The sequence below is a fragment of the Microchirus variegatus genome, assembly GCF_963457635.1.
Source record: "Microchirus variegatus genome assembly, chromosome: 6".
NCBI lineage: Eukaryota > Metazoa > Chordata > Actinopteri > Pleuronectiformes > Soleidae > Microchirus > Microchirus variegatus.
In genome coordinates this window covers 17,115,701-17,381,413 of record NC_139807.1, presented here as the reverse complement: position 1 = coordinate 17,381,413, position 265,713 = coordinate 17,115,701, and the positions used below count along the sequence as shown (strand labels likewise).

Sequence of the window (265,713 nt, the reverse complement as noted above, 5' to 3'; positions counted from 1 at the left end):
AGCTGTTTATGGAGGGCGATAAATTATATTATAGTAAATAAATGAATGTATAATTAATGAATTACATTTATAAATAAATTTACACAGAAATGTATAAAAAATAATAAAGAAATACTTTAAAGAAATTATCAATGTTTTTGTTGACTTTCATCTATTGATTTATTTTATTCTTATATTTATTTCCTCATTCATTTATATATCAACGAATTCATTCATTCATTTACTCTTTTATTTATATATTTATTTATTACTGCATTCATTTATGTATTCTCTTATTTATTCATTCCTTTTTTATTATAATGTCATGTATCATCCTCCATAAATTGTAAGTCTCAGTGAGGTCACTTTCAAGATTAAAAATTCAAGAATGTTATTGTCTTTGCACAGTGAGTTTAATTTTAAAATCACAAAGGCAATAAAAAAGAAGTAATAATTATAATTTAACGGAGTTCAGCTAGCAATATAATACATAAAGACAAAAATACACATTATACATTTTATTCTGTCTGTGTGCATATGGATTTAATATTTTACGAATTACAATTTTTCCCAAACACATTTTCAGAAATGTGTCTCGAGTCTTTCAGAACTCTGAAGACAAACTGAAGAGACTTGAGTACTTTGTGTCCAAGAATTCTCTCTTCTCAGAACTGACTCTCTCCACTAAAACAATAAACACAGCTATAATATAAACAGAACATCTAAGAACACAAATTAAACTACTAACCCTAACCCTTATTCAGTATATTGTCTATCTTTAGATGATTGTTTTAATATGCTAAAACGACTTTAAAACTGTATAAACACACAAAAACAAACGACTCAAGCTACAGCTATTGACACACGCCATTTAAATAAAGTGTAGCAACGTTGGGGGCGGGGCGAGTGTTAAATAAGCCAATGAAAACCCTCTATTTGGATGACGTAAAAATCAGGAAGTTATTAAAAGATGACACAGACAGGCTGTGATATGTTTTGACGGTGTTTGGTGGACGATACATCGCGGAGGGAGAACAGAAACACACCGACACACAAAGATGTTCCCACTTGTCCGAGTGTGGCTTCTCCTGTTTCTCCACACACTGACATGTGCTGCTCTCGCGAGAAGAGGTAGAGTTTGTGCTCGGTTAAACTTTTGACTATAAAATATCATAAAGAGGTGCAAGTTCTGGTTTTATGAGACATTTACCGCCGGAGTTTTACCTGCAGAAATGCGTTTCGGTGGTCGGTGTGTATGATAAGTCTCTAACTAGCTGACATTAGCGATAATGAATGCTCATTATGTCGTTTATGTGTTTATTCAGTGGCCGGAGCTGGAGTTTCCTGGCGTTAATTCATTTAACGAGGTCAAAGAATAACTGTCATTGTTTACATGTGGGCTTATTTGGTTAGCTGAGGTTTAGATGAAAGTAAAACCTTCCACTTTGAATATGTCAATGTTTTATTTAATATAAATCCCTGCTTCTTACTTTGAGAATACATTCCTGTAGTTGTATGTGCAACGGCTGAAATAGCTTAACTGAATAACTAGTTTGTAAAATTGTCCATTGGGGTAACATAAACATAACGATTATCCTGACTAAAATGACTGCACTTCATGATGTTATTATTGCATGTTTGTAAGTATGTGCTTTAAGGTTTTAATATATATTCTTCTGTCTTCATTTGGTTTGAATTCGTAAGCAAGACAATAAATAAATACTTGCACTGTTGTAATGCTACAAATACATGTCACTTAGGATGCGTGCTGAAGTGAAAATAAGGAATTCTAAACAGAACTAATAATAAATCAATAATAAATCAGTTCTGCAAGGACTTAGAAGATGCTGCTTCAAAATAAATCACTAGGACTCTAAGATGGTGAAGGCGATTCCAAGTCACTGATTTTGCTGTTAATGTAAATTCTTCACAAAATTCATCATCACAATCCACATATTTGCAGTGTTTTTTTTTGTTGTTGTTTTTTTTATCATGATGCGTGATAAAATTGTGTATTCTGTCCTTTTCCCACTTTCCTTCCTATTAGTTTGGAAAGCCCGGAGAGCTCACAGATGAAGAGTGAAAGCAGTGCAAACATGACCGTGCTTGTGCTTGTTTTTCAGAGAGGAGAAATGTCCTCTTCATCATGGCAGATGACCTGAGGCCATCACTGGGCTGCTATGGAGACTCTGTTGTGAAATCACCAAACATCGACCAGCTGGCATCCAAAAGCCAAGTTTTTCTCAACACATATGCCCAGGTCAGTCAATGCTGGGTATGTTTACCACCTCTGGGACTAATCAGATTATGTAATCTCAGTGCAATCTTGGCATGTGTGTTTTCCCTTTCCTTAGCAAGCTTTGTGTGCTCCCAGTCGAGCCTCTATGTTAACTAGCCGCAGGCCAGACACAACCAGAGTCTTCAACTTCGACTCCTACTGGAGAGTTCATTCTGGAAACTACACCACTTTGCCTCAGTACTTCAAATCTAGTGGGTACTTCACCGCGTCCGTGGGCAAGATTTTTCACCCAGGTAAGATTAATAGCATACTCTCTCCGGAAAAAAAGAAAGAATAAATAATTTAAATGTTGTTTTCACAAACACTGTGGTCAGCATAAAAAGTTTCATTAAAAGTGTAGATGGTTATTATAACGAGTCTGATCTGCATGATATTATTGTTTCCTCATTACCGCTTGTGTTGTTTTCTCTTGTTTAAGGTATCTCCTCCAACTTTTCGGATGACTACCCTTACAGCTGGTCCATCCCTGCCTATCATCCACCATCATTTGAGTATGAGAAAAAAAAGGTACTTGTTTATTATTCTTTTATTCACTTAGGTGTCTAACTAAATACTATAATTGTGGTTCTCTGCTAAAAATGAAACAGAAATCTACAGAGAAACATTTAACTAACAAGGTGTATGTGTGATATCTCAATGCGTATTTGCACAATACATAAACATTCTATTATCATTACTATAACAAAAATCTCAGTGTCTGAGGCCAGTGGCGGCTACTGAAGAAAATTTCAGGGGGGGGCGGATTTATTCTGATAATGATTAAAGTGACCCATTCAATAGGTGGATAAAGCAAGACAGCATCAATTTGTTGTTAGATGATTAAAAGAGTCCTCCTTGTGTCCACTAGATGGCAGCTTCATAAACAAAAATTTACAAATTTACATGAATCTAACTAGTGCAGTACCCGTAGTAAGTATGCATGCCTATAGTGGGAGCTGAAGAAGATTTTTCAGTTATGGTAATGCATGATAAGGAACGTAAAGGCTAACATAATACAAACACTGTGCATAATGAGGTTGCAGCCAGTGCAGCTACTGCTGATGAGCCGCTGCCTGCCTGGTCACAACAGCTATGCTTATGCTTATGCTAATCGAACATTTTAAAAATTCCATTGTGCCTAATGAGGTTGCACAGTGTTTTTATTATGTTAACCCTACGCTAATGCTAATCGTAGCATCACTAGCTAACCTTTGGAAACAGGTTTGCCAAGTTAGCCGCAAAATAGTAGCATGCTAATACTAAATAAATATGTGTTCGCGTATTGGTGAATCGACACGGACTTCGTCGTTTCAGTATAACACCATGTTCTGCGTTGAACCGTGTGAAAATCTCACCCACCATGAGGACAGCCTCATCACTCCCACTTCCAGACAGTGCTCTGCCTGCCTGGTGTAGCGTGATAAATCGGTGGAAGTGCAGCATGATAAATCAGTGAAAATTAAAATGATTTTTTTCACAAAAATTTGAAAATCAAGGATGCACACCATCGGGCCAAGCTAAACCCATATCCAAAATCTTGGGGTGATCTGACTAACGGTCAGTGAGATATTCCTGTCACAGACCCACAGACGCAACATGCTTTATAGATATATGTTGTATGATGTAAAATAGCTAAACAGGACAGAAGATGTGTTCAGCAACCACATAAAGACAGGGGCAGCATATTAAGTCAAGTATTTATTAACCGACCAAGGATCAAGAGCTTTCACAACCTTTACCAAATACAGTACATACAACAAACATATGACAAGATAGTGCAGTCAAATTATTAAGTGTAAAGGAAAGTGCAGAATTTGATCTTTTAGATGTGTTGCTAAATGCATATTACAATATTTTCTTACACAAAGCAGTACGATTGTCTGATTTGCGTGAAGTTTAACCTGCAGTTAAACCCTGAGCGATACAAACATCAACGATGTTAGCAAACAAGCTAACGAACGTTGCCTCAAATGACTGGTGTCAGCTGCTACTACGAGCCATAAACAGCTAACGCGTATGAAAGCGTGAACTCCGTGGCACTGGTAAAACTATTTGTACTTATCAGTTAGTGCTGGGACCGGTTAAACGAGCACAATCTTCTGTGTATTTTTAAAACACTGAGCTTCGCTTAGGGCGCCGCTAGCAGAGAGGCGAACAAGTTATCGGGAGACGTGACTCCTCTTTGCTCAGTTTAAGTACGCAAGTATGTTTGTGCGAACCTAAAAATCCTCATTGAAAATGCATTGGAGAGTAAGTTTTCAAAAAAAAAAGTTTTAACTTGAGAGTCAATCAAATCGCCCCAAAAGAGGCGGGACCATTTAAAACATGACTTGAATCTGACAATTCTGATTGGACAATGACAGATAATATGTCCAGAACACTGATAATAACTACTTTTGCTGGCAGAGATGGCTGAAAGGAATATTAGTTCTAAGGATCTTTGGAATTGGTTAGGGAAAAAAAATATCTTTCTCCTCGGTAGTGAGTCGCCCAAATCGTCCCTATACACCGTCCGCCCATGTCTGAGTCATTAACACTCCAACTCTCAGTGAATTAATCATTTTCACAGAAACTGGAGTTGGATTATCTCTTGTGAGCTGGCTTTGAAAAATTAATTCATATCCTGTAGGGTCTGAGTCAGAGCCTGAGATTGCACCATTTGTAAGAGTTCTCTGTCGGATACGTAGTCATTCAGAGAATCATGTGGTCAGACAGTCACAGGCTCATGGGCAGCATGTGAGCAAAAGCTGATGCCTCTGTAATCTTTCAGGTGACAAAATGCAACATTTGTTTCACTTCCTTATCCTGTCTTGATTCCTCAGAGCATCCTCCTTCTTTGTGGCTTTACTGCATCTTTCAAATTGTTAAAAATCCACCTCGATTTCTTTGTGCTTCACGCGCGCTTAAACCCCAGTGTCGTTAGTTTCTATTCCGACTGATTCGTCTTTGTTCAAACATGGTTCAGTGTTATTCCCAGCACTAAGTAGAATATTATCCGACTGACTGAACTGACTGGTGTAAAACAGGTTTCATGTATTCTGCTCACATTCACCAAGTAAAGCTGGTTAAGTAACAATCCTCACATACCCGATGGCTGAGGCTGAGAGAGGGGGACATTTTTAATTTTTTAATTTATCCATGGATAACTCTGAAGGTAACCAGCGGGCAACTGATGATGAAATGTTGAGATGTTGTGTCTAACCACGACATCAATAATTCCAAGCAGACTGTGGACAGAATACATATGCATACGAATCGGCGTAAATTAAAAGTACTTATTGCTGGATGTGCTGTAGCAAACACACAAACAATGGAAGCAGATGTTTCATGACTCTTTCTTTTCATATGACCTTATCGCAGTCATGAACTTTCTGAGCCTGATTTTGGCAGTTTAAATCTCAAGTTGCACATTTCCAACAAGGACTTTGAAGCTATTAGTTGCTATTGGCAGAAAAATGCTAGTGGATTATAGGGATGCAAAGGTATTCGGTATTTTACCGAACCGTTCGGTACACCCGAACCCGTTCAATACGCAAGGGCAAACAACGGTATTTCGGTACGTTTCAGCCCGTCAAAATGTAATAAAAGATTAAAAGCAGAGACATGAGCGCAGCTGCGCACCCAGCTGCTCTGCTCATGCTGCCTTCAGCGTCAATCAGCGCGAGTGAACGAGACTCTGAAAAAAGGAAGTTTGAAGCGGCAGTCCTTATTTATTTTTCATTTGTGTGGCTGATGTGTGCACTATTGTTAAAATAAAGTTTGTGGTTTGATTGTATCTGTGCTTTTAATTATTTTTACAATGTAATATTGTCTTTGCTAGTCTGAGCAGTTTTATATTAAGATATCGAAACCGTACAGATACTGTGGCACCAAAACCGTGATACATACCGAATCGTGGAGAAACTGTACCGTTGCATCCAAGCGCCACATCATATCTCCCCCGCAGGAGTAGGCAGAGTCTATAGTAGACTCATGTTTGTGACATAATTGCGTGCTAATGTTTCTATTTAAGTACTGCATGTACAAATATGCAGCTGCTTGTCAGCAGGTTTACCAGCACCTTTTAAAGGTGATGACATCTCACTGGTGTATTTGTCACTTATGTTATCACCTCCACCTCAGTGTGACCATGTTTCAGTTACAGGATGTACAGTTTGTATGCTTCAATGCTACCTTTCCTGCTTCACTGCAGGCTGTGTCTATTTTACTTTTATATCGTTCCTTGTTTTTGTGGTTGAATGAGGTATCGACACATTACACTGGGTTACAAAAAATTATAATTGTAAGTTGTCTATGTTCTTTCAACTGAATTAGGACCATTTTGCGCTGCTGAATCCAAACATTTTTCTCAGTCAGGTCAGGTTTTTATCCTAATTTGATTTAGAAAAATCCAAACTTCTGACTAAATTGATTAGATTTTGGTTACATTATCAGTTGATTTTTGTTAATATTTCTCATCCAAAAAAAATAGTTTTCTAACAGATTCCTGTTAGGAACAATGGTGTATTCACCGCAGATGGATCTTCTAGTTGAAGCCATTTCATTCACTTGTAATATAAAAAAAACAATTAGTCATAAGTTGGCACATGCAACATTTTCAGAGTTTGTTTATTGCAAGAAATATAAAATCATTTTGCATCATATGACGTGAAAATACCCGTACATGTAAACAAAAATGTTAAAAAACAAATATGTAGCTTTGTTCAGAAAGTTGACCTGATTGAGCAAAACCAATGTGATTTTTGGATTCAGCACATCAAAATGATCCTAAATCAGCTAAAAAAAATAAAAATTAAACAATAAATTTGGTGTCGATCACAGTTATCAACACACACCAACTTCTGCTTTCTCCTGCCTTTTCTCACTGGAAGTTTGTAAACTGCTCTCTCCGAACAAAATTCATAGAGAAAAGGAGTGAGTTTACATCACGGCTCACATAAGATGTTGGTCCCCACTCCTGCCTTATCTTGTGACTTGAAATCCTTCATTTGGATTTACAAAAGTGACATAAACTTACCAAACAGGACAGCCCTGTAGTTCCTGTGTCCCAGCGAGCGAATAACACTGATCTCGATGAACTTTGTGGAGGTAGAAGTGAGTGGTTTACAAACTTGAGTAGTTGTAGATTTTATAAGGTGAGTCTTTTGTTATGGCTAAAATCCCACAGTCCTTTCCGACAGCCATGTTATCAGTGAAGGCAAGTGTCTGAGCCCCAGCAGCTTCAGGGTTGATAACTTGTTACTACCTCATACAACCACACTTAGGATAAAAAATATATATATCCCCTTCATTTGAAATTATGTGTCAGGTTCTGGTCATCAGTTCAACCGTCTCCTCAACAATCTCAGTAGGATCAATCTATTAAAACAACAATAATGATAATAATTGTATGAAAACTTTGTTTTCAGGTTTGTAAAGGCGAAGATGGCAAACTCCACGTCAACTTGCTGTGTGCGGTGAACGTGACGGAGCAGCCTGGGGGAACCCTTCCAGATATGGAGAGCACAGAGGAGGCTGTGAGGTTACTGAAGAGTTGGGCCAACAACAAAGATGCTCCTTTCTTCTTAGCTGTGGGCTTTCACAAACCCCACATACCCTTCAGGATACCGCAGGTACACGGCTGAACATCGGTGCCCGCTAACACATGGTTAAATGACACAAACAATTGCAAGATACTATTTAACTCATAAATCAGTATTGTGGAATCAGTATTTCCATTAGCCGCAGGTTGTCTCCGCGCGTAGTTATGATGAATGGCTGCATGTGGAGAAACGCTGGCCTGACGGAGAGGAACCTGTAATAGCAAAGATAGAGATGCACACACTGTCTCTGAAGTGAATGAGATGAGAACTGACATGGATATAGAGGAGATGCAGTTCAGCATGAAGGCAGAAGAGAGCGTGATGTAGTGGAATTGGAATGAGAGCGGAGAGTGACAGAGCCAAGATGGATGTCAGTGTGCGAGAGAGGTTTCCCATAGAGTGTAAGCTGAGAGATGAAAAGTGGGGGAAAAGGTCAAGCCGGCTCGTCTCTGCCTGCGTGTGATGTACGATGTGATTTTCAACATTTTGTGTGGACACGCCCAGACAACAGAGCGGACCACAAAAAGATGGCATTTCCTTGATCGATAAAAAAATAAATAAAACAAACCATAAACATCTGAGATAATCTACATAAACCTGAGTGTCGGATAACTCCCTTTTCATTTTGAAAGTTAATTATCAGGCCTGTCATTTGATTGATTATAACTTTTGTCAAGACACTTTTTGGTAATTAGTGGAACAGTATACAGTATTACAGGTTTTAAACGGTCTTAAGTCAGGTTAAGTAATGTAATGTTAAGTTAAGTAGGTTAAGTAAGGTTAATATTGATGAAAGATGTCAGCAGAGAGTCAAAGGGCCAATAGCTAATGATGTTTGTTTTCACAATATTCACATCTTAATGAAATGGCACTTCAAATGTTATGATATTCTGTGGGAAAAAAACAACATTATTTTCTTTAGAAAGGCATATGGTGGTTTGACCTTTGGGCCTCAGAGGCAACTTTTCAGAAATAGAAGGTTTTTAAATAGAGAAGTGGTTAAGACACACAGAAAAAGGGGGATCTGAGGGAAATGCGAACAACCCTGACCTTAGAATAGCCATAACTCAATGTCATGACTCATGAGGATGCTGAAATTGACCCTGTAATTAACAGGAAGCCTATGTGGACAGACTAAATAAAGACCTATGTAGCCTATGTTAGATTTTTACCTTTAGAGATGATCCAATTTCTACCCTGTTCTTTGCTTTGAAAAAGTAATCCAAACGGTTAAGTTTGGGGTGAAATTTATTTTGGAAATGGTTTTGCATTTGAAGAAAAACTGGCAAATTGAATACTTGCACAACAACATTATATAGCATTATATTTATATGTTTATTCGCAGGAGTACTTGAGCCTGTATCCCATAGAGAACATGACCCTGGCTCCTGATCCCAACGTCCCAGAATTCCTTCCTCCTGTTGCCTACAGCCCATGGACAGACATCAGAAAGAGAGACGATGTCCAGAGGTTAAACATTAGCTTTCCTTATGGACCAATTCCTAAAGACTTCCAGGTATGAGCTTGCTGTGATGAAGACTTTTTCTACCATTTACTACACAATTATCCTGTCTGTGAAATAACACTGTTTTGTCCCACTGTCTTCCAGCTGCGTATTCGTCAGCACTACTTTGCTGCTGTGTCTTATATGGATGCTCAGGTTGGACGTCTGCTCAGTTCCTTAGATGCACTTGGTCTAGCTGACGACACGATGGTGGTGTTCTCCTCAGATCATGGTTAGTAGACGCTTGCTTTAGATAGAAGACAGGAATGGATGAGGATGACACGATGATTCCTTTTCACATGACTTTATGAGTTGTTTACCCTTTAGGCTTTAGATAGTGAGATGTTTTTAGAGGTTGCTGACTATGTGGTTGCACCACCAGATGGCAGTGTTGCAACAGCACAGTGCGTCTCCTTTTTATGATTTTTTCTGTTGAAAAAAGAAAAGAAAAAAAAACTCCTTGGGAAAAGAAATTGTCATAAAAACTCAGTCTTTTAATTTTACCTCCAGTGAAAAATGCTGGAGTGACTCTAATTCATTATATATTCAACATTCAAACAAAAGCCTTCATTTTCATATATAAGATGGTAAGAAAAAACATCAGTAAGACTTCCTTTAAACCTTCCTTTGTCTAAAATGATGGTGTAGTTGCACTGACTGCGTCTCGACATATTTTGCTCTCTCCCTCTTGTTTCAGGTTGGTCATTAGGTGAACACGGTGAATGGTGTAAATTCTCTAATTTTGATGTCGCCACACAAGTCCCTCTTATCTTTTATGTTCCCGGCATCACCACACATCGGGATCAGTTTGGAGAGTCCACTTTTCCCTTCATCGACATCTTAACCCAGCCAAAGTACAGCTTTAAGAGTAAGACCCACCGCCGTCTTCACACATTAATTGCTATTGATAACATGAAACGTGTACTTTACTCTTCAGAGCACCACGAATGTCAAGTCAAATAAAACTAAATGAGGATTTTTTTTAATTGGTCACATCAACCTTGTTGAAACATTTATTAATATGCCAACTTTACTTTAATGATCTCTTTGATATAATGGACACATTTAAAAGTATTTAGACAAGGATACACTTTGATATTTTGCCTCCAGACAGTTTTTTTGCTTCAAATGCAAATGGTGCAATGATGATGAAATTTCAGTGCAGGGTGTCTAGCAAAACTTAGGGGATGTCTAAACGAATTTGCTGTCGGTGGTTAAAAGACTTTCCTCTAATTGGCTGACCCCTCTCTCTTTCAGATGACAAAGTGAGAAGAAATGTGGCGGAGTTGGTGGATGTTTTTCCCACAGTCGCTCACATGGCTGGCCTCAGTGCACCTGAGCATTGTGCTGATGTTTCCTTTCAGGTATGAAAAGAAAATGGTAGCATTTATTGAGTCTTAGTAGTTTTCAGACCGAACACACCAGCGTTTTTTTTAATGTATCTCAGCTGTGAAGACAAAGATGCTCTGGTGCATTTCATTAGTGGCATGGCCGCAGGGAAGTTAGTGGATTCAGACTGAAATATCTTGACATCACAACAGTTGGTATGGATCGCTGTGACACTGATTAATGAATGAAGTTTGGTGATTCCACTCAAGTTTTTAGTGAAATGTCTCAACAGCTGTTGGATTAATTGCCAGGGAATTCAGATGTTCCAGATGACTTGTCATTTCTGAGTCGATCGTATACAGTTTGATCTGGTCCCATCATGCCAGAATTCACATTTTGTCCAGTATTATAATGATGACAAAATACTTGCATACTTTCAAATGTTAACATACCACACAATCATGGTGATTGTTGTAAATATTATACCTGCTGCCTTGTTGATTTAGTTCTCTGCACCACAGAGCTTAATGCTGAGCTAATGAAAATGATAGGAAAATACTGGTAACATGGCTACAAATTAAAGGGGACATATTATGCAAAATCAACTTTTTAATCTTTTAAATTCTTACATTTGGCAGCACAGAGTCCTACACAAACTTCCAGCCTCAGAGGATTTATCTGTCCAGTGGATACATGTTATATATGACGGCAATGTGCCTGCTAGAGCCTGCAAATTATCACTTTTCCAAATGCTAACTGCTGTTAGCTCCCAGTAGCCTCTGTGGCTGATGTAAGTTCTGAACAGGGCTGTTTTGACAGGGTGATTGAACTGCTGTGGTGCTTCATCCTTAAGGTATTTTGACCAAAGCATGTCACAGACATGTTCATTAGGACATCAGGGAACTTGGTTAACTTGGAGATATAGGGTATAATATGACTAAGACTAATACAATCAGTTTAGCTAATTTCGCACAATATCTTGGTTCATTTTTTACAAGTACTGTATTGTATTGTATACAACATTATCATTGTGCTGGATGCTAACATACTCACATGGTCTTCTTGTTGATTCAGTTGCTGTAGGTAATAAGTAATTAGTGAACCAGACGTTGCTATTAAAGTGTACAAAAACAATAAAATCCAAACCACATAGCTGTTCCTGTAATTACTTCACATTACACTTGTATTTTCTGAAAAGTGAACTGCAGAAACACAACTCAAAAGCCTGTGGGCACCTTGGGACGACAGCACAACATGGCTCCCCAAACTGAATCACGACATAATCTCTCCATAAACACGTCCAAATGTATCCAACATGACTGTGATCTAATTGTCTCTGACATACATTTCCTTGACTCTGCAGCCTGTTCTCTTGCTTTCAGGTGGAGCTGTGTACAGAAGGAAGCAACCTGGCACACACCTTCCGACGCAGAGAGAGAGGAAAGGATGAGGAAGCAATAGCTTACAGCCAGTATCCTCGACCTGCTGATACACCACAGGTACCAGAGGCCGTCTGCGGGTTGTTGGTTTTTAAAAAAAGCGAATTAAAAATCCTTGAACTTCTATGTATTTACACCAAGTGTGTCACACTGATAAAAAGAGTGTGAAGGTCATGAAAAGTGAAGTCCTGTTGAATGTGTGCTTACATGACCTGCCACTCTTTGAACCTCACATTTGCACCAGGGCTGCCAGCTTCAAACACACTGAATTAAAGTGTCCAATTGAGTGATGCACCTGCTGTAGGTTAATGTTTGCACAGGACTGTTTGGCAGCCTGACATCAGCTCATTGGCAGGCACGCAGGATGAGTTGGCAGCTGCAGATGTGACCACACTGAGGAGATATTCCACGGTATTTTGCTCCGTTTTCAAAGTTGTTGTGTTTTTTTTTCTATCAGATGAACTCTGACGTTACTGACCTTAAAGACATAAAGGTCATGGGTTACTCTCTACGCTCCTGGGATTACAGATACACTCTCTGGCTGGGATACAACCCGAAAACATTTCAGGTAGGTGTATCGCATACCTCGCTCATCTTTTCTGGCACACTATTTTCAATAACGGTGACACATTATTCTTATAATCTAATATTCATATGCCTCTTCATATAGGTGAACGTGTCTGACATCCATGCTGGAGAGTTGTACCTGTTAGCAGACGACCCTGGAGAGGACAGTAACGTCTACAGTGACCTGGAACAAAGTGTGGTAATAAAGAAATTGTCCACTCTGCCTCATGTAGGTTAAAGTTGATTTTATATTCTCATTCACTATTGGCTTCATTTATTTATTCATTTGTTTATTTACCTACTTGTTTACTTCTGTTTTGACTCGTTCAGCCTGTGACTCTTCAGAAAAGAATGAAGCTGCAGCTCCTCTACCTCACAGCGGGGATGAAAATGAACCGGGGGAAGGCGTGATGACAAGAATAAACTACAACAGATGGACAAACAGGGATATGTACAAAGGGAAGACGGATGGGTAAAACTTTTTTTTTTCTAGAAAGGGAGAACCCCTTGAATATTTCTTTTAACGCACTGCATACTTGATTCTGTAATCCCAGGGGGTCACCATTGATCTTTAAAGCTCAGTTCATGACTCACTGTCAAACAGACCTGGATTCACCGTGAGGAAAGAGAATAAAAATATATATGTTTTTGGTTTTAAGATATTTTGCCTTTGCAGGAGTTTCCTTAACACAGGTATAATTTTAATTCTGATGAAGAGAGCCATCCATGTGGGAGCAGAAAGTCGTGACTGCTTCCTCTTACTCTCCCACAACAGCTGCTCTCATTGTGGGTAATTACTGACTTGTGTTGAGTAAATGTCTTTGATTTTGAATGGCAATAGTTGAAGAAAGACCGTTTGCTCTTTGGGGGCTTTTTCTGTTCTGCAAGGTTGTAGCATTAATGTAAATATGCTGAATAAAAATCTATAGTTAACTATAATACAGTAGCCAAATTGCTGAAGATTAATTTAATCAATTTGTACATATTTAATAATTCAAATAAACATGTCAAATTATGTAATAATGTGGATTTTGTGGTGTTTGGTCAGACCCTCGTCACCTCAGGCTAGTTTCCCTCTGTTCACTAGATGAATTATATTTACTTTACACACACACACCAGTGCTAGATTCTCTAATCTAACTCAACTGTCCTCAAAATGATAAACAGCTCTGATCGACTGACCTCACCACGTCCTACAACACTGACAACACATTTTACAAGCCTTTTACAAATCAATCTTTTCATCAAAGAAACACCATTAAACCTGATATTGATTAATAGTCACACCATCTTCCCTTTTGGAACAAACATATCGATCAGTCAGCTTCAGGTGTAGTGTTTCACAGTACAACAGCTAAAAAAAATGACTTGAATTGTTTTGTACAGTAATGTAAAACAGAATTACATTTCTATTTGCACTTGATGTCCCCTTGCTGCCGTTTGCCGGTCCTCTTGTAAACAGTCAGTTCCGATCAATTTGTGGGCCTGAAATGAAGTGAGTAAAAGCCATCCCATAATAATTCAATGCAAATGAAACTGAGCATTTTACTGCTGTTCCGATGCGTGAACATTTTGTGCTGCGGTAATTTAGAAGAAGGCAATTTCGGCTTAGATTTCAGGTTCAGCAATGAATCAAAGCGGTTTAGTTTGACGACTTTTACTGAAGGCTGCGCTGCGCTGTCCTCGTGTTAATGGGATACTGTTGAATCATGAGACGTGTGGGTCTCCTGTGAAATGTCAGGATGTTGGAAAAGAACTGACTCATTTGCCTTGTTTGTCATCAGACAGTACGTTATGTTCAGATACTGGAACTTGTATTCCCTCACTATTTGACTTCTTTTTCCTGTGGTTTGCTTGTGTTGTTACAAATGGTACGTCTGGGTCAATGGATATAATCTGTAGCATAATACATATTTACAGATGTGGTCAATGGAGTTTGGGTGCGTCGGAGCATCCTTAAACTTAAGCTACATCTTTCCTCATGGAAAATGAAAATGTAGAAATATGTATTCATGTCATGTCATTTTGTTTGTTGTTGCAAAACAAATAAAATATATTTGTATTTTTTTGTTATCATCCCGACCTCCAGCGGTGTATGCACTTTTGTGTCCTGTAGAAACGGTACATTATACTGTCTGTCCACACATCCTCTCGCTCTGTTATTTTTGTGCTCGTCCCCTACTGAATAGTGAGGGAGCTCCTCGGGGACCGTTGCCAGTACAAGTGAGTGTTTTCTCTCCCTCCTCCCTGTGATGTTTCTCTCCTCTGGAACAGAGAACACACAAGCCCACTCTCTGGCACTGGAAGAATGTGGACTTAACACTTGCTAATTTGTGCATGATTCCACAGAGCCAGTCTGCTTCTGCAAAACAAATGGTGAAAATACTTGTAATTGCATTTTGAAATGTACTGTAGAATGAACTCAGTCTCATGCCTTTTCCTTTTTGAAAAAAACGTTTTCAATTCCAGGCAATCGTGCAGAACCATGAGTAGAACTTGGCATGAAGTGAAGTTTCTATACCAGGAAACCTAAAGACGAGGGAATCACTGGACATCTTGCTAGTTTAACCTTCTATGCCTCCTGTACCTCCTCCTGTTCTGACTCACTGTCTTTATCTACTTGTATCTACTTGTATCTGCGTGATGTACCAGTCAATGATCATGCTGAATGCAAATGTGGACTGATGCAGCATCTGATCAAAAAGACACTAGGACTAATGTATTTGTATAAACCAATATACTGTGTATGTAGTATATACAGATGAATGCAGTTGCTGGCTCTTAAAAGAGTAAAAGAGAAGCCAATGGATAAATGTGTACTTTCTTGAACAGCAATCAGGGAACACTCCACTGCTTTTGAAGTGTGTTGGAATGTAAGTCTGCCCACTTCTCGCCGCCCATAACTGGCTGCCAGTTTGATTAGGGATTTGTTTTAAAGATTGTTGAAATAACCTTTAATGTAGATCGGTCTGTCCTCCCTCTGTAAGCTCCTCAGTCCATCTGTCTGTGTTTCCAACCAAAACTTCCTAGTAATGAAATCAAGCTGGTAATGAAACGTGGGCCCAAATCTTTGGAATCCTTTACCCAATGTGAAGAGGTAAGCCCAAAGCGATCCGCGCGTCACGTGACTTCGCTTGTTTACGGTGTCATCTTGGCAGGAAAAAGCTTCTGCAAAAATGAGTAGCGCTGGTGCCAGTTTTCAAGCCGTCAGCGTTCACTGCACCCTTTAAATCCACAGAGATCCAGCAATATTTCACAGAACATGACATAATGGATATAACTGACCCTTGTATTATTGCTCCTGGAATGGAAACAGCCGCAGCGGACGTCATCTGGACCTACAGTATTTTCCAACATCTCCACCTTTCTGATAAACGTTCCCTCATTGTACTCTGGAGAATGATTAGACAACACAATAAAAGCATGTAAAATAATCATAATATTAAAACCAGTAAGCAATGGATTATGTACCTAATAATGGAGTTATCATTACACAAGCGCAATCTGTTGCCTGTGGCTTCCCATCGCTTCGTCTCTTTTTATGGCAGTGATCCATCCCCGCCACCTCTCAGGATCTTTGGGGTTTTGGTAAAATGCTCCCCCTGTTGCTTTAGTATCCTGGGGCACAACAGCTATCCACCATCTTCAGTTTTCATGAAGGCAGTCGGCAAAGAGATTAATTGCCTAATATATTGCCTGTTATATACAGTATGTTGCCCGGTATATACATTGGACAGTATGGCCTCCTGCCAAAGGTTTTGGCAGGAGGCCATACTGTTGTATGTCAGGACTGTGTGACATCAGCTACTGGAGTTCTATAATGTCTGGTTCCTAGTTTTTACTGATATTGTGCTTTTATTTTGTTAAAGGTGCATTATGTAATAAATCTAAAGCAACTGGCCATAAAATCCTCCTAATATGTCACAGAGACTCAGGAATAATGTTCATATAACAAACTGAACTAACAGTACAGGCAATATCTTTGCATTAAAAAAAATGTTTTGCAGACTGCAAATCATGTTTATGTTTTGAAATCATGTTTTGGCATGTGTCTACCAATCATTGCAGTCAGTAGAGTCTCAGCTGCCGAGCAACCACGGGTTGCCAGTTACGTCAAAAAACGAGACCTAAAAGACCTCGGTATTTTGAATTTGAATGTAGTAACAGTTTTTGGCCACATTCTTACATATGGCACCTTTAACTTTTTATTTTTTTGTTCAATTATTTTATTTTATGACACAACTACTCTGCTTCTCACTTGTTTTATAACCTCATTAAACATTTTCCTGGGGAGTGTATGGTCTCACTAATTCAATCAATAAAGCATAATGTCCATTTTGGAAGTTGTCCCATTTAGAGTCAGTGTTACGTACAGCAACAAAGTATTGTTACTGTTCTTAAGTTCACAATTCACATATCTGTACTTTATTTATTTTTCTAACAAATTTTACTCCACTACATTTCCTCAAACTATCTTTGTTACTCATTACTACTGAATAAAATCAGAAGAAGAAGAGTTGGTCATGGTCTGTATTTATATAGAGCTTTTCTAGTCTTGATGAGCTGCTTTACACTATAGTTTTGCCATTCACACATCTTTCATACCCATTCACATGTTTAACTCCTCACTTTTTAATAATTTTACTTAATATATAATATTATAATACTTAAAAAAAACAAAAAACTTTAACTTTGACTTTGAATTTTCTGGTAAAATATTTTTACTTATAACAGGGTACAATTTTTAGGGCGTGGGTTTTGTTTTGATTGACAGTGGCTGTAACGCAGGTGACTGTACACCTGTTAAGATCCACTTCTTGCTCTTCATTCTATTTCACCCGTTCATTCTCATCTGTTTAAGTATTTAAAAAAAGTGTCACTGATAAAATTGAGATGGCTCTGTTCAGTTCAAGGAAGTCAGGACAGAAGGACAGTGTGATAGTGAAAGTGAGGAAGCTAAATGGAACCCGGCCATTATTCATTCACCCGTGATTTCCTCCCGTGACTTGTCAATATGGCTGCTGCGAGGAAGGCCAGTGCCACATGTGCCTGACGCTAATGCTAATGCTAATGCTACAGCTACAGCTACAGCTACACAATCGCACCTGTGGATATTTAGTGGGTAAAAAGACACAGTTTACCAAGAACAAGGAAGCTACTTGGAAGTAAGTGAACATGTAAACAACACACATAATTCAAAGTATGCCTGTGCTAATGACGTTGGTTGGAGGAGGAAATGCATATCCTGACAATTTTTTAATGTTTGCATATTAGCTGTTAGCTTAGCAAATATTAGCCTACCTTGACATTAGTTTTGTTGCTGAATTCTTGGTCATAAACTAGAAGCTAATGTTGTCTGTAGTGTGGTGCAGGACAAGTATTGGTTTGTGTGGATTATTTTTAAAAAAAATTTTAAGAGGCAGAGTTCACACATAAATTTAGCAGCTCCTCTTAATATTTCACATGTTTTCAGACACAAACATTTGTGGTGTCAGTCGGTTGAGAGCATTCCCAAATTAATTGCAGAATTTGATTTGAGGTGACTGGTAGAGATTAATCATATATTTTCATCTTAGTAATGAAGGTTGCAATAAGTGATGGGTTTAAGATGTAAAATCACTGATTAACATCACAGAGTTAGACTTGTAAACATGTATGCATTTACTCAGAAATACTCAAACAGGAAAAAAAACAACTTAAGAGTCATCAAGGCCGTTAAAGGACTGATTTCTTATGTTTACTATGTCACCGCTCTTCTGTTTTAATTGCAGTTCATACAAAAGACTACAGTTAACAGGGAAGTAGTGACGACCTGCTATCTGAAGCATCTTCTTTTTATAATAATATAAAATATAATAAAAAACAACAAAAGACATGTTTGCAACCATTTTACATATACATTATAACCGGCATATACGTTGATATACAGTCAAATTCAGCTAAACATCGCAGTAGATTTCTTTAAAAAAAAAAAAGTGATGAACTGATGCTGGTATTTTTATAAATAGATATATTTGGTGAGAAATAATTGAGTTTAAGAGATTTTATTTAATGCATGCTGTGTGTGTGTGGGGTGGGTACATGGCCAAATGTCTGAAGGGGTATGGGACTGTGAAAGACTTTGGAGCCACAGTCCTATACAATGCTGATTTGGCAACAGTTTTAGCTGTGCAGTCAGCCACTATTCGTTATCTTCTTGCTTAGAGGTTTTTCCACCTAGAACTCCAGCACCTGTCTTTACATAGATCTTCATTCGATCCAGTGTGGGTGTGGAGGTGCATAGTGGCTTTTTATTCTTCTTTGAATGGTGTGATTGGCATTTGTGGTCAAAGATCAGCCACTAGATGACTTAAACACAGGGTTCCTACGCAGTATGGAAAAGTATTGAATTTAATTAGAGTAATTTCCAGGTCTGGATAAGTATTGAAAAGACTATATAAGTGTTTGTGTTGTTTCCAGACTATTATCTCACTTTCTAAAATTAAATATATTAATATATAAAAATCAAAACAAGTTACTAACGCAACATAGCCTACCTGTAGATGATATGAAACTAATCAAGCTGGCTGTAGAATGGTGTCGAGTTACCATGGTTACTGTTACGGACTGCGATTCTCATTTATTTATTATTTTCCATACGTGTCGTCGAGCCAGCCACCTATTGTTGACCGCCACAGTGTCATGGGTCGATGCTAGCGTTCTGAGGGCTGGCTTGATGAAAAATTAGTGGTTTTTAAAAAGGATTTTAAAACCATTTATTTACATAATAAGCATCTAACAATTGGTATTCAGATGTTTAATATTGATTGAAAAATCCTCTGAGAAGCCTGGAAATTTGAGTCTGGAAAAGTATGGAATTTTTAAATGGAAAATGTGTCGGAACTCTGTAAACAAATATTTTTTTTTTTCAGAATATGTTAAATTTATATGAAATTAATTGAAACGATCAACCCATTAATTTTTTTTCCAACCCATTCAGATTGACAGCACAAATTAAAATGTAGTCATAATGTGTGCAGCTTGGAGAAAAAAAACAAAAACTTCTGGTGGGTTTGTGCGGTTCCCATGGGCATCTGAGCTCGTCTACGTCTGAGTTTCATGTTCATATTTTAAAAGGGAAGAGAAAGCACAAGTGCAGCTGTAACCACTCTCTTCTGCTCTGCCTGTATTCATGTCAGCTTATATTTCTGCCTCAGTGGTTTTATCAAATCAATATTCATCATCACAACCAGTGTTCTTTGGCCACGATCGAATTGATCTAATGGCAATTACATTACATTACTGTTTACCTGCTGTCCACCCCCACCCTAATTCCTCTGCTGCTGCCTTTTCTTTTTGTCACTCCATCTTACCTGATCTTTCTCTCCAATCCACTCTGACTTTGTCTCACTCTTATCGTCTTATCGCCATGCTTCATACCCTGGTAATTGCGTTACTGCCATGGGCTCACATTCTGGCAGGTCACACTGCCTTTCTGTGAACACTGGCAATGTACACAATTGCATTACAGACTGAGAGAGAGAGAGGAGAGGAGAAGGAGTGTGTGCATGTGTGTAAAAGCGCTGAGCTCGGCTTCATCGAGGCTTGTCTCGAGTGTGTTTGTGTTTACTTGGTGTGAATGTATTCAAGAATAGTAAACAAACTGTACTGTACTCCGTCTACCAAGGACTTTCCCAAGTATTTTCAGCTCCTCGACACCAAAATTAATTTTCTAGAGGAGGCTGTTTTCTTTTGACGCTACTATAAGCTGCTTACACTTATTTATCTAGCCAGTTTTACATTGTAGAGACCTTGGAGGGAAGCTATTATATAGCTGTTGAGTTCATACTCAGCTATTCACTCAGCAAGCTTTAAATAAGTGAGTGAGACACATTCATGTTCTGCATTTGAATGTGAATATAAATGGAGCTGTAGCAGCCCTTTGTGAGTATGTATCACATTGTCACAGCTGATGCAGAAAAATCTAACATTGTGATAAGAGCTGCCAGTTGGAGTGTTTTCAAGTGTTTGCTATAATTATTATGTGGTTATTATAAATACCATTTATTTACTGTATTTGTTTATAGTCAAATGGTGCAGCACAATGCCTTTTTTCTTTGAATAAAATAACAGAAATGATCAAGATTTTTATTAAGGTATTGTGCATTTCACCTCACTATGCCGAGGGACTGTGCATACCTGCGCAGACATGATTATATTTGCTTTGCGTCTGCTTTTCTTGTCTCTTGTGACCCACAGTGTAGACATCTGTATCTCCAGAGAATCAAGGAAACTGACAATTAGAAGTCTGACAAGATGAGATATGCCGGCTGTCAGTGTGACACCGGTTTAATCAGGAGTCATTCAGTTAGAGCTGACGAGCTCTTCCCTCGTTAGTGCCTGTGGAACTGTGGAACTGCAGAGCTGAGCAGAAAGCTCTGCGTTTTAACGTGGCAAAGAATGAGAGGAGGGGCAATCTATTAAAACTGCCACTGCACATTGAGACAGAGGGAATTAATTTACTGAGTGGGTTGCTTTTAATTAAGTTGAATGGCTGTAATCAACTCTTTGGTGGTGGCTGGTGAGCAAAACCTGTGGTTTTGCATCCCCGGTGAAATGCATTTTCAATCAAATGTCAGTTATATCAACGGTTGGTAAAATCAAGTTAAAAAAAATCACCTGGAAAATTGTAGTTTTAAGCTGTATTTTTTTATTTTACCACGCTTCTGCTCATCATTCTTTATTTAACAAGCCTTAATCTTTTGTCAATGACAGGGAAATAAATTAAGATATTAATAAATTTCTTAAAAATATTAGATACGTCATGCTAAATAGGACTTATAATTTTACAAATATTGTACAGTATTTGTAGCTAGAGCCAGCACAGAAATTCCTCTGCACTCATGCTGTTACTGTACATGTGCAAAATGGCAAATATAAACTTGAATCGTCATTTGTTTAACCTCTTATTATTAGAGCAGCAATTAATGATGATTTTCGTATTTGATTAATCTGTCAATTATTTTCTCGATTAATCGTTTGGTCCATAAAATGTCAGAAAATTTATTTGTCAAACCTGGAAATGACGATGTTCTGGAATGTCTTATTTTGTCCATGAACCAAAATTATTTAGTTATAATGATTTCATTGTTATGTGTAGCAAAGAAACAAAGAAAATATTCACATTTAAGAAGCTGAAACAATCAGAAATCTTGCTTTAGTAATGAAAAAAGCTTCAAAGCGATTAATCGATTATCAAAATAGTTGGCAATTAATTTAATAATCGATTCGTTGATCAATTGTTTCAGCTCTACTTATTAAGACAACAAAGTTACTGTAGGCAGCACTAGAAAAGTAGTGACCATTGACTGAGTCTTGGGATAGAGGCTCTCTGTCCGAGCCCCTCCCACCACGTGAGCATTGACAGACAAACACCTCAAATGTGACAGATGACCTGACGAGGCAGCCAGCGTGAGTTTACACGTGCTCACATGTAACAGTCAGTGACCGTGGCATCATGCATACTCTTATTTTGAACCATCACAAAGAATGAGCTCAGTGTACTTCGGATGAGCTGAGTGGATGTGGGAGTGCAATCACCGCTCACTTAGTAGTTACTGTGACGAGAGACAGTTGCGTGTTAAATGTTTAAGTCGATACGATCGTGTGTTGTGTGTTTCTCATGGATTTTGCTGCACTTGTAGAATCTACTCGGGTCACTTCTCCTCTATAAGACTAATGGGCACTTATTGCAATAACGTGCGTGTACTTTTTGAGCTCTTTGCACACATGTACATGTGTCTGTTTTCTCTCTCTCTCTGTGCTAAAGCATACCTCTGAGCACTTATTTGACTGCATGGTTACCTATGGCAATTAAACCTATAAATCTAAGCTGTCAGTGTTGGCTCGAGACCAAGTAGACACACTCATACTCGCACGCACACACTCAGCCAATCGTGTCTCAAGGTCTGAAAATAAGTTGTCCACCTCCTTACTCATTTAGGGGATTACTTAATTAGATAGGATTTATGTCTACGCAAAAATGCACACTTTACTTTTGACTTTAAAAACGAGCTGTGCAATGATTTTAATTCATGGGATGTTTAATTTAATACGCTCTTGTTACCTGAAGCTCTATTTGGTGATAAGCAAAGTACAATGCAGTGTTTTGCTTTTATGTGGGTTTGCAAAGTGTCATCCACTCCCTAAAAACATTTAATTTTAAAAGGCCACACAGTTGGTGTAGTGGTTAGCACTCTTGTCTATGCAGCAAGAAGACCCGGGTTTGGATGTTTGGATGTTCTCCCTGTGTGTGCGCTGGTTTTCTCCCGGTTTCCTCCTACTGTGCAAAAACGTGCAGATTTGGGGATGAGGTAAATTGAGCATAAGTGTGAGTGAGAGTGAATGGTTATTTCTCTTTATATGGCCCTGTGACTGGTGACCTGTCCAGGGTGTACGCAAAGGATGTGAATCTTTGGGTGGCTCACGATTCGATTCAAAATTGATTCTCGATTCATAAGATTCTCGATTCAAAAATGAATACAATGCATAGTGTGTTAAGGCAGATTATGGCATCAAAACAATATAAATTGTATAAGATAATGTGATAATATGATCACACAAAGGCATACTTATATATATATATATATATATATATTTATTTTTTATTTTTTTCAAAAATTTGAAGTTTACGAATCGTGGATGTGAATCGATTTTTTCCCCCACCCCTAGTGTACACTGCCTTTCGCCCTATCTCAGCTGGGATTGGCACCAGCCGTGACCCTCATGTGTATAGTATACTATGGCCCTGTCCCAATACCTCCCCTAACCTCAAATTTTTGCCTTAACCCTAAATTTTGTGCGTTCTCGTGTGGGGGGAGCAAAGGGGAGTGCGATTTTGCCCTTATAATCAACCCTGATTTTTTTTCAACAAAGATGGCGGCCACATCTGCAGAGGAACAATTTCGTTTTCGCAAATAAGCATGTTATAATGTCGTAATGTGTTGGAATATGTTGGTTTGATATACATCCAAAGTACCGTTGAGCTTTGAACACTAATATCAGAAAATAACTGACGAGCAGCTAGCTAACTAGTCTTCTATGTAGTAGACTATGAATAAATGAAAAACAAGACTCAGATCACCCAGACGACTGGTTCAAACATATTTTAATCCATATTTTAGAGACATTAAATATTTAAAAACAATGGAACTGCATCACAACTTCTGATCATCACATAGAACAGCTTCATTATAAAAAGAACCATATAAAAGGTCAAAAGATGGCACAGATAGGAAACAGAAGAAACAGCTAGAGTTGTGCAACACCTTTTTAAAAATACAATGCAACTCCTGCAAGACAGATGTGTCCTCGGACGTCATTTTGTAGAAATCTTTACAATGCTGCCTTTTGCAGGGATGTACATCAGATCCACAGACAGAGATTTGTCAGGCTGCATCAGAGGCACCATGTTACCACCTGTCTCAAACTACCCATGTCTGGCTTGATGCAAATCTCACCATAACGGGGATATCCAACATCAATTCATACCACATGAGTTTTGATGCTGTTGTGTGAATTACCCATAGTAGATCATCATTAAGAACACTGCTCTACTGGTAATTCTTTTGTGTTGCACAAATAAAGCTAAAGGAAGAGCAGGCAAGTCGTACGGCGGTGCGGATGATAAAAGGCGTCTGCTGTGGAACGTCGTGTTTGAAAACTGCTACATTATGCACCTTTTGAAGATTAGTTTGATTTGAATAGATCAAGTGCACATCACCACTGAGACCAACCAACCGTTTACACAATGACTGAAAGTCAGAGTGCTCAGAATCGTCAAAGATTTCCTTGTAAAGATAGATTTATTAATAGATTTATTTTTAACCCCCATGTGATTAACATTATTGTGTCCTATGAGGGAGGGTGAACAGTCGTCTTCACACAGTAACGGCACACGAGACGTGACAGATTCTAAATAACTGATTACAAGATGATCTGTTGCTTTTTTTTGTTGGAAAAATCCTTGTTTAATTGTAAAATAGAGAGGAAACAGACTGTCTGCTGACAACAGCTCTTTGATGAACTTACTAATTTGCTATTAATCAGATAATTAGTTGTCAATCTCACTCACACGCCAGGCTGTCGGCATGTTATGAATACTGCACTTTCTCAACATGACATGAGCAATCTGTAGTACATTGTTGATGTGTAAAGGAAACTAGTACTTTGCTATTTATTTTTGGAGTTATGCTTATCTGCTTTCTTTTTGATAGCCAGATGAATTGAAAAAAACAACAAAACACTCTCAATTCACAACAACTCTGTTAGCTTTGTCATTATAGAGTAATGACAACGTAAGCTTTTTATTTGTAATTATATGTGAGCATCAGAGATGCTAGGTGCATATCTTAGTTTTGGACAGAGCCAGGCTACTCATTGTATTCCCCAATGATTCCAGCCTTAATATTAACTTAGGCTAGTAACCCTGTGGTTCTTGCTCTGTAGAAGGCACACAAACATGAATATGATTCATGTGTGCATTGCACTGCATGATAAACGGTCGCACTGGTAGTACTTATCTGCTGAATTCGTGTTTTCTATCACCGCCAAAGATACATGATGAATTCAGAAACATGAGTAATACTAGGAAATGTGAGATGAGAAGTTACTTTATTGAAGTGACCAGTGTGAAAGAATATTAATGTCTCAGTTAAGTGCTCTGAAAATGGTAATTTGAAAGCTAATGATCTCTCTCAAATGCTTGTTTCTAATGCATGCATGGCTCCGATGGCACGGCTGAGGAGAATCAGCGGGAAGAAAGCCAAGCTAAAATAAAATCTCCCTGCTAGATTCTGGGAATTTATGAGGGAAGGAAAAAAAACATACTATACTTGTAAATACTGCTAATTAATTTGCTTTATGAAGCAGTCTGACAACCTCCTAAGGTGTCTGGGATTTCGCGAAATGCAAACAAATATTAAGACACTCAGCACTACTGCAAAGATAATCAATGCATTATTGGCATGTTACCATCTGTTGACAAAAATGTAATTGTTTTGATCACAACAGCAGCTATGAATTTTCCGTCACTGTCGTCATTTGATAAACAAGTTGACAATTGCAATAATGTAACGACAGCTAACGGGATATTTAATAAGATGTCATCAGAATCAAAGGCCATGCTGAGGCAGTCTGTCTCCAAAGTGTTATAATATATACAGACATATTGACATTGCATATAAATTAACTGTTGCATGAATTCAACATTTAGCCGTCATGTGACATGAAACATAGTGGCGATATAGCTGATGTTTCCCATGTAGTCACATATGCAATATTTAAGACTTTTCACAGCATATTGGTTTATAATTATGTATATTGCACTGCTGCATAAAATCAAAAATAAGGACCATTGTGTGAAATCAACAGTAACCATATAGCAACATCACTGTTTCACTATAAAACAAAACAACACTGAACATCATTGGATTGGACTGAGCAACACTGTGGACATACTGACTCTGAGGTCTGACAAACTGATTGTAGGTTTTGTTGGTTGGTTGTTGAAGATTTCATTGGCTCATTGGAACAAATTTGGCTTCATGACATTAAATAAAACAAACAACTTCAAAAGGTACTTTTTATGAATCTAACTCACTTTTTCGGGCCATTTTTGAGTCCATTCTACGGAAAGTTTTCAAAGTAGTATTGGCTGAAAGTGACCATATTTACTGTATGCAATAAATATGAAGCATCAGTGAGTGTTGTGTTAGCTTAGCATAGCACTGGAGGCTGGGGGGAAACGAAGATTGCCAAAAGCAACAAAATGGAAACATAACAATTGATTATTATGCACATTTGCAGAGTTGAAATGACCTGGGGAGCCTGCAGACAGCTTAGCTCGCACGAAAATACGAGACAACAACATTTTGACTTTGATGTAGCGTGACTGTTCTGGACATACAGTAATCAGAGTACTTCCTAATCATGGTTCTTGGCTGTTTTCATTTGTTTTGCGAAATTATCGTGCGTGATTTTTTTTTGTCAGACCAATGATGAACAACTCAGTCCAACAGCCCTCTTTCATCTCATCAGCCCTTAGCCGTAGCCATTTTTGTTTTTACATGCAATTGCAAATGAGTTATGACACAGATTAATTATAGAATCAAACACAATCTAAGATTTTTTCCCCTGACCTGAACATGGCTATGAGTAATTCAAACCTGATGATAAACTTGTTTTCTTCACTCTGTAGAAAACAAACTGCTATGTGGAGTTACAACACCTATGCCGTGAACATACTGTACATAAAACTTACTCACGTCTTTGTGACAGCTTTGATATTATACTCCACAAATTTTGAGCTGTGCGATGACCACAGATTGCATTTTTAGGTGATGTTTTGGGCAAATTCAATAGGCTAGAATCAAAAGGTTATGTCCTACAGCTAAACTTTGAAAACTTAATCTGAGGGATCACATCTGTGTGTTAGTGTTTCAATCTATGCCCTCTCGTAAACACTCACTACATCTACATTGTCAGTGCTGTAAAGTGCATCAAGCGGTTAACAAACAGTTAAAAAGAAGATTTGTTCAGTTCGTCTTCTCAATAGATTGTTTTTAACTTGAGATAGATTCAGACTAATTGTTCCCCTTATGTCCAGTCTTTGTGCAAAGCTAAGCTAACCAGCTGCTGGTTCTAGCTTCATGTTTATCACACAGATATAAGTGCATGGTAAAGATCATCTCATCTACTGCAACATGGCCACAAAGCAAATGAATGACAGCATATTCATATTAGGTTTTAAGTATGGAGATATTTTATGAACATGATCAACTCCTTCATAGTGTCAACCCTTGTGTTTTGAATGCAGCTATGTATTTTCAGGAGATGTAAATGACTGTAAATACTGTAAATGACTTTACGACAAGAAATACATTTTTTTTCTTCTTTTTCAAAATGGACACAAGTAGTTCTTGGTCTGAAGCTATCATTTATTGCATGCAATGGTTTTAATTTGTCAGGCATTTCAGACAAATCCATACTCGATCCCAAATCACAAAAAAGAAAAGAAGAAGAAAAAAAAAACAGCAACTGATGCAAATTTGACACGTTAAACCACACATTTGTCTTAAAGCCAAACCCTGGTGTCGTCATAAACACCAGTAAAAAGCTTATGGAAACATTTGATTTTACGAAAAACAATCTCATATTTATACCAATATGGTATGGAAAATCATTTAGATTCATTCTTTTTAAATAAATAGAGCAATTCTCACTGGACACAAATAGAGGCACTTGAGTTTCTTTTTTTCTTTTGGCAGAGCGAAAATTATCTTTCACATCCGCATTGTCTTCCATACACATTCAGCGATGGTCAAATTATCCAAAACTTAAAAACTCATGCTCGAGAAACTGGATTTACAGAGACCATGAAAAACAAACCTAGATTCTAAACCTTTTAAAGCACAGAGGAGAAATGACATGTAAACAGTGACGTCTCCATTTGATTTCATGTGCCACAGAGTTTAAAATCTGTCTGGTGCTGTGTAAATGCAGCCATAAGCTGTGCATGGACACAAACGCACACACACACACACACACACACACACACACACACACACACTCTCATGTACACTCGCCCACATATATATAGAGAAACCCTATTTTCTTGTTCACTTCCTCATTCATTCACATTAAGTCATTCACAAGACAATGAAACAAATACGAACACTGTTTTCAGGAGTCACAGTCTGTACATTATGGTACACAAATATCATTATGGTCCTGTCAGGTAATGATTTAAATAGACCTGACACATCAGCTGTACACTTATACACACTGACAACACAACACAACAAATGCTGGGATGGGAAATAACTACAGGATATCTGGCAGATGATTTGATCTCATTAAGTGCTGTACAAAGTCACAGATTTTTTTTTTTGACATCAGGGCAGAATAGCTACTGTGAGATTTTCACTGTGTTTACTTGATTTGCACATGAGTGAGGGCCTAATTAGAGGCAAATCCTACTGAATCATGTAGTCCCCCGTTCCCTCACCAAGTGTTTGACACCTTAGTGGGTGGGTTACTATGGGAACTAGAGCTGGTTGGAATTTCATAAAAACCCATAACTAGTAAGAGAACAATCAGACAAGGGATTATTGATGGAAGAGAAGTCCTTGTCTATAGTGTCAAGGAACTAAGTGCTTGTTCTGCCAAGCTTTTAATTCCTTGGTCTGCAGCTTGACCAGGTCCTTTGATTCACACTCTAACGAGTCACATTATTCATGTTGAACTAAGACCTTCATACACAAACCAGCAATCCAGGTCACGTATAGTAGGAGATGCTTGTTAGCAAATTCATAAAATAAAGACACCCTGATATCTGTAATCATAGATGTGTTCAAAATATTCAACATGTATAAATGTTAGAATCACTGCTAGGTACGAAACCTCGAGGTTTTGGGCAGATTCTAGCTTCGGTAGTGGAGAATCCAACACTAAATATCACTAAAGACTGAGGATTGACCGAAAGTAGAAGCAGAGGACCGACATCAGCCTGCAGTTATTCACCTCTAGTGGTTGTACCTGAGCCTCTTTCCTTTACCAGCATGGTTCTTATCTAATGGATTGGACCAGGACTTTTTCACTTTGATCAATATCAGCCACAGGCTTTAATTGTAGTCACAGGCACATTTCTAGGCCACTGATGGAGGAGAGGAGCTTCTGTTGAGCTCCTTTCCTACCTATTTTCTTAAATGATTATATCATAGTAAAGACACAGGGAGTTTGTCACATTGGTTTTCCCTGTAGGAATGTCGGCTACTCGCACTGAAGTATTATTCTCTCTCTCTCTCTCTCAAAACAAACAAAAAAACTGCCAATATTTTAACAATGTAATTTGTATTCTGTGATTCACAGTGGAAATTCACTAACTTAGTTACCGTTCAGTCCAAACTGCCTGTGAATTTCATCCCAATTAATGCACCCAGTATATGCCTTTACATTACCGCGGTCATTTGAAGAATCCCTGTGGGAACTGAAGCAGCATCCTGAGTTTTATCTCACTGGTTATCCCAGTTCTCGCTCCCAGGCCCATATCTTCTCCCTTTTTTTCAAAAAAATGTATTTATTTTGTCTCTGTTGTCTCCCTACAGCAGGTGAGCCTCTATACGGAGCCAGTGTAGTCCTTGCCTGATGTATCGCACAAGCTCAGTCATGCTGCTCTGCTGACTCAGTGGCTCCATGACCGAGTCCAGCTCCTGGAAGAAATCTACAGGAGGGTGAGGAAGAGACACAATTACTATAAGAAGCCATGTGCATCAAGACAAGACTTTTGGTGAGTCATTTGTTTTATTTGACACTATCTGGTCTTACTGAGGTTTACAGCCTGGGTAACGGGAGTGAAAAAACCCCACAAACTGTTGAACTCCTACATTTCCGGTCTGAATAGAGCAGTGTCGCTTTTCTAGCGACATACGTTGAGAATGGTTCAAATTTCCAAGTTACAGAGAGTGCGGCAGCCAATCAAAACATGTTATGCCAGTATACACAGGAACTAGCTTGTCAAATCTATCAAAATGTGTTTAGTTCGAACACTATGCAGTTTTTGAATAAGGTTGTCTTTGTTGCTGTCTGACAAAGTGCACCCAACAATGGTGGACACTGCACATGTCATATTACCATCCCTTTTACGGCATTACCAACTCTTGATATGTAGTCCGCTGTGACAGTGTTCTGTCAGACACACTGTTATCAAGCATTAACACAACGCAGCCACTATTCGGTCGGTAGTAGATTATCTGTGGTCCTACCTTGGCTATCAGTGGCCAGTCTGTCAGCCGTCTCCCAGTGTTCATAGCTCCTCAGGATGTTGTTGGTTATGTTAACATGGCTGGCAGCCATGTGGTGAATGCGTTGGGGAATAGCTACACTGCCCAACGAGCTTGGGGCCCCTCCAGATCCTCCTCCTCCATTGCTGGCTGGGGAGGGGCTGAGTGAGAGGGGAGATGGAGTCCCATTGACCCTGGAACACAGACAGACACTTAAGTCTAGTAACATGACAAGAATGTAATGTATTTGATTGCGGTTGAGGATGCCAACCAGATGCTAAGTCAAGTCAAGTCAAGTCAAGTTTATTTATAAAGCACATTTAAAAACAACCTCAGTTGAACCAAAGTGCTGCACAGTTATTTGAACACAATACAACCACACACAACACGACAACAAATAAAAACAATAAAGGAATAGTAAGAGCTTAGTTTAAAACAAAAACTAAAATTAGAATTAAAAACAAATAAAATAAAAGTAAAAATAAAATAAATAAAATAGGAAAGCCAAGGATTCTTGTCTAGCTGGGACTGAATGCCAGGGTAAAAAGATAGGTTTTTAGTAGTGTTTTAAAGTGCTCAACAGACTGTGCAGCTCTAACCTGGAAAGGTAGGCTGTTCCACAGCTTGGGGGCTGCCACTGAGAAGGCTCTGTCCCCACGAGTAGAGAGTCTGGACCGAGGTACTGCCAGAAGCAGCTGGTTTGTTGACCTAAGTGCTCTGGAGGTACTGTGAGGCTGTACGAGCTCTGATAAGTACGATGGTACCAGACCATTCAAACACTTAAAAACAATTAATAATTAATAAGTTACAATTTCGTAACAGAAATTAAGATGCCATTAAATCTGAGATGATAAACTAAGCGTTTGCCATGCTATATTGAATTTTAACTTGAAAAGTAAAATTTACTTTAGGATGATTCAAGAGATAACAGACAGGTGTTCAATGTGTTTTTGACACAATGGAACAAGTATCATAATGTGTCATTAAAGGTGCATGTATTAATTTTTTAGCCACTTGGGGGCAGTGGAGCAGGATGTAAACAAAAATGACATCGTGGCATCACAACATTTGCTCATTTTATACATCCAGCAGACACAGCAATGTTCACATTCTTTTGGAGTCATGTTTTTGGTTTATCAAACTTTTTGTGTTGACAGGCTAGTTAGCAACTTTGTCCGCAGATTGTTGCTGGGCAACAGTGTAAAGTGTGTAGAGAAGTATCGCCAGTGGCTGACAACAGTGGTGACATCAAAGAGACTGACACAAAAGTTGCTAAAATGTGTGGATCTTAATGGATTTTCTGTAACTGAATAATTGAGGAGGAAAACACCACAGTTACGTGAAGCCGAGGCTGTCGATTGTTTTTAATCTTAAACGCTTGAACCACTTTATAATAACTAAATTAATTATAGTCTGCAATTGGTTTCTAAAACACTTTCCTGTTCATGCCCTGATAGCCATTAATCAATGAAGTTGTCTGGGAAAAAAACACAATCCAAAGCCTTAACCACAATACTACGATAAACACTGACTGAATGGATTGATCCTTTGGCACAGCTGTTGTTCATGGACCTGCTTGGCTTTTACACATTCATATTAATATTAGGTGCTGGTGTCTGTTGGTATCAATGAAGCTGATGTCTTCACAGCACTCTCTCCTCACTCTGCTTCATGTAATGTAGTGTGTTGTGAAGGTGGACCCTGGCCTTCTTTTTTGGCTTTGACTGGATCTACAGTAAATATAGGCGAGTTGCCATAGACTACATCCATGAGGTAGTAAAATGTTCTGAATGAGAGGAAGTATGAGACGAGCCAGTATTAAGTGTCTCTGCTGACTTGCAATGGGAGGTGTATTGCTCGAGCAGTGATATAATGTCAATGATGTGGCCTTGATCACTTCTGACCCGATTACTTTTTCAGTGCTATACACACATACACACCGACACACATACTCAGCTATTCTTCTTAGGAAACAGAATTGACTTTCATTTATTTGGACATCCCAAACAAAGCATTGTTCCTAACAACAACAACAACAACAACCAGTTAATTTGTGCCCAACTTCAAGCAAAATCTCTGCCCTGAACACAACCAGTTCCTCAGAAATGATGATCTGCCTCATTAGGATCAGGTTTTGGTCTCCGTGAGGACTACTGCTTCTGACAAGGTCAGTGTTTATATCAGAATAGGCACTAAAGAGATAACAAATACAAGAACACACACACACACACACACACACACACACACACACACACACACACACACACACACACACACACACACACACACACACACACACACACACACACACACGACTAAACACTTTGGGCTTCAGTCCTGCTGTTGTGCAGCGTCAGAGCTGTCCAAACTCATTAGCTTCACATCCACAGCTCCTCCATGCCCTCCTTCTCCATCCATCATCTCTCCCTCCATCACTCCTTCTCACGCAGTACTCTGCAGCCCCTCCAGTCTTCTCCCTCTCACATCTACAACAAATCAATCCCTCCATTTGCTTCCTGAGGGGTTTGTTTGAGCAAGTGGCTGTCGAGGGTGGCATGGTATTTGGCAGTGGAGCTTTGGTGAATTGTAAATTCACAATTATCTCCAGCATGTGAATGAAAGGGGATTTTCTTAATGTGTGTGTGTGTTGTGTGTGTGTTCTACTCACTTCCCATTGGTTCTCCAGGGAGACGGTGCGTGGTGGGAGCTTTTGGCGGAATTCTGGCCACAAAAAAAAACAAATTTAGTGAACCTTGAGTGAAGTTAAGAATATAATGTAATATAACACACTAACATTAACTAACTATCCAGAGCATTAACACTATAATGACATTTGATATAGTTCACTGATTCACATACAGTAGATACAGTGATTGCTGAAGTCTGTGAGGATGAGTAATTAAAATCCACTTTTATGTGAATATGTATATTACAGAAGTGGTTAGACTTTTTTTTCTGCCTTTTTTCTTTTAAAATTCCTTTCTGAGCACCTCACACATACACAGCTAAACCCTCAGTTAGTTGCTTCCCACAAATCCAATCCCATCAATGCAAATGCTGCACTGTGATAATGACATCCTCAGTAATTAATTTAACAAAACTAATTAATCAAAACAAGCACATTAAACCCGAACAATCCACAGCGATGATTGATGGAGTTAATTAATAAATTAATATCAAAGAGAAAGAATGGATTTTAATAATGTCGCACAAAATAAATGCACAGGCACCATGAAATAGAATCTGAAATGTATTGGAGAGTTGTAATTGGCTTTGCATGTTTTCCTACCACGGAGGCAGAAAAGAGGAACTAAATAAAGTCCCAAGTCCAAGTGTGTGTGTGTGTGTGTGTGTGTGTTTTACCTTGAAGTACTCCATGAGTGACCGCGAGTACTTGACAGCGTGGTCTTTCTTCAAATGGAACATCCTCAGATACAGCAGAGACAGACAGCGGTTACTATGGAAACAAAACCATTAGAAGGCAGATGAATGCTCTGTACAAATTCCCCTCAAAGCTCCATCCTCCAATATCATTTTCATTTCATTCACACAGAATGCACCTGGACTTCAAACCCGTTGCACAAGTCCTTATAGGATTAGGAAAGACTTGAGTGAAGTAAAGAATGTGGAAAAGTAATGCCCTTAAATGAAAATATAAAACCCTACACCTTTCTTTGTAAACTGTGACCTCATTAATTCACATGAAAAATAAACCCTTAAATGTTCTTTGATCACTCTGAATAATAATAAAAAGATGCACAGCACTTGCTTTTATGTAGCATGAATATGTGATTCGTCCCATTAACCAATTTCCCATTCATGTTTGGTTGTAAAGATGCAGCAGTAACAAGATGTAGGTGTAAGGATACAGGTATGGAAAACACTGTCCACAGTTCTCATTGCTTTGGATAATAAAGCAACTCCTTTGTGCTATGAATTGCAGGCCCAAGGGAATAGCATGTTTGAATCAAGTTTCATAGAGGATTGAAATTAACCTGGATGGTGTTGTTTTTGAATCACCATTAAACTGTCAACAGTTAGCATCATAATGCCCAAATTAAGACAAAAAGGTCCCAGTGCCAGTGCAGGTCCCAGTGCCAGTGCAGAACATCCATCGCCCCTTGTGGACTTTGGAATAATTACCATAACACTGCCAGTACACAAAAGTTTGAATTAAAGGCGCCATGTGTAAGAATGTGGCTAAAAACGGTTACTACACTCAAATTCAAAATACCGAGGTCTTTTAGGTTTTGTTTTCTCGGCCGTTGTGGCTCAAACGTAACTGGCAACCCATGGTTGCTCAGCAGCTGAGACTCTACTGTCCGCAATGATACGGTGGTAGGTGGCGCCACATGCCAAAACATGATTTAAAAAAAAAAAAAAAACTTAACATAAAACATATTGTGCGGTGTGCAAAATATTAGACATATTAGGAGGATTTTATGGCCAGTTGCTTTAGATTTATTACATAATCCACCTTCAAAGTTATGCTCTACCGCTTTAATATAAAAAGACAAAAGCACTGACAGAATTAGACTTTTTTGTTTTTTGGTGCAAACATTCAGAAAGTAGTAGAGGGATTTAATGACTCCTCTCACACACACTCTCTCTCTCACAAACACACACAAATTAATTATAAAGAAATTCGTACCACAACACGGCAAGTTTCTTCTCAGCGACGGTGGCTGAATGGCTGCCGAAATTCTTCAACCTCATGGCGTACCTGTGAAAGACGCTCATTATTCGTCTGCTGACATTTCCAGTGATTTATGAATCAAACATAAACCCACTTTATTTTTATCATGATAGTGAATACATTTACACTCAAGGTTCATTCTAATTAGAAAATCAAGGTCAGAATTAAAAGCAGGAGCTGCTTTCTCTGAACATGAAAATAAATATTCAGTATGGAAAGCATGGCTATGACAGTTGGTAATTAATTCCTTCAGCTCGCTGACAGCCGGCATCAACACTGTTGCAGTGCCCTAAGGCAAGGCAAGCTAAGACAGCTGTGGAGTGAAACATTTCTACTTTGGTTATTTATTAGGTATTAAAAAATATTGTAGGCACTTCATTGGATCATCTGAATCAATGATGAATGTGTTTACAGCTCAGAAAACAGTTCTCACTTATTAATTTTCAGGTCAAATAGGTAAATTATTTGATTAGCACCAAGAATATTGTCATTTGCATTCAGATATTAGCAGTTTTAGTAATTTTTGTGATAGTCCTTTAGCCGTGACTTTGCAATAAATGTTTCTGATGAGTGTGGCCGTTTATTGATTAAAAACACTGAAGATTATTCTGACTTTCTGACTATTCAGACCTTTTTTGTGTACTATTTTACAACAGATATGTAGATTACATTTACTTTTTGTTTTGTTTAAGGCAACCACAGATGAATTTGCTTATGAAGTAATTCAGCTAAATAAACCTGTCTTTAAACATGTCATTTGAATGAATCTACGTCTCTTGTCCTCAATTACATACTAAACCCTCTCATGCTGCTTAAAGTGTTGATTAATCAGTCAAAATCAAGTTCAGCACTGACGAGTGATTCAGCAGAGAGGAGTTACACCTTCTTTGTCCCTAACTGATGTCTGCAGGAAAATGCTTGTCTTTTCCCCAGAGTGAGGTCAGAGATCAGAGTCATAGATCAGAGGGCTTGTAGGAGGGAACGAGCCCGTGTCTTGCACAAGGACACTTCAGCAGGATGGATGAATATAGATGAGCTAAGTTTGAACCATTGACCTTCAGCTAAGGTTGTCGCTACACCTCCCTGTTGTCAACCTGTCCGTTTTCAGAGGTGGCTGTCATTTGTTATTCACTGTTTGCTCTCTGTAAGTTCCACTTCACACAATGAAATAAGTGCCGATCCTTTTGAAAACACCACTTTGGCCATGTGCAGCTCTATCAGTCTTAAGATGGGGAAGATAATGTAAGATGTAGTTGGTAACAGTGGACACAGAGGTAGCCGTATATGATTTAAGTTGTTGGGCTATAACTACAGTCAAGGAGTTTGATGATAGAGCTGATAAAGCAATAAAAAATAAAAAAATCTGTTAACAATACAATTTACTTGCAAATATAGGAAAGGGACACAAATGCATTTGGACTTTTATGTAAAAATATAAAAGGAGTATAGTGTGTAAGCATTTGATAATTTCAATACAAAACAACATGCAGGCAATATACTGTACACAGAACAAACTGATGTTTTTTTCAAAATAGAAACTTTAAATAATAAATAAGACTTGAGTGAAGTATAAATATATAGAAATAAATATATATATATATATATATACATATATATATATATTATTATTTTTTATCTATTTTTGAAGTTTATGAATCAATTCAGAATCGTGGATGATTATCACGGTTCATATGTGAATCGATTTTTTCCCCCACCCCTAGTGTACATGCACACTTTAATCAAACCAAGGCCGTAGTCCAACTAAGACAAGCAACCAGACAACTTGCAGAGTCCGAGTATACATGCGCAGGAGAAAATGGGTTTATTGGCCGTGTACGTCTGATTCTGTCTATAAGTTAGTGTGTATTAAATGATCAGTTTCCTGTTGAACTTTAGGTCACAGAAAAGCAAAAGGCGAATAGTGAGATAGATCATGCTATGTTTGTGTTTAATACCTACTGTAAATGCTAATCGTAATACAAATTAGATCATGAGCATTTCTCTCTGTTGAGGAAGAGGAAAATGCAGCCACTGAGTGATTTCAGGCAATAGCACTTGATTTTTCTACGTCGTCTCCTTCTACTTCTGGGTCAAAGACCAGGGAGGAAATTTTGCTGCATACGTAGAACTTCAAATCTGACTCCGGTCGGACTAGGCATATACATGGAGGAGTAATCGGACTATGAATCACATTATCTAGTATGTTAGTCAGATGAAGCCTAGCTCGATTTTATTCAGACAAACATAAACACACAAGTGTCTGAAGTAATTCATAGAATTACATAGAAATTATAGAATGCTCTCTATGAAAAATGATTAGGAAACTCGGCTTAAAGAAAGGTGATCACTAACTCTTCACTCTTCCATACCTGATGAGCTCCACAGTCTCAGAGTACATGGTATAAGGTGATTTGGCCTCTAGTGGATCTCGCTCCATGGCATTTCCACACTCTATGAAGGAGAGGGCTCCGTCTGCGTAGTTCACCGCTTTACCAAATTTGTCCATCTACAAATGGTGAGGATGAAAGAAATGAGGAAAACGTCAGACATGGAGCGACGGAGACCGAGCAATTCAAACAGAGAGAAAGAGACGAGCATAAGACGGAGATGGAATAAGGACTATCATAACAATGCAGAGGCAGACGCGCAGTCTTCTCTTTGAATAATCTCCCGCTAAGATGCAAATCCCCAGACAAATCTGAGGAAACAATGCGTAAACATAAGATAAATAACGAGCTAAATAAATCTCATTTCATTGTTCAGGGGGGATCAGATAATTCTTTTGATATTGTATAATCTTGCAGACATAATCAGTCCTTGAAAGCAGCATTCCCTTAGAGACAAATGGTGCAATAAATAACACAAATTATACTGCACAGTTCTTGCCTTGATATGAAATAGATTTTCATTGTACAGGCGCTCGATGTGCACACACATGAGCAACAACACACACATAATTAAAAACGAGACTGTGGAAGTTAACATTGTGTGTTTTCAAATTGTTTTCTTGCCATCTGTGTGTATCTATCCATCTGTCTCTCTTCTGTATGTGCTCGAGCATAGAGGTGTAAATGTGTGTCGCCCGTGTTTTACTATGATTGCAGAAAGGCTTACCAAAGCATCAGCCTTGTGCTTCAGTCTCTTGGCTTCCTGCATGTAGTAGTCAGCACTGTGGACTCTGAGAACAGCAGAGAAGGAGGGAAAAAAAGCGCACAATGTTGCATGTTTGCATCAACACGTTATTTAACAAAACCTCTGTATGTTATTGATTTACATAATCAGTCACTCCAAGGCACTTGCAGTGTGTTATATACAGGAGCCTATTTAGATATACACACCCCAGGCTTGGTGTAACCTTAGTACAACATCAAAACATGTTGTTTCATAAATACTGCACAAACCCTTTGGGACAAATAATTGTAAGATGCATCATCTTTCCAGTTTTCTGCACAGAGGAAGCAGTGGTAAGGTATTTACAGCCATTTTCCACCACCCACAATATAGTCGTAGGCCACTGTGTGCCCATTAGTGCATTTTTTAAAAGCACCAATGCACACTGTACAGATGTATTATCCGTAAACTTGGATGAATTACATAGAAATAAGTCGGGCTCTAAGATGTTTTAACAATAATATCTGAAAGAATGCTGAGTCTTGGTGATTGAAGTTGTCAGGTTCCTCCACTGCCCTGCACCACAACGCTGAACTGTATTGAGTTGCCGCAGGGAACCAGCGGGGTGGAAGAAGTCAAGTCTGCAGGCAGATAAGTGTGACTTGTAAAGTTCAGGTGAAAATGGCATGTAGTGTTATTTTTTTTGACAGCAGCTACTTGATAATTGGTGGACCATCATGCAGCTGCCAGTGCTAGTGTTCTCGCTCTCCATTAGTGTTGGTCGGGGTCGACAGGATTTTGTATTGGGTCATGGTGGAGATAATTAGCAGACACTCTGTGGCTTGGGGTTGCCGACACTAGAGTTTTCAACCCTTTCACTAATTTCCCCACTTTCCTGAAACTCGCTGGAAGATCATTTTGTGCCATAAAACAGTTTGTTTTATGGCACAAAACAAACAAAAAACTCTCTGTTCAGTCTCACAACAATGTAATTACCACGCCCCAAGGAGAGAAAAGACACAATTATATGCATATCTATATATAAAGCAAGTAATGTCTGTGTGTGTGTCTGTCTGTGATGGGCATATCTCGCTGACCCTTAGTCAGATCTCCCTAAGATTTTGGTAGATATGGGTTGGCCCTATTTTCAGGTTTTTTGAGCTGATTTATCACGCTGCACTTTAGCTGATTTATCATGCTTTACAAGTGGATATGAAGTGATGTTTAGGGAAAACTGTGTATAAATGATTTTGTTGAATAGATGTAAAATGAACATCAGTCCAACAATTGGAAAACTCACCCCTTTGCCAAGCATGTTGGGGAACTACTGTGGCTTTTGCATATTAGAAAGGATGTCAACACTACTTTCTAATGTCAACTGTCTGTCTTCCTTGGTTTATGCATCTGGTTTTATGCGAGCCGAGCCGTTGATAGTAAACTTCTGCTTCAAAACCAGCACATGTTCTGGCTGCTTTAAAAAAAAAAATTATTCTATGTTTACAAAACCAAACATTTACTATATAGCAGTTATACACTAATCCAAACATATGTACTCTCATAAACACACTGGATATTTTATCCAAAGTGATGTTAAGAGTATTGATGTTGTGATGACAGTGTGAATACAGGTGTGTATGATAAACAGTGCGTGTACATACGTGTCACTAAACGACAGCTTTGGCCTGCGAGGCTCGACAGGATCCATCGGTGGTTCCGTCCACACATCGGAGTCTGACTGTCCGTTGGCATGGTAACCATCTCCGCAGGGCTTCTCGCTGGAGGGATCCATTTCCTGTAGTCGGGATGACATCGAAAGTCCATTGTTGTAATAGTATTAATTAGCCTTATTGTGTGTCAGCTATTACAGCGCTCATTCACAGTGATGGATTCACTCTGCCAGCTGGATTACAGCAGTCTGTGAGTCGAGTTGGGCTTTTAAGAATGATTAGATGCAATGGGCTTTAAAATTCTTCAGCAACAAATCCCCCAGTCGCTCCTATGTTGCCCGGAAATCATTTGTGTCATATATAGTGTAGCTATTATGTGTCAAAATGATTACAGATAATTTCCTCCGAGATATACATGTTTTTTTATTATTATTATTGTTCATCAATACTTGGTGATGGTTGGGTGTTGTTGTGACTTATATTTCCAATCCAAAAAAAAGTAAGAAAGAGTCTGGACTTATTAACGATCCAGTGTGGACCCTCTATCGCCCCCTGTGGATCTCTGAGTAATTGCCAAAACACTGCGATCCTGATTTGACCTAGTTTCTCTTCTACTCTCCCCAGTCTCCCTCTATCTCTCTCTCTCTCTCTCACACACACACACACACATAGAAAGAGAGTGTGTGACAGAAAGACAAGTTTTTTTTTCTGCAGTGCTATCTTCTACTGTAGCATTACTCATTCTGATTGCATCCAGGAAACTGGGAGGTGCACACACAAGGCAGCTCATGTAGGCACATAGTCAGACAATCCAATGACAGAAAGATAAATAACTAGAAACTGTTTAAAATGATACCACTGTGTAAAATAAATTCAATTATAATTGCTCACAAGAAAAAGTTTGCACATTTTTAAATGGATAAGCAAATACCTGCTTGACTGAAATACACCTACATACACGCCCAAAAACATAATTTGGTTTCCAGTAGATTTTTTTAGTTTCTCGTTATACCAAGAAATTAGATACGAAACATTTCATTTACCCCTGCTATTATGCCACTCGGTTGTAAATTGTGCATTTCCATAAATCACAAGTTTTGTTTTGCTCACGTTTTATTCATCATTTATTCATGTGAAACTAACTTTTTAATTTACAAATCTTATGTGTGAGCTCATTCAAAAGCTTGCTGTAAATCCTCTCCAGCACAAAATAAAGTTTTTAATGAGGCTGACTGTATAGATGTGTTGGTGTGTGCGTCCGTCTCCATGTCACTGTGAGTGACCTTTTAGAGCGAAAGAAAACAAGTCTAGAGGAGCGTAGACAATCAAAGCTCTACTCACGTTGCCGTTGCATGAAATTTACATTTCTCATTTTTATTTTTAAATCCTTTTCATGCCCTGATCACTATCCATAAATACATTTGGTGTCTGTAGCCTTTACAGAACTAAAATAAACACAGAATTAATGTCTGTCTGCATATCTGTCACTAACCTGCCTGTCTTCTTAATAAACCGGAGAGGCTTACACCACTGAAGCAGAGATTAGGGGGAAAGTCAAAAAAAATTCTGGTTTTAGGGTAGGAGCTTTTATAAGAGGGCTAGCAAGAATGGTTAAGATTTGTCAGATGCATTTTCTCGAAGTGTACCCTGTTTATGCTGGTGTTTCAGGACTTGTGAAGTGAGCCAGCCGCTCAAAAACAAAACACAAGCTGCCAGCTCTCACTCAAAATAATTTAAAGTTTACATATTATACCCTATTTCTCCAAGTTAAACTAGTTCCCTGGTGTCCTAATGAACATGTCTGTGACATACTTTGGACAAAATACCATAAGGATGAAGCACCACAGCACTCTGCCCAAACAGCCCTGTTCAGAACGCTCTGTTTAGTAGTATCTCTTAAAAAAAGTAAAACGAAACTTAAGGGTCAGGAAATGACATCAGCCACAGAGGCTACTGGGGGCTAACAGCAGTTAGCATTTGGAAAAGTGATCATTTGCAGGCTCTAGCAGGCACATTGCTGTCATATATCATGTATCCACTGGACAGATAAATCCTCCTCCTTTTTTTCTTTATTCACAAAATATATTTTTTTGTGTCAGGTAATATTAATATAGTGTCTGAGATGAACATCCAACACTAGATGAATGAACAGTTTCACACTGAGGATGATGATTATATTGTTTGGCTTTGGTTTCACACTGCTGGTTTTGTGGGTAGTGAAATATTGATTAATGAATTATTCTATTCTCTGTATTAAAGACAGTCAAGTGTTTCAATAAAATTATTCTAACCTCAATTTGCCCCAAAACTTTTAAAAATCCTGATATCCTTGGACTGACAACATTAGCACTTTATTTATTAAAGTGTTGTTGAGCCAGATCACTGAAATAAAGCCTCGCTGTGTTGAACGTGATTTGTAGTTGAACCAAACCTCATCCTCACTCGCTACCAACACTCCAGTAGGTGTTTTGATGCAAGTAACTTAACGTGTTACTTGGCAAAGAAAGTAATAATGAAATATAAGTAAAATGTACATTATATAAGTAAAATGTACATTATATAAGTAATAAGTTCATTTTAAAGTAACTTAACCAACACTGTCTGCCATTAAACAACTGTGCAAAAGAGACTCACGCTGCCATTTCTCGCATGTGCTGACACCTTGACTTCACCTCTCCTGTGCCTGTGAGAGGAAGAGGAGGAGGAGGAGGAGGTGGTGGTGGTGGACGTCGTGGAGCAAGGCAGAATCCCTGTGGTGCCGCCCTCCTGGTTCAGAGAGGTACTGCTGTCACAGGTCCGTTTACGTGGGGGCTCGTCAGAGAGCGGGGACAAGAGGGGAGGTAGCAGCTTCTCGTTGCGCCGCCGAGACTGCTTCCTGTTCAGGGAGCTACAGAAAACACACACACACAGAGGCACTCAAATGACAAAGCGGTGACAATGACACTGACTACTGTTTTATTACATACATATATTTACTCTGTTTATCCAAATTACTTTTGTATATTGGTTAAATAAGATAAAGAGGTAAGTTAATGCTGCATTTGTATTGGAGGGGGGGGGTTATTATTCAGTTGTATAAGTTGCAGCATTAGAAACTACAACTTTCTACGGCTTTCAGAGATGTCACCAGCTGTTCACAATATTTAGGGTGACAATATTTCTAAAAATAAACACATAACAAATGAGAACTAACAAATAATCCGTCATAAGACTGCAGCGTCTCCTGTAGCCACTGCTGCCAGAGCAGCTGTTGACTCCAAATGCTTCTTCACTGCGTAAACAGATGAATGTTTCATAGACCTACAAATATTGTAGAAAATACACTTTCATCATTCCTATTCATATAGTCGTTGCTTTGCAGTGGTACCACACACATCTCAGCCGAAGGAAATACATTTCGGTGTTATCAGATTAAAATTCTTTCAGTCTCTCTCTTACTGTCACTGCACTCACTTCAGCAGTTCAAGTGGTTTTTATATGTTTTATAAAAAGGGGACTAAACTAGTATGACCTCAGCTTTCTGTATAACTGGATCCTCAGAAACATGCTGTGTACATGTTGATTTAATAATGAGAATAAAACCATTGCATGGTTGATATCAGGGAGAATAATTTATGTGTATAAGTGGCCAAACAGAGCAGTATTTTGGTTAGGAGTTAGGACTGTTAGGAGCTGTGGAAGAATAAAGATCACATAGTATAATTTCAGTATGTTTTTTTCCCCCATAAAATCTATTCCTTTTGAAGTTCTGCCTTTTTCTTCCAGTTTTCGAGCTCTCCTGCACCACTATTACACTAAACTGTCCCTGGTGACCTCCAAACATGACCCTCCTGTTAAACTCTGTCACCACCTAATCCCCCTTGAGCTTATGCTATGGCTTTTCTTGAACTTGCATCTTGAGACTAAAATGCTCCCCTTGCAATGCTCCATTTCTGTTATTATTATTATTAATATTATTATAATAACTCACACTTATTTTTTCGTTTTTTGGATATTGATTAAAATAAAGTACACCAACATTGAGTGTGTAAACCGTACTTATAGACAACACTGGGATGTCATTGTCTAACTATGTTGTAATTTCATCACTGATTGATATTTTCTTTTTTAAAATTGATGTGACTCAGGCTTCCGTACTTGAGCATCAACCATTAATCCCTCAGCTGCCTTTTGTGGCTCCTGTGACTCATTGTTTGCAGCACAACGGTTAATATTTTTATACTTTTCCTCTGCCTGGAAACTCTGGGGGTTTGATGCAGAGAGAGAGAAGTTGCTGAGCTCGCAGAACAACGCCCCAGGCCCCAACATTAGTGATAATATACAAAACCAGGGAGACAAAGACTAATTAGTTGTGTGTGTGTGTGTGTGTGTGTGTGTGTGTGTGTGTGTGTGTGTGTGTGTCTGTGTCTGTGTGTGTTTGTAAGAAAGTGCAAGGGTATGTGCATGCTTTTTTTGTCTGTATGCAGCATAATTGATGTATGCTGGTGTGTTTGTGTGTATGATTATGCTAATTTGTGTGCAACTGAGTGTGTGTCTATGTTCCTATGTGCAAGTAGATACCTGTGTGCGTGTGTGCGTGTGTGTGTGTGTGTGTGTGTGTATTAGTAGTTGTTACCTCTTGAGGACCTTTTCTGGCATAAACACTGACCTACTCAGAACCAGGACTCCTCATGGAGACCAACACCTGGCCGTATAGAGGCAGAACCTTATTTCTGATGAACTGGTTAAGTTAAGTTTAGGCCTAAGATTTGACTGTGCTTAGGTTAAGGTTGGGGTTTTGGTTATGGATAAGGCTTTTGTCCAAATGAATGGAAGTCAATACAGAGTCCTTAAAAGGATAGCTTTGTCTGGTTTGTGTTTGTGAAAGCATACACAATCTCCTAGTTATTTTAAAAAGATAATAAGTTCAGAGATTTACAGCAGCACAGCACAAACTGCCCACAGTATATCTGCCAAATATTCCTCTGTAATACATTTGCAATGATTCAACCATTTCTCGGCCAGAGAGACATTTTTGGCTTCCATCCATCAGACATACCACTTATGCTTTTAGGGCCATTGGACTAAGTGAGAGAAGGGTTGCAATCTGGACCGATTACCATATTTAGACACTACTTTAGACGCGTTCAGCATTAAGTATAACTGTTGACACCTGGCATTAAAATGTGTCTCAACCAAATCAGATGTTACATCACTACAATGTATGTAAATACACACAAATGTGATTTCTGTCTGTGTGATCACTGTGCCTACAGCCACAAATAAATCACAGTTCCATTTCCCACGGCATCTTCAACATAATAAGCAATAACTAAAGACTCTGCCAACCCACAGCTCACCACCTCTTCTACCTGTTGCCCTCTGGCAGGTGCTACAGGTCAATTAAAACCTCCAATTTCTTTCCTCATGGTCCTCTTGAGTTGCAAACACAAACCCTTTGATCAACGTGCTTATTTTCCTCACCTGTGCAATAAATTCACAATGTGTAATTACTGTAAAATATGTCTCCATTATTTAGTTCCTGTGTGGCAGCCACCTCTCTAGATGACAGGGTTTTGCTGTGCTCTATTTACTACTATGATTTCATAACATGTTTTAATAGTTCTGACAGGGTTGCACAGCAGTATCTTGTTGTATTCTATATAAGGATAATAAAACTTTCTATTCTATAAAAAACAAAAAACCTCACATACTGTCAGTTCATTGTGAGCCTTCTGTGGTTCAGAGGACATTGAACTGAGGATGTCGTCTTGAGTCTTTTGCATTCACGCATGCAATTCCAAATGTGTTTTGAGAGATTGCATCAAACGACTTTTACAAGAATATTTTGACCAAATGTGAGTCTAAGCAGAGTGATGCAGGTTTCGTAGCTGACAAGTGGACAAAATGCCACACAATGCCATGGGTTCAACCCCAGGTCACCCCCTATTTCCCTTCTACTTTCCCCATACTGTAAACTCTCTCACAACACTGAGATGTTATTGAAGTAGTTCCTCTATGTCTGTGACACAGGGGCTTATTTATAGCCGCAGCCCGCACAGTCTGTTTTTAATAATTCAAGTTGAATGCTGAAATTCACACTGTGTCATCCTCATGTCACAGTGTGAATTGGACTCACGTCTTTAATGACTTCATCAGCACATTACAAATGTTAAACCTTCCTAAAAAAAACTCCAGTCTCCAGTGAACTTGATAAACTCGTCTGGTGTTTGGTGCTATAGTCCCATGTTGTTGAGGTATTCATTTTTGTGTGAGTGCTAGACTTAAAAAGTATTCCAAACATTGTGAGGCTGTGTTTCCCTCTTCACAGTGGGTGGATATTGATATAGTTTCTGCCTATTTCTACATTTTCCCCTGAACTTTTTGCCTGAAAACTAAATTTTTGCTCATGCTTTGCTGCAGAGTTGTGTACCCTCTCCTCCTGGTTAGTCCCTTAAGCCGAGATCACAATGCACAACTTTCAGTGTAATTTTCCACTTCACAACCAGATGTTTAATTCAGTGTCAAAAGCCTCCTATCAGAGCATGAGCTGAACTATTCTAAGATGTTATTAGAGAGAGACTCATCGATGTCTCATGGACGTATGACTCAAATCTAGACGGAATCTGTGAAAGTTTCAGCCAATCACAGAGCAGGACAAGATGGAGGTGTTGGGCGGAAAAGTGGAACAGTAATTCCCTTTCCACCACATAGACGAAGGTGGCAAAGGCAAGTCGACATCGAAAAAAACAAAGACAAAATCACACACGAGAAAAGTGTTGTCTCGATGTAGAGAAACCAAGCAAAAATGAAATCCAGTTTTTCTAGCACTTCCTGTCACTCCTGACACCTTGTTTATGTGAACAAAATACTTCAGTCAACATATTAGTCTGGAGCGTCTCGTGGAACAATGAGTACACTCTTAGAAATAAAAGTGCCAAGTAGAACCGTAAGGTGCTTTGGCTTGTCCTCATAGGAGAACCATTATTTTATAAGGTTCCACCTGGAACCCTTAGTGTTACCAAGAATCCTCTTAAAACCCCTTATTCAGGAAAGGGGTTCCAAAGGGTTCTCTGTATCAAAATGGTACTGGAACCATTACCAATTACCATTACCATTGTTACCAAGAACCCTTGAAAAACAAATGGTTCCAGGTAGAACCTCAGCCCTTGTAGAAAAACACTTTTGGTACCCTTATTTCTAAGAGTGTAGTCTGAACCTAAAGTTGTGTAGTGTGAACTAAACAATTATGGTAAAACAGGTGTGACTGATTTGATTTGCGATATCATTTTTTAGTAAAGCTTCAAGCTGAAGTAAAGCAAGTATTTTTGTTATTTACTGTTTGTTGTTTAAGTGTTAAAACAAGATCACGCTAACTAATCTGCTCTAATGCAAGGATGAGAAGTTAAAGATGTGAATTAATGTAAAGATGTATTTATTGCACTTTCTTCTGGGTTTGGTACAGTAAAGCCCTGGTTCAGGCTTGTGTTTCGACTGAGAACAGTGCCTTTACGTGGTAAATGGGATCTAAGGGATACCCTTCCCTTACCCCACTGTTCCACTCTGTGGAAACGCACCAAAAATGTTGCCATTGCAATTTGCTAACTGTGTTACTTGAAATTGTTCAGCCCTAGTGTGAAATGAACTTCAGAGAGCTGCTCTGGTACTTACTCTGTAGAGCTGTTCTTGTGGTTGTGTATTGGAGAGATGCAGGGTGGGAGGAGCTGACAGTCTTTGTCCAGCCGCAGCTTCTTACTGCCGTTGACTGGTGACTCGGTGTGGTCCGACTGAGAATACAGATGGAGAGAATAAGCGTATATGCAATTATCACGGGGAATGATGAATATTACCCAGACTTGTTAGTGTCAACACTCAACACACCTTGTGTTTCCTCTTGTTCTTGCTGGTGTGTTTCTCTGTTGAGACCATCATGTTCCCGGCTGCTTGTCTCCTGTGTTTACCTTCGTTCTCGCCTCTCTCCGTCCTCCCAGCTAGCCTGGGATTGCTCTGCTCTTGCACAGTGGAGTTTTCCAGAGTGCCCAGTCCCACGCATACTTTCTCTCTCTCCCTCGCCATTGTCCTCTCCCTTTCCCTCTCCCCGAGCCCTAATCGTTCTCTGTCCTCTCTGTCTGTCTGCCTCTCTCTCTCCGTTAATCTGTCTCTGTCACCTTGCCTCTCTCTGTCCTGAACTAGTCGCTCATTTTCCTCCTCCTGTCTCTCCCCTTTAGTTAACCTCTGTCTCTCCCTCAGTCCTGACCACTCTCTGTCCTCCTGCTTCTGTCTCTCTCTCTCTGCCACACCTGTCCTCTCTCCCTGCCTCTCTCTATCTCGCCCTTCACTCCCATCCCTTTCTGCGAGACCCACCCTGGATCTTTCCCCCAAACCCTGAACCGGTACCCTGCTGAGCAGACTCAGGTCAATTTTGACCCATAAACTCTGGCTCTCCTGATAGTCCCTTAGGGGCGACAGCGGCACCTCGAGTCCCGTGTTCGAAGGTGGTGTCATGGACTCCGGGTCCTTACACTGCCCTCCTAATCCTCCAGGATCAGGAACAGATGTACCAAATGAACCGCTTATGTTGCTAATGCTTAGGGAGTTACAGCTGTTACTGCTGCCATTATTCCCGCTGCTAATGCTACTATTAGTGCTGCTGCTACCATTAACGGTCACATTACCACCATCTTTGACTCGCAGGCCTTTCCCTCCAAATGTTCCCAGACCCCCCAAACTTGCAGCAGAGCCAAGGCATGCTAGGAGAGGCGTGTGCATGTGCATGTTGGACAGAGTCTGCGTGTTAATTGCAGCGCGTGTCGTCTGCGGCAGAGCGGGGATTTTAATGGCTTCCTCTGACTCAGAGTGACATTCTGAGGAAGAGGAGGAGGAATCCGTTTCAATGAATTCCCGGGACTTGGGTGTGATTTTGGTGCTCGGACCTCTGTGTTTCCTCTTATCCTGTTTGAGAGACGAAAATGGCAAAAGACAAAGGGGATGATTTTAGGTAGTCATGTAATGATAATAATTCATATACAGCAACTCTGCAATATAGCCAAAAACAGTTAAAAATCGCTCAAAACAGTCTATAATATCGCAATTAAATGTTGAGTTTTGCTCCTAAACCTTTTAATTGTGGTTTAGAAATTCTTAATAGACAGAAAACCACTCCATGTTTGCACAACACATACAATTACTTCGATATATACTAAACCTGACTGAATATTTATATTGAGGGAAAAATGATTTACCCTCCTGACAAGCATCTTCCTTTTCTAGAAAGCTGTGTTGACACTAGAGCTGATTGTGACATAGACTGTCAACTATTATGATCATCGGTTAATTAGTGTGTTTTATTAATAAGTAAAACAAGTTTTCTGATATTCCAGTTTCTTAACTGTGATTATTTCCTTGTTTCTTTGCTCCGTTTGAAAATAAATCATTCAAATTCAATTCATTTAGTAGCTGCAACCTTATGATTGAACTCTGAATCCTTGTATTCATAATTAATTAACAATGAATTAAATGTAATTACAGTATTCAGTGTTATTCAGTCAGATTTTTTTTGCCTTTTAACCCTAATGAAGCTTTCTCTTATTTTGTGTCTTTGTTGCAGACCATAGCTACATTGCATTCATAAAAAAACAATTAAGTAGGCAATTGAATTGAAATATGTGGCTACAAAAATAACTGATGAGGTTTTAAAGTCTGAATGGTTGCCATGGTGATAACACCTCACCCATCACTGGTGTTAAAGAGGTGGCAGATGTCAGGGTCAGACATGTACTGGCTGAGTGTTTTTTTTGTTCTGCAGTTGTCCCTGGTGTGTAAAGAGAATTAATTGGTTGTTTGGATGGTTGTTGCTGCTTTTAACCTGCAAGCCACTGACAAAGAGCCTTTAATTTGTTACTCTTTAATGACACTGAGAGCATGTGATATTTTGAATCCAATGCCAAATACTAGACATGATATTTTCCATCTCATCTAATAGTTTTTATCGGTACAATTCCTGTTCTCCCATGCACCTTTTTCTATATGACTCACTTACACAAAGTCATTTGAGTGTACAAGTGACTCTCTCTCTCTCTCTTTTTCTCCTTGAACCGATCTAATCTTCATAAAAACCACTGAGCATTAACTCATAGGTTAAAAGGATGGAGGAGGATTCAGTTATATTTCTCTCTCGTGCACATTGCCATAATAATCCTGTAATGCTACTATTTCTTATGCTGAAAAGTTTTATGACATCATCCAGAGTCTATAAGATGAAGTGATCATTACAGGATACATGGACAATGTGTGAGACTCGGAATTGAACCGCACTTCCAGATGTTTGGAGGTGAAGGGAATCTTCCCTATGGTGTTGAAGTAATTTACCCTCGCCGTCTGTGTGAAATTTCTCCCTTGGTTCGTGCACCTCCTCCGAAACTAACCTGGTTCACGGCGACAGCAGGTATTGGCACAGGCGTTTGCTGAAGCACTGCTGGTGGGGTGATGGTATTGTTGCTGGAGGTGGTAGCGCCGCGAGGCTCCTTCCTGGGGGCTGTTTTCCCACTGGGGGTTTTGCTTCGAGACCTCGGTGGGTTCTGATGCTCCAGGGAGGGCGAAGGCAACAGGTCCTTCTCCCTCGTAGCAGCAGGGCTGCTGTGGGAGAAAACACAGCGTGAGGAGCCATCGCTAAACAAATCAGATTCACGATTGAGCGCTGCTCCCGATGTTTCTTTGGTCAGCCCCAGGGGGGCCGATGTTCAATACAGAACGGAGAAAATTATTAAATAAAATAAGATGGCATGAAGTAATTGAAAACAGCATGTATTTAGCCAAAGTTGTTTGTGTACAGGGAAAGCTTAAAATGGAAAAGAAGAGAACAACAGAAGCGACTGATGGAGAAGAGGGTGAAATTAGCCTGATGTCAAGCTGAGCTGCCATTTTGTCAGACTGAACATGTTTCACAGCTGATGTGTTCAGTGCTGAGCTGCCAGAAAGCATGACGGTGCACTGGAGCAGCCGTTAGCTCTCAACTGTAAGTGACAATAGTGAGTAGTCGAGTGCTAGAAGTCGTAGCTAATGAATGGCATGGCACTTATGATAGAGCAGGCAAGAACTAATCATATTTGTTTTTGTTCTTGAGGAATACCAGAGCATTTTTCCACTTTTGCATTACTGTACAGTAACAATATCATTATTGTATGTAATAATTAAGTGATTTCTATAGTAATCACCTATTTGATTTCAACTTTATCATTTTTTGTAAGGGTAGTCCATAGTTATAATAATGTCCAAGCCTGGATATTACTTTGGAAGTAACATGGTATTACTGTAATATTATCCTCCTTATTTTCACTATATTATTATTACTTTGTTACCAAGCTGGGATTCACATAATATTTCAATTATAACCATAATATTTCCTTCCCATTGCAAATTATGTACTATAATGCAAGGTATCACCAACTAACCCCCTAACACACAATTATTTAAAGTGAACTGTAAAGGTTTCATAGTTTTGGGATCGAGATGAAGCTACATATTTATTTAAAATATAAAGAAAATATCACCCTTTTCCTTCTTTACCTGTGCTGGTTTGCTCTGCTCCACGTCTGGTTCTGATTATCCTCCACACTGTTTGACCTCTCTGTCCGTCTGGGCTGTTTTTTCCCTGTGGTGTTCCTCCTCGGGGTCGTGACCTCTGGGCCCGACAGCAGGGCCGGTGACAGCCTCATCTTGGACCTCTGGTTTTCCCCCGAGGTCTTCTGGCTGAGCTTGGCCTTGGCCTTCTCTCTGCCCGGGCTATGGGGAACAAGAAATTAAAAAAAATTCTTGACTTGTCTTTTACAGATTGAGACATGTTTTTGTCTCGTGTTGCCAGCATTTTGCTCGTCCACCTGTCACTGTGTCACTCTTTCATTCATTAGTTGGGAATGCTGAGTCAGCTTCTTTTTTTTTTTTTTCTTTGTGACTGAGAAACGAGACTAAAAATGTAAAGCATGCAATAAGTACCACAAGGTTCCCCTGGTGTCCTTGTGTTCCACTGTTGGTGGAGCTGCAGCAGAGGTGCTACTGGATGCACTGGGCTTGGCTTTCGTGGTTGTGCCCACTCCCACTGCTGCTTCACTGCCTGGAGAGAAAGGCTCTGGACCCTGGGTGATGGAGCCTACAGCAGTGTAACATTTCACCAGAATTAGTACCTTTATTTATATATATATATACATATTATATATGATACAGTTACTTTTCCATAATTACCAACCTGTGCCATGGTGATGTTCTTGCTGTGTAGAAACCAGAGGTTTGGTTTGAGCTTGGACTTTGTTCAACCAGCTGTCCAACTGCCACTTGTTAGTGGACGGAGGCTCAGGCTACATGGAAGAAAAAGAAAAAAAATGTAAGTTCAATAATTATTTCATAAATTCAGTGTAAAAACACATCTCCTTGACTTATAACTGTGACTTTGAATGTCACAGTTATAACAGATTAAAATGAAGTGATAATTCAAAAAGTAAGATAACATAATTATATTTTGGTGGTGATACAGATCTGGATTCTGTTTTTTTTCTGAAGCTACAATTCTTGAATATGAACATAAATCAAGGTTAAAATTAATAAAAATTTCACTTTTCTTCTAATGATGCGACTGAGGAGTTGAGAACATCTTCTTCTTACCACTGTATGATGTGTGAATAAATTTGGAGCATAGCACCTTACAGACCATACAAATAAAAGTCTATATTCCTCTTTTAAATTTCCTGATTGTTTTAGATGTATTCCTCTTTCCTTTTTATATTTGTTTCATAGTTGTTTCCTCTGCTCTTCAACCTATTTTTGTCCTTTTAATTCATTTCAACGTTCCGTCCTGTTCCCCCTCCTGTAATTCATTATGTACACACAGCTACAGGGAATACCCATTATCATTCCCATTCACACATAGAAACACACTTGTCACCCTACCTCGGGTGTGTTTGTGCGGGAGGCCTGGTTGTACTCGCTGTCGCTGGAGCTGCTCTCTGATTCATCCGTGTCTGACTCCGAGCTGCTCTCTGATTCGCTGCTGCTCCCCGATGCACCACTTTTGGAGAAAAAAAGAATAACAATCAACAACAATGTACAATTGTGAGAAAATAAACATTCCTGAATTAGATGTTATCAAGGCAAACTGTGGTTCCCAAACCATTTCTGCAAAACCTTTGGCAACTAGACTTTTTTCATGACTTAGTTGAAGTTGTGTCATCTTCACTGACTTTGTTATTGTCTGGGTTTGTTTAAAGGCATTATTTTGTTTCACTTTTAGCTTTGATTTTTGTGATTCTAGTTTTCCTGCCCGTCTAGTCTGAATGTTAGTAGAAATTATTTTATTACACTTATGCTTATCTTTGTGTTTGTGGTGTATGTTTGCTGCAACGCTGTGCTAATATACACTATTTTCTTTAATGGTTTCACTTCCTGTTACATTTATTTTCTTACTACTACTACTGTTGTTATTTCCCATGGTGAAATTATCCAGGAGGTGTACAGTTCAGGAGGAAATATCTTTTTAAGCTCTTAAGTAAAGAAAAACAAATCCTGTTTGTTTGACTTGTTTTTACTACTTCAGAAGAAAAGAATAATTATCAGAGATGCAACTCGGGTCTATTACTAATTCAGTGAAAATAAAACAAAGATATAAATAAACCGAGGGTATATAATAAACTGATGTTAATGAAGGCACAAGCACAGTGTTTGTGAACCAGTCAAATAGTCTCGTCCTCTGTGGTGCGTCGGGTTGGCCTTTGCTTGGTGATCATCCATCCTTCCACAGCACTTTGAAATGGCCTCCTAGAGGCAACACACACCCACTCATGCTTAAGAACTTAAGAATACAAACAAACAGGCTCGCACACAAAGAAATTGCAATCATGTGTAGTGCGACTGTGTGCCGTGTGTGTGTGTGTGTGTGTGTGTGTGTGCGTGCACGTTGTTTCAGTTCAAGGCTGCCATCACAGCAGACACCAATCTGTGTGAGCAGCCAAGCAGCAAATCCATCAACTGTTCCTCAGGCAACACACACACACACACACACACACACACACACACACACACACACACACACACACACACACACACACACACACACACACACACACACACACACACACACACACACACACACACACACACACACACACACACACACACGCAGTGAAGGATACTGTATAAATGCAGTCAGTGCCCTATGTTTTTTCATCTATTAGTACTCATTTCTTTTGTCTTTTCATCTTTTTCTCCTTCAATTTCAGTCAAATTTTCACCTCACTTTGCTCCATTAGTGTCCCGGCTGGAACAATATTGACAAAGTGAGACATTACATATATGTGAATTATGTGTATGTGTGTTTCCATTGAATCACAGCCAGATACATTTGGAAATGATATTAACACCTTCAGGGAAAAGAATGCTGATATATATAATGATAATTTAAAGAGAATATTAAGACGTAGGTATTTGGTTGACTGCCGTCTGACAGATCAGCCTGACAATAAAAAGAGAAATGCTGTCACATTTGATTCCTATTGTGGGACTCATCATTCAGTAGATTCAGTTTTCTCTCTCGGCAGCATAAACTGAATTTCATTCATCCACCTCATTTCTAAATAGTCACTGTTGTGTAGTGGCAAATGTGCATATTGTCGTGATTACAAAAACATCTATTAGATAGCTGACCTTTAGTCTACCCTGGGAATCTTACTAATCAGGCGACGAGCATGCAAACACAAAAACTGCTGTTTATCAAAGCAGATAGACTGAGAAAATACACCGAGTGGTATTGACCTGCACTTTGAGTTCAAAACAAAATTTCTAAAACATGACATACTCTGGTGATTTGAAAGGGACTTCATAAGTTTTGGTACTTTCATAACTTATCATTAACCTTTTATATTCTTTACTTCATGTCTTTGTCTACGTACCCTTTGTGATTGCCCCACCATGATACGTTTCACACATGCCAAATTAGTCCTGTTTCCTTTGTGTGTTTAGTCTCTGTGTTCCTCTTTGTCAGTTTCTATCCCTTTGTCCACCTTCTGTGTTAAACCTCCCTGGTTTCATGCTTCGGTTTGACTGCTGCACTTTTTTCCCTTTGTGTTCTTTGAGGATTTGGATTTTTTTTTGTCTGCCTGCCTGCCGGCCTGCTAACCTGCCTACCAGAGACTCAGTTAGACTGTCATTTCACATTTGTATACTGTGGACCGTACCCTAGCCTCATAACGGTATAAAGTGAGCATGAAATAGTCTGAGCAAACATATTAACAAAGCAGCTTGATGAACTGACAAATAACCCTTTCTGCCAGAATCAGTTGGAAATCCATTTACATTAGCTTTAACAGTGAGAATTCTTAAACAGGGCTCACAGAGAATAGTTGTAGAAACAATGGTTAACATGGTGAACACCTGATTCCCACTCTTGCGTGCATCTGAGTCATGCATTTTCAGTCTGCCTCCCTGTAGTTTAGACTTCAGTCTGCTAGTCTCGGCTCAGTTTTCCAGGCAGCAGACATTGAACTCTCAGCCTTCCGCTGTTGGTTTCAGATTTTTCCACAGTTCAACAGTTTTGGCTGTAGGCAAAAACGTATGTGAAGACCTTGAGCCTTCACTTCCCAGACACCAACCCAAGCCCCGGCAACAGATTTCAAAGCTGCTTGATGTCACAGAGCTTCAGTCCCCCGGTGACCTTGAGTGCTGGCCAATGACCCTGAGCTGCGAATTATTGAGAGCCTCTGCTGCCCACCACCACCACTACTGACACCCGTCCAGTCTGCTCCAGTTAGAGGTCCCAGCCTGTTCTTGATCCTGAAAGCCCCTGCCAACACTTTCCAACTATCCAGCAGTCTGTCTACACCGTGATCTACTGTGATCTCCTGATCCACAGTTACTCTGGTTTATGACCTCAGCGTTTGTTGTCGGTCACTTTCTCTGTTGTGAGAGAAACGCTCTCATAAAGAAAATTACAAACTTCCACGACCCCAAATCTACATTCATTGCTAACTAGTGCAGTGCCCGTAAGAAGTATGTGCACACCGCAAATCAAATACGCCTTGTAAAGAGGTTCCAGTCACAAAACAGCTAGCTACACTAATGCTAATCATAGCCTCGCTAGCTTACCTTTGGAAACAGGTTCGCCAAGTTTACTGCAAAATAGCAGCATGCTAATGGTAAATAAATATGTGCTTGGATAAATTTCAACAAATATGGACACCGACTTTGTCGTTTCAGTACCACACCATGTTCTGTGTTGAACCTTGTGAAAATGTCTCACCCACCGTGAGGACAGCCTCTTCTCTCCCACCTCCCTGCTCCAGACAGCGCAGCTGCTGCTGATGAGCCGCTGCCTGCCGCCTGGTGTAGCGTGATAAATCAGCGAAAATTAAAATTACTCCGAAAAATCAAGGATGCACACCATCGGGCCATGCTCAACCCATATCCAAAATCTTAGGTCGATCTGAGCTAAGGTCAGCGAGATATGCCCGTCACAGACACACAGACAGATGCAGCTTGCTTTATAGATGGATGTTTTGGCCACTTAGGGACAGTGCAACTAATTCAGAAATCAAATACAGATAAAAATAATCATCATTAGTCCTTATTAGCTAAATGCTACTGCTCATCACTCCATATGAACAGTATTTGTGTGATGGTGGTTGCTGGGCAGCCAGTGTACAACTATGGTTTCTCACAGCCTTTTTCTAAAAAAAAAAAACAGCTGACTGCTGCTGAAAATGAGATTAAGAGTGGAGCCGTGGACTGTATAGTAAAACATTAAGATGGGAAGATTAGATGAGGGTCTGACAAATGACGTGTTAAGAATCTTGGAGAAGTGATGTTTCTCGGATCCGGGTTGTCAAACATTGTTTCAGGGTTTCACAGTGAACAGCCTGCTCACACATGGATTACTGGAGGAGATGGCAGACAAATGATGATCGCAGAGGTTTGTTGGACTTCCGTTCTCCAGTCTTTTAATGTCCCCCCTTTGCCTTTTAAGGAATACTTTATTGTGTAAGTAAAATAGAACAAAGGAGTTTTGTGAGTCGGCAGCCGTTAGTTATTGTTGTAAATTAGACTGATCCTTGAATCAAATCCAAAAGAACAAACTAACCAGACTCTCCCTAAACTACAATACATAATTATTCACATTCTTCTACAGAAATGACAACTTTCTGAATGAACAGTCACAGCCAATGTGTTATGTTTTAAGTTAGTTTTACTGTTAAGAAACACATTACTGGCTGTAGTAAGAAGTAAATCATATGTTAAATATTAACATGAACTTTCCAGAGGACATGTTCTTAATGTCATGAATACATTTCTCAGATAATGCAGCTTTGGGAACAAACCAAAGCTGCTCTTTGTTTGACAGAGGTATGATAATGATAATAATAATCTGGGATTCTCTTTTACTAAATCCAGATTGATTGGGAGTGGGGTTGCAGCCTGTCTAGACAATTTATCACAGATCCAGTCCAAACGTTTATTAATGCGTCATAAAAATATGTTATTATTTGACGAGTGCCTGTGATTTTTTTTATTTTTATTTTTTTAAAGCTCTGGGAAAGTTAAAACATGCAGGCACTCGGGGGCCCAGTCCACCAGGGGCAGCCAATATTGACAATGAGACATTGGCAAGAAATCAAGGTGAAAGCAAACATCAACTGATGTAGAAAACGTAATGTTCTCACTTGTCGTTACTGGATTAGATCTCCGGGGTTTGTGAATGTGCTGGGCTTTAAATGATGCTGGAGTCTGAGGCAGCGCACAGCAAAATGATTGATGTAAGTAAGTCTGTTGTATTAATATTTTAATTTCTTGTCTAGCTGTTGGATGTTTACATCATAAAATGTATCCTTCAGTCGATAAGAGGAAGTCTCTGTTGGGATGTACATAACTGACAGAATCGTTTTCATGAACCTTTATTAAATTTGACAGTTGCTTTTTTTTTTCTTTTATGGCGTCTTATATCATCCTTTCATTTGCCAAAGATAAAATTGACTGGAAGCATGAAAGGCGTCTGCATTTCCCACACTGATATGTTTGTTTGGTTGTTTCTTTTTTTGCTTAAATACCATGTTGTATTAAATAAAAGCGCAAACGCATGCCTTTTCTTCTCAATGGGATTTTCAGTTGAGTGCTCTCTAGCCTATTTTTTTTTCCTGGCAACAAAAACACTATGTGCTGGAGGAACGAGATGAAAGGAGATGACTGTGTGGATGAAGCATTACATCTGGCTCACTTTCCCCATTTTATAAAAAAAACATTTTTTTTTGCCTTTTTTTCGCCCTCAGGAATCAGCCGTCGGAAATAATTTCATGCCATGGTAGGAGCCAAATTAAAAAGCAGTGCTAGATGATGCACAGTGACAGACAAGACTGTGTACATGTACCAAACGGGGATGGATGACTTATTTGATTAACCAGTTTTTCTTATCTAAATATTAGTGCTGAAGATTTATTAAAAAAATGTACCAATTATTTGCAGAACTTGCAGTGATTTATCACATCTTTCCATCTTAATGCTGAAGCTTTCAATAATTCAAATGTAAAACACTATTGGTTAATAGCATCTTAGAAACAGATGCTCTGTTCTTTTAAGCCCAATGTAACAGAAACATCCACACACAATATAGAATATATACACTGTTCTTTACAGGTGTGGTCCTGCTCATATATCTTCTAGTATCAAAGTACATCTTTGCTTATTTAGTACACCGAGCCTCCTCTCTATATTGTGCCTGTGTCAGTGTTGCATAAGTAACACAGATAAGACTTACAAAATAGCCTTTGTCAGATCTTCAGGCTCCATCAGAGACTTTGGTGTCCGTGTGTTTGCTCGTGTGATAAAATCACAAGCTCAACAGGGGAAATGAAAAGCCTTACAACCCTGACAAAGTGATCTGTTGGTGTGATGATGTGTCCACTGAGCTTCACAGGATCTCTCCCAAGACAAACTCTCACAGGCAGCAAGCTAAGCTATAGCAGGTATACCTGCATCTATATAGCAACGACACAAACCCTTGGAATTACCAACGAGGTAAAATACATGATGAGCAAAGTTTGCACAACATAATGTTATGTGGTGTGAAGTGAAGGTTAATTGTTTCCAACTCTAAAACACTTTTTGTGGTTTTGCACCCTTTTGACATTCGGTTCATTGCTCTCATTTTCTAATGCATTATTATTGTCAGTAGAGCTAAATTTAACGTTATGAGGCTCAGTTATTACTTTTCTAAGCAAAAGGTCTAAACTGAAGCACACACACATGTTCATGTAGGATGGGTTCAAGGGTGTACTTGTACTATAATGATGGACACTTAGTAATAGACAACATGTCTCTGTAGAGGAAATATACTGTGTTTAAATACCTACCTTGTGTTTTTACAATGAAATAATTTGCCACTTTAATTCACAATTACAACTGTTTCTCTCTCTGTGTGTATAAGCAGAATGTACACACCAACATTATGTAGGTGCATATTCCTACTTTTATGACACATCTTCAAATGACAGTGAAGTACTGTCTTCAGATTAAAGGTACAGTGTGTAAGATTTTGCAACCTTTATTGGTGTTACATGTTGCAGCTGAATATCCATCACACCACTCTGTTGAACTTATGTATCCTCCACTTAGCATCAAAAACTAAAAGGATGTTTAGCTTGTCCATTGTGAGCTATTATGTTAATATTGCGGTCCAAAATGGCAGCCTCGGGTCAGCTCCTAATATAAATATAAAATGCTCATTCTGGAATAATGGAAAAACAACAATTTATGCAAGCATGTGGTCTACTAAGATAAAGTATAATTATTTTATTTGTATTATCTTTAAAAAATATTTAACCAGTATTTTATACACTGGACGTTTCAAGTGTTTATTAAGATAGCACCAGAAAAACACCTGACCACATCTCATCTGTCTAGTCTTAGTCTAAAATAAAAGTTATTGATGAACAGAAACAGAAGTTAAGTGAGCAGGAAAAACAGGAATACATTTCTTTTTCTTCCCAAACACCTGTGCTTGTTTCATGTTTTTATGGTTATATTAATGTTTCTTAAATAACAGAGATAAAGTAAAAAACTCTATGTGGTTTCATGCTAAAAAAGGTTAGTGATAACCTGAAACTGGACCATGTTTATTTTATGTCCTGTCAGTCCCATATCAACGATTAACCCGGAGCAAATCGTACAGAAAATGCACGTCCTTGAAAGCACATTTGGCCAAACCAATTTGTGGAAGATGAATGGTGTTATTTCTTGGAGCCGAGGCGAAAATGTTATTTTGCGTGAATAGACAAGTTTTGCTTGATATTAAAATCTCAGAAGTTTACAAGTTAACATCAGAATTGCACCATGTACCAGTCCTGTTAGACAGCATCATGTAGAAGATAATGTAAGGTGAAATCTTGTGACTTCTGTCAAGTCCTTTCTCAACTGCTCTCACAAACAAAGGCTCCATCTGTTTTGCAGTCAATGCTACACTTTATACTGTATCAACAGCAATTGAACAGCAGCAAGTGAGCACAAAGAGAACTGAATTGATCAGCTGCTAATGGAGCGGTGGCTTTGTGCCAGACTTGGATAAACCACAGCCAGCTGAGGCATGTAGTGACGGAGTGTGACGCAGGACAGAAAACCAGGTGAATGTCGGCTCTTGAAACAGCGGAAAAGAACCAAGTGGAAATATGCAGCATAATTGTAACAGCGCTGGAGAGCAGAGTGGAGGCCATCTGGGCTCAGTTCATCTGTCATCTTATCATTTGCCTTCAGCTCACTGGTTCTGCCTTCCACTTGGCAGAGCTCGCTGCTGCACAGCTGGCTTTACAATCTCTCTCTCTGTTTTCTCCCTCCATCACTCACAAGAGTGTTGTGTACACTGCGGCTTGTGAGTGCAAGTGTGCATGAGTGTGCGGGCATATTTGCATGAGTGGTTGTTTATCTCCAGGTGTGTGTAAATCTATGACGTGGACCATTTTTGACAGGGTTTAATGGAATCATTGCATTCACTTTGGTGCAGCGTATGATTTAAAGACATTTGACTCACTGACGAGGTGTTGTAGCACAATTGTGCCAGAAATGGGACAAACATTGTTCATTTGTCTATTGATAAATACAGTGCATTCTTATATTAGGTATGTGCTAAACCATGGATTATGGGTTTAGATTTAAAATTTTAGGTGACAATTATTTGTTTATTTTAATTTACGCTACTTTTTTCTGGTACAACATTATGGAAGACTTATTTTTATGTTAAGATTACAACATGAAGTTCAATAATATATAGCTTCTTATATGTCAGAGCAAGTATAGTACACAGTATAGAGTATATTTTAGAGATCGGCATGATTATTCCATTATTTGATTAATCGATTGATTATATATAAAAAAAATCTTCAGTGATTATGTAATTTGTATTAGATCTAAACTGCTGGCAGCAGTTTACAATGTTTCTTGAATGCATCTTGTAGCTGCTACTGGCTCCTCTAAGCTCAGCATGCTGTGGACCATAGACATTTAATTTAAATATGTAGACGCCTTATTTGCTGTGTTGCCCGTTGACGTCATACGTCAGTGTGTCGGCCATATTGTGAGAGCCAAGTCTAGCCCGTAAACCAATACAGGTAGACGTGGAGACTTGGTTTTCTCGATAAAAGAAACATTTACTTTCTACAGATTATGATGAGTTATTTTTATATGAAATTTATATTAATTTAAGTATTAATAATGTCTGCAAATCCAAATAGTAAGAAACTTCAACTGACAGTCCTTTTCTGCAGCGAAATGATTCACCCCATGAATTATTGATAGTGATTTTATTCTATACAATAACATGTCACACATTTCCTCGCTCTCTTCTTCCACCCGTCTCAGTTTCTCATACAGTAAATTCATAACAGCACAAAGACTCGGGACAAACCATGCTGATAGAAGGTGTTTGAAGAAGCTGCTGTTGTGAACATTTCTATGGGCAAATAACAATAATCACAACACAGCTGTGACCAAAGCAGACATCTAGAAAATCAACTATAGCCCTTATTTAGCTGTTAACTGCTATATGATTTCAAGTTCAATGGCTCTTTTTAATAACATGCTTAAATTAATTATTTATTGCTGCAATCACAGTCATATGATCTGCAACGTGAATGTACTTTCAAGTTAATCGTCATGAAAAGAATTGTGATTTCAAGTACATGAATATGTGGCACAATATGGCGGTCAATGTATTTATGTCTATGCTGTGGACTCTATGCATTTGAGTATTGTACTAGATTATTCTTCTAACTTTAAAAACCACATGTACTGGACTATGGAGGTGTCTTGTATATGCATGCACTGGCCCAGGTATTGCGTAATATGCTTGATTCTGTATCTTCATTTCATCACAAACTTTAAAGCTTTAACTCACTGTGAACTTGATTCTCAGGTTGGATGAGAATGGCCTACTCTGACCACCCAACGAAGGTCTCATTGGTACAAACTTGTATACAAGGGTCTTCTTGATCTGCTTCCCTATTACATAAGATTTTCACCAAAAAATGTACACTACGCATTGCCTTCCCGGGGCTTTTTACACACACTCTTGTGCTCCTTCAGACTGGAACAATCTACAGAACAGATCCTTCAAATTCTGGAACATCTGGTTCTTCTGGATCATTTTAAATTAATTTTGTACTTAGAATCTAAATCTTTGTTCTATCACTGCTTTTAGGTTGCTGTCGTTTGGTTCTCTAATGTCTGTTATTGTTTTTTGGATGAGTTGTTTTTGTTGATGTCTGTTTGTCGCTGCCGTCTCTTGCCCTCGGCAAAGAGAGCTGCAATCTTAATAGGATTATCCTGGTAAAATAAAGGTAAAATAAAAAATAAATAAATAAAGTAATACACTTTTCCATGGTCATTAAATGCATCTTGTTGGCTGCTCCTCTAAGCTGAAGGCTGTGAAATTTACCAGAGTCATTAATGTATCCTGCAGCCTGGAGATGAGATGAATAATAATCTCCAATAGTGTTTTTGGTTGACATGTCCATCCCTAGCATATTTATTGTTTATTTACTTATTTTATTACATTTTCTACCTTTTCAAAAGCACACACTTAGAGTTGCATTCCAGCCAAGTGTGTATGAGTGTGTGTGTGTGTGTCAGTGTGTGTTTGCCTGGGGCTTCACTGTGGGGAAGGCTATAACAGGTTTCCATTCCAACATACATAGTGTAATGCTCACTGGCAGCAACAGGAGTGACAGGGATTGAAGGAGTGTTTCACATCTGGATTCATGTCACATTTGATGCAGTTGAGTGGCAGAACTGCACCTACACTGTTTAACATGTCTGTGTTTTTATCCTGCTGCGATGTTGTTGATGGTTTGTGATCGCGACGGTGAACGCCTCCATCTCTATTATGTTACGTTACGTTACATGACAGGTGAAGTGAGACTTCAACTGCTTTGCATTCATGCATTTTTAATTAATATGTTGATTAAGCTTCACAAATTCACCTCTGTTTTTACTCTCTTGTAAGATTAGTTTTCATGGTGCTAACTAGTAATAGCTTATTATGTCTCTGGGATATTTCATTTTAGAACGCGTCAAGTTCACCTGACAGAATAACCGCAGAATCAAACATTCTCATGTCTGGACAAAAATAATGATAACTTACTCAATATATGTTGGCAGTGAAGGCAACCTCAGAGGTGTCTAAAAGCAAACTTTTAGGGGATCAGAATCTACTTTGTTTGACATCCAGGCAAAGATTAGATGACTCACTCACTGGTTAGGACTTTATTTCCAGGTCACACGTAAATGAATTAAAAAATCTTCAAATGCCGAAAATAAAGTGAACATCAAGGATGCACACCATCGGGCCATGCTCAACCCATATCCAAAATCTTAGGTCGATCTGACTAACGGTCAGCGAGATATGTCCGTCACACGCACACACACACACACACACACACACACACACACACACACACACACACACACACACACACACACACACACACACACACACACACACACACACACACACACACACACACACTTGCTTTATAGATAGATATAGGTGGCAGCAGGTTATTTATTGAAGGAAGTGAAGGAGAATGAGTTTCTGTAATGAACTTCACATGATAGTATTCACAATTGATCTGTCAATTATTGTCTTGATTCATCAGTTTGTTGGTTAATATTAAAGCTCTCATAGAGTGGTCCTGTTGCACATATATGTTAGTTATGGAGGTCTACTTACATACATTAACTTGTTTTTATGGTCAAAAACCTCCTAGTTGCTGTAAACGAGCCGTTAGATGGCCAGCCAATGTAGAGCCTTCCCAACTGTCTTGTGATTGGCCAATACCGGGAAGTGACATAATCAGCACACCCGCTCTCAGAAGCACAGCTCCCCCCTCTGGAACGGTGGATGCAATGCTCCTCATTATCAAAACATTGTTTTAACAATGTTTAAAAATAGCTTCTTCACGACTCCCCGCCGCAGGCCCTTTCATGACTTTGACCCGGAGTCAGACCCAGAGTCAGAAGACACTGTCGCTCGTGAAACACCTCCACAACGGACGCTATTCTTCTTCTGCGGTTCAATGTACGCAACCGGATGTGCCCGGACTAGTGCCCGGAACAGGACGATCTGCTGTTCCGGAGAACTGCTGTTTATGTAACCGGATCAGGTTTTTTCAGAGATATCGCTGAGCCCGAGATTACAATACAACACAGCGTTCTCAGAAATGGCTGAACTGTTTGTTTCGAACCTTCAGGGCTTCTTAAACAAAGTAATGACGCAGATACACACTAAAAAACAGCGTTAATTGGAACGGTCTAGGACCACTTTAATAAAGTCAGAGAAAATGTTGAAAAATCTCAATCTGTGTTTCCCAAAACCTCGAAATAATGTTGTTCAAGTAACTTGTCTAGTACTCAGTTTTAATGATTTCCTTGTTACATGGAGCAACCATAGAAACTGCAGAAACCAGAAAATATTCACACTTGAGAAGCTGAAAAATCAAATCACACACTCAAACCGAGACACTAGTTGGCAATTAAGTTTTATTTATTTCATTTACATTTTTTTGTTGGGTGAGGGGCTTTTTTTTTTTATTCCGTTATTGGACTTGTTGTTTGAGTGTGAGAGGGGGAAGAGATTGAAAGGACCACTGGTGTTTGGAGTTGAACCTGGCTTGCCAATTAATTTTATAATGTAATAGTCATTTAAGCTATTAATCATTGCAGCCTTATTTTCTACTTTTATGAAAAAAAAATAAAAAAATCTTTGGTTTTTGATCATGGATCCTTAATGAGTATAATAATCCATAAATAAAGAGACAACATGTTTTTCAGGGGTTACAAAGGTATGGAGTCTTTATAATACTGGTAGATCTGAATGAATTCTACTTTAAATTAAAACAAAAAAAATCTCTTCTAATCCCTGGTGTGCCCTTCATTTCCCAGTTTCTTACCTTAGCTTATATTTCTATATAGATCAATTCCTTCTCTCCACTTAAAACTCCCTGTGCCACAGATCACACAGGTTTGTCTCCCACACTGTCTGAGAATCCAAACCAAACGAATCCACTGTCTGTGCGCCAGTTTGTCAAACTCCATGGTCAGAAAGCTTCAAAACATTAGCAAGGTTTTACACCAGACAATAAAATCAGTTTGAACATTTTCTTTATCCATCATATCTTGAGTTTTATGTTTTGGTTCTCCCCAAATTACACTACACTGAGCAGAGCAGAGCACTCCTACAGCGAAACCACTATTAATACTAGAACCTATTTTACTTGTGCTTTCAATTCTGAAATAATTGGAGAAAAAAAAACATATAACTGCAGGCAGTTTTCCTCAGCGGGGAATAGATTATGAAAGATGCACGCAAGACATGGCGAAGGAAATACAAGGAAACAGATGGATTAAAGATTTTTAAGATTACAGAGCAATAATATAAAAATGATACACTGCAGTCACTGGGATGATAGGTAGGGAGGGAGGTGTTTTGGTATGTGGGTGAGGTTGTCAGTGCAAAGATTTTTTTTTTATATATATATATTTTTTTTTTATAAAAAAGGATGTGTCTGCATGAAGTGTGGGTGAGAGTTTGTGTGAATGTGTGTTACTTTCCGTGGGGGATATAGCCAGTGGATTGCTCACAGCATCTCTCGTCCCAACGTCCCTGTGTGTGTATGTGTGTGTGCGTGTTCGTCTGTGTGTGTGTGGTGTTTGGTAGATTGGGCTGCAGAGTGAATGGGCTCATTAGTGGTAGCAGTGTAACACATGGCCTCGGGCACACGCAGACACACACACACACCTCTCCCTCTCTCTCTATCTCTATATATCTCTCTCCCTCACCCCCACAACACACACACGCAGACACACAGTCACACTCCAGACTTGCATGCTAATGCCCTCGGTCTGTGAACACAACGAGCCTCATTTATAAAAGATTCTTATATTCTTCTGCACCAGTCTGAAGCTCCACAACACTTTCCAAGCAAAAGACCAACTTATGAAAAATTGATCTCAGAGCCAAAAATCAGCTGTTTACACGAATCCTCTCCACAGCGCTGTGGTGTAACAAATGCAATGTTTCATCTGATGATTAATTAGGTGACATGTTCCCCCCAAGATGTTAACACTCAACAAGAGGATAATAATGGGTGGCCCACACAACACAGTGCAAGATAGATGGAAAAATGTTAAATATTATGGAAATGAGATGCATCACTTCCAGAAACGAGACTGGAAGAGTTATTAGTGACGGTTGTTTATGTAAAGTATTTCCTGTCTATTTCATTTATCTTTGTCCATGTGACAAACCAGGGGCAGCAGGGAGAGCTCATACTTGACCCCATTATTAGCTGAAATGAGACAATGTAAAAAGAAAAACCTTTTTGATCCATTAGTCTGCAATTCTTATTCCAAAGTCCACCCTCACACTAGTTGATTTGAATTTCTGTTTGGCAAAGACCTTCAAATGTTGGAAAAAAACAGCAACACACACACACAAAAAACTACCGTTGTTCTCTGCATGGTAAATTTTTCAGACACTGACAGCAAAACAATGAAAGAAAACTTTCCACACACAGACGCAGCAGCAGCTCTGGCCCCAAGCTGGGGAGGAATGATTGACACTTTCAAATGAGAGGAGCTGAGGAACGATGCTTCCACTGATGAATACTTAAAGATGTCTTTTCTGCTCGGTCACTGACCATCAAACGTCACGATCTCAGTAAAGTTGACCAGATGAACAACGGTACATGTTGTTGTGTCGGGGGATAGTCATTCAAAAATATGTCAATACTTGTGTGAATCCACATCTAGGTTATTGCCCTTACACAAAACTGAATACAGCATTGTAATTATATATATATATATATATATATGTGTGTGTGTGTGTGTGTGTGTGTGTGTATATATATATGTATGTATGTATATACACATATGTATGTGTGTGTGTGTATATGTATATATATATGTATGTATGTGTATATGTATGTATGTTTATATATGTATGTATGTATATACACATATGTATGTGTGTGTATATGTATGTTTATGTATATATATGTATATATATATACGTGTGTATATACATGTATGTATGTATGTATGTATGTATATACATGTATGTATGTGTATGTGTATGTATGTATGTATATGTATGTATGTATGTATGTATATACATGTATGTATGTATGTATGTATGTATGTATGTATATGTATTTATATGTATGTATATGTATGTATATATGTGTATATATATATATATATATAATTTTTTGTTTGAGTTCATGTCCAAGTCAAATCCAGGCACTGGACTCCAGTACTTGCTTTGCTAGCTGATTTAGTAAACAATTCAAACAAAGTATAATAAATCGGACAGGAAGTACAAGCACCTACAGCAATATTCAAGAAGTTTAAAACTTTTAATTTGGACAACGCTGCACCATATATCCACCATATGCTTCCTGTTTTTAAATGAACATTGCATTTTAAAGTCTGAGAGGACTCAGAGAAACTCTTACTTTTTTCCATTGTATATGCACTGTATATGAGCACAAAGACACACTGGATCCTTGGTTTGGTCCTTTGAACCATAAACCCAGGTGAGCTAGTTCTGTTCAGGTTTAAACACTAACATGCAAACAGTGAGTATAGAGGACATCTGCTGTCTAATTAAAAATGGCAGAGTTGAGTGTGAGTGCAGGCTGGTGACTGAGGTTGTCGAGTGGGCACCTGCCATCACAGATGTTTTAGAGAAATTAGAGTCACTGCACCTTCAGAAAACTCTCTTCCCAACACCCTTCAGATTATTGAGAGAGAAAATGCTAATTTTCAGCCAACTTTAATGACTCACATATTCTTATAACCAGACGTGGTGTACAATATAAACAGCCATAACTTAGGATAAGACACAAATTAGGAGCCTTTCAAGGTTCCCTCACTAGATACAAAGTATATGGATGGATACACTATCTCCAGTCTAACTGTATGTATCAGAGCTGCTCGCCTGAATCTGCAATTCATCACTGACTCCAGAGGTTCCATCATTGGTCATCTCTCCTGATAATCAAAATCTATGTAACAATTATGATGATTGAAAAAAAAAAAAAAATGAAATTCTTAATGTCTCCAACTTTCATATTTAGGGTCAAATCTAATCCACTGAGGATTATGATTATGAGTTTTCAACAGGAAAGAGCACTGACCCTCACTCTCTCTAATTTATGTTTCAGGTCAAATAACCCTTTTTTTTTTTTTTACATTTCCATGCACATAAATGAGATCAACTCATGTTAAGCTCACGCTCCTTGCTCCCTTTTCTTGGACCACAATGGAAAAGCAGCACAGATGAATCCATCACAAATATCACAAAACACAGGCTGCTTCTTCGTCTTACCTTACAGCTGTGCCTCTGGCTTTGGGTTTGTCAGACACCTGTCAATAAACAAATACAAAGACACGGTTCAGTCATTGAACATATTCATATTGAATATTGAAAATTTCATTTCTAGAGAATGAGGTTATGCTTAGCAGAGCTGTATACTTTCATTTGTGCAAACATTGTAGTACTAATAACATTATATATGCACCCATTTCTGGAATTCCTTTAACCTTTAATAATATTGCACATAAGACAAATACTAAGGTATATCACTCCTGAATATGTGAACTCTTTAATTTAATTTTTAATTCTGTATGAATTTTGATACATATTTATAGTTAAAACGTTGAACGAGACCAGAATAAATGTAAATATTTGAGAATAAAGATGTTAGTTTCTGTGAGAGATGTCACATAGTTGTGTGCTGAGTACCTTTTTTGAGAAACAGAAAATGCATAAAAAGTCGTCATTTAATGCTATTCTGTGATGCCTTCTAAGTCCATGTGTATGTGCAGGAATGCTCCTTTCTTGTTATCAAAATATTGCAAGAAAAAAGCAGAAGAATTCTCTTTATCTTCTCCTCCTCCTCGTCATCTTCTTGCCTCCCTGTCATCTCGCTTCACCCAGACCCGTCTTGACTCCTTTATGTAAAAATATGCATCTTTCTCCCCCTTTTAGCTACACACTGGGTTGATTAGTTTTGTCAGTAAGGCTTTTCCTCCCCACTCCGTCTCCCTTCCCCGTCTTCTTTTCCTCTCCTCTGTCAACCCCGAGTCAATTTCATACATGAATACATCAATTACAATAACAAAACAAAAACAGTGAAATCAATATCTGCATCAGCCATTAATTCATCTTCAAGCACCGAATCCCAGCCACTGAAATTATTTACTCAAACAAAAGCAGAACCTTTTTCTTGCCTCCAGTTTGTTGTTCCTCTTTCTTCTCTCTCTCTCTTTTTCTCCAGGAATAAGGTGATTAACTGGACCAGTGAAGTTTGTGATAGATCGATGCATAGCTGCAGGCCAGAACAACAAACCTGCTCAGATCTTGAGCTTTGGGAGACTTGTGGGGCTCATGTAGAGGATGCATGTGTGAATACATTTAGCTTGCTGGTGGCTTTACTCGGATTTAAATAAAGAACAACCCAACATGTATTTACTTGCGCAATCTCCCGTGTTGCAACACGGCTCTAAGCATTGTTCCCGACAAACAGGACAAGCTGTTTTACCAACGGCAGGACAATTCAAACCTTTAAAAAAAAAAAAAGCGTGATTTATGTTTATTTGTAAAATCTCCATGTCCTCTTCTTCCTCTTATGTGGGTGCAAGATATCACAGTGTTTCACATCAGGCCCGGTGATGGAGTTCTGAGGAGGCTTTTAACGCCCACGCTTCATCTTGAACAGCAAGCGAACAATGAGTTCTTCGCTTGTCTACAACCGTGTTGCTTTTACTTTATGTGAGAGTCTTTACAGAGCATTTCGTACACCTGAAATCTGGATTAAACATCCTCAGTTTCTGATGCAACACTTGCGCTGAGGTTACGCACTCCTGAATATGTAGCAGCGACTGGGTTTTGAAATAAGGACTCTCCATATGCCACGTTTTAGCATCTCGTAGCTGTTGTCAGTGCAGACGTGTATGGTCTCATCTAGAGTTGCATCTAACGATTATTTTCAAAATCGGTTAATCTGTTGATTATTTTCTCGATGAATCGTTTGGGCCATAAAATGTTAAAAAAATGATGATCATTGTTCGTCAAACCTGGAAATGATGATGTTCTCGAATGTCTTGTTTTGTCCACAAACCAAAATGATTGAGTTTGAATGATTTCTTTGTTATGTGGAGCAAATAATCAAAGAAAATATTCACATTTAAGAAGCTAAAACAATCCCAAATCTTGTTTTAATAATGAAAAAGCTTCAAATCGATTAATCGATTCTGCTGATTAGTTAGTATAAAGCACACATAATCAATCACTAATTATGTTCAATAGCAGAAGTGTTAAACGTGTGTGCTTTTGCCACATGTCAAACATGATGTGGGATTATTGTGTTTATTCCTGTGCCTTTAGGCCAGTGTTGTCACTTTGACACTGTACATTTCCTCTGCGACGACCCTTTGAACCTATCGATCGCCGTCTGTCTATACCTCACACACTCTTGTTTGCCGTGGGTTGTGCTGACCGTCCAAATTTGCCAATCGCCGTCTGTTACGAGTTATCTCAGTTTCAAGGTCGATTAGTGGAATTGGCACTTTGCTATTGCATTCTGTTGCATTTCTGCACTTGACTGTTTTTTTTCCGACCGGCTGCACTCCATCAGTCATTATCTCACTGTGTAATAGAGACGCAAAACCACAGGACTCAACCTCAGCTGAGTCCTGAGACACAACATAATACCTGTGATTGCCTCAACAATAACAGTAACTACAACAAAGGCTAGTGATTAGACTGACAAAATAAAGCAAACTGGGCAAAACATGCCAGGAAAGTAAAAAAAAACCCCACAAAAATAAACACAACTGAGCATAATTATTCCAAACTGAGCATAATTATTCCAAAAATAAAAAGAAAAACCCCAACAAAAATCAGGTTGGAGTCTCTTTAATTAAAGTTGTACAACATAAAGTGTTCTAACCCTTGTCCCCAGCGTTTTCACCTTCTCTCCAAACATCCGCATGCTTTGCTTTTCTAGAATTTCCTTTATTTATAAAACACTTTTGCCACTGCACATTTGAACCAACACAAACAGTGATTTGAGGTCACTTGATCACTGCAATGTACTGCACGTGTCTGAAGCTCAGTGGTCAAGTGTGTCTGTTCACTTTCAGGACAAAGAGATGTGTTTGGCAGATGGAGAACACATGAGAATTAACATGTGTTCTTCAATATTTTCATGTAGACAATTAATTTTTACTATACATTCAGTCAGTTAGGTACTTGAAACCTTTGTTGGGTCTGTGTTTACTACATTAAAGTGTCATCTTTTCATGGCACATAATGTTTTATTGGTAACACTTTAGATTAGGGAACACATATTCACCATTAACTAGGTGCTTACTAACATGCATATACGTAGCATACTAGCCCTTTATTAGTGAATATTAATAATATTCACTAATATTTATTTATAAAACCTATTTATTTAGGATGGCTTTTAATACCGAGTAGTATGGTGACACTTTTTATCTTTTGTCTTCTTATCTTTTATCTGATTCTATCTTATTTTATTTTGCACTATTTTATTGTTTTTAATTACTTTTATTTGTTTCCTCTTTATTTATTTATTTCTTGTAAAGCACTTTGGATCACCAAAAGGATTGTTGTAAAGGGCTGTATAAATAAAGTACATTTACATTTACATTTACAATAAAGTTATATGTGTTCCCTAATCTAAAGTCTTACCAACACCACAACACTATCAGTAATAATATGGTGTATGTTGTTTATTTATGTGCACACATGGCACATAAACCAAATGACACCAATGTCCTGTTATATGGTTATTGTTTGGGCAATAGTAGCTCAGTGGTAGAGTCGTCGTTCAACTCGAAGGTTGTGGGTTTGATTCCCGGCTCCGCTAGTCTACATGCTGACATAATAGAAAAATATAGATGTGCTGTATGAACGTGTGAGTGAATGGGTGAATGTCAAAACTGTAGTGTAAAGCAGCTTTGAGTGGTCATCAAGACTAGAAAAGCACTATATACATAAATACAGGCCATTTATATAAAAATGTATGTAGTCCTCAGTTTGAAAGGTGAAGCCCAGGAAGTAGGACTGAAGTTACAGTTGGACACCAGGGGGCGACGTCACTGGTTCCAAAAAGAACACTAAAAATGTGCTTATTTTAAACTTGGTTGATAGTCTAGTTAAAGTGAGGAGTCAATGGCCTCAATCGGTAGTTTTCCTCAATAGTACGTGATGTCAATTCTGTAAATGGTGTTCCCATTTAGAGGAAAATAGATAAAGTACGGCACATATGAGTGGACATCAATGTGATTGACATTTCCAAATGCAAAAACTGACATAGTGCTGGTCAAATCAGGAGGCTTCACAATGATAGTTTCTTGTGCAACCAGAATACTCTATCCATTTTTATAAACAGCTTATGTTGTGATCATTAGTCCAAACATTCAAGTCCAAACATTCCAACTTATATTCAAGTTTTCCTTGTCTTATGTTAAAAGAACAGCGCATAAACAATGCATGAAACTTGAGTGTAGGAGTCGTGACCGTGGTCTCTGGAGTGGTGTACATTTTTGTTTTGAAGCAGCTGCACCTCTGCCTTTATATAAAGACAGAGCTTTTAAGCTTGACTTTGCTCTGACCAAGGTGATCTGTCATCACGGAGCAAAGAGGAGAATGCAGGGAGATACAGAGACAAAGGACAGTGCTGCAGAGGTAATTGGGTTGCTGTTTTTCTGTCAGTTTCTAAAGTCATTAGGAACATCTCTCTCTCTTCTTTTCCGTCTTTCATTTTCTTCCCCCTTTTCCTCTCATCCCTCCTTCCTCTCCTCCTCCTTTCAATTCCCTTCTCTGCTCCATCTCTTTTGCTCTGTGCCAAAAACATATTCATCATACTCTTCTGCTGCCCTCACAGCACTGTGCCACAGCATACTAATGACAGTGTGTGTGTGTGTGTGTGTGTGTGTGCGTGTGTGTGCGTGTGTGTGCGTGTGTGTGTGTGGAACAGAGAAAGAGAGATTGTCGGAATGTGTTCATGTTGCTGGCATAAATGCTTGTGAGTAGTTTATGAGTCTGCTCAAACACTGTATGTGCTTACATATGTATGTGGACGCATGTGTGTAAAACATACTTAACATGTCTGTCCGTGTGATTATGAACGTGTTTGTGTTGCCGTGCTTTACTTCAGGCGATAAAAGCTGGATAATGCACCGTGCAGTCATTTGCTATAAGCCTGTTAACAGCATGAACAGGGGAAAAAAAAAACACTGAGGCGAGATGAGAAGAGACTCCACGATGAATTCACTCCATCTCTTTGTCTCTCACTCACTCTTGTTTTCTTTATCTTTGCATCTTCTCCGCGTTATCGGCCTCATCTGTCTCTGTCTTTCTCTTTCCCTCTTTATCCCACTGACTTATTCACTTTGTTTTCCTCCCGTCTAACTTCTCTCGCTCTCTGTTTATGTTAATCTCATTCCTTCTCTGTCTTTCACAGTCATCCGAAATGACAGATATGGACGCCACAGTGAAATTACAGGGAGAGGGTAAATATGGGCTGGAGAGACGGACATGTTCACACACACACACACAATTGTCCTTTGTGTGTGTTTACGTCTTAACTGCAGGTTAATCTCAGAGTCAGAAGTAACATTGTTAGTTTTTCTTATTTAATGCCTCTCTAAAACAACATTTTTTGCTGGCTCATCTCAAAGGCAGTGACACAGACAAACACAGAGGTGTGCCTGACCATGAGCTCGAAAGATCTTCTTTGTTTGAAGATGAGCTGAGACGTTCACAACAAACTGTCATTACAGAGGAAAAGCAAAATCGCAGCAGGTCAACACTGAGTCGGAAACTCTGCATAAGAACAGTGATGGATGTTTGTGTTGTAGTTTCAGTTTGCTTTTTAAAAAACCCCTTTGATCATCTGACTACATACATTTGAGGTTGTTTTTTCCTCAACACTTTTCCACAGATGCAGTTGAACACAGTTTGGTAAAGACACGGTGAAATGGATGTGACGAGTGTTTTCTGAAGTGTTCACGAGAGTGTAGCAACAAGGCCCCAAAACTAAATTAGATTTTTTAAACAAACGTTATGATATTTCTTTGTTAGCAAATGCAAATCTTAATAGTCTGCTACAGCTGTTCACTGATCAGCTGCAACACAACAGCTTAGCTAGCTGCTTTGACAGAGTTCATTTTCAACCCTCGCTAAAGATGTATATCAAACTTATTTTGTAGGTTCACTAATGCCACTTTTCCATTATGTAGTTCTAGCACTACTCGGCTCTACTCTACTCAGTTTGGTTTCAGGCACGTTGTTTTTCCATGACTATAGAACCTCCCCAACGTGGACGGGGTCGTCATAGCACGGTTGCACGAAACTGCCGTGACATTATACTCGACACAAACTTAAGTTAATTAAAAAGATTTGTTTACAGAATTGTTAAGAACTTCCTGCAGGATGATACTGATACCGATAATTAGAAGTCAAGGAGGCCAATAAGCGATATTTGGAGCCGATATTCATTTGTGACTATATCGGCACTGATAATCAGCTGCAACATTGGTGGGGTCATCATAGCACGGCTGCACAAAATGTTTTATAAATGACACAAACTGGTAATGAGCAAACCAGTTGTTTTCAGTTGTACTGAATCATTAGAATCAGTTCATTTAAAAGATTTATCCACCGAGTCGTTCAGTACTTCCAGCAGTCACTGAACTAAAATTCGGCTAACGATCGCCAACTTTCGCTAAGTACACCAGACTTCTCTATTAAATATTGAGATTTTAGAAACCTCCTTTACTAAATTAACGCAGGTTTTCAGGTTTTTTAAGTCTTTTTAAGTGATCTACAGTTCAGCATTGTTCGGTCTGATTCTTATGTCGGACGTCGGGCTCATGACTCTTCGACACTCTGACCAATCAGTGGCCGGCAGTCATGTCGATGTCACATTCAAGCTCAGCTTGCTTGAAACCTCGCCGGAGCAGTTACTAAAAAAAGCACCAGGTACTATCACTAGTCGAGCTGAGCTGAGCTAGAACTGGAAAAAGGGAAAAAAATAATTATTCTTCATATCTTATTAATAATAATAATAATAATAATAATAATAATAATAATGCATTATATTTGGAGGCGCCTTTCATGACACTCGAGGTCGCCAATCCATTTTTATGCCTAGGTTAACTCAGAAATACACATTTCTATCACAACAGTAAAGACAGTTACGTGTTGTAATGTGTGTTTGAAGTGCACAGGATCAAATCCCGTTGAATAAACTCGTCTTTCAGTTTCAGATGAGTCGGCACAAATATTTCAGTTTTACAGAATATAAAACAGTTCAAATGAGAAAAGAAGTGAAAACTCAACACGGAGACGCCTTTGAGGAGCGATAACAGCATTGTGATAGAGCAGCAAACAAAGGAAGAAAGAAAAATTATTGACTGAAAAGTGAGATTATGAGAGACAAAGCAGAAGAATGAAGTGTATCCTATTTTATCATGTCTATTCATCCTAATACTCAGTGTAATTATATAGAAGCACTATGATTAAAGAAGCCACTTGCTATAATTCTGAATGCACACTAAATATCTGTAATTAACAGAGCTACTTCCAGCATAATTATAATAACTAACACCACTATAAATGACCTGCCATCGTTTATAATTATAATATCTGCCATCATGGTAATTATACAATCAGAAGGCCAGTTAAAAGGGAATGAGAGGAATCACTATCTTTTCATTAACAGAAAATATCTCATGGACTCTTTGTTGAGTGCTGATATCAGTGTGCACAGTGGGAGAGGGGCAGCTGTGTGACCCCCACAGACTGCTTTGAACTCATCGGTGGCATCATTAGTGCATGATGATGATTAGCAGAGAGAGAGAGAGAGAGGGAGAGGGCCACCGTGCTTCTTTTAATACTAACAAAAAAAAAACAAGAAGAGAAGAGAAGAGCAGCACAACTGCACAGCTCATATGCAAAGTGTCCAGAAATGACAAAGCCAGCCTCCTCACTCTATGGACATGGAGCTAAATGAGCCGGAACCCCCCCCTGTGGATATAAAGCAACCCGGATGCATCACCCCCTGATGTGAGACTCAGCCTTAGAGCAGTGAGTGACACGAAAATACTATGAAGGAGCATAAAACTGCGAAAAATAGGTAAAAAAAAATGAATCATTTTAATGACAATTAAAAATTCTAAATGATTCATTCCTCTCACTGTCTCACAACAATGTCCATTTACTAGGTCGAGCCACAACTCTGTTTCAAGCGGGTCCAGAAGTAAGTGAGGTACTCAAAGAATATGTAGATTTAAACCTGGGGTCACGTTAACTGACGATTCTGTGTCATTGATTTTCTACCGTGACGGAAAAATCTGAAGGCTGTCCGTCATTTTGACAGATTGAATGCTGACGGGGATCTGCTGTAACGACACCTTCATTAAGCACTTGCAGACCAACTGTAATAGCGGCGCCTGCAGCTATAATCCTATATAATTAAATACACTGATTCAGGGAGACGCGCAGGTCTTCTCTATTATATATCACGGAGACAATTATATCTATCAAAAAAAAGATTCCCCACAGAGCATTTGGGCATCATCTACTCAACACTGTACTCGATGCCTCTCGCTATACGGATACTGGATAGATAGGGCCTCCAGAGTCCCAAATATAAGCATTAAAATGATTAAAAAGTTGATTTTGCATAATATGTCCCCTTTAAGTCCTTGTGGAGCAGGAGGACGCTTTGAGTTCAGTTTAATTTCTTATAAATAGTTTGCTCGCTGTGTTTTAATGGCCTCTCTCTGCTGTCACGTCGGGAAAAATGAACGCATTGAATAAAATTCTGTGCTTGAAAACTTTAAGCTTTGTAAATATTGCTGTGGTCGGGTTGTTTTTGGAAAATGAAATACTATTAGATAGACAATGTGTCATCAATAATTACTTTTTTTTTTTTTAAATGACTGTCTAACAGTGTAACACAACCGCTGATTTAAACTGAACTCCATTATATCCGTAGGAAGATCTAAGTGAAAGGTCCAAACATAACAAAACAGATCTTGTGGTGGGATTTTCTTTCTTGTTTTTCATTTCTTAGCTTCATACTATGCCATAGTAGTAATAATGCATCATTGAGCGATGAATGAACCACTTCTTCTTCAGCAGCCTTCAGCTGTTCCATACATGGTCAAAGTCTCGAAGGTAGAAAACTAATCCTCTCTGTTATCATCAGCTGTTTTACTCTTTTGTACCTTACTTCTTCATGTCCTCTCCACAGTCAAGCACAGATCCTCAGTGGAGGAAACCTAATTTATGAGAAAGCAACCACTCTGACGCAACAACGTTTGCACTTCAACCTGTGAGTGTAAACTCCCAACACGACAAGATGCTCTCACAAGCAGCAGGTAGTTGAGAGGCACTTGTAAGAAAGAGCAGCCCTTTCCTTTTCTACAGTATTTGTACAGCAATGTACAAGCTGTTACACTTCAACCTTTAACAACTTCTTTCTAAACATTTAACTGGAATATTTTTGTCCCATAAGATAAGAAAAGATGTAATTTTTCTTGGGTTGGTGCCATATCACCTATGAACACACAGATATCTAGTGTATAAACAATCAAACTACGATTAGGATTTAATAAACCACATACACAGCCTTAAGTAAATATGGCTTTGGTGAATATGCCTTTAAAACATACAGTTTATTAATCATTACACAATAACAATTAGTTTTCTTGCACATACACATGAGACATGTTGACGTCCATTTAGGGCTGAACGATTTTGAATTAATATGTAATTGCGATTATTTTGACAGGAAATGCAATTGCGATTTTTGTAATAAAAAAAACTAACATATTTAAAAGGATTAATGTGTGATTATTGTGCAGCTCTCTGAGTAACAAATATGTTCTCTTCAGTTTGCAGAGTAAGATGTGTATATATCAAGACAATAATTCATCTGCGAAAACCCAGACACACACGGGGAGAACATGCAAACTCGATCCCTGGTCTCCTTGCTGCAAAGGCAAGAGCGCTGACTACTACGCCAACCGTGTGGCCTCAAATTAAAATGTGAAGATGTGAAGGTATATTTTTTCCATCTTTTGTCCAGTTTATTAATGCCAGGTACCTGCATAGAGTGTGTAAGTTGATCAGTTTAGTGGAGGCCTGCACATGAACTGACTGGTGTACCTTGCTTAATATCCACATATAAATAAATGCCCTGTATCATATCAGGTTGCAATGCCTCAGCGCTTTTGCTGAGTCATTTGTTTTCCAGGAGTAAAAAGGCTGCAGATAATTGATGTTGATGTTGTGTTAGTTGCAGGTTCTGATACTTTTGTAAACTACTGACATTTAGATGTCAGTAGATTTAGATTCAGACTGTCATTGTGTAGGTTTTGTCACTGTCACTGACACGGTTTCATTTAATTCCTTTTTTGAAAAAGACGACATAAACACTACATTCATTTTTCATGGTAATAAGAGACTCAATGGAGATAAATGGGATCGTGGAGAAACACGTGGGTCTGGAAGGGTTAAGCATTTAATGGAGATGGTAGCCGTATAAAAGAAACTGATTGAGAGTGATTGGCTCCTTGGATCAACTGATGGAATGGTAAATGAGAAGAGGGATGAGTGGCGAATGGAAGCCTACAGAGACATACGTTTAAATTGATTTCTGGACACGAAGGAATCACAGGTGTGAAATTAATGTCATGTATGTGAACAGGTGAATGATTGAGGGACAGAGAGGAGGAGAAGCTGGGCCTGAGAACTAATGTGCATATATGAGTGATACACACTGTAAACAGACGGACGGTGTGCAGACGGAGGCTCACCTGTTGTTCGGCTTCTTCCTCGTCGCTGCTGATCTTCAGGTCGTCCTCCAACATGCTACACAGATACAAAGGGACACGTGTTATTGCGGCCGAGACCCTGCGTCTGCTCATATTAGGGTTTGCACGTGACGAGTTACGATTGAAGAAGGTTTTCTGGCAAGTGTTTTAACTACACGGCATTACATGTCAGCGAGTGAGGCAGTGGTCAGTGGACGGGGGCCCTTTGCTGCACGCCAGATGTTCAGCTTTTTAGAGCTTGGAGAGTGTTTCCAGATTGTTTTTTCACATGGAAAACGTTCTGTCTGTCAACTGCTGACCTGCGGCCAAGAATTCCCTTGGAAACACGGAGGACATGCTCCACTGAGATCAGCCTCTCGGGCTGTGTGTGTGGATATTTTTTTTTTTTTACGGGCTTCTAACTGGAATGAGAGGCCTCTATTAGTCGTGTTTGTTTTACTCTCCCGGTGCTAGAGATCAAACTCTAACAATATAGCTGTGTACGGGCTATGACAAAGATATAAATGACAACGTCGATAACATGACCTCCCTCATAGCATCACCTGCTCTTTATCACACAAATTATTCCGTATTTATGTACTGTGCATTGGCAAGTTCCCTTGTTTTATTGCTTTATATAAACCTTCCACACAAACTACTGTTATTTTAAGCCCGCACTGCTATTGTTATGACAGGGAGAACCCCCTGAAGGGATTTTTACTGCCACACGATCCACTCATGTCAGTGTAACACTCCCCAGTGTTGTGCTGTTTTCAGAAGAGACCATATGAGTCTTGAATAACTGAAACACAATGAGAAAAAGGCTCTGCAGATAAGGGGCACAGTGCAGCATGCAGTGATGATAGATATGTTTGAATGAATGAATAATGGATTCATACTTTATTTCATAAGAAGGGGACAGATGGAGAGAGGGAGATAGCGAGTGAGATGGAGATGATAATGATGGGGAAGAGAAGACAGAAGGAGAGAGAGACCGGGAGAGAGACTGAAAGGAAACATGGAGGTGGTGGTGTGTGTGTGTGTGTGTGTGTGTGGGGGGGGAATTAAATGCAACAGAGAGCAAAAGCATCTACGAGAACAGATGCAGTCAGATACAAATGAGTTATGGACTAATGCACGGATGACACGGAGCTGAGACAGCATCGCGTTCTTACAATAGGTGCAGATGCTCTTAGCCGACAACATAAAATGGAGACTTCATTTCCACTTGTGAACGTTTGTTTGGGGGAGGATGTTAATGTTTTCTGAAGCAACTAATGAATCACAACACAACTCTGCGAGAGAACTTCAGATGCACTCAGACTGCAAAAAAAAAAAAAAGTATATTATAATCTCTGCTGGCTGCAGGACAAACAAAGCCCCTGTCAGTGAGTGTCTCTCTGTCCAAATCAATGCTAATGTATTTACACCAGCTCACGGCGTTTGCTGTCCTTTTTTTTTTTTTTAAATGTGGACATTTGGCTGTCCACTTACTCATCATATTCTTTGCTCCACTGTGGCGCTCAGTGATCGACTTCTGCAATAACATCACCCAACGGCACCAGTTCCCAGTGAGTCAGGGTGTGGGGGACCCAAATAACGGCCGTTAGGACAAAACTATGAGGCACAATATGATTCAAATAATTTTAAAAGCTGCACCAAATTATAATCATTTCATTTTCTGATCTTCACTTTTTTTCTCCTTTGTCAATTAGTGAAGAATTTCCTCCCAGACATTGCTGAAATTAAACGAAAGAAGGGAAATATCATACTGATTGAGCTGGCCTTTGCCTTAAGACATATGCAGCTGGGAGACACAGATACAAAAAAAACAAACAGGGAATGGGATGGATATTGTTGGAACACCACCTGCTGTGGCTCATTATTCTGCAGCTGTCTGCAAAAACATGCACATTTGAACACACTTTACAGGTCTTCCTACATTTGCTCATTAGCTTTGCATACAATTATCAATTCATATTATACTCATATTGTGTATTTATAACATACAATCAATATTTTGGAAAAGTTCTTGTCCGAAATGGCATATAATGTAAGCCTTAAAAACATTACATTCAAACCACTAATTGATAGGGGTGTCACGATTCTCCAAATCCTTGATTCGATTTGATTTTCGATTTCAAAGTCCTGATTAGATGCTGGATCTTTTTATTCTCTGTTTTAGCACAGATGGGTCTGCCTTACATCGCCTGCATATTGTGGTTTTCTTGTCGTCGTTGACAAAACTCACACCGGTGATTTCAGAGAAGCAGGAGGCGGTTCGAGTTTGGTCCATGTGTCGCCCGAAATCAGCAGTTTCCATGGTTACTATTAGTTGGCAGCAGCTTCAGGTTAGCGGGAGGAGGTAACATGTAGTCTGTGTAGCCTGTGCAGAGTGTGTTTTTTTCCCCCTCTCAGGACGTCACACTAGGATTCGTGATTAAATCCTCGATTCCACGTTTGCTTTCGAAGGTCGAGATCGTGACGTCGCCTCGATCGATATTCCATTTTCAGTGGGGATCGTGACACCCCGACCAATTGATGATCGTTCTCTGACCCGTTGCTTAACGACGATCATCATCCACATGGTCAGCTGACCCTGTCACCTTCTCGGTGTAAAGCTATGTTCTGATTAGCTACTACATTGTTCACATCCCATTCAAATGTGATTCATTACAGATCAGATTTGATGGTGGTGAATGTGAAGCTGGAGGTATGTGAGATAAGATGCACCTACAGTATATTCAAGCAGTTGATGTGAATGTGTGAGTGACATTTAGCACTGGAGGAACGACACTCTCCTCCATTGTTGGTTTTGCTTTAGCCTTACAAAAAGCCTTTTATCTGTACTTAAGGCGAGGCTCTTACCGGAGAATATTTCCAGAGTAACCCGAACAGAAAAAGAAGCAGCTATAGAGCAGGCATTTCATATTTTGAAGTAGACGTTTACTATGCAAATGAAGATGAACGACATTTTTATGCCGAAAAGGGAGTGGTGAGTGCAGAAGTCCTCTGTTTTATAGAGTCGAGACACGGTCATCACTGGGTCATGAACCTGGGCTGTTTTGCCGTAAGGCGGCAATACTAGCCGCTACGCCGCCATGTGGCCAAATTGTTTATTAAACCTTTGATATATTGAAGAAATTATATTGAAGAATATTATTTTGCCACATACAGTGCTTAACAATGTATTAGACCACCACCCAATGTTTGATAATCATCACAATAATTGTTTATGTTTCTGTAATGGTTTATACACCAGTTTGTAGAAGTGCTTGATTGAAATGATATTTTTAACACTAAAATATAATTATTATTGTTATCCATGGATTTTCTAATTTATTGTTTTACACAAAAAAACATTAAAAAAATAAATAAAGCACATTATTATGTCAAATTATAGCTAATTAGTTTTAGTGGGTTGAATGTTATAATCATAATAATTTCTCAGAGAGGCCCAGTGAGCCGGCTGAAATCTGTCTATAAAAAGATGGATTCAGTTTATTTACCAAATTACCAAAACAATAACATTTTTAATTGTAAACAAGTTTTTGAAATATTTCTAAAATATTTATGTTTTTATGACAGGTGGTCTAATAAATTTGTCAAAAAGACTAAAATGATTGTTTTCACTTCATCGACCACATGGTGAACTGAGGTGACACATATCTGATTTGAAAATGGGAACTGATGATCAGATTTGTGTGTACACAGCCCTGGGAAAACAAAAAAATAACATCTGAGTCCCATCAAAAGAACCTGGATGTGAGTCAGCATGATAAACCGAACGTAGCCCGAGTGTCTCTATCTCGGATGCAGGATCTCGGGAGTTTGTTCCAAGATGAGAATCTAATCCAGCAGCAGCAGCAGCAGCAGTGCTGTGGTCAGTTAAAAACAAAACAAGATAGCCGTTTTAAGGGTTCCTCTGTGTTGTTGTGTCTTGGCAGGTCAGTGAACCACACTGACAAAACTCAAAAGCTGGCTTGACAAGAAGAGAGTCTTACTCACTTATTCTGCTCGGCTACATTCATGCTCTCGTCTGAACATTATGCGTCGGATGAGAGTGTAATAAAACCCGTGGAGCAGGAAGCTTCAGTATGCTCTCCAGTCTCTGCTCTAATGAAAATCTTTCCCTCAGATTTATTCCTAATGTGGCATTAAGGTACAGAGCCTATTTGAGAGGGATTACTGTTGGGTGAGTTTCCTGTAATGGTCAGACATGGTAAACATTCAACAAAACATATAGCAATTAGCTTCAGCGGGACAATTACTCCTGAATAAGACGAGGCCGACCTATTCATTATCCTGAACATTTTATGCTGTTGAGCATCACAGTAAAAACAGAGAGCAGCCTAATGGCTGCAGTAAACCAGGCATTGTTTGTAGCCAATAACAATTATTTCACCCTAATAAACAAAGTAGCATTTATGCTTGAATACATGATGGGAGAAAAATTACACCTCAGGCTTTGTACAATAGTAATGAAAAGAAATGGGCTCAACGACTTTAAAAGTAAAAGAGAGTAATAAGCCACAGAAAAGCAGTGCAGCTCCTGCAAACATCATTATAATGGAGATATAATTAAGTAGGAAATGAGAGTTTACACGTCGACCTGAAAGTTTAATCAAACCATCTAGCTGAATTAATGCTAACCAAAGGCTGCCGTGACTTTTTCTTCACTTGCAGGGGTTTTGCATCATATTTTTTGGGGCCAACGAGTCTTTTTTAATTTCAAAAGCCTGTTTCTGAAACTGTGCTGCAGCATTTTCTCTCCTTTTTTTCCCCCTTATATGAATTAGACTTTTATCAAATGTATAAATATTACAATGAACATCACTGCAAAGAAGCTGCCAAAAAGAGAGGGGGGAGTCTCACTTGCCAAGGTTTTGGAAATGATTGTATATCTATCCATCTTTCCATCCATATACTGTATGTATATGGTAACACTTTAGATTAGGGAACACATAATCACCATTAACTAGGTGCTTACTAACATAAGTAGCATACTAGCCCTTTATTAGTAATCTTTAAGCACGTATTAACACCTTATTCTACATAACCTTATTCTACTTCTATTACAACATGAATTTTCCTAAATAATGTGTTAATACATGCTTAATATTTACTAATAAAGGGCTAGTATGCTATTTATATGCATGTTAGTGAGCACCTAGTTAATGGTGAATATGTGTTCCCTAATCTACAGTGTTACTATATATGTATATGTATGTATATGTATATGTATATGTATGTATATATATTTGTATGTATATATATATATATGTATGTATGTTTGTAAGTATATGTATGTATATATATGTATGTTTATATGTATGTATATATATATATATATGTTTGTGTATATATATATATATGTATGTGCATATATATATATGTATATATATATATATATATATGTATATATATTTTCTGAGCTACTAAATTCTGGTGAGTTAAGTTTCAGCTGCTCAGTTCAAGTGAAATTTTCAAATATCAGATATGTTGTTCAGCTAGAAAAGAATACTGTTTTTGACCCACTCTATGTAACAATAGGTATAATAACAATCCGATAATGCATTATCGACTGGTGTCATTGGCTCACGTAGATTGTTATCTTTAAAAATTGGATCAAACTGTCACTCTCCAAAATCACAGCGCTTGTTTTGTGGCCAAGCAGTGGATAAATGAGGGTTGTGAGGCTGATGTTCACGCTGAGATTTCTGCCTGCCTTCCAATGTCATCGTGCTATGAATCCTGCCGTAAAAGCTGTGCGAGTGGAGCGAGCTGCACCCAGAGACGAAGCAATGTGCTCCTGGCTCACATTAAATTAATGTAGCTGCACTTTTCCTGCTCTGATCCACACAATCTTTTTTTTTTTTTTTTTTCCCTACTGCCAGCAGTGAATTTCATCCAAGAATCCGAGCTTAATTTTACCTTGAGGCAAACGCAGCAGCAGCAGTGGGTCAGTAATTCTGTGTGTGTGTGTGTGTGTGTGTGTATGTGTGTGTGTGTAACAGAGAAGAAAGAAAAAAAAAAGTTACTTACGACTTCTGCGGTGCAGTTGGTGGTTTAGCAGTGGGCTTGTTAGTTGATATACTACATCGCTCTGCAACACGAGAGGGGACATTCATGTATCACTATTATGTGTGTCTTGGTCAGTGTGTGTGTGTGTTTGACAAGGAGCCAAACTTAAATCTCTGTACAAGTGTATATTGTCAAACAAGAAAACATGACACTCATCTCTACTGCTACTAAAATGTGTGTGTGTGTGTGTGTGTGTGTGTGTGTTTCTCTTTGGTAACAGCAGTTGGGGTAAACCCAAACGTCCCTCGAAAATAAAACTCCATGTGAAATGTGCTTCCTGACAAAACTAGTGGTCATTATTCATTCCCCAAATGATGATACATACCTACTAGAACTGAGGCCTTTCACTGTGTTTTATATTCTGGTTGGGTTTTATTTTTTTCTCTTCATACCAGAGAGATAAAAAAAAAAAAAAAAAAAAAGATCCAGTAGAGAAATGTCTGGGGATGGGATTAAATAAAAATCACTGGACACTTTGATGATATGATGCCTGCACTGTGAGTCAGAACTCATATGTGAGTTAAGCATTAGGGAACATTTAATTTGTTATCAATATATAATCAATTATCTTAACTGATCAGTCAAAACTATAAAAAACAGCTGCACATTAAGCATTAATGTGTCGTAAATCCTTCCACTCTGGACGTTAGGAGCTAATAAATGTGTTATTGTCCATGAATGACAGACAATTAATCTCTATCTTTTCACTGAGATTTTTTTTTTATTTAAATTGATAAAAAACCACTGAGTCAATCAGACAAACAAGCGGAGATATTTGTGTGTAATCTTGTTTGTCGGATGCACGCATACAGATGAAAGCAAATGTTTACTCTCATCCTCCCGTGGCCATGAATTTATCTGAACATCAGCTGCTCCCCCACCCCCCCTCACAGCTCTTCTGGGTGGCTCAGCCTTTATGCCCTCTCCAGGGTTAATTATCGCGGCGCTCATACATACGTGTTGTGCGCGAGCGTCGACGCTGGGAAACTTACTCTGGCTGTTGTAGCCCGAGGTCACATGCTGCGACTCCTAGTGAGAGGGAGAGAGAAAGCCAGAGGGAGACGAAGTGAATGAATAAACCAACAGATGTCATTATTGATTTCACAGCAGTACAACGATGCCATTACACAGAATTCAGATCTTCTCATCTCCAGGCGGCCCCACACTCCACCTCATTCTTAAAACTCATATGCAGGATTAGTGTGAAGCTGCGGGCTGAGAGCCCTAATACATTAACTGCTCGCTCAGATTTACTGCCACTGTGTTTACATTGTTTTTTTTGTTTTTTTTTTCTTTTTGACATCACCGCCAATTAAGTGTTTGTGCGCTTGAGTGAATCATAAAAAGCACGCTGCCATCTGCGAGATAAATGTTGAATATAACATTTATGTTGGTTTTAATGTGACATATATCCCCGCTATTTACGTTACGAGGTGTCATAAACTTTTTTTTTTGCAGAAGAAGAAGAAATAAAAACTTTTCCGTCATCAATCTTTTGAAGTGGCACTTCTTTAATCCTCGCTTTTATGTCGTCTCACCCCGTGTTGATGACTGTTGTTATTTCTGCGCTGCACTTTTCAAACACCTCCTGTCAAACAAACTGTGGGTGGTTCTGCATTTCCATGGAATTACCATTGATGAAGTTTTGTGGGACTTTCTCTTTATTTCAGCCACACTTGTTTCACTCATGTTATAGACACTTATTTTTCATTCACAGGTTGGTTTTTTTTGCACACTAGACATAATTTTGTTCCTTTTTGTGAATTGATATTTTTTTGAACCTATTTCTCATTAATGCAAGATTTCACACCAGCCACAGAATTTCACTGAGTGATATTGATTTTTTTATTTTTTCCAGAGCAAGGCCTGAAAACAACCCCCCCCCCCAATTTTGCTTGGAATAAGTACCTATCTAACCAATCAAAATACATATTGTTAATGACATAACATTCAACATTTTCAAAAGTAGCAGTTTTGGCTCATTATAATTGCAATTTTCAATGTTATCTCATAAATACCTGACTTGGAAAGAAGGCTGATTTGACCCTGGACAATATGCCCCTGATATTTCCCTTGATGTGAGAGCACTCATTTCTGTAGAATTATGTACTTTGAAAGTATTTTTCGAAAACTCAATATAGATAATGTTGGGGGACAAAGGGAGCAGTTGTACACAACTGGGGCTGTTTAAAAACAAACAGGACCTTCGTTAAATCATCAAACTAGTATTTTTAAGTTAAGGGTTTTCTATTCTCTCTTCTACAGTATTGGGTGTACTCAGATACTTATTTTCTGTTTCTTTACTGATTGTTGACTCCCATCTGTTTCTTTCTGTGGCACAATTGTTTTGTTCCTAGTATGAGTTTATAAAGTGCGTCGACTTTCACCTAGCATTAGCAGTTAGCAGTGTCATGCTAGTTATTTGCATCACTGTTGATGTGCTATCATCTCGAACTTGAGGCCCTTCGATCGATTTCATGTGGCCCACCCATGGATGTATAATATGAACTGGATAGAGCACCGCCCCTTCGCTTCCGTTCATTCCTATGAAGCTGCTCAGCCAGCGCATATGCCAAAAAAGTTTTTGACTTCATCGTTTATTTCCGGGTCATGGGGCCCATAGAGCATGCGCAGTAGTGTCACTACCATAATTCCTCTCGGCTATGTGAACGAGCCGTCCGCGCTATCGACTTGCTCGGCGCGTACATGAACAGCAAAAAGCCTTGATGGGAGTATGCTAATGAAGTGGGCTAGCGGATTTCATGAATACCGCCGTCACGTTAACTTCGGCTTTAAACCATGGATTTGTAAATAAATGCAAAACCAAGGCTTTTTATGGCCTTTAGGAATGTTTTTCAAACATGAAACTCCATGAACTAAATATACATAATATAAAGATTTATAAAAGCCCGTGTCCATGTCTCGAGGTGTCCTGTGGACACTTTTACACGCGTCTCTTTTACTATTGCGGTCGATGGGAAAATTGCTTTTTGGGCTCCATGGGATTTTTTGTTGCAGTACCCACAGTGGCCACCATGCAAAAATTGTCTTCAAGGCAGAGGGGGCGGAGCTCTATCCAGTTCATATTATACATCCATGGGCCCACCGCTTAAATGTATGATTTTTGTGAATCATATGAATCTTAAAACAAGCACTTTTATTTTGAAATTATGTAAAATATCATCAAAAATGTGATATCAAGATGGAATATCATTTTAAGCTACTATTTTCCACCCAGACTTAACAGGAATATTTTCCCCACATAGTTGGACTTTTCTTCAATTGAGCGCCGCCTACTGACCAGACTTGAAGCTCATGTGGCCCCCAGATCATTTTGACTTTGAGGCCCCTGGTCTAAAGGAAGCAAAGATGCAGTCACCAGAGACCAGTGACACTTTTCCACTATAGTTCTTGCACGACTCGGCCTGACTCAGCTCTATGAGGTCTGGTATCAGGCGTGTTGTTTTCCATTACTATAGAACTATATTCTCAGGATTTTTAAGTCTTTTTAACTGATCTACAGTTCGATTGTTTGGTTTGATTCTAGAGTTGGACGTCGCGTTCATGACTCTTCCAGTGACGACACTCTCTGACCAATCAGGCCGAGGGTCTGTTTTTACTATCGGCTCAGCTCACTTGGAACCTTGCCAGAGCAGGTACTAAAAAGAGGACCAGGGACTATCGCTAATGGAAAACCCCCCCAAAAAACTGAATATAGTTGAGCTAGAACTGTATAGTGGAAAAGCACCACAGGTGTTTACAAAAAAAAAGAAAAAAAGAAAAGCTTTCATGATTGCAGTGGACCAGGAGGATTTGTACTAATATTAAAATGAGTGCACGATGTAAAAATCTGCTGCTGAAAATAACTCTGGTAAAATGACAATGTCATAGTGTCTGCCACCTCAGAAAATTCTGTGGAAAAAATGTAACCACCTCCAGTACTTAGATAATCATCACATCACTGATTGTATCATAGCAATGAATGTTGTTTTTGAATTTTATGAATCAGATCTCAATGGCAGACTGGGGGATTTTTAATAACAGGATGCCGTTAACGTTAGAATGAGCCACCACTTAGTGTAGTATTGAAACTCAGTGACTCCTACACAAACAAATACACAGTCATAGAGAGACGTCGAGAGCGTGACAACAATATTTGAGAAAGCAAACATCAAGCTCAAATGAATTTGCATCAATAAGGCTTATTGTGAGAGAGCAGTGCGCTTTCACGTTGGTCAATTTAAGGTGGAATAGTGTGAGCTAACCTTGTTTGGGATGGGGAACTTGGTCTGCTCAGCCTTCCCAGGAGTGTGTATGGCTGTGAGAGGAGGAGGCCAGGAATGAGTCATCTCCTAAAAGTACACACACACACACACACACACACACACACACACACACACACACACACACACACACACACACACACACACACACACACACACACACACACACACACACACACACACAAAATACATTTTTATTACATCAATGCAAATTATTAATCATAATGTTCTAGAGCCCAAACTGACTAGAGAACATCACTCACAGTTGATATAAGTTTGCTCTTGTGTGGACCCATGATGACTTAAGTGGAGCACATTTGCTGCTTATGCAACAGTTTAGATGTGAAGTCGTCGAGTCAGCACTCAATCAAGGCCGCGCAGCTGCATCCCCATCAGAGAAGACTTTAATATAAATTATAGAATAAACTCAGAAGTGCATGGGGAGCTGGTGGCTCACTGGGGATCGCTGCTCCGAGAGTCAACTCGGGGCAGAATTGTTAAATTACCAAAATAAAAGCTGGCTCCAGTAAGTGCATTATCGGAGCGAGATTAAATCCAGCAGGAGGGAGTAACGCAACATTATGAATGCAAACTGCCATAAAAGAGCAAAGAAGAAGAAAGGAGAGGAGCGGCGTCCTCTCAGTTAACTTCCTGTCTTTATACGTAGATGATTGGATTAGGAGTTAAACACATGCATGTAGTGCATATGTTAATTAATGAGTGGACTGTATGGAATGGAAATGCATATTCGGGGAAATGTGCTCACAAAAGCCAAATGCTTTAATGAGAAATGATCAGGTTCATATTTATATCACTACCCACTCCCTCCCACTGATACATGTATTGATAATAACTTAATGAATTGCAACAAATTAAAAACATAGTCATTACAGATTATTAAGTGCGCACTCGCCTGACGGTCAAGCAGCACATTACCAGGTCAAAGGCCTTGAAAGGTCACTGACATCATCACAGTTTCCATCAAGCATTTATTTAACCCCTCTGGAGTGGATGAGTCATAGTCATCAGATGACTCATGTTTCCACTGTGTGTGTGTGTGTGTGTGTGTGTGTGTGTGTGTGTGTGTGTGTGTGTGTGTGTGTGTGTGTGTGTGTGTGTGTGTGTAAGGGAATGTTTATGAGCTGTGTAGCCCTACATCACTGAAGTTTCCCCGTGTGTGTGTGTGTGTGTGTGTGTGTTCCTTCTCTAACACACTTGGCTTGAAGTCATGTGATGTGTTGCTGGGCAACATGACTTTGACATCATCATGTCCTTCCTAGAAGATTTGCTGTATTTTGACAGGCGGAACTCCAGATGGTGTGTGTGTGTGTGTGTGTGTGTGTGTGCATGAATTAAAAGTCTGTTTGTGTTTGTGTGTGATTAGCTCCGTTTGTCATATTAAAACAGAGCCACGCGTCACCGTTATTATCTCTACTGTTATCAATTATCCGTCATCTTTTTTGTACTACACCCCCAAAGGTCAAGGGTGTCAGACTGGGGCTTTAATCTATTGTCGCAAATGAAATATTCCTAATTATGTTTTCATTAGTGCGTAATCACCAGTGACATCTACATGCACCGTACTGACCCAAACATACGACAGAAATCCGGTTTGGAAAAGTGTGAGCTCATCACATTCACTTTGCTGTATTTTGAATCTTTAAACATAGTCTTTTACAATCAGTCAGCTCTAAAACTATTTTGTTGGACGTGTTCAACTTGCAGGAGTTTCCAAGTATTTGTGTATAATAATTTTTTTTTGTGGAGGAACAAAAGATTCTTGGTGACTAAAAACAATTTTTTTTTTTGTCTGTGATGAAAGGGAAAGAATGACAGATAAAAGGGTTACTTCACTTTAAACTACACCAAATCATTTGATCACTTTATTTCCGCTGTTTGTGTTCATGCTGATTGTTTTAGATTAAACTGGGAGACTCATCTGCTGTTCGGTCACTAAAGTAGGGCTGCAATGATTAGTAATCATTTTTTGAATTAATTTTTTTTACAATTAAAGGCGCCATATGTAAGAATGTGGCCAAAAACGGTTACTACACTCAAATTCAAAATACCAAGGTCTTTTAGGTTTCGTCTTCTCCAGCCATTGTAGCTCAGACGTAACTGGCAACCCGTGGTTGCTCGGCAGCTGAGACTCTACTGACTGCAATGATTGGTAGACGGCGGTAGGTGGCGCCACATGCCAAACCATGATTTGCGGTCCGCCAAATATTTTTTTAATGCGAATATTTAGGCTGTACTGTTGTTGTTGCTGAGTTCAGTTTGTTATATGAATATATTTCTGAGGAAGTTGCTTTAGATTTATTACATAATGCACCTTTAAAACAAGTTTTAAAAATTTTCAGCTTCTTAAATGTGAATATTTTCTGGTTTCTTTGCTCCATGTAACAAAAAAAAAATAAATTAATATGACGAGTTTGGTTTGTGGACAAAACCAATGTTGGTTTGGGAAACACTGATCGACATTTTCAACCAAAAAAAACTATATAAATATCAATAAATAATCAACATATTTATCGATTATGAAAGTATTTGTTTGTCGCAGCTTTACTTTACAGTCCAACCAACAACATGAGATGTGTGTGATTGGAGCCCTAGATGAGACGCCTCATGTATGACCAGATTGTTTTTCCACAACTGATGAATTTCTGATTAAGCTCTGTTCCAGCTGTTTTCAGATAAATAAAGATAAATGAAACCGCTGATAGCCAATGCATTTATGCTAGAAGGCATCTGGCCCCAAAACCTTTGCCTTCCCTTTGCCTACACATTTTGCAAATTTACACCATTTGAACCATTGATTGACAAGATTAAAACAAATTACTTAGAATACCTGGCTGTCTGTCTGTAACACTTTCAAAAATTGAAATACAGGTTTTTTACATGCACATAGCAGCGTAAAGAAGTGAACGTGAGGATTTACATAATTATTGTCAAACATCATAGATCTAAAAGTAATTAAAGACTTTGGCAAACTGTCATGATCTAATTTTCAAGTTTCATAACAATTCCAATTTGTGATTAGACCCATGTAACACGGTCAGCCGCTTATCCTTGTATCCATCTACAAGTGCTCTCTGTGATCTATAGACAACATTTAGATACACTTTCTCAGGTATGAAGCAGTCTCAGTGAACACCGAGGTAAGATACTCTCTGTGTCCTGAAGTAGAAGTAAGAGACCGAGCAGAAGGAAACAAAGGAAAAGAAGTTGATTTGTTTACATCCTGCCCTTGGACCGCTGTGGTTCCATCTTTATAGTTTAGACAAGGTTAAATGCTTATAGATGGCATAACAAAAATGAACCTTGGATAACGGAGAGAGGATTCCTGTTACCGTGTCGCGAGGTCTACGCACCGTAACAAGTCAGAAACGCCTTTAGAGAGGCTTTTGTAACCACTTTGAACAGCTTTGTCTGTGCGCTGAATACCTATGACACTTTGACTCATCAAAACAGTGTTTCTGAGACAACCGACTCAGCGCTCGGACATCACAGAGGGGGGAAGATGAACCACAAGACTCCCCTCCGATTCACCTCACCTCACACGCTGAACTCCCTGATCTTTCCACTTGACACGGCTAAGAACATCAGACCGAGTTCAATAGCACACCGATATTATTGACCAAGGCTTTTCATGCGGCTCGCAGCACACTATCTGTCACACAGCCTGTTGGCCAACATATTGATTTGTGAAAGGGAGAGATAGGTGAATGACAGAGGGCAGAGAGAGAGAGAGAGAGAGACGCGAAAGGGGAAGGCAGACAGAGAAAGGGAAAGACTGTCCAGCGAGCGTTACGACACAGGTGAGAGAAGAGATAGAGCAAACAGACAGAGGTACACAGAGGGAGGCCAGAGAACAAGGTAACCTGACATAAAGCACTCAGAGAAGGTCCTTGTGTTTATAGCTGCAGATCTTCTCACTGGAAAGGAGATTAGCAGGAAAAACATCTCTGTGTTTTGACACAGCTCTGAAGGGACACGGTGGACAGGAGGAGAAAAGGGAGCAAAGCAGGAAAACAAACATGCTGCTCGGTGTGATTCTGATGATATGCAGATAACGATGAGGACAGGGAGAAAACTAAGGCGAGCGAATATGAAAATGGTGGAAAAGGTTTCTGCATGAGGTCACCCTGCATAAACAAAAAACTTGTATAATCATTGACCTGAGCCAACAGATCTCCTTCTTTCTCTCCCGCTGCCTTTTATTTCCTCTGTTTTTCTTTTCATTCTCCCCTCTGTCCTTTTCTACTTAAATCAGCCTCTCAGGAGACAGATGAAGGTCTTTGTGGGCAAACAGAAAACAGCTGATAATCAGTGCAGTTACTCTTATGTACTGTGTGTGTGTACAAGCAGCATACCCGCAGAATCTCTTCAACACAGCTGGAGTCATTTGGCAGGCTGACCTGGAGAAAACAGAAGAAAAAAAAAGACAGGGACTGACTTCAACACTGTATATAACAGCATGTGAGACAATAATAATAATAAAAACAAGTGAAGCGGACTCATCCTCTCCACAGACATAACTGATGGTTTCTCTCTGCCACGCTAACTTTTTAGGTTGTTTTTGTTCTCACACGATAAGATAAAACAGATAAAAATGTTAATATAGAATGAACATTACAGACAGTTATCAGAAAATATACAGTGTGGGCTTGATATTTACAGTATAAATGTATAATATATATATATGTATGGCACGTAGGATGAGTAACCTGTTACTCGTGGTCTACTGAGACCAGCGTTGACGCTCCTTCAGACATTGATTATCATATGATATGAATGATGATACTGTAATAGTGGCTGATTTCCTCTCTGCTCAACAATCTTTCAAACAAAGGGTGTATGATGTCAGTATGATCATCTCATTTACATCTAAAGTGGTGATTTTGTCATGAGATTGAAGTGTCATTGTCAGCTTTTACACTGTAGCTTATTTAGGTAAAAACCTCCTTTTAACCAAAATGATTATGTTAAAAAAGTGCAGATTAACCCCCTTTCACACATTTTCCTTTGCTGGTGAAGGTGAGTGAAAGGTGAGTTTGCCTTGTTCTTTTTTTTTCTCCCTTTGGTGAGTCATGTTCCCCGTAACGATACGCCTCAACCAGCACAATCGTTATGTTTTGGTTTTCGGTTTAGGATACGGCATAACACAAAAAATAAAGGGATGGATTTGATGAAATGTTGTGCTTTGTCTAGTTTTCTGTGGTGTAATTAAAGCATTAGTGTCTCTTAGATGAAGCAGTGTGGTGCTGCTGCTTTCTGTGTATGTGAGCAGAAAAAAAGTAACAGAGGGACATTTAGAGAAATTTGACATTTCAATTTTTTCACATTCAGAAACTACTTAAACACTGGTGGTTTGGCAAATGTCACGTTAACCACAGGGTCATTTCAGCTTGATAATTATGAGTTCTCTCTTTCAGGAGAAAGAAAATAGGTTGTCTGAGCTCACACCTATGCAGCTACACTGAGCGAATTTATCAGTTCAGTGGCCTTACACTGCTAATCTGTGTCAACATGTGCTCCTGACTATTAATTCTCTCTTGGAAAAGGAGTGATCTGGACAGTAGAGCCATGTCTACAACACAGAAATGTGTGTGACGAGCATAATTTAAATGGTCACGGCGCATGACAACAAAATTAAAATAAATTTTTATGCCAAATTTACACGAAAATGTGAAAAAGTAAATAGAAGTGAAAAAAGAGAATAGGTTTTTTCGGGGCTGGAATTGTTTGTGCTGTCGGTTCAGCCAAAGTGCACATTGCTGCTCATGCGAACTACAGAGTAGCTCTCGCATGTATTCCAAACAAATCATTATTGCTGTTGGGAGAAAGAAAACCCATGACCCACATGTTACCTAAAACCTGCAAGACATGAGAATAAAATATCCAAACTCTAGCTTCCAAAAACTAATGAAAAACAAAATTGGCTGGGCCTGATCTCAGTTTGGATCAAGCCAGGAAAACAGGCTCATTACGGACAAGAGAGATGAAAAGGGAGAAAAGCTCATGTATAACATATTACAGCACCATAACCTCTGTCACACACCATTACTAATAGCACTAACATAAGCACAGGAACAATTTACTAACTATGATGAGAAGGATGACATCATATCCCCCTTAAATAACCAACTGTTAAAACAACAGTACAATAAAAGTGATTTGGAGAGCGTGTGGTGGACAGAGTCACCAACGAGACATCCATCTGGATGTCTTTATAGGCAGGAGTTCTGCTGCTCTGTGACCATGTGAATGATCTCAATCGCTAGTTTTCGGCAATTTTTCCAATAAAACACAATGTCACGTTTGTTAAATTATGAGTCCTATTTCAAAGCATGACGCAGATTGGTGGACACCACTGTGATGGACAGCTCGTATCTGTGAACATGGTGCCGGTCAAGTCTCAAGAGTTCAGATTCTTAGGGGTGTCACATCACGGCATTTAATGCACTTTAACACTTGTGCCGTGATCAAAAGAAGTTAATATGTACCAATCAAAAAAAAAAATCTACTTTTTAGAACAATTCTATTAAAGCTCCCATAGAGTGGTCCTATCGCACATAGTATATGTGAGGTATGGCGGTCTACTGTTGTGGAAATTTCTCTGCTGCTGTTGAAGAATGAAATAGAGAACTTCTGCCGGCCGACAAGTTTTTACTTTCGTTGCAAGGAAAAGGTCAATCTTCACAGGAGTGATCCTGTCTGGAGAAAGACCCAGAGCAAAGTGAGCCCTCCACATTTATACCTGAGCAACTCCCCTTTTGCATTCCTCCAATAGGTAAGGCATCTACCTTTTCAGGGCGTAGCTATGCAACTACTCTTTTGCATTCCTCCAATAGACAAAGAGTCTGCCACTGAAGGTGGTGTTTTCGCACCTCTTTGTCCACTGGAGGTATCGGGGAGCCGACTGATGAGAGATGTTATTGTGAAAATATTGGGAAATGTTTGCTTTGTCACAATTTATATGGGGTGGTGACAGTACAGTCATCTTTAAAAAAGTGGGTTTGGGAAACACTGTTCTAGACAACATGTGAATTTCACTTGAACATCAAGTGTCATTTTGGCTTTGGTAAAAGGAAATATCTGGTGCTTTAGCTGCTAAATGTCCCACTAACTTCACAAGCTTGTAGCTAAATTTGTTTGTCAGCTGTGTAGGTAACAGTTAGAATTCGCCTCTGCCGTGCTGCTAAAATGTTCCTGGTGTGTTTGTCAATTATCCTGATGAGAACTAGAGTGTGAAAACAAAACAATAAAGTTGAGGATCAAACAGAAGGAGCTAGACACTGTAGCCGAGTAGAACTGCCGTGATTATTCTGTTTTTCATCCGGAGTGTCACTTTTCACATTGCACATTTTTTTCCACTGAAAATCGTGCAGCTCCAGGGGTTTTTCACTGGATACATGTCAATAACTATCTAAATAGTTAAATAAAGAGTAAATTGGCTCCACTCCACAAACGTTTGCACTCCAGCATATTACTTTGCGTATCATCTTCTCATACAGAAACGATTATATACACCTTTGCCTACACTGTAAATTATGAACTATAATTCTAAATTACAAATTTGTCCATAAAACACGCAAGAGTGCTGGCGAGGGAAATGGTATCCGAAAATCGGAAGTCCGCAAAGTCCGGGAAAAATGTTTCTTGTCTCCACAGTGCAGCACAGAGTCCTACACAAACTTCCAGCCTCAGAGGATTTATCTGTCGAGTGGATACAAATGCTAACTGCTGTTAGCTCCCAGTAGCCTCTGTGGCTGATGTCATTTCCTGTCCCTTAAGTTTCATTTTACTTTTTTTTTTTTTTTTTAAGGTGGACCTAAAGAGATACCACGAAACAGAGTGTTCTGTTATAAGTTGCCAGTTCACAAAAGTCAATGCTTTTGCAATTATACATTGCAGTCACAGTTACTGTTTACATGAAAAATAAGTTATTTTAAATTGGACTATATCTAGAATTCTAAAATACAATAATAGGAGCCCATACACAGAGGAATAAGACAACAGTGAAAACATGATGAGGAGACATATTTTATGAACTCTCAGCTTTAAGAATAATATATTTTTAAATGAATGGTTGCTAAGAAGACTCAGAATGGTGCCCGACATGCTAACAGCTAGCCACACACTAAACCGGATAGCGCCACTACCAACTAGCTAAATGGTGGCATTTCGCAGTCTAGCAGAGCAGACACAGTTTATTCAACAAAGCGATTCTCATGCTTGTATATTGGGACAAGGACAATAATCCAAATAAACGCTGTAGCCGAGCTACAACTTAACTGTGCGTGAAAACAAAGTCACTGATGTCGCTAGTTGTGCGTTCTGCATCCATGACGCATTAAAATCTGAGAGGATACATTAAACTCGCTACCATGCATCCCAGGGACGCACCTCGTTTTTTTCCGTGAGGGTCTATTCTTTGTGCGGCGTTTCCGCTACATAAGTTTCATTGTGGCGGCCTGTTGAACACGACAGGAGGTGGACTAATTAGGTGAGGAGTCGCATTATGATGCATTGTACTGAGGTGAGGTGAGGTGAGGCAGCTGAGGTGATCTCCAGAGAAGTGGACACGGATTAAATCAAATGCTCAGATGTTTGCTTTTGTTTTTATACATGTCTAAACAGTTTGTAGTGCTTTAAAATGCTGTCAATTAGCACAGATTATTCGGTAACCAGTTCTTGTGAAACTAAATACATGTTAATTCTTAGTTTTCTAATTCCTTCATCTTTAAAATGACACTGTACATTAATGGAAATGTTTAAGTTCACTGTATATGGTGGTTTACTGGCATTAAAATGAACCAGAAGTCACCAAATGTGGGCTTTTATGGTCAAAATCCTCAAGGAAACACTGTACATTAATAAACCACTTAATCACAACCATTTAAAGCCATATCATCATCAAACAGGAGGTTTATACTTCATTTTCTACAAAATCATTTTATTGACGACCCAATGAATTTCCCAGGAACACATACAAATCAGCAGCTGTGGGTCCTGGGACTCACTTTATTGAAACGCTTTCAACATCTCTGAGGTCCACAAATTAAGACTGATCATAAAACGTAAAATAGTATTAGTATAAGTGTCGATGTTAACTAAACACTGTAAGAAAGAAAAATATTTGAATGTTATTTCCCACTTCAGTATTAAACACAGCTGGCAGACAAAAATGGAAACACTTCTACACTATAATTCCAGACTCACTGAGTCTGTCTATTTCTGACCTCTCTCCATCCGTCCATACATCGTCTCTCTCCTCCTCACATTTACATCCCTGTCCATCACAGCTGTGCTCAGTTTACTGGAGCATAACACTGATACCACCACACTCTGGTGTTTGTTTCCTACAGTGTATGGACCTGCAAACCAGATGGCATTCTGAATATATTATAATAAACAACAGCCTACTTAGTGATTTCAAAATAGATAGACTACATAGATGTCTACTCTGAGCTCAGGGGGGGAAAAACACTGGCTTTAATGGATTTTATTGTACATGTGACTCTTCCATGTAGAGCATTATGTGTGCATGTGTCCTCTGATTGTTCCGCCTGTGAGATCATGGCTGGTGTCAAGGACTGAGGGATGGAGGGAATAGGAAACGAGAAAATGAAAGATGAGTGACAGCTACAGAGGAAGTGTGCAGGAGAAGAAAGGAGACAATTAAGAGAGAGAGAGAATAGATAGCAAAAGAAAATGAGAGACAGAGAGAGAGAGAGAGATTCTCAAGGAAAATACAGCCGAGGCAATTACTGAGGCAGAAATCCTGTTTCTCTGAAATAGCAGCTCAGACAGACAGACAGACGGACGTACGTCTGCACACACAAACGCACCAACTCTCTGCTCGCACACACACACTCACTAATGTAATGGTGGACTCACTCCGTCACATGCAAATATACATGAGAACACACCAAGGCTGAACATTTAAACACAGACACTATAGGGCTGTTATAGTGGACGCCTTATTGATTAGACCCCTGATTATTTTCTTGATTCTTTGATTTATTTTTTGCTTGGAAAATAATGAAAGAATCCAGCAATTTTCTTCTGAGTGAGCCAAAAGTGATATGGCATCGATGCCATCATGTCTCCTGTTATATCAATAAATAAAATCTAATTTACTAACGTGACAAAGAGAAGCTGAGACACTCGATCAAGGACATGTGTCATGTTTGACTGGGAATATATATTTATTTCATAGTTTTAATAATAAAAATCCTAGGCCTTAGATTTGTTTTTTTAGCAATGCTATAACAACAATAGAGGATCATTATTTCTATTTCACTTCACTGGAACACATCCAGAAAATACAGGTGTCAAGTATTTAGCGTGATCTACCATTACACTTGAACAATAACACAGCCCTGTTAATACTGGAGTGGAATCTTAATTAATGTTACTGGTGAATCCTGTGTTTGTCCTACTGTTTCATTTACACAAATATCTGCTGACACAGTAGAAAAATCACAGGTGTAAAAAAAAAATAATTCTAATTAATGAGGGCAGAGTTCCATTTGGCTTCCTGGGGTTTAAGGGACTCACACTGGTCTGTCTCACTTGTTGATGTGATCGGTAACAGCTGTGTGTCTGCTGTGAAAAATACTACATATACATGTACTTGTACTGTGTTTACTTACTGAGCACTGTCTCTAATATAACATTACTTTCTATAAATGATTCATTTCTTTATCTTGTCGCAGTTTGTGAAGTCTCTGAAGTCATGGACATTAAAGCCTTAAAGCAGGGGTGTCCAAAGGCCATATTTGATAATGTGAAGATTTCCGTGGACCAATGGTCCTTTTTTCCCTTTTTAATTTTTTTAACAGTAACATAAACACATGAAAATGCACTGTTTTATAACAAAATGTTTGTTATTTTAACCAAATTTAAGCTGCGCAGGAGGAAAAAAATTAAAAGAAAAATTGCCTTTTTTCCACATCTGCAGTCAAATAACACAATATGAGATGAGTGCATAAAGCTGTCTGTGACAGTCGGGTTTCAAACCCGCAACTCTGGTTTCAAAGCTTTGTTTGAGCTGTTGTTGTCTTTATAGTGCTTTATAAATAAAGTTGGATGAATTGGATTGGAACTCCTTAACAGCTGAGCTAAGGGCACATTTGTACAATGTCCCTGTCCATTAATAACACATTATAAAACATCTCACTGAGGGCTGTGATTGGCCCGCGGGCCGTAGTTTGGACACCCCTGCCTTAAAGTCTTTAAAAGAACTTTTGCACACAATAGTTGTGCAGTTGCACTAATAACTAATAACCCTTTCTTCCTAATACACAACTCAACATCCACTCAAATGATTATTATTATCATTCACCCAGGACAGCTCATCAGTAGTTAGGGATGTTCCACTTAGTCGTAATGATATCTGAACATATGAGGTGAGATGAGGTTAGTGCTGCATATTTTTCTAATGTTCATTTAGATTTTCTTACATTTATCGCTCAAACTTTGTTTTTTTTTTTGCAAATACCTTTTAAAGTTTGAATTAATGACAGAGGTAAACACACCTGGATTCATAGTTCAAATCTTATCCACAGTAGGATCTACACTTTAACTACTTTTTAATTATACATTACAATATATCCTACACTCTGAGCCGCAGAGCATTAAACACAAGACAAGACTTTGCCCGATCATTTGTCTTGTAAATGTATCATGTTGAGATAAACATAAAATAAGCTTCGTTTGATGATCGAAACGACTGAGGATAAATATAGTTGTCAATGTGCAGAATAAGGGCTTGGTGTTTGTTCTAACCCTCCATTCTGTCCCTATAATTTTAATTTATTATATCAATTTGTCATATTAGTGTGGAGCCACTTTATACTCAAGCAAGCAGCCACAGATAGAATTACATAACAACACACGTTTAATGCGATTCCGCTCAAATGGTTTTCCTTTTATACGCCCGTGTCTTTTTTTGTGTTTCAAATCCACCAGTGTCTTGTTTCTTTTGTACTGGGTTTAACAATCATTAAGATGTAATTATAGTAATGTGTTTAAGACTAAAGGAACACGCTGTCCTCGTGTGTGTGTGTGTGTGTGTGTGTGTGTGTGTGTCACAAAAAAACATAAATTAATAAAAACACCCCTGAAAGACACAGAGTCTCTTTACAACAGAGAGATTGTAACATTTGACTTGGAGTGTGACTGAGACAGAAGATGAAAGTGCAGAGAGGAGACAGACAGACAGACAGAGAGAGAGGATAATGAGCAAAGGAAAAGAAAGCCATGCAAAAACAAAGTCAAACAGAATTAAACGTGGAGCCTGATGAATGTAAACACTACCTCCTGCGCTGTCCTCCGAGTGTTACACACTCGGCCTCTGCTGTTTCTCGTCTCTTTCAGAACTGTTTTCTCTGGGTATTTTCTCAATAAGATGAGGCAAAGGTTTACTTTAAGCGAATAAATTACACACAAAGTATCTGAACCTCGTCTTCGAAACATGTGCCCCTGCTCAATCCCAGAGAGGCAAGAATGTGCCACTGAGGGGGAAGAAAAAAAACTGTTGCTTTTCTGTCGCGCAAAAAATGTCAGAGTTAAATGAAAACTGTCAATCATCAGGTTGGTGCGAGTGAAGTTTGGAGCTGTGTACCATTCAAACTGAGGTCCAACCGGGTTTGGAAAATCTTCAAGGATTTTTTTTTTCGTCCACTGGCTTTTCGTTTATTCAGTTTCATCTGCTCCTTTTATCATCCATATTTCAGCTGTTTACAGAGCTGGAGTGGCTGCCATCACTGGGATTACCAGCATGCTAGATAGATCACAAGCACTGGCCTCAAAGGACACTGTGTGTGTGCGTGTGTGTGTGTGTGTGTGTGTGTGTGAGTGAAGTAGTATGTGCATGCTGGATATGAGTCAGTCTGCCTGATAATCTAAAGAGTATGGCCATAGCCTCATGTGCCCTCTTCACATATTTTAGTCATATCTCAAATAAAAAAAAGAATCTGTTTTTCTGCCTTGTAGTAGCTCCACTCTATATTCTTTCACAACTTAACCAAAATCAAATGTGCGCTTCTCCTGAAGTGGTTTCCACTGTCTCAGTTCTATCGCAGCCACTTTTCCATACACAGTAGCTTGGCCGCACTGTTTAATTGCTACTGTCCTTGTCCCATTAAACAAACACTAGCAGGGGATTGATTTATTGAATGAAATGCGTCTATCCTCTGCTAAGCCTGGCCTTTTCTGGTTTATCTATTACATCACTGACTGAAGCAACTTTAGCTGGCGGCTGTTTGTTGTAGAGTGTTGAGTCTCCCCACCCCGTCCCCCGTCCATGAACTTTAAAATATTCAATGCTTTCAGCTGACAGAGCATAAACTCTGTCTTCTCATCAGTCTTAAAAACACCTTCTTCTGTGTACCGGCTTCCTCTATTGTTTCCAGGTGAAAGCCAGGGAACGTGAACTGTGGAGCATGTGCATCGACACCAGTTTGGGTCAGATTAAACGTACACATGCAACAGTAATTCAACTCTCTACTGTGTTATCCAACCTCTTTAAAAGGATAATTCCATGTTCACATGTATTTTAAAAGTAATTTTTTAACATCAGACTAACACAATCATAATGACATTTATTTCCAAGACTGCATCTGAGAAATACATTTGTGTCTGATGTTGCGCTGTCAGTGGTCTTGAATCTCTGATGGAAACACAACACTAGGCGCTTTGTCTGACAGAAGAATAGGAATGTAGTATAAATGGTTTCTATGAGATGTTCGTCTTCATCAGAACTTGTCAATACTGCAAATGCATTAAACTGACCATGGCTGCAAGGGAAGAGTTGCAACAATATTGTTGATTCTTTTTCTCTCTGGCGTCGCACAATAATATAGGTATTTCACGGTTAAAGAAGGAACTTGCTGGTGTCTGAATGAAGGGATGTCTATGTTACGTGAACTGGCATGTGCAACAACAATGTGTTTAGCTGTAGTGACTAGTGAAGATAGTTTGCACTGTTGCTTCACAGCAAGAGGGTTTGAATCCTGGTTTAACCTGAGCCTTTTCTGTGTAGAGTTTACATGCTTCACAAGTGGAAAGCTCCATGTATGACACTTTACACTTGGCATTAACATGCATGCTTGTGATGGGACCTCACATCCCTGTATGTAAACACACATGGATGTCACGTTTGTTTTTGTGTTTTGAAGTCTGGCTTAAAGCATTTGAAAAATAACTTATGTGGTGATTAGTGTTAATATTGTAGCAGTGGCTACAAGCATAATAATTTGAAACAGCAGTGGATTAGAGCACGTCAGCTAATAAGTCGTGATGCTAAAGAATGCAGCTTCATGCGTCCTTAAAGCACCAACAAATGTGTCCTTTTGTGATCGGACTTGCAAAAGCATTTACAAGTAAGTCCAGCAATTCAGTGTAAATGTGAACTGAAAGGATGTGATACGGATCCAGGTTTGATAAAATACTACAGAAGCCTTGAAACGGTTTTTAAGATGTGACAAATGGCATCGTATGTATATATGTATATATGTACATGTACATATATGTATGTATATATATGTATATGTGTGTTTATATATATATGTGTGTATATATGTATATGTATATATATATGTATATGTATGTGTATATATGTATATATATATGTGTATATAAAATAGTGTTTTATTTTTTCTCTAATGTAAAGTCAAAATTGCTGTGCTCTTCCTCCACTGTTGTCATCTCCGCTAACTGCCTCCTCTGTCAGCTGAGTTGTCGCTCCAGCATTTAGAGCCTGGCTGGGTTATTATACAAACTACTGCATAACTACACCCACCACTTCTCCCTCTTTCTCACATCTCTTTCCATGCGTTCTCCTCTCACTGCCTCTCTTCTCCCCTCTTTTTTCTCGATCCCCCTTTTCTCCTCCATCTCTCACTCGGTTTTCTCGCTCGCTCTCTCTCGTTCTCCTTCTGTCTCCCTCTCTTTCTTCATCTCGTGTTCCTCAAACCAAGCTGTGAAGAGGCAGATAAGGACTTGATTTACCATCCAATTAAATGCTGTCATTGAAACATTGCTTCAAATAAGCCCGTCGTTTTCACCCTGCACTAATTGGCCATCCGCCGGCATGTGTGTGCATGTGTTAGGATGTCTGAGTGCTTATGTGTTGTGTGTGTGTGTGTGCGTTTGTGTTTTTGTGTGTATCTAATGCTTTACTTGGGGACCAGCAGATTCAGATAGCGGCTGTTTCCCTCTTGAAAAGAGGAGCATTTTAAGTTCAAACCAAGTTTTTTGTGTGTTTTGATTTGTGTGGTGTTCTTTCTGGTCCAAATACTAAACCACCCATCTGAGCCAAGTAAAAAAAAGAAAAAGAAATTGATTAAAATAAATCATAAAGTCATGTTAATGAATCTATTTTTTCATGAAACATAAAATCAAATGTTTGATTCAAAAAGCCTAACATATTGTCTCCTAACTAAATCAGTTGATGCAGTTTTTAGTCCTTTAGTTTTAGAACAGAACGTGTTGTCAACTTGGTCTCATCTCTCATATTAAACTTGTTTCAAGCAGCAGTTAAAGAGCTGTTTCAAATCATTTCCATAAACCAGTTGTGCAGCAGCTTGGCCAGTTATCAGGCACCAAATCAGAGCTAAAACAAGTGTTCCATCAAGTGACGGAAAATTTAATTCCAGGTATGAATCTGCTGTATGTAAACAAATACGCTCTAATCGCCTTTTCACATCCTCTTTCCTCCTCTCTCCAACACACGCGCGTGCACAGAGTTGAGAGAGTTTTTATAGAATTTTAATAAATCCATGGGAAAGCGGTCTCAAAACTCATTTATCAAACATTTAACACTGACTTAGCCATTAAAGGAGGTGAGAGAGGGAGCGTGGAGGATAGATTGAAGAAGAGGAGCTATGATCAATGCCAGTGGACCATGTAATTGCACCAGGAGTGGGTTAGCTGAAAACATTAGCCTTGTTTTCTGATGGATCACATCCTGTACCCAGCCTGCTAAGCTAAACGCTTCAGTCTGTATTTGCGCTAAAGCACCATCCATCTCAAGGGGCTGCAACACTCAAATTAGCAAAACTTTTTTTTTTTTTTAAACACGATTGATTAGCTGATAGTTAAAAAGAAATTTCAGAAGAAAGTAACTAAACATGATCTTTCTCACAGTAGCTTTGCTTTGCTCTTCAGTCCATGTGCAGAGGATGTTTTTGTCAGTAAGTGTTGCACAAGTCTGCACTTGTCCTTTGCATCGAGCGTTTTCTTTTCTTATCTGTTTTCCACACATACAGTCACATATGAAAAGAATCACAGCGCACCACTACAGCCTCTTCTCCGAGACATAATTCACATCTGCGACAAGTGAATACATCCACTTCAACGATTGCTTTCCCCCAATGTCACGTAGGTAATTCGCAAAAATGTCACCAAACAATGTATTGTGTTTCATGGTTTCACAAACAGCCTGTGACTTTTCTCTGTATTTATCAGAGTTGCCCTCAATGCCTATCTTTTATCTTTCACAACAATGTATAGTCAGTGGAAGTTTGAGCTCTCGGAGTGATTTCGGTAGTTTTCAGTCTCAGAAACTAAAGAAACAACAAAGTAAAAAGTGAAAGCAAGGACTCAAACTAACAATTAGTTTTAAAGGTGATGAACTGTATGTAAAAATGACACAACAATATCTAGGGACAGGAATATACCACTTTCTTTTGTCCAATAACAATATCACAGTTATTTTTTTTAATCATTTATTGAACTCTTAACAACGTTAACGACGTTATTCTCCAACTGTGTACAAATATTGTTCTGAAATGCTTTTGCTGATTTTTATTTTCATTTTTACAGTCTGTGCATAGTGAAGCATGCAATAAGGGATGTTTGGATCACATCAGATTTTTCAATATTGTATCTGTCCGATATCCTTAGAGATGGATATCGTTGCGTCTTTAAAGATACTTTTTCCAGATATTGCTATCGATCCAGGGCTTTAACAATGCTATTATTGGTTATTTTTAGGAGAACAAATTATTAAAATTATTATGACTTTTTAAAATTATTATTCTCATTATTTAATTTTAAATTACATGTTAACATAGGTTTGAAGGACGTTTTAATTTGCTCAAACAACCATGTCTTAGACAACACACTAACATCAGCTGCTGGGATTAAACCAACATGTTGCACATTTTAAAACTCATAATAGATGGATATCATTTCTGTCTGGCCTTTAATTTTAACTGTATTTAATTCAATAAATGAATGTGCTTGAAGGTGCTCTGTGCTCAGACTCAATAAATAAATGAATAAATGACATATTTATCTGTTTCCTGGATAACAGTTTGAATGTGGGAACCACTTTCAAACAGTATTCATAGATACAGACAGATAATCTTTTAAATGACTCAGGGCTACTGTTAAATCATGGTTGTATAATTTCAGTGACTCATCTTCTCCTGCTAGCATAACATACCTGAGGTGGAGGGGGACACAGGAGATGTGTTTCTTGCCAAGCTACCAAACACCGTGCATTTTTCAATGTGGAGGTGGTAAACTTTAGCTACGCGATTGTTTAAATTGCTCTTATTTCCACCTTTACAAGCAAAACTGTTGTTGCAGTAGAGGCAAAGCCTGTTGTTTGGGTTAGTTCTGTGAGTAAAATATAATCAGACCTGGGATCGTGTGGCTCTTTCCATAACGACTCATTAGGTGGAAAGTCTGTGTGTGTGTGTGTGACAGACGGGCAGCGCCGCAGTGGTAGTCAGCCCCGCCTCCTGCAAGAAGCACCTGCAGCAGGCTTGGACAGAGAGTGAGAGGCACACAGATCTCTCCTCATGTGAACAGCGAAAATCCCCAAAAACATACCGTTAGCAGCCACTTTAACGCCATCGCTTATCGATATCCCAGTACTTCACAAAAATTTAGTCCCCAGGGCTATTGAGTACCAGGTTTTGGCATCCGATCCAGTATCGATGTATTGACTGATACCACTTCTCATCCCTAGGAATGACCATGATGTATTATCAACATGTTTAAGGTCCCATATGGATGAAACACCACAGCAGTTCAATCACCCTGCCAAAACAGCCCTGTTCAGAACACTCTGTTTAGTAGTATCTCTTTAGGTCCACCTTAAAAAAAGTAAAAACAAAAATTAAGGGACAGAAAATGACATCAGCCACATAGGCTACTGGGAGCTAACAGCAGTTAGCATTTGGAAAAGTGATCATTTGCAGGCTCTAGCAGGCACATTGCCATTCATATATAACATGTATCCACTGGACAGATAAATCCTCTGAGGCTGGAAGTTTGTGTAGGACTCTGTGCTGCACTGTGGAGCCAAGAATAGAACTTTTCACAGACTTCCCGTTTTCGGATGCCGTTGCCCTTCGCCTGCACCCTCGATTGTTTTACGGACGAAGCGGAGCTCCGTGAGACAACAATTCCAGGAATTTAGCTCATTGTGACGTCCCAATGAGCGCGGAAGTCAACATCGCGTGTTTTATCTCCTGTTCTTAGACTGAGGAGAACCACAAAAACATGAGTAAGTCATCTTTTTTCACACTTTTCCGACTGATAGGGCCTCCAGAGTCCCAAATATAAGGATTTAAATGAGTAAAAAGTTGATTTTGCATAAAAAGGGACCTATAAAATGAAATATTGGCTTCACTGATAAAAAGCAGCACAGCCAATTTCTTCACAAATGAAATTTTCTCTTGCAGGCCGCAAACTGTGTTTTTGTTTGGTTTGGTTTGGTTTTATGGTTTCTTGTGCCTCCCACCACTAATTACCCAATAACACAACGCGTAGCTGTTCAACACCAGGGGAGCTAGCAGAGATCAGCTTTCTGCTAAACATCGGGAACACTGAATGATACTAGACCCAAAAAGCTTCTCAAAAACGTCTCAACCAAAGGAGAAGAAAAACAAGGAAACCGTGGATATACATTTAATAATAGATGGCTAAAACTGAACGGACATGCGGGTGTCGATACTTTTCTTCAGTCAAGTGTAGCTAATGTTTTCTCTCACCCTCTCCGTCATCTGTTCTCATCATGTGATAAATCTCCGCTGCTGCTCTCAAGCAGATACATGTTTAGTGTTTTTTTTAGAATAAAACAGATGGTGGGACATTTATGTATGTGATTGTGCATGAATACAGTGTAACGCTGGGCATAAGTGCAGTGTCTCATGAAGACAACTTGTCAAGTCTGACAAACCTACTTTGACAACACTAATACACTAATGCAATGTTTTGAAATGGGATTGTAGTAACTGATTTAATATTTAAAGGTCACTGTTGTACAATACTTACATAGACCTCCTTAAACAGAGCTTTTTGTCCACAGCTGATTGCTCAGTACGTTTACATGAACAGATTACTATTAACTATTCCAGCTAAGGCTATATGTCTGACTCCGCCTCCATAGGTGGCGCTGTATCTCCCAATAAGCGAATGTGTATTGAATCAGTTTCCTGATTCAAGCAATGGACGGTGAGATGGTTTGTGCTGTGGTTCTGCATGTGTTCGTAGCTGCTGTACATGCTAACCATGACAAAAATTGTGTTTGCCGCACAGAAATACATATTCAACAATACTGCAGTTTATACATCTTTTCCTTCAACTTCTGGGTCTAAGATCAGGGAAGAAACTTTGGTGCATGAGCAGAACATAAAGTCCGACTCTAGTCTGACTTAGCATATACATGCAGGAGTAATCTGACTATGAACCGCATTACCCAGGTATGTTAGTCAGACTAAGACGAGCTTGATTTTTTAGTCAGTATAAAGTATTTACATGGCACTAAGAAAACTGAATTATTGTCTTAGTCTGACTAAAATCAGACTTGTAACATGCATGTAAATGCACTGACTGTGTCAGTTGTGTTTTCAAAGGTTTTCTATTTCTGCCAATCTGCACTAAAGCGCAGCCTCAGAGCTTTTCAAACAAAGAACGTATGCGTTTTGAAATGGAAACGGAGCTCTCTGAATGAAGTTTTCTTCCTCCTCGAACACAACTCGTTCTCCGAGACGCGACTGAAAGCTGCTCTTTTTCATATCCAGTAGTCTTGTGTGTTGCTCAGTCACATATAACAAAGTTCAATTATCTCATGCAGTAAAACTGCCAAGGCAACCTATGGCTTTGAGTACAGTGTAGTATTATCATAATACTAACAACAACCTCAAAGGTAATCTAATTAAATCCTACCGAGATAAACAGTGACGCTTGAACCACATCAGCAGCCAAGGAGCAGCATAGTGGAGATGCTGCTGTTGATGACATCTCTATTATAGGACATGGGGAGGGAGATTCACCACTGTGATTAATTGTGAACGCAACACCTCCTACATACACCCACACACACTCTATCACGTTCTCTCTATCACTTTATCGGTCTCTCTCACTCACACTCACACACACAGCTATATTAATGGAAAGAAAAGACCTTTATATAGACACTCTCACCTCTGTTTTAATTAGTGGGAAAAAGGGAAATAGACATACACACATCACTACTTATGCCCGGTTCATTGAGCAGGAAAAAGAATGATTGACAAATGTGTGTGTGTGTGTGTGTGTGTGAAGTATATTTGATTTGTTCTGTTGGTGGGATGTGTTCGAGTGTGCATGTGTGTGCAATTGTGTTCACAGTGTGTGTGTGGTCTGTTTGTGTGTGGTTCCCAGCATGATGTCTGTGTACCAACTAAATAAGTGGCTCTTGAGATGTGAGTTGGGGGAGGGGGGGGGGGGGTTGGGTGGGCGAAGAGGGTGGGAGTTGTAGGGGTCCTCAGTAGAATGTGTGTGCGCGCAGATGTGAGTGTGAACACACAAACACAGAATTCCTTGGTCTCAGTAAATCCCCTTTGTCCGCAAATAAATGGAAAAAAAATTCAACCAAATTATTTATTTCTGGCTTTGATGTTGCCTCTTCAGATATTTGTATTCATCTTGGAGCATCAATCGGAAACACATCAAGCCACTTGTTCATTCTTGATTTTTTTAGTGTGTTACACAACATCGTCTCGCAGTATCAAGCAGAGTCTTTTGCTCTGAGAACAAAAGGCCTCTCTAAACAAAGTATGCCAAGTTCTGACTCCAGCGCTTCGTCGTTTTGGACTTGGCAAGTCCAGACTGGACAGTAAGACTATTGGAGTGGCACTGTTCCTGCTGGAATCAGCAGCTCAGCACAGCAGTGGTGATTACACCGGCAACACAACCTGACTCTACTGAGACTCACAACACTTTTTCAGGGGAAATAATAATCAGCAGCAAGAGAAGTTGATTCATTTGTACTTGAAAATCTGTTCACTTTTGTGCCACAATGAAAATCCTTTAGCCTCAGCACAAGTAAAGATAAAATTAACTATGCTGTCACACATACATTAAATAATCAAAGGACTCTATCAGGCACATTGTCGTCATATATAACATGTATCCACTGGACAGATAAATCCTCTGAGGCTGGAAGTTTGTGTAGGACTCTGTGCTGTACTGTGGAGCCAAGAATAGAACTTTCGCGGACTTTGTGGACTTCCGATTTTCGGATTCCATTGCCCTCGCCAGCACCTTGCATGTTTTACGGACAAAGCGGAGCTCTGCGAGACAACAAATCAAGTAATTTAGCGCATTGTGACGTCCCAGTGATCACGGAAGTCAACATTGCGTCTCATGTACTCCGACTGAGGAGGACCACAAAAACATGAGTGAGCCATCTTTCACACTTTACCGACTGATAGGACCTCCAGAGTCCCAAATATATGTATTTAAATGATTCAAGAGTTGGTTTTGCATAATATGGGACCTCTGAGTAAATTCTTGTTAAGGTGACACACAGTGTTGACATGGAGCATTTAAGCACAGTAGGGTCAGTGTTAACCAGGGAGATGATGTCGACAACAGTCAACTCTCAAGGTGAAAGGAGGCCCACACTCAACTGGACTCAAACGTGTTAGTCCAACTATTGTGCTTCACTGAATTTCTCAAAGTCTGAACAACACAGTCAAATAATTCTAACAATAAGTGGTTGAATTGCTACTGCATGTAAGGCTGCTCGGAAACTAATAATCGTGATTATTTGGGTCAAAATTAAAATCAAGATTATTTCAAACGATTAAAATAACTCTACAATATCTGTACTCACGCTGCACGGTTAAACCAGGGATTCCCCTGAATGCCTGTGTTCTATTTCTACCAGATGATGAATGGGACAGGAAGTCAAACACCGTTATGACATTAAAAGCGTTATTTTCAGAATAAAATCCCCCATTTTTTTTTAATCAATCGTTTTACTATTCTTTTTTTGTAATGATTTAGTGCACAGCCTTATAACTGAATGGTTGGACTCAGCCTGGCCTGGCTGCTCTGCACATGCTCCACAAACACAAACAGCATAGTCGAGCTACAACCACAGCTCGTCCTAACAGTGCATGGGAACACACTGACTGACATCTCAGCCCCAACCCTTCTCTCTCTGCCTTGCCCTGCTGTGCGCTAGACGAAACTGTAAAACACGTTAAAGAATGAGATACATCTATGCAGGTTTCCCAGCAGCATCAGAGGTGTCAGTGTTGGCCCTCAGGCTGGACGCCGACAATCACACAGCTATAAAATGAGACGAGACCTGTGTAGTTTCACAGGTAAGCTGCGCGTGTTTACACTGCAGCTAAAAGCACAGCTGCAGTATTTCACACCATGCAGACACACGCTAAACATACACAGCTGTCAGTCTAAACCCTGGTTTGTTTCTGGAGGAGTGGAGAAAAGGCCTTAAATGTGATCCATTCCCCCCTTTTCTATTTTTAAGTGTTTCCCTTTAGGTGTTTCTTAAGATGACTGTAAACAAAGTATCGTGAGCTCTCCTGCTCAACACGAGGAAATGGGATCAGGAGCCAAAGATGGGTTTGCGAGAGATTTTCTCAGAATATTTTTCAGGCTTTTTTGAATCATTTATCAAAGGTATATCTCTTGGAAATTATTAAATAATGAATTTAAAGTATTATTTGTTACAGAGGTGGCAGTAAAAATGGTCAGAAATGTTGCTATGTTGTGATTTGATGAAAGTTTGTCATCTGTAGAAAATGAGTCCCCATATAAAAAGTTTGAGAAGCACCGGTATAAACTGTTCATGAACACTTCTTGCAATAATCTCCTTCCTTGGACTCTTTACCCGTAATTTGTGGCAATTCTTTGCCTCCAACTCTTCACCTCAATCAATCTTTACTCTTTCTTCTCCCCTCTTCCCCCTCTCTGCCTCATCCTTCCTTACATCCTCTCCTCCCTCTCTCTGTGCAGTTTAAGTCAAAATCAGGGGATTTGGAGGGTGTTAAGAGATGAGGTGTAAAACACCGACTGGTTCTCTGTAAGCTCCTAAGAGGAGAAAATAATCCAACACAAAGTCTTTTTCTCAACAGCAGCTCTCCTCCTCCTTAATCACCCTATTAGCTAACGCCTTTCTCTCCTCTTCCTCCATTGTCCCTGAGCTGATGACTGGAGTCTAATAATTTATCACGCTGACCAGATAACGCGGTCTTGTTCGGCATCCTTCATGGTTGTTTGACTAAGAGAGTATGCGTCCCTTTCTTCACATATTAACGTCAAGTTAAATCAACAGTGACCTAGCCGGGGCTGCACAAACACACACAACAACGAACAACAACGGTGTTGCGCGTGTTTGCCTTTTGTTCAAACAGCTAATCACTCTCCACGTTTATTGATAACGAGCGTTTTCATAAATCTCGGGGCGTTGCGCTGAAGGTGGCGAGTTTCATCTCTTACTCCCAGACTCCTCAGTAATCTCGATGATGGATACGCAGTTCGAAAATAAAACGCTAAAACAAATGGAGGGAAAAAACAGAGGGAGTCATTTAAGCGTCTATCTCCGTTGTAATCTCTCTGGTGCATTCTCCCGTGCCATTCTGCTTTAGAACTAAATAATAAACTGTTGCACGCAGAAAAAGAACTGAAAATATGGTTTTGTCTCACTTTCCTCTCCGGTCATATCTCTCCTCTCTCTTTCTTTCTTTCTCCTTGCCTCTCTCTCCCTCTCTCATCTTCCTCCACTCGCTTCAATCCTCGCCCTCTCTCTCTTTTTTATATTCATAGGATTTTAAAATGTCTGTAATGGCCCTGGTAGATCAAAACACTCCTCCCACTGTGTGTGTGTGTGTGTGTGAGAGAGAGTCTGGGTTTACATCTGTCTATTTGTCCTTGTGTGTGTGTGTGTGCGAGGACCTGTTTTAAATTTATACCTTTTGGAAAAGTGAGGACATTTTGCTCCATCTTCACTTTCTCACGCACCTTTAAAAGTTTGTGTGAGGTTGAACCTCGTTTATACTCCAGCGTTCAGCACTTTTGAACAAAACTTGTTCTGCGACATTTACAATTTATGCTCCAGTGTGAGGTTTCAATCATCTCCGTTTATAATCACGCACCTCTGTTCTTCACTGTGAATAATCCTGATTGGTACTATCAGCTTCTTCTTCTTTTTTGTGTGTCCACACCTGTGCTATTTTATATTCATGTTTTGGGATACTGGATGGATTTGCTTGAGATTTTTAATTCACTTTTATTGAGAGCATAAGAAACAGATGTGGTCAGTTGAACCAATCGAGAATGACACGGGGAGAATATGTTTTGTTCTGACATTTGAAGTTAAAACATCTACATGGAGACATTGATTGTCATATTAACCCTTAGAGCACAGAGCATTTAGGCTGTTTTTTTCCATTATTATGTTAAAACAAACAGAGGCTATAAGAATTCAATGTGCAATATAGAGTATCTTAAATAAATTAAAGGGGACATATTATACCCTTTTACCTAAGGATGAAGCACCACAGCAGTTCAATCCTACCAAAACAGCCCTGTTCAGAACGCTCTGTTTAGTAGTATCTCTTTAGGTCCACCTTAATAAAAAAAGTAAAAATTAAACTTAAGGGACAGGAAATTGCCACAGAGGCTACTGGGAGCTAACAGCAGTTAGCATTTGGAAAAGTGATCATTTGCAGGCTCTATCAGGCACATTGCCATCATAAATAACATGTATCCACTGGACAGATAAATCCTCTGAGGCTGGAAGTTTGTGTAGAACTCTGTGCTGCACTGTGGAGCCAAGAATAGAACTTAGTGGAGCTCATTTTCACCAACTATAATAAGCACAACTTTATTATAGCAAAAAGTACTAAAATCTTTTAAAATCAGATAGAATTTGTGAAATTTGTAAACGCGTCACATTTCAAAGTTCGTTTTTTATTAACAAAAATAAAATAAAAATATTTTTGCACAAATATCGTACTACCTTTTTTGAAAAAAATATGCAATGTAAAAGTAATCATAACTTTGACTCAACACCACATAAGAACATGGAAAAAAACACATTTTGTAAAGCCTGTAGATGTGACATAATAACACCCCCCAGGGTGTCCATATAAGGACATGGGATAAAAATGTCATCACTTATTTTTTCTGTCCACTTCTGTTGTTTGACACACTTTAATGCTTAGCGTTAGGTTAGTTAAGGTCAGTTTACAGAGAGAGTTAAGTATAGGTTAGGTTTCACATAGGGTTAAGGTTGGGATTTGGCATTTAGTTGTGTTGGCAGTGGTTAGGGTCACAAGCTAGGGAATGATTCCAATGAGTGTCCCAAATAAAAGACATAAACACTCTGTGTGTGTGTGTGTGTGTGTGTTTGTGTGGCACGGTCTTTTAATAAAAAATGCCCTGCTGAGCTTTGTGTTGCCAGTTTGCCAATCAGAGCATAGCCATGATGTGCAAACACAGACACACACACACACACACACACACACACACACACACACACACACACACACACACACACACTGACAAACACATACATAGCCAGTGGCCTGTATCAGAACCTAATGAATAATACTAAAGAGCCCACAGCAGAGGTTCTCAGTGTATTGTTCTGTAATGCCGAGAGCAATAAAGATTTTTATTACCATATTTTTATGGGCACCAGACATAAGCTGTTATGGAATAGTCTGATATTTTATTAGCTGTTTGGATCAGGTTCTTATTGTTCAAAATGAAGTTGCCATATAATTTTATATTTTTATACAATACTAATATACAAGTACCGGGATGTTTTATAACCCGAACGTCCTGGGGAGTAAACATTGTTACATTAAAACGGTGCAGCACGTCAGTCTCAGTCGCGTATCATCAAAGAGTTCAGGAACGTCATAAAATAAGTTTTGAGTTGAGAGAGATACTGAGAAAAAAAAGAATAATTACACAGAGATTAAAAATGTATGATAGCAAACATCAAGTAAACTTACCACTGGAACAAAATAAACTGATATTTAATTTTAAAGGGAAATCAACGATCTACGTTGTGGCATCATCTGAAGTAATTAATGAATTTAAAAAAAAAACTGGCAGCTGTCACGAGATCAGAGGAAATAACATGGTGGGGATATGATGAACAATGGGTATCGGCAAAATTAAAAATGTGAATTTAAATCTTCCCCAAATCTCACTGTGTGTTGTAATGGCGGTAAACACAGCATGAGACAGACTGCAGTTAAACACATCACTGCAGTTGATTCACTTGCTCACTGTGAGCTTGAGCTGTTTACTCATTATTAATCAAACGGAGAGTAAATATAAGTGCTGTGTATATTTGGGATCCTCAATTTAAAAGCATTATCCTTTTATTGTTTATTTGTAACAACCATTCCTCCTGGAGTCCATTAGATTTACTGCACAATGACAGTAAATCTAATCATTTAATTAAGACAAAATCTTTGTGGATATTGCGCACGGGTATGATATTTGTCAAATTCAGCTTATTTTATATTCTGTTATTCAGGATGATTTACATAAACAAATTATGTACAGTATATAATAATGCATATGTATTACCTAAATCTCCATTCTGTGCCTGTTTATGAACGAATAAGTACAATAGATTATGAGAGAGAACCAAGAACATATTACTCATTTATCTAATAGTACATGTATGTGTATATTATCTCTCGTCTATTGTGACCTACTGTATAGCCTCCACTTTAATGATGTTCACATCATCCTTCCACCTCGTTTGCCAAAGATCCAACTGCAAACAGATACTTCTGTGTTGTTAAAGTTCTTGGAAATGGTTCAGAAATATAAAGATGTATAATTAGAATGAATTCAACTAATTAGATAATTAACCTATTATACTTATATACAGTATATATGATGGTTTAAATGTACAGTATCAGTAGCAGGAGTCTCTCAATCAAAACAAAGACATAGTTTGATGACGTCTGGAAGCAGAATGCAATTATATCAGAGACTGTAAAGCAGATTTAGGCGACCAAAAGGAAAAGGTCTGTTACTTAAATAGAAAACCACATTTTTAGAGTTTGGGAAACATTTTGACTAATGTAAGTGCAATACTCAAGAAAATATATTATATGTATATGACATGACACTCACTGTTAGAGATATGTTTAGATATTTAATGTAGAAATGTTACATATTTTATCTTCTAAAATGTTATGTTGACATTAGACATCTGTTAGATGTGTGTTACTGCCTTTTATTTTTAAGGTGTGAAAACAACTTCTTATTACTTTTAAATGCCACAGTCTCCAGCTTTTCTATCTATGAGTCAAAGTCTCCTATGACATCAGGTACATGCTGCTGCTTCCGCCTCACTGACCACTTTCCCAGATGATGAGGAAGCTGCTGTGAATGTGCAGGGATTGACCGCTCGACCCCCACCCGAGCGCCGATCACCTGCGTGTCGAGTGCTCGGCTCTGCCCTCATGTGAACCGTTGACCCCAGATTCAGCGGCGTTGTTCAGCATGACCTTTTTTTTTTTTTTTTTTTAAATAAGAGCAGTTTCATCTGCTGCTCCTCAGCCTCTTGAAGAAACGGCTCATTCAGATGGTGTGAAAAGGGGGGGTTTAGTTAGGGGTGAGATGACAGCACTCGGAGGAGCGATAATACGCGCTATCAACCTCTCGTCGTGACATCGGAGATCAGTGCCGATCGTCGCAGCTAATCCAGTAAACAGAGCTGTAATGTTAATCCTGAGGGTAAATAGTAAATCATAAAAAAAAAAAATAAAAAAAAATCATAAGATGCCTGTTATAAACAGCAACAGTGAACAGCAAAGTGCTCTGTGGCAAACGTGGTCATAAAGTCTGTGCCTCGCTATGTGTGTTTGTGAATGCTCTATTCGGAAAAGCAATTTATGAAACGTAAAGAGGAATGTAGCATCATTTGTCAGCTGATGCTGAAATGATTTCCGCTTTCTTGTACACACATACATATATACATATATGTATGTGTGTATATATGTGTACGTGTGTATATATATGTATATGTGTGTATACATGTATATATATGTATATATATGTGTATAAATGTGTACATATATGTGTACATATATGTGTACTTATATATGTATATATATGTATATATATACGTATATATATGTACATATATATATTTACATATATATATATATTTACATATATATACATATTTACATATATATACATATATACATATATGTACACATATATATACATATATATATACATATATATATGTATTTATATGTATATATATTCATATATATATATATATATATATATACATATATATGTATATATATATACATATATATATATACACATATATATATGTATTTATATGTATATATATATTCATATATATATATACATATATATATATACATATATATATGTATTTATATGTTTATATGTATGTATATATAAAAATATCACTGCCTGTGCATGGCCATGTCACATGACCTCACATCACTCGCTTTGTTTCCCCAACAACTCCTTCACAAGACGTCATTATCACAAAGCGCAGCCATCTCCTGATGATCTGTTCACACGACTCTGACTGGGAAGATCCGAGTGTTAAAATATTGAACTTTAAAACCCACAGAGACTCGCTCTGCGATCCTCTCGTGATCTCTCTGATCGCAGGGCAGCCATTGTGGCGATGACACCCCCAGCAGCTCCTCGCTGACGGGAGACCTCCCCTATGCTATTTGGCTTTAAGTGTATTCCTCCCCAAGCACCCTCTTCTGTGTCTTACTGCAGCCACTCAAGGGTAGTTTGATTCATTGGACTGTATTCTTTGTTTCTAGAAGATGATTTTATGATCATTTTATTATCAGCATAAAAGCTAAATCATTTCATCTCCCCTCTCTCTCTCTCTCTCTCTGCAGAGGCAATTAGCTTTATGAAAATCAAATAAATTAAAGTGTTAAAAAGCCTTTACCGAGTCGCACGGAGGCTTCATGCACTATCACTGCTTTGTATCATGAAGATGTAGCGCCTGTAAATATATAGGTACAGTGATGGTGTGTGTGTGTATATCGGAGGGTGCCTTGGTCGTGAGTTGACAGGCTGCCTGAGGGAAAGTGAGGTCTGATGGGTATTATGCAAATGAAGCCAGCTGTTTGCTGCATTGACAGACTCCTCATAACGTTCTCCAGGTTCTGCTGGAAGTGCGGAAAAATATTTTATCCCCGTTTTTTTTCCCTCGTCGCCATGTTCTCTCGCCTCTCCTTTATTTCCTCAGAGAAGGTATTTCTATGGGCTAATTTTACATACCACCTCTCTCGGCACATTTTTACCAGCGTTCCCCGCGCTTCAGCCTGATATCCATCTGCACCGCTACAGTAATGAATGCACAAACTGGGGAAGCCTCCTTAAGCATTTGTTGACTTCAGAAGCATAAAGTAAATCATTCTGAGGCCGTGAAACTACAGCTCTCTGGAAAACAAACAAACAATGAGCGGCTTTGCATGGATATGTCTCTTGTTAATTTAGATATCTTTCCAGTGCAGCCACTGCGACTTAATTTCTGTCAGTTAGAAGAAACAGTTTTTCCCTCATTGTAGCATCTATTATCTGCAGTTTTCACTCCAGCATTTTTCCCCTCCTATACTCAGCCTCGACTTTCTGCTCACTTCCAATCAAAGAGGATTCACTGACACAGTAAAACACATTTACATTTAGCTGTCACTCTTGTTTCGCTATATTTGACTCTCATCCCAGTCCTTCACTCTATGAAATGCTGCAGGTGTTGTCCCTCGTAAAATAAATGTTTACTGTGGGATTTTTACAGGGACAATTTTCCTTTTTTCTCTGTGCCTTGAACTAAAGTTACAATTTGTTTAAAAGGTATTGCTTAATTAACTATACTGTATTGTAAATATTGACAAACGTCTGTTACACTGTTAAACCACTCTCAAATGAGCTCATACAATAGTGATTAAGATTTCTTGTTCCACACGACTCTCACTATGTTTGTCAGTATGGTGGCGTTTAGATCTCATGTCAAATTACTTAGTGGTGAGTAATTTCTTTCATGTCAAAACAGATGGAGGCAACAACAACATTGTGCTAGTAAAGCGATATGACTTTAAACAGCTTGGAGTATGACTGAAAACACAAAGAGGAAAAGTTTCAGTAGTGAATTCTTCTGCTTTTAAAAAACCTAGCCGTTCAGCTCAGTACATTGCTGCAGTACACACAAAACTTTACTGATAGTATTGCTTGACAAAGCCTGTTTTCACTTCAAGGATGCAGCATACAAGTTATGTTACATTGACTAAACAGAGGCAGAAAAATAATCAGCTGCAGATTTAACATTTTATATAATATCACCTTACAATGAATTCGGCCGTAGCACCTCACAAATACAATAACGTTAATTTTCTCTCTTTTGTTCTCCACCAGTTCCTCATGTAAAAATTTATAAAAAGGTACTACCTTAACAGTGTCTGTCTGTGGCTGGAATAGGGTTTGTTAAAGGGAGATAATTTAAATTACAGGCGCAGGAGCAGATCTGCTTAACATGCTTTCTTGTCCATTGCAATATCCAGTTTTTTAAGGCATAAATCCTCTCAGATGACTTTCAAATGATCACTCTCAAACAACCCCTCGAACATTTCACATAATCATTTAGTCCATTGTTAATGTAAAACTATTGATTAGTGCAGCTTTAAAGTGGCCATTCCTTCCAACAAGGCGGCTAAGTGCTGTGTAGATTGATACGGAAGTTTGTAACAAAACAAAACACTGACTGTAAGCTCGGTGGAGCTTGAAATTTCCCCTGTAATCTATGGCAGAAAGATGTAACTGTCATGACTCCAGTACTAGTACAGCAGCTGCTGAATACACTGGCTTGTTTGAGTCTTAGCCTGATGCATGTGCTCGATGTAGTACATTAATATGCAAGTCAGCTTCTGGCATCATCTGTCACCTTCCGGCGACGCTCAAAGCTGCTCGCCCGTATGTCTCAGATGCTCACATTATATATGTTCAATGTTAGATAACCAAACTGTGCTAAAATATTTCGAGGCTAGTGCAGAAGATGGTCTCATTATTTTATTTGCAAGTTCCAAAAAGGATAGTTTTGTCCAAGACTCTGAACACATTCACAACCTGTTAACTCTGTGTTCAAGATGTATGTGATATGTGTTGCATAATCACAATTTCACAGGTTCGTCTCGAATGCAGCACGTAACAGACTGTTCTGTTGTGATAGAAATGAAATGTTCTTTGGCTAAAAATGCTTCAGCCAAGAAAAAAAGATAAGACCAGGGTTAATATTGGTCTAGTGTTTCTGCTCTATGAGCCGCAGAATTATGCCCTTTCCCCCTGGACTGATAAGTAGTGTGATGCATACGTTATGTTACATGTCTCTTTTCATTGGGGACCGCCTAGAATAAGACATGCGAGTTTAGTAATATTATCTGTCATGGTCACTTTTGTTTTGGTCTGACATGAATGCTCAACGGTGATGAATCGTGGCACTCAAGTAGGGCTGTAATCAACAATTATTTTCATAATCCATTAGTGTTTGAGTAATCGTTTGGTTGATAAAATGTTGAAGAATGTTGGAAATGAGGATGTTCTCAAACGTCCTGTTTTTGTCCACAAACCAAATGATTCTGTTTAAATGATTTCTCTGTTATATCGAGCAAAGAGACCAGAAAATATTCACATTTTAGTAGCTGAAATATTTTAAACTCCCCATCAAGTATATTATAAAATTAGTTGAAAATTCATTTAGTAATTGATATTGCAGGGTTATTTTAGTTGTCCCTAGTCAAAATAACACAAGATAATTGGTTTAATTAATAATAAAACAACATATTCTGCCAATAGGTAATGGCTCCAGCTCCTCCTGCCACCAGTGAATAGATAAACAGCAGGTAAAGGGATGGATGGACACGAGTCAGTACATGTGCATGTGTGTCCTTGCTTAACCTGTTCAGCACTGTGTCGCAGCTAAGAGCTTTCCCATTGCAAGGTGGTGTCAGGCTTTTGTAGCCCGCAGTGTATTCTTTTTTTTTTTATTCCCTTTATCAAGCTAGTGTATTACATAAAAGCGGGATCTTTTCATGCAAAAAAGGCGTATATGAATGCTTTCTCTGAGAGCAGAATTGATTTGGTTGGTGTTGGCCTCACAGTGATTACTGACTGGAGGTCTTAGTCTGCCCTGCTTCTTATTTACCGCTACATTAGCGGCGAAGAGCTGTATGCACCTCCACGCACGCCTGGTGGAAACACGGCCGCGCGCCGTCAAATCAGTGTGAAATTACATCAAGTCTACACTTTGAACTACATGGAAATGAAAGTTGTCACAGTGCTGTTGGAAATGTCGCCTGCCACTTCCATGTTTACCTTCCTGCAGCCTCGCGAGCGCGCCGTCTCACAAATACACTTGTATATGCACTTGACTTGAGTGTTGTTTACCTGAAGGGGGTTGCAGTGGAAACTCAAAGTAATTCAGTGTCACTAAAAGCATAGTGACAGCATGACCTTGTGAGGAAAGTGTTTTTGTACAGTTTAATGTTGTCTTCTTCTCCTAGTTTCCCCCACTTCTAGAAAACAAAAGGTTTTGCGATACCTGTATATTCAAATTATATTTCTCAGGCAACTTTGACACATTTGACTCTTTAACACTCGTAGAATGTTAAAAATATGTCAAACTATTCTATTTATATAAAGTGGGAATTTTTTCTCCAAACTCTGCAGTTCTCCTCAGCTCTGTTTTTAATTAATTTTGATTCTTACTGATGGGTTTTATGTGTTAGCTTGTAACTTTTAAAGGGGACATATTATACCCTATTTCTCCAGGTTAACCTAGTTCCCTTGTGTCCTAATCAGAATGTTCAAAATACCATAAGGATGAAGCACCACAGCAGTTCAATCACCCTGCCAAAACAGCCCTGTTCAGAACGCTCTGTTTAGTAGTATCTCTTTAGGTCCACCTTAAAAAAATGTAAAACAAAAATTAAGGTACAGGAAATGACATCAGCCACAGAGGCTACTGGGAGCTAACAGCAGTTAGCATTTGGAAGGCTCTAGCAGGCACATTGCTGTCATATATAACATGTATCCACTGGCCAGATAAATCCTCTGAGGCTGGAAGTTTGTGTAGAAACTGTGGAGCCAAGAATATAACTTTTTGCGGACCTCCGGTATTCAGATACCGTTGCCCTCTCCAGCACTCTTGCATGTTTTACAGACAAAGTGTAGCTCCGCGAGACAACAATTTCAGGAATTTAGCGCATTGTGGCGTCCCAGTGAGCACAGAAGTAAACATCGTGTGTTTTATCTCCCGTACTTAAACTAAGAAGAACCACAAAAACATGAGTGAGTCATCTTTTTTCACACTTTGCCGACTCATAGGACCTCCAGAGTCCCAGATATAAGGATTTAAATGATTAAAAAGTTGATTTTGCATAATATGACCCCTTTAAACTATTTCTAACATGCGTTTAATACAGCAGTTATTGTCCTGCTGTTAGTTGTCACTTTGAGCTACTGACAACAACAAAGTGTGTGTGTGTGTGTGTGGTTGTGTGTCAAAGGTAGATTAAAGACTACTGTAACTGTTAGAAGAAGATCAATAATGTTATTGCACTCTCTCACACACACAGCTGTTATTCTTCTTAGGACTCTGCATTGACGTCCATTAATTTAGACAAATTGTCATCACAAACCTTAACCATATAAATCTTAGTCCTGTAATGTAACTCGTTACTCAAAAATGAGATTCTGCCTCATTGGGACCAGGTTTTGGTCTCCATAAGGACTACTGGTCCTGACAAGTTCGATGCTAGAAAAGCTTCCTAAAGAGGCAACAAACACAAGCACACACGTGTGCACGGTTTGAAGGGCTCTGATCAATAATTCTATAATGCTAACAGAAAGCTTCCACAGCATTTAAAAGACACACACACACACAATTCATGCGTTCACTAAATCACTGATGGCTGAGAAATGTGACAAATATGAGACAAATATTGAGTATTTAAAACACACTCATGGCACCTGAACAAATTTGGTAACAGATGCAGTAAATGGTGGTTGATCCACTGCACAGGAAATTTTGAATTGAATTGAATTGAATTGAAAACACGACACATTATCCCAGTTACCAGCTCCATTTACAGTTCACACATTGACTAATCGTGGGATAAAATGTGGACACTTTAAAGTTCGATTGCTGTCGTGAGAATAAACCGCAGGGTTCTAAAAAGTCTCTCATTTGCTGCATTGGTTCAATCCTTAGATTTGCTGCTATTTGCCGTTTAAGCTGCAGAACTCATCCAATAAGTCATCTAACCAGAACAAATACAGTGATAATAAGGTGCTGTAATCAGTAAATCAGTTAGTCTCTCTGTCTGTCTGCACCCCCCCCCCCCCACCATCAGTCCCACCTCTTCTCTCCCTATCCCTCTTCCTCCTCCACCACAGCTCGTATTGAGTTTACATTTACTCCCAATAATCGTTCACCAGAATGAATATGAGAAGGATGAAAACGTAACAGTAAGCAGGCGATAACGGGCGATTCTTGGACATGTGGGGAAAACAAAGTGGAAGAAAACACTCTGCTCTCTCTTTCTTATCCGACACAAGTAAAGTGCATTATAATTCCCCCCTCTCTCTCTCTCTCTCTCCCTCTCTCCTGCTCTTTCTCCCTTTTTGGTGCCATATGTTCAAAGCTCCATCTCAGGCTCATTTGGAGTGCTGCTACACACACACACACACACACACACACACACACACACACACACACACACACACACACACACACCAGCTCTATCAAAGCACAGGAACAGCTGGCTTGCTCGATATGGATGACTACTCGCCTGACAACTAGTTTCACACATACACACACACACACACACACACACACACACACACACACACCACCACCACCATCATCATCAAGCTGGGTAGTTCTTGCTGTTTTTATAAAAAAGTAAGAAGAGGAGAAAGAAAGAAAGAAAGAAAGAAAGAAAGAAAGAAAGAAAGAAAGAAAGGAGAGAAGGTCAGAATTAAACGAGTGAGTCAGAGAGTGAGTAAGAGACGTGTGGAGGAGTGAAGTTACTGTCGGATGCATTTGACGTAACAATTACAGAGCAGTGTGACTAATCGCCCTCAGTTTGATTTGACTAAATCACACCGAGTAGAGCAGAGTAGGAGGGAGCTGCTGCTGCTGTTGTTGCTGTTATCCAAAACAAAACCCAAAACAAAAAAAAATCCAACATTCTTCGTGAATGAAAGAGATGGAAATAAATGAAAGAAGGAGCCATCCAAGAAGATAATGCGCTCGCTTTTTTCAAATGCGTTTAAAATCCCCATGTTTCCCCCGCCGACATCAGACAAGGTACTTATAATACTTGTGAATGTAATATTTGGAATAAGTGAAATAATTGTAAGTATCTAACGTTTTTAGACTATCTTCAAGATATTACGAACGAGTTCCAAATTCAGTGGCCAATCAGCAGGCAGCTCCCTAAGCCCCGCCCATGGATAGAATTACAAACAACAAAACCCAGAGAGGGCAAACGCGAGCCACAGCAGGCAAAATGTCCTATCATTGCAAGCAAAAAAGTGTATTTTCAGATAAATAATATACAATATTTTTTTAATTTATATTTTATTTGCTATTTGATTGTGCTGTTCATTTTCTGTTTGCTCCAATCAGTGTTATTTGCTTTGTGAAAAGTGTTATTTTCATTGACACAAATCTTATTCCATGTGTATAACACATGTTTTTAAAACACTTCCCCCTTAATTGATGTATATTAAATCTCTGCTATTTATTGGATGTATTTTTTTTTACTTTTATTTATCCTTCCCTGCATAAAAAATTATTACATAATAGAATAATAATTATACATAGTACTGTTACACACTTTGAGCTGCATTTTACGTATGTACATTGTTGTAGTTATTATATTATTATGATTTTTTTATTATTATGATCTTTCCCAACAGCAGCAGCAGTGCTGTTTAGTAAACAGCGTATAATAATTTAATAGCATTACTGAAAGGATATTCATAATGACTTGCTTAAACGCTATTATGGAAATGTAATATTTTATCACAACAATAGTCTTGGTATTTGATATAACGAGCACTTATGCTCATATTAAATTCTGATTTCAAACATCTCTGTAGAACATTGTGTAGTACATTCAGAGACCAGGTCACAGGTTCACTTACCTCTCCTGTGTGGTTCAGAGTCAGTTTTGGCAGTTTACTCTTCACGTTTCCAGAGTTTCCTCCATAAGCTTGAGTGCTGTTGAATCCCTCTGTGGCCACTAGAGGGGGTTTAAGCTGGGGAGAGTCGCTCGGCACCTGGTCCTGACCATCCATTGGTCGGACATACGCTGTGGGCTTCTGCTGCACTGCCACTGGCTTCCCTGATAGGCTGCCAGGTGGAAAGGTGGGAGTAGTTAGTCCAGATGTGGGCGTGGTTAGACCGGGAGTGGGCGTCGTCACAACTGACGTGGAAGCCAACGGGGACGACGGTGTTGAGAAGTGAGAACCTGTTTCGTTTTCGAACGGCGAGGATTTAAAATGGCCACCATTGTCTGTGTTAGTGGAAGACTTGAAATGGCCTCCGTCGATGGAGGAAGAGCGGAAATTTCCACCATCTGTGAAAGAGAAGAAGACCAAAAGAGAAAAGTCAATATTCACCAAAGCAACACCTGTTCTAGTAGAACATCGCTGTGCTCTGTGCTGTCGGAATCAAATGAATGTTGAATGCCAAAAACAAATAAAAAAATCCCTCTCACAGATGGATGGAGCCAATCATCAACATAACAAATTATGGGTTGCTGGGTGGTTTGGAAATCAACTGCTAGATGTGGTTATCATCATAAGTAGATGTTAATTTGGTGACTAAGCCTGTTTGTAAATAGCCAGAATTTCCATAAATATATATATAAAAAAGTCACCTATTTGTTTGTGTGAAAACCAAGTTTCATCAATCACACTCTCATATATTCCACGCTGCCTTAAAGGAAGAGCATTTATCACATTTTGAGAAATACACTCATTTATATTCTCCCTCACGCAAAAAAAAAAAAAAAGTTAAATGAAAAGATAGACATAAATCTCATCTCATCATCCTGTGCTAAACACGACCAGGAAACCTTCAGCTCATATCATCCAGTTTCGTCAATAATTATTAATTTGAGAATAAAACGTTCATGGTAGCTTAGCAGTAATTCTGAAATGCAGATTTATAATCTCAGACAGTGACAGTATCTCCCTCTTGATCAGAGAAAACTACAGATTTGTCATTGTCATGAATTTACGACACATAAATTGTTAGTCAGAGCCACTTTCTTCATAGCTTTGGTTTGAAATATAGGAACTTGTAAAAATTTTGTGTAACACGTCGAGAACGCCAATCATTGTCGAGATTGGGGCCTGTCTTTTTACCTCACGGGTGGTGTTTACTCGTGTTACTCACTTACTTGATGATCCTGCAGCAGCAGTTCTGAGTGAAATGTCATGCATAGTGTGTTAAAGCTCACATAGAGTGGTCCTGTTGCACATATATGTTAGTTATGGAGGTCTACTTACATACATTTACCTATTTTTATGGTCAAAAACCTCCTAGTTGCTGTAAACGAGCCGATAGGAATCTCTCTTTTCTGATGCTGTTCCTCAGCCGCGATATTTCAGACGTAAATCTCACACCCAGAAGACATAGTGTGTTGTGATTGGCCAGCCAGTGTAGAGCCTTCCCAACTGTCTTGTGATTGGCCAATACCCGGAAATGACATATTCAGCACACCCGCTCTCAGAAGCGAACCCCCCCCCTCTGGAAAGGTGGATGCACTGCTACTCACGACTCCCCGCCGCAGTCCCTTTTATGACTTTGACCCGGAGTCAGAAGACACTGTCGCTCGTGAAACACCTCCACAACGGACGTTATTCTTCTTCTGCGGTTCAATGTACGCAACCGGATGTGCCCGGTTTCGATTCTTAATCCATTTTTGAAGTCTATGAATCGATTCAGAATCGTGGATGATTAGAATCACGATTCCTATGTGAATCGATTTTTTCCCCCACCCCTATAGTGAAGTCTGTCCAACTCACTACTTGCAGCTTTAGCTTGTTATATTATGTGTTTGTGTTTTTAAACACAACAGTGTGATATCCAGTATGTCATCGTGTCAGTGAGGTTTACCTGGTAGAGTAAGGGTTTTAGAAGGATGGGCCGAGTGCCTTCTAGAAGAAGAGGAGGAAGAGGAAGAGGAGGATGAAGAGGAAGAAGGGCTCGAATCTCCTTTTAGACCTAGTTCGTCTTTCAGGGAGCTGAACAGTTCTTCGTGCCTTTGCATTTGATGTTCCTCCAGTAAGCAGAGCTTCCCTCTGCCACTGGTGGCTCCAGCAGCCTGGCCCTGACCGCTCTGGCCTAAACCCAGAACGTGACCTGCTGCTTGCGAAGTCTGCCCGTGTCCTCCTTTTGACCAGTCCATGGAACTCCGTGACTTCTTTGAAGTCTGATGTGTAACTGTCGATGTGCTCGATGATGACGATGATGATGATGATGTTGTCGAAGTAGGCGGCTGCATGGAGGTGGAAGATGAGGAAGCAGCGTTTCCCGTCCTCTTGTCCCCACCTGCTTCCTCTCCTCCTCCTCCTCCTGCTACTCCTCTTAGGGTTTCATTGAAAAGCTGTGCCTCCATGGTGGGTCTGTCTGTCGTCGAGGTGGTTGGGGTTTGCAGGTTGTTGTTTGAGCCGCTGCCTTTGGGGATTCCCACCAAGTGGCTTTGGTTGGAGTGGCTGGTTAACAGGTCTTTCATTTCTTCATAAGAGCCCAGCGTGTTCTGGACTCGATTGGCCAATGCATCACCTTTATTAGTCTGAAAGGAGAAAGGAGAGAACAAAAAGGAAAAGAGGGATGGAGAGAGAGAGAAAAAGACTATTAATTATGTCCTCCATTATACCATTTCTCCACACTTAATGAAAAGCCTTTTTTTTTATTCAGCTAGAGTGGAGCAGTGAGAGATGGATAGGGTGACCACTGACCAGCCATCAGGATGAGATGATTAATTAAACACATGCCACACTTAAGAGGGTCCAGTCCAGGCTGGAACAGTAAAATTAATGGAGCAGGAATCATTATTAGCCTGACCCCACATTCTCCAGGAGTCGTCAGTTGGAGGACAGCGTGGCTCTTACTGATATACGACAGTGTAACAACTTGAGCTGCTTCATGGTTATATGCTGACGAGTTCCTCAGAATAACTCGGGAGTACCTTTAGTGTAAAGTCAGTGGCACAATTTTTTTTCATGATGAAACTGTATGATTTGATCATTTGGCATTTTTTGAAAGGACAAGGTTAATCAGCGGTGAATTCAGCACTTCTATATTTGGAGCCAGGTTCTTACAAAAAGTCATAAAGAAGAAGGAAGACGAAGAAGTAGAGGAAGAAGAAATTCCGTTCTCTGACATTTTCTTTATACCAGTGTAACAAATAGTTTTGCAACTATTAATCACGAGGACGTGTGAACTCTGGAAGATCTAAAGTCTATAAATAAAGTATGACATTTCATAATTCATGAATTATTATAAAACATAATAAAAACAGTGAGAATCCATGTATCATTGTCTCTTGACAATTTCCCATACTGAAACCATATAGTTAAAAAAGTAAAATAAAACAAAAAGTATATTAAGTCGAAATATTCCATATTTTTCTTACTAGTTTAAGATTTTTTTATATAAATTACAAGTACTTATTATTATCTAACTAATCATTTAGCCTATCCATGTCCATGTTATTCCTAACACTGAGCGTCCACTTTATTAGGTACACAGGGCACAAATAAAGTGTCATTCAAACTCACTTTACAGTTGGAAATCACAATATAACACATTTTTTCTACAATTGCAGTATCTTAATGGCTTAAAATAGTGTAGGTGAGCTACTTACACTAAATGTGGAATAGGTCTGTCAATGCATATGGTTATTTGATTTACAATAACACCCACTGATAAGAACTGGTAGTAATATTTTCGAATTGCTGGTCATAAAGAGACAGTTCTCTCTCTCTTTCTCTGTCTCTGTCAGAGAATTAATCTTAAGTGTACACATCTATGTCGAGGCTCTGGCTACTAAAAACATTCCATCTGCTACATTTTAACGCCCACAGTGGATCTATGCAGAGTCCTGAAACACAGATGTTTGGGAAAATTGCGAGCTCCGTCTTTGAGGCTGCGTGTGACTGGACAGGCAGTAAAAGCAGCTGCATGCATTTACTGACTCTTATCAGTGAATGTTTTTTTTTTTTTTTTTTAATTCCCCGAATAGTTAATTGATTTGTACATTGACTTTTCATCTACATAACTTATGGCCTGGTCGGTAAATTCAATAGGTTTACTTGTTAAAAGTAAGGTGGTTGACAGCAGGCGGTCTGCTAATCACCCGTGTGGAGTAATAGTGTCAAATACAGCTACAGCAGGTGAGTCGCTTAGAACCTTTATCTGAGACGAGGTGAAATTGCCTGTATTTGGAGAGGTTAATGAATTCATGAATAATGAATTCATGTTCATAGGGAGTAGCAGAGTTATATATAATGATAGCAATGAATAATCCCAGCACTGACTGTAGCAATGCAGGAGACCAATCGTGTAGATGTATGTGAGGCTGTTGAATTAAATTAATATTTACTATAATCAGAAGTAAAAAAAATATAAGCACACTCTGTGTACATCACTACATTATGAAAATTATATATATATTCTTTATTCTTGACATCTGGAGAACAATAGATCTAACAGTTTAGGCCAATGACTAAATAATACTATAATAACAGGCATGATTCCACTGAGGAGAGCGTTTTGTGGATTGATGGCACTTTTGTTTTGTTTTGTTTCAGGTATTAGTTACACAGTTGGAACAAATTAAATGTGAGCTGTGAAACTAAAAAGAGAAAATATTGAGCATCTTGAATCAGCAGCTCTGAGAGGTTGTAAACACCGCCGGCGACGCGGCGTGCTGAGCTAATTGCTAAAATTAACATGCTAACATGCTCACAGTACCAGTGTTGATAAGAAGTTGTTTATCAGAGTTACCGTAATAGTTTTGTATATATTTGCATGCTAAATAAAATGCTGAATGCACACTACAGTATGTGATTTCTGCCACTAGGGGATTCTCAGTAACAAAACAATAGCAAAAGACCTCATTTGCTGATGTCGGGAGGCAACGTGGGAACATGGGAATGGTTGTCTAGTTTGGTTCATCTGTGCGTTTGGGTTTTACGCAGAAAACTTCGAAGGCAGCGAATGACAATAAATACAATACATACAATAAAATTACAAAAATAAAGACAAAAAAACGACTGGCTAACCAATTAGCTCACAATGTGATACGCTACACGTGGTCCACGATACAGGGCCAACACACCTGATTCAAATGGTCAGATAACGAGCTGTTGATAACGAGCATCTGAATCAGGTGTGTTGGAGCAGGGCAACATCTAAAACACGTGTCAAACTCAAGGCCCGGGGGCCCAATGTAGCCTGTGAGTGATTAATTGGTCTTAAAAATGTTAAATGTGTTAAAATAGGTCTAGAATGCTTTAAGGCATGTGTTGACCATTAACTACATTTCCCACAATGCACAGCGATTGCGTTACCCGCAAAGTGACAGCACCGCCACTAGATCGCAGTGTATCATTGTATTTGCATCATCCGACGAGTGAAATTGAATAAGTAATAAATACAGAAAGTTATTTAGCAATATGTTACGGAGTAGTTACCTTTATTTTACATTAGTGTTCCCTGAAGACCAGGGGTTGGGAAACACTGGGCATTAGCCACAAGCCATACATCATGATATATTTCTTCATTTATTCACAACATAGTAAATAAAGTGCAGAAAGTATACGTATTGAACATGGATGGGGTATCTCTTAATGTAGCTTTCTCTGCCATTATCCCGCTGCTAACTCCCTACTTCTTCAGCCAGGTAACTTCCGCTCAAGTTTCCCCTCATTCATATGAGTAGCGCCACCACGAGGAGACATGAAGTAGTTACACCCAGTGTGTGAAAATGTCACTTAAAGCATTAATTAAAACATCGATATTTGCCACGTTATATCAATTATCATATAACACGAGGAAGGACGACGATATATCACCAAAGTGATATTTTGACACACTATACACTATAGCTAATATTTCCTTCCTCACTCTGAGTGGATGACCTCTCTAAAGGCGACCAAAATTAAAACAGTCCATTATACCTTGAAATGTTAACATATCAACAAGATATAAAACATTAGCGTTGTCATTGTTTGATAATTAAATGCAGAAATGTTACATATCACATCTTAACCTACAGCTGAGCCTGGTGTGGTTTTAAGTATTTAGTCATAAATAAAGGTCTGTGGTGTAAAAGCCCATCACTCACTAAAGTGACAGGGATGGTAACGCAGATGATAATTAGATTATTCAGGCTGGATTACCAACTGCTGATTAACGCACAGCCATAATACTTCATGCCTTTTTTTAGTTTTTTTTTAACATTAATTAAAATAACAAACTGATTAATTGACTTACTTTTGAACTCATGCCAGTTAATCTAAATACCCATATATACGTTCCCTCCATTTGCGGGGGATAATGGAGGTTGTGTTTCACTTGAATTTAGTGACCAAATCCCCAGGATTATCTAGTGGCGGAGACATAACTTCTACGTTATCTCTAAAGCACAGTTTTAACAACCGCTAAAATCGATGGCCAGATGAGACTCTTAAATTTGCACTTAATGTGCTTTAAGAACTTTTAGAACTCCGACTAATAATGCACGGCAACGTGCACACTTCAGGAGAACGCACACAGTCTTCAGTGAGCGGGAGACGTTTGATGAAATAACGGCGTGTAATTTGTTGTAGGATTTTTACTCATCATGGCATAATATTGGTAGAGGACCAAAAACCACAGCCTGAACGTGTCTGCCATAATTACAAATCACAGGCTAACCATGGATTGAGATGACAAATCCTTATGCTTCTCTGTGCCACAGAAACGTCATCTCAAATCTATGTGGCTGTAAATACATTAATTTTTTCTCCACAATCAACAGTATCCATCTTTTTTTTTTTTGCACTCGAGTATGACGGACAAATTAATCAAATCAAAGAATCAAGCTTCGTTGACATCCACCATGGAGGTATATGTTTTCACTAGAGTTTGTCTGTTTGTCTGTCTGTTAGCAACATAACTCGAAAAGTCACAGACGGATTTGGATGAAATTTTCAGGAAATGTCCGCAATGGGACCAGGAACAAGGGATTACATTTTAGGTGTGATCCGTAGATGCTATCACTACTTTTATCGCTAGTAGTGAGGTCTGCGCTCTCTGATTGCTTTTCTAGTTTATTAATGATTCATACAAGAAAGCAGAGAAATGCATTCAAGCATGGGTGGCAAACATACGGCCCTTGGACCAGGACTGGCCCACCACAGGGTCTAATCTGGCTCAAACTCATAAATACTACATATTTCAGTTCCAGATACATGTGACTAAATGTTTTGTGCCTTTATAGATCCACTGTGATCCGTAAATTACACATGTGTAAATGGTAAATTAAGCATAATATTCTTGAAATTGCACTTATTTCTCTGAGGAAATATCCAGTTGTTCATAATATGTTTTGTAAATAGGTTATTATGCTATTATTTTACTGGTCTGGCCCACTTGAGAACTAAAATGAGTTTGACATCCTTGCATTAAAGTAATCTTAAATGATGTCATTTCTGTTCACACAGTTATCATCACACTGACTTCTATTCGTGTGGACAGCCTAAACAAAGTGTTATCCATAACCTTAACCATAACATAAGGTTATGGATAATAACTTAAAATCTTAGACCTAAATATAACCTGCGTCTAAGAAATGAGGTTCTGCCTCATTAGTACCAGGTTTTGCTTTAATGCCAGAAAAGGTCCTAAAGAGGTGACAAATACAAGCACTCACACACACACACAAGATGGCAAGCCAAAGTTAGCTGTGAATAAATTAGCCCATCTCTTCTCCATCTCAGGCTCATGAATAAAAGATGGAGTGGCTGAAGAGGAACAGAAAACACATTTACAGAGAGGCAAAATGGAAAACAGAGGAGAGGGAGAGGATGAATACCTGCGTGTGTGTGTGTGTGTGTGTGTGTGTGTGTGTGTGTGTGTGTGTGTGTGTGTGTGTGTGTGTGTGTGTGTGTGTGTGAGTGTGTGTGAATAGATCATACCAAATAGCTGCTAACAGCATAACGCTTTTTAACAGGATTAGAAGAGGGATTAGCTAATAGCTGACGGAGAAAATGAGTACTTTAGAGTGTGACAGACACATGACACATACAGCACTGTATACAGGTGCAGAAAAAAAGAAAGAGGCTGATGGAGGAGAGGGAAAAAAGGGATTTTAAAAAATGAAGAGGAGGGGACACGGAGAATGATTAATGTTCCATAAATCCTGTGTGATAATGAGAGAGGGCTGATGTAGATCTTTAAAGGAGTAGTGCAGTAAGTTTAGTCAGCACTTAGAAATAGAGGAAGTGCACTGAGGGCGTATAATTCAACCAAAGAAGACGATACCTTCACACAGTGAGTGATTTTTACATTTTAATTTTAGCAGGAACGTAGTGGAAGACTTTGGAGCTTAATCGCACTCAGTAATTCAGATTTGTCCTGTAATTTTTTTTTTTACCTGCTATCCAATTTATTTATCCCCCTCTTAAATTAATAATTGTAATGTGAGAAATGTAGCATCATAGTGATGAAATAAAGTCCTGGAAGAATAAGTGCTGTATCCAGAGAAGGTCAAAGTTTCAATGCTGAGACAATAATCTGCAAACTTTAAACATAATCTAGTCCTTTTTCTTTTTTTTTACTTCTGTCTTTATTATGTGTGACTGTAAATCCAGTAACAATTGAACAACAACAAAAAAATATATTTATGATTTCAGTCACATAGTGTATATTATCTCTACTTTTTTATTTCTGTTCCTGCAACTATTTTGAGCCTTGGTTCTCACTGTCGTATTCTCAAACTTTTTATAGTGCCATTTATAATGCTGTTCGCCTCTCAACCTGAATGTTACATTGCCCAGAAGGCTCTACTGAGCTGGATTAGTTAAGCCTGTAAAGGGCTTTTATTGAAAGAATAGGACTACTTCTGTTGTTTCTGTGTAAACTATTTCCATATGTTGCCCTATCAACAACAAAAAAAAACAAGCCTAAATCTAAACATAAATGTAAGAAATGGTTGTTTCATTCCAAAACTAAGAGGAAATGTACCCCTGTAACTGTCTCCTGTTTGATGAGAGGGAACCCTAACCTTAAACTCAGTGAGTGCAAAAGGTAGGAGGTAAAAGCTTTTACACATTTCTCATTTGGATCTAATATTTACACAAAAATTAAGCTTAAAGGTGAATTATGTAATAAATCTAAAGCAACTGGCCTTAAAATAATCCTAATATGTCACAGAGACTCAGGAATAATGTTCATATAACAAACTGAACTCACCAACAACAACAGTACAGACAAAATATTCACATTAAAAAAAATATTTTGCGCAAATCATGTTTTGGCATGTGGCGCCACCTAGCGCCGTCTACCAATCATTGCAATCCGTAGAGTCTCTGCTGCCAAGTAACCACGGGTTGCCAGTTACAGTTCTGAGCTACAATTGCGGAGAAAACGAAACCTAAAAGACCTCGGTATTTTGAATTTGAGTGAAATTGGCGCCTTTAAGTAACAGCAAAAGTTTCTGAAATATATTGTTAGCCTAATAGCATAGTTGCTTTTGAAACGTCATATTTTTTCAAATATGACGTATCAAATTTGTTTTCGGAAAACAAGAAAAAACAAATTTTTTAGCAAGCAATTGCCAAAAAAATTACTTTGGCAATTATGCTATTAGGCTAACTATATGCACAGGGTTTTGCGCATCTATACTTTTCAGGACACTGCATTGACTTCTATTCATTTGGACAGAACAAAGTGTCTCCCTAACGTTAACCTAACCACACTTCAAATCTTAGCCCTAGACTTAACCAGTTCCTCAGTACCAGATGAGTACTACTGGTCCTGACAAGATCAATGTTTACACCACAAAGGATTCTTCAGTGGTATCAGTACACGCACGCACGCACACACAAACACACACACACACACACACACACACACACACACACACACACACACACACACACACACACACACACACACACACACACACACACACACACACACACACACACACACACACACACACACACACACACAACAACTTAACCTCACATCAGCACCTGTAATTAGTTGGAAACAATTATGTGGGGTACGGGGGCCACACAGGATTAGATTCATTATCGGCCTGTGCTGCCGTCGCCTCCTGAACCTCGAGCACCGTCGCAGTGAGAAGCCGTCGTGTTCTCTGCTTTGAGACGCAGCAGCACTTAAACTCATTCTAGCAAAGATTCAAAGCCAGCCCGTCCCAAGGTCGATACACTCGGCGGCATAACCGAGTGTTGGAGTGCCCGGCGGCCGCAAATGAGAGTTAACAAACCAAAATCAATTTTATACACAGGGGCCGTGGACTTCATGCATGGCTGGTTCACTTTCAGCTCGAGCTGAAACAAAGTGATGGCATCTCAAGCACTTCAGAGCAGAACAGGACCTTATGTTTGAGTACAGTCGCTCCCAAAGTGAATGCATGAGGGCGGATTATAACAGGCTGTTATGATCCATAAGCTATCATCAGCATTATCAGCCACAAAAAAATTGCCTTAATGTGAATAACAGCACAAAAATGTGTTGGTTGGCAATAACAATTCCTTTAAATTGATTGCTTGAATGAAGCAAAATAGTTTCACATGAGCCTAAATCATAAAGTGGTGCTGCGTTAAAGGAGAGTGGCCCATCCACGCTGATTAACGCCTCGTAAATTCACTCCATTTGCCCAGATGAAATTTTGGTGTCAGGCACGTATGTCCACTTCTCCTCCTGTAGAGATCAATCACAACTTAACAGCAAAATATAAAGCTGTCTACTAAACAGCGATGAGCGAGCGCGGCGCGTCGAGAAAGTAGCACTCAGAGTAAAGAAGCACAGCTTGTAAACAGTGTGTGTGTAATGTGCCGCTGACTGACTGGCTCCTGTTAACTTTGGTTTTAGTGCATGGATTTAAACAAATAAAACAAAAGTTGCCTTTCGCTCACTTTTGTTGTTCAAATACACAAAATGACAAATCCTTTTGAGTCAATCAAGTCAGCATCTAGTAAGAAAAAGAAAAACAACTAATAATAATAATGCAGAAGAAGAGAGGAGAGCTTGATGGGTTCACAAGCATACATACTACAAATTGTACAAATTCACTGCTTCATGAAAGATTTTGAAAGATTTAAGGACGTTTCATTTAAGCTTGTTTGTTTGTAAACAGTCCCAGCTGTGCACATGTGCTTATTTGCACATGTTTCTATGTCATATCATCAGCAGAAGAAGAGCAGAAGTTACGAGTTTCTGCTTTATGCTGAGAGAAGCATTTGGAATGAAAATATGTGATTAATAAAAGTCTATTGAATAATGTATCCACAGCAATTAAATAAGGAATAGTAATATTTAATGTACAGTCTGTGTTGGATATCAACACACACACAAAATTCATCCAAAGCATGTGGAATAAACAAAAGGAAATATAAAAAAATATCAATCAAATTTAAATATTAAAATTTTTTAATATTATTAGTTATGCAAAGGCCTTAAAATATATTGATAAACCTATCCTAGGATGAAAGTAAGAAGAATCATCTATTGTCTTTGTATTATTGTATAATTCTGAAGGCTCCTCCAAATGCAGCCTACAATGTGTCCTTCTGTCCTTAACAAACATCAGGTACATCCTTCCTGACCAAACCTGTCCCATGATTTATTGTGTAGCAGAGACACAATGTGTAAAAGGAGATCATAGTGGAACTAAACAAAAAAAACAACAGTACCAGACCTCAACTCAGTTAAAAAGCTGCCAACGACCACATCATCCAAAGTTGACCCCAGAGAACCTAATATTCAAGTGGAGTAACAGTACCTTGGAAAGTTTTCCTGAAAATACAGACTTAATTTGCAGTGGAGTAACTCTTTATCATATTACTAGCCATTCATTTATCAATTGCTCTTACTTTATAAGGTTCTCCAAACAGGTTGAATCCAGTTGAGAACAGGTCATCATCCTGTTGGACCTCCTGATTCCTCCTCTCCCACTCTCTCCTCTTCAGGGCGCTGCGCTCTGACTCCAGATGACTGGAAACACAAAGAGGAAAAAAACAAAAAAAAGCTTGTTAGAGTCTCACAGTGCAGCCGACACAGAAGCTGGCACCAAAGAAACCCACTGGTTTTTAATGAGTATTGCTAACAAGTCGCTTTTGGAAGTGCAAAGAGCGTTTGCTTTCTTCCTGCAGACTATCTGCGAAGAGCATTATAACAGTAAAGAAAGAAATGCTATTGAAGTTTATAAAAATACATCAAATTATACACACAGGAGGGGGGAAATTAGCAAGACAGCAAGAAAAGGTGGTTATATAAATCAAACATTTACAGAGAGAAAAGGACTGGTAAAAATATCAGAATATCTTTATTAACAAAGACGATTTTTGTGTACGAGAGTACAAATCAAACATTCAAGTGTTTGCAATGACACGTTCACTGAATTATGCACAGTAAGTATTTTTTATTTTTTTTGCTCAAGATTTTGGAATGAATTCAGAACAAGTCAAATTTGAGATTCCAGAGCGTAAAGCATGACACCAGAACGTTCTACAAACTCCAGCCTTTATCTGCAGCCAAAAGTTAGATTCAAAAAGAAACTTCTGTCTTGGGGTTGGAAGGATGACTGCAAGCCAACAACTGGCTCTCTCTGATCACACTGTAAAAGATGTTAATTATCTTTAGGTATTACCATAATTATTTATTTACCATAGTTTTCTCAAGTTAATTATCTTTGTCACCGCATATGACGACCATCTTTTCGGTCATTAAACACAACTCATCAAGTTTTCAAGAGTTAAACTTCTACTTATTTATTCTCTTTGACTTTTGAATTTTGTCCAAGTGGTCAACGTTTTGTAACATTGTAAATGGCTTATATACATTTTATATTTTGGATTTAGTGTGACCGTGGACTTGCAAGCAACAGAACAGATGAGGAAAACTTTTTATTTTCTTTCCATCATCTAACTAACTCATTTTTAAGGGACATATGTATGTATATATAGCCATATATATGCCATTTTATTCACGGTATAGCATTCAAATCTATTGAGCCATGGAGATGCATTTTTTGAATTGTTCCTCTTGTTTCGGGTCTTTATGCTGAGACGAGCATTTGGAATCAAAATATGTGATTAATAAATTTCTATTGAATAATGTATTGACAGTAATTACATAAGCAGAGGTGGAAAGTAACGAAATACATTTACTCAAGTTACTGTATTGAATACTTTTTTTGCGTATTTTGTATTTTTTAAGTACAATTTAAAATCAGGATTTTGTATTTTACTTGAGTACGTATTGACTCAAGTAGTTACTTTATAAATCCTATCCGTTACTGAGTAAAAATAAAAATTCAGCACAATGAAGACTTACAGGGGGAAAATATACACCAGAACCAGACGAATGATGATGTGATTAACACCGGCACTGGCGCGTGAACATAGAGGGCTGAAAATGTACACTACTTGAGTACATTTTCAGATGACTACTTTTACTTCTACTTGAGTAATATTTCGTCAAAGTATTGGCACTTTTAATTGAGTACAATATTTTAGTACTTTTTCCACCTCTGTAAATAAGGAATAGTAATATTTAATGTACAGTCTGTCGTGGATATCAACACAAACTCATCTAAAGCCTGAGGAATCAACAACGTGGAAGCATTTCATTTCTGTGGATAATAAAGCTGATATGATGTAAAAATCTGCGATTTGCAGGATATTTTCATTCATCAGTGCTTTCCTTTTTTAACGGAGGTGAAAACACTGGCAATTGAACTCTTTATGTGGGCAGTGTTTATGACATTCTGTACACGCCGAACCAAACCGCGCTGTAAAGGCCAGAGGCGTTTAGAGTGAGGTCCAAACATCTGAGACCACTTTCATTCAGGATAAAGGTCTAAGGACTTTTGAACCTGTCATGGCATAATTGGACGGTTCTCAATAAAGTCTGCTTTTAATCTTCAAACACTCCTACGCTCCTGTTTTGAACTCTGGCGTGTTGATAGCGATGTTTTGCTCGAGGGTTTGTTTCAAGATGGGCTCTTTTTGGCATTTAAAGTAGGAGACGGCTACTGTTAAACAATGATAGGAGCGACTGGAGGCCACGCAGAGCGGTCTACGGGGAGCGGAGGAGGTGGTGAACCCTTGGTTTTTGGGGTTCACTTCCCCTCACATAAGCATGTATTTTTAGCAATAAATAAATAAAAATCATACCGGCCAGTTAACAAATGCACCCTGCCCTCTTCATCTTCTTCACTGGCCTCCACTGAGAGAACTACACGCTGGCAGCCACATTTAAATTTAGCACAAAGTAATGTGTGTGTGCATGTGTGTGTGTGTGAGCGCTGGTTTTATTGCACGAGGCTGTGGCCTGCTGACCCAGGAAAGAGCATCCTGTTTTATCACTTTTACTGTGGAGAGATGAGACAGGCTGGATAATTAGTGATCAACACTATTAAAAGGAACTGTCTCTTTTTTTTCCCCTCTACCAGACCTCTTTTTACATTTAGTCTATCAGCTATATGTGAGTGGGAGGAAGGAATGGTGAAGAAGACGCTGTTAGGGAAAAGGGGGGGAAAGTAAAAAAAAAAAAAAATCATGGAGACCCATGGGAGGAAAATAGCGCAATAGACACTTTCTTTAAAAGGAAAGAAAAATAACAGAATAATGAAAGACGGAGTGGAGGGATGAGGAGACGGAGGTGGAATAGAAAGAAAGGAGGAGCAAAAAAACAAGAGAGCAGTGGGAATAACAGACAAAATGACTGACAGCGGTGTGTGTGTGTGTGTGTATGTGTGTGTGTGTGTTAAAGCAGTATACGTAGATGTGATCATTGTGCCGGCAATGCTGCTTGACATGTGCATTGTTTGTCAGTGCAGAGAGATAACTGACAGAGCTGTCACCATCACACACACACACACACACACACACACACGCACACACACACGCACACACACACGCACACACACACACACACAGCGCAGCAGTCCCATGTGAAAGATCACCGTCTCTGTCTCTCTCTCTCCGTCTGTCACATGATACATTCACACGAGGGGGAATCAGGTCAAAGCAGGTAATTAACACATCCAGGATTAATCTCCCAGTGTGTGTCAGGGACAGAGAGGAACAGGACCTGTCACATGCTGGTTAGTCTGTTCCTTTTACACCTCACTGAACTCTTTGGAGGATTTTTTTTTTTATATACGGGCAGTGCAGCCACAGCGCCATGGTCAGTCAGGTCAGCGAGAAACTTTACAGCCACCTGCTCTAACACGACTGTTGCCCTCTGTGCTGCTGTGGAGCAGTGTGAAGGCTGATGCTGTTAGGCCCAGCTGTGGTTTGAGCACTAACAGTAACAGCCTCAGCAGATCACATTTCACTCTGACTTTGAACTAGGGCTGAATGATACTGGGAAGATATTTAACAGTTTAACACCGCGCTGACGGCACACTTTGCATTGCCGTAATCACGCAGCGGTTTGTGACATCGGAAAAATTCCAACCGTTTCTGAAAGCTGAAGAAGGTGCACGTCAAAGCCAACGTGTGGTTATTACGGTAATTTCACTCGCGCCATTTCAGGAAGCTGGCGAATCAGCGTCTTTGTCAGCTGAGAGGAGACAGTTGGAAAAACGCTTAGCCATAGTTTGCATTTTTTTGCCTGTTTTTGGACATTGAGACAAATATTCAAACAAATGTTATTTTAAATAACTATGTAATATCATACTTATATAATATAATTTCCAATTAATACACGATTTCAATATGCTGCAAAGTGTAAGTAACTGCCAGATATTTACATTTATTCTGGAAAAATGGCCAAAAGCACTTAGTTACAAGACGTTTTCTGGCCCTTTTATTGTTAAAAAGCAAAAAGAAAAAAGTGCAGACATCATTTTGAGGCTTAGGTGCTAAAGGGTTAATTGTAATTTCTTTGACATATCATGATTTGAATTTGCTGTCATGTTTTCAAGGTTGATTTTCAGTTTAATATTCACTCACTGTGTGATAAACAGAAACACCCGATGCAGCATCAGTTCAGTTGTTTTTTTGTTATTGCAAACGAGCATTTGTCAACACTGCTTCAAGCTTCTTTTCTTACAAAACTCTTCACAGAGTCTGCGTTATCAACATCCGTCTGAGTTCAACAGTTCATCGTCGCCTCCGAAACACATCCTACATGTCTCACTATCAGCTCCTTCATCCACAACACTGGCAACAAGTCTCAGTCAGGAGGACAACACACTGTCACTCTGAGACTCTGAGCTACAAAGTACTAACAACAGAGACTGTAATATAAAAGATGGGTTGTCTTTAAAGTTTGAATATTTCTTCCTCACAGTTAAATCTACATTTTATTACAGAATAAGATATCTGCACTTAATTGAGTGAACTACATTACTGTATATTGTAACAAGAATAATTCAGCAATTCAATTACATTTAGGCTTTCTGTACATTTTCATCATGATCCGCAGTGCTTGAAAATGCAGAATCATAAAATGTAGAGCGGTAGAATAAGAATTAAAAAGAAGAAAGAAAACTGCACTCAGCTGAGTTTGAAATTACTGTTATTATTTCACTTTACTGTCATTTTTCTTTATATTACTTTCATAGATTTCAATGTGGCTGCAGCAAAAAAAAAGTATTCCATCATCAGTTATTTTAATTGAAAAGTTTTAAAACCAATTCATTTGTACATGTACCATAAGAAACTATGTCAATATATGTTAATATTAACTAGAATATCTTTCAATGCAAGGATAAGAATATTATTAACTAGGGGTGTGAATCACATTGTAGCTCACGAAATTATGCGATACTTAGTCCACGATACCAATAATATCACGATACGACGATTCTGTGATAATCAATATATCGCAAGACAATCATACAGCAATGCATCACAATATCTGTCCAACTGAAAACGTCCATGAAAGGTTAAAAGTGCAGGATTTCTCTATTTATTAACAACATGGAGAACATAAAGTCTATGTATTGAATAGGGATGGGAATCGGTCGGTATCGGTCTGATACTGGTCAAAACCACTGGATCGGATATCGGAGGGATAACAATATAAAATCACTCAGCAAAGTCTGTAAAAATCAGCAGAAACATTTTAGCTGAGTCATGATTGGGCTTTTTATGTCTTCTTTTATGGGAGAACATGTTACATATGTCTTTGAAATGACTCAGCACAAATTAATTTACCGGCTTCATAGTTCATAAATGGTCTAAAATGATTGTATCGGACTCATGTCGGTATCTGCAGATACTCGAGTTTGTGGTATCGGTATTGGACACAAACAAGTGGTATCGTCCCATCCCTCTTCTAGTAACTTCTGCTTACCTCATTCATTTAAGCAGCACCACCATGAGGAGACATGAAGTAGTGACTCCTGGTGACTGAAACTAGCAGAGAGCAGAGTTTCCTTTTGAGTGCCTTCATTTATTGATTAAAATATCGATATTTGCCCTGGTATACCATTTATCGTATTGCACGACGATTTATCACCAAATTGATATTTTGACCCACCCCTAATAATTAACCATACAGACTACTATATAAACCCCAGGTTAGAAAGGAACCCAACAAAATTGAATTAATCAAAGGTTATTATCATCGTCAAACAACAAGAATCATTATACAGTTTTATTAAACTGCAGCCTTTGTGGTTTGTTTATTGCGGTGTTTGAAATATGTGGCTTGGAATCGAGGGCCACATTCAGCCTTTAATAATGTGACGTTACTACAGAGACGACAGCTGGTGTGGTGGTTTGTCTGCTCTGCTGATGATAAAGAAACACTTTTTTTTTTTTTTGGATAAAATGAAAACAAAAGACAGATGATGGACAGATGGATGGATTTGGTGGGGATTAATGGCAGCAGTGATATCGGCAGTGGGCAAACTGTCCATGTTGATATTTTCTGTGAATGAAAATGTAGCAGTGGCACTATTTCCTACCTCTTTGCTGTCCTCCCGTGTGTGTGTGTGTGTGTGTGTGTGTGTGTGTGGAGGTGTGTGTGTGTGTGTGTCCTGAAGTAATGCTGATAGCCAGAGTAAGCGCTGGGAATTTAATCTCAGCAGAGCTATGCTGTGCTCCCCTGATAACTAAATACACACACACACACATACACACTCACAGTCTCTAACACAGCCTCTTTCACTTTTCACTGCACAGTGTATCAGTATCCACTCCACTCCACAGCTGCTGCTGCTGCTGCTGCTGCAGTTCCTTTTAGCAGGGCATCGAACCTGCAACTCTAGTGGAAACACACCATCCCTGACTTGTTGGATGGAGTTTAATCAGAGGGAAACTGAATGGAATTAGATTTGTGTCAATAGTTAAGCGATTTTAAAGAAATATATAGCATTTTATTGTTTGAAAAGTTGTTCTTTGCTCTCTCCGATTTGTTCTTTGCGATTCTGACCATGGGGCCTTAGGAAGCTGCCTGCTGATTGGCTACTGAGTTTTGTCACACGCTTGGAGTCGCTGTCCGTCTGGAACTCGTTCCTCAAGTTTTCTCCATCAACATCCAACAAAATAGTATATATATAGTATCTAATGTTTCCCGCCTAAGGCCTGCCCATGGGCAGAATCGCAAACAAAAAACCACGCCGCAAAGAACAAATCAGGGAGCCCAAAGAACTAAGTGTATTTTCAAACAATAAAATACACTATTTTTGAATGATTAAATCAATATTTTATTTGCTTCATGAAAACTGACCCAAATCTAATTCCATAAAAATGAACTACTGCAGCTCTGATGTTGACAGGACCGACAGGTTCACCTTTGAGTGCGACACGGTGCAGAAATTGTGGCATTTGGCATTATAATTATTACACTCTATGTAATGCCAGTACAAACTCAAAGCCATCTCCATCACAGTGCACAGCTGCAGCCAGATGTTTGAGGCTGGAGCAGTGGACTGAAATGTTGAAGTGTTGAAGTTTCCGTGTTCCCAGTCGTCAGTGAGAAGAAAGCTCTCCTGCCTGTAGATGTCATCGAGAGAGTTCCCGGTGCTGCTTCATTGAAAATCTACTGGAGCCTGACTGTGTGGACTCGTGCTGCATTTGTGTCTTTGGGGAATTACTGTCAGAACAGTTCAAGGCAAATCGCCTGGAAATATATTTTAACTCATTTGAAGCCATCAAGGCATTTAAGTTCTCTGCACTCAAGAGTTTCTGCAGTTAACACCGCGGTGACATTTTACACATCAGATTCTTCCCCTCGTGAGATGAAATGTGTAGATTTCAAGTGAAAATGTGTATGTGCAGTCAATGAAACCATCGTGTTCTATTGTGTTTTTGCATTTAAGTTTATAAGGTTAATTTGGACCAAAGCAGACCGCAATTTTTTAACTGAGGCAACTGAATGAAACTCAACCTTTAACATGTTTTAATGAGAAGTGAGGTGTTTTCATATACGGGTATATAAAGTAAGTATGCAGGAAAGTATGCAGGAGCAGAGAGAAAAACCAATGCAATCTCGCCTTTCTCCATCAGCCTAGACCTTATTATGTGGACTTGTTTAACTGAGGTCATCTGCGCTGTAACGTAAAATAAGATGAACCTGACTGAACTTTTCATGCTTGACTCACACTGGCTCAATTATTCACAGCTGACAGTAACATGTTTATGTTGGTTAGCTCTCTCAGCCGACATCTTTTATGGTTAAATCACTTTATATGAGTCAGAATTAAGGTCTTGACCAGAAATTACCTTCAGATCTCTAACACTCAGTTAATCTCACCATCCTCTTTGCCCAGTTTAAGCCAGGTAATAATGCAATTATAATGTAATGGACAGATAGTTGGTCTTTATAATATGTCTTTGAGGCAAAATAAAGCACTAATTATACTCTACAGTAGGGGTGTCATTTTAGTTCAGTGGCCACATACACAGCACCATTTGATCTCAAGTGGGCCAGACCAGTCAAATAATAACCTATTAACAACAAGCACTCCAGATTTTTCTCTTAAGTATCGTTTTATAAATCATATTATGAACAACCTGAAATTTCTTGAGAAAAATAAGTGCAATTTCAACAATAATATTATGCCTAAGATAACCTTTACATACGGAGCCCCAGACATGACATGAGGAAAAAAAGAATTAGTGCACGAATAATATTAATAACATTCTCATGAATTACTCAGGATGGACCCGAAGCTTCGGCCCTCTTCGCTCGCTTTACTTGTGCAGCTCTCCATGGTAATTCATGAGAATGTTATTAATATTATTATTTTAGAGCGCACATTATACCTATTTCTCTCCGTGTGTGCATGGGTTTTCTCCCACAGTCCAAAAACATGCAGATTTGGGGATTAGGTAAATTGGACATTCTAAATTGACCATAGCTGTGTGTGTGAGTGTGAAAGGCTGTTTGTCTCTATAAGTGTTCCTGTGATGAACTGACAAATTGTCCATGGTGTGACCCTGACTTTCACCCTATGTCAACTGAGATTGGCACCAGCGTCCCCCACGACCCTCATGTGGAGGATAAAGTGGTAGAAGATGGATGTACATTACACCTATTTCGTGGGAACAAATCAGTATTTTGTGCTCACATTTTACCTATTTAGTGGGAACAAATTAGTATTTTGTGGCCACAAATTTGTAGTTTGTATGCAGATTTTACCCATTTTGTGGGAACTAATTAGTATTTCGTAGCCACAAATTAGTATTTTGTGTGCAGGTTTTACCTATTTGGTGGGAACTAATTTGTATTTTGTAGCCACATATTAGTATTTTGCTTGCAGGTTTTACCTATTTTGTGGGAACAAATTAGTATTCCGTGGCCATAAATTAATATTTTGTGCGCATGTTTTACCTATTTGGTGTGAACAAATTAGTATTTCGTGGCCACAAATTAGTATTGCGTGCGCACGCTTTACCTATTTCGTGGGAACAAATTAGTATTCCTTGGCCAAAAATGTATATTTTGTGCGCACGTTTCACATATTTGGTGTGGACTAATTAGTATTTCGTGGCCACAAATTTGTGTTTTATGCACACGTTTTAACTATTTCGTGGGAACAAATTAGTATTCTCTGGCCACAAATTAATATTTCGTCCACACAAATATAATTTTTTTTTCCCCATGTCCATGGCTCTGTATTTACAGGTGTCTTTATCTGAAAGATATAATATTCCACATAACGATTAGATTCTAATCATACATTTTCACAAATTCACCCTGGGGGCTGGATTGGACCCATTGGCGTGCCGGTTCTGGCCCGCGGGCCATACGTTTGACACCACTGCTCTTCGGTATGACGTGTTTCCTTCACACGCTTTAGGTTATTGTTACAGGAAGTGTAACTTCCTTTGTTTCGTGTTCATAAACCATCAAACAAGATGGTAAAAATCTGTTTATTCTAGTTTAATCTATTGCTTCTAACAATAAAACGTCACTAATAATTAGACTTTTCTCTCTCTGGTGGTTTTATAAAAAATTTCTCATAATTTTTTTTTTTATTTAACCTGCACTTAACTAGGCAACTCATTTATGGATAAACCATAATATGCTTACAGTGTGTGTGTGTGTGTGTGTGTGTGTGTAGTCAGGGCAGGGGGTAGACTGAATGTTTTGGAATGGCAGGGAGAAGAAGTAAGGGGGATGATGAGAGGAGGAGGAAGAGGAGGAGAGGGGGAAGGAGAGAGGAATAGCTGTCAGGCAGCAGACAAAAGCTTTGTTTGAAGTGTCAGTTTAACGACGCTGTGTGTGTGCGTGTGTGCATGCGTGTGTGTGTGTGTGTTCATTTAGACCACATTATACATGAGAGAAATATCAGCAGGCTTTCCTGGATCGACACACACAGGGGAAGAATATCCTGAATGCCATCAGTATATTTATATACAGCTTTTAGTCTTGTGCTTTATAGACGAGTGGTAAGAAAGAGGAAAGTCCGAAATCACACTGCTTTGTACCTCTGCGAGTGTTCAGCATAAGAGCAGGTATTATAATGAGACACCGCCTTCAAACACATTGTTACCTTGCAGCTCTGTTTTCATGCACATCACACAAACACTGACACTGATGGATAGATAAATAGCAGGACGGAGCGGGAATACGACAGTGACTCTGCGGCTGCTTTGTGCTTTTCTTGTTTTATGAGCGCAGGAGACAAGATAACGATGACATAAAGACGTATAGAAATCACACAGTATGTAAAGGAGTTACTTATTTTCACATGGGCACCTTTTTAAGGTTTATTTTCCCACTTTTGTCTACATTTAGTACATTTGTGATCACAAATTTGCCAAAAACAGTAAAAATGTACAAAGGTCAGTAAGAGCCACGAGTACAATATGTGGAAGCTCTTTAAAAAAATTATATTTTTAATGCTAAAATATAATAATTCTTGTTATCCATGAATGTTCAACTTTACTGATTTGACAAAAACAAAAACAATACAAAAAAATTAAAGCACATTATTATTTATTGATATTTAAGATGTCAAATTATAGTTATTTAGCAGCATTCCTGAACAGAAAAATTTGTTTTAGTGGTTGAATACTATGCTTTAATCATTTCTCAGAGAATTGGGGATACAAATTCAGTTTATAATTTGCCAAATAAATAATAATTTAGTTTTAAACAAGTTTTCAAAGGTTATATTTATTTATAAATATTTATGTTTCTGCGTTTTTATGACAGGTTGTCTAATAAATGAGTTAAGCACTGTATAATTTAAATTTTTAAAAAATGTTTAACTTTTAAACACAGTGAGGTGAATTTTAGTGGCATGTAAAATCAGGTCAAAGATGCCGATGGATGACAATTGACCCAGTCAGGATAAAGTGAAGTATAAGATATAAAGGAAACATTTCAGAAAAAGTTTAGTTTCTGTGAACGTATAGCCCTTAGTGATAAGGTAACATTTAAATTTGAACCAAAACTCATCTTCTACTGCTTTATCCCCCACGTGAGTGTCATGGGGGGCTGGTGTTCTTGAATCGATACTTAATTTGGATTCCGACCCAAGTGGTTGATTTTCCAGAACTTTTACTCACATGGCCATGAAATAAACTTTAGGGTTCTGAAAAACAATAAGTCCACACTTCTCAATTGCAACCACACCACAGACCAAGAAAACAAGGGAGTCTGTGGGTTCTCAGTTTGTATTCTTTCAGACTCAAGTTGAGCTGTAGCTCACAGTCAGAGGTTGAAGCACTTCATGCTTCTCTGTTTACACTTCTCGCTTCACTTAGAGGCGACTGTATATTCTACGGATCAACAGTTCAGGGTTTTTCAAAATCGAAATCACAATTTGAATCAGTGCTTCGTTTATTCTATTTATTGTATTTTTGTAAAATGTGTCTATGAACCTTACACACTAAACATCAGGTCTGCATTAAACACAATAATACAAGATTATAGAACTCACTGCTGTCAGATGTGAGTGACATAATGAATGTTTATACTTGTTTATACTGTAAATATCAACCACATACTGTATTTATACTGATAACTCTTTATAATGTACATTCTATTTTATAGTCATATTTTTAATATCTTTCTGTACATTCCCATTATGTGGAAATGCTTGTTTATTATTGATTGCCTTTATATTTACTGTCTTTGCTGCAGTGACAATGTAAATTCCCCCACTGCAGGACTAATAAAGGACAATTTTATCTTATTTTATTCAATCAAATCGGTTGGTCTATATTTTAAACAGCACTTTTGACAGTTTTCATCCATTCATACAGCACACCGGGGATCGAACCCCAACCTTCTGCTTGAATGATTATGCTAAAATTGGTTATTGTTCTTATTAAAAATGGACAGCTCATATACAGGTGTAAACCTGTGTTTAACAAAAGTTTTTTTTATTTCTGAATCTTAACAGATGTTATTTGTAACTTCTGTTCCATTTTAAGGAGAACACTGACTGAGATTCATATTTTCTTTTCCCGCTGCAGCTTCCCTCAGCGTTGACTCCTGGCTACAGAACAACCAGCAGTAAGGTAGGACAACAAAGCGCTCACCGCACCACACACTACTGCTCATGTAACACACTGCACTGCACTGAGTGCACAATGACTGCAAGAAACTCACTTCTATCAACTCCCTCTGAAAAATCAGAGAACAAAGTTCAGAGAGAGTGAAGTAAGAAAATCATCCTGAAACTAAAAGTGAGTGGGACACAAATAATAGAAAGATTAAAGAGGACGTGTGTTCACTTTCGGGGAAACACTGACGATATGTTCTTTAGTTCCTTCATAACATCAAACTTTATTTAATTAATGAATATTCTTGCCCAATACCTTTGATAATTGTTGCTCCACAAAACTTGAAGTCACACAATCCTTTTAAAATGTACTTTGAAAACCAGCTCTGTAAGTTACACTGAATCATCCTGATTGTGCTAGTTTTTCTTCATTTAGATAATGAATGAATTTGATTAACTGTTAACTGAGGGAGAAGATATTTAAAATGTGCTTCCTCTGAGAGAGACAACAGGAGCGCAAGAAAAGGAGGTGGTCAGTGTACGCTTCATATATTTATTTATTTTTGTGTGCTTGTATTTGTTGCATAAAAACTGACAGGACCAGTAGTCCTCATAGAGACCAAAACCTGGTCCTAATGAGCAGAGGTGGAAAGTAATGAATTACATTTAATCTACGCGTTACTGTAATTGAGTCGATTTCTTGTGTACTTGTACTTAATTTTTTAAATTATACTTTTACTTACTGTAAGTATGTTTTTTTCTGGAAGTACTGTACTTCACTACGTATTAAATCACATCCATTACAGAGTATAAATATGTCGGCCTGAAATAAAATAAATATAAAATAAACCACATACCGGAAAACTTTGGCAGTGAATGATAAGGATACTTCAAAATAGTGGTACTTTTACTTTAGGACTAGAATATTTCAGTACTTTTTCCATCTTTGATAATGAGGCAGAATCTCATATCTGAAAAACTGGTAATTTTAAGGTTAAGGTTAATGAAGGTGAATGAATGATGAGGACGAATGAATGATAAGGACAGGTGAACGATGAGGACAGGTGCACGAATGATGATAGGTGAACGATAATGATAGGTGAATTAATGATGAGGACAGGTAAATGATGAGGACAGGTGAATGACTGATGAGGGCAGGTGAATGATAAGGACAGGATAATGATAGGTGAATGCATGATGAGGACAGGTGAATGATGAGGACAGGTGAATGAATGATGTGGACAGGTGAATGACTAATGAGTTTACTCAAGTAAATCCTTTTTTATTTACTTAAACTTGAGTACATTTTAAACCTGTACTTTTACTTGTACTTCAAAATAGGTACTTTTACTTTAGGATTAGAATATTTCAATACTTTTTCCATCTTTGATAATGAGGCAGAACCTCATAGGTTATTACATTAAGGTTAGGGATAACGTTTTGCTTAGGCTGAACAAGTGAATGGACGTCAATGCAGAGTCCAAAGAAGAACAGCCGCTGTGTGTGTGTGTGTGTGTGTGTGTGTGTGTGTGTGTGTGTGTGTGTGTGTGTGTGTGTGTGTGAGAGTGTGAAAGAGAGAGAGACAGCATGTATTAATTGGGTCTCAGTTGTTGTAGGTACTCTAACATAATGGCTTTTGGAGCCAGTGAAACAAAGGATTAGAGAGAGATATTGAAGTGTGTGTGGTACAATGAAAACAGGCCACTTAAGCACATTTCTGAGAGCAAACACTTTGTAGTAAAATATTATTTAGAGAACAAAAATGTTCAAATCTGATTCATTAGCTACTCTGAACGACTCTCTCATACTCTCACACCGTCGCATACAGAATTCATTCAGATGTTTTGAAACAGGCCTCTGACTGCTTTTTACACAATGATCACATGACCTTTTTTTTTTTCTTTTTTTTTTCTTTTTTTTAAAGATATCAAACGTTTGAAATGTTTGACTTAAATACATCTTGTGTTTTCACAGCCATCACAAAGCAGACAGTGATTAGAGTCGGATTTTCTCCTGATCCTGATCCAGCTGTCAGTGATCTTCACATTACAAATACAAAAATGTGTGACTATTCACAGCTCGAGTGTGAAGATTAATAGTTTTCATTAATATTCTCTTCCTTTCATTAATTAGCTGCTGCTGAATAAAGAGCAGATGAAAGGTACGAGAGGGTTTTCACAATTTTCCAAAAGGGAGCAAAATGCTTCGACTTCATTTAAAGTTTGTGAGCGAAGGCAGCGAAACACTTGTGGTTACCGCTTATTATCGGGCAGGCAGCGTCTCAGGCTGGACATGTGAGCGCTTTACTCAGATGATTAGTGATTAATGAAGTGATATCATTTTAAATGAAAGTAGGATTTCATTTTTATTGCTCTGCTCTCTGATGGCCATACTTCAGCAGCCTCACTTATAACAGACACAGAAGGTGCAACGTTCCTATTAGACCACGGATTCATCTGTGAAGGCTCTGCAGAGATTGTTGGGTTTCAAGCAGGGATTAGGATTGAATTGAAACTGAAGTGGGCATGGTGTGGTCACTGTGTGTCAGAGAGCCACAAAAATAATCACAATAAAGAGTCAACTAAAAACACAGAAACAGCAGAACATGGGAAGGTGGCGGTGGTCATATATATGGATATTATCTTTCAACTTTATGTTTTTGTGTAATTCTACACATCTGTAAGTCCAGTATATTTTGTTGTAATCTTTATCTAGTAATATGTCCTACTATAAAACTTGATTAAATAATTAAACTGCACATTTTTAACTTCGATTTAAAATGTTGTTGTAATTATGGCTTTAAATGCACAGTCTGTCATTTCTGCTGCTAAGGGCCTCTCAATCAAAACCAAAGACCTAGTTTGATGATGTGAGGAAGCAGCATGTGGAGCAGCAGGAAGATTTGTGTCTTGTTTTCTTACTTGTTCTCCTGTGTATTTTATAAGGGAAATTTTTTCTCTGGGGATTAGGGAAACGGGGGGGAAAAAGGGAAGAGAGAAAAAATCCCCAGATATGGGGATTAGGTAAATTGGACACACTAAATTGACTGTGAGAGTGTATGGTTGTTTTTCTCTATATGGCCCCGTGATGGACTAGTGACCTTTCACCCTATGTCAGCTGGGATTGGCACCAGTCAATTGACCCTCATGTGGAGGATAAAGTGGTAAAAGATGAATGAATGAATTAATTTGATGGCAGAATGTGGGGGATCCATACGTGACAAATACACACAATGAAAATAAAAAGACAAAACACTAGCTAAAGAGCTGTACCAAATATGTATAATATATATTATGTATATATATATATATATATATATATATATATATAAAGATATAGCAGAGTACAGTAAAGTGGATGACTTAAAAAAAAGGTCCCTTATGTTGAATACACTAATTATTAAGAACACAGAGCATTTTGGCTGATTTTTTCCCATTACTACTCTCTTAGAAATAAAAGTGCTAAGTAGAACCATCCTTTATCCTTTATTCAGGAAAAGAACCCTTTTGGAACCCCATATTTCTAAGAGTGTATGTGAAAACGTAAAGTATGTACAGAGGCTATAAGAATGTGCATAATGATTGATATCCTTTATTTTCAGCACAACCTTGACAATCTCATATATAAACAAATATACATATATTTTCACCAACTATATAAGCTGGTTAGGGTTAGGGCAAAAAAGTAAATGAAATGTGTAAAATCGGATAGAATTTATGAAAACTGGAAATATGCCACAGTTCAAGTTCGCTTGGCTCTTTTTATAAGGAAGTCTGTTTTGTGACTTTGGCACTATTATTGTTACTTTATATCACTACTAAAGATTTGATATAAAATTAATCATAACTTTGACTCAACAACACATAAGAAGACAACTACTTATATGGAGTACTTATATTATTCCCACGGCAATTTACCAAGGGTGCTCCTGTGACAGAGATCTGCACAGTGTGAGCACTAAGGGTTAATTGTTTTTTAGATATTCTAATGCAGAAATGTTACATAGTCTAACTTAATACCTGCTCAGCAGAGGTGGAGAACGTACTGAAATATTGTACTCAAGTAAAAGTACCAATACCTTGATGAAATATTACTCAAGTGGAAGTAAAAGTAGTCATCTGAAAATGTACTCAAGTAGAAATAGTAGTTCATTTGAAATGAACTTTAAGTAAAAGTTACTTCGTTACTTTGCGTGGGGTGTGAGGGTAGTAGAAATATGACAAGGGGTCAGAAATCCAAAACTATTTTCGAGTAAGTAACTATAGGGCCAATTCCAATTCCTATCTTAACCCTCAACCTTAACCCTCAAGCTCAACCCTTAATCTTAACTGGCCCTCAAAACCAAGTGTTGAGGGTTATTTTGTCACTTAGAAATGGGACACTCCTTAAATGCAGATACGTCTTCAGACTGTAGGGGGCAGAATAACGCGAAAGCTGCGTCCAGTCTGTCAACTCCAAAAAAGAAGAAGAAGAACACATTTACGTCACGATTATTTATTACGATCCGTTTGTCAGTCAAGTTATTAGGTTGTCAGTTAGTTATAAGATGATACTCATACAAATACCACAACCACGGACATATTCAGCTGACAGTTACCACACAGCACTACGTACTCGTATGGCAAAACACGCAATGCATTCTGGGTAGCCCTTGCTCCCAAGGGTGGTCTCAGTAAATCTCAATATTGAGGGCGATACAGCCCTTAAACTTGCCCCTCAACTTAATTTTTCTGAGAATCGGGACAGCACTTGCACTAGAGGGAGCGTGCATTTTTGAGATTTAGGGTTAAGATTGAGGATTAAGCAAGGAATTGGAATTCACCCTAAGTACAATACTTGAGTCAATATGTACTCAAGTTAAAATACAAAATCCTGATTTTAAATTGTACTTAAAAAATACAAAATACACACAAAAATTATTTAATACAGTAACTTGAGTAAATGTATTTCGTTACTTTCCACCTCTGCTGCTCAGTTATCAATTTCAAAAATCAGAATTGATTCCACTCAATTAATAGTAGATGAACATCCCTGTTTGCTCACAGTGTACCAGTGAACTCTGATTACACCCAGCAGTGCTAATGCATTGACTCTACAGAGAGCTGCTTCCCATCATCAGTTTGAAGATTTCTTTGTGCACTGCTTGATGTGTAACTCTCCAGTCTGCCTGAAGGCTGTTTTCATGTGGCAGCGGGCCAGTCACTTCCAAACTGCACCTTCCAAAAAAAAAAAATAGAAAAGAAGCAGCAGCAGCAGCAGAGGATGACGTTCATCACTGGAGGAAATGAGAGTGCAGCGGTGGCAACAATGACACTGTATATTACCAACGCTGAAATGTGCCACTGCAATTATTTCACAGGAAAGTGTTTATGCTAAATGGCTGCAGGTCATTTTCAGCAGCCGCCAAATACACAACAGATGACACAAATATGGCGTGAAGACAAACCTGTCTCCTCTCTGTTGTCATTTGAAGGGAAAACTGATTATTCCCTGATTAGCCAGATCAGTGATAAAGGCTTTCTTTATGTCCTGGCTTTCACCTGATAATGAGGGGTTAATAATTCAACACACTCAAAAAGCAACCTCCTCCTCCTCCACACACACACACACACACATCATAGTTAATCTACAGACTATTAGCTGATGAGAAAGAATTAGTGCTGGGTAAATTAGTTAATTAGATAATGAATGAACACACTTAACTACATCCTGTATTAGGTGAATCTGTGAAATCGGAGCAGGAGAGAAAGACAGACACAGCAAATAATCAGATAACAGGTTAGAGAGAGAGGAGGACAAAAGATGGAGAGAGGGAGGCTGAGGAGGAGGAGGAGGAGGAGGAGGAGGAGGAGGGAGAGAGTCAGACAGAGGCATCTGGTGACGTTAACGTTTGTCTCTCAGCGCAATGAGAGCCAAGCTCTGGAGACATAGTCTGGTTAAAACAAACAGTAATGTAATGTGTGTGTGTGTGTGTAAGTGTGCAGACGCGCACACATGCACACACAGACAGACACACACACCCAGTGTTTATATTCCTGTGAGTATAGGGACGGTCTCTAATCTTTCTTTGTCTCTTCCTGCCCTTATGATAAACTGCCTGTCTAACAATGTTTTGTATCTGTTAGTGTGTGTGTGTGTGAGTGTGTTACAGAGAATGACTCAGGGCGAAAAAAAGGGAAATTAAATTTTGATTGGATTAATATGAACTTTGCCTGTTTTTGTGTGTGTGTGTGTGTGTAAATGCACAGTACTTTAGCAGCGTTGAGCACTAACACATTACATGCTAACCTCTCACAGTAAAGCGATAAAGGGCTGGAATGATGCACTTCTGCCAATATTCAATTGGATTACGTTACTTGTGTGCTGATTTGATTTGTGAGTTACTGCCTTTCTTCAAGCATCGTGATTCAATTCTATGAATAGATAAAATATATATATATATTTTTTTTAAACTTAGACTCAAACCTGTGACCTTCTGAGACAATAACCATGAGTCATATTTCCAAGATCAATGCACGTCACATGCTGGTCAGTCACTCAGTCGGACATTTATCTAAATTGAATGGGACTGTGGTACTTAGATGATTAAAAAAAATCACAATACATTCCAATTCATTTTTTTTTCTTTTTTATATATCTTGTTAAATTTATTCAGCCATTGACATTTGTTCAATGTTATCAGCTTTTTCATGCTTCAAACTATCGTTAATCTGACGGTCAACCTCTAATATGTATATATAGTATAGTAGAGCTGCAACTGACGATTATTTCCTTCATCGATTAATCTGTCGATTATTTTCTCGATTAATGGTTTGGTCCATAAAAGGTCAAAAAATGTTAAAGCGGACCTAGACCGGAAGTTCAAATTAACGCTGTTTTTTAGTATGTATCTGCGTCATTACCTTGTTTACGAAGCCCTGAAGGTTCTAAACAAACAGTTCGGCCACTGCTGAGAACGCTGTGTTGTATTGTAATCTCGGGCTCAGCGAGATATCTGAAAAAACCCGGTCCGGTTACGTAAACAGCGGTTCTCCTGAAAAGCAGATCCTCTTGCTCCGGGCACTAGTCCGGGCACATCCGGTTGCCTACATTGAACCGCAGAAGAAGAATAAAGTCTGTTGTGGAGGTGTTTCACGAGCGACAGTGTCTACTGACTCTGGGTCTGACTCCGGGTCAAAGTCATAAAAGGGACTGCGGCGGGGAGTCGTGAAGAAGCTATTTTTAAACATTGTTAAAACACTGTTTTGATAATGAGTAGCAGTGCATCCACCGTTCCAGAGGGGGGAGCTGCGCTTCTGAGAGCGGGTGTGCTGAATATGTCACTTCAGGGTACTGGCCAATCACAAGACAGTTGGGAAGGCTCTACGCTGGCTGGCCAATCACAACACACTCTGTCTTCTGGGGGTGAGAGTTCAGTCTGAAATATCGCAGCTGAGGAACAGCATCGGAAAAGAGGGATGTCTATCGGCTTGTTTACAGCAACTAGGATGTTTTTGACCATAAAAACAAGTTAATGTTATAAATAGACCGCCATAACTTACATATATGTGCAACAGGACCACTATATGTGAGCTTTAAATTAATTTAGCCATTGACATTTTGTTCGTTGTTAACAGCTTTTTCATGCTTCAAACTATCGTTAATCTGAAGGACAACCTCTAATATGTATATATAGTATAGTAGAGCTGCAACTGTCGATTATTTCCGTCATTGATTAATCTGTCGATTATTTTCTCGATTAATCGTTTGGTCCATAAAATATCAGAAAATGTGAAAAAGTGTTGATCAGTGTTTGTCAAACTTGGAAATGACGATGTTCTCGAATGTCTTGTTTTGTCCACAAACCAAAATGATTCAGTTGTAATGATTTCTTTGTTATGTGGAGCAAAGAAACAAAGAAAATATTCACATTTAAGAAGCTGAAACGATCAGAAATATTGTTTTAATAATGAAAAAGCTTCAAACAGATTACCGTAATTGATTATCAAAATAGTTGACGATTGCTGCTCATGAGTCTGTATTTGCCGTGTTGTGTTTTAAATGTCATGTATAGTATTAATATTTTGGGAGGTATTTAAGGGTTTTCATTTTAGTCTCAGCTTTCCTTCTTTTTGTTATTTATTATTATACTGTGTTATATTGAGAAGTCAGAAGCTGGTGAGAAACATAGTTTCGCTTCAATGTATTTTTACCAATACCATGTGAAATAACAAATAAAGGATCTTGAATCTTGGCCTATTAAAATCATATGAGCATTAATTAGTTCCTTATAATCATACGAAAAACTGAATATTCATAACTTCCTGTAGTGTCAACGTCTGACTCGACTGACTCAGTGAGACTGGGTTAAGGTTAAGTGCTAAAAAATCCCTCCAGCCTGCAGGACTGTCTGCATTATAATCTGCACTGTCATGTTTCCTATTTCTACCTCTATGGAGCTGATGGGAACTGACTGCCAGATAATGAAAGTGCTGTGAGAAATAGGTAATAAAAGGATTTGACGAACAGATTACAGTTCAAATAAACTGTATATGAAGAGTGGCTCCGTGTCTAATAACATTATGTTTGTTAATATCCGTATCATATCACCTCCCTGTGCTCTTTCACTCACATACATACATTTTTCCACATGTGGGTTTGTGTGTGCACATGTGTAGGGAGGGTGTTCATTTCCACGGTGAACGCAGTGTTTATATGTTAATGAGATCTGTCATCGAGAACACGACAGCTTCACTAATGCAATCACAGCCATTATCACGCTCGTGATCTTTGTCTCAGACACGATCGCTGATGTCACATGCTCGTCACGGCCGTCGCGACAGCGTCCCCCCCGTCATTTCCATAAAGCGTCTGTGACATTTCCTGTCAAGGAGTTACGTGGTTCTGTACATTTAATTGAAAAGACAGCCGTGTAATCCTCTCATTTTAATCTCACTCATTTACATGTGTGGGTTATTTTGTGAGGCTCAGGCAATGGTTTAAAAAAAAAAGGGTTAAAAATGACATTATTTTTTTAGCAAGTCAGAAACATTAACCTCTGCTGTTATGGATTAAAAACTGTACCTCTGCTGACTGTGGATCAATATCAGTGACTCTTATGTAAACATGAACATACTACACACTGAGGCATGTCCTCATTGTGTTGTATTGATCACAGTTTAGCTGTGTCATTGATAGCTCTCTTTTTTAAAACGAGACAACAGTCAACAAACCTCAGAGCTAAACGGATAAAAAAGCAAAACACGCTGCATAATCCCAGAAGTGTTTCGCAGGATTTCACCAGACTGAAATATTGTTTTAGAAGTCCTCATAGAGGCTGTGCAGACTCAGAGGCAGTTCAACTTTTAAAGCAGCGATGTAAGTAATAATCTTTTTAACCCTTTAACACCGAACGTATCGCAGACAACTCATTTGCATTGTCGTTACTATGTGACGGTTTGTGCCATCGGAAAAATTCCAGCTGTTTCTGAAAGCTGAGAAGTTGCAGGTCAAAAACAGACGTGTGGTTATTAAGGTAATTTCACACGCACTGTTGCAGGAAGCCGACGAATCAACGTCTTTATCGCCAGAAAGATGAAGAAGAAATGTACATAGTGTCCATTTTTTGGCCTGAACATTTAACCAAAGACTCAAACAAATGATATTTAAAATATGTTTTATACTGTTAAAATTTCAAATTTAACACGCAGAATCTCTATCTTACATTGTTTCACTACTTTATCATGCAGTAAATTGTACAGAAAAAACTGCCAGATATTGAAAGTTATTCTGGAAAAATGGGCAAAAACACTTAGTTACAGGTCATTTTCTTGCCCTTTTATGGTTAAAATAAGCTAAACGGTCCAGACGGACATTTTGAGATTTAGGTGTTAAAGGTTTAATAATGTTTTCCTTCTCATGCAGATGAAAAATAGAATTTTAAGCAACAAAACACAGGATTCTGTGCATTTTACACTAAACTTTGTCTGGTATGACCAGGATGTTATTGAAGCTGATGTAACTCTAACTTGTTGTGCTTTTGACCTTGATATTACCAGGTCAGAGATTATGACATTTCTCTACTTACCACAGGTCAAAGACACAGTAGTTCATCAAATCATCAGAGGCTTTAAACCTACGTTAATTCATTCTTTAGACCACTTGAGAGCAGGACAACAAAGCCAAGTTGAACCACGTGGTAACAGGTCGTGACGTCTCCCATGATAAGCTAAACTCCTGTTTTGAATCCTCAGTTTGGCCTATGCAATGTTGTTTTTGCAACTGTAAATTCAAAGACATCAGTCACACTGGGAGTGCAGGGTTGCCAACCGCTCCGTAAAATAAGGATTTGTTCCGTGTTTGAGAGATAAAATACTTGTTCCAAATCGAACAGATACAGAACACACTTTGTTCCTGATTTTAGATTTTTGTCAGTGCAAAAACCACGACAGAAAAATGACACATTAGTCCACTAATGAAGATTGTGCAATTAGTATGAGGGAAAAATCAAATCCTCCTCCTGCTGTCAGGTCCTCTCCATCTGTCTGTCATTCATTAGTATCCAACAGAAAATGGGCGCTTTTAATTGGTGAGTCCTGTGTGTCGTAGCAACGGAGACGCAGAGAGATGTAAAGATATTTTTTTTTTTTTTTTTTTTTAAATCATATTTGGTTGATAGAAAGTTGCATACATAGAAATACTATTTATTTTACTCAGTTGGGAAAGTGTGTGGGTGTAATTATCTTATGTTTTAACCCGTTCCTTCTTTTCTCATTAAGACGTTGGCAGCCCTGCGCTGATCTGCATTCATATGTGCCATATTTTATCGTCTATTATCCTCCAAATGGGAACACTTTTACAAAATCGACAAGATCATGTGCTAGTGAATAAGACTTGGAACTAGAGGCTGAGGCCATTGACTCCTCAATAAAATGTTTACTGACATTATAAATCAAGTGTGAAGTGGAAGCAATTTTTTTCCTTAATCTTTCATTCAAACTGACTTCTTTTTTCCAAACAGCAGAGGAGCCCCCTGGTGGCTGTCCAATATGTTTTTATTCCTGATTAGCTTGAACCAGCAAACCAGAAAACAACATCATCTACATTTACTCATCCGACAAACACAACAACAGTGATTTGATGTAACTCCACTACTTGCTCTGTTTTGGTCTAAATCCCTGCTTTGCTACTGATATGTTTGGCACTTATGCTACTAAATGTACCACCCTATGCTCACAAGCTAGTCTCAGGGATGTTTGGTAAGAGCACAGCAGGTTACTCTGAGCTTCTTCCAAATCCAAAACAATGAGCACTTAAGATGCTAGCATTCGTCAACGTGAGCCACACCATTCACCTGTTTTCTTTGTCTTATTGTTAGCACTGATTGGTGTCGCTTTAATGCAACAAGCTCAAGTAAATATTGTGATATTAATTTTAGTGCTGGGCACGTTAGCGCGTTAGTGGCGGTTAACGGCGTCAACGTTTGCACACATTAACACATGATGCGTTTCCATGACAACTGACCGGAAAAAGACGCGCGTCTCTTTCAAGTAACGCTAAACTTAAAAAACAGAGGCACACAGGTACGCTAGTTATTTGTAGCGCTACTCTTTTCGTTTAATGAACAGACCCTTCCAGTTCGACTGTAGGTGTGCTAACGGCGCTAGAGGAGCTAACACAGCTAATGGAGCTATCTGGTAAACAGTGCCTGGACTTGTGTGCGTTAACTTTGACACCGTTAACCAGCGTTAACGTGGCCAGCACTAATTCATTTACCTGAAGACTCTCCCTCGGAGACATGACGCTCAATTTACTGCCTATGGCCCAAAAAAACTACTGTCTATTATAAAAGGGAGTGTTGGATTAGTGGATGTGGGAGTGATTTTAGACAAATCCACAGTTCTGCTCGAGTGGCTAAATCATCTAAATACCTAAATACCCCTCTCCATAGTGTTCACACTGGTTAAACACACGGGTAACACTACTACACCACCTGATTCTCCGTTCTTGTTGTTAATAATGAAATCTCTTTGTAGTGCTAATATCTGCCCTGATTATAGTTTAATTTCTGTAGCTTGGGAGCAGTTACATTTTAAGATATTAAACCGGAGCACAGAATAATACCACATAAAAGCTATCCCAGGGTATCATTGAAGCTACTATAAAATGCCATTATGTACTAATGCACCACTTGTTTCTAAAACAGAGAGAGCAAAACATACCTCTATACAAATTAAGGCCTCATTGTTATTTTTTGCTGTTGTTGTTGTAACTGTTGTGAGCCAGCAAATCGTGATTTGTGTCACCGCACAGGGCCAACGCTACCTGTTGTACAAAGGGCTGACAGCTCGAGAAAACACGAGAAATAATAAATGACTCAAAGCCAATTATCCACCTTCAGTGGCATAAATAAACGATCCCCTTGTTCTTACATGACCTCGTCTACTCGGCTGCAACTCTGTCCTGCTTTTCCTTTTCCCTCTCTCTTTGAGCAGAGCCTGTGTGTGTGTGTGTGTGTGTCTCTCTTTTGCCAGCATGAACAAGCTGAACACACACACAAACACACACACATGCATGCCTGCCAGTTTTTATATGTGCAAGACAGACGAAGGAGCAGCGTGTGTGTGTGTGTGTGTGTGTGCGTGCGTGCGCGCGCGTGTGTGTGTGTGTCTGTAAAAAGATAATACAATTTTTTGGACTCTGGCAGCATTACCTCTTCTTCAATGTTGCTATGGTAACAAGCTCCGGACCAGAGAGTGAGAGCGAGAAAGATGGATAGAAAGACCCCCAAGGACAAACACACACACACAAACACACATGCTGGCACACACACACACACACACACACACACACACACACACACACACACACACACACACACACACACACACACACACACACACACACACACACACTGTAAACATGCCTCCACAACATCTCTCCCTCTCTCTCCCTCTCCCTCTCTCTCTCTCTCTCTCCCTCTTCCTCTCTCAGACAAAGGCTTTTCCAGCCAATTATCCAGCTCCGGCACATAAAGGGTTAACAGCTGCTTGGTGTCTGTACCACAGAGATTTTACCTCGAGCCATTTGGTCTTGGCTGTAGTCGTGCAGCACACTATTGTGCAGCTTTGAATGTATGCCAACTATGTGAGACGGCATTCACTCATTTTGGGAAATTGCAATAATACCATCTCACACACACACACACATATGGCAGCAGCGAGACATGCCGCACACACTGAATAACCAAATACCAGCTAACCGTGCTGTGACTTCTTTTCATGGCACTTTAGCATCACTCCAATAAGGGATATCTGTGTGTCTTTACTTCATTAGGCTTCCTCTTTGGAAAGACAGAACATTACGATTTACTGACTGTCTCAGTGGAAATGTACGCACATTAATTTGTGCGTCTAACAAAAGCACAATCAACATCTGTAATCTATTGTAAATTATTCATAAAACACAGAATACGGTACATGTATGTGAAAACTTAAAACTTTGGGGATCATTAAAAACTTGGAATTAGTAGATTTGCGTTTAAATAAAGTCTTGAGATAAGCTTTTCTTTTCTCCAGCGTCGATAGTTGCTGACGTTGTCTGCTCTTTGGCGCGGAGCAGGTAACATATGGTTGGATTATCAGAACAAAAACAAACAAAAAAATCCTTAATGGAATGGTGGTAATTGCTGATAAAGCAGAAACAGAAGTAAATAACAAAAAAACTTCCTCTGTTATCCACTCTCTCTCCTCAAGTGTTTCTGTGCAGCCTGATTTAACAACAGGGTCTTTTTCAAGCTCATCCTTTTATTAGAATTACATAACTATGTGCTGCTAATGTACAATATTTGTAGAGCTGAATCAATTAAGCGATTATTAATCACATTTTGATAATCAATTAATTGGTTTGAAGCGTTGTTCATTATTAAAACAAGATTTCTGATTGTTATAGCTTCTTAAATGTGAATATGTTGCTCCACAGAACAAAGAAATCATTAAAACTGAATCATTTTGGTTTGTGGATAAAACAAGACAATGGAGAACATCGTCATTTTCTGGTTTGACAAACACTGGTCAACGTTTTTTTTTTTTTTACATTTTCTGACATTTTATGGACCAAACAATTGCAGTTGCAGCTCCAGATGTTTGAAATTCAAACTAAAATGAGTGAATTTTTATCAGCTAAGGAAAATACACAAAATATACAACCCTAGTCCAATACTGTCAACTGTGGAGAAACAACATTCTGCAGTCTCACAGTAGAAGTCGATCAATATAGATTTATTTTTTAACGGCCATTGCCAGTGTAGATTGTTACAAATCAGCCGATATTTTTTGGCTAATTTCCTTGTTTTTTTTCCCTCCTCCATCTGTTACAACTTAACACTAACAATTACAAATCATACATTACTTAATTAACATAAATAAACATTGAGTGAACAACACCTATGGTCTGTCTCAACAACCTGAATCTTGTGCCTCCACTGCAGTGCACCTTTGGATGATCTTATTGCATTTTTATTTCCCAACGTCATGAATCCATCTTCCTCTCGTCCAGGTCTTCTCTCACTCACGTTGACGTCCTTACAGTGACTTTTTACACACGGGATTACAGAGCACATAGACTGACTGACCAGCCGGCTGTTGAAAACCTGATAGAGCCGTCAGGGATTTTTATCAGAGCACTTTAATCACTCACTGCACATCCTGGACATCCTCAGTCATTCATCTTATCACGGAGAAGGCCACTAACTGCAGTTTATGAGCCTCTTTACCAGAGGACTCCGTGAACCCCGTTTGCTTACAGGTAAGATCGGGTGATACGGGTATCACCTGCTTATCCACACAGATAAAACCAGGCCCAGGACTGTGTTTGTTGTCATGTGGGACAAGTGCATTGTGTGGGCTACAAGCTGCTTAAGCTGAATGTAAACTGTCAGCTGATCCAGTGGATTCTGTATTTTCTAACAGCCAGTCAGATTCAATACACTTCAAACACTGTATTACTATCTGATCCATCTCCACAGAGAAGCCCCGAGGGTTCTGTAGTAACACCACTGTGGTTTACTTTGCATACAGATGACTGCAGCAGTATGGCCCCCAAATTGCTCTCTGCGAAACACTCCACTGTCATCCAGGACACATTTAAGAGGCTCCTGAGTACTACTGGAGCCAGTAAAAGTAAAAGCAGTCTTGATGTGGAAGCATCCAAAACAAAGAGAATGTTTATAGACTTCACATGTAACCTAAGAGCCCTATCAAATTTGACAAGGGACAGTCCGACCATTGAGCAGGTGGATGAGAGCACTTGAGCACTAGAACTGGCCTTGGGCTTCACTTTTAAGATAAACAGGGCCACTCAACATGCCAGAGAGCTTCTTCCTGACAGAAAGCAGGTGTCTACATTCACCGGCGTCTGCGCCACAGACTTTACCAGATTTTATTGAATGACTGTAGAGCTGCTAAACCACAATATATATATACTGTATATATACATATATTGTTTTGAAAGGCTGATCAATGTCTGCAGACGCCAGCTTCATATTTTCCTACCCGTAGTGACAGGATATACAGTATGTGTGTCCTCAGAGATGATCACATGATTAGATCATTCGCTCATAAAAATGTTTTTTGACAGATTATAGCTTGGACTCCATCAACAACATCGCAGTCGTTTCATATTCACTTTTGTCGTTTTTATCGTCTTGTTGAAGAATGACTTGTGCTTTTTTATGTCATGTGTTGTTGTTTTTTTACATGTCATTGAAGAGAGAGGAGGCTGTTTTTCTTTTTTTTTTACACCTACACGAGCACAGCTTTATGTTAGCTTGCTGTTGTGAACATTAATGATGCATCTGCATCTGGAAGAGAGAAGTTCACAGAAACTGACAAAGCCTTTTTCCGGTGATTTCTCGATCTGTGCTGCTGAATCAAAACTGCTCCTGCACATGATCTTTCAGACGGTTTAGTGTCATTATTATCTGTTATTCATGGCTCTGTCTTTTTTACCTTTAGCAGAGGACATTATAGACAGATTTACTGCTAGGCTGCACCTTTGTCATTTGCTTTCATGAGCAGCTGCGGTACCTGAAGCTAAGTATTTAGTGTAATGCAAATAAATAGGTAAACAACATAGATTCATGTTCAGGTCAATGGATAGGAATAGAAATAAAAACAAGATAGAAATTAAATGATGGAATTGAATTGCTTTTCTATCATTTAAAAACATTTAACAATAAAAACTTTTTTCCGTCTGTCCTGACGTACTGAGCTCTACCTCTGGGCTCAAACAAAGAGCCTGACAAGAAAGCTGTTGTTTTCTAGGTCAGTTCTTCCTGCATGGCAGACCATCAAGGCCACCCACATATGTGGTTCCACACCAGGGATGTACAATTGTTTAGAGAACTCTCCTTCTCCAACAGAATCTGACAAACTGGGACTTTGTGTTTTTGTCAGTGTGAAAATGTCTGATAGACCTGGAATCTGTTCTCAGATTCAGTTTTCATTTCTTCCATCACAGGACTACAGGCTGGCTGCTCATAGTGATGGGATATTACACTCTGATACAGTCTGTGCCAGAAGGGAAAAAAGAGAAAACACTGTCGATGAAGACTGAGTTTACATCAGTGTAATCCATCTCTGACAAGAAAAAGGATGTAGCGTTGATCCATATTTTTTTTTTCTTTAGATGAGAAAATTGATGTACCTCATATCTGTAAGCTAAATAAAGAAGCTACCAGCCATGAACTGATACCGGCTGAGAACGAAGACTGGAAGGAGATGGAAACAGCTGTCCCTGCTCTGACCAAACATAACACATTAAAGCAGCATTGTGTGGGCCCTCGCAGCTGTTTATAGTTTAGTATGACTTAATTTTTCATGTGCTGATGTTTTCTGGCCGGGTCTCTCGTGTCACTTATGTTAAAACGTAAGTTTTGTGCAGATGTACGGCAAAGTTATAGGCCACTTCCTGTTTTGTGTCAAAACGGCTGCAAAATTAAAAATGGCTGACTTCTTGTTGGGTGCAGGTCATGTTTGTAGATGTGTTCAGGGTCGGGCTCCTGCGTCACGAATGAAGTTTCAAGCAGATCGGTCAGCGTATGGTGAAGTTACAGGGCACTTCCTGTTTCATGGTGAATGGCCAAAATTTGCCACAATTACAATGGTCGTCATGGCCACGCCCCTTTTGAATCTGCAAGACCTTTTGATACATTTCTAGCACACATTGATTGGTTTTTGTTGTTGTTGTTGTTGTTGGTGCGATTCATATGCTCAGTCAAGCTTGTTAATTTACCAAACAAATTGCCAAATGCTAAATGGTTGACTTCCTGTTGAGTCATGGTCCCAGTGGACTTTTTTTGTCCGTATTGGGCTGTGACATGTTCCCCCCAAGATTTGTGAAATTTGGTGCATCCTAGTTTTGGCTTTGTCCTACTGGGTTTCACCTTTGGGGGCGCTACTGAGCCATTTTGCACCACTTTTATGCATTGTCCATATTTAATAAAATGTGCAGTCGTTTTGGAAAAAAAACCCATTTCCAATAGGTCGTCACACCACTGTGTGAGAGCTCAGCATCTAATTACCATGTTTTCCGAAAGTGTACATTTCTCTGATGAACATGTTTTTAACCCAGCTTAAGACATTTGAAGTGGTTATTTACACCTTTAGCCAGTCTTGTATAAAGTACCTTGAATAGGATACTTGAGTAAAAGTATGAGTATGTTAGCAGAAAATGACTTTGGTAGAAGTTGAAGTCACTTTCTTAAAGTAATTTTCTGATATAAAATGGACTTAAGTTTTAGAAGTAAAAGTATTCAATACCTGGCTCTGCTCATCTCTATGTGTCTTTGAGCAAGACACTTAACCCCATGTTGCAGTGTGTGAATGGCAAAACTGTAGTTGTACAGCAGCTCATCAAGACTAGAAAAGCTATATATAAATACAGACCATAATATCAACTCTTCTTCTTCTGATTTTATTTGTTAGTAACAAAGATAGTTAGAGAGAAGGTTGTGGAGTAAATGTTAAAATTTGCTAGAAATATATAAAGTAAAGTATAGTCACGTGAATGTTGTACTTACAACACTGCCTTTAGCTTTATGCTAAAGTAAAGACTCTAGTGTCCTTCATATTTCGAGCACAAGCATAATCTTACACAAGAGCAGCACATGACTTTATTTCCCAAACAGAACGACTTGTGTCTTCAATTGAATCCCATTGCGACATTATTGGATTCCACATACTGTAAGTATGAATGAATGGATACTTTCCGTCTTATGATTACATCCTTTTAATCTCTCTCGCTGTTGCTAATAGTTGCACGATAAAAGAAAAGCACAGATATCCATCACTGCCACAGAAGAGTGGCTTCTCTTACTTACCCGAAATGTCACACCTGAGAATATCAGCGTAAATATCAAACACAACTCAGAGTGAACAGGTAAATAAGGTATTCGACTGACACACACACACACACACACACACACACACACACACACACACACACACACACACACACACACACACACACACACACACACACACACACACACACACACACACACACACACACACACACACACACACACACACGAGTGAATTAGGCTGCTGCTGACCATGACTCACACTTTATCTCTGGTACAGGTGGAACCAGAGCAAACTATGTGGTACTGAAGGCCATTAAAGCACGTATGACTCATGTTTTTAAGCAACAGACCATAAGGCTCCATTGAAACCTCTGACATCACTAATGCAAACGAACGCTCCATTGTCTTTGTGAAACAGCACAAACAGTGGTTTGCCATTGGGACAACAAAGCAAACAGACTTGTTGCTAAGGCTAAAAACAGACATCAATTAAACAACACCTAAGTGGAAGCAATATCTCTCCCTCATCTCAACAGAGCCATCTGCCCAATAATGCGTCTGATATTGCCTGCTCGCATTCATCGACTAATTTAACGCTTGTGGCCACAGAAGAGTGAAATCAGTTACGATGCTGCACACATTATTTTTGCACACGCGCAGATGTATGTGGAAACTGTGCTTAGGCGTCAAAAAAAAAGTATTTATTTATCATTTATATTACTTTCATTTCTTGATAAGAGGAAGCAGCACCAACAAGGACGCTGTGGTTTGATGACTTTGGTCAACAGATGAGGCTTTTGGGGGGATATTGTGGAGGCGCTGTGAACTCCTGTCACCATCTCGTTCACCCTGCCATGGTTTAGCACACAGTAAATAATAGCCTGGCATGTCTAAACTTCCTTTTTAATTGATGATCCATATTTATTTTAACGCACACATTAACAGTTATCGATGTACTGTACCATGATGATACTTGAGCCTTTTTTTTAATTAAGCTGCTCTCTGTAGCTATCACATTAATCTTCTACCTTCTGTTAATCAGCGTGTGAGGTTTTGTGCAACGTCTGCAGTAACTTTGAGACAGTGTGTGTGTGTGTGTGTGTGTGTGTGTGTGTGTGTGTGTGTGTGTGTGTGTGTGTGTGTGTGTGTGTGTGTGTGTGTGTGTGTGTGTGTGTGTGTGTGTGTGTGTGTGTGTGTGTGTAGAGGAAAATACAAGAGTCTGCATTGTTACTAGAGTGTGTCGTTGTCAGTTTATGATAAATATTTTGAAGATGACCGTAAAAATTCAATTTGTAGACATATTTCCTCTCCGATGAACAGATGATGTTCTTGTCTATGCAGAGAGTAGACGAGGGGGTTGTGACCCGGTCAGAACGAGGGGACTTTTTCCGGAGTTTTCATGTTCTCCATGTGTGTAATCCACATGCAGATTTGTGGATTAGACAAATTGGACGCTCTAAATTGACCATTGTTGTGAGAGTGGATGGTTGTTTGTCTCCATGTTGGCTCTGTGATGGACTGTCGACCTGTCTAGGGTGTATCTCACCTTTGACCCTATGTCAGCTGAGATTGACACCAGCGCCCCCCCTGTGGTGACACTCATGTGACGGATAAAGTGGTAGAAGATGAGTGAGTGAGTGAACAGATGATGTGTTTACTGTCAGGAGAAAGGAAAAGTGTGTGTGAAAGTTTGCCGCTGCTGTCGAGAGGTTACTATCAAAACATACACAAGCGAAAAGGGTTAACTAAAATTTGAATCGAGCCCTCTGATGTTGAAGGGGGGAAAAAGAATAAGAAAGTAATAATTGAGTCTTGGCAAAACTGCTGAGTAACATTAAAGAGAGTTTGTCTCCAGATATAGGGATGTCCAACATTATCTCTCTCTAAATGAACCAAAAAGCAATATTCCAAAATAGAGGAGGAAATGATTACAAATCCCCATGAAACCAAAAGACTTAAGACAGAAGGATTTACGCTGATAACATGGTGATTATACTTATAGAACAAAGGGCGAGAAAACTGAGAGAAATAAAGAGAATAAAGCATGATTTACAGTAGAGGAGGAAGGATTGAGTTAGCGGTGTAAGCGAGGATGGAGGGAATCATGTGTTCATGTTGGAGAACTTGCAGAAGGTGGTGTTTATGTGTTGTTATTTACAGTAGTATGAACAATTTGACCTGGTTTCTTCCCTTCCTCGTCTTCCCTTTCGAAATTCAAGCCCCACAGGGCCTGAGACTATTGTTTTTGCTCAGGTTTATTATCCTTATTATTCTCCCCCTGCTGTTCCACACTTTCCCCCCCTGAGAGCGTGGAGACGTGTGTATAACTACATATCTAATGATGTGCAAATGCTTCTTAACAAACGCTGCTTGTATTTCTCTAACGGTGGCGCTAAAAATAAATGCTTGGAGCCCAGAAATATCACAAATCTGGGGGGCGACTCATCATTAACTTATTATGGATGCGGTGGTTGCCAATATTTGTGGCGTGAAGCCAGAGACTGCTGTCATGTGTTGTGACCTTCAGTGTAGAAGTTGTGATCAATTCAAAGATGAGATCTCCAGCACTCTCCTCTACACTCTCTGGCATTCATTAGGTCCACAGGACATCTAATAATGTGGCAGAAGTGGCAGCCGGTGAGGTGTTGTTGCTGTAACCTATCTGACATGCTTTGACATGTTGTGTTCAGAGATGTCTTCTTCAGACCTTGGTCATAACAAGTGTTTTTTTTTTCTTTTCCCCAATTCTATTTTTCATAACGTTGCTGTTTGTTTGTCTGTGATTCCAAACGAGTCTGGTCATCCCCCTCTGACCTCTGGCATCAAGAAGGCATTTTCACAGGAGGAACTGCTGCTCACTGTATAGTTTCTCTATTAACTGTACACATGGTTCATCCATTCATTCATTCATTCATTCATTCATTCATTCATTCATTCATTCATAATCAGAGTTCACTGGTACTATGTAATATTAGAATATCTATAAATAATGAGACATATTTTGTGAAGTTGTGTATTCAACGTACAGGACCATTTTATTTTGGTTGCCATTATCTGGTGCCAATCCCAGCTGACACAGGGCGAAAGGCGGGTACACCCTGGGCAGGTCACCAGTCCATGACAGGGCCACATATAGAGACAAACAACCATTCACTCTCACACTCACGGTCAATTTAGAGTGTCCAATTTGCCTAATCCCCAAATGTGCATGTTTTTGGACTGCGGGAGGAAACTGGAGAACCTGGAGAAACCACACACACATACACGGAGAATATGCAAACTCCATGCTGAAAGGCCCTTGTTCCGACTTCTTGCTGCAAAGGCAAGAGTGCTAACCACTACACCATCCGTGTGGCCCCTCCAGAATAATTAGACCAGTGGATATATGGCACAATATGGCACAATCATCATCATGCCTCATTCAAAGTCACTTAAATCCCCTTTTTTCCACTCTGATGCTTGACAGCTTGACCATGGGCCAATTCCAATTCCTACCTTAACCCTCAATCTTAACCCTCAAGCTCAACCCTTAATCTTAACTGGCCCTCAAAACCAAGTGTTGAGGGTTATTTTGTCACTTAGAAATGGGACACCCCTTAAATGCAGATACGTCTTCAGACTGTAGGGGGCAGAATAACGCGAAAGCTGCGTCCAGTCTGTCAACTCCAAAAAAGAAGAAGAAGAACACATTTACGTCACTATTATTTATTACGATCCGTTTGTCAGTCAAGTTATTAGGTTGTCAGTTAGTTATAAGATGATACTCATACAAATACCACAACCACGGACATATTCAGCTGACAGTTACCACACACCACAGCTTATTGAAAAGTAAACGATAGCAAACGATCGCGTGTCCGCACCAGCTGGCTATTGACAAAAGATCATAAAATAAAAATAAATGTTACGCAACAATGACGTCAGTAATCCATAATATGGGCCTAAACTAAGATAATACAATGGTTTTCATCATTTTTATATCTCTATTAACAAAGAAAATACTTAATTTGTATCGCACTCCCTTCACTGCTTTCGACGCCATCTTTCTTATGTGAAAACACGCAATGCATTCTGGGTAGCCCTTGCTCCCAAGGGTGGTCTCGGAAAATCTCAATATTGAGGGCAATACAGCCCTTAAACTCGCCCCTCAACTTAATTTTTCTGAGAATCGGGACAGCACTTGCACTAGAGGGAGCGCACATTTTTGAGATTGAGGGTTAAGATTGAGGGTTAAGCAAGGAATTGGAATTCAGGGAGACAATGATGTATAGCCACTTCAAGAAGATGAAGGAAACGAGGGAATACACACACGAAATGATTAAAAATATATATATATATTTTCCTCTCATCCACTGAACAACACCACAGGCTGAGGAAAGGGAAATAATTAAGAGAGAACATCAAAGAGAGGATTGCAGTAAAGACACGTGGGATTACGGACAGCGGTAAACACACACACACAGTCAGAGTGGACAGACGTGTGTCTCTGTGTCTCATCTCATTGGCTGCTGCTGTGTGAATGTGTGAACACTTCATGCTCAACCCCTTCATAAACAGGCCCTAAATGCACCTGCTTAAAAAAAAAAAAAAAAAATCATGTCCCTTCGCCTACTTTTAAGAGTCATCCTGATGAATCATGAGCCATGAGCCTGAGCCGACTTCATCTGTCATCATTTGTGTGCGCGAGCCAAAGTTAATGAAACTGAAACACAGCAGAAGCATCAGATACACAAAACAGCACCTCAGGATCAATACGCATTTAGATAGGCTGTCCGCGTGCGCACACACACACACACACACACACACGGAGGCACACTTAGCGTATTGATTGAGCTCCCTGTTAGCCATTTTCTCCACTAGCTGTATGGGCAGGGTGAGGGCTTACAGCTTGCAGTGTGTCCTCACCAAACCGCTGCTATCTATCTGCAGGTTAATGAGCCTCAGCTGAGCTTTTTTTTTTTTTTTTTTGCTCTTCTTAACTGTGCTTAGCAGCAGTGTAGTCAGAATTAAACACAATTAAACAGAGTGTCCTGTGTAACAGAATGCGTGTCAATAAATTTCAATGATCATTAAAGAGCGGACCATGAAGGATAGTGAGAGTGATGTAAAGTCCTCTGCTCGTGTTTTTAAATCATTATCTTTAACCGTGAGAGAGTTTAGGACAGAGGTCTGCAAGTAGCTTTGAAAAAATGATGTTTATCTTTATTTATTTATTTATTTATTTCATGATGTCTTTCAAAGTGAACACTTAATTTTTTAGGGATTAAGGCGATAAATGAAAGTGGCTTAAGATTTTGTCAACTAAAATAGGGATGTGACACATCCTACTATGTCTACGTTAAATGCAATATTCCGTCCCAGAACCCGACAAAACTTGTGTTTATAATGAAATCCCAGCACTTAAAGGTACAATATGTAGTATTGAAGTAAGTAGTTTATAGTGCCATCTAGAGGAGAGGCTGAAATTTACAACAAAGAACTGCTCCTCTGCTCACCCTCTCCCTTCCCTGAGCGCTACGGTATCCTCAGCTGGTCAAATGTCGTCCTCATCGTCTTTCTCTGTGTCAGCAGATGAGGTTTGTGAGGCGAGGGAGAGGGCGAGCTACATCGGCTGTAGCAGACGAATCGGAGAGAGTGGAGGCGGGACTTCCGCTACAAGTAAACGCTTGATTTGTTCTCTCGCGTTTGTCCTTACAGGCTCCGGTAGAAACATGGCGTCTCGCTGCCAACTGTGGCAATGCAACCGCGGCCCGCGACCATGTTATTTTACATGACCTTTTGAAACACTACGAAAATGAAACAAAAAGTATTATACAGCGACTAGACAATGCAGGAGCACATAATATGTATAAAAAAGTGGATTTTGGGTTATATAAACCCATAAATACTACACATTGTCCCTTTAAATGAAGTCATTTGTACATAAAGGCGTACGCATTAAGAGTCTTGTCAACCTTTGGATCCACATAATTATACCAGGTTTTCTTCAGCACAAACTATGTACAATTTAATTTAAAGAGGTCAAATCAGTTATAAAATATTTCTTATTCTACTTGTTAGATTTCATAAATGCAACAAACTGTGTTTTTTATACATATGGTATATCTATATTTACAACTTTATTCATGATGTTATTTTCATTGAATGGATCAAATAGGTTTCTGCAGCTCCAGATTACATTTATTTGGGTGGAGAAAGGGCAAAAATAGCTCTTTTAGAATTTTCTAATCCCCCTCTACAAAGACAATGCATGCTTTGTGTTATAGGTCTATAATATATATATATAATATTTTAATATTGTTTTATAGTTTATTTTTACTTTAATATAGTGTGTCATTTATATTTTTCTTTCTTTTTTCTTCTTATTATTTTTGGCACCAATTTCACCACAGCAAATTCCCTGTATTGATTCAAGCATATAGTACCTGGCAAAAAACTTGTTTCTGATTCTGAAACCTGTTTCTGATTTAAAGGTGCATTATGTAATAAATCTAAAGCAAGTGGCCATAAAATCCTCCTAATATGTCACAGAGACTCAGGAATAATGTTCATATAACAAACTGAACTCACCAACAACAACAGTACAGACAAAATATTTGCATTAAAAAATATATATTTTGCAGACTGCAAATCATGTTTATGCCACCTATGTCTATCAATCATTGCAGTCAGTAGAGTCTCAGCTGTCGAGCAACCAAGGGTTGCCAGTTACGTCAGAAAACGAAACCTCAAAGACCTCAGTATTTTGAAATTGAATGTAGTAACCGTTTTTGGCCACATTCTTACATATGGCACCTTTAATACTAAAGGTTGCACACACATGGTTTAGTACCATCATGATATTAGGCCACTGTATAAGATTGAGATTATATTGTTGGTGCTGTTTGTTTAGGTAATTAGGGAAATGTCTTGAAACTTGATTGTAGGGTTGTGGGTAGGCAAGAGAAGTCGTGGATGTGATGAAGGTGGAGGACATGGGGACAGAGAATTCTGCACACCAAAATGAAAAAGAATAAAATCTGTTCTATGTCAAGTGCTAATACAGAATCTTGAACCAATAGAACTGGTCTAGAGTTACATATCAATCTGGATTTCACTGTTGAAACAATTCATTTTCTACCGCTTTATCCTCCACATGAGGGGCGCAGGAGGCGCTGGTGCCAATCCCAGCTGACATGGTGTGAAAGGCGGATAGGGAGGGGGGACACCCTGGACAGGTCACCAGTCCATCACAGAGACAAGCAACCATCCACTCTCACACTCACGCCCACAGTCAGTTTACAGCGACCAATTAACCCAGTGAAAGCCCACGTCTGGGATCTGAACTGGTGACCTTCTTGCTGTGAGGCAACAATGCTAGCCACTTCACCGCCATGTGGCCCCTCTGTCTCGCCCAATTATCGTGAAAGTGTTTCTCCTCTGCTGCCGTGATCTCACTCTTAAAAACATACTACTTTAACATCGAAGCAGGTGCACTGCTTTGGAAAGTCTCTCGTCTCTTTACTGACACTGATACCTGGGCTCTGTGCATGCACCGATCCACTGCCTCTGTTTCATTAAAAAAGCTGGGTTATCTGATATCAGTATCATATCGGTGCATTGCTTGGGTTTGCTTCTGCAATTAGAAAAAGTGAGAGAAAAAAGGCTTAACAAAAAGGGTAAAGTCATAGATAGCTGTTTCTGTTTTTACTTTTAAAGAGCAGAGCCATGTCAGAGTGGCCATTTGTGGGTTGTCTTTTTGTTTTCCTTTTGCCAGAGATCTGTTTAAAACTCATTCACAGCCCAGTGATTAACACACCCCCTCCCTTTCAAAGAGCCTTTAAATGTGCTTTAATATTAAGAGTGTTGCAAGGATGGAACAAATCATCTGACAAACACTGGCACCGAGCATTCAAAAATGTTCAATAACCGCTGCAGACTCATCTGTGAGCTATTATTCATATTAAGGTCTTGAATACATGTCATTTTGCTGTTTGGATCTTGGAGATATCGATGACTATTTACCATCCTAACCTTCACATCTCTATGACTCTATATGACAGTATGCTTTCAATAATCACCACTACGTTTTGCCCAATCTTTGATTTAAAGGTCCCATATTATACCCTATTTCTCTAAGTTAAACTCGTTCCCTGGTGTCCTAATGAACATGTCTGTGACATGCTTTGGTCAAAATACCATAAGGATGAAGCACCACAGCAGTTCAATCACCCTGCCAAAACAGCCCTGTTCAGAACGGACTGTTTAGTATTTCTTTAGATCCACCTTAAATGTCCACCTTAAAAAAAAAGTAAAACTAAGCTTAAGGGACAGCAAATGACAGCCACAGAGGCTACTGGGAGCTAACAGCAGTTAGCATTTGGAAAAGTGATCATTTGCAGGTTCTAGCAGACACATTGCCATCATATATAACATGTATCCACTGGACAGATAAATCCTCTGAGGCTGGAGGTTTGTGTAGAACTCTGTGCTGCACTGTGGAGCCAAGAATAGACCTTTTCACGGACTTCCGGTTTTCGGATGCTGTTGCCCTCATCAGCACTCTCGCGTGTTTTGCGGACAAAGAGGAGCTCCGTGAGACAACAGTTCCAGGAACTTAGCGTCTTGTGACGTCACAGTGAGCACGGAAGTCAACATCACCTGTTTTATCTCCTATACTTAGACTGAGCAGGACCACAAAAACATGAGTGAGTCATCTTTTTTCACACTTTGCCGACTGATAGGGCCTCCAGAGTCCCAAATATTAGGATTTAAATGATTATAAGTTGATTTTGCATAATATGGGACCTTTAATACAAAAGCTGGTGTTCCACAGTGTGAGTGCAGGTGCATGAGGCTGAATAAACGTACACAGTTCACGTCTGCACTCGAGATGAACTCCATTATAAACGTGCTTAAGCTGATATAAAGATTAAATGCACATGTGCTGGTTAATGCCTGTCTTCCAGGGCATGTTTGTGTTTATATGTGTGTGGAGATGCACAAGTTTATTTTCTTCCAACACACAAAAAACAAATAAGATTCCTCTGTCTTTTCAAGGGTATATATACAAGACCTTATAAGAGCAACTCCACTGAGGAGGAGACGTTCTAGGGCAACATTTAAGATGAATGCTAATGGGTATCACTCAGACCCCATGAACCCAGCGCGGGAGGCTGCCAAGGACTCTTTAAGACTAAGACTGCAGCTTTGGGAAGAACTAAAGCACTCAGGGAAACAAAGCACACACATACCGAGACACACTGCTAACGCGGGTGAAGCTAAGAGAGATCGAGATACACCAGCACACACACGTTCACACAGAAAATGGACCTCAGTGTCCTATACTGGCAGTCGCACAGACAAATTGTCTGTCTGTAGATAATAGAGTCTCAGATGTGAGGATGAGGGGCCATCATGAAATTCATCTATTCATAAAAAAAAAAACCTGAGAGGGACGGACAGACGGATACAGGAAGAAAAAGAAAAACACAGGGTGAAATAGTGGAGCGTGAAGAAGACATCTCAACGGAGTAATAGAGATAGGAGAGCCTCAGACAGAGAGGGGGCATGTTAATTAGGGAGTAGGTTGATAACAAATGTATTAGCAGGCCTCTGAAGGAAGGAAGGCAGGGCAGAGGCAAGGAGAGGAAGAGGGGTGGTGGAGATAGGAAAAGGTTAACAGGGAAAGAAAAGAGAGGGGTCACACTGATGAAATGGGCGAAGGGAGAGACAGGATAATTATGAATTAGTTGATAAAGAGGTAATAAATGTCCTGGAGTGGAGCGGGGATGACAGAGACAGAGGACACAGAGGAGCAGTGGAGGAGAAAACAAGGACTGGGACACTACTACTACTAATAATAAAAAACTTTATTTACTAACTTTGATGACTGCACACTTCTGATGTCACGGGGTCAGGAATCATTTTCCCCTGCTGTGACAGTGTTGTGCTCTTTAAAATGAATGAATAAACTACGTCAACAAGGCCACATGCACAGTTAATATGAAATATGTGGATAGGATTTTCACTACAGGTGAGCTGCCTTGAACACCTGCTAAAATATAGCTAAAAAATAAGTTCTATTTTAGTTTAGATTTACGGAAAATGTGGGTTGTACAACTAAAATGGAATTAAAATACTACTCTGTACTGATGATACTGTACTGTAACAGTGCAGAGATAAATAAAATAGTGTATTAACAGCATAAACTAATTATTATTTAAACTCATTGACATGTATAATAACAAAACAACACTAAACTAACAACAGACCACAACATCCTGTCACTTATAATAACAAACATTTTTTACATTTTCAATGTAATCTAGGCTGAGCCAAGAAGGGCATTTTTATGAATTTGCGAAGAAATCTAATTTAAATATTATGCCTAAATCATTTCCTTTTAAACTGTAGAATGTAAGTATTAATATTGCCATTAATTTCCAAGCACAAGTACCAATTAACCACAAATCCCCTTGGCTATTCTCTTCTCTCAATAGCCCAAGGGACACAGATATAAGCTGGTCTTTAGGGAACTAAATCCTCTCCTTCGGGGGGGAAATAATAACTGCATAAATGTCTCTTTTTGGCTGCTTAGAAGTTGTAAAATAATAAAAAAAAAAAAGAGTAATTATTATTATACTGCATAATGGCACCCTACTTATATGCATAATGATACAATGGACCATATACTGCAGGTCTTACAACATAGGTTTTGGTGTGGGTGTTCTCTCTCCATCATTGGCAGCTCCCGTGGATCACCTGTCACTCAAACTGTTTCTGCGCCGCACTTTCCAGAGATCACTTGTCAGTCAAAAAGTTTTTTTTACATTTTTTTTCCTCCACTTTTTCTTTGATAGACTTGACTTTTTCAACAGCAATGTTGCTCATGTTAATGACCTGCTTCTATCTTGAGTTCAAGCCAAAGTCATGGAAAACATGAAACAAGACTTTGCTGCACTTTATTACACGTGTTCACAGCAAAGAAACTAATCAAAGAGGTGGCCAGTTAACCCTAAGGGCTCGCAGGTGCACCCATGGCAATTTGCCCTGAGGTGTGTGTGTTTATAGGTCACATATTCAGGCTTTAATGAATGCATTTTTTTTTGTCTTCTTATGTGTTTTTGAGTCAAAGTTATGATTCATTTTATATTGCATTTTTAGTAGCTATATAAAATAGCAATAATTGTGCAGAATTCACAAACAGACTGCGTTTCCTTTTCTTTTTGTTCTGAAAAACTTTGAACTGTGATGTTAGGGGTGGGAATCTTTTACTATCTCACAGTTCGATTCAATTCCAATTTGTGGGGCTACAAATCGATTCAAAATCAATTTTCGATTCAAAAAATTTGATTCATAATGACTTCTGCTTCAATGTATAGGTGTGCAAAGGACGATCTACTCCAGTCTGCTTTGCAAGACAGAATGACAAAAGCGTCTTTTTCAGATTTATTAAGTTTTCAACATGTATCCATGCTTAGATGGAATTGTTGTAACTGTTGCCTAAAAGCAATATCGCATATTTCTTAAGTAACAAAAATAAAAGTGCCTCTTTATCAAAAAATAATAATTCTGTGACATATCGATTCTGAATCGTAGTAAATGAGAATCAGGATTCTTATGTGAATTAATCGTTTTTTTGGCACACCCCTATGTGATGTGTGAAATTTCACAAATTTCTGTTTTTAAAATACTTTTATTACTTTTTGCTCAGGTGTGTTTATATATTTGGTGAGAATTACATTTTCTTTCATCAGATTTCCTAGGTCGTGTTGAAAAAAAAGAAAAAGGATATAAGACACTTGTTGTTGTTCTTATAACCTCTGTATATACACTGTAAAAAAAAGTTTCTAAACAGATAGCATTCAATTACAGTTAATAACCGTATCACAGAACAATGACTGTAAAAATACAGGACTGGATTTTAAAGTAAAAATGTATTAAAAATACAGTAAGATCAGATACCTTTCAGGTTAATCTCTGTAATTTCATGGTATAAATTATTTATTTTAGGAAACAGCCAACTCTATCTACAATAATTTCATGTTAAAATACTTTTTTCCCCCATGTACAATAAGCTAAATGTCTGCAAACTGACGGTATCAATCTGTCATTTTAGAAAACTAGTACAAGCTAAATATACTACAAATACATCAAAATGTTTAATGCTCTGTGTTCTAAGGGTTAAAAAGCTGAGAGTGAAAGTCATTGGACAGTAAAACAGTTGCGTATGCCACATATGACCACATGTCCTTTTTCAAATGTTAAATTTCATCACTGCTCTGAATCCCAACGCCACAAAATAAAAAACATAAAAAAAACGCTGCGGTGAATTATCTTTTTCAGGACAAAGCAGTTTTTCAGTCAAAAATGCAGGTGTTGTGCTTTGATAAAAGCATCATTAGCCAAAGTGTGAGGAAATGTCTTTAGGGTTCTTGTGTTAACAATGCAGACCAATTACAGTCAAACACAAACACACACACACACACACACACACACACACACACACACACACGTGCCCTCCCCGCCTCCCCTCGCTCTTCTCTTACTCTCTGTTCGTCTCTGCCTCGTTCGAGCCGCTGTAAATAATGTAATTTGTCATAGACAGGCCTCCATGTAGGAGATGACCTTTACAAACCTCACAGTAAATTGGCCTCAGCTAGAAAAACCACGTCATTAGACCTCTCCGTTTCCGTCTCCGTCTCCGTCTGCGTCTCGTCCTCACTTCCTCTGTGTCTCACTGCTTTCAAATTCAGTTTTATCAGTTCTGTTTAATTTCAAATTCAGTGTTTAATCTACTTCCCCGTGAGAATAACTGACTCCGTCTCTATCTCTATAATGTGCCATAGTCTCTCTCTCTCTCTCTCTCTTACGCACACAGGCTTTTGATTGGCTCATATGTTAACAGGAGAGTTTTCTGTTAAATATATTTATGCAGTGTATTATAAAAATCTGTATGTGAAGAAGAAGCCAAGCCGACTCGTTTCCTCTCTTTATTCCAGGTCTGTTAATCTGCAATAAGCTATAATAATAAACACACTCTACTAGATTTGTGTATTATTCTACTGTTAAAACTTCTAACTCCATATTTTGTTGAATCATCGAACAAAAAGAGCATCTGACTGGGCTACAAGCACAGATATTATATACAGAAGAAGACACACAATTGCCCTCAGAACTGCTATATTCTATTTTTACATTTAGGAGAGAGATGGCTTTTATTGCACCTTAGCTTCAGTAATCATCAATAAATTTGAGAAAGCAGCACACAGAATTAGCGAGCTGTAAATAGCTCCTTTTTATTAGCTACATAAATGTATAAAAGAGCAGCTCGTCGCCTCACCTTGCTTTTTTTCAAGCGAAGCGTGCTAAAACACAATCGATTTCCTTCAGAATTAAACCTGACAACCTGCAATTAATTACATTATGGATTTTAAGCCGTTAAGCTCAAGTTGTGTCTAACGATTATCTATTAGAAACGAGATTTTAATATTTCACAATTACATAGCTCAGGAGTTGCCATTCATTCCGAGAATAAATACTAAATAATTACAGTGTCGTGGTCTGGGATTTTAGAAATATGATGAAGGTAGTATTTTATATTTGACTCTGAAATAATTATTTTTCTAACTCTGTCCCAAAATCAGGATGTTTAAGTTTTTTTTTATTTATTTCACCCAAATTCTGCATTTATTGCCTAAATATCCTCTTTAAATTAGTTACACTTTAACATACTTTAGAGTCAAACTACCGCGTCAAAAAAACAACCATCTATAAAAGTCATCTGTATTTCTCTTAGCATGGGTCCATGATTCATTTAGAGATTATTGGTTTAAAGCTCACATAGAGTGGTCCTGTTGCACATATATGTTAGTTATGGAGGTCTACTTACATACATTAACTTGTTTTTATGGTCAAAAACCTCCTAGTTGCTGTAAACGATCCGATAGAAATTCTCTTTTCTGAAGGTGTTCCTCAGCCACGATATTTCAGACATAAATCTCACACCCAGAAGACAGAGTGTGTTGTGATTGGCCAGTGTGCCCGGACTAGTGCCCGGAGCAGGACGATCTGCTGTTCCGGAGAACCGTTGTTTACGTAACCGGACCGGGTTTTTTCAGAGATCTCGCTGAGCCCGAGATTACAATAAAACACCGCGTTCTCAGCAATGGCTGAACTGTTTGTTTTGAACCTTCAGGGCTTCTTAAACAAGGTAATGACGCAGATACACACTAAAAAACAGCGTTAATTGGAACTTCCGGTCTAGGTCCGCTTTTAAATATGAACTGAGTGCACAATGTCATGGGATAGGAAAAAAAATCCCACTATATACATATATACACCTGTACATTAAATACTGTGTATTTAAGACAGTTGCTGCTACAGTCACAATAAAGTGTTGCTTTCCTTAAAGATAATGACGCTGATGGGTATGAGCTGACTTTGTAAACCTCTGCAAACTCTTTGTGTCTCTACTGTAATGACTCTGGACAGACAGAGGCTTATAAAACATATGAAAACATCCCAGCAACAGCCAAATAGACGGATTTCCAATATGTCTGTATAGAGCAAGACTCAGCCAGTCGGAGACGTTACTCGCACACACGTGTTTGCACCGCATTCATTGTGAGGACATAATGCATTCCCTAACCTTAACCATCACAACTAAATCCCTAACCCTAAAACCAAAGCCCTTTTAAGGGGTCACAGAACGTGAGCACCAGCCCTCACTCCCTATGGTTAAGTTTCTGGTCCTCACCAAGACACCCATACAAGAACACACACACACACACTCACGTATTCATACACAAAAGAAGTATCGGCATCATTGCCAGTGCCAACCACAGCACAGGAGAGAACTATAGTACACTGGTTTCAAAGCGTGTGTGCGTGTGTGTCTGTGAGTGTGTGTGTTTATGTCTCTGTCAGTGTTTGTGTCAAAACAGAAAGAAAGAGTGTGTCTGTGAGTGTTTGTGTGTGTATGTGTTATCATTCCTCAGCGCTATGCTGCTCTTGGCAGATGGCTCTGCCAACCTCGGGACCTGGTGTACTGTGTGTGTGTGTGTGTAATGGTATCTTGGGGGGCATGAGGGCAGAAGCTACCTGGTGTTGACTGCCAAGTCTCTTGCTCTTGAGAGAGTGAGACACACACACACACAGAGAGAGAGAGAGAGAGAGAGAGAGACTCCTGCTAATGTGTCTGACCCAGGCACAACTTTTATGGCATATATGATTTAATTTTGTTTGTGTTTTATTAATAAGACGCGGCAGTTAAAAAGTGAAATTTACTATAGTAGCTCCATGACAGCGATGACACTGAGTGAGAATCATTGCTCTTGTTTGGATGAACAAGTTTATTATTGTTCCAAGCGGCAGTGAAGCAGCGTGCATGTGGATACTGAGCAGCAGTTGGAGATGTCCTCCCAGTGACAGCAGCGAGACAGACGGTCAATGTTGCAGAAAATCACACGCCGTCACGTGTGTCTGCCTGTCTGGAGAAGTGTCACGGAGCAAAACACTCTTCCTCATTTACTGATTAAACTAATGACTAATTAAAATTTCACACACAGAAAAATAAATAAATGAACACTACTTCAAGCAAAGAATGAATTGTAATTAGTTCTAACAACAAATTAGGGAATGTAATTTCAGGTTTTAAGTTCTTCATTCACTGATTTGACCGACGACCAATTCAACTGTCGCAGCAAATGGATGAGTTTAATCAGTTTGCTGGTTAAATAATCATCAAATAAACATGATAAAGACAATGTTTAGATGCAGCATGTTGACGGACGTCTTATTGATGTACTTTTCTAGTCTCGATGACCACTCAAATCTGCTTTTTGCCATCTATCTATCTATCTATCTATCTATCTATCTATCTATCTATCTATCTATCTATCTATCTATCTATCTATCTATCTATCTATCTATCTATCTATCTATCTATCTATCTATCTATCTATCTATCTATCTATCTATCTATCTATCTGACACACGCCTATATACTGTCTACACATCTATATATCGATATATAGTATATCTATATCCTACATACGGTCTGCATTAGGGCTGAAAACATTTGAATTAATATCTTGTTGCAGTTATTTTTGACAGGACTGACTGATTTGTGATATCGTGATGGTGCTTTTTTACATAATTGTTCTCATTTTCATTGGAAAAACACAGTTAAAACTAGAAGCACTCGGAGAGCGCGGACCTCCGCCAGGGCAGCTCAGCCCCCCACAAAATAGTGATAAAAAATAGTGATAGCGTCTATGGATCATGGCCAAAATTCTAATCACTTGTTCCTGGTCTCGTTGCGGACGTTTCCTGAAAATTTCATCCAAATCCATCCACGACTTTTCGAGTTATGTTGCCAACAGACTGACAGACTGACAGACTCCGGAGAAAACATATACTGTACCTCCTGGCAGAGGTCCATGGTATAAACAAATGTGTTATCTCTGCTCTCTTCAGTCTGTAGAATAAGAAGTGCATAGATCAAGATAATAATTCATCTCAAATTATATTTTGCCTCCTACGATTTGAATATTGCAGTATAGGTCGTGTTGCAATTTCGATAGTTCTCGTGGTCACACAGCTTTGGTTTGCTCTTACACTCCACATGGGCCCAAGCATGTGGTCGTGATGGACGGATGATGAGATGTGTCCCTTAGTGGACCTGGGGCTAAAATCCATGAAGTTTTGTCCCCCTCTCTCTCTCTCTCTCTCTCTCTGCTGTGTGGTTCTAAAACTCTGTAACAGCTCCCTCTCCCCTCTGTGTATTGTCTAATAACAAGAATTGCCCCCAAAGTAATCTTTATAAAGACATAAAAAGGACTCTGGAGCAAATCCCTCACAGATAAATATGAGCATTGAAAGGTGAGAAACACTCTCAAGACAGTTACTCTGTCAATAATGGAATGGAAAGCAGCTAAAACCTGAGCCTGGTGATCTAATGTCAAGGGGCAGATCTTCTGTAGTTATGTTCACGATTGGGCTTTATGGTATAATCAGTAGTTCCAAGGCTTTTAGCTGCATCTATTGACAAGGCAGTCGCAATGCCTGCGTTATATTAACAGGAATATCATTTACAATACACATTTTATAAGCGGCTTGATTTTAAAAAGGTGTTGATGGAGTTTTTTTTAATAAAGTTCTTGCAGCTCAAAGGGACAAAACTAATATTATTTTTTTTATCTTTAAAACCAGGATAAACAGGCTAACAAAGGTTAGGAGGCTATGGATGGTCGATATCTATAATTACCATAATGTCAGATCATTAAGACTCATTTTTGCTCTTGGGTAAAAGTTAAAGAAACATGGATTTTAACAGACAACAACAAACACCTGGTAACATTTCACAAATCTGAAATGTTGTGATACAAAAGTGTGATACATTTAGCATAAACATGATATTGATCTATGTTGAACCTCTTTTACATCACGACTGAATAAAGTTACATAGATATATATACGTATATATACCGTTACTAAGTTATTACCCGGCCCTTCTAGAGACTTGATGTTTTTAGTAGTAGTAATAATAATCCGATTTATTCAAGGAGGTTTGACCTTTGGAGATAATGGTGCCATAGATAATTGTCATATTTTACTGAGCCCTGTGGGCTTTGAGCTAATTATCCACGACATGACCCAACTCACAGGACTAAAGTGCAGTTTGTGCAATAATAATGTTGTTCTCCAAATGTTCAGCAATGCTGCTAATAACAAAGTTGTCACCACAGTATTGTCATCACTGGGCCTTGAAGCACTCAGTCCAGTGTCGGTTTATCACACCAAAAACATGGTGGCCATTTTGATATGAAACACAGGTGTTACTAATCTTTTCATACTTTTATTACGTGATAAGTAACACATATCTATTTCCATGTAGATCTATACATGTTGAAGGTTTTGCAGCAAAGACAGAAAATGGAGATAATGAACTGATTGAGACAGAAACTCAGTGAGATCCATGTGCTTTTCCAACCAACGATTATTTTCATCATCCATTCATTTTTCAATAATATTCTAGACTATTGAGTTTATTGATGTGTTTCATCCATAAAATGTCATAAAATGTTGACTGGCGTTTTAACGATTTCTTTGCAATGAAACCAGGACGTAATCACATTTAAGAAGCTGAAAGAAACCCCATAAAACTTGTTTTAATTGTTTAAAAAAATCTCTTAAACTGAACAATCAATTATCAAAACAGTTAATTTAGTAATCTATTAAGAATCTCTTTGGTTTGGTGAGAGAACAGAGACGCCACACTGTACTCACAGTGCTGAGTAAACTGGAGCAACTGGACCAACAGTTGACCACATGCCAGTAATAATTATTAGATTTCATGGTATTATTAGACAAGATGAATTCAGGAGCTCTGGGAACAGTTTATTCAACAGACCATATGTGTTACTGTGTTAATGTGTCCTGCTGAGGTGCAAATTAGAGCTGAAGAGTCCTCCAAGACCTTTGACGCCCCCTGAAGAAGTTGCAGCATTCAAACAGTATCGAATCTGAAGAAAACACATTTGGTGCGTTTTTAAAATCAGCGTGAGGCAAATGCAGAAATATGGCACGAAATGTAAATTATTTTTTTCTGTGGCGCTTTGAAAAAGTGTCCTGTGAACACGGCATTGTTTCAGGAAATATTTTTAACCAAATGGACCCCACCCCCCCCCCCACACACACAACAAAAACAGACTGAATGCTGTAGTAAAATGTAAAATATAGTCATAAAAACTGACTTTAAACACATTATATGATAACAGAAATGGAGGCAGAATGAACTGAGCCAGGGGAAACAAAGGGAACTAATTGAAGTAAATCAAAATCAAAGTTATCATAAAGCAAACTGACCAACAACAGTGTTGGCAACTTCAAAAAAAAGCAACTCTTCAAAAAAGCAACTAGTGACCAATCTAACTTTCTGGCATAACCCTAACTACTCTATGAGAAGGAAATGACTGAACTTCATCAAACTGTATTTACTGTACAAACACACATTTTTCGTGACTTCAATAATTAAACTTTTGTAAAGTGGTTAGTAACATAATTTTCCTGTGGGGGTGACCAAGGACAAAGTCATTTTTTTTTTCTATAGATTTACATTTATTTACATTTGTCGTTTACTCAAATCAGTTCGACTGTGGGCTTGAAATGGTTATACGACTTTGTCATGGCTTGAATCCTAAAAAGTGGGTCTATAAATAATTAAAATGTTGCTGTTTATGTTTGATGAGTCTCAAATGAAATGTTAGTCTCTGGCTTGTTGTGGTTTAGATGAGGGTCTATGGAATTAAAGGTCTACTCAACTCTCTTTGAGTTAAAACCAGTCCATCTTTTCTTTGAAAAGCTTATTTATGGCTGCTTCTAATTACATACTTTACTTTGTACAACCAAATGCCACCAATATATACTACAAAACGTAATAGTTTTAAGCTAAAAGATCTACTGTTCTTTTCATTTATTTCCCACTGAAACAACGGACATTTCTGAGTGAAAGACCTTCATGAGTTAATACTTCCACGGCTCTGGGTACAGAAGTCATTATTAACAAAAATTAAACTTCCATTACTGTACGAATGAAGAAATACTAAAATACCATGAGAGCAAACCTCATTCATGTCTTCTCCCTGGAACAGAGGGAGGATCACACTCTCCTTAGACCTTGTTTGGACAAAGTTTCACTGATAAAGAAAAGTGTTCAGCTTCGAATGTTGTCTCACATCCAGATGGTTCCTGTTGTATTTTCCTTTAAGGCACTTAGCTCTTTATTCAACACACGTGTGTGTGTGTGAACCCTAAAAGATCCACACAGAACACTTTTTAGCCCCTCAAAATCCTTCAATCTTGAAGTTTGAACAGTTAACCTAATAATTTAAGTGGATTATCTGTCAATTCAATCAATTCATCTCCTTAAATGTGATTTCTGAGGCATTTTATTATCTATTATTATCTATTACTGACCACCAGGGTTATTATAGTTTACAAAAAACTAAGTCTAAAACTAAAACTAGCACTGAAAAATAATTTAGTTCACTGAAATAAAAATAAAAACGTCAATTTAAAATAAATAAAATAAACTGAATTGTAGATTGATTTAGCTTGGTCTTTGTTCGTCATTCTGGAATACAGACCAGGTTTTACTTTTGATTTACCTGCAGGTGTTAAAGATTAAAGAATGAAATTGAAGGATATGATCATCCATATCTGGTGTCACACATTCTTTCATCCTTTCAGCGTCTACAAGTCAAGGCTTTCTCTTAATACCTGAAAGACTCGGACTAAAACTGAATAAAAGCTAAACTGAAAGTAGTCAATTCCTCAAAATAAAAAGGAAACTAAAACTACTCAATCATTTGTTGAATTAACTAAAAGTAAATTGAAATAAAAAGGCAAAACTTGTTGTTACGTAGAGCCTCTGCGTCGTCTCCAACTGCACAAAATATTTTTTAAGTGTCCGTCACTCCGTCAAGGGACAACGGAGACGGCAAGAGCTGCGATTGGTCCTCAGGACAGGCCGAGCGAAGCTGCTCTGTGCCGGCTCACAGTGCGCACCGAGCGTCCAAACTATAAATACGTCATATGAATACACACAGCACATGTTTAGACTCTAAATGGCCAATTTCTCGCCTCAAATTATCTTAAAACTGCATTCCGTGACACAGAAAAGTGAGAAATGACCACTGTTTCAACAACAACAGTCTTTCTCTCTCGGACGCCATTGCTCACTGAAGCCAGAAGCACAACTACCTTGCGCAGCGACCCCTACTGACCAGGGGGGAAATTGCAGCGCGTATCCGTCACAACGAGGCAGAAGTATAAGAGAGTCAGTAATAAGTGGTGACAGGTGTCACTGAATGACTGCAGTAACTACTGTGTGTATAAGCTCTTCACTGAAGAATACTTTGCCTCCTTCTCACTTCTTGTCTCACATGTTTCGTCCTAAAATGTCACAGACTGACCGTTTATGGTCGTTTGCCGTGTCCTAATCCCACTCCATGTTAAGCCCTAAAAGAAAGGAAATGGCAGAAACTGTGTTAAGCTTGTGTTGAGATTCATCCTCGTTGTGATTTAGACTCCTGTCTTAAAAGGTGTCTTTAACTGGAAAAACACATCTGTTTAATATGAAGCTGGAGAAGAAAAAAAAAAAAAGAATGGTCTGTCAGGAATCAGTGACAACTTCCTCCTACAATTACTGCTCGTCACAGAATTGAATAAATATCTCTGGAATATGTCAAATCAAAGCTCTTATCGTTATTTTTATTAAAACAAATGGGTTTTAACAGCTGATGGCGTCGATTGTAGTGACATATCCCGGGAGAATTCACCTGCTTCTAACATTATTCACTTCTAAGACGGTGTTTATTATCATTATGTCTTTGAAATGTGTTGGTTTATTCCCACTTAACTCCAGACCATGTTAGCAAATGTATGTATCTTAACATTTAAGAGTCAGATGTTTCTCAAGCTAAGACAAAGATACATATGGAACTATAAACTTAAAAAGCCTCTCTTTTTTTTTCTTTTTTTTCACCTTAAATCCATCAATCCATGTTCTACCACTTAATCCTCCACATGAGGGTCACAGGGGGGCGCTGGTGCCAATCTCAGCTGACACAGGGGGAAAGGTAGGGGTCACACCCTGGACACATCTCCAGTCCATCACAGGGACAGATATAGAGACAAATAACCATCCACTCACACTCTCACACATACACTCAATCTGGAGTGTCTAATTTACCTAATCCTCATAATGCATGTTTTTGGACTGTGGGAGGAAACCGGAGAACCCAGAGAAAACATAATATAAATGAAATATAATAATTAATCTAATCTAATTTACTTATGTTCCTCTCAAACTGTTTTTATAGGTATATTTCTCCAGCCAGTGCCATAATAAAGTATAAAACTGTACAATTAAAAACTGTTGTCTCTGTGTTTCTTTTTGTGACCATTTGTCGATTTTAAATAAGCTGGGAAAAATGTATTTTATTCACATGTATGAAAACAGGAAGTGCTCCAGATAGGGCTGAAACAGTTACTTGATTATTAATCAATTACCAAATTAATCACAATTAAAAAACGATTGTTTCAGCTTCTTAAATGTGATTATATTCTTAATTTATTTGCTTCATATAACAAAGAGAAATCATTAAAAGTGGATCATTTTTGGTTTGTGGACAACAAGACATTTGAGAAACATCATCATCTCCAGGTTGATCTCCACACTGATCAATATTTTCTGATATTTTATGGACCAAATGTTAAAATCTGGGGCGACAGATTAATCGATTATCGTAAGTTGCAGCTCTAGCTCCAGATGATCTATGAGTAGTTTTACGCTGACGGGACGGTCGTGCCATGAGTGTGGGCTGAAAATGGAGAAACTTCCTCCATGATGTGATTTTTTTTTTGTTAGTTCTGCAGCATTTGCTTGTGGATTGTTGCCACTTGCGGCTGAGACGCAGCATCCTCTCACAGCCTCTGAGCCGCTGATGATGTTGGTCTCGTCAAGTGGAGCAAAGATGGAAATTTTCCGTCGGCGCCGAACTCACACGTGTGATGTGTGAGCGGAGTGAGAGCTCGGGACGACTCGACGGGCAGATTGAACATTGAATGCATGACTATAAATTGACTCTGTCACCACTTTTTTCCCCCCTCTCCTGCAGATTCCATGATTTTTTATGGTCTGAACAATATTTTCAAGGCAACTTAAAATATTTCTCATAAAACCCTCTTTTTTTAACATCTTAAAGCTGTGCAAACAGAAAAAAAATCATTCCAGGATCCAAAGACATCCAGTAATAATATAGTCCGGAAAAATCTGATTCTGCAGATGTTCAATTCTAAGTTCCAAAACACACACAGCATTCCTTGCTGACGGTAAGTGTAATCAACCCCCTAATTAATTTCTTAAATGGTTCAACCAATCACCATCAGTGTCAATTACCATTCAAAGCGATCTCCCCCAGATTCCACTGCCATGATTAGCCGGCTACATGATGGGCAATTACAGTGAGGAGTACACAGCATTCAATGCAAGCCCTATTACAATCATACAAAGCCTTCAGATCTGAGCGAGGGAATGAAACAAGGGGTGAGATGCAGGAGGAGGAGGAGGAGGAGGGAGAAAGAGCAACAAAGAGGGGAACAGATGAAAGGATATTTCTTCAGGAGGAGGAGACCTACAGTGTTGGATTCGTTCAGACTTAACAAAGGCGTGGGGAGCTTCAAAATTGTTTTCTCTCTCATTTTTTTTTTTTTTTTTTTTTTGCCTTAAAGGGAAAATACACTGTCAAACAGGAGCGGCACATCAATGGCGACTGGCAGACTTTTAACTCCAATCTCAGTGATTTTCATGGTTTCTATTGAAGGTGTGTGTCGCCTTTTGTGTCTGAGTAATCCATTGTAAAAAAAAATTAAGAAAATAAGGCCATTTGAAAATCTGACTCCCTCCCTCTCTCTCTCTCTGTCTGTTTGGGGGGGTTTCATCCTTTATCACTCCATTCTCCTCATAATCTCGGACAGTTGAGTCCATTTAAATATCCACTGGCGCTGAGCTGCCTGACAAATCAAAGGCGCTGCTGCTGGTAGGAGACGCGGCGAGGACAATTTATCACGTTCAAATCCAAATCTGCGCTTCGATGAAACGCAATTTGGAAAGCACAAAGGCTGCAATTTATTTCTAAGCCAATTTAAAAAGTTGAATATATATATATATATATAAATATGGTATACATTTCTTAAGTGAAGCTTGACTCTTAAAAGAATCATATGGTAAAAGATTAGAATATCACATTTAGATCGTTCCGGCCTCTCGCAGACGTGTGCTGCACTGGCTCCATTTCCAAAAAAAAACATCCATTACACCCTGTTGTCTTTGGCCTAAATGAAGTCACTACATTACATTCATCATATTACTTCTGTGTGACTGCTTTAAGGGTCAGACTGTGTCTCAGTGTGTCCTCGGCTGACAGCACTGCTGTCATATCCTCCCCCCCGTGCTCCTGCTTCTCTCTCCACCATCGCTATTTCAAATCAGCCGTTAATTTGTACTTTGTATACCACGGGTGGTTCAGACACTTCACACAGTTCCTTTAACTAAAGGATTGAAAAGAGTCACTACGACATGATCAGGAGACATCTTAATCTCTATAGCAGAAATAATCTCAGTCTATAATAACACAACCTCATTTGGAGCAGTTTTCCTCCAAGGTCACGTCACGGTCAGTCTCACGTCTCAAGTCCATAGGACATTTTAAGTACTTTATTAGAGCTGAAACAATTACTTGATTAAACGATTACTAGATTAATCGTCAACTATTTAGATAATAGATTAATCGATTTGAAGCTTTTTTCATCATTAAAACAAGATTTTATTAATAACTTTCCCTGTTATAAGGGTTTTAACCCTGATAGGTTTTCCTTACCCAGGTCGAGGGTCTAAGGACAGAGGATGTTACCAACCCTGTGAAAGCACCGTCAGACAAACTGTGCTTTGTAATTGTGGGCTATATAAATACATTTGACCAAATCTGATTATTTTAGCTTCTTAAATGTGAATATCTTCTTTGTTTCTTTGCTCCACAAAACAAAGAAATCATTAAAATTGAATCATTTTGGTTTGTGGACAAAAACAAGACATTCGAGAACTTCATCATTTCCAGGTTTGACAAACACTGATCGACATTTTTTAAAAATGTTTTCTGACATTTTATGGACCAAACGATTACACGATCAAGCGAGAAAATAATCGACAGATTAATCGATTTTGAAAATAATCATTAGTTGCAGCTCTATAAATGATTAAGGGACTAATCTGAGGTGTTTTTGTTACATCTGCAAAATTGCATAATAACCTCGTTCACACTTAAATATGCAGTTTTTTTTTTCTTTTTTATCTGGGAAAACCTTGAAAATGTTTATTTTGTACCTTTGACTTCGCTCCTTTTGTTAAAACTCAACCAGTGAAAGTGAAAATACATTGACGTCCATTTAATGAAAATATTGAATGCTGTCCCAAGTTAGAGAAGTTAAGGTTTGCTAATAACAACAATAATGAAGGATGAATGTGATCTTACTTTACCCACTAATGCCAATCGGAGAGAACCCACTCCAAAAAAACTGGTATTAAACAGTTTTCTAACCAGTAGGAATGGGGTGATATATGATATATAATGTGAGTTTTGTCCCCTTTTCAAAAAATCTAAATAGTGATTTTCATGCATAAAATGCACTTGTTTTATTTGACTGTTAAGAGATTTAATATTTTCCAAGGAATGACCATGTGAAGTCACTAAAAATAATATCATTACAGAACAGTTTTCCCTTTTAGTTTTTCCATTACTCATCGTTTGACCCCTTACATTTATTATGGGAAACACTGGATTAACACGCAGCGAGCTACCACGATATGAACACTCTGTGATGTTGATTTGTTTCTTCTTTTTTTTTCCTCTATTGTCATTTTGTTAAATGGCAGGTTTTCCCGTGCCTGGGCCACGCAGTGCTCTGTCAAACCATCAGCAGCTCCTTTCATTCTTCTTTCCCTGTGTACACATTCCTGTGTTTTCTTCTCTATAATAAAGCAGATTTCTATGTTGTGAGGCCGGTTTCCCATAAGGAGCAGCAGGCTGACAGCAGCGGCGTGATGGAGTGGTGGCAGGGGGAGGGTTACATGTGTAGACACCCTGAGCTTGTTGTTGAGCCCTGAGCAGCTCCACTCCAGCAGCGGGGGGTTAAGTACCTTGCTCCAGGGCCCTTCCACTGTGGCTGCTGAGGGACAGCAGTGTGTGTCACTTTTCCGCTCACAGTCACTCCCCTGCTACAATAAGGATTCAAAACAGCAACACGGTCGCCAAGCTACTGCGATCCCACTGCAATACTGTAGTCGATGTGGGAAGTCTGACTCTGACACGCTGTACAGTCTCCTATCCAGTGAAATCAGTCTGTTTTTGTGTCTTTATTTAATGAATATTCAGCACACGGGTGAATAAGAGGTCAAATTAAATGTACAGCTTAAATGGAGCAAACCAGTCAAATCTGAGGTCTCTTTTTATTAATTGCTTTTTATATTTCCAAATCCTGCACACGTGACTGTTATAAAGGACATATTGTGCAGAGAAATACACAGATATATCTGACTCTGTCCTCTTTCAAACCTCCAGTGTCCTGCAGCTTACCTCGCATTAAAAAAGGCTTCAGCACTTTTCACCATCTGAGGCTTTTGTCCTTATGTTCTCCGCCGCATATTAAGTGACTTCACTGAAGACTGGAGCGGAAGGCGTTTAAAATACACTGCTGTATGGATTTGTATTGTTTTAACAGCAGATCGTTTTCCTGAATTTCTGATATTCACACGCATCGATTCTGGTGACCTGATCCACTCAGGACTGTATTATTTCCTGCTAAAAAATAAATATATACATTTTATTATCATTATTATTGGTGGCAAGATACATAATACTGAGCAGGCCACTTTAAATGTGAAATGTCAACTTGTCAGTGCCCCCTGTTGGACAAACAGTGTAACAGTGGGACTGTTTCTAAATGACCTCAAACCAACTCCGGAATGATCAGCTCTACATGTTCTTGTCACTTCTGAGGGAGCACATACCGACACACACACAGTTGTGTTCATTCATCATAGAGACCCGTATAATAAATATTGTCTGAGCAAACAGTTTATTAGAATCAATCGATGCTGTTGTCATAAACTGTAGCATGATCAAACTGTTTCAAGACATCCGTTTATTGTCAGCATAGATCAATACCAGTGTGTTTACTCATATTGGTCACTGTTCCTGTGATGGATTAACTGATAAGACACAGATCCTGAAGGTTTCCAAAAAAATGTCCAAACAGCAGCCACATTCCTCTGTGAGCACACTGTAATACTTTACTATTAATATTATTTTTTCAGCTCTATACGAATCAACAACAACAACAACAACAACATCAACAAAATGACACATCCTGTCAGCAATATGTGAGTGAACCTGAGTGTGTGTGTGTGTGTGTGTGTACACCATGAGTATCACACACTACAAACATACATGACACATGTGTGAGGGAATGAAACACTCACTGTCATGTTGTCAGAGCTGCACAAACAACACACACACATGTAAACATGTGACATCAACACACAAAACCCACACACACACACACACACCTGAACTCTGTTCACACTTTACAACCCAAACTGCAAAAAACTTGAGTCTGACATGACTGTTTCATTCATTCATTCATTCATTCATTCATTCATTCACTCACTCACTCACTCACTCATATGTCACCGCTCTGTCACATCACATCAGCCGGTGCGCGCTCACAAACAAATCAAACATTCCTTAATATAATGTCACAATCACAGCAGTGAAAGCCGGCATGTGTGTGTGTTTGTGTACATCTCTGTGTGTACATCTGCGCGCGTGTGTGTGTGTGTGTGTGTGTGTGTGTGTGTGTGTGTGTGTGTGTGTGTGTGTGTGTGTGTGTGTGTGTTCATGCCTCCCGGTTTGTCTCGCGCAGCAACGGTTTTACAGTGACAAAGAAATATACGGTTCGCACGGTTTTTTTTTTCTCCCCGGGACTCACTTTCACTGCCGCTCCGGCTCCGCTAATAATTAGACACGCTATTTAAAGCCTGTGCTCCGGGATGTCATGTCCTCAGTAAACACACACACACACACACATGCATTTAAAAACACACACACATCACATATAGACTCTGTGTTCGTGTCCGTGGACTTACCATGGTTGTTCAAGCTCCCAGTCTCTGAAAAAGTCAAATTCAAAGAGATCCATGACCGCTCTGACTCCTGCTGCTCCTGCTGCTCCTGCTCCTGCTGCTGCTTACAATCCAAAGCTGCTGCTACGTGGTTCTACATAGGCTACTGGTACTGACTCTGTGTGTGTGTGTGAGTGTGAGAGAGAGAGTGAGTGTGTGTGTGTGTGTGTGTGTGTGTGTATGTGTGTGTAAGAGAGAGACAGAGTGAGGGAGAGAGAGAGAGCGAGAGTAGACACGAGCCGCTGCCAGGAAGCTGCTACGTGTTCGTGGCATGAGCTGACAGCCAGGCAGAGGTGGAGGGAGGGATACACACACACACACACACACACACACGCACACACACACCTTCATAACAAGAAGAGAGCTATTTATAATCAACTTAGAAAATAAACTTTGACGTCATCCTCACCCCCAAAGGAACACACAATGTATACACACACACACACACACACACACATATATATATGTGTATATATATATATACATATATATATATAAATCTACCTGTTTAACCTCATTATCACTTCTTTGTCTCGTTGCACAACATAAACACAGTTTCTCAGCGTTTCGACCACATTTGTAAATAGCAATTAAATATTCAGGCCAATTCATAATCAGTCATCAATAATATTGTTTTGCTATTTTCTATGCATCAACAAAAAGGGGCATTGTGTATTGAACATAGAAATAACAATATTTGTCACACTTCTAATAAGCAAATGCTTTGACACATTCATGTCACTGGTGAAGAGTAATTGTCTTTTGTTTCCTACATGTGTGCTGTACTGACGTTCTGATGTCAAGATTAATGTGTAAGTCATCACATGCAAAATACTGAACTATTATCACTGTTTTTTTTCATCACTATATTTTTTTTAGAACTGGTTATCATAATCTGACTTTTTCTCTATTCTACATGCCATTATACTATACAATACTTTACTATACTACACTATACAATACTAAACTATATGACACTATACTAAACTATACTATACTTGATGATACTATACAACACTATACTAAACTATACTATGCAATACTAAACTATACCATACTAAACTATTGTTACAATCATGTGTATTTCTGTGTATAACCTGCAGTGGAACCTCCCGGTCAGAAGGAGGTGCTGCTCTGTTTTGTGTTCTCTCCCTCAATTTCTGCAATTTCTGAGGGAGAGCCTGATTAGCCTGATTGGCTTCATAAGGACAGCTGGAGATGGATATGACAATATACCAAACTATACTCGACGATACTAAACCATACTATACGAGGCTATACTAAACTATACTATACAATACTATACAACACTATACTAAACTATACTATACAATACTATACAACACTATACTAAACTATACTATACAACACTATACTAAACTATATTATACAATACTAAACTATACTATACTATACAACACTATACTAAACTATATTATATAATACTAAACTATACTATACTATACAACACTATACTATACAACACTATACTAAACTATATTATACAATACTAAACTATACTATACTATACAACACTATACTAAACTATACTATACAACACTATACTAAACTATATTATACAATACTAAACTATACTATACTATACAACACTATACTAAACTATATTATATAATACTAAACTATACTATACTATACGACACTATACTAAACTATATTATATAATACTAAACTATACTATACTATACAACACTATACTAAACTATACTATACAACACTATGCTAAACTATATTATACAATACTAAACTATACTATACTATACAACACTATACTAAACTATATTATATAATACTAAACTATACTATACTATACAACACTATACTATACAACACTATACTAAACTATATTATACAATACTAAACTATACTATACTATACAACACTATACTAAACTATACTATACTCAACGATACTAAACTATATTATACTATACAACACTATACCAAACTATACTATACAAAACTATACTATACTCGACGATACTAAACTATACTATACTCTACAACACTATACTAAACTATACTATACAAAACTATACTATACTCGACGGTACTAAACTATACTATACTATACAACACTATACCAAACTATACTCAACAATACTATACAAAACTATACTATACTCGACGATACCAAACTATACTATACTAAACAACACTATACTAAACTATATTATACAATACTAAACTATACTATACTATAAGACACTATACTAAAATATGCGATACAAAATATACTAAACTATACTATACGACACTATACTATACAAACTAAACAACTGTATACTATACTAAACTATATGACACTAAACTATACTATATGACACTATACTATATTATACAACACTATACTAAACTCTACTATATGACACTATACTAAACTATACTATACAACACTATATTAAACTATACTATACTATACAACATTATACTATACAACACTACACTAAACTATACTATACTATACTATACAACACTATACTAAACTATACTATACTATACTAAACTACTGTATACTATACTAAACTATACGACACTATACTAAACTATACTATACAACACTATAATAAACTATACTATACAACACTATACTAAACTAAACTATATGACACTATACTATACTATACAACACTATGCTAAACTATACTATATGACAATGTACTAAACTATAATATTCAACACTATACTAAACTATACTTTTTGACAATATACTAAACTATAATATTCAACACTATACTAAACTATACTATACGACACTATACTAAACTATTCTATGCCAAACTATACTAAACTATACTATACGACACTTTACTAAACTATACTATACAACACTATACTAAACTATACTATACAACAATATACTAAACTGTAATATACGACACTATACTAAACTATACTATACTCGACGATACTATACTATGCAATATTAAACTACTGTATACTAAACTATACAACACTAAACTATACTATATGACACTATACTAAACTATACGATACTATACTAAACTATACTATACAACACTATAACTAACTATATAACACTATACTAAACTTTACAACACTATACTAAATTATACTATGTGATAAATACTAAACTATACTTTACAATATTATATTAAGCTATACTATACAATACTAAACTATAGTATACTATACAACACTATACTAATTTATACTATATGACAATATACTAAACTATACTATACAATACTATACGACACTATACTAAACTATATAATACTCGACGTTACTAAAGTAAACTATGACACTATCTGTCTGTAGTCTATTTACACCACTGTATTTTAAACGTTGGTGATGATTGTGTTACTTTAAGAGCTCAATATTTTCTCAGGTGGTACTTATGGTATAAAAAGCCTGAGAACCGCTGTAATAGATCATTGTTGACAGAACAACAATCAAAGTACAGTAAAATATAAATGTGTCTTATGTCCAATCTCTTGTCATCAGTGCCCCACATACAGCAGTGAGTAAGTGATATACAAGCACAGTATATCATACAGACAAATGATGCCTATTTGCCTACAAACTGTTTTGACTATCATTTTTGGACGCAGTGACTTGTCATTCTCATGACATTGACATGTACATCCAAGTAATTATTTACTTTTGAGTGATGAACTGAGAATTTTAGACAATGATGCAGGTAAAATCACTGTGTGATGCTGTTTGTACCAATTGTTTCAAGAAATGCACTTACTGGTGATTCGAGAAATAAACCTGTAATGAGAAAAAGTGACTTGGCAACAGCTAGAAAAGGATTTCAAAGGTGCATGTGTAGTTGTGTTTGGTGTTACAGGCGTCTTGCAGGGAACACACACACACACACACACACACACACAAATACAGCATGTGATGTATTGTGTTTTCTTATAAATGCACAAACTCGACAGTGTCACAATCCATAAAAGGTGTTTACTTCCTCGACTGATATTGTATGAAACATAAAATAAACACGATTTTCCAATTCAAGTGAAGTGCACTTTCATGCAGCAGCTTTCTGAGTCATGAGAATTCTTTGTTGAGACTCAGGCGGTACATGAACACATGGTGCGCCACAGAGGGCTGCAACCAGGTTTTTAGTCGACACTGATGTCATTAGACAAGATCCCTAAGAATGTGTGTCAACATGTATTTTTTTAATTTAATAATTTTTTATATTTTTTGTTACATACAACAATGTGGAGCAAATCTTACTGTACAATCCTCTTCAAAACAACATGTTCTGATACCTGTGGCTCTGGTGAAATCACATACTGTGTAGAAACAAATAAATTATTTCATAAAATTCATAAATCATCAACAGCCAGAGGCAGAGAGAGTGTCTACACTGGGTCAAACCTGCCAAATGTACTGGGTCTGAATGGATACATCTTTTTAAAAATGCAATTAAAGTGAAAATGTTATTTGTTTGAATGACTGAAACCAAGACTAATAAGTAATGCTGTTATGGAAGGTTATACAGTGAGCTGGTCAACTAGTTATTGATGAGGTTAACAATATCAATAAAGTTGGGTGTGGTGTCTCACCACTTTGTGCCAAACTTCATGAGAGAATTGTCAGTCAGTTCAAAGACAATGTTAAAGACAGTTAGCATCTACATGACATAATATAGAGAAACAATTCAGGGAAAGTCTGATGCATAAAAGTCAAGGTGGTAATGTAAAGACACAGTGCGCGGACCCAACGTGCATCATGCAAATTGCGTCATCATTAAAGGTTCACCTTAAAAAAAAAGTGAAACGAATCTTCAGGGACAGGAAATGACATCAGCCACAGAGGCTACTGGGAGCTAACAGCAGTTAGCATTTGGAAAAGTGATCATTTGCAGGCTCTAGCAGGCACATTGCCGTCATATATAACATGAATCCACTGGACAGATAAATCCTCTGAGGCTGGAAGTTTGTGTAGAACTCTGTGCTGCACTGTGGAGCCAAGAATATAACTTTTTTTGCGGACTTCGCAGACTTCCGGTTTTGGGATACCGTTGCCCTCGCCAGCACTGCTACGTGTTTTACGGACAAAGTGGAGCTCTGCGAAACAACAATTCCAGGAATTTTGCGCATTGTGACGTCCTAATGAGCGCGGAAGTCAACAGCCCCGCCCCCATCAAGCAGAAAAAAAACATTTAGACAACAGAAGAAGTATCACCAGGGATAGTCATCCGAGCCTCGACCTGGCGACCCTCGAACCGGCTGACACCCCGACTCCCCTGTCCGATGGGCCTTTCAGCTGGTAAGCCACTTGAACCAGACGTGTCCGAGGGAACTGTAGCATCGTACTCTTCTTCTTTGGTCGGAATGCGTCATACTACAGGACCCCGACATGTGAGTTTTCCAGGGTCTGGGACATGTGCACAGAAGTATACCATGGCCCTAAGAGAAAGCATCATGTTGTGATGGACATAACCACATTGGTCACTGCGTCAAGAAAAAAAACCTGTCAGACAAGTCCAAGTGTGAGCTTGTTTTTTTTTTTTTCAGAATATACAGATGTTGGATTTTTCATTCCAAAGATAAAAAGACCACGTAGGCTGTTTGGGTGTGCATCAGTGCTCATGACATGGCTGACACATTTTCACCAGTTTCTCCAGACTTGACTATGTTTAAACAGTTTTCCTCTGTCACTCAATATTCTTTTCTTAACTCGGCCTAAATATAAGACTGGATGCAAACAACTGCTCCTCTGTATATCCTCCTAACTTCAGCCTCCCCCACAGCACAGAGTGAGAACTCATTACATGACTTTTTGTGTGTGTGTGTGTGTGTGTGTGTGTGTGTGTGTGTGTGTGTGTGTGTGTGTGTGTGTGTGTGTGTGTGTGCCTACTTTATATGAGGAAACCACTGGTCCTGTCAGTGTGTGAAGTTTATTGATGTTTTTACTGTACGACTCCTAAATTTGTACACAACTCATTTACCACAGTAATTTAGTGCCACAAGTGCAACGTTGCCTTATGCAGCTTCAGTGAAATAAGATAATACAGAACGGCAGTAAAGTAGCAAGCTAGTATGGACAAATGTTACAAAAAAAAAGTCCAGTCCGGGTCTCAGTCCAGGTTATCTTTGTGTCCATTTGTGTCCAGAGTTACCATGGCCGATGAAAAATGTGGTGCAGTTGGATTTGTATGCATTATTCCTTAATTCATTTCAAAATGATTTATTTAAAAAAGGTGATCCAAAGGTCGACATCAAATAGCACAACATCAAACTTAACGGAAAAATAAATATATTTTTGTTTTTAAACCATTTTACACTTGTGTAATGCAGTACATTTTAAATAACCAGTCCAGTATAAAGTACCTAAAAGTGTAAAAGTACAAGTATGTTACCAGAAAATGACTTTGGTAGAAGTTGAAGTCACTTTTTATAATATTAGTTTAGTAAAAGTCTTAAAGTATATGACATTTAAGTATCACAAGTAAAATGTACTTTTGAAGTAAAAGTAAAAGTTTTAGGATTGAGCCATGGTTGCTCAGTGGTAGGGTGAGTTGTCGTTCAACTGGAAGGTTGTGGGTTCAACTTGTGGCTCTGCTAGTCTTCATGTGTCCTTGAGCAAGACATTTAACCCCATGTTGTGTCAAAACTACAGTTGTAAAGCAGCTCATAGAGACTAGAGAAGCTCTATATAAATACAGACCATAATAACAACTCTTCTGATTTTATTTGGTGCACTCTTAGAAATAAGGGTTCTAAAAGGGTCCTTCTCCAAGGGCTGAGGTTCTACCTGGAACCATTTGCTTCTGAAAAACCCTTTCCTGAAGAAAGGGTTTTTGGTAACTAATGGTTCCAGTAAGAACTATTTTGATCCAGAGAACCCTTTAAATCCTGAATAAAGGGTTTTAAAAGGGTTCTTGGTAACACTAAAGGCCACAAGGGTTCCAGGTGGAACCTTTATAAAAGGTTCTACCTGGAAGCAAAGCCAAAGAACCTTATATGGTTCTACTTAGCACTTTTATTTCTAAGAGTGTAGCAATGGGTAAAAAATATAGTTAGGAAGAGAAATGGAATTTGGAAATGTGAATTTTGTACTTAAGTATTTGTACTTGCCAGATATTGAAAGTTCTAAATAGTCTGGAAAAATATGCAAAAACACTTACTCAAATGGCATTTTCTGACCCTTTTAATGATAAAATAAGCAGAAAAGTCTAGACAGGCATTTTGAGGCTTAGATGTTAAAGGGTTAAATACGCTGAAAACAGCTAATTAGACACGAGTATCAGCATATTATGTGGTGGCTTGACTTATCCCAAGCTTTATTTATCAACCTGCACTTATCTCCATCCCAACATTTCAGCTCCTCCAGTGCACAGAGCGTTGAAATCAGCAGCACCACCATCTTCTGTCGTGCACTTGCTGCAACACATGCCCGGCGGCACGTTTTACTGTTTATGCCTGACTATGAATAATGATTGACCAGATGGTTGGAACTTCTCACTCAGCATGTGTGTGATAGCTGGAGCTGTCGTTCCTTTATGACATCACTGTCCTCGCCTGAGTCGTCCTCCTACATGTGAGACGAGAGAAACGCCAGAATGTCCAAACGTGTCGGGGAGGGAACACAAAAATATATGAAGAGACACTGCTGGCTCTGTGTGTGCATGTGTGTGTGTGTGAGTATTTTGGTCTGGTCCAGGGCAACATGCCAGCACTACTCTGCATCACATTGAGCAAGTACAAACAGCAGCCTCTAATAGAGAGGAGAAAGGAGACTGCCAGCCGTAAGCCACATTGTCTGAAAGTGCTGTTTCATGACCTTGATTTCAACTTAATAAATTAGAATTCCAGACGTTTCCAGATTGAAATTCAACCCATTTTCAAGGATTTAAAGCACCTGCAGGAACACTGTTTTATTTGTGTGAGTGTGTGTGTGTTAGAACGCCTGTCCAAAACTAGGTCAGACACTGAGAGACAAAGAATGATTGGAGAGAGGGAGAGAGAGAGAGAGAGAGAGAGAGAGAGAGAGGGGTGGAGGGGGCAGAGAGAAGAGAAGGATAAAAAAGATGTAATAGAATTCATAAATTGTAGGACTACTCGATGGACAATAAGATGATCAGGAAGATATTTCCACGGACAAATACGCAGAGGGACACTCATCATCACCAGTGTCTTTACATAAGCTGTTTATTTAGAGGTTTAGTTTTGGCCTCTTTGTGTCTTTTGCAGGGTTGTTAGAGGCACATCTGTGCCAGGGATTTATATTTAAACAACGACAGAGAGAGAGTGAGAGTTTCACGCGCAGACACGGAGCGGAATAGAAAGACAAAGTGATAAAAAAAAAAAAAAAAAAAACAGTCAGGAAGGAGCTCAGATTTGAGCTCATTGTACTCGCCGTGGTGTCTCTTGCAGAAGTTGAGAAGCAGCATGTCATGAATTTTCAACATGTGCCCCATGATTTTCATCCAAGTCACTCTCTAATGAATGACGACGACAGTGCCACAGCTCCCCCATGTGGGTATACAGGCACATTGCACTATGGAATTGACCTGTTAGAAGTCAGAGCAGAAAGGTCACACAGGTAAATAATAATAATCAGAGAACCACTTATACCAAGACTATACAACTCTTTTTTTTTATTACATTAGAATAACAATGTGAGAGTGAATGGTTGTATGTCTCTATATGTTGGCCCTGTGATGGACAATCAGGTTTCCTGGCTTCTAATAGGAGAATGATGCCTTTTTTTTTTATTCCCACTCTGTAGACTAACCTTTGTCTGTGCACTGTGGAAGTTTGGTGAGTTAAAGAAAAACACAGTGACGGCCAAACTTCAAGAATGAAGAGTTTAACTGTAGCGCTGATCCAAGGTCAATTAAAACGACTTGGAAGTCCTCAAGCGTCTGCTCTGTACTCTGTTCTGATAAATATGGATTTCTGCCGAGACAGAAGACTCAGAATCTGGCAGCGAGTGAAGAACTCTGTGCACCAAAAATGCCTCGTGTGTTCCGGGAATCTATCTCTGGGAGTGTGGTTGCTGACCACTGGCCACAGTTAACCAAGTTGTGAATCCAGAAGAAAACGCTTGGCAGTTGAACACAGAGCAGGATTTCACAGGAAAGTTTCCGAGAAGCACTTGACAGCTAACAATGGCCTTACCCATTATAAGTAGTCAGTAAATATCTGCTGGGTATCTAAATATCTAAATCATACTCATATTGTAGTGAATGTCATTATTGTAGTGTTGGCTCCAGGCAGCAGTAATCTCTCTCTCCAGGATCCTCGTGTGGTCGTTTAATGGACCAAACAAACTGATGGCCACAGTTCTTAATCACACAAATCTGTATTGAACGGTAGAGAAACGAGCCACTGAAGTGACCACAGAGAGTACAGATCCCTCCTCAGGTGCTACAACAAAGGCCACCTGTGCGTCAGCAAATACAATGCAGTACAGTGTTAAAAAAAACACATTTTCATCTGATTAAATGTATCACATATTAAATATTATATATGTATATATATGTGTAGACCAAAAATGCTCAATGAACCAATAATAAAACATTTAAACGAAAGCTTTTAGTTCAACCTTTTTTCTTTTTTATGACTCAAACTTTATTGATTTTTAATTCTTACAACATAAAATAGGACTATAAGGAAAAAAGAAAATAAATACATAAAATAAAAATTAATTACCCACGGTTGGTGTAGTGGTTAGCACTCTTGCGTTTGCAGCAAGGAGACCTGGGTTCCTGGGTTCGAGCCCCGTTTGGAATAACTTTGGAACAAGGGCCTTTCTGCAAGGTGTTTGCATGTTCTCCCCGTGTGTGTGTGGGTTTTCTCCGGGTTCTCCGGCTTCCTCCCACAGTCCAAAAACATGTGATATGGGGATTAGGTGAATTGGTCACTCTAAATTGACCACAGGTGCGAGAGTGAGAGTGAATGGTTGTTTTATATGGCCCTGCGATGGACTGGCGAACTGTCCAGGGTGTACCCCGCCTATCGCCCAATGTCTGCTGAGATAGGCACAGCATCCCCCTCGCGCGACCCTCTGGTGGAGGATGAAGCGGTAGATAATGGATGGATGGATGGATGGAAAATTAATTAAATAATAATAACAATAAATATATATACATATAAACACACATTATAGAAAATAAAAAAGACAGTCCAAGAAATTAAACCAAGTGTGACGTGTTGAGCAGAACTACTACTGCATGTCCATCCATTGTCCAATGTGAACTTGAGCAAACCCCTGCATTGCCCCCAGATCACTGCCAACCCTCTTTTCTGTGACAGTCCCCCAAAAACAGGTCATAATGATCAAACATACACATTTGTCACATTCACATTCATTTTTTTCAATAATTATTTCATTAAATGAATCAGAAATACACTCTATACATTGTTAATGTGGTAAACGACTATTCTTGCTGCAAACGTCTGGTTTTTAATGGAATATATACATAGGTGTATAGAGGCCCGTTTACAGTGTTCTAATGGTACATTGGGTTTGCTGATCGCGTTAGAAGACTATTGGATGATTAGAAAATCCTTGAAAACCCTTGTGCAATGATGCTAGCACAGCTGAAAACAGTTTTGCAAAATTATTATTTTGAATTTAAAATTACTTTTTTTTTTCATTACTTTGACGATATTTTCTATTCATTTTGCAACTCTTTTGATGAATAAAAGTGTGAGTTTTAATGGAAAACAGGAAAAAAATTGTACAGGTGACCCCAAACATCAACATAGACATTCAGAAACAAAGATTATTCAGAGATCAGTTGGGGCTGATACAAGATTTTATTTATTGAAACCGCTTGCATACAAAATACAGTGTTTTGCTCTATAGACACGTTCAGTCAACACAAACATCTTAATGCTCGTACTGCAGTGCTTTTTATTTTCTTTATTCAGCCACTCTCTACTGTTGAAACCACCCATAATATATCGGTTCACTATCTGTTGACATTATACAGTATGCACCAGAGAATGAACAGTTGTGTTTATCTACACGGGTTCTGCCATCCTGACGTGACTAAATGCTTAGAGAGGGATGAAGAATGGTCACTGGGATTGAAGGTTTCTAAACTGGAATGTGGAATCCCAAGAAATCATTGTGTATAATCTGTAGAGAACTCGTCAAACACAATAAAGTTGCAGATTTAAGATTTTGTTCATTACTGACCTCACTGAAATGTGAACATCCCACAGGGTCGAAAACAAAGGACAGACATTGTTATTATTAACATCAAATGCAGCTAAGATCCTCTTCTGAAGCCCACACTGAATGATGGGTAAAAAATACACTCAGAACATTAGAATAGTTTAAAGACAAACCCGAGAGCAGATTACAGAGGAAAGAAACGTTCAAAAAAAGGGGAATAAAACTCTCTTTGACTCAAGCATCCCAGGTCATATAAGCTGTCAGGTGTGGGAGACCCTTCATTATAATCTCCAGTGAAGAAATACTGAGCACCAGTTCATCAATGACCCCAGCTGGTCAGCGTATAGCAGACTTTCCTTCAACTATTTTATTTACGTGTTCCACCGCAGCACACACTGTGGTCTAGTTAGTGTGACAGTTTGTTAGTAATGCCCCTAAGAGCCAAAGCGTATATAAAATTCCAGCAGTTAAAAAGAGTCTAACATGGTAACACTGAATCCCGGTAGAAAACCAACACCGACAGTCACAGATGCAAACATTCATTGTCTCCGCGGCGCTGTGACAGCAGGAGCTCTGTTCTGTTGGTCCCTGGAGCTTCTGCAGCCACGAGGGCCGGAACATTTCCCCAGTGCGTCAAACTCGCATGTGGCTCATTTATTCAGTTCAAAGGAGACGAGGCTCGCTGCCAGCACCGTTCCCCCTGTTTTAACCCTGTGAAAGTTTCACACCAGTCCAAAAAAAAAAATCAAAGAAATAACACGCACACACACACACACACACAACAGAAAATGTCTCATTATCCATCACCATGGTGACTGAAAAAGAGCAGCTGGATTAAGAAAAAAGAAATCTCTGTATATGGAGGCTGTAAACTCAACGTCGTACAAGACAAGAACGAAGGGAAAATCCACCTTAAAACATTAGTGACATATTTTACTTGTCCCATTCATCTAAAGGGAGGATAATATCCCATATGGGTTTAGATAGTAACTCCCAACTAAAATATACCATTCATATCTGTGTATACTGAGGGACCAGGAGGAGGAGCTTAGTATAAAGGCCAGAAGCAAGGGTTGGAGTTGGATGTTCTTCCATCAACATCCAGTCAATTTCACAAAAATGTCCAATTATATCAAAATATTCCATCTATTACTATTTTAATAGCTGATTTCCAGCAGCTCGTACTATTCACATTAGTCACGTGATGACATGGGGTTGTAGAAATAGTGAGATGTGGTTTAAAACCCTGAAAAGCTTTAAAAGCAGATCACTCTCAGCATCTGAGACATCACAGAAATTGTAGTAAAAACAATCCATTTTAGCTGCTGTTCTCACATAAAAGCTCAGGCTATAACAAATCATAACAATATCATCACCATGTTACGATGCCACAGGCTGAACTTTACAAAAACATACAAATAAAAACAAGCATTCATTCACCTCTGAGTGGGTGTAATTGATGTGTAACTCCCCCGTGTGAGTTTTAGGGTGGATTATCCCTCACAGGTCAAACCTCTCCATCATCACAACACTTTAAAGTTCTGCAGCACTGACTACGCACGTTTCATAATTAATGACAGCGGTGTGTGACTCAACCTTATTTTTTTTCCACACATCAATAAGTTTATTATCAAGAGCTCTAGTAATTTACTGATATTAAACAGCAAAAAAAAAAAAAAGAGAGAGAGAGAGAAAATATCAGGATAAGTGCACATCTGAAACAACTGTACAAATCTTTTCTCAGACAAATAGTGACATCATTATATACATAATTCCACCCTCCTTTCTTTTTTGCCCATCAGGATGTTTTTTTTTCTGTTTTTTTTTTTTAACAATACAAAGCAACTCCATACTGTTGATATTCTATTGACAATATAGAGGTGACCTTCACTGGAGCTGCGTACACTGCACAGAATGTTTACTCGTAGGTAGAAATGCAACATGACTGCAGTGTGAAAACACGGCGTCCTAACAGAGAAGTGACAGAGGAACTGACACAAATGATACTTTAAAAAAAAGAAAAAGAGAAAGAACCTGCTTTGTGATTCGTTAATTGTGTTTCAACCGCTTCTGGAGACGTTTTTTCTCCTAAAAGGCAAAAAGTTTCCCACGTGTCACTGACTCACTGCGGATGTTAGTCATCACTGGGCGCTCCATGTGTACAGCCAGTCTTAGGTCAAAGAGAAAAGAGACAAGGAACAGGGATTAATAATCTAAACTGATATTTGTCCTTTTTTTTTCAGCTACTGAAAGTCTCCAAAATCCATAATATAAGACGTTCATGCAACTCAAGACTAAGACGCTCCACTGATATCTGGTAAAGAAAAAGACCTGGCTCAACTTCATTATTTAAGTTAATTATCAGGAAATTAAAAGGGAATTAAGTTACACAGGGAAAAAAGAGGGGTCTATATGTTTGGTACTGAAGTAGCCAATGAAGAGCCCAAATCTGCAAACTCCTGAATCCATTTCACAGATGAACTGAACCAGGCCAAACTGTAAGCTACAGGCTTATCATATATTATACAACACACTCAGTGTTTAAAAGGGAGCAGGTGGGAAAAGAGAGCCCTTTCCCCCCCCCGACGAGCAAAAGTCACCATCGACGATCACAAACGCCCTGCCTTTGAGTTTAGAGGAAGCTCGGATATGCTCAGCTTTGCCAGTGACGACCCAGAGTGAAGTTATTAATCGTTTCATTTAGGGAAAAAACAAAAACAAAACAATAAATGGCCGTCTTTGCCCACCTGCTCACCATCATCCGCCTCATCGTCCCTGACTCACAGGTCGAGGTTGTGATACCAGCCACAGTTAAAAAGGCACATGTCACACAAAGTATAGTAAGGTTCCTCTGAGCATTCATAGTATCTAGAGTGAAGGATTGAGATGCTATTGTTGTGTAGACACTTTTTTTTTTTTTTTTTCTAACTGAAGTGAAACGACTAATATCACACTCTCAACTGAAGAAAACATTTAGAAAACACAAGGCCTCTAACACTCTGAAGTGGATCGCCACCAAAATATAATCCCTTTTTTGCTTGGGCCATAACCTAAATGCCCAGACAATGTAATCAAAATCCATCATTTATTCTAGGACTTATGCAGCCAAAACCATGTTACACAGAAAAAGGGTATTGTACAAACAGGCTGTGATGTGTTAGCTGGTGATCTATTAAGTCTGGATTTTCTCAGTCAAGCCAACTGCCTGCAGTATCGAGCTTCATATTCAGTAAACATGAGCGTGACTGTCTGTGTCTGTCCTGAAATTCAAAATCAACGACAATCGAAACGGCAAGAGGGTGAAAAAAAAAGAAGCTTATTTTTCTTACAAAATGTCAAGTACAACAGCGAAGGGTAGATTTGTAGCCTAGTGTTAGCTTAATCTGAGAGTCAGGGTCACAGGCAACCCCAGAAATTTAGATTAGATTATGACATGTGGATGAACTACAAATGCACAGGGAAACCTCGAGGAACCATTTTTTTGTTTTTTTGTTTTACAGCAAACGTCTTATACTTAAAAAAAAAAATCCTAACAAGTGCTATCGTCAGTCGCATTTTCAGTCGTGAAATTTACAAATACGTTCCACCCAAGTGACAACAGTCAGTTTGAATTTATGCCAACTGATTATACCAGTAAATGCCTTTATGACAGTGCCACTCATGATCCTTCACTGCAAAATATGTATGAGGTCAGAAGCTCAAACGGAACACCGGAACACTTCAATAGGAGAAAGTGAAGCCTTTTTTTTAACGACTAGTTGTTCGATATCCAGAAATATGAACTGGTTAGAAAACGTCACCTTCAGCTATGACATGGTTTTTCAGCCCTCATGATGAGGAAAACACGGCCAGAATCGGTCAAAGACGTCTGTTTCCGTTTGGTCTAACCCACAGAAATTGTAAGAAAAAGCATTAAGTTAAGTGACAAGAATCATCCGAGTAAGAAAAATACCCACGTACTCAATGTTCTAAATATACACCGTTTTAAAATATACAGTATAGAAAGAGTCAATCTCTTCAGGAAGTTTTTTTTTTTTTTTTTTAAGAATAGGCCAATTCAAAGAAATGGAGGAGCATAAATTCAAGGCACAAAGATTTTAAAAAGATTGACAGATGTAAACCAAGTAGTTTCACTTTTACAATCCCTCAATATATAAGTAAGTAAAGGAGCTATTTAAGATGCACAACCCTGATTACCCTGATTATTGTTTAAAGATGACTAGAAAATGATGTTTACAACAGTGCAGTGAATCCCTCCCATCCTATAATTTACTAAATGTAGCCAACAGAAGACATAAAACCAGAATAATTCACCAACGGAGAATTAGGTCCAGAATAAGTTGGGAAAACAGGGAGAATAAAACTTATACCAAGTTTTTATTATATCAAGGAATTACATTAATTTCTTTCCTCTACACTGATACTCGAAACACTAACAGCAAAACCAAAAAAAATAAAAGTTAAATACAAAGTTTTTCATAAATTAAGGAAATGCAGGATATTGATATTGTTGCTGCGCTAATTATAACAGGCATCCATCCAGGACAGATTAGTTAACTGTAAACGGAAAACAACTCAAGATCAATCTGCCTTTCTCTGCCTAAGCTTTTCTATTTAACATGTGCCAATGTTGATACTGTTAGATTTATTATTGCAGCATTTTGTTATTCGCCGTCAATACAGCAACTAAGTGTGGGCCTAACAATGTGACCAGCTCAAAGGATGAATGGATGAATGATTCATTTTAAACAGGGGAGCAGTTCATCATATTGTCTTCTGTGTTTCTGTCTTTAAACGTACATCAATGTCAAAGTGCCTCAGATTTATGTTTCTCCATCACTGTGTCCTGCAGTGGACATTTTTTTTATTTTTTTAAATCCATGCTCGGTCGGACAGTCAAAGAGAACGACAATGAGAGTTTTACGTTAAGTGGGCAACAGGAAATAAAACACGACAGACAGTATCCTAAGTGTCCAGCTATGCCTGTTTCCCGTATGAAGACAGTGTAAAACAGTGTGGCCACCTGTTGCCGAGCTGTGTAAGCTCCCCTTTAATTCAAATTAATCTAGAATATTAAGGTAACAAACACTTCATTCTGCCAAGAAGTGACTGTTCTTCCTTGTTTTCTTTTTTTAAATCTATCTAATTTTAGTCATTCCAAACAGGGAAGTGACAAAAACCAAACATATTTGCTGTTGATGGGGAGCGAGCATGTTTTGAAATGATGCCTTGATAAGAGATTCCTCCTCTTCTTTTCTTTTTGTCCCCCAAAAAAAGTACTGACTTTTATTTGTCACTCTACAGAACAATGTAAGATACTAAGGATAAAAAAAAAAAAGAGCCCAGACCAGATCAGCAGATGCCAGATGACCTGTGGTCTGCGACATCATTACAGTAAACTATCATGCTGATGAAACGTGTATTCATGGGTTTAACAAAGACACAGAAAGAAAAAGCGAAAAAGAAACCGATATTCTACAATGGTTTATGACCACTTGCTTGTGTGTTTGGCCAAATCCCAATGTTCCCAATAAACCCTTAAACCCTCATAGACTCTGTCGATGTCACCTGATGTAATGATTTCAACTTGAATGGGACACAACATTTTATACTTCGTATTACTTTACCTTGACGATGTGAAATCCTGTGGTTTCATTTTAATTCAAGGATTTGCACTTTTGAGTTAAATTAAAATCAATGTTTTATTTATAAACAGCAAACTGCAACTAAAAAGTATTTTCACTATCAACTAATCTATTCATTATTTTCCTGTCTGACTGCTGTTTTCATATCATGGAGCAAAATTATAGAAAATATTCACATTTAAGTCATGAATGTATTATTATTTTATAGACAAAAAAACCCCTCAAACTGATAAATCAATTGTCAAAAAAAGTTGGCTAATAATTTATGAATTGATTTAAGGATTTTAAAGATGCAGCCCCAAGATTTTTTTTCAGTTGGGTGGTGATTGATTTGTGACCCACTTACTATGAACTGTGGGTAATTCCCTTTGGCAGAATCTGCAGAAATAACGACTTTACGGAAAAGTGGCCGTCAAGTGTCTAAAATTACCACATGACGAGCTCACAGTGGGCAGTCCTAAGCGCTCACTGACTGACCGTGGACATGCTTTAAAGTCTGTGAGGGGTGGACATTGGGACTGGGCCTTTCTGAATGTGTGTATATGTAAATGAAAATGTCCTCCAGCGGTGCATCTACGACACTCCGTTCACCAGTGGAGGAGCGTCCTGTTTGTCCTTCTTCATCCCCCGGTCTCTGATGGGTCTCTGGTGATGATGACGGGTTGGGCCATCGCCAGCAGCACTGAGGCCACTCTGAGAGGAGGAAGGTCCCCCCCCTCCTCCTCCTCGACCCCCTGACGAGTGCTGCATGCTCCTCTCATTGTTACCATCTAAGCGGCTCTGTGGGAAACAAGGAAGCAAGTACAGATGGGTTGTACAGGTGCAGTTTCAGCCAGTTCCATAATAATTCAGCCAGTTCCATAATAATTCAGCCTAACAGTTCAAGATCTTTGTAACTTTGTAATATGTGGAGATGGGGGGCAACAGTGACCAGAGGTTTTGCCATGGCAACTGTCAGTAGCATTTTTTTTTTTTTTTTTTTTTTTTTTTTAAATCAGCAGCAGCTAGATGATGTTGCCTAGGAGCTGTACTCCAGAGGCCCTGCTGCTTCCGAGATACTCTGACTCAACTATTCGGCCCTCAACAACCTTGTTCACTACGCTGACAGGAAAATAATTGTACTAAACAACTGATTTGGTAAACAGTGACTAAACAGATCAAAACAGTACTACGAAAAAATTAAGGGACGGGAAATGACATCAGTCACAGAGGCTACTGTGAGCTAACAGTAGTTAGCATTTGGAAAATTGATCATTTGCAGCCTGTAGCAGGCACATTGCTGTCATATATAACATGTATCCACTGGACAGATAAATCCTCTGAGGCTGGAAGTTTGTATAGGACCCTGTGCTGCACTGTGGAGCCAAGAATAGAACTTTTCGCGGACTTCGGGTTTTCGGAGCTCAACAATTCCAGGAATTTTTCGCATTGTGACGTCCCAGTGAGTGCGGAAGTCAACATCTCCTGTACTTAGACTGAGGAGGACCACAAAAACATGAGTGAGTCATCTTTTTTTCCCACTTTGCCAACTGATTGGACCTCCAGAGTCCCAAATATAAGGATTTAAATGATTAAAAAGTTGATTTTGCATAATATGTTCCCTTTAAGATTACAACAAAGACTGAGTGTGTGTTTACCTGTAGGCTGTCTTCTTGTACTCTAGGCTTAGGGTCTCTGATATGACGAGGTCTTGGATCACCCCACTGCATGTCGTCACCTAAACCAAGACAAAAACAGTCTTAATTTCATCACTCTGTGCACATGAACCGACAAGATGGAAAAACAATAAGAAACCTTCAGTAATCAAAAACCACTTACTACATCACTGATACCAAGTCAAAACCTCTCTCGTGTCCATGCACGTCAAATGTGAGAAACTCTTGGCAGGGTTATTATATTTAAAGGCGTCACAATTAGATTTATGTCAGGGGAGATTATTTTTCCAGTACAAATGTGAGTCTCGTGGAAAGGCCAACAGTCATTATGATAATTTATTAGCTAAAAGGAATCCAGAGAGATCTCATTAAGTGATTTGTGCCTGTTTTTCCAAGCTAAAAAATATTTTTTTTTCTCATTTAACACACCAATTTCTTGTCTCTTTTTCTTCCAACTCAGTTATCGTAAAACAGCCTCCAGTCAAATTGTGTATAGACTTTAAAAAACTGTTATATAACTGATAAAATCAAAGTTTATCTTGGTTTTTTTATTTGTGCGTGTGGGTTCTTTCCAGGTTCCTCCAACAGTCAAGAAACATGCATATCTGGGATTAAGGTTAATTGGACACTGTAGGTGTGAGTATGAGAGTGAATGGTTCTCTGTATGTTGATCCTGTGGTGGAATGACCTGTCCAGTGTGTTCCCTGCCTTTCACCTCGTGTTAACTGGGATTGGCTGTGGATGAGGAGGATCAAGCGGTGTAAAAATGGCTGGATGGATGTTTGACTTGTATTTTGCCTAAAACACAGTATCTGCTGAGGAAAACCCTGTTACAACGTATGACAATGGCTACCAACCTCTGTGCCCTCCTCTTCCTCTCGCCCCTCGCCCTCTTAGTCCTCCGCCGCCTCCTCCTCTCCTCCTTCCGTCTGTCCGTCTGGGCATGGATGCGCCTCCCGTCATGAGCTCCTCAGTGGGAGCCAGCGACCAGTCACTGAGCTCCTCCCTGTGGTCGGACTCTGTCTCTGAAGCGTTGGATGCCTCCGAGTTGGTGCCTGTGATCCAGAGCACAGTAAGTGAAACTTAATTTAACTGCCTCAGAGTGACACAATAGAATGAACCTTTGATTTATTGTTTAGTTTTATAATAACGTTGTCTCCTCGGGAAGACATCCTCCATTAAGTACTTAAAGCCTTGTAATAGCTGCATATTTCATTAATCGAAACGTACTTAATTTGCTCTGGAGAAGGAGTATGAAAACACTTTAGTTATCCATGTATATGTGCAAGTTAAGTATTTTGTAAATTATGATATTATAACAATTAATTTACGTATTTGTTTTAGTTCCATGTCATACCTGACGCAAAAGCTGCTCCGCCTCCTCTTCGTCCTCGTCCACCTCTTCCTCCACCGCCGATGTAGGGCTTCCCTCCTCCTCCTGCTCCTCTCCCCATCCCCATGCCATTATCGAACACATAGGTCTTGTCTTTAGGGTTTCGGAGTCCTGTTCCTCCTCCTCCACCTCCCCCGCCTATCTGTCGCAGCTGTTCATCGATCTGAAGACGCTCCAGGCGAAGCTGATCCACTTCCTGTGGACAATTGGGAGCATCAATTAGACAGCTCCCCCAAATACCATGAATGTGTTATACAGCGTTAACGCATTAATTTAACGTCCATTTTGTCCATTTCTGCTCAAAGGTGTCATATGTGACTGGAAACTGAGGGCGATAATTATTTACTATTGCTGAACAGAAATACCTTAAGGTAGTTGAGATGGTAATCCAGCAGCACTGTAGCATTGGAGATGCTTTCCTTGGTCCCCACAAATACAAATGGCACCAGTACCTGTGAGACAGGTGCACAATTTAAGAGAATGATCCACATACCAGCAGTAGTTCACTTATGTTTATTGATGGAATCCAGCCTAAGTATTGACGATCCAATGCGTGGGATTTGGGGGGCATATGGCAGGAATTAGAGTTTTATGAATCTTTATTTTGTCATTTTTAGGGGCTATTCTGACTTGAAACTAAGAACCATTTTGTTTTCATGGCGGTGGCCCCTTTTTGTACATAAACAGTGGATCCTCTTCCATGGGGTGACATTATTATGTTACCTGAGGGTCACTGTCACTTTTTTGTTATGAGTAATATTCAGTCTGTTGTAATCATGTCTAAAAAAAATGTATATTTCTTCCATGGTTTTCAAACTTCTCTGTCATACCCCCTTATAGAAAAACTGAAATGTTCACACCAATGTTTTTAACCAACCTGTAACAGGGAATATGCAGGAATCCTGAAGTTAATTTCAATACCCTTTGAAGACTAGACCTTATCGCCACTGCAAGCTGTAATCAGCAACACATATTTAACTTACAAAACATTGTGTCAGTTAGTTTAGTTTGTAATTTAATCTATAGGGCACAATTTCGGGCGATTTTGGATGTTATTTTGCACCAGGAGGAGCGTGTTCGCTGATTTTGCAGGGCGAGCATGCCTGCACATCGTTGTTATTAACAAACGTGGGGAGGAAAATAAATACATGTATGCATACTTTTAGCAGTCGAATTCTATGGACAAAATTTAATACCTCATGAAATCGTGATTAAGACTTTATAATACTTTTTAAGGGCCTTTATTTTCCCAAAATTGATTTATCACCTTTTAATGCCACACCAGCTAATACAACAGGATCCAAGTGGAATAACAGCACATTTAAGATTGACACAATAGCATGTTTGTGTATTTTATCTACATAAATAATTTTGACACAATGCAAGTGATAGGCGAGATAACATATTTTGCAACATTAGTTGGACTCGATCCCTGGCTCCTCTAGTCTACAAGCCAACCCCCTGGGTTGCGCTCGATCACCCAGGATGTGGATGTGAATGGCAAAAACTGCAGTGTAAAGCAGATTTGGGTGGTCATACAGACTAGAGAATCACTATATAAATACAGACCGTTTACCATTCTCTTTCCACTGACCTCATCTGTTGCTGTTGCTGGCGTTGCCGCTGCTGTTGCTGCTGTTGTTGTTGCTGCTGTTGTTGCTGCTGCTGCTGCTGCTGCTGCTGCTGCTGCTGCTGCTGCTGCCACAGCCACAGATGTCTTTTTGTCATTTTCAGGCTCAATACGAACTCGCACCACACCAGACTTATCAACCACTTCCTGGATCAGTTTACCGTTCTTGCCAATCACCTTCCCTGTTTGGGCAAAAAAACATTAATTTGACCATTGATATTTTAGTGGGAGCGGTTAATTGCTGGGGCTCGGTTGTTAAATTATCTGGCTAAACCACAAAAAGATTGAATTGTCACAGCTGAGTGATTTTCTCACCTACTAAATTCTGGGGAACTTTGATGACATCTTCAGAGAACTCCAGGAAACACCTTGCAAGGCGGACAGCCTCCTGGTCCTTAGATAAACATCCAAATAATGAGTTTATTTGTTATTTAGTGTTTTAAATAACAAAACAACTCTATCTTACCTCTCCATATATGTGGAAGGTACAAGTCTCTTCGTCCAAGTCTATGTTAGTGACTCCAGGGACTTTTCGAGCTTGCTGGATGTTGGCACCATGAGTTCCAATGGCCAGACCCATTAAATCATCTCGAACCGTAAACTGCTCATGAAACCGAGATGCAAGCTGTCTGGAACTCTGTAGAAACACACACAAACAAACTATCATTAACATAAGAAGAGTAATCCATCCTGACTGCAAGATCACACACAATTATCAAATTAAACGTGCGTGTGTTTGAGCGTAAACATGTACCTCCAGTTGTCTGCTGGCCTCTTCATTCCTCTGCATGAGAGAGAGTTTGGTGCGGAGGCTCCTGAAGTGCATGTCGCTGATCATGCTGGCCCGCTTCATTGTGACCTCATTCACAGACTGTGAAAAACAATCAAGACCCATTTGACAAACAGTGTTGGTGACGTATGTGACTTTAAAGACACCATGTTGTTTAAGTCACACATGGGGCTGCAGTCACTCGACAATACATTTCGACAAATTTAATTAGATTCGACAGAATAATTGTCTTTAAATACAAAAAAATAAATAAAAGTAACTGTACCAAGATGACCAGCTGCTTTTTCTCTGAGTCATAGGTGATACTGAACGCTCCCACAGCCTTCTTGAAGTCTTTGTGTGCTGATTCCTTTGAGCACCTGTCAAATCAGAGTTGAACAAATTCAGCTCATGTGAATTCAAAACCCCCCAAATGTCTCCCTCAGTTCAGTCTAAACAGTTGCAGCAAACATCAGAAATATCTGTGTGTCCATGTCTCTAAGTCCGACTTACATCTGCCGTAGATCCTCAGGTACGTCCAGTCTGATCTTGACGAAGGAGGTTTTCGTGGCTGGTTTATTCGGGTTGACTGGTCGTAACCTCTCCAGTGTGACGATCTCATTTAATGTGGCGTCGCACGCAGCATACTCTATTACATAGAACTGAAGCCAGTGGCAGACAAAGAGAGATTTTAAGTGAGGCAGTTGTACATTTTATAAGAAAACAAAACATGCATTAAGTAGTCTGTAAATCCAAGTCGTAAAAAAAACATATAATGAGTTTAAATAATGGAATTACAATTATCTAAAGAGAATGTGGGTAATAAAAAAAAGGAGAGAGTTAGTGAGCGAAAGATGACAAACACAAGTAGCAAAAGCAGTAGTGAGAAATCTGACAGTCGCCTAAATCCAATTTGCTATCCCTAGATTAGCAGCACAAGCTCAGCTAATCACATAGCATCACAGCAACACTAATCACACCTCATTATGCCAAGAGAAATCTGTGTACATATATATATTTAATGAGCCACAAATATTTTTATGTTTTCAGTATGTATGTATAAAACTCTTGTACTTAATAGGCCACTGGAATTAAACAAGGGTTAGTTTTATTAATGAGGCTGCATTTTTGTGAAAAAAAAAAAAAACATGCAGCAGACGTATTAGTTATAAACCAATGACAATCTGCTTGGTAATGTCTGGATTTGCCTGACGACTTCATTCCCAGTCTTACTTGTATATTGAGTTATACAGAGCATTAGGAATAACACAGTTAGAGCCTTACCTCTCCTTTGACCATGCGAACCTTTGCCAGCCACCATCCACACTGCTCCTTGTCATTAGCCCTGGAATAAACCTGGACACACACAGAGTAAGTCTCTCAAAACTTTCCACCCATTACTAAAAGACTGAACGAGTCAGAAAACAGATTTCATGCAGAGACTAAGTGAATTTGGTTAATTCTTAATTCCATATTAAAAGGGGGTCAGTGTAACAGGCTCTGATGAGAGCTTCCCAGTAGAAAATTGACATACTTAAAGCCACTGAAATCAGAATTCCTCATGAAACATTTATCATATACTGAGCAATATTTCCCTGGGTGAATCTTAATGAATCTTAGTGAATCTTGTTATTGTTTTGTTCCTCAAATTAAAACACAAACAGATCATTTAAATCTAAACAATTTGATCTGTAGCACAAACTCTAAACACTGCATATACTGTTTTACTTTGAGAGAGCCTTGATTTAAGTGAAGCATAATCTGCAATGCTTTTGCATTGTCTTCCAAAATGATGACTTGTGTCTCACTATTGCTGGCCCATGTTTAATAGAACCAGCAATGAACAATATCACACGCAGCATCAATGTATGAGAGTATGAACTTCATGTGAGAATTCTGCAAGTGACAATTTAGCCTCACCTCAACCTCATCACTCTCATTGATCTCTTTGCAGAACCCTGTTGGAGGAGGATATCGCACATCCTGAAATGGGATCTGACGCTCCGGCTGCCAGCTAGGACAGAGGGACACATACAAAAAAAGAGTGTGAATTTCGTCATTGGCAAAGGTAGCTCAGCACAGTGGTGTGTGCACTTGACTCACTTGTTTTCAAACGCCACGGTGACTGATCCTTCATGAACATCCTTTACAAAGGCCTGAAAGAATTACAGAGGAGAATAACAAAAGTCAGAAGTAGAATTTGATGTACCTGGCACCGAGCAAGTAGGAATACAATTCAGCAAAACAGACAAAATGGTTTATTTTTGGAGATTAGAGCTCAAGTCAGATTTGGTTGTATCTCACTATCTGGGTGTTCATACAGTCTGCCCCCATTGTGTGTCAAGTAGGACATGCAATTCCTCTAAGGAAAAGAGATGAAGAGTCTCGCCTCTGGGTGGCATTAAGTCACACATGGATTAAATGTAGCAAAAAAAAAATCCACAGTCAAGGAATGCCTTTTGACTGAGTTCATATTATATCTCATAAATATGCTTGTTCAGTAGCATATAAATTTACTACTCTGTCGGACCCTGACTGACAAAGTACAGAGATTGGGCGTTCACCTGGCCAATTTGGAAGAAATAAAAAAAGGTAAGTGAGATTAGATGCCATTGTATGTGCAGATAGTTGGCTGCAAAGAGTGTTTTTAACCCAATTTCCAAATCATATTATTGATCGTGCTATTCTGAGTTTCTGCTGTGGTTTCTCTCCTCAGAAATGACCACAGTGCAATTTAATGTGTCAATTTATGACGACACAGCACATTCTGAACATTAGTGCAAATCGAACATGCTACTATCAGTTAATCATTTACACCCGAAAAACTAGTGGGAGGACTCTGAGAGCGCCAACTTCTGCCCTGATTTATCGTCTCACAAACAAATAATTTCTTGCTGCGGTCATAACCTACATGTAAACATTGTCAATGACTGCACTTCAATTACATTCATGTTTTTTTTAATAATTGGGATACATTTTGTAATCCTTCATGTGATTCTGCATCTATTTCTTTTCCACCAACATTTCACCAAACACAGCAAAGATGGTCCAGCACTTTTGAGAAAATCCCCACAAGTCTGGGGACTTCATCAGACACAAAACAATACTCATTTTCCAATTAAAGTCATGCAACTGATGGCAAGAAGCAGAAACAGTCATGACTTTAAAACAACCCTTTTGTGTTTGTTCTTCCTTAACAGTTGTTCAATAATGACAGATCCAAAAAAAAACTAGTAACATGATGTTTTGCACAGCAGTGACTTAAATGTCCATGTACATACTTCAACAACTGACAAAACACAGGCAATCAACATCAGTGGATTTAACAATAATAATTTCGGACCCTAATATCATGCTTCATATTGTCTTCATGGTAACCCAAACATTCTCAGACTCGATCACTACCTGCACACTAGGAAAGAAACAGGCAGGTGACTAAATACCCCCAAAATAAGCCCACATTTTCCTGCTGCTAAATCGGCTTACATTGGAAAACGTTAACCATGAGCGAACGCTGGTACTTAGGTGGAACCTGCAACCAGCTGCACATCAATGTGCACACTCTTCACCATTATCAACACCAATGCATTGCATTGCTTAAGGACCGATGTTATCACCAGTAGCTCTCAAACTCAGCCAGTAGCACCCAGATTGTAGCCGCAGCAGCAGCAGCAGCATCCTTGTAGTGATACATGGCTTTGTTTACAGATTGTCAGCCTCCCAAAAAAAACCACGGAGGCCTGCAAATGCAAACAAATGTTTCCCAGCAATTCCGGGGAGGCGGTTTCATGTTAGTTAGCTTCACATTTGTGCGTGATGTAATGAGTATGATGACCATACTCGGGGAAAAAATGCACTCACATACCTTATAAAAGGCGCCACTTGCCCCTCGCACTTCCACGACTAGTTCATCCATGACGCAAGTTACTAGCCAGTTTGCTAACCACCGTTGCCGACGTTAGTAGCTAGCTAGCTAGCTGGCTAGCCTGACGCTAGCCTGAACAGAGCTCGCTATCGTTGGTTTCGCTAGCTAGCTAAAATAGCCTGCCAGCTGAATGCAAGGAGTAGCCGCGAAGCTGTGGAGAGTGAGACCGTAACGCGTGTGCCTTTACGTGTTGTCTTTCGAGTCCCGCTTTTGTTTTCGTCAAGCGTGCTATATCGAATATGTAATTAATCAAAGGAACGCAGCTAGCCAAGTTAGCTTTTAGTAGCTAGTTATGTTAATGTGTGATAAGTGGTGTAGCAGCTATTGATGGTTGTATCTCTCTGTGTGACGTCTCCACTTTCTTCCTCTACTGAAGGCTGAGGGCATTGAGATCTACGGCCGCTACTGCTCTCCTCAGGTGATTTTTCAGAGGCTTTCCCCCTAACATGATTTCACATCACTGGATTCATTGCCTCACAATGATTTGACCTAAAACTAAGTGGCCATTATACCAATCGAAAAGGAAGGAGAAAAAAACAAAAATCAGGAGCCGGTGTGAGAGAATACAGGAGGGAAAGAGTTGTATCGCAATGTAGTTTCAAGTACGCTAAATATACTTGAAGCACTTTCCAAAATAAAATAGAGAAAAGACAAGGGAAAAAGTAGGGTTATTGAGAAGAAAACTGTTTCTTGGGGCGGATGCAAAAGCCTTTCAAGTGGGGTATCTGCACCTGAAGATAGAAGACAACATATTGAATGAATCAATGACGCCTTTAATTTAGAACATGTGAAAATAATAATGTTGATAATAATAATAATAATATAACATATATGTATATATATATGTGTGTGTGTATATACATATATATATATATATACACACATATATATATGTATATATATATATACATATATATATACGCAAAATTAAAAAAAAAAAACAGTAGGAAGAAGCATAAATGTATTTAATCATATAATTTTTTTTATTGTATTTAATAACGCTCCACTACTCATTAATGTCACAACAGAAAAAACTATTTCCTCGGTAATATCTTGCATCCCTATTGTATCGATAATTAAAATTATCAGCAAACGCATCAATATAGGCTGATGTAACAATAAATATTTGGCTGAATAAGCTAATACCTCATTGACCTCAAAACCCCTAGTGCCCCCTACAGCTATTATTGTTATGCTTTTTTATATACCCACATCTGCTGTGACATGAGTATGTAAAAGTTATGTCAATTTCACGACAGAAGAGACTAAATGACCTCTGCAGTTAGTCCAATATCGTGCATCCCTAATATTTCCATTTATCAACAATATAATATGATCAATAAACAAGTTTAAATTTATATTCATTAATCAAAGCCCTTCTTCCTCCCTGTACCTTGTGAAAACCATATTTTTGTACTTCTTTTTGACCTGGGTGATTGTCATATCTGTTCCACAGCTTCACTTTTCATGTAAAAATATATGAGCTTTATACAATCATGTGGACACAAACATGTTGTGACTCCCCTCTCAAATGTAATCCCCCATCTCTGTTTAAAAATCATTTCTAAATAATAGGTGGGTTATTGCTTGAATACATTATTTGTGCTATGTGAAAATGAACCAGATATCTGTTATTTCTCACACCTGTTTTGGTGGCTTTGTTCAATTCCCAGAGTCCAATTTAAACTTGTATTATGGTAGTACAGCTGTTTTGCTCCAAACTATCACAGCAGACATTTTGACATATTTAAGCAGCTAAAGTTTGTGTTACCAACGACACTATGTTCACTTTACATAAGTCAGGACAGTGAGCCAACATGTACTTTGTCACTGAGCCAGCTAAAGGGAACTCGGTCATCCTTCTCAGACTGTGACTTGTCACTGAAGCTCTATTGGGTCAGATAGATTTTTTTTAGTCAGACTTCTCTGCAATTTTTGTTTACCACATTTTCAACATGTATGTTTTAGGACTTTTTGATATTAAACTCATCGGTGGTTTGCTTCCAACCAGATATCTGCATCTTGATCACTGACTTGCTGTAACATGTCATCCATTCAAAGGTATGTTTCCCCAGCCTCACCCAGTGGAATATATCATCAATGCAATTCATAATGGGAATCAAAACCACACAATTTGAATATGTAAAAATGTCTAATAAATTCTAATCTGACATGTCATTGCTTGAAGACATTCTTAAAGGTCCAGTGTATATTATTTAGGAGGGTTTTTTCCCCAGCAGAAATGAAACATATTGTTTGTTTATATAGTGTATAATTGCCTTAAAATAGTACTCATTTGGTTTTCATAGCTTACACAAGGCCTCACTTTACAGAGGTTGCCTGGCCACAAACTAGTGCCAACATGTTTTGACTGCAGCCCGAATGTTTCATGTTTGAAGTAAAAGCTTGATTTTCAAATGACGTAACAGCTCCACCCACATAATCTAGAAGAGGGGAAACAGGGGTGGGAGACATTATTTCACATTATGTGAAAAGGAGGTTTGAGTGGAGAGGTCCTCCGTTTGTTGTACTCTGCAGTCTTGTCACCAGGTGTCACTAATTCTCTCACACTGTACCTTTAAATGTTTCATCCATCCATCCATTGCTACCACTTTATCCTCCACATGAGGGTCATGTGGGGAGCTATTCCAATCTCAGAAAAGTTGTTAAATAATTGCATAACTGGTCTAGTTTTTAACTGAGGTAGTATTAGGATTATTTAGCAAAATATCTAAAATCTCATGTTTAGGCATAATAATGTAATGGTGTAATCATTTAAATCTCTCAGCATTCAGCGGCACTCATCTGCTCTTTCCATTAATGGACACACGATCTGCTTGAGGAACAGCCAAAACCCAAATGTTTAGAGTCAGAAGAAAGAAAGAAAGAAAGAAAGAAAGAAAGAAAGAAAGAAAGAAAGAAAGAAAGAAAGAAAGAAAGAAAGAAAGAAAGAAAGAAAGAAAGTAAGAAAGAAAGAGGTCAGTGAACTACACATGCAATGACAGTGAGATATGAGACTGGGATCAACTATATGGAGCTGAGGACAGGAACAGTGTTAGAGGACAGCAGAAACATGGTGATACATGGAGGATGAAATTAGATACAGGGCAGACGGAAAGAAAGAGAGCAGGAGAACGGAAAAACAGGCCTAAAAGTTGAAGTTCCTGTGTGTGACAGGGTAAACGGGCTCTGACAGTAAAAACAAAACCTTTGTCAGGAAAGTGAGTGTATGGCCAAAACAGATGAGTTACTGAAAACTTCATTAATGCTTAAGGGGCACATCATCTCCTAAGATGACTGAAGTTGAGGCATTTAGAAAAAAGGGTTAGTACAGAAAAATTAGGCTCTGAAACAACAAGTGAGGCTTCTGCAGCAGTTTTTATCAGAAGTTCCTGTGTGAGACTGCAAAAACAAGACAGACAAGACAAAACCACTTTAATACAGTAATATATTAAAACCTAAATACATTGTCGTTTGAGATTTAAAAATGACATCACAAAATCAAATCACAGCACTCGTAAAATCTATTATTAAAGGGGCAACTTTGATTTTGAAATTGTTTATGAACTTTTAAAATAATATTTTCTTGTAGGTGTTTATATTTGTCGATAGCTATCCACTCTGTGGTGGCTGTATTTCTGATGGCAGCTGATTTTGTCGAGAACAGATGGAAATTGACTTCTGCCAGTTTAAGACTGAAGCCCCCGTTTAGACCTATTTTCAACATTCATCCATCCCCTTACTTGCGGACAACGCTAAGTATGACCGTTTACATCTGGCAACAACATTAATCTGTTTGTTTCATGTCTGAAAATCTTTAAAATTATGTTTTAAATGAATCTGACTTCACAGATGTTGGGTTAGGGTTTGTTTACACTCTTAGAAATAAGGGTTCCAAAAAGGTCCTGCTTACAAGGGCTGAAGTTCTACCTGGAACCATTTGTTTCTGAAAAAACCCTTTTCAGAAGCAAATGGGTTCCTGGTGGAAAAAACCCCTCCAAAGGGTTCCAGTTGGAACCTTTATAAAAAAAAGGTTCTACCTGGAGCCAAAAAGGGTTCTCCTATGAGGATAAGCCGAAGAGCCTCATATGGTTCTACTTGGAGTGTACTAATAACAGGCAGAGCTAGAGAGAGAGAGAAACAAGTTGTGAGGAGCTCTACTCACACTGCTGTAACATACTCTTTTACAAAGCAGCACCAATCACCAGGTCGTGAAAACCACATTAGCGTTCATATTTATGGAAATATTAGAATGCTAAAAAAGCTAGCTGAAACCTGCCAATACTAATCCCTGTTCAGCTGCATCAGTGTTACCACAATGACATATATGGTAACCTTTCTTAAACAGTTCATTGAAATGTCAAGGCCTTCCTTAAAAAGCACATATTGGCCAAAGAAGCAAAACAAATAAAGAAGGAATCATTTGAACAAATAACACGTTCAGGGAAAATTGATAGACAAGCACACATACCCTGGTGTATATTTGTATTATTTGTTGAGATAGAGTTTAATGTGATATGTGAACTATGTGATTAACTAAATGGCACCCTTTTCTAGTCATTTGAATCCAAGTGATTTTTTACATATGTTGAGCTTATGATAGAAATGCACAATGTTTTCCTTTAATCACAGATTTGCTGTAGAATGAGAATGACTGCCGCTCTTCCTGATGTTTTACAGTTATTTGATTAATGTGTAGCAGTTGTTCAAACCCTCTGTTGTTCATTCGAAAAACAGTTGTTTGGGCCGTGTTTGAATTTCTAATTGAGTGTTAAATAATAATGTTATCAGACTGTCATCTTGGAACAAACACTGAAGCTAAAATGTTCACTGATCTGAATTCATCACATATGGTATTCAAACAGATTAATAGCCCTGCTCAAAAGTAGGCCACAGTGTTACGTTAGGGTACAGTGACAGGGTAAAGCCCAATTTATACTCCTGCGTAAAGTGCTCTGCGTAGCTACGCAGAGTCCTCTGCGTCGACGCAGAACCTGTCGAAGAGCCTCTGCGTCGTCTCCGGGTGCACGGAATATTTTTTAAGTGTCCGTCACTCCGTCAAGGGACTACGGAGACGGCAAGAGCTGCGATTGGTCCTCAGGACAGGCCGAGCTAAGCTGCTCTGTGCCGGCTCTCAGTGCGCTCCGGGCGTCCTGACAGAGGCGGAGCTGATCCCCGCCGATAACGCCGCTGCCGAACTATAAATACGTCATATCTTAACACACACAGCACATGTTTAGACTCTAAATGGCCAATTTCTCGCCTCAAATTATCTTAAAACTGCGTTCCGTGACACAGAAAAGTGAGAAACGGCCACTTTTTCAACAACAACAGTCTTTCTCTCTCTTTCTTTCTCGGACGCCATTGCTCACTGTAGCCAGAAGCACAACAACCTTGCGCAGCGACCCCTACTGATCGGGCGGGAAATTGCAGCGAGTGTCCGTCACGACGACGCAGAAGTATAAATGCTCGAGGCGTCTCCGTGGTGACGCAGACGGATAACGCATACGCAGTCGGAGAAGTATAATGTGGCCTTAAGTGAGCTGCTGTGCATCACATTCAGGCCTCTAGTTTGATGTCTTATTGCACACAGGCTTCATAGCTCTACCATTCTATTTTGTACAGTGCTCCTTATGTGAAGCATGTCTGTACAATCAACGATGAATATGGCTTTATATAGTGCAGTCTGTATCATTCATACTCAGCTCATTCCTTCAATCAGACACTGAGCGTAATAGTCCACTTCCACTGTACATCCTGGTTCAAGGCTGTGTAGCAGAATAATGATCTTTGTAATCGATACAAGGGCCACAGATTTCTGACGCATTCCCCATCCTCTTGGTGCTGATACAGAAAGCACATCATCTTAGACAAAAGAGCTTTACCTTAAAATGTTTATTACAGATTAGGAAATATGCTGAAGATAAGGCGAGGGGAGAGAGAGAGAGCGCCCCTTGCCTTTCTTGCAGTCACACGTGGTAAAGACGGGATGTTTTTGAACGTTAAAACACAGAAAAAAACGGATAAGCGACTCCGCCACATTGAAAACATATAGAGAGTGGATATTTTACATCACGATTCGATGTGAAAGAGGAGCCTTAAGAATGCATCCCTCCTGCTTAAGGGTAAGAGGATCTTACAGCCTCTAAATCAATATGTCCCATGCTGCCTGACAACCTCTCGATGGGCTGCTTTCAGGAAACCTTGTTCTCAAGGTCTTACTGTAGGTGCCTTGACCTCTGTCAGAGCCGTGTTGTCTACAGTGTGTTCTCACCTTCTCACAGTGATTTTAAGTCAGTGGTCGTACATGTGAAGGGCACATATCAAGTGCTTTAATATTTTTCTACTAGTTCATCCTCTCAAATGAAGAGACGGTGAGGCTGTTAAAGTGTTTACTTGGTTGAAGGAACCAACATCACCTCGAGCTGTTAAACTACTTCACAACACTAAAACCACAATGCTACGCTACGTTTGCCTGACTGGTTCGTTAAGAACCAGGACTTAGGCAGTGTTTTAAGGCAGTAGAAAAAAATGTCTGCTTCTAGTTAGTATGTGGATGGAAATGAAAAGGAAAAATCAGACAGAATGTAATATAAAAGTTATCTAATGGTGACAAACCCGGCCAGCCAGGGCTGGTTTGCAGGGCAGCTCCACAAGTAACCTGTGTTTGTTGTAGTGTTGTTTGATTACCTGTGCACTGGGCCTGGAGGAAGTATATTCACTCAGATTGTGTCTATTTTTGAAAAAACAATTAAAGTAATCTTCATTGGAGTCTAAAAGGCAGCATTGTCTGAAATCTGAATTGTTAAATCTGTCACTTCCTAATCCCCGTTCCTCTTTTAAGTCATTATTATCCTCTCTGCTCCCTGTCCTCATCCTCAAGAACAACATATCCCCTCTTGCACATGCTGTAAACCCTCACCTCCATGTTGAACTCTTCTCTCTGAAAACACATTGCTCTTAACGTCAACCTCAACCCACCCAAGATCTCTAAAATAGAAAAGTTGCACTTAATTTAGAAGTCTCTTGTTTTAGCCTGACTCCCCCATCACCCCTGTCCTCCTCCTCCTCCTCGACATGTACAGTTAGTATTTTCTCCTCCCTTCGATTATTCCACCCACTCCACCATTTCCTCAACAAGGACAACTACTCTTTGTTTCAGTCTCTTGTGTGAGCCGCACTTTTCCGTCCTCTCTCTCCACATCTCTGTAGAGCAGGGATTTCTGGGCCTTCAGACGGCAGGCGAGGGACATGAAGATGGAGTCGACATTCTGACTCTCCCTCGGGTCTTTGGCTGACGTCTCAAACAGCAGCATGTTGTGAGAATCGGCAAACTTCAGCGCTGTGTTTGAGGGCACCTGGGAAAGCAAGAGGACGTGGTTGTAAAGTATTGTTAAAATAATTGCTAGCAGAGTTATATTCTGTTTCTACACTGACCTGTATATGGTCCACAAGGTCACATTTGTTTCCCACCAGGACTCGAGGCACTGACTTTGAGACCCGATGGCCATTACACTCCTGGAACAGATCAGATTATAGAGACAAAGGGTAGTAGAGTGCTCAAGGACTGTCTGTATTTATTCAGACTCAAGTCGTATGCCGGTGCTCTTGAAGAACACGGTAAACACAAGAGGAAAAACACAAACACTTCAGGGACTCTTTGCATGGAGCAGGAACAAAAACACTTAAAACTTTGTTAGAAAGCTTGAGTTTTCTTTCATAATAACTGTCTGCCTTTTTTTAAAACCCTAATTAAGACCATCAAGGTCACAACTGTTTGGGGATTTATCTTCTCGGTTGCATCTTGTTTGAATAAAGGCTTTTGAACCTGAAGTATTTTTGTTTCTGCTCCACACAGGTCACAAATCAGAGTATAGCGTCATAGACATGTACCATTAAGACCGTATGAGCACATGTGACTGTCCTGTATATATCAAATATGCATAATTGTAATTACTAAGAATACATGACAACTAAAATACTGTATGTTGCACTTGCAGTTTGAAATACCTGGTGCCAAAATAGCTGCAGCTCAGTGAAGTTTTACCACTGAAGAAAGCTTCTACCTCACTATAGACCAATTACTAGCCACACAACATTTTTGTCCTGAACATTATATCTGGAAATTGCTTTGAGCCATTTTCTTCAAAACAGGCATCGACCTGACTTAAAGATGAACCGATTAAATTTTTGTGGTTGAAAAGGCATTAGAAGCTGCATTCAGACATGCACTAAAGTCTGGAGAGTGTCCACAAATGTCCACAGAAGTCGCTCTGAACGTTCTCCAGAAATTCTCCTGCCAGGTTCTTAGGCAAATCCTCAGATCATGTGAACACAGCAGGGAAAGCTCTGGATCATTCACAACCATAAATGGGTCAAATGTCTCCATGTCTCCTCCAGCATGATCGAGCCGGGTGCCACTCCGACACCTGAATTCTCTAGAGATTTTCCTGTTAGTAAAACTCTACCAGACAACATTCCTATGTGCTGCTCATATGTCAATGTCTAGACCTAAAAAACATTTTGTTTGTGATTATTTTTCAAAGAAATTAATGTTCGTTTAGAACACAACTCATTTAGTCACATTAAGAGCTGATGAATAGGCCAAGAAAAAGCAGAGAAACTACAAAATGGGGAGACATTAATATTATTCATAGTGCATGGTCAACGTGACGTGCTGCATCACTTACTAACCTCTATCCACGTCTGTAGGTTTCGAAAGGAATCCATCTTGGTGACGTCGTACACAAAGACCACTGCGTGGACATTGCGGTAGTAGTGCTCCACCATGGATTTGCGAAAGCGCTCCTGGCCCGCTGTGTCCCACACCTGCACCTGTGGAGACAGATGAGGTAAGACATAGTATCAATCTGTCTTCCAGCACATAAAGCCAGTATGTCTCAGTGTATAATAGGATATAGTGCTCTAGCGTTCCCAACTCCAGGCTCTCAGGAGAGCACTGCTCTCTGCAGCGCAATAAGCTTTTCTGCTTAAATATTAATAAGGGCCTCTGGCAGGTCTACTCTACGAGTAAATGATGGGCAGTGTATCCCAAAATTAAATACAGTGACACTGGCATTATTGTGTAGTTAAAATTAAAATAAGTTACCACAATTGGAGTCTACCCAGACCTACAGTGTATTAAAAGCACTGCCCAGGAAATGATCTGTTACAGACACACCTGACATTTAAGCATCAGAGATTGAACAACAACTCTGTCTTTGATGATGACACAAATCCATCTATCATGACCCTTCCTCCAGTCTGAGTTTTGTTTATAATCAGAGTCTAAATGCTGAGAAATAAGCGGCAGTGCACTCACACTTAAACAAACAGATTGACTCCACACGTCGACACTTTTGCTTTTCTTTGCTATTTATAGCCGTGCAGCTTACAGTTTTAGTTGTTGCCAGTCCGTGAGCGACTTTAATTCACCTGCCAAAGAACACTTAATCTGAAATTTGACTGAATTTAATATGGAAACCCCATTACCTTGCCATGACATTAGCTCATAAACTTCTTAATAGCCCTGCTGCGCCATAAAGGGAGCCTTGGTTTTCACTCAAACAATGAAAGACTCACAACCTGGATGACACACAAGTACACAGACAAGGGTTCCAAGCACCGGCAATAAATGATCCTGGAGCCTGCTGGAGGTTTAAACCCAGTCTGCTTGTTCACCTCAAATTGCACTAGAGCCACCATGAAATTACAATAGAAAATAAAACATAATTCCTCCCTCAGAGGTGTGTCTCAATATACACAGTACTCCACGTTTACTTTTAATGGTGTCTTTAGACTGAGCGCCATAAATAATTGTGTATGTTTATTGCGTGTCACACGGTGCGGCAGCTGCAATCAGTGTCAGACTGTACAGCATCGGTTACTCAGCTCAGGTCTGGTTGAGGAATGGGTGTGTGGTGAACTCTGTTATTGCTGTGTAAAATGAACCAGTATATCATCTGCACTGCTCTTGAGTTGTGATGCCTTTGCCTGCATGAAGTATGTGTGTGTGTGTTGTCGGTCACTCTGTCCATCCATCTGTCTTATTCTTGTGAACGTAAACTCTCAAGAACCACTTGAAGATTCAAGGATGAATTGAGTAATGCTATATCTGAAGAGCACCTCAAAAAATATCATTTTTTAAATGTGGCACAAATCTTCTTGGACATATTGATTAATTGTGTATAGTTGTGTGGTTTATGTTCATCACTTTTTGAACACTAGATTCATTTTAAAGTACATCTCATACCTTATATCTACAAGTGAGCCTAGTGTCCTAGTGAACATGTCTGTGACATGCTTTGGTCAAAATACCTTAAGAATGAAGCACCACAGCAGTTCAATCACTCTTCCAAAACAGCCCTGTTCAGAAAGCTCCAATTTTGAGTGCCTGTCTCTTTAAATGCAAATGAGACACAGGAAACTATGTCGGCGTCACTGAGGCTTCGGCAGCTAACAGCAGTTAACATTTGGAAAAGTAATCATTTGCAGACTCTACATGGCACATATCATATATTTAGGCCCTGTCCCAATACCTCCCCTAAACCTAAATATTTGCCCTAACCCTAAATTTTGCGTGTTCACGTGTTGGGGGAGCATAGGGAAATGTGATTTTCCCCTTATAATCAACCCTCAAAATGTAGTGAGCTCCGATGCGGGCTTAAAAAGAAGTGGAAGATGAAATTACCCATGATGCTATGCGAATTCAGCGAGCCGGCTGATATTTTTCAACAAAGATGGCGGCCAAATCTGCAGAGGAACATTTTTGTTGTAATATATTTTTGCAAATAAGCATGTTGCAATGTCGAATTGTGTTGGAATATGTTGGTTTGATATACATCCAAAGGACCGTTGAGCTTTGAACACTAATGTCAGAAAATAACTGACAATTTATGAAAGCAGCTAACTAACTAGCTAGCTAGCGGCCGTCATGGGCATACTCTCAGTATGCCCATGACGGGCATACTCTCTAGAAGCACTCTGCAAATAGCCGCTAGCTAGCTCTGCTACATCTGGGTAGTTTTGTCAGTGTTTGGATGTGTGTACCGGCATTCACTTGAACACGAATACCCTGAACTTGTCAGATTTCAATCACACTCGTGATATAGCGTTTACAAGGACGGAGAAAAAACAGCTGGATCCGCCGGCATTTTTCCGGAATGAAAATAGTAGCACGCACCACCGGTAGAATTGTCAACATGTGACGTAGATTAGCACGTTCGTTACGTTCACTACGCTAATTTGCATGTATCTCCTGTACTTAGACTGAGGAGGACCACAAAACATGAGTGAGTCATCTTTTTTCACACTTTGCCTACTAATAGGACCTCCAGAGTCTCAAATATAAGTATTAAAATGATTAAAAAACTGATTTTGCATACCCCTTTAAGTCAACATGTATGGGTTATACGATCCTACAACAAAACCTTGTGGACTGAATATGTACACATACACATACAACCAGTCATGTTTCTTTCAAAATTTAACACAATACAATTGACAAATTGCAAAGGCTGAAATTCAGTTTCACAAAATGCAATTAGAAACAATTCATATTATCTCTATGATCTCCTCCTTACATTAGTATATTTGTTCATATTTTGTAGGTATCGTGGTAATGCTCCATCTTATTTTAAATCTATAACACAATAACTATTGAACTGAGGATTGACTTAGAAGTTGTATCGCAAATTTAATCACAGTCACAGCATTTGTCAGAAAACAACCACAGGGCTATAGTTCAGTTTACATCTGCCATGGAGATTTTAGTTAGCATTTGTCTTTTCACTGTTTTTCAATCAAAATGTTAAGACTGTATTTTTGAAGACATTTTATTGGGCTGTAGGTTATGGCCCTAGGAAGAAGGGGGGGGGGAGGTGATCCGGTTACAAACGCAGATTCAGGATTTGTGTGACAGTACATTTCCTCTGTTTGAGTGTGTTGCGACAGCAACTATGATAAAATGTCACTGAGCTAAAATTATCTCAGTACTGATCTAATCTCATCTCTTTTATTTGAAAAAAGTGAGTTTTTCTAATCCTGCACTGGACAGTTTCCTCTTTGACAAAATCCCACAAACATTTTCCCCTTTTCTTTGCTTCTACACTAAACAAATCAAGGCACTTATTAATACATTTTATGTATTTATTGTTTAAATACATTACTTATAAGTAAGACACTACACAGTATGAGGGAGTGTGTATGTGAGTCAGCATTAGGGGGCATCTGGAGGTTGTAGACAGTCGGTGTTCTACTGAGACACTGATTTATACATCAACACAAGCATCACTAAAACCATCTGGGTCATTTCCCGTGATACCTCAGTTAGCCTGTAATTATACGTTCATGCGTTTTCTTGCTCTTGAATCTTGGAAATCATTATTTCAGCAGTTAGCAGAGTGATATCGCCATACTGTGGCCTACAATTGTTGTGTTAATATAATGAGCCTTGTGATGCTCATACATCACTCATGTTCAAGTGAATCGTCTCCTGACAGTCTGTGATGTTTTTTTTTCAAAACCACCATATTTAGTAGACATTTTATGAACATATAGAAATCAGTAATGATGTGGTAGAAGTGTAAAAAATAATATTATTATTGTCTCTCAGTCTTTTCGAGAGAAACAAAGCATTATGTCTCCAGAGCGTGTTTCATGCACTGAGAGTATAGGCTCCATTTTAAACTGTAGAAATGTGCGACCTGAGCATAAAGACTATTGTAGACTATTGTAAATGTAGTCTTTGTATGCATATTATGGGGATGAGATGAAAGAATGGGCCCTGTTTGATTGAAAGCCTGTTAGACTGGGAGCTGCAGCTGATCAACAAAAAGAAAAGAGTGGGAGGAGGAGGAGGAGGAGGAGGAGGATGATGGGTGGTGAGGAAACACCACTCATCAACCTCCAGCTGCTCGATGGCTGTTGAGTTTACCTTGATGGTCTCCCCTTCAATCTCCACCGCCTTCTCCCTGAAGTCCACGCCGATGGTGGCCTCGGTCTTATCGGGGAAGCTCCCCCCAGTGAAGCGGAAGGTGAGGCACGTCTTGCCCACGTTGGAGTCCCCGATGACGATTATCTTAAAGATCCGCGTCTGGATGCTCAGCTCCATTGAGGAGGTAAGGCTCGGGGCGGCATCGTAGCCGCCGCCGCTGCTGCTGCTGGCTCGGCTCCGGCTCGCTCTGTGGTAATCCATGGAGGATGTCAGGATGGTGACATTGTCATCCGCGCGGTTTCTTTGTCCGTGTCCTCCTCCGCTTCCTCCGCTGCCTGGAGCCCGGATCTCCCCCTCCGGAGAATCGTTGGTCATTATGCCGGAGGAGGCGATGCGCAAATCGCGGTGCGTGTGTGGAGAGGAGAGGAGAGGGAGTCGACGGATGGACGGATGAGTGAAGGGAGGGGAGAGGAAGGAGGAGACCAGAGATGCAACTTCCACCAAACGATGCTCTCTACCAACAGCTGACTGTGGCCTTAAAGGGAGAAGCATTACAAAATACACAAGCATGTGTAGAAGCTACAGTATATATAAGTATCAACACAAACATTATAGAAAATCATAATACACTCACTTCGTGTTCCCAAAAGTATTCCTTATATTCAATATTTTAAATAGTAAGATGACAATATACACCATAAAATTCATGTTATTAATTATATTTGAACCCAAACTGGGGTGCGAATCATAGCAAAGTGTGAATTGTCTTTCAGGCCATACTTAAATTTCATTAAAGGTCCAGTGTGTAATATTTATACAGGTTTATTGGCATAAATTGACTATGCTACTGGTCGTTTTCACAATAGTCCCCTGGACTCTGATTGCAAAATGCATCTATTCCTAATCAAATCCCATCATATTTTTGGTTTGTTTGTTTTTTTGTTTTTTGTGATCATACTAATACACAATGTACTGCGTTGTCGTCCACTTCCTGCATTTGGTTCACTTGAAGCAAACGGACGTTTCTACAGGAGCCCGAACAGAGAAACCAGCCACAGAGTGTCTCGTGTTTGCAGAAAGAACTCAATTTGCAAAAGATGATACTAATTTTTACGCACTAACTTTTAGTCTGTTACAATTCAGAGAGTAATAAAAAGTAGCATTTACAACAAACGGTCATTAAAATTGTAATGTAAAAATGTAATACCATTGAAGAAGTGTAGCTGTGGGTTGTAACGGAGAGTAAGAGTGAAACAGATTTTCTCACACTGCTAAGTCACGTGATCTAATCAAGTGGACAAATCTTCACATTCCACAAACCAACAAGGCCGTAATGCAAAGGTTCGCTGTGCCCAGATTCTCTCTCTCCACAAAAGCAAATGAACACAAATACTTTAAATAACACGAATACCAGGAATTCACATTTAAGTAAATCGTAATGCAATGAATTACCTGTAAAATAACATACCTTAAAGACAACAGTATATGTTAAGGGTTTGAAAGGGGAATACATATTGAATTCCTATTTTCTTCAGAGTTTATACTGTTTCCTTCTTCTTTCAAGATGTTTTTTTTATGTGCAATCAATACAACTTGGCCTGGCTGGCAGACACGTCTGTTGTGTTTGGGTTTTAACGAATAATAATAGCACAGAGCTCGCACAGTGGGGCTTTAAAACATCTTACATTGGTTTGTTCGAGCTCACGGTTGTGACAGATGGCAGCATGATCCACCCAACAGAGACTGTGACAGTTCAATAATAAAAGAAAACATGTCAACCCACTGAGCATCACCATAAACAAGGGACAAGGACCATTCGTATGGGCATACAGTTTTGTGGAAAATCCACCCAATTAGTTTTAATTGGCGCCAAAGTTGCTGACCAACCAAGTGAGACTAGCATTTCACTGCAAGAAAAAAATGAAACAAAATCAGTTTTACTTACTGTACCAAATGTAGTTGTGCAAGATGCTGCCGAGTGTTTCAGCTGCTGTGCTTCCATTTTGGCTTACAGCGACAGGAAAAACACAGGCACACACATGTGCACAACGTCCAGAACAGACATGTACGCTACGCACGGTCCCTGTCTGTTGGCATCAGACTAAAATGCAGACAGAGGAACCAACACTTGTCCTGTTTTCGCTCAGTCAGTCTCTCTCTCTCGTGCATGCACATACACACACACAGGTGCACCACTCACTGTGTAGAACAGTCCCTCATACACAGACACAATCTCTTCCTCACAGACATACACACTGTTTCTCAAACAGGCACACATAATCTCTCTCTTTCACACACACACAACAAACACGCTGCGTCGGACAATCCCACTGCTTGTGTCTGACAAAGCTGCCTTCTTCCCCAGTTAAAGGCCTGTTTGTCTAGAGATGAATCTCAGTGGGACATTCACATTCTGGTGAACACAAACCAACAGTGAAATATAGCATGCATTTACACTTTTACACATTTTTTGGTTGTATCTGGAAAAACCAACCTGGTTTTACTGTTGTGGGAATAGCAGCAACTGAAATAATTTACTGAAGCAGTAATGTGATGTACAGTCTATCTAATGTTGTAGTTTAATTTCTTCCATAGGCAATTGCTTTGACTAGTAGAGAGAAAAATCCCCATCTGGCACATTAAAACAACAGTCCTGTTCTAATGTTGTGGTTGTTTAATCTATGATCCAGTCAGTCTGTGTCATGCTTTACTAAGTTTAAGATAAGAACAGATGCATGTAAAATCCATGACTAATTCAATCTCAATCCAAAATCTCACATGCATAACACCAAACACCTCCGATACACAGCGTGTTGCACATTATCACAACACAGGAAAGTTCATATGCAACTTGAATGCACGTTTGATTCTTTATGTCATTGACATTGAGTGAAGACTAGAAGCAGAAGATCTGTAAGGATCAGTTTACTTGTAAAAAACCTCACACAAATTCTAATTTATTACACACAAGGCTATGTCCAAGATTGATCCATATATCTTCATAAAATATTTGGTTTTACAACTTGGTGACATTCAGATTGTACACTCTCTGATCATCCATCTCAGTCACAAGTTCATAGTTTATTAAAACATTTTATTTGTACCCCTGACTCTCAACTTATAACTGCATGTACTATAAGCCATGGGTCATAAAGAGAGGAAGTGAAATAAAAACAAAAATATAGTATGGTATGATAGCGCTTTTGGCCAGTACCTGGAAGTTCACCACTAAAAAAAAAACAAAGTTTATCAACTTGATGATCATTAAAGGTATATTTTACCGATTTGTATTTAGCTTTTGTATTACTAGGATAGGAGTAGTATTTTTGAAAAATTGTGTTTCCCAACCTCAGTTTCCCCTGAGTCGAGAAATATCTTCATTCTTTTCTTGTTACGTGCCCAACAGTGACACTTGGTCATGTTAGCGTAACTGTTAGCAAAGATGGCGGATACTATTTACATTCTGGGAATGAGGTCCCGCCTCCCTAAGTGTGGAATTAGCATTGCAGTTTCAAGCCTCGGACCTAGTTTCACTGGTGGGCACATAACAAAAAATATGAATGAAGATAATTCTCTACTTTTTCAAAAATACTACCCCTATTCTAGTTATTATACAAAGCTAAATGCAAATCAGCAAAGTATTCCTATGAAACAAATTGAGTTGGTGAAGATCACAGCAAGTCTTTTGACACTCGATGTGTTAGCGTGCATGTTGCCATGCAATATACTTATTTCCTGTGTGTTGTTCTTTAAAGGTGCCATATGTAAGAATGTGGCCAAAAACATTACTACACTCAAATTCAAAATACCGAGGTCTTTTAGGTTTCGTTTTCTGACGTAACTGGCAACCTGTGGTTGCTGGGCAGCTGAGACTCTTTCAACTGCAATGATTGGTAGACGGAGGTAGGTGGCGCTACATGCCAAAACATGATTTCAAAACATAAGCATGATTTGCAGTCTGCAAAATATTTTTTTTAAAGCAAATATTTTGTCTGTACTGTTGTTGTTGGTGAGTTCAGTTTGTTATATGAACATTATTCCTGAGTCTCTGTGACATATTAAGAGGATATCATGGCCAGTTGCTTTAGATCTATTACATAATGCACCTTTAAGTCATAATTGTGATACTGGCCTATGTTTTTTGGGCATGTTTGTTTTGTCGTTCACCTGCTTAAAACCGTTGGCTTGCAACATACTAGTAAGTATTTTGAGCTAAATTCCTTTCCACCGTTATGAAGAAGAATAAGTGATATCGAAGCATTTGCTAATATACACTGTAGAGCAGCAACAAGGGTCATTTGTATAATCAAATAAGAGTCACTGATCTGTAACCTAACAGGACATAGACAACAACATGTATGCAAAAGGTAAAAATTACATTTAGATGCCTCAATACAAATGTTCTTATTTTGCTTTAAATGAAGAACAATTATTGTTTTGTTAAAGCAAAATTGTTCAGTTGTCAAGACATACAATATACCTTAAAACAATAATTAAGACAGTTTTAAAAGGTACATATCCACGTTGAGTCAATGTTATTGTTCAGTGGAAAGTGCTTTTTGAGGAATCTCAAACCACCTTCAGTAAGGCAGCTGTGACTCTTATCTCCAAAACGTCTTTATCTGCAGTATAACATTAAAATCCTTGAGGAAAATCCCTTATCCAGGCTTATTCTGCTTTAATTTTACCATTAGAGAACAGTTGTAGTCGTCACTCAGATGACTTGTAGGTAAGTAGATTTGAAGTCTGTTCCAAGTGCATTTTTAGCATTGCATTTGTAAATACCAGAGTTTGTGAGCACAGGGTTCTGTATAACCAGACTGCCCTCTTCTGTCATGTGGATCCCTCCTTGTACTGTGTACCGGTTATGTGGAACCAGTGTTGTGCGTCCAGGCAACGTCCATGAAATTTCGGGCTTAGGAATACCAGAGGCAATGCAGTTTAATGTCACTGGTGATCCCCGGTTTACACTTGTTATTGAGGTCATCGTACTGATGATGCGTGGTCGAAATACCATCACCTCAACTGGATATGATAGTGTTGATGAGCCAAACGAGTTAAAGGCTCTGCAGATGTAAGTTCCTTTGTCAAAGGTTGCGACCTGCTTCAGCTGGAGGGTCCCATTGGCAAGAAAAGATACCCGACCTATCGTTTGAGGTTTGTCCAAAACAAGGCCATTAGGTAGGGTCCAAGTGATTGATGCCTGTGGCCAGCCATCAACAGTACAAGGCAAGTTAAGGTGAAGGCCATAGGTGATCTTCATCCCACCTAGAAAAGAGAAATTTGCAGGAGTTGTGAGGAATAAGGGTGAATTCCAATTCCTTGCTTAACCCTCAATCTCAAAAATGCGCGCTCCCGCTAGTGCAAGTGCTGTCCCGAAAATTAAGTTGAGGGGCGAGTTTAAGGGCTGTATCGCCCTCAATATTGAGATTTTCCGAGACCACCCTTGGGAGCAAGGGCTACCCAGAATGCATTGCGTGTTTTCACATAAGAAAGATGGCGTCGAAAGCAGCGAAGCGAGTGCGATACAAATTAAGTATTTTCTTTGTTAATAGAGATATAAAAATTATGAAAACCATTGTATTATCTTAGCTTAGGCCCATATTATGGATTATTTACGTCATTGTTGCATAACATTTATTTTTATTTCACAATCTTTTGTCAATAGCCGGCTGGTGCGCACACGCGATCGTTTGCTATCGTTTACTTTTCAATAAGCCGTGGTTTGTGGTAACTGTCAGCTGAATATGTCCGTGGTTGTGGAATTTGTATGAGTATCATCTTATAACTAACTGACAACCTTATAACTTGACTGACAAACGGATCGTAATAAATAATCATCACGTAAATGTGTTTTACTTCTTCTTTTTTGGAGTTGACAAACTGGACGCAGCTTTCGCGTTATTCTGCCCCACGCAGTCTGAAGACGTATCTGCGTTTAAGGGGCGTCCCATTTCTAAGTGACAAAATAACCCTCAACACTTGGTTTTGAGGGCAAGTTAAGATAAGGGTTGAGCTTGAGGGTTAAGATAGGAATTGGAATTGGCCCTAAGTGCGGGGAGCATACAGCTCCATGAAAGATAAGTGTAAATTCTCCTCACTCTGCTCTGATACATACATACTTAAATGGTGTGTTTTTTTCCTGAATTTGTGATTGCAAACCAAACCACATCATAGGTTGTCTCTAGGTTGAATTCTAGAGGGATTTGTTCCCTACCTGACCCAATCAACATTTTGCAAGTTTGAACTGAACTGCAAAGTTAACAGTTATTAACATTAAATAAATGTCTAACTGACTTCATTGAAAAAAACAGTATGGGAAAACATTTGTGGACACATCAAATGGTCCTTCTTCTAAATATCTTAAGTCATTTTATTTACCAAAGAAAGTATATAGCGTCTTAAATAATTTGCCATGTAATTTCTTACCTGTAGATCCTCTGATCATTGGTTTTCTGCCTGCTTCCAGCGCATAGCGTTTTTCTGCATGTCCTGCCACATTTTTTGCCAGGCACCGATACACTCCCTTATCAGTTGCGACAGGTTGAGAGATCCGTAGAGTTCCATTACCCAAATGATGTGTGAAGCGTTGGAGTCTATCACCGGGGGATAACAACTTCCCATTTGGTAGTATCCATGTAAATTCTGGGTTTGGCTTTCCACGAGCAGAACACTCCAGGATCAGTTCCCCACCGTCTTGCTTTATTGGTAAGATTTCAATATTGGGAACAGCAAAGCTGGGTTTCTCTGCTAGTGATGCCACTTCTAATTCTACAAAAAGTGAAGCTTCACCGAGATGGTTCTTAGCTACGCACATGTATCTCCCTCCATCTGCTTTCCTCACTCCTCTCAGCTCCAAGCTACCATTCTGGTGTACTTGGAAGCGACCACCAAGGTAGGGTGCTGTGAGTGAGTGGCCATAGGGAGTGACCCACCATACTCTTGGTTCAGGTTTTCCTTCCACTCTGCATTCCAGAAGCACCGTTTGATAGGAAACACCCAAAACCGCGGTGGTTCTCTTTCCTTCCAATCCATTGATAAAAGGTTCCTGTGGCTCAATTTCAAGTTTGATGTTTTTAACGTCATCACCAGCAGAATTCCGTGCCACGCATGCATATTTACCTTCATGAGCAAGTCTTACCCTTTTCAGCAACAAAGTCCCATTGTCCATTATGTAAAATTGGTCTGATGAGGCAGATATCACCTTATTTTGGGGTGAGATCCAAACGATTCTTGGCGTAGGTTCACCTGTTGCCTGACAACTGAATTTAGCAGATTTCCCCAGCTTCACTGTCACCAAAGATTGTGATTTGAATATAATATTTGGAGCGTTTGGTCCCACTTTCACGTTGACCTTCCGTTCGTCTTTGCCAAGTTTGTTTTTGGCATAGCAAGTGTAGTCACCCTCGTCTTTTTTCCCCATGTGCTGGAGAAGTAAAGTCCCATTGCCAAAGATAACATAGCGGCGGTTACGAAGACCACTGTCATCTGACTGTAGTGCATTGTTGATTAAAGTTCCGTCTGGAAGACCCCAAGAAACTTCTGGGTCAGGGAGGCCTGATGCAACACAGTCCACCTTAAACGAAAAAACCAAGGAAGGTGAATAAGTGGATTGGAAGGTTGAAAAGTTATGGTTAAAATGAATCTAGACCCAGCTCTGAGAAAATATCAACATATAATATGTGGAATTTAGCTGACTCAAGCTATGTTTAACCTGCAAGAACCTTCCGCCTTATGCTCTGTCAGCTCAGTCACTGTTGTGATCATTTTTTTTTCAGCTCTCCCACAACATTCACAAGGTTTTTACCATCCTCTGCAGCCAGACTGAGCATTGTATAAAGCTGTGACATCTCAGCATGCAGCTTCCATTTTACTGTGAATATATTTAATAAAAATGTAATTGATTAATGATTTGAGTCATTCTAGTCCTTTGCATTACTGACACCTGGTGGACTGTCGAGGAGTAGCCTCTTGTGGCCATAGCTTGTTTGCTGCTAGAACCTTTTACTACCTCAAAAAAAGTTCCTGGGGGACTTAAAGTTATGACATAAATGCTTGATGAATTATATCAAAACACCCTCAAACCAAAACTCTCACCAAAAGAATGCTACTCACTACAGTTTTCTGGCAATGTGAGTAGGGAACAGTTACCCACAGGAGATCTTCAATATTTGATCCAACCTATCTTATTTTAAATCAACTTTAAGCTAGCACCCCATAGCTACCTGGAAATTGTCTCCAAAGGTGACTTTGGCCTGTGGAGTTCTCACATGTTCAATTCTGGGAGCAGTCATCAATACTTCCACCTGATAAAGAAAATACAGAAATAACATGTAATAATAATCAGGTAATAGAGCCAGAGCCAGGGTAGACTTTGCATGATTAAATAGTAATTTAAACACACACACACATAGTATGTGTCTTAATGAAGGATTTAAAAAAAAAAAAGGAATGAGACTAAAAGAGGAGGATAAAGAGTCATTATCTGTCCTGTTCATACCTGGAAGAGCTCCATGTCCTCCCCATTAGGCCTTTGAAAGACGCACAGATAATTTCCACCATCTAGTTCTGTTAGCTGAAGAATCCTCAGAGTCCCATTACGGAAAACTTTAATTGGTCTCTCCGGACTAGAGACAGTTGTGGATAAAGTGACAATCAGATTACAGCAGTCAGGTTTAAAGCTTCTGCACACCTAAAGTCCACTGCTACATGTGTTTGTCGATCAGACCTCTTTTCTGGACAATGCTTACTAAAATTATTGAACGGTATGTTTTCAGCTAGCAGTTTACAGTATACATGGACTTTAATAAACCATATTCTTTACATTTTTAACTCATTAACTATTACTCAATAACTTGTGAATTCATTATATGTCTTTTGTTAGTACTAAGTTAACCACTATAGTGTTAACCAAACATTAAAAGATTAATCAAGATCACGTCATTATTAGGCTCAGTGAAGCCAGGTAACATAAAGATATCTAGATATATTGAACTAGTTTCATAGTACAGGTTTCACCTGGTGTCTTTTGTGTTTTGTATGTGTGTGGAAAGATGTTTGATTTTTGGCAGGCATTTTAATTACCTGTATCGATATTCTAGTATGGTCTTTGATGGTAACTGCCAGATGGTCCCCCTTGTGAATCCGGTTGACTCTGGACAGTGGAGGTAGACAGCAGAGCTGTACATAGCAGAGACAGAGTGTTGACGGGATGGCACAGCATGTCGATGGGTGGGAGGAATGAGAAGAGGAGGAGGAGGAGCAGGCTGGTGGAAGAATGAGGGAGAATCTGCCCTCACCTCCAGCTGGACAGACCGTTTGGTCATTCCAACAGCATTAGTGGCCACACAATCATACCTGTGAAAAGATGGATTGCGACCTGGTTATGGGTAGAATTATAAAATTGTATTGCTTGTGATTTGAATGCAGTGCTTTTCTTGATGTGAGTGACGGCTTGTTCCTTTAAATACAGTATGAAACAGCTATGCATGGAATTCAAAATAAGCAGCAATAAATTTACAGTTTGTTCATCCCAATTACAAGTGACTAAGTCTCAGTAGCTTTAATCTATTCTAGAATAGACTAAAGCTACAAGTGCTTGTAAGATATTTGACATTAAAAAAATGCAATCATTCAACAAAACCTGCAGTAGTGGAAATATGATGATGAGCAATATAGTCACAACATATAATCAATCTATTGACTATGTGGTTGTGTTTCTTATTTTTGGTTTGTGTTATATATGTTTTCTTTGTGATCATGATTTGTGTATCTCAACTTCACTGAGTTTGTGATTAATGCTCTGTGAGAATGTCAGTACAGTCAGTATTCTCTTGCCAGGAACTCTGAGAAAAGATGGCAGAAGCTTGCATTGTCCATCACTGATTGTGATCGGATGCCATAAATGATTCTTAAAGGTGCCATATGTAAGAATTTTGCCAAAAACGGTTACTACATACAAATTCAAAATACCAAGGTCTTTTAGGTTTCGTTTTCTGACGTAACTGGCAACCCTGGATTGTTCGGCAGCTGAGACTCTACTGACTGCAGTGATTGATAGACGGTGGTAGTTGGCGCCACATGCCAAAACATGATTTCAAAACATAAACATGATTTGCAGTCTGCAAAATATATTTTTTAATGCAAATATTTTGCCTGTACTGTTGTTGTTGGTGAGTTCAGTTTGTTATATGAACATTATTCCTGAGTCTCTGTGACATATTAGGAGGATTTTATGGCCAGTTGCTTTAGATTTATTACATAATGCACCTTTAAGACTTTGAACAACCTGCATTTTAACATCTGTAGCACATGATAAAACAGCATCTACAAACACACTTTAGAACAGCAAACCCAAATTTGCATACCAATTTGGTTAAATGAAGCAAATCAAAGTAAGTCAAGTCTAACACATACAGACAAATTGAATGATATTAAGTAAAATGCATACCTCCCCCCATCCAGTGGTGAAACACTCTTCACGAGCAGTGTCCCATTAGGGAAGACAAACACCCTTCGTCCCAGAAACTGTGTTGGTTTTATCTGGATGCCTGCTGGGAGCATCCATTTCAGAGCAGGTGTTGGTTCGCCTTTTACAGAGCAGTGGATGTAGACACTCTTGCCTGGTTAGATGGAATCATATTAGGCTGTATTACTTGATTGGACATTTTCAACATTCTGTCCTTTGATTACCAGCCGTATGATGTTTAACTATGATTTTAATTTGTATAACATTTTTCAACATACCTGGCTGAACGATAATAGTATCCATTGCTCCCTCACTGATGCTTGGAGGCAGAGCAGCCACATGGAGATGATAAGTAATTGTATCGGCACCTGCTGCATTACTAGCAATACATTTATAGTCCCCTTTGGTGGAGAAATTAGCAGAAGTTATTTGCAGGGTTCCATTTTGATGCAGAGACATTGGAGAGAGAGGGGTGTGAACAGTCCCGACATCACGAACGAATGTCTTATCCGGAAGAATCCAGGAAATTTGGGCTGGTGGTTTTCCAGAAGCAAGGCAGTCAAATGACAAACTGTTCCCGAGGTAGACCGCTATCTCTGTGGACTTTGGTGTTTGGATCTTTGGCGCCTCAGTCTGGACAGCTAAGGTGATGACCATACGATCTGATCCAAACTGATTCTGAGCCGTGCAGAGGTACTGGCCTCGATCCTGAAGCTGGATGTTTTTAATAACAAAAGTTCCATTTTTGAAAACTTCAAAACGGAGACCATGCTTGGTATTGGCTGGGACTGTAGCACCTGAAAAATTAATAGATGCATTAAACATGGTACTTGATGTAAGCTCTATCTGACAAACCATGAACTGAAAGCAACATATTTCTCACCTGTGGAGACTTTGGTCCATGCAATGGTAGGCTGTGGATTCCCTGTTGCTTTGCAGGGCAGGAAAACATCACTTTCTGCAAGTGCTGACACACTGGCTGTGGTCACTGTGGTGATGCGAGGTTTCATGCCCCCACTTCCAACACCCAACCTCCATGGGAAAGGTGGGGCAGCTGTTGGCCGCCGAGAGCTGATTCGACCTGCTTCCAAAGTGGACAAATGTAATAATGAAAATTACTAATGAAAATATATTACTCATGTCCTCTTTTTGAATAAAATGTCTATATCTGTTTCTTACCTCCAATGGGCCGCCAACTTCCATGTAGAACTACAGGGTTGGTGGGTTGGTAGGGGCGAGGTGTTGTGATGAAACCAGAGGATGATGCGGATGAAGGTTTAACAGGGTTTGGTGGATTCAGGTTGTAAATGTAAGAATCAGTGGCCACTGGTTGCTTGGGAATGGAGGGTCTATGCACTGATGGAGGGTTGGGTTTTGGTGTAACTGGAGATGGAGGATTGTAGTAGCTTGTTCGAGGTTTGGGTGTAACCATCCTGCCGAGCTGAGCAATGCGGTCAAGCTGTGCCTGTAATTATCAAAATCATAAATTACTATAATATTGGTAACAAATGCACCTGAAATATAAATCGTTATACCTGCCATATTTAGCAAATGGACCATAGCTAAACTGACTGCACCAACTGATTATTTACTATTCCAGTTTGAAACTCTTTTAATTGTTTTGAGTATTTAAAAATCTTCCCTTTGTAGGTTGAGTTGGTGTGACATACATATTGAACATTGAGACACAGTTACAAAATACCAACCCCCCCATTGTACCTGTCTGTATCTGTTCCTTAGCCTTGACAGAAAAACTTGATCTATATGTTGGGTCCTGCCATCATGATGATTTCGATGATGATTGTGTGACAAGGGCGGATTAGGGAGTGTGAACTGATGGTTTCCTGTTATTTCAGTGGTTGTAATTGTGGGTTTGACTGTTTCAGCCGTGATTTCTGGTCTGTTGGTTGCAACAGGGTTTTTAACCCAGGGGTGGGTGAGAGACCAGGATCGATGGGTGGGCTTCGGTTGTAGCCCAGGACCTAGGAGCAGAGCAAACATTTGATCAGATGTACTGTACTTTACTTCCATATATGCTAACCCCAGCCAAACATAGCACAATATAAGATGGTCAGGTCAATTGTTTTGTTCATTATTACTTTTCACACTTTGCATTAATTATCTCTCTATTTCAAAACAGCAAATTCACAGCAGCTTTGTTTACCTTGCTTTGGAGGAGGAAATGACCTTTGACTTGGCCACGAAGGGTGGAGGGGGTAGTGATGATGATGATAGAGTGAAGGCCAGTGGGAGGTCGGGGCGACTCTAGGAGGCTGGGAATGTCTGTCTGGATTGACTTCACCTAGTCTTCCGGTATTTCTATCTTGGTTTGGGTGTGTGATCCTGGAAGTGGTAGGTTGCCCTTGCCCCTGTCTTTTTGGATGGAGCCAGGGATGAAGTGGTTCCATTATTGGGAAATGTTTTTCTCTTGACTTGTTTACCTCTTTCCTTTCACTCTGCGTGCCATCTTTTGTCCTCCCTTTGGTTGAATCTGAGGTTATGTCTTTGGAAGATGAAGTTCTTGTACGAGTTGGTATATTTTGTTCTGTTGAAGGTCGAGTGTTGGGTCTTGATCTATTTTGTGTTGTTAAAAGGATGTTATCCTCTGTATTGTAGCTCTGGAGAACCCCCTTCTTTTTAGGGTTGCCTCTCTCGCTCTCACCTGCTTTACTGGCTGTTATGTGTTTTTTGTGTGATTCCATTTCTGTTATTACCCCCCTCTCATTCTCTGCTTCGTGGTTTTTACTGTGTCTGCCATTTTCTTCAGTCTGTGTTCTGATATCAACCCTCCACCTCTCAGATTTCTCTGGGTTGACAGTAAATATCTCCTTTTCGTTAACTGTCCTTTCAGTTGGATGAGGGGTGCTATCTATCTTTGGAGTGACGGTTGTCTTTGGATCAGGTAAGTTATGTCTGCTTAATGTGATCCCTGTAACTGTTGGGACTGTGGTAAGGAGATTGTCAGGTTCATGTGTAGTATGAGGGCTTTCACTGTTTAAATTTTCCTTCGCATCCAAGCTATCACCATCCTTGTCATTATATTCGTCATAGTATTCATCTTGATCTTCTGCCGTCTGATACTCAGCAGATAGGTTTTCATTGTTTTCAATTGTGGTCTCAGAAGGTGTTGTAGTTGGAGCAGGTGTTGTAGTAGTAGTAGTAGTGGTAGTGGTGGTTGTTGTTGGCGGTGTAGTTGTTGGGGGTGTAGTTGTTGTAGGAAGAACAGTTGTTTGAGGCCTGTTTACTGGATGGTTGAGTGGGGTTCGGTGTGGATTAACTCTCCTCGATGGGTGTATTCTACGTCTGTAAGGGGGTCTTCTCCTGTTTGGTCGACCAGGAGCAAAGTTGTAGTTCCTTTGCCTCGCTCCAAAATGCTTCTTCTCAGAATCATTAGTTGGTTGGGATGTTCCAATTACTGGAGGGTCTGTGAAAGATGTAGATACTTCCGTAATTCTTGGAGGTGGTGGGAGACTTTTCGGTGTTACATTATTTTCATTGTTTTTACGATTATGGTCTTTTTCTTCTTCTTCAGAATGGGTCTCTGACTCGACTCTTGTGGTCAGGGAAACAATTGTTGACTCTACTGTTCTATCAGGAGGGGCAGTAGTATAGAGTAAGTTTTTAGTTGTTATAGAAATTGTAGTTGGAATTTTTGTAGTGGATTTTGGAGTACTTGTTTTGAGTATTATAATGCTGGGGTCCTCTAATGACTGTTCTGTGGGCAGAGTTATACTTGGTTTCACATTATGTTTTGCCAGTATCTCTGCCCAGCGATTTGGATCCAATTCCTTAACTGATTTATTGGGTTTTCTTTTTGAATCTTTTTGAATTTTTTTGGAAAATCCATTGGGGTTCCTTTGCTCTGTTTCCACTTTCTTTGGAAATTGTGTAGCAAAAGGGCGTATAATTTCCTGGTAATATTCCCCTGAACCATCTTCATCCATGCTAGTTGGTAAGAGCTTCCCCACTCTCTCTGTTGCTACTTTAGACTTTTCTGAGGCCTTCCCTTCAGTTACTTCCACACTGTGTGATAGCATGTCAACTCCATAAAGATTTGAGGCTAAGCAGCTGTATTCTCCAGTATCATCTTGTGTCAGTTTTCTTATTACCAAAGTGCCATTTTCCACCACTTCTGCTCGTCTTGTCTTTTGTGTGGGGAGAAGAATGTGATTTTTGGGTAGGTACCACACCGTTTGACTGGGCTGAACTGAAGTCACGTCACATGGAAGAGCTAATGATTGCCCCTTTTCAATGACAATTTTCTTCCCATTGAAAGCTGTGGGGCCAAGCGAAAGTTCTTTAATTGTGAGCCTCAAAGGCATGAAATCCACACCAGCTTTGGTTCTGACCATACAGTGATAGAGGCCAGAGTCAGACATCGTGGCATTTAAAATCAAAAGTTCCCCTCCTTCCAAAATGTCTGTTTTTGCATCTGCTTCTTCTACTATGGACAAGTCTGGAAGGATCCATTCAACTTTCATCTCCGGATTGGAAGTAGCAACATTGCACGCCAAACGAACCTTTGAACCTTCAATTGCTGTCTGAATCCTCCCTGCTGTTGCTCTTTGAATCAGTGCCCAGGAAGAAGTGAAGTCATTGTTGTCATTATGCCCTCTATTAACATCCTTAGAAATTAAAGTAGTGAAATCCATCACTAATTTCTTAGTTGTCGTTTGCTGCCTGTTGAGCCTCAACGTGACTCTTGGTTGAAGCAGCCATGATGGTTCTGCTTCTAAATGTCCTTTTAATTCTGTGAAATATGGGGAATTTTCATTTATAGCTTGGACATATTGATAAGTTGCATTTCCTTTTTGTTGACCTCTCTCCAAGATAGCAGGGCTTTCATAGTAATATGCAACCAGTTGCCATAGATTTTGTAATGTGTCGCGATCAATCTCACATTCAAGAACAGTCGCCAATGATAAATTAACAGATAACTGTTCAGGCAACTGAGGATTAACAGTCCAGGTTATAGGTGTATTATGTACAGGTTGACGCACACTACATGCCACATGTGCCTGATTTCCATGGCTGTCGGAGAGAATAAAAGTCAAGTTGCCCAAGGGTTTTTCAAAGTCCCTGGTGTATGGCAGGTCAGGCTCAGTTTCAGATTCAGCCCACATGGGATTGTCCCACTGTTTGAGAGGGGATTGAAGAGCTGGCCGTTCACAGGTAAGGTTGTTTGGGGTTAACCCTAAGAAGAGAGTGCCATTCAAGGAGTGAGGAGAAGAGCATTGGGGGCATGTCTCAATGGAGCCGCGTTCCTTTTTACACTTTATTACACCTGGGACAGAGAAGAAGTGAGATCAGGAATGGTTAAACAGAAGGAGTTCAACATGTGAATAGACGATCGACAATTTACACATTTGCCAGGTGATAATATTTTAAAGCGTATGTTTCCTGCTTGTTATACTTCCCCCATGCAGCTAATAATTGAATTGCAGCAGCTTTGACCTGCATCCTTCCAAAATTATTTGTTGACCAGTTACAATATTAAAAGATCTGACACCACAAGGAATACTGGAATTTTGGAATGTTCACATTTAGTTCTAATGTAAATACAAACCTTCATGTTTGGAGCTCCATTCTACCAACCAGCGAAGTTGACAGTCACAGGTCCAAGGATTACCATGAAGAGAGAGGAGCTCAAGCCTTGGAGCAGTCTCTAATGCTGCGGCAGGGAGCTGCTCCAACAGATTGTCTGACAGGTGTAAATGCCTGAGATAAAAAAGAACATAATTTTCTTCATTTGCTTGTCTGCAGAGTGACAGGGGGATGAGAACTGATTAATGTCTTACTTTAGTCCAGAGGTCCAAAAGCTTCCAAGCAGTGACACTGTTATGAAGGTATGGGGATGAACATCTTTGAGGAGGTTCCCCTCCAGCTGCAAAAGTTTTAGTGAGGTCAGGCTGGAGAAGGAGTACGGCTCTATAAAGTTAATGAGGTTATGGTCCAGATGGAGACGGATCAAACCAACAAGGCCCTCAAACAAACCAGGGTTCACTGATGTCAGCTTGTTGTAACTCAGCTTCAAGATCTGGAAACAAATAAATTATTGTAACTTTTGCATTTATTTAACTTTCAAACTCTTCTGAGCATTTATTACTTTAGAAGATCTATGGAATCAAACTTGGTACAATAGCCCTTATGCCATAGAATAAAGGCAACGGAGTAGTTTTGACTTGGATTGGAAATAACAACACTCTCACATGTACACTATACCTGTAGTGATCTTAGGCTGTAAAATGCTCCAGAGTGGACCGTGTTAATGTCATTGCCATGCAACATGAGCATTTCCAGTTGCCGTAATGACCTGAATTCTGACCCCTCCACCTCAGTCAGGCTGTTATATCTGTCAGAATAGAGAAAACAAAGAACACCAGTTATTGTACAGGAATAGAAGAGAAACAGAGAACAACGGGGGGGTCTCTAGGAAAGGAAGCGAGTGTGCCTTGGTTGATGTGACCTTTCAAGTGAAGGGAAAAAGCTGGGTGGAAGGAATGATGAATGGTAAAAGTGAAAGCAGAGAGAGACCTCAGTCAACCTTTAACCCCCAACAATGTGTTCATTCTTTTAAGTATATGTGCATATGAATCACACACACACACACACACACACACACACACACACACACACACACACACACAGTGAGAGAGACAGGGAGAGGCAAAAATTCAATGTGTTTGTCAAACCTTCCAACAGAAATCTGCACAATTATGTAATAGAGTGAATGTGGTGAGTCTCTGCTGTAAAACAGTGGGTTAGGGTTAGGGTTACAACACTCCCTGGGTGCAGGTATCCCCTACCCAGCTGATCACATAAGTGAGATGGTTAAATTTTCCATTGCCACCAATACAATAGCCAGATCACAATAAATGATCTAGGTCACTTTCAGCCACAGTGTCTTTTGACGAGTGGCTGTGCAATATAATATTTTTTAGCGCAGGTTTATCCACTGGTAACGTTAAACCCTGGCAGTATTTATGCATACTCCTGACACAGTATACTGCATTGTAGTATTGCGTTTATGTCCACAGAACAACCTACAAGACAGATGATTTGCAGCCTTTAAAAGCACCTCATTATGACAGTTTTAACTGGCAGTTGCAGATGCTGGATTTAGACTAATATGCATAGATCGGCCAGTGCAAACATGTCCATGCATTGTGTTTTCTTTCAGGGATCATGCATATTTTGAGAGCAGCTGGGGCTGCAACTGACAGTGATATATGCATTATTTTATATTGATTCATCACCGAGCTGAATTATTGGTCTAAAAAAAGAAAAACTAGCTAGATTAAAGAGGCAAACAGCGTTGCATGGGCCCTTGCACCCCTGTGCTTTTAGGGGGTGAAAAAAGTCCAAAACTTCATACAGAGAAACAGTAAATCATCAAACCTGAGAATCTGGAGAAAGCTAATTTTGTTTTTTTGTGAATTAACTATGGGCAATTATTCATTTATCAAAAATAGTAGCCGATTATTATTCTGTTGATCACCTAATCTGTTTATCAAATTACTCTTGCAGCTGTACGCCTAACTAAAGCCATTTCAGACATGAACTTCAAGTAATGATCCGCAGTGAGATAATGTTTGATGCTACAACGGCAATAGGATCTTTGGAGAATCCAGGCTTGAGCATGCAGGAGGCAGGACCCTTGCCCCATTCACTGGCTGGGGATCCTCTGTTGTGTCTCCTGCTGCGTACTCACATGAGCTCTCAGGGACATTAACCAGAGATTAGTCCGGGGATCTGGCTGGGGAATTTCCAGAGCAACTTCTGAAGCATTTGCAATTCACATATTAATCTCCTGAGAGCCCCCAGAGTTCAGTGTGTGTCTGAAAGCAGCTTAAGTCAGTCACAAATGAGGCGAGGAAGAGCTTTGAGACCACAAGCAGTTCATTTCACATGCTTCTTAGCCTAGTTTTCCTGGCAAGTGAACCAACTAACTAGCAAGATGCCACTAATTAAACAGTTTTGGCATTTTATGATCTGTTGAGTTTAGAGATCACTGGAGACAAGCCATGTAAAAGCCATTTAGATTTCAGCTTTATTAATGGCAGACGTGTCTGTGTACTTTCTCATTCATTGTCACTGTATTATGTTTGAGCACATATTGAAACCCCATTGAAGTCTACATATGACACTGCTGGATATGTCAACACTTATCTCCTCTCAACCATAAATCCTTGTGTTTTGGAGGTTGTGTCCTGTAGGTGGTCCTTGCTCTCCTCCATGCTGCTCACTGATCAATCAGCACAACAGTCCCTTTGAAAGAGGAAAACCTTGCATTTATTAGAGTGCTTTTCTTTTGAATGCATTGCTTCAACCACACATTAAAGGAAAACAGACCGCAGAGAGTCAATGAGAGTAAATCCAAACATGCCTGTTGTGAACATATACCAAACGTTTGCATTAGAGACTCAATCATCCTTGTGTGCTCCTCAGTGGACATGGATGGACTAATGTTTAGAACCTGTTCACTCACTAATGTTTTGATGTATGTCCAAATCTCTGGTCTGCTGATGAAGGAAATACATTAGACATTAGTAGTCTAAATATTATTAGTTAATATTTCCTGCTAAGATGTACAGTATGTATTGTGAAAAAGATATCGTTTTGCTTTGCTGAGCTAGTAAACCCAGGTTCATGCTTCATACTCTGGCTGTAAAAGATTACGTTCTTGGACAAGCAAGAAAGCGGTTAGATTTATGTACAATGGGAAAGGCTTTTATGAGGAGGACTAACTGTGTTTGGCTTTCATAATGTTTTGGGGTAACAAGTTTGGCTGCTGGAATACAGAGTTTGCCAAATCTAATAAAAAGCAGACAGAGTTTGAACATACACTCTGACAATGATGATGATGATGATGATATAGCAGCAGAAATACCAAGAATTGGGGATATATTACACAATCAATATGGTGTTGTTTTACCTTTTTACCTAATAACCTATTGACGTGTAATGACTTTTCTTAGAACAAATGCATATTGTTGTCATCCCTTTAATATTTGCTTTTGTGGTTTAGGTTTTGAACATACATATATATGACAGCCTCCTGCAAACTCATGTCTTGCAATGCCCAGTTGCATGAAACCCCAAATTTTGTCAAAAAGCAAATGGTAAATTACAGGAAGCATTATTGTTGCTGATATGTCTATATGCTATTTTGTGATTCACTGTGACATTGTAATGAGTTGTCAGTATCATTGGTCTATTGTGCCTTGTATGAGGTTTTGTTTGTGTTTTCACTCTGCAATATTTCTTCATAATAGTTTAAGACAAATGATCACTCAGACCTGAGTTGGTGGTGTAAGGTATTATTGACATTTACCTCACTGTTGTGAAACGGCACACATTCCCTAGAGTTGGCAATGCTAAAGTCTGTATGAATCAGCATATTCACACATTGATATATGTCCTATAGCTTATATGAGTGCATGTGGAGACAGTTTATCTTCTGTGGACTGAACTGAAGCTTGGCACCATACGCTTTTGTGATAATTGTTGACATGCCTCATCATATACATGCAGTCATAAAGAGCTGAGGAGCCACACTTAGCACAAATGTCATGTGCTGCAGCAATAGCTGCTCCACTATAGAGCGTCCTGAGAACAATAGTACAGCTGATGGATTACTATATTCATTCAAACCTTTATTTTACGAGGAAGTCACATTGAGATTAAAATATTTTAAACAAGTGAGTGATGGCCAAGGCTAGTTTATTTCTCTGTTGTGATGGAAAACTGTGGAAACACCGTCCACAACACAAAAACCCACATGGAACTGATTATGAGATTCATTCACTCTCAAGTCCAAAATTGTTGTGCAAAAACCATTTAAAGGACATTTTTGAAGTTTTGACAAAAACCATTTTGTTTTCCAAATAGAGAGCGCTAAATTGCTCGCGCGAGCAGAAAGACTGCGCCTGTTACTGGATTATGTTTTGCTGGTGAACTACTAAGATTGCGGCCGCAATTGACTACAGGTGCAGAAGTGGTTAAGACCACCCTATTTAAATGAGGATTTTGCGCAAGTCAAGAGTTGTCCACATGGAGAAAGAGTAGACTCAACGGAAGCGCAGAATGAAATTTGAAGCCACTGAACAGAAAGTGACGTTCTGCGATGAGCAGATAACTGGGATCGAGGCATATATGACGTCCTTGTTCCCCGGGTCCATAGGAACTTTTTATATTATTATTATTATTATAATCCTGCGTCGGTATTTTGGACAGCTCCATCATCACCTGACGTATCAAACAAAGAAAACTACGGACTATGGATGTTGCCGTAAAAAAAAAAAAAAAAGGTGCTGCGCTCTCCTGCTGACTCACCTGCAGCTCACTGACAGCTGCCAGGGAGCGAGTTCTGCTGTTTCTCTCAAGATTACACATAAGTGTAATTTCAATGGATGTGTGACTTTTTTGTCAATAAGTAAATAAATAAATAAAGCAGATCACCACAACGGCTTTTTAGTCCCAGTCCGTCCCTGGTTTCATCTGTGTTCATTCAGTCAGGCTGAGTTTCCATTACTCGTGGCAACAGCCTTTGATCTGACGTCAGAGGCGACGGGACAATCGATATAGATGACATATCTATAGCTGATTCAGATAGTTACATTAAATAGTGATTGTTGTGATTATTTATTGCATTTAAATGTGCCTGGAACTGGAAGGGTTAGGGTTAGGGTAACCTGCCTGTGAGGTTTTGGTGACGTGTGCGCACTGTGCCACCTGCGCTTCGCCGTGCACCGAGAGTAGACCAGGTTATAGCTGGACCCGTTAAGCTAAAGCGGGGGTCCCCGTTCCTCTGGTCTTAACCGGGGAACATAGGTACGACCCCTCCTTGAACCACCAACTTCAGACGAAGGTAAGCCCATACCAGTACAAACACACATTTCTCCTCTGGATATCTATATTTTATTTATTCAGATATACCAAATAAGAAATGAATGTGCGTCATCTGTGAACGCGTAGTTGAACATGCTCTGGAAAAGCGGGATTTCCTGATTTACAAATATAATATAACTATAAATAACCGCAGCCATGTGTGCGCACCGCTGTGCCAGTTAAGACCTGCCTTTCAAACGTGCTAAATATAGAAGCAAAAATAAGCACCGCAATCAGTTTCAGGTTTGATAAATCACTTTGCGCGTGCTAAAATAACATATTTACATTTTCTCCTCCCATCACACGCAAAATAGGGTGTAAACGCCCCATATTGCATATGCATTAAGGCAAGAACGATAAATGGGTTGCGAGTGCTATTTTGCCCGTCTGAGGGACGCACTTCTCGTTTGCGCCCTGTTAGTAGATCAGCATCAACGCTAATCTGCGTGTGCAATCCAGTTTGCACACGTTTTTGCACGCGCAAAAGCTTTAGTAAATCAGGCCCTATGACTGTGAAGGTTCATCCAGGTCATAGTAATCTTTAGTAGTTTGCTGTAGATGACTGGACTCACTTGAGTTAAGTTGGAAGATGCTTCTTCATTTCTGACAGTCTGTTCTACCTCAGAGATTTCTTTGCAGGATCCATCCATTAGAACAGCCAAACTATCTCACTTATCAAAATGCACTCTGCTCAGCATTTTGGTTTGTGAGTCAAGTGTTGATATAAGCAAAAGAAAACTTTTCTCTGACAAATTACCTACACCACATTCCATAATTCCGTAGAGTGTTTCGTTTTCTTCCCGTTGGGCTTGCGTTAGTAACGGTGCTTCTCTGCCTCTGTATGGATGTGTGTATATTTGCACATGTAAAGAGTCCTCTTACCCCAGGTTGAGCCTCTCTGTGTCTCTAGGAAAGGTTTTTGGTATGATGGTCAGGTGTCTGAACGTACAGTGGACCTCTTTAACACCAGGGCAGCTGCACATCCGTGGGCAAGAAGGGGCAGCGCAGATCTACAGGAGAGGAGTGGAGAGGAGATGTGAGGGAAGAAAGGTCCATCATCAGAGGAGGAGGATAATTCAAGGGACAAAGAGATGAAAGATAAAGGGCAGAGACAGAAAGTATTGAAGGAAGAATGCAAAGAGCAGTGAGCGGAGGTGAATTCAGAGAAGGTGAGATAAGAAAAGGAGCAGCAAAGAGATGAGTTCAGACCTGTGCGGTAACTGACACTTTTGGAAAGAAATCAGTACTAAGTGGAATAAACAGACCTGAGGCTTCTATCAAATACACCAGGTGTGTTAACATTAATTGTGCCCAATTCTAGCAAACATTACTGCCTCAGAGAGATAAGCTATACTGTAATACAATCCTAAATTTCAGTTTTACTCAGAAAGGGGGAAAAATATTACTTAAGGATACATTTACTTTAAAGTATCAATAATGTTGTTGGGATTTACTCTAAACCTCAGCTTTGACAAACTTTGGCAGCATTACAATATTTCCACTCCCTTCACAGTGAGCAGGGCACTGCTAAAATAGCTCTTTTTTTGTAGATTTACTGTCAAATTGTTAGGGAATTTAATCAGTCAAGCTTTTGGTGATGGCTTCTGTAAGAAGCTGAGTGCTTCTGCAAGGGACATTTACCGTTTGCCACAGCAGTAATGAGAGCAGCAGAGGAAACCACGCTGCAGCCAACCTGCAGACGATCTTGGTGCAGCACCACAGCGCCATGACTGGATGGCTGTCTGACCGCTCACGCCATTAAAAATACCTGGAGGAAGGAAGGAAGGATGTTATTTAGATGCACTGAGATACAGTGTTTAAAAAAGCCACTCTGAAACCTAAAATGTTGATTTACGACAGGGCTGTTATAGTGGGTTGTGTCTTGTAAAAGTGCAACTCGTAAATTCATGAACCTTTGACGAGTGCAAGCATTCGTCCAATGCATACTCCACCAGTCTCTGCAACTCAGAACAGGATAAGCGCTTTAAAATAGTGGATAGACATATTGTGCAATGTGAAGAATGATAATTTGTATGAATAAATGGATGCCTCCATAACCACATTATGTCCTAGACGTGTTTATCTATTGAAGACTAATTCTTGGTGTTTTCTGAATCCATTTAGGTTTCACTCAGGACAGCACACACTGCAGTTTTTGGCCATTAACTGACCACAAACACCATGACAGTGTGAAGACAGCAGCAATGACCAACACAAGCATTTTCTGGTCCCCTGAGGGACATATTTAGCTTTTAAAGTTCCAAAACCCCACAGTGTTCATCAGTCAGCTGCTGAATTTGTCTGTCTGCACAGTTGTGTGCTGGACGCTGTGCCTGAGGAGTTGTCTGGTGATGAATTCTCCATGCCTTCATAACTACAAGCAACCCCTTCCACATTAGTCATTTGATCCTTTGTTAAAAATTTGCATTTAATAACACAGTAGGAATGGTTTACATTGGCTGTTTATTTAAAGTGGACCACAGGGAAGTTGTTTGATTTGTTCATTTCATTTTTTTTCTTAAAAAACAAGCCACAAAACCCTTTGTACTGATACACATTTATGCACACCCATACACGACTTCTCATGTTCTGACCTCCGACACATGCCGAGTTATTAGAATGGCAAAAACTAACGTGATGTTGCAGGGACTAGGTTTTAGATTTGAAAAGACACGATGAAAGAGAAAAATTATCATAATGACCTGCACATTATACCATTTTACACAAGTCGAAGCTGGTATTTTGAAAGAAAGAAAGAAAGAAATCACATGGCAGGTTTTACTGGCCTCAGCGAAAAGGTAACGCTGTGAGAAAAATCTTGAGCGCTTAACTTAAACTATTAGCCCTCCAGGTTAATAAAACACATCAAAGAGGTATACACAATCACGTGTATCCTGCCTCTCTTTGTGACACCTTTCCTAAAGGAACTTAGTGGAATGCAAATCCTCTTTTATTCGATATAATTAAAATCTAGACTCACAATAGAAACATCATCTGTCAGTATCATGGATTAATGTCTCAAACTGTCACACTTTGGGAGCTCGAGCAAATACCGGAATAGAAAGTGATTCAATTCAATGCATTTGCAATGTGTAAAATGATCACTCAACACAAGCAGCTGTGGTTTGCTGCAGTGCCAGGTGGTTTGGCAGGCACGGCGTTGGTTTGAATGATGAACATGCTCATTATGGGGCATTACATGTCAATTACACACAGCCACGGACACTGATGCACACTCTCACCCGCACCCACACACACACAGTCAACTGACTCAGAAAGATAAAGAGAAACGTGTCTGCAGGTAGAAGCAAACAACACACGTACATATTTGAAGTCATTAGAGGCCAATTTGGGGTTTCTGGTTTCCACTTGTATGTCTGTTTCCTCTACTCAGAGGGAGGCTAATTCACCTAACAGATGTGTGTGTGCATGTGTGTGTGTGAGAGAGAGAGATGAATGGGAATGCATCATTTCAAATTGATAATCTTTCTCTCTCCCTCTCTCTCTGTGCATGCATGTGTGTGTGTGTGTGTGTGTGTGTGTGTGTGTGTGTGTGCGTGTGTGTGCAAGAGAGAGGGAGAGTTTGGACTTCCTGGTCTGACAAACACATTAACCTACAAAGAAGTCATCCAGGCTCACTGCCAGTTTCAGTGGGGACACTTTAGTTCAGATTAATTGTTTCCAACATTGAGTTTTTTTTGTTTTTTTTCTGTGCTAATGTAGCACCTATGTCACACAAATTTAACACTGAAGCTAATGTGTAACAATAAAATACAACAATAGGCTAGTGATCAGAAGACTAAGGTACGACCAAAGGAGGGAGCAGACAGAGACTGAGGTTGCTGGTTGAATGATACCATGTATTTTTATATAGCAAAAAGTGCAATGAAAAACCCACAACAATAAAGTGATATTATATACAGTGAACCGGCCGATCTGCTAAAGGCAGACAATTAAAGAATTACGGTAAGTTAACTTTTTTCAATCATTTGCATATATGCACATTCAGATATTCATGATTCAGATTCATCAACAGATAACAAAGTCAGAGTCAGAAATAAGCAAAAACCCATACGCTTGGTTCATTATGAACACCAAAAAGATGATCCCAGCTGCCCCCCCACAGTTTATGTAAACCCACGTCTGGGTTGGGGAATTGAGTCCAGGGGAAATGAGTGGGAAAGTGTGTAGGGGAAGGATGTGTGTGCGTGTGTTGGGCAGGGGCTGAGCGAGTGGGTGAGAGTCTTTTACTGGGCTACAAAGAGCCCCCTACCAGCCTGGCAGGAGGGATGCGACTCATTCGACAATCTGTCAGTCCGTGGCTCCTTTAGCTCGCCATCTATAAGATCCGGCCGTCCGCTGCGCACTACACATACGTTCGGCCGTCGCGGTCTCGGCACGGCAGTTGCGACACGGTAAGGGGCTCCTGTAGCTCGTCTCTCATGCAGCTTCCCCACTACTCCCTCTCTGAGACTGAACTGCAGCGGCTCAATACTAAACGTCGGTTGGTTGCGCCGACCCACGTGACCCCGTGACGTCACCGCCAGGTGACCCAGGTGACCATCCCGCGAGATTTGGACATAATGCCGTGAGAGTTGAGAAACAGATACCCTGTGAGTGAGGGGTTTATCACCCCTGTTACACACTCCCCCTCTAAAACCATGCAACTCCGGTGCATGCTACACTACCTGGACCCGTGAACATGCAGGGGAATGGGACACAGGACTGGCAAACGATTCACCGTACGCATCAGCCAAACTATGAAAAAGTGTCTGCACAACAGAAATTAACGGATTACCCAACCCGGTGTACTGCAGACGCTTGGGCGGTTGCCGCTGCCTCGAAGAACGACGGATAGACTGACCCGGTTCGACAACATCTAAATCACCCCCACCTTCAGAGTCTAAACCAGCGATGGGTATTTCAGCGGCACGCTGTGATTGAACGACCGAATCAGGGGATGTCTCTACAGGGCCGTCGAGCTCCCCATCTTCCTCTGATGGCAGGGTGTCAAGAATGGAACTGACCTCTTCAGGCTCTGTTAAGTACTCTCCATCTTCCTCCTCAGACGCTCCAGAGACATCCTCTTCCACACTGAGCAAAGGTGGATCCACAGCACCAGTCACCAGAGAACCCTCCTCGACCTCCAGCAGGTTCCTTGCAGGTGAGTGCATTGGTTCAGCCAACGCTGAGTTGGTGGATGACAGCTGGGCAGGAAGAGTTCCATCTACACAGAACTGTACAGTTGCTGGGATTGAAACCTGGGCAATTCTCCCCTCCTCTTCCTCACTCAGGTACTCCTCTGGGTCTACAACCGGCTTCTTCAGACTGCGAGTTTGAAGTCTGTGTGCAGATGTAACAGATTGCAGTTCTGGCTCTTTACTGTCAGGTAGGAAACCACACGGAAGCAGGAGGTCCCTGTGCAATGTTCGAGTTTTCCCAGATGAATCCGTCTCTGGTCGCACTGTGTAAACTGGAAGGTCGCCAGCACGGTTAACCACAACATAGATGTTTCTCTCCCACTTGTCCTCCAGCTTATGTTTTCCACGGAGTCTCACGTTCCGGACAAGCACTCGATCCCCTTCTTCCAGGGCGGAGGGTCTCACCCTCTGATCAAAACGAGTCTTGTTCCGTTCTGCTGACTTTGCTGCATTCTTGGAAGCGACTTGGTAGCTTTCCTCCAGGCGAGAGCGAAGAATCTGCACATATTTCGAATGTGATGGGACAGACTTGTCCCCCGCTGGCAAGCCAAAAGCGAGGTCCACAGGTAATCTCGGAGAGCGACCAAACATGAGCTCATAAGGAGTGTAGCCTGTGACCTCGTTTCTGGTGCAGTTGTAAGCATGGACCAGGGGTTTCACATACTCCTTCCATCTTTGCTTCTGTTCCGGTCCCAACGTACCCAACATACTCAGCAGCGTCCGATTAAACCTCTCTACTGGGTTGCCACGGGGATGATATGGCGTGGTACGGGTTTTCTGAATGCCGGCGATGTCACAGAGTTCTCGAATTAAATGGGACTCAAAGTCGCGGCCTTGATCTGTGTGCAGACGCTCCGGGATGCCATAATGCACGATAAAATTCTCCCACAGACATTTAGCAACCGTCTTCGCCTTTTGATTGGCAGTTGGAAAAGCCAGGGCGTATTTGGTGAAATGATCTGTGAGGACCAAGATGTCTTTGGTGTTACTCTTATCTGCCTCGAGCGTCAGGTAGTCCATGCACAACAGTTCGAGCGGCCGGCTGGTCCTGATGTTCACCAGCGGTGCAGCCCGCTCCGGCAGGGCTTTCCTTCGAACACAGCGATCACAAGTCTTGATTTTCTTTTCCACATCTACAGCCATACGTGGCCAGAAGAACCGAGATCTCACCAGGTCAAGGGTCCTCTCGACCCCCATATGCCCCATGTCGTCATGGAGGCTGGTGAGAACTCCTTGACGCAATTCCTCTGGCAATACGAGCTGAAACGACAGATGGTCTCCATCCTGCCTCCTCCTGTACAGAACATCGTCCTGGAGTTCAAGGCGATTCCTTTCTCTCAACAGCAGGCCCAGATCTGGAAGTTGTTGTCGTACGGTGGGCGGCACACTCTCACCAGTTTCGATGTGAGAGATTACTTCCTTGAGACTGGGGTCCGCTCTCTGCTTCTCCCGGAGGCCAGACGGGGACAGTGAAGGCACAACTGGCAGCCCTTGAGGAGACTCGCTGGCATAACAGTCAGGAATGACAGAGACTGACATGCTCAACGACTCCACCAAGGAAGCGCCGCTCTCAGGGGGACTTGAAACTCTCACCAGACAGCTGTGACAAATGGCGGCCACAACATCTGGATCAAGCTCAATCGCCGTCTCATCCACATGGTCACGGGTGAACTGCTGGACCATGTCCCATTCTTTTTGACAGCGGTCTTCATCCGGCAGGTCATGGGGCCTTCGAGAGAGGGCGTCAGCGTCTCCGTTCTGGCTGCCAGCCCGATACTGGAGTTTAAAATCAAAGGTGGACAATGCAGCAAGCCACCTATGACTGGCAGCATCAAGCTTGGCAGAAGACAAGATGTACGTCAGGGGATTGTTGTCTGTTACGACGACAAAACTTGTCCCATACAGATAGTCGTGGAATTTTTCTGTTACGCTCCACTTCAGGGCCAAAAATTCCAGCTTGTGTGCTGGATATCGAGACTCACTAGCAGACAATCCCCGACTGGCGTACGCTATGACACGTAATTGTCCCTCTTGTTCTTGATAGAGTGCTGCTCCCAGACCTGTGGTGCTGGCGTCGGTATGCAAGATGTAGGGCTGCTTTGGATTTGCGAAGCCAAGCACGGGAGATGTCGTCAGTCTGTTGATCAGCGTTTCGAACGCAAGCTGGCACTTTGGTGTCCATTTCTCATTAAAATGCTGGTTAGCATCGTGGTTCAGGGCGGTTGACCCCTTGCGACCCTTGGAACGGGTCGGAGTATACCCCCTCGTCAGGTCGTTCAACGGCTTTGCAATTTCGGCATATCCCTTGATGAATCTGCGGTAGTATCCTGCAAATCCTAAAAAGGATCTCAACTCCTTCAGCTTTTGGGGGACTGGCCAGGACTTCAGGGCACTGATTTTCTCCGGATCCGTCTCCACACCCTGCTCCGAGACGATATGTCCCAGGTAACGCACCGACGCTTGAAAGAACTTGCACTTTTCCAGGGACAATTTGAGGCCATAGTCTCCAAGCCGGTGAAGCACTCTCAACAATCGCCTCTCGTGTTCTTCAAGGGTGTCTGAAAAGATGATCAAATCATCCAGGAAGACCAAAACCTCCTTGAGGTGCAAGTCACCCATGCACCGCTCCATGAGCCGCTGGAATGTACTTGGCGCATTGGTTACGCCTTGCGGCATTCGATTGAACTCCCAAAAACCCAGTGGAGTTACAAACGCAGTCTTGGGTTTGTCAGCTTCTGCCATTTCAATTTGGTAATACCCGGATTTGAGGTCAAGGACACTGAACCAACGTGAACCGGTCAGTGCCGCAAACGACTCCTCCAAATTCGGTAGTGCGTAGTTGTCTTTCACAGTCTGGAGGTTAAGCTTGCGGTAATCAATGCACAGCCTCACATCTCCATTCTTCTTACGTACGACCACGATGGGAGAAGAGAAGGGTGATTCAGATTCCCTTATCACTCCTGTCTTCAGCAGGTCCCGCAGATGGTCACGAACTGCCTCAATATCACGAGGATGAATGGGACGAGCTCGATGCTTGAATGAGGTCCCATCATGGAGGTGGATGTGATGCTTCACACGATCGGTACGCCCAAAGTCAAGATCATGGTGCGAGAAAACCCCTGGCATCTGCTTGAGCTTGGATACGACCCGCTCCCTCCAATCCGGGGGAATTGGAGAATCTCCAAAATCAAACTCCAAGTTGCTTTCTTCCGGGCTCTGCACTTGGGTAGTGGAGACACCTTGAGTCAAAATCCGAGGTGACCCGGAGAGTTCAGCAATGACGCCCAATGGCTGAAGTGTGATGTTCTGGTCGGATTCATTGGTGATCACAACAGGGATCCGGTGAGGTGCGTGGCTGGGCACAGAAACAAGACAGTTCCTTACACACAAACCTCCAGGCAGTGGGGTGGACGGCTGTTCCACAAGGACACACCTGCCAGCTGATGATAAACTTGCACGGACGGAGCCCCTGATGACCATGGTGCAGCCTGCTGGGACCTCAAGTGGAGATGCACCCGCCAATCTCACTACGCCAGTGCTCTCCCCTTGGGCCTGTTGGTGTCTCAGCTGCAGCAATTGGAGGACAGCTCCGTAGCCATGCCGGGATGGTTTGTAGCTGGCACACTCACTTTCCA

The 265,713-nt window shown here is 39.3% G+C and overlaps 5 protein-coding genes across 5 annotated transcripts; 1 reads left to right on the top strand and 4 right to left on the bottom strand.

Annotated features, from left to right (window-relative positions):
- Nucleotides 1–2,348: 2,348 nt before the first annotated feature.
- On the top strand, nt 2,349–13,089 carry ids (iduronate 2-sulfatase; the record flags this gene model as incomplete). The annotated part of the gene is made up of 11 exons (XM_083891504.1): nt 2,349–2,511; nt 2,697–2,785; nt 7,666–7,869; nt 9,185–9,355; nt 9,449–9,575; nt 10,041–10,211; nt 10,601–10,707; nt 12,055–12,171; nt 12,569–12,679; nt 12,782–12,907; nt 13,009–13,089. The coding sequence occupies exons 1-11, from the start codon at nt 2,364–2,366 to the stop codon at nt 13,087–13,089; spliced, it is 1,452 nt and encodes a 483-aa protein (XP_083747630.1). The 5' UTR covers nt 2,349–2,363.
- A 16,727-nt stretch (nt 13,090–29,816) lies between these two features.
- aff2 (AF4/FMR2 family, member 2) lies at nt 29,817–196,450 on the bottom strand (the record flags this gene model as incomplete). The annotated part of the gene is made up of 26 exons (XM_083891494.1): nt 29,817–29,938; nt 30,480–30,691; nt 33,166–33,218; nt 33,861–33,954; nt 35,149–35,220; nt 37,563–37,699; nt 38,308–38,371; nt 39,963–40,096; nt 42,606–42,858; nt 47,622–47,737; nt 47,832–48,902; nt 50,375–50,585; nt 51,516–51,731; nt 51,942–52,095; nt 52,192–52,300; nt 52,890–53,007; nt 68,854–68,891; nt 79,389–79,443; nt 85,431–85,491; nt 86,462–86,498; nt 89,735–89,821; nt 94,126–94,170; nt 126,275–126,708; nt 128,256–128,934; nt 138,254–138,374; nt 196,398–196,450. 26 exons carry the CDS (start codon nt 196,448–196,450, stop codon nt 29,817–29,819), a joined length of 4,746 nt encoding a protein of 1,581 aa, XP_083747620.1.
- Nucleotides 196,451–211,820: 15,370 nt separating this feature from the next.
- Nucleotides 211,821–222,612, bottom strand: fmr1 (fragile X messenger ribonucleoprotein 1). Its single transcript, XM_083891529.1, is given in 17 exon segments — nt 211,821–213,993; nt 214,851–214,930; nt 215,726–215,923; nt 216,226–216,457; nt 216,627–216,713; nt 217,856–217,924; nt 217,927–217,977; nt 217,979–218,073; nt 218,207–218,285; nt 218,358–218,528; nt 218,646–218,762; nt 218,947–219,040; nt 219,174–219,322; nt 219,945–220,016; nt 220,581–220,674; nt 220,764–220,816; nt 222,526–222,612. Coding segments are annotated over 17 exon segments (1,899 nt in total). The 5' UTR covers nt 222,577–222,612; the 3' UTR covers nt 211,821–213,786.
- Nucleotides 222,613–229,718: 7,106 nt separating this feature from the next.
- rab33a (RAB33A, member RAS oncogene family) lies at nt 229,719–235,894 on the bottom strand (the record flags this gene model as incomplete). The annotated part of the gene is made up of 4 exons (XM_083891781.1): nt 229,719–229,943; nt 230,023–230,103; nt 231,280–231,420; nt 235,520–235,894. The coding sequence occupies 4 exons, from the start codon at nt 235,892–235,894 to the stop codon at nt 229,719–229,721; spliced, it is 822 nt and encodes a 273-aa protein (XP_083747907.1).
- A 2,624-nt stretch (nt 235,895–238,518) lies between these two features.
- On the bottom strand, nt 238,519–258,605 carry LOC310929075 (matrix-remodeling-associated protein 5; the record flags this gene model as incomplete). The annotated part of the gene is made up of 16 exons (XM_083891780.1): nt 238,519–240,787; nt 241,949–243,095; nt 243,745–243,825; nt 244,020–244,146; nt 244,604–244,876; nt 245,970–246,141; nt 246,266–246,784; nt 246,871–247,068; nt 247,167–247,452; nt 247,707–247,969; nt 248,152–251,271; nt 251,554–251,705; nt 251,786–252,024; nt 252,210–252,339; nt 257,760–257,887; nt 258,513–258,605. The coding sequence occupies 16 exons, from the start codon at nt 258,603–258,605 to the stop codon at nt 240,234–240,236; spliced, it is 7,482 nt and encodes a 2,493-aa protein (XP_083747906.1). The 3' UTR covers nt 238,519–240,233.
- Between the last annotated feature and the right edge of the window lie 7,108 nt (nt 258,606–265,713).